The sequence below is a fragment of the Salvia hispanica genome, chromosome 6 (assembly GCF_029641045.1).
Source record: "Salvia hispanica isolate PSC_SH4W2 chromosome 6, Shi_PSC_v1, whole genome shotgun sequence".
In the NCBI taxonomy this organism is placed as follows: domain Eukaryota; kingdom Viridiplantae; phylum Streptophyta; class Magnoliopsida; order Lamiales; family Lamiaceae; genus Salvia; species Salvia hispanica.
This window is the reverse complement of record NC_142697.1, coordinates 41980197-42187637: the sequence shown is the minus strand read 5'-3', so window position 1 is coordinate 42187637 and position 207441 is coordinate 41980197. Positions and strand designations below refer to the sequence as shown.

Sequence of the window (207441 nt, the reverse complement as noted above, 5' to 3'; positions counted from 1 at the left end):
TTTTTATTTATTGCAAATTGTCGAACTCCTTTAAAATTATGTAGAAGATATAAATTTAAAGTCAATATTATGGTGGATTCGAACATGAAATCTTTAGTATTGGTATCGGTATTACTACTCTGTCATTAAATCAACTCACATTAATTTTGTTGATTAATTTGAACTTTGTAACTTTTGGTGCCAGTTCACTATTGCATCATAACCATACCATAATTTCTTTTCATAAAACTGTCAAATATTAGGCATTTTATTTAAAAGATGTCATCACCAAATTGCGACTCATAACAAATATCGCAATTTATGGTTTAAATTTTCCCTTTGAATAATAATCCATTTACCAAGAATTCGGGAAAAAGGACAATAAAATATCCATTTCAAATAGAAAAAACAAAGATACACAGACACACACACACACGTGTAATTATATGAGGTTTTAGTCCACACGAGTCTTCTCAATAATTAGATATTAGTGGTCCTTTTGTATTTATTTTGATTAATATATGTCAATAATATTCCCTGTTTAAACGTTAAGTGTATATTTGTGGTTTGGAAAGTAGGAAATTTTATAATGTTACGAAATATCAACACAACTGTCCTTGGAATTATGAATTGTAATATTCTCCAATTTATTTTATATTGGCTTAAATTATTTGAACATAAGTAATTGACTAAACAAACTAATTTGGTTTTCGCCGACACTATACTTTTATTTTTCTATGTACTTATGTAGTTATATCAAATTAAATACAGTAGCTATTTAAGGTTGGTTCTTGTTTTTTTTAAACATTTTCATTAATTAGACTTTTAAAGATAAATTTTGAAGAGAAAAAATCACATTCCAATTTGGCCTAAACTCGATGAAATTCCTATTCGATTTGATAAACATTATCAAAATAATTTGATTGATCAATTTTCACATTTGTCTTTAGTCGTATGATATGTAGCTTATGAATAGTCAAAATGAAATTAGAGTTGCTTTCACACCCACCCTTAGAATAGTCGAATTTCTTAAATACTAAAACTAGGTCATTGTTAAAAAGTCGGTTTGGATTTAAAGTGCAATAAATATGAATCAACCGTTTTTTTCTTGATTTTTTATTTATTTTCTACTTTTCTCTTTTACCTTTCTTGAATTAGTCGTATACTTTATTTATTATCATAAACAAAAATAGCAACTTCTCCAAACAATTCACATTAAGTGCACCAATTAACAACACTAAATACTAAGGTTTTGCCAAATTATGGATTGAATAGTTATAATGAAATACTAAGAAAATCATATATACTTACTTACCCATACACACAACTTTCTATGTTACTATTAATTACGATCGATATTTAGCGTATATAATTTTATTTTAAAAATTATAAGTGGTGAAGTTGTTGAAAAAATTTGGTTTCGAGCTTGTAGGGCTCTTAATTAATTGAGAATTGGCTTTGAGTTTGTATGACTCTCAACTAATTTAGTAGCTACGTACTTAATTCTACGTGAATTAAAGAGTTGAAGATTATTCTACGTTGTGAGTGGATAATCATGGAATTTCTTTCGAATATCGATTTTCGTTGAGTAAAAAAAAAATAGCATGTTAAAATTGTGTGTGGTAAGACTTGATAATTATTTGACCACGATAAAGTTACTTGAAATTAATAGTAATTATTTTAGATCAAGATAGAGTTTAACTTAGCCGAAACTTATAGCATTTCGCCCACTTAATGAAATCGACAACTTCACGACGAAGGGCTATAATGAGTAAGTCTGTTTAATTTTAAGCAATATAATAGTATCTTGAGCTTCTCTTTTTGGGTTGATGCTTAGCTAGCTTATATTGGATTTTGTCTTTGGATATGCATAGATAAACACTAAATTCCACTAGAAAAAATCATGATCACTTTAGCCTTTTGCTATTTTGAACAGAAAAGTGATAGCATAATTTATATTACTAGTATTTGGTGATTGGAGCATATTACTTTTATAATTAGAGATTTGACCTCATTATAGTAAACCTAATACCAATAATGTACTATATGACAACGTGTTTCATTGTAGTTCTTTCTACGTATTTAATTTGATGTTGCTAATTATATTGGGGATGTAGTCATCTCTCTATTATATGTGCAATAAAAACAAAGTAGAGAAATATATTCAAACTATATATAATGATAAATAATATGGTTACAATTTGTTGCGGTATTAAAAATTGGATAGATGAACAAATCAATTAAGTGATTAACTAAACTACGAGTACCTCCTATTTCCGTCCCAACTGAGATATTCTTTCATGAAACTAAAAAAATGATGTTTAATTAATTGTAAATAGAAAAAAACTATTTAAAAAGATAAAAAAAAAAGTTGTTAATTTTAAAAGAACAAGATAGTCTAGATTATTAAGAAACGGATGGAGTATTAGTAAACAATTTAATTAATTGTACTCATCTGATAACTGATGGAGACAGAATACTTATAAATTCCTTATTATCATATTCATATTTCTTTCTATGATGTTCCAATGTAAATGAATAAATTTTTTTGACATTTTTTTCTTATTTTTTCTCTTTCTCTACTTTATTTCTTTCCGGATAACTAAGACTGGAGTATGTTAAATATATTCGCATTTAATTTTTGTAAATGATAGCACTATAGTAAATAAAGATATTTAGAACGTCAGTCTATTTTTGACACCTATACTTCCAACTCATGATTAGACACGCAATGAAATGAAAAGTGGATGCTCATGGTACCAATATTATCAATTAATTGCCCATCAATTAAATTAGTTATATACGTCATGCCTATTAGATGTGTTCATCGACTTACGAAAATTCCAAATAGAAGTGCAGAGGGCCAAATTAAATGAGGTAAAACATACCAAAATTGTGCAAAAGACATGAACAACGCGCGTCATCTCCAAATATAAAATCAATTCTTATTTATAGAATTTTCTCATTAATTATTACCTCAATTAAAGTAGTATATTTTTTGTGCTTAGGCAGGATAAAATTCTATCAGTGGTAAGTATGAAACACCCATATAACTAAGTGCAATTAAGATATAGTCTCACAATTTATAAATTTTGTACTACTACTAATTATTAAAATAATTATTAATGCTGTGTAATATATTATGTGGATATTGTTTTAGTTAGCTGGTGTGATATACTTAAACCATTGGATCGTTTAAAGTTTTTAACTTGAGATCAACTTTCATAAGATTTATATAAATGAAAGTAGAATATTAGATTCATATTCACTCAGTTCCTAATTAAAGGTCTCAACGCAATATTTGAGCTTATAAATTTTATTAGAGTATCACTGCACCAATTAAATAGACCACGCATGAATTACTTGTTATATCAGAGGATATCGTGCAATTCATTTCTTAATTAATCTATCTTATTCTCACAAAAAGAGTTTAAAGATCACCAAAAAAGAAGATTCAGCATGATCCATGAGTTAAACAAATTATATCACCTTTTTACTATTAAAAAATCAAATAGAAGCAACTTTTTGCAGTTTTTATTTTTATTTATTTTGAAGCAGTGGATTTTTAATTGAAAAGCACAAGATTATTTTCCCTCGATAAACCTCCACCGGTTGAGTTTTCACATAAAAAATGATTTAAAACTTTTCTGGGCATTATTGTCGAGAGATCACGTGATAGCTCATCCGTCACGTGAGATCGTCTACTCGGGCTAATAATTACAGTTCGTGAAGTCATGCCCGAAAACGTGGCAGAAGAGAAATTAAAAATGAATCGTGCTTTCTCGGTGGAATTCAGTGTCAGCGCAGGAATCAGATACGAACAAGATTTTTGTCTCGACCGAAACGACGTAGTTCTCCGTAGATAATTCCGTACGTCACTGCCGATTTTTAACATTATTTTGACCTTTTTTTCAACTCTGTCAAGTTACTTACGTACAGTAGAAATTCGAAAAGACAAAAAAGCCCTTAAGAAAACACCTTCAAATTAGAATCCTAGTCCAAGTCGAACAATTAGTTTAGTTTACTATTCATTTTCATTTGTTAAATGAGTATTTTCATTTTAGTAATTAAGGCGCCCAACGTTTACTTAATTAGTAATTGTAATTTTAACCTATAAAATTCAAATACTTAATTACCCACGAACAATCACTTCTCCACTTATATCTATCAATGGTAGGGGTGCGTTAGGTTCCTTTGCACCCTAAGTGTCCTATTTCCTTCTTAATCTCAGTCCTTGGATCCTTGAATTGGATGGTTGTGATCAATGCATTATTAGAATAAAAAAATGTGCATTTTTAGTCTATAATGTTGCATTATTAGCCGCTGTGCATTATTAGAATGAAAATGTGCATTATTAAATGACACGTGACATTAATCTAACCGTCAGATGACAAAATCGTGGAGCTAGAATTAAGAAGGAAAAAAGACAAAAGATATGAAAAGGATTTAAATACATCCCATCAATTGTATTTATTAAAGAATAGTTGGCATGTAACTTTAGATAAATTTTAATTTTTACATAGTTTCAAAATACATGAATTTTATTTTGTATGTAATTAGCCCCAAAATACAATATTCCTTAATTAAGATTGACATGACAAACAAAACGACATTTTTTCTAAATAAATTTCATACTTTCTTTTTTATTTTTATCCCAATAGAATGTTCACTTTTTTTTTTTTCAAAAATTAGCCTATGATTTGGCTCATTAATTAGCACCACCATGGGATTATTTGAGGGAAACATGTTTTAGAGGAGTTTAATTACTATTGTATTTTTGGTGGGTGTGTGAGTGTGAGTGAGAAAGAGATATCTTTGCTTTACGTTATTTCTTAGACTACTATTTTTTCTTCTTTTTCATCATTGTGTTATTTTTTATATGTTATCGTCAATGGATGAAGCTTCGAGGAAACATCTTGCACATAGGAAAATCAAAATAGGAAGTGAACTATCTAAAAGAAAGACTATTACTTTCTCTTTATAAAACCAAAATGGGATGGATTTAATTTTCCTTTTTCCTCCTTCCTCTTTCCTTTATAGGATTCTCATCCAATCCAAATCTCTTTTTTTTGCCTTTACAAATCCTATCTTTTCAAGCAAAAGTAACGAATGTCATGTCATGTTATTTTACTAGTGAATGTTGACGCACTTATTGCATGTGATTCGTGTGATTTCTCGGAATAAATATGAAAAAAAGTTACAATGAGTCTAGAATATACAGTTGCAGGTATGTTACCAAGATGAAATAACAATTTAATTCACTAACATTACATGTGATGATATGACATAAATAACTTCACCGAATTTTTTTGCCAATTATCGACATCCATACCTCAAAAAAAATTATAGTACTATGATAAAAGTATGTCATCATTATATATTCACCTTGGAATTTGTACCTGATTCTTGAAAATTATGTCATAATAAGATCATATAGGTGGTTTAAAAGTTCATCCAACATATGATTTATATACTAGTATAACTTAGAGGTAAATGAACAAAGTTTGGTTGCTACCAATTAGTTGAGTTTGGAAGTATTCTGAAAATATAAATTCTTACTTAACATTTCATGTCGGATGCTATATATATATATGTACCTTGTGATATTAATTGCTATATAAGTAGCATCTAACAATCAATATAATAATTAAATGGTACTGCTATTTAAATTGCATAATGCCCACAAAAATGTTTGATATGAGTAACATCTCGTGGCCATAATATTTGGGGGTTTTGTCAAAAGATGACCAATTTCTTAACAAGAATTGTCAAACAATAATATTCAATGTTTTAAAATTGTGTGGCTCGTGATTTACTAATTCATTTGACTAGTTGGCATATCATAATTAACACGTAAGAAATTCTGGTACCTAAGAAACTGGGTCGCCTTGATCACATAAACAATAAATAAAAAATTAATTAGTCAAGACCACATGTGTACGTGGTAGCTTTTACCACAAAAAATAATTAAATAGTGGCCTAATTTGCCTAGATTATAATAAATTATTTGTGTTTTAAAATCAAGTTGCTATTGTTTGCTCGTTCTAGTTAGTTAGACTGAGAAACAGTGATGGAATTCGATACATTCACTAATATGGATATGTAAATAATTATATCTTGTACCTTTTCCTTTAGCTACATAGGAAATACTAGTATAACAAATTAAGGTAGGCAGGCAGAACACACGACTTGAAATACGTCTTATTTTATATTTCGTATGAATAAATTTGTGACTATCTCAACTACCATGGATTAAGATTCAAATTCAAACTAATATTTTGAATGATATACTATAATCCCTCCGTTCCACTTAAAATGAAATATTTGGGAATCAGCACGAGATTTTATGTAGTGTTGTTTTGTGAGTTGATAAGGAGAGAGTAAAGTATGAGAGATAAAAAAGTAGAGATAGTTGTTTCCATTTTAGGAAACATTTTATTTTTAATGGGACAAACAAAAAAGTAAAACGTTTCATTTTTAATGGGACAGACGAAGTATAATTTTGGTGATAATTGTTAACAATACTATGTCATTGTCATCATATAATGAGATAATCACACACAAGACCAGATTTTAAATAGAGAGTATGTTTTATAAACATTATTTACTCATTTTATATGAATTATTGTGAAAAATAAACTCTGATTACCGACTTGAAGTTGACTTGTTGTTTCCCATTATACTACTCCATAAGACCATAACAATATATTAGGCGCATGTGTAACACAATTAATTTTTTATTAATACTATAGTAGTAAAAGGTTATGTGAACTATAGATGAAAAGATGTTTGAGCTTAAAAATAAAGATTTGACCACCGAGTGAATTTGGAGAGAGTGATTAACCCACTCATCCAATAAATTACTTTGAAATGCTAGATTATTTTTTCTAGAGTTTGAATTCTATTGATTTTCTTAAGTAAAATCAACGCTTACTATGAGACTAATAACATCAAGAAATTTCGTTCACCACAAAAACAAGAATATCTATACACAACCCACTCCCACCATACCACGACTCCCTGCCACATCACCATTCCTTTCTTTTTTTGCTTTAGATTTTGGAGTAACTCCTACAATCCATGGCCTCTCCCAACGCCATATACATTAATTTACACTATTCATTCTAAATACATTATAATGAATTAATTTTATTTTCAGTCATTAATCTCGTTAAATAATTAACATAATTATTTTCATTAATCACGAGTCAATTCCAATAATCATCAATTTTTAATATGCATGAAAAATTTATTAATAAAAATAAGGGAAATATGGAATAACTTATTATGCCCGATTCTCATGCATGGAAAATTAATTCTGAAAAATTCATGCATGGAAATAATTAATTACGATGGATTTTAATTAATTAAGGACTAGTTATAGATTTAGAATTAAAAAAGGAAAATACATTCCGAGCTTGGCAAGCTCCGTGCGCCATAGCGGGTGCGCTGCACCGGGGAAACCCGCCTTAGAGTCCCACCCGTACACGTCTCCATCCATCCACAACACACGAAGCCCCGGATGCGCGGCTCCTCTCCCATTTGTGGGTTGAGGTACATATTTAGCACCGGCATGTCTTCTCACTTTCTACCCATTTTCACTTTTTTTTATAACATCTCAAGCGAAAATAGACAGGCATTATTAATGTGTGGTGCTAGTATAGAGAGAGAATTCTACCCTGTCAACTTATTTTTTTATCTCTTATTTTACAAAATTATGCTTTTATAATTGAAGTACTAGTAATTTTTATTAAGAACAATAGATACTTTTGCAATAATCACTTTCAATCATAGAAATGTCATTTGGAAAATATTGTGACTTAGATTTGTAAGGAAAATTGCTTTTATTTACAAACTCATGGTCACCAAATTTCTACTATATTAGTAGGCAATAAATAAAATTTATTTAGTCATTACCTAACGCAACTAAAGTTCATTGACGAATGAACCAATAAAGGTAAAGTTAAAAAAGAAGAGGTGAGAAAACTGGGGCGAGTAAGCAATTTCAACAGTAATGTGTCCTTGTAAATAATTAAAAAGAAAAAGCAGCAGAAATTTTGTACCCGCCAAGTACATGATCTTCTTACACTCACCTGCTTCATTCTGTACCGTACACTGCTCTTTCCCCCACTCTCCCCACGCGCCCTCCCCGCGCGTGGATAAATACATGAGAGATTTTCGCTATATATGTGGAAGCCTCACACTTGCTGCTTTTCCATTCCAACTCAATCACCATTCCACTTCTACACTGCTGCTACGTCCACTTCAGCTCATATTTGAGGTAATCTCTCTTTTTCTCTCTCTCTATTGTTTATACAACATATGCATGTATTTATCGGCGTAGTTTTGCTGTGTTTGACTGTGGATTTTGACGTTTTTTTGGGGTAGAAATGGCGGAGAAGGATGATGCTATGGAGGCTCTCAAGAGAGAAGCAGTTGATTTGGTATTTTTTTGGTCCTCTGTTTTTAATTTTTCGAGTTAGGCCTGTGGTGGTTGATTGAAATCCGTTTTTATTTGAAATTTTGGTAGGAAAATATACCGATAGAAGAGGTGTTTGAGAATCTGAGGTGCACGAAGGAGGGGCTTTCAACGGAGGATGTTAACCGGAGGCTTGAAATTTTTGGTCAAAACAAACTCGAGGAGAAGGAGGTTAGAATTTCTTCGAGCTCTGCTTTTTAATCAATTTTTGCCTCTTTTGGAATTTTCTGTATCTGATTTTACTTTTTTTCGTGAAAAATTGCAGGAGAGTAAGTTTCTGAAATTTTTAGGATTCATGTGGAATCCTCTTTCGTGGGTGATGGAAGCTGCGGCAATCATGGCCATCGCTCTCGCTAATGGAGGAGTTAGTTTCTGCAACTCTCTCTCTCTCTCTCTATATATATATATATTATATATATATATATATATATATATAATTTTGTAACGGAAAACTCAAGTTATGTAGTTCTAGACATGTTAAGTAATTAATTAATTAATTAGTACTTTAATCAGAGGAAGTCATGAATTGGATTATTTATTGATGATTGCTGCTTGTTTGTGTATCCAATGTGTTCAGGGGAAGCCGCCGGATTGGCAGGACTTCGTTGGGATCATTGTGCTTCTCGTGATCAACTCGACCATAAGTTTCGTAGAGGAGAATAATGCTGGTAATGCTGCGGCCGCCCTCATGGCAAGGCTTGCTCCCAAGGCAAAGGTTTGTGGTTTATGATGTGCGACCTATTTAGCATTTCCAGCTCAGTGATTCATGCTTAGTAATGATATGTTGATCAGGTTCTTAGAGACGGGCGCTGGAACGAGGAAGATGCTGCTATTCTTGTCCCTGGTGATGTAGTTAGTATAAAGCTGGGGGATATTATTCCAGCTGATGCTCGTCTCCTTGACGGTGATCCTCTCAAGATAGACCAGGTCCTTATTTACATTAGTTCTTGATTTGGAATATTTCATTGCATTTTGTATAGCTTTCCATTTGTTCTGTTGAATGATGAATTGTTATCATGTTTTCTGTTGTAGTCTGCTTTAACTGGGGAGTCCCTGCCCGTGACGAAAGGCCCTGGAGATGGTGTGTACTCAGGGTCTACTGTCAAACAAGGTGAGATTGAGGCTGTGGTGATTGCAACTGGTGTCCATACCTTCTTTGGCAAAGCTGCTCATCTCGTAGACTCTACTAATCAAGTCGGTCATTTTCAGAAGGTGAGTACCATGAAGATATTGATAGTATCATCACAACTAGAATCATTGGATCATAGCGATGTTACTACTCGTTTAATGGGAGCACCCTAGTGTTCACTGACATACTTCTTCCATTTGTGCTTTCTAGGTGTTGACCGCAATTGGAAACTTCTGCATATGTTCTATTGCGGTCGGAATGATCATTGAGATCATTGTAATGTATCCTATTCAACACCGACCTTATCGTCCTGGAATTGATAACCTACTTGTGCTTCTCATTGGAGGGATCCCCATTGCGATGCCTACAGTGTTATCTGTTACAATGGCGATTGGTTCACACCGTTTGTCCCAGCAGGTAGAATGACCGGCCTCTTTGTCGAAACGGTTCTAGTTTGAAGATTTTTTTACTATTAATGTATTCTTTGTGCTAATTTATCAGGGAGCTATCACTAAGAGAATGACAGCAATTGAAGAAATGGCTGGAATGGATGTCCTCTGCAGTGACAAAACTGGAACGTTGACACTGAACAAACTATCTGTTGACAAAAACATTATCGAGGTTAATGCAACTGTCTCTTGATTGGATATGAAGTTGAATTAGGCCATTCAGACATTATTTAACATTTGATATTTCTTGCTGTAGGTCTTCACTAAAGGCGTGGATCCAGATACTGTTGTTTTAATGGCTGCCAGAGCCTCTCGGTTGGAAAACCAAGATGCTATTGATGCTGCAATAGTGGGAATGTTGGCTGACCCTAAGGAGGTATGAATCATACGATGCTCTTCATGTAAATCTTGAGACATATGTAAACATATATTGTACGCCACTTTCTTCAGTTATTGGTTCTATTAGGTTTTAAAAATGTTATCTTATTTTACAGGCAAGGGCTGGTATTCAAGAGGTTCATTTCTTACCATTCAATCCGACTGACAAGCGTACAGCTTTGACTTACATCGATAACGAAGGAAAAATGCACAGAGTCAGTAAAGGTGCTCCTGAACAGGTCTGCCTATATGTCTCCTAATAACTGATTGTTGTAGCATTTTTAAAATGGTGGTCTTAATCTGTTAAGCACTTGGTTTTCAGATACTAAACCTGGCATACAATAGATCTGAGATTGAGCGAAGAGTGCATTCTGTCATTGACAAATTCGCAGAGCGTGGGCTACGATCACTTGCTGTGGCATACCAGGTGATGTGATGATTCCCTTGTTAATTTCATGTACATTGTTGATACAGAAGCTGGGTGTGTCTCGGTGCTCACTCTCGTGTGGCTTTTTTGTACTATAGGAAGTTCCCGAGGGGAGAAAGGAGAGTCCCGGAGGTCCATGGAAGTTTATAGGACTCCTGCCTCTGTTTGATCCTCCTAGGCATGACAGTGCAGAGACTATTAGAAGGGCTCTGAATTTAGGTGTAAATGTTAAAATGATTACTGGTGAGCATGTTTGTGCCTTCTTTCTCTTCTGTGCATATTTTTGATGAACTAAACTCCTCATGAGATGTGAACTAAATATGGAAAATAAGAGAAGTACTAACCCTGCCACTGTCGAGGGGTGCACATACTTTATGTTTAACTGCATCTTTATTACTGGTTATTAGATTTATATGTGCAATTGTGCAATCTTCTTCAGGTGATCAGCTAGCAATAGGAAAGGAAACAGGACGCCGTTTGGGAATGGGAACAAACATGTACCCTTCTTCTGCTTTATTAGGAAATGACAAAGATGAGTCTATCGTTGCTTTGCCGGTTGATGAGTTGATTGAAAAGGCTGACGGTTTCGCTGGTGTTTTCCCCGGTATGCCTCGTTGCTCTATATAACTAGCATGTTAGGGGCTTTGTATTTGTCATTTGTAGCTTCGTCTCTTGCTTTCAAAGTTGTTGTTTGCCATCAATCATCTTGTCTTCATAGCTCGTTATGGACATTTAAAAATGTACACTCATTTTCAGAGCACAAGTATGAAATTGTCAAGCGTCTACAAGCTCGGAAGCACATATGTGGGATGACTGGTGATGGTGTGAATGATGCCCCAGCACTTAAGAAGGCTGATATTGGGATCGCTGTAGCTGATGCAACTGACGCTGCTCGAAGCGCATCAGATATTGTACTTACAGAACCTGGTCTAAGTGTTATAATCAGTGCTGTGCTCACCAGTCGAGCTATCTTCCAGAGGATGAAAAATTACACTGTAAGCTTCATTAAGCAACTCGAAACTGCCATTACACTGTAGATTTCCATCATACTTTTAACTTTCCCCTTCTCATGCAACTCGAGTTTGCTGACCAGTTCCTCCGAATTGCAGATCTACGCAGTTTCCATCACAATCCGTATTGTGGTAAGTCTGCAATACAATTATTTGACTAATGCTATTAAAGAATATCTTTGTCAAATTCATTACTAAGATAATAGTACCACATTACGCTACTCGAATTGATTCTATCAGTTTGTTTTGCTGAGTGACTACATTTGTTGCATTTTTGCAGCTTGGCTTTATGTTACTTGCTCTCATATGGAAATTTGACTTCCCGCCATTTATGGTTCTGATCATAGCGATATTAAATGATGGTACGTTTTATGGCTTATATGCATGATTTTTCATGGCACCTGGCCTTCATAGTTCTGTTATTATTTGTCGTCTGTAGCAATAATGGGCAATATTCTGAAATTACAGGTACCATCATGACAATATCGAAGGATAGGGTGAAACCGTCTCCTTTACCGGACAGCTGGAAACTAGCCGAGATATTCACAACTGGAATTGTTCTAGGTGGCTACTTAGCAATGATGACAGTGATCTTCTTCTGGGCAGTTTATGATACAGACTTTTTTCCAGTAAGTGTCTCTTTTCCCTTGAACTGGTGAAATCATAATGCTAATAGTTTACATGTGAAAAATTGTATTGACGTGTCTCGAAATTCAGAGGACTTTTGGAGTCTCGTCGCTTGAGGTACCAGTCAATCGTGTCATGGGACCTGACTTGAAAAAGAAGCTTGCCTCAGCTATATACTTGCAAGTGAGTATAGTTAGCCAGGCCCTCATCTTTGTGACAAGATCCCGAAGCTGGTCTTTTATCGAGCGCCCGGGACTTCTACTCGTGGGGGCTTTCCTCATTGCTCAGCTTGTAAGCCAACTCTCCCCTTAGATTCTGCATAGTATGTACCTTTTTCTCTCGTCTCAATATTATTTTCTGGCAGATTGCGACTCTGATCGCGGTTTATGCAAACTGGAACTTCGCTGAGATCGAGGGTATAGGGTGGGGTTGGGCCGGCGTGATATGGCTCTACAATATCGTGTTCTACTTCCCACTGGATTTGATCAAGTTCTTCATCCGATATGCTCTAAGTGGAAGGGCTTGGGATCTTGTGATTGAGCAAAGGGTATTAATATAATGAAAAAGTGTCTTAGTGGTAACAAATTTGTTTAGTAGAATGTTAACACTAATCATCTATATCCTCGATGCAGATTGCATTCACTAGGAAGAAGGATTTTGGAAAGGAAGACCGCGAACTTAAGTGGGCGCAGGCGCAGAGGACCCTGCATGGGCTCCATCCGCCACAGACGGAATTCAGCGAACGCAGCAATCACACAGAACTCAACCGGATAGCTGAAGAGGCGAAGCGACGAGCTGAGATGGCAAGGCTGAGAGAGCTGCATACACTGAAAGGGCATGTTGAGTCAGTGATAAAGATGAAGAATCTGGACATTGACACGATTCAACAATCTTACACGGTTTGAGTTTGATGGAAACAATCAATCAACAATGGAGGTCACTATCAACTTTTGTCCCTCTCTTTAGAGGAGTTGGGAAAAGCAGCATTTTGGAGTCATAGTTATATACCTGATTTTGTTGTGTGTATATGTTATTCAGCTGCTGGTGAAAAGTTCGCTGTATTTACGATTTAGGTATTAGAACGCGAATTTCTAAATAATCGGCTACTTCTTTCTACATTCCACTTGGTTCGTAACAACTAATAACTAACTTATGATCACAATTTAAAACTCGACCAATATTCTACTCCTGAAATGGAGCTGGAATGCCTTGCTTCTTGTTGACGGTTGTCATGACTAAATAATGTGTTCCATTTTGATAAACCTTTACCTGTCCTGACCTACCCGGAATGGGGCTTCGCCTGCCATGACGATTTGGTTAGTTAGACATTATTGAGAAACATATTTCGACTATATGCATGCAAAATGTATATTTGGAGAAACGTACTAGTATCAGTAGTGCCTGTATCATCCAGTAGTATGTCAACGAACTCAAAAGTACATTCGCTAATAGATGTATATGAAGAATGATAATATAAATGACATAATAAAACACCAAATGGGGATGTAGCTCGGATGGTAGAGCAGTCGCTGAGCGTCTCCGGTGGCGTCCCTCCCACTAGGACTTCCACTAGAACTTCCCACACAAAATTCATGCCACGTCATCACTAGGACTTCCCGCAATAAAATAAATAAATTCACAATTAAAATTAAAATTTACGGAATTAAAATTTCGACACGAGCCGTATTTATAGAGTTTAAAAAAAAAAAAAATTTAATTTTCGATCGGACGTTCGACCTCGACATCCTACCCAAGCCACAGTGCGGACGTCAGGTAGGACATGGGGCGGACGGGCGAGCCCATCCGACGGGCATATGGGACGGGCGTGGGTGCTCTTCCCCTTCACTAAGGCGGACGTCGGCGAAGTCCTACCGCGACGTCAGGCATTGGAGACGCTCGCGAGAGGTACGGGGATAGATAACCCTAGATCTCCATATTTTTTATTTAAAAAACAAAAAGTACGTTTAGTTGGAGAATAAAAATCTTAAAACAAGCATAGTTCATCCTCTTCATCGACTCAACATTATTGGCTCATCTTTTTGCTGTCTTGCACCATTGGCCTTGAAATCTCCTAAGCGATCTCAAAAACTGAATACTCGATCAGCAATAATATCTCGTCCACCAACTGAAAATTCATTGGCTCCCTGATTGTTTTGTTTTCTACCTTCATTTCGTTCGAAATCCCAACCAAGTGTGACTTACCGTCAGACTCCATTACGAACGTGTTGAAACTCAAAAAATTTGTGATTAGTAGGTTCGATGACATTATTTTCGACGTTGTTATCCTCGTCGAGGTTGGTGAAGAAATCAGTGAAGTTTGATTCGGAGTAGTCGGGGATTTGTTGTGCGTCCCCTCATGGTTGGCGGGGGAGTCGGGGGTCTATAACTTTAATTTTATTATTTTAGATTAAATCGTATGGATTTTAATCATGTTATAACATGTTTTAATTGTGCAATATCATATTTTATCGTGTAATATCATGTTTTTGTGGCTACCATGTCATGTTAAGTTAAATTGTATAGTAACTTATTAACATTAACGTTTAGTTGAAATGATAATTTATGACAAGACACGATAACCTGCACGAAGTTAATGGGTTGGGACCTGATAAGAACCTGATGACTTCGAGTCTTTATTTGGCTAGGACTGACAATTTTTGACATGGTATGATAAGTTTGTTAATTTGGCTAGGGCTGACAATTTTTGACATGATACGAATCCGCACGAAATGAATGAGTTCAGGTCAATCACCAAATAGCCGACTAGTCTTCATCAAGTGTGACGACACGCGTACCTAGGCCAAGTCTGGCCGGGAAAGGCAGACTTCCTGGAGTTCTTCAACCCGTCACCGGAGAAATCTGGACCAACAAGATCAAGATCTTCTGAGACATTCTTCCGATGGATGGTCTCTGGATCGACAAGCACGAACTGTCGAACTTCATCAAGATCAACAACTCCGGCACTAATCGCTCCATCAATTGGAGGACGGTGTCGGCAACCTCTCTGCACGGAGTAAAGTTTGCATAATATGTATGGTTTTTTGGAGGCCAAAGCTGCTATTGCTACCTGGAAACGGTTGTTTGTTCTTAGCAGGACTAGTTTCGTCGGCAACATGGAACGTCTTCCATCCCAAGTGTGTTGAACTCGGGATTGTTTGGGATTCCGATGGTCGGAGCTGATATATGTGGAGTTTTTGCGAGGGACTGTGCCGGAGATGTGATTCAGGTATGTCTCCTATAATCCTTTTTTTTATAATTTTTGTTGTCGGTTGCTATTTTTTACTTATACAATATCAAAATAGTTTTAGTTCGTTTGATATTTAAATTGAAATGGTAAGATAATGACGTGGAGTTAAAAAATAACAAGTTTTTTCTCACTTCTATTAAAATATCCATCTTTCTTTATCTCTCTACTTTAATATTTACACACACCTTCTCTCTCTCCAATTAAACACTTTAACCAATAACTCCTAAAATCTCGTGCCGACTAAGCAATGTGTCATCTTAGCCGGGACGGAGGGAATAGTAATAATATTTATTCCTTAGTCTATTTGCACCAAAATAGCTATAATTTATATAGAGTAGAGTCTTAAATATTTTTGCGCTATTGAAAGGTAAAAAAGGGCCAAAGAAGGAGGATAAAAATAGAGCAACAACTCTACTTTTGATTATATGGATTTAACAATGAATTTATCTCCTTCTCCCCGCACCAAATCCATTTTTAATCAACATCCATATTGATTATTAAAAAAAATCTGGTAAGATATGTTCTACCCAAAAAAAATTTAGAGTTGTTTTTTTTGTCGATGGTCTACCCAAAAATCTGGTAAGATATGTTCTACTCCGGTAGCATGTTTTTTTCCCTTTGTTTAACATTGGAGTTCAATATTTTGTTCTTGTTGTTGCTGAGGAAGAAGTCAGATTATAATCTATTGATCTATGATTTTTGATTGGTATGTAGGAAGGTTGCGAAGTATAATGATTTCAATGAACTAGATGTTTCTGCCATTGATACTCTTTCAATTTGGTATAATTCACCGGGTAGCTCTTATGAAATTGAATTTAGTCTAGTCTACATATGCTAATTCTGGATGATTTTCATACAACCAAAATATTGGTATAATTCACCGGACACTTCTTATGAAATTGAATTTAGTCTAGTCTACATATGCTAATTTTGGATGATTTTCATACAGCCAAAATATTTTGCATTCATTATCTTGCCTTATAACCCATGATCTGATTATTGTTTTTGGACAGATCTTGCTGAAAAATGCTCCATTAACGTTGAGCAAACGGAGGGGTACGTTGACGTACTTATTTCCAAGAGGTCCTAAGATGGAAAAATGGGAGCAGCAAGAGTAGAAAAAAATTAGTAATTGAAGATAATCATATTCCATTAATAATTATTAATGAAATATAGGGGTACCTGGAGAGAGACCGGAGAGATCACGTTTGCGTGCACGACGTCTTGTATTGAGGAGAATGAGAGTACGTGGTCAAGAGAAAGTATGAACGCTTACACCCAAAACAGTTGGCTGTGAAGAAACAGAATGTGACCCTGTGGTTGAAATTAAAATATTGGTATAATTCACCGGGTAGCTCTTATGAAATTGAATTTAGTATAGTCTCTAATTCTTGATGATTTTCATACAACCAAAATACTGGTATAATTCACCGGGCAGCTCTTATGAAATTGAATTTAGTCTAGTCTACATATGCTAATTCTGGATGATTTTCATATAGCCAAAATATTGGCATAATTCACCGGGCAGTTCTTATGAAATTGAATTTAGTCTAGTCTACATATGCTAATTTTGGATGATTTTCATACAGCCAAAATATTTGGAACCTCCAAGGCTCAGTTCATCTAACACTTCCGCAAATCTCATGAGTATTCTCTTAATTATTTTCGTTTCTCTTGTTTCATTCATGATATTGATTGAATGTTAACTTACATTTTGAATTTATTTTTTTAGTTGGAGTTTTAATTATACTTCAGAAACAATACGAACTAGACATTGATAGGCTTCATTCACCTTAAACTTACCATTCACTTCTTCAATTAACAATCATAACACTTTTTTCTTATTTTTTTGGCTTATGGTGTGGCGTTGTTTGACCAGATCATATGTGTAGATTGGTAAGAAGATTAATTAAAATTTTTATACAAGCAATATGTTGTTACATATTTTTTAAATTGCTGCTTGTTTTTTCAGCTGGAACGTCTTGAAAAGCTGAAAAATAGTCCTCCACAACGAGATAGTCCTAACATTGATGAGCCTAATGGGGTACCTGGAGAGGGACCAGAGAGATCGCGTTTGGGTGCACGGCGTCTTGTATTGAGGAGAATGAGAGTACGTGGTCAAAAAAAGTATGGACGCCTACACTCAAAATAGTTGGCACTGAAGAAACAGAATGTGACCCTGTGGTTGAAAACACATTTATAATGCGTACATCGATGATGACACGGGAATATCATATGACCTCCATGAGTCCTCTTCATATTGTAAGATCAACTGTATTCTTGTTAAATTATATATATATTCTTGTATGCCTAATCCTTTTATTACTACAGAGATTGAATTTTGATCAACCGAACCAAGACCAGACACTCGTAGTGAGACCACATGATAAAAGGCAAGACAAGACGGAACAGCCACCCCCTCACAGTGCCTCTTCCTCCGATGATACATACCTTGCAAGTGACGGAGAACAGCCCTTCGATGAAGGGTTGTACAAGACGGACCAGCCACCCCCTCATACTGCCTCTTCCTCCGATGATACATACCATGCAAGTGACGGAGAAGCCCTTCGATGAAGGGCAAGACAAGACGGACCAGCCAATCCCTCACACAGCCTCTTCATTCGATGATACATATCATGCAAGTGACGGAGAGCAGTCCTTCGTCGAAGGGGTAGACCAGATGGACCAGCCACCCCCTCACGTGCTAGGATCAGCCCTTTAAAAAATGAGAGTACGTGGTCAAAAGAAAGTATGGAAGCCTACACGTAAAATAGTTGGCTCTGAAAAAACAGAATGTGACCGTGTGGTTGAAAACACATTTATAATGTGTGCGACGATGATGATACGGGAATATCATATGACCTCCATGAATCCTCTTCATATTGTAAGACTAGCTGTTTTCTTGTATGCCTAATCTTTTTATTACTGCAGAGATTAAATTTTGATCAACCGAACTACGACCAGACACTCTCAACCCCATCAACCCCAGAGTCTATCGTCAATTTGAGAAGTAGTGACCGCACTGATGCCTTCATGCGGTAATTTTCTCCTCGAATTTTCTATAACAAATCCATTCAGATTAGCTCCAACATGTCATATTTTCTTGGTGGATACAGGAGGATACCGACTCCAAACATGAGTCTAAAGGGTGCAGCCACTATTTTTTACCTGATTTGTGGTAATTGAGCGTTTATTTTGCATTCATTACCTTACCTTATAACCTATGATCTGATTATTGTTTTTGGACAGATCTTGCTGAAAAAGGCTCCATTACAGAGGGGTACGGTGACTGATGTGAATCAAATTGTAGTCCTTTATTGTATTATTTTAACACACATTTTTAGGTGAAAAATAGACTCATTTTGATATATTGTAGGACAAAAGACCAATCCATAAGAGAGAGGAGGAAGAAAACAAAGGTCCAAATCTGATCAGTAATCAGCCCTGCAAGATTAACTTAAAATGCTTCTACAAGTCCACCATTCCATTCACCTTCGAAAGAGCTTCGCGTGGATACCTCGCACGCCTCAATCAGAGTCCGGATGAAGAAGATACGGCTGTTTTACGAAGACTGCGCAATGCAGTGCAAAACGCGCGACCGGGCGTCAAAACGCGCGACCTGATCGAGAGTATGACAAAACGCCCGATCGGGCGTTTTTTCAAGATGCAAATCGCCCGACCGGGCAAATGCTACTGGGCCTGTTTTTCGGGCCCTAACTATTTAAATAGCTAGGGCACGACTTCCAATGCATCTTTTGGCGGCTGGAGGCGATTCTTAGAGAGAGAAAGAGGCTTGGAGTCCATTTTTGGGAGGAAGAAGAAGAAGAAGCTTGAGGCTAATTCTTCCCTAATCTTGCCCATATGGTAGCATTTATTTGTTTTCTTGTATTGTTGCCCACCATGAGTGGCTAGATTTTAGGGATTACTTCTAGTTTGTTAGGGGAGCTTGTAAATATGAATCCATGACTTTGTTTTGATAGATTTCCATGTTTTGGTTCTTGTCTATGTGTTTATTTCAATCCGTGTTGGGTTTTGCTAGCAAACTTAATCCGGTAAAGGCCTTAACTTCAATGTCTCTTTAACTTGGACTAGGGAGCTAACATAGATAAGGAACCCTAGGCTAAAACTGATCAGGGGATAGTCCGGGGTGGATCTTATGTGTTGAACGTTTGTAGAAGCCAATCTCGAGCTTACTATGCGACTGTAGGAGTGAGAGGTTGGTGAGTAGAGCCTAGGAGACGTGATCAGCTTATCCTAGGTGTAAAATTCCACGATCAGTGATCAGCTGCGTGAGAGCGTAAAATCAACACGATCCCGATAAATATTGGAAAGTAATTAGACTTTAGGATTCATGTGAACAAGCAACCCGAAACAAGCTAGGAGTAGTCTTCCCTCTTTATCGTGATTCCCTTGTTATTTTTCCTTCTCGTTTCGTCCTTCACTCGCCTCTAGATCAAAAAAACCCAAAATTAAATTATTTTACTGCTTTTTAGTTAGATTTACTAGTTTTAGCAATTAATCTCCTCCCGGTGGGTTCGACACCTTTTATACTGCATTGCACGTCTGTATACTTGCAGAGGTAGTATTTTTAGGGATTTATTACTTGTTTTGTGTACTTAAATTGCACCCTAAAAATCACAACAGTGACGTACTTATTTCCAAGAGGTCCTAAGATGGAAAAATGGGAGCAGCAAGAGTAGAAAAAGATTAGTAATTGAAGATAATCATTTTCCATTAATAATTATTAATGAAATATATTATGCAACAATATAAACTTAGTCAAATTTTCAATTAATATCACACACAAATATTATTTTTGTAATATTATTAAACCAGTGCAATAAACTACAGAATGCCTTGCTTCTTGTTGACTATTGTCATGGCTAAATAACGTGTTCCCATTCCGACAAACCTTTTCCTTTTCCGGACTCAACCGGAATGGGGCTTCGCCTACCTTGTCGATTTGGTTAGTTAGACTTCTATTGAGGAACATATTTGGACTACATACTTGCAAATGTATATTTGGAGTACCAAAAGAATCATTTTTCTTTACAATCATAACTGGAATTTCCTTACCAAGTCGCCTAATTGCTTTAAAATCAACCTGTGTAATGGTATCAGAATCAGTAGTGCCTGTGTCAGCCAGTATGTCAACGAACTCAAACGTGCATTTGCTAATCGATGAATATGACAACATTCAGGTTAGTAAAAGATACAAAGAGAGCATCAAATGGGGATGTAGCTCAGATGGTAGAGCGCTCGCTTAGCATGCGAGAGGTACGGGGTTCGATCCCCCGCATCTCCATTTAAAGATATGTTTTTCTTTTTAACTCACTGTAGTCTTTGTTTTTTAGCCTTAGACGGGAGTATGTGTGGTTGATGTGATGTGGTTTTTACATTTAATATTTATAATTATGCAGAAAAAAAAATGAATATTATGGAGTAGTTGCCAGGGGCATAGTCATTTGGTGGTTTTCAAAATAGTAATAGTAGTAGTATTGAACTTTATTTTAGAATTCGATGATTTCTCATCTTTTCATTACTATAATTGCAATAAGTTAGTCTGTCCAAATCTTGTCCTTTGCTAGTGAGGTGCCGTTTTAGTGGATTAAATAAGCAAAGGAATACCACAAAGATAACAATGTAGGTTATTTTTATACTACTAACCATCATGAGAAAATAATTTAATTTAGCTTAATTTTCACCACCGTGATTCTGTTTTACAAAAATAATTTGATTCATTGATTTTTGATATTTATTTAATTTTTATTTAAACAGGGAAATTAATAAGAATCTTTAATATAGGGAAAATATAAAAAAAGTTAAGATTTTTATTCTCCAACTAAAGATAATCCTTTTGTTTTTCGAATAAATAATATGGAGATGCGGGGGATCGCCCCGTACCTCTCGCATGCAAAGCGAGCGCTCTACCATTTGAGCTACATCCCCTTTTGTTTCTTTCTGTTTTGCATCCGTTAAGTCGAATGTACATTAACACGAGATGATGGTATCTGAATACTATAGAACTTATAAATTTGAATATTTACAGTAACAAAAATACCCCACTCACAACATATACACTCAAAATATATTGAAAAATAATATAGAAATACACAATACTTGACCTTTTGAGATACCTAACAAAGAATTTAGGATCACAAATTTACAATGCACTTTTATAACAATTACTTAATTTACTAAATAAAGAATTTGAAATTAACTTAAATATTATAACTTTAAAGTCAATTCCATAAAATTACAATTCTAACACAATTCCAATATCATGGTAGCAAATGGACTCTTTTTTTTTTTATTATTAACGTATACATCCAGAACAAGACTCCTCTTATAGTACTTCGTAACAACAATTTCTACGAAGCCAATGCTGTTGTGTAGTAAGAAATGCATGGCATACTTAGACCAATATTCTACTCCTGATATGGAGCTGGAATGCCTTGCTTTTTGTTGACGATTGCCATGGCTAAATAACGTGTTCCCATTCCGATAGGCGTTTGCTCGTCCGGACCCTCCCAGAATGGGGCTTCGCCTTCCCCGACTAAACGCCAATATCCCGTCCTAAGAGATTCAGCCTGTTCTTCATTGCAGTTCTGCAACAGGGCTTCGGCCCGAAAGTTTATTCCCAGAGAACCAAGAAACTCTGACTGAGTTATTGGACCATGGACAGACACATCTGCATCAACAAGATCAACAGTTAGTTAGACTTCTACGGATGTCATATACAGATCCCGATTAAAGTTATTGGTCCTCTTTCTCTTTCCCAGCATGTTTATAGACCTAAGCAATATGATGGACATAACATACCAGGAATTTCCTCAGCAGAACGCCTGATTGCTTCGAAATCAACGTACGCACTGAGATCAGCACTGCCTGGATCATCCAGTATGTCAACGAACTTATGCTTCCGAATTGCCTGCATGGTTCAATTGTGAGCTCATAACTACATTTGCTAATAGATGTGTATATGCATTGATTGAGAAATATCAAGACAGGATAAACAAGGTTGTAAAGGACAAATAACCATATCAGAGTATTTTTTAAAGTGCCTAACTAGAAGAAACAGATTCGATCAACTCAATCTTCACATAGAAATCAGGATACAAATAAATCAGATAATGCAACAGCTGTACCTGAGCACTTCAGACTCTACAAACAAAGTATATATAATGGCAAGGTTTCGTTTGAAGTTGGTTTCTCACTTTATATATTGGATACTAAGCATAATACTCATAACATATGAGTTTGTGGACTTTGATTGTGGTGTTAGAGGTGTGAGAATGGGCGGGCAGAATCAGACCTGTAGACTGTCTGCGATTGTTCCATTGAGGCCATAATCTATTATGAGAGCTCCGCCACCATCCACAGAAATTCTGTTGGCAATTTCTTGTGTTAAATCAATTGCTTTGGGGCAAACCTCGATTTGACTAAGCTTGGTAAATTCTTCAGCCTTAGCCCACTTGCAGCGCTGCGCAAGATAGAGAGCTGCAGGTGTCGGTTGTGGAGATAAAACAAAACGGAACCTGCTCAATGAATTTACGAATATATGAGATAGTACATCAGTTCATCAAGCAGAACTAGTAGCAAATATGATAGAGTTGAGCCCTTACGAAGAATTTTCAGTAACATCAACCATCTTCTCACACCAACCACGAGAAGCTTTCTGCAAGACAATTGTGAACAAGTGATATTATCAAGCTAACACTAATTCTCAGATCATATAGTAATACATAACAAGTTGAAATGCCCACTCAAATATGGTCAGCAAACTATCATCCACACAAAACTTTCTCATGCAAGATTTGACTATTAATACAACTCAGGAGCACAACGGTCAGTCCTTTAGTAAAGAAAAAGAGACCACAGCAGACAGTATAGAAACAGAAAAAAATTAAATGTTACGACCTTTACCTGAAATTGGTGTACTGGCAGAGCATCATAGAACTCATGGGCGATGACGATTGTAGGCACTAAGAAAATAAAACAAATAAATTTTCCATAATCCTTTTTAAAAAATCACTAGCACAAGTAAAAAAGCATAGTCCTTGATGCACTGCAATGGGCTAAAAGTTAAAACCAAAAAGTTATAAATATGACTTTCATGATCATTCTACCATCTTGGTTAAAAAAGAAGCAAAATTATGAGCCATCAACAAAAATTCCTTACATCCTGTAGGAACCTGCTCAAGCATTGCATGCCATGATACAGGGTTCCCCGCCAACGTGCTAATATGCCTCGTACCAGAATCTCCATCAACCGTTTCTTCTGTCGTGCACTTCAATTTCTGATACTGGAGTTTCTGCAGTGCTGGGCTACATTCAACCAAATGTAGTGCCAAAGAAGCCGTAAAATTCTTGAACTTTGATGCACCCTAATTGACAAGATACAACTCAAAACGGTCAAAACTTGTACAAAAAACAATTGCATTTCTATTAATTACATAAACCAGTACTAGATTTAAGCCATACACGCAGAAGATCAGCCATCAGAGTTCCTCTGCCGGGTCCAAGCTCGACTAAATTGATCCTATCAGGCTGCCCCATTTGCTCCCAAAGGCACACTGCCCAGACACCAATCATCTGAAGGAACACAACAGTAACTACTCAACAACTACTTCATCTAAAATGTTTATCTTGTTAGAAGTGTTGACAGTTCTATTGATTTTATTGGTTAAACCATTAAAAATTAAAATGCAGATGCTAACAATAACAGCTAAAAAGGCTTATTTTAACCATAAAATTAGAGAACTGAGAAATCACCTCTCCGAACATCTGGCTGACTTCCGGCGACGTAATGAAATCGCCTCCCTTGCCAAAAACATCGCGATTCATGTAATATCCTGATTTCGGATTCGTTAAAACTTCCTCCATGTACTCAGCAACTGTAATCGGGCCACCTCTGAACTAAATTCAACAGCGAGAAATCTTATAGCAGAAACTATGCAATAAAAAGCTACACGGAAAAAAAATTGAAATCGCGTGACACCTTGATTACGTTCTTGAGGTGCTTAACTAGCTCCGAGTCAGCCGAAGGTTCGTGTGAATGCTCTGCACGTAGATAAAACCTCTGATAAATCGATTAACACATAGAGATAAGTAGCAATGTAGCATGGCAATTGCCGAGTAATTGCACTAAATTAGGATTGGAAGAGGGAGTATCACCAGTCGGATTGTACAAATTGGAGCGATCGATGGAGATGGTGGCGGAGGGCGGCGGCGGAGGGGTATCCTCCAACTGTTCGACGGAATGACTGTGTGGAATTTGGGAGGATGAAGAAGAGGAGCATTGCCGGACGGATGCGAGCGAGAGCGGAGAGGGAGAATAGGAAGGAGACGGCGGCAAGAGGCGGCGGAGGGCTGAAGATCGGAGCAGTGCTCTTCTCAACATTTCTGCTGGCTGATTCAGCTTGAGCTGTTGTGCTTCTTCTATAAAGCACTAATTTGCTTGACTGTATTCTATGTACTAATAGTATTAATATCCATAAACATATGCAAGCAAGTGGGGATGTAGCTCAGATGGTAGAGCGCTCGCTTAGCATGCGAGAGGTACGGGGATCGATACCCCGCATCTCCAAAATTTTGCATTTTAATTATTTATTCTAAAATGACAAAATGTTAGTTTATCCTTTTTTTTTGGATTATATGTTGGCTAAGCAATAAACTAGTGTATGTGTTGGTTAAAGAGACAAAGTGGGTCGTGAATGTATTGGCTATATGGCATAATCGTGGTCGTGGTGCGGTCAATTTAATAACCGTAATTAAAAAGATATAGAAATGAGTATTATCGTTGGTAAATTCGTCAACTCAATTTAAATAGTCTGAAAAGTTTGTCATAATTTTCAAATATGGATAAAAAAACTTTATGATCAGTTTGATTGGATTCATTTATAGCACTATAAATAATTAGTTGATAAATAATGGACTCTATAGTAAAATTCGATAAATTGTTATCTTTTTATGAACATAATTGCAGCTCCTAATATATGTCTAGTCCGTGCAAAACGTTTTGTTAGTGAGATATCGGTTTGGTGGATCAATGTGAAAAGAAATAGCACAAGGAAAACACTACTACAATCTAAGGCCATGTAAATTAAAGGATTACTTTTATAAAATTCACCAGTTTCTTTAGTAAAATCGTACGCTATTTTAGATTTTATTGAACTTGATCCACCAAAAAATTTGCGTCTAAGTAGAAAAACGAATGAAATGTAATCAGTAATCCATATTGTAAATTTGAAATTAAACACCTTTCAATGTTTAAAAAATACTAATTAATATGGAGATGCGGGGGATCGAACCCCGTGCCTCTCGCATGCAAAGCGAGCGCTCTACCATTTGAGCTACATCCCCTTTGTTTATGTAGATGTTTATACTTTATACTGTTTGATTTTACTAATGATGATATTTTGATTAGTAACACAAATAATACTGTACTACTACTACATAGTATAATTACATATATGATCATTTACAACAGCAACAAAAATTGCAACCTTGTTGCCTTGGAAAGATCCCTCATATATCTTAATTTTGAAAAATGATTTATTCATCATTTTTCTTAATAGAATTAAAATATTTAACATATCAATCTGCAATTGAAAATATCACATTGAATTATTATTATTTCTTCAGATTTTGCAGTACAACACAAGGTTCTGTGCAACTTTACAAAACTGAAATAACCGTGTACTAAATAAATCTCAATTTCCCCATTTGATAAACACCTGTAGTTTGACAGCTTAGTAGAAACAAAAAAGATAAGCATGTCTTCTTCTTGACCATTATGAACCTTAAACTTGTGAACAAAAATAAAAATACTTGTGACCAAAGCCAATATAGATATGTACATCATTACTATTTCCTCTACTAAGAAAGAAATGTGTGATTTTGAAATACTAGAAAAAAGGTGAGACATAATGGAGAAGCAATAGAGAAAATTGCACTTCACTAAGCATATGTACAAAGGCAGTTACCAACAGTCAGCTCTACTTCCTACAGATATTACAAGGGAATAAAAATGGCAAACAATACTATCCTTCATAACACATCAAACTCAAACATATCCACCTCAATGTTTGGGTGTGCAGACCTCAGATGGCTGTAGCAGTCGTCAGAACTGTCAAACGAATCCAAGCATACCCAGCAAACGTGTCTCCCGCACCTGCACTCGACGTGGTTGCACCCGTCCACCTTCTCGACTGTGGACCCACACCCAGGGCAGGTCTTCACGTTTTCTTTCCCCATGCACCACTCCTTGAGCGATGAGTCGGGATCAGCTTTGAACTCGCGATACTTCTCACAGGACAGGAGCGGGTGGTATTCCATGTGGCACTTCATACACGTCTCCATGAAGCACACGCCGCATCTGAAGGCTGCATCGGACCCACTGGGATCCACTACCCTGTAGACTGAAGGGCAGTCGGTCGACGGGCAAAACATCAAAGCACCCCCACTAGCTGCCACATACGCACCCAAGGAAGCCTGGAAAAGTTCATGAAGTCGCTCGGGAAACAAAGACCTCAAATCAGCAACCAAGATTGGAGCCCTGCAACCCTCTTTAGCACAGAGCAACGGGAAACAATCACGATTTCTGATAGCAGATTCACACTGCTCAACCAAACATGACCGGCAGGCTTTGTGATGGCAGCCCTCAAGCATGTACGAATCCTCCACTTCACATAAGCAAATGGGACAAGCACTATGATAATCATTCTCCAGAATTTGCAACTCATTTGGCTGTGCAAGATCATGTATTATGTTTTCGACTTCTTGCTTCAATGCTTTGTTACCTACAATAGATATAGTGTGGCGTCTCACATTTAAAGACAGCTCCACCCCTGGCACTTTATCTCTAAGTCCACAAAGATCTGGCCCGAAATGCTGAACAACTCTCTTCATCATATCAGGAGGTAAGACTCCATCACGAAGTCGAATCTCCAGTTGCCTGCTGTCATGTAGGGCAAGGAGACCTCTGACAAAATTCTGTTGTGCATACCCGATCTTTTCTGGAGGACCATAGACTCTCAAAGTCATTTTCTGCTTATCGAAGAATATCTGTGTTCCAGTCCCTCGCTCAACAGATTTCATAAGCAGAACTCCATCACGCGAAAAAAGAATCTGAAGAACAGAAGGGGTTATATCCGGATGATGTATAATCGTCCCTCCAACAAGCTCCGACAGAGAATTTTTCAACTCAAAAACAAGTCTCGTAGCGCTAGCAGATATCTTTACTCGGATGCCACCATTATGGGTTTTCTCCAGATTCCATTCTACACCTGCACAAAAGAAAAGGTTAGAGAACATCAGAAACATAACAGCACATTTAAGGCATCTTAATATAGTGCATTTCCACATCAAAATTAAGTCTCGCCTCAGAAAACCAACATAAATTCACCCAGCATATTATGATAATAATGAGCAAATGACTGAGAGTCAAGTATAAAACTACTCTCAATATGAAGTACCTTGATAATGCGGATCATGCCGAAGCCTTCTGAGGAAATGATGAAACTCGTTCCCGATAACATGATATACAGAGGGAGGGCAATACACAGAGCCATCAAATACTCGATGGCATACAATTTTCTGCCACGAGTCACACCCAGGTAGTACTTTGCGGTCAATATGCTCCAGGGCCCTAGCTGCCTCCAAATGTAAACTTCCATCAAAATCAATTTGGGCTCTCATTAGACTATCCTTTGCTTCTGGTGGAAATACCTTAACATTAACAGGGACACCCTTATTTCTTCTAGGCATGAAGGGAGAAATTTCACGTAAAATGGCATCCTCACAAGCCGGTGGTAGTGGTAAAAGATCGTCATTTGCATTCTCTAGCAGCAGAAAGAAGTCCGTGATATGCCTACTTGTCGCAGCTCTTATGACCGGACGTATATCTTCTTGAGAAAGGTCCCTGTCAAGCCCAGTAATTTTAATGCTGTCTGGAAACTTATCACTTGGTCTACACCAAACAAACCTGTCACCTATAACTAGATTGGAGAGATCATTGACCATTGCATCAACATCATCTGGATTGCATTTCACAAATGCTATCCCTTTGCTGCGCCGACGAGGCCATGAGATTTTGGCTTTGATACGATTGGAAGACATCATTCTGAGATCACTGTCATGATTTTTCATAGAAGGAATGATCTTTAACAAGCCACCACTGAATTCGATCTCATTTAACACAGCAGCCTTCTCTGCAGCATCAGGTGTCAAAAATGTTACCCTTCCCCACTTGTCCTTCTCTTCATTTTCCGGACCAGAGACCAACAACCTGCTAACAGAGCAAACAAAACCTGAAGTGAAACTCTCAAGAAAGAGTAGAAGCTCTTTCTGATCAAGTGTGCTAGCATTAGAATGATATATGTCCACAGACAGACATCTCTTCTCAAGTTCCAGATGTTTTATCTCGGCACCAGCTCCAAAGAGAGCAATAGAGTTCAAGACCTTAGGGCCATACATAAATTCTTCAACACACTCATTCTGCAACAGCTTCTTTTCGTACTCCAATGCTTCTATAACTAAACCCATCACTTTCTCAATATCCTGTGAAGAAGCATACACGAGCACCTCATTCTGGTCAACATCAACTACAACACCAATCCTTTCATCAGCATAGGACTCTCTTATTTTTGATTCGAGAAAGCGCACATTGCTATTAGATTTCCCACAAAACCTTTTTAACTGAACACTTCCAAACCCTGATAAAACCCTCTTATGCAACCGTTGGCTGTTCATTACCAAGAAATCAAATGGTAGAGAAGGAGAAAGGGTGGAGAAATAATCAAAATCACATGCTGTAACACATGTTAAATACTCATTCGACACAGATATTATTTCCGAGAAAACCACCCAGGCTGGCCTCTGGCCGAAATTGAACAAAGAACATGCGGGATGCAACTGCACATGTTTCCTTGTTAGTGCCACTTCATAACCAAGTTGATCGTGGCCAGAGTACATAGCCACATTTCCAGGCAAGGAAGAGAGTATTACATTTTTCAAAATTTTGTCATGCTCTCCATGTATTTGGGGATTCCAATACCAATAGTTCGGCACAATGATATTCATTTCATTTTTAAGGCAAGCTTCCAGCTCTATAACAGTGTCCTGGCATCTCCTCAACGTCTTTGCATTTATGCTATTTTCCCAACACCAAGTGTTTCTCTTTTCACGCGGCACAGATTCCCACTCTCTGTAAACACCAAGTAATGTGAAGAGATCACCAGTGGGATGACAAAACCTCACCTTCAGGGAATCAGATTTCAACTTGGCATCCACCGTACCAACTCTGCAAAATATGCTACTAGAATTTGCCATTACTGCAGCAAGAACAAGACCCTCTTTACCCAACTGCTGGCGAAAGGATTGCAAAATTATTTTACCAAGCCGGGGCTCGATACCCAACTTGACTATGTGTTTCCCGTCAGTTGTTAACTCATATGCACCATTTTTCAGCACAATTGCTCCTAGCTGGACGAGATTTCTGACAGCCAGATCTATGGAACTGGCACTAGGTGCATCAACAAAGTCAAACTCCTGCAGATCCTTCACACCCAATGCCATAATTTTTAAAATTGCTACGCCAAGATGAACCTTGCGAATTTCTGGTTCCTGGTGAGGCAGCATTGATTCAAAATCATCTTCTGAGTACAATCTATAGCATGTCCCAGGTTCTGTTCTCCCAGCACGGCCCGCTCGCTGTTTAGCAGAGCTCTGACTGATTCTGCCAACCTTGAGAATATTCATGCCTGTAGCAGGTTCATACATGCTCTCTTTTACCATTCCAGGGTCCACCACATACTTGACACCAGGAATTGTCAACGAAGTCTCAGCAACATTGGTGGCAAATATAACTTTTCTTTTACCTGGATAGGCTAGAAATACTCTATGTTGGTCTTCATATGAAAGTTTTCCATGTAAGGGCAATGCTACAGCATACGGAGCTTGAAAATTCTCGCAAGCCCATTCTACTTCACTCTGCGACGTCAAGAATGCAAGAATGGTGCCTTCCCTCTCAGTTCTATTGATCTTCAGTACTGTATTTAGAACATCATGTACATATGACGGCATTAATTTAGAAGCTGGAGACACTTCAGAATGGCAGGGTTCATATTTAACAGCAACAGGGAAGTGTCTTCCAGTCACATGCAAGGTCCTACAACCAAAAAAGTAATCAGAAAATTGGTCTGCATCCACAGTAGCAGACATTATAATAAGCCTGAGACAGGGCCTCTGACAGAGGAGTGTCTTGATCAAAGCCAGAAGGAGATCTGTGTTCAAGCTCCTTTCATGAGCCTCGTCAACAACTATGCAAGAAATCATGGATAGTTGATTGTCGCTTATGTAGTGCTGCAACAGGCAGTGATCGGTTGCAAACACCACATTGGACTCAAACTCCTGAAGTGATGAATATGACGGGTAACAGACAACTGAAGTATCATCATAGCAGCCAAAGCTTTCCTCTTTGACCCTCTCCGCCAAAGTTATTGCAGCAAGTTTTCGTGGCTGAGTGCAAATAATGGCACCGTCGCCACATATTCCAGAATCAACAAGAAACTGAACCAACTGTGTGCTCTTTCCTGAACCGGTCTCACCTACCAGCACTGTGACCTGTGAAAGTTCCCATCCAAACAATTAAAATAAATTCCGAATGCTTTAACTACAGTTGCAAGTTACATGAAATATCTGTATCAAAATCGTGGCTGCAAAGAGGTATGAATTGATTACGATAAACTTTTGAGCATACATTATAAATAAATCATTCCTATCAGAATAAGAACCTCCAGAATGGCCTTCAAATGTAATACTACTAGACATCAATTTTGTTTTTTTATACATTGATTTTAAATGATGTGATTCCCTTTTCTCAAGCATACCACGATTGAGTTGGAAATAGTCACTCTTTCTTTCCTATAACTGGCCATGGTTAAAATATGACAATTAATAGAATAACATGAGCAACCAATTCCAACTGTTAAAAATTCAAACTAAAAGGTTAGAGTAACCTGTTGGCAGTGTATCTGCTTCATGATCGCCTGCCGATGGGAATAAATAGGCAGTCCATCGTCAAGCCTCCTGCATTCTCTCATCATCAAACAATAAATCCTTCCCCATTCAATCTTTCCACGTACAAATCGAAGAACTTCAAAATCGTGTTCCTCCTTGTTCCCATCCTCCAAATACTCTTCAATACACCTAATGCCAGTTCTGAATTCCTCAATCCTGTTGGAGATAAAGGTACTCTCACCCACCAAAACCTCCTTTTTCTCCAACAGCTCATTGAAAACCCGTAAGCTTGCCTTATCACTCAAAATCCTAGAAATCCTTTTAACTTCATCCATCACAGTACCCAATTTCTTCTCCCACTTCTCCACCAGCTCACCCTCCTTCAATCTCTTCAACTTCTCGATAAACAACACCTTCAACCGATCGTTCAATTCCAACCTATCCGACGGAAGCTCGACGTTCGAAACAAGGCGGGGCACGAAGCTAAACCCCTTATCGCCCAGTTTCATCTCCCACAACTGAACAATCGTCGCTAGAGTCTCACTCCACTGCTCGTAAGATAGTGAGGCGGAGTTAAAATTGGACATAACAAAATTCGCTCTCTGCGGCTGGAATTTCAGCTTCCGAATCACGGCCTCGGCATCAGCACGTCTGACGGAATTCGATTTCTGAGAGTCGGGGCGTAGCTGGACGATGAAATTGGGGCGGGCTGGGATGTCTCCAGGGGGGCGATCATAGTTGTTGGGGGGGAACTGTGATCTGTACTGGTGTTGCTGGTACGAAGAGCGGCGGAAGGGGGGCTCCTGGGGGTTGTGGCGGGGACGAGCGGCGAACGGCGGCTGACGACGGCCGTAGCCGCTGAATTGGGACATGATGTGGTGTGTGATTTTGGGGGCAAAAACAGAAAATTGTGAAAAACCCTAGGGCGGAATAGTGGTGAAAATTGTGTGTGGTCGTAGAAGGAAACTCAACACGGATTGTGTGAGGAAGAAAGAGAGAGAGAGATGAAGTTTTGGGAAGAGAGTGGGAGTGAGAGAGAGTATCGCCGCCACTACTAAACTAATACTGTACGAGAAAATTTATAAAACTGCTTTATGAATATTGAATACAGAGGAAGACGACTCACTGTTTTTAGGCCTTGGAAATATTAATACTATAGTATTTGTATTATTAAATAAGATTTCAACTACATATATAATCCAAATCTAAATCCTAAGCCAAATCTAATTGAAGATGCCGGTTGCAGATGCACGAGCTAATATTGAATCGTTTGCATAGTTGAATTGAAGATGCCGGTTGCAGATACACGCGCTGAAATTGAACTCGAGATATTGACCGATTTATTGTACAAACATATTTATTATTCTTATGTGTGAAATGCGCTGGAAATATAAATACTTCCGCGGTACTACTAATTAGTTTTGTCTTTATACTTTTATGGTTGATTTGATTTGATTATTTAATTTATATAAAAATATTTGATTTATTTTGGAATATATACTAAAATAAAGAAAATAAATTTAATTATAACAACATGAAGATCCACCACAATTTTATGTACTGGTATTACAAAATAGACAAGTACACACGGGTAAAAAGATTGAACTTGTGACTATGGTTAAATAGCAATTGTAACAGTGTTTTATGAGTATAAACTAGGACAATAATGTAGGAATGTGTGTATATAAAAGTTACATATGACATGCGTGTTGCGTGCATTTTATTCAAATAGTATTAGATTTGTCTACTATTTTTATTCAACGTAAATAAAACTTATACATGAATTTGCATGCATCGCATGTATTCGGGTTTCTCTTAAAATATCGTACGTAATAAATCAGTTTGACCAATTAAACTAGACTTGATCAGCACGTTTCAATTAATCTATATACTAAAATTGTAAACAAGGTATGTGTCAGTGTGTAATAACAATATGCAAAAGGGTAAATCTATGTAAAAAGGTATAGTATTCGTTTAATTAATAAATCCAATGTGTCACTGTATATTTGGCATGCCGTTTTTTTTTATTCAAATAGTAGTAGGAGTATATTATAGCCGTACATTCTAGCTGGACGATTTCAATGTATTAGATTTTCTTATGGGTAAAAATATTTTCATACAGCTACTATAAGCATATGACTATTTTTAGAATTTTACTAAAGATTATGTTTGATAGTTTTAGATCTTTCATGGAGTATTATGAATTGTTGAATTTTTTGTTAAAGAGTGACAATACCGTTGAATAGGACAGACAAGGCCAAATTATCAAATTAGTAACTTAAAAGTTAAAACTAGTAATTAAAACTTTGATGAAATACTTTATTAAATGACAAAGCGCACCACAAATTCCTAATTCTCTGATACGATTTCTCATCAAAGATATAGATTGTGAATTATCATACGATGATTATGAAGAATCAGTTTATATTAATAGGAAATAAATTTGTTGGTTTAGAAAACCATGCTAAAAAAAAAATTAAATGTAGTTAATTTACTACCAATTTTTTGTAGTATTACATAATATATTAATACCATTAATTAAATGATTATATCAAGGCCAAAAAATAAACATATTCCCTTAATACAGTATAATTGATAATTCTGTAATTCTGTTCCACAAAAATTAGTCCCTCTTATTTTTTTAAAAAATTTATCTCTCTATATATAGACTCATTATGCATTAATAATACTGCAATTATTATTTTCCCTAAAATTTTTTTGAACTTAATCAATTCTGCAGTATATATTTTTTTTTAAATAGTACTACTATAAAAATAGAGTAATTGATTAGTTCTATAAAATATTGACATTTGAGTTTCAAAATAAAATGAAAGAAATATTAGAGTAACGAAAATATAAAAATCTTATCCCCAATTCACTGAAAATTCTATCCAGAGCTAACTTCTTCTCTCACTCCCTTCTTCTACCTCTGGTACTGCTCCTCTCTATCTGTTCATGTATTTGTTGTTTGTGCTTTCATTTGTTTGTGGTAGTTTGAAACTGAAACTGCTCCTTCAATGATGTTCTGAATTGCTTCAAATTAATTGCACATGACATGAGTTCGTTAGTTAATTTTCTACTGGAGTTTGAATTGCTTCACAATGCCTGCTGTTTGAAATTGAATTTTTTTATTATAGAACAGTAAGCGCCACGGCGAAGTTTTGGAAGAACCTATTTTATAGGGTAGTTTTTGAGTGCGGCAGATTTAAATGTAAAGATTTTTTACAATTAGGTTTACAAGTGTGAGAGATTGAAGACAATTAGGTTTTCTCCAACAACTCTTACATTTTTTGTTCTTTGTTTTTTTTGGCTGCAGGGGAATTTCAAATTGTATAGGTTACTGAAATTAGCTCTAGGAGAGCAATGTCGGCTTCTATCAGTGCTCCTGTGCAGTCGAGGTGAGTGCTAATTATCTTTACACAATCAATGTGTGTGCATACATATGTAGGTTTCATTTTTAGAGTGACTTGATTTCTGATTATGAGGATTTTGACATGTGTTTTGGCTTCGAAATTAGCTACCTGAGGTGCTCGTTTCTCGGGGATGCAAATAAAATCCGTGTTTCTGGGGCATCTGCACCTCGGGTTGCTGTTGTGAGGAGGACTGTGGAGTGTAAGGAGTCGAGAATTGGAAAGCAACCAATTACGGTCCCCTCCAATGTGACTCTAACGATGGATGGACAATACTTCAAAGCTAAAGGCCCACTAGGGGAGCTTGATCTCACTTATCCACGAGAAATTATGGTTGACAAGGAGGAGTCTGGAGCTCTCAGGGTGAGAAAGACTGTGGAGACAAGAAGAGCCAACCAGATGCACGGATTATTCAGGCATTTCTCTCTACCTTTCTTCATTCTTCCTGCAATTCGATACATGGTTACTTGTGTTAGATGTACTGTATTTTTGGTGCTAAGTTGATAGTCTAGATCTCCGTGAAGAAAATAGGAGTAAACTGTAATATATTTACTCTATTTTTTGGTGCTAAGTTGGTAGTCTAATCTCCTTGAACAAAATAGAACTGAGAAGATTTCTGTATTGCTATCTATTTTTATTTTTCGATATGGCTAGAACAGCAAAAGATGGAATTTTAAAATGTATACAACCATACATTCAAAAGATTGAGGATTGATGACCTTTTCTGGTTAGCTGATGCTCTTCTTTTATTTTCCTGACAGTCATTGTGGATTTTGCTTAATAAATGGAATTTACAGTTTCGCAGCTTAGGTTAACTAAAACCAGTGAAAATTTAACTTCTACATAATCCCTTTGATCTTGCACTTGATTTGCTTTATCAACATAAATTCTGATATCAATAGTAGTATATGATAACTACATGATATAGTATCTATTTCCTATTTTTCCCAGTGCATGTCAAAGTTCAAACTATGCCTACTCTAAATTCTCTAATATTATTACACAAAGATCAAGCTGTGTGTGCCTTCTTCTCTCTCTGGGTTATTTCCATTCCTTTTCTTTTCTTGGGTGGAGTGGCTTTGTCATGACTATGGATTGGTCAGATAACCTTTTTTAAGTAGAAAAACATGCCATATACATGATGATTCGTATGTGACATTGTGTACCAGCATATCAGAATTTAAATTACCAAAACAAAGACATTGCAACTTATATTAGTTCCTTCAGTTTCTTGCATCATGTGTAGCGTTTCCTCACCACTTTAATCAGCCTTCAAAAACCGTATGGTACAAAAAGGTCGCATAACAGCCTGTTAAAATTCTCCTTTTTTTCTTTTTCTATGGTATTGAATAGCTTAGGGGTTATAGACTACATAACTTGCTGCATTTGTGAAAACATACATAACCTGAACTGCAGCCTAAACTTGTTAAGAAAATCCATTCTAAAATGTGAGTTATGATACATAATACCTGTATTGCAAATTTTCATGCTGTAGCCCTTCCCTTATACTAGAATTTTATATTTCTTATGCAATACTATATCTGAATGTGGGATTTTTGAATAATGCTGATTTCTCACATGAGATTATACTTCCTCCTAAATCTCTCTATGGAGGTTGGATTATAATTCTATATCTCATTTGTTATCTTGATTATCTTCTCAGGACCCTAACTGACAACATCGTGGTGGGTGTTTCCAAAGGATTCGAGAAGAAACTCCAACTGATAGGCACGGGGTATCGTGCTACAGTCGAAGGGAAAGACATAGTTCTCAATCTCGGTTTCTCTCATCCAGTGAGGATGGCAATCCCCCCTGGCCTGCAGGTTAAGGTGGAAGAGAACACTAGAATTACTGTGAGTGGGTATGACAAATCTGAAATTGGCCAGTTTGCTGCATCGATTAGGAAGTGGAGACCTCCGGAGCCATACAAGGGTAAAGGAGTGAAATATGCTGATGAAGTAGTAAGAAGAAAAGAGGGCAAAGCAGGCAAGAAGAAATAAATGGCTTGTTTTTCATGTGATTTTGTCTTGTCTTTCATTTCTTGTCTATATGATTTTGGAGGATGTTCGTGAACGTTGTTGTTGATTCAACAATGCTGTGAGAACTAATTTATCAAATGTAGCAATTCATTTTGATTCCCTGCTTCTAATCATTATAGAACTTCGAGTTATTGTTGTATCGTTGATTCTCTTTTACATTCACAAGCAAGAAATAAAGCTTGGATTTCAAAATGCATCCCAATGTAAAGAGCGAGGTCCCCCGTGTCCAACAACAGCTCGTCGTTCTTCCAGAACCCCAACGACAACTGGATGTCACGAAATGGGCCAACAGTCAAGCTCAGCATCCAGTAACCTCCTTCGTAACCCATACTATCGAATCAGCATACACAGTGAGGTCAACTTGTTTCTGTTTGATAGTCAAAATTGATAGTTTAAGATAAATAAAATCGTAAAATTAGTTTAAATTATGATATATTTGCGAGTTAATAGACTGTCTTAAACTGCGTCCTCAAATATAACATTCTAAGCACAATAACATAACTGTGAAAACTAGAACAAATTCAAAACTGGAAGGAACAAAATTATCAAAATTTTGATTTAAATTATAGCAATGCTACAAGACACAGTAATTGATTGTGTGATTCTGATACAAGGAATAACTTCAGGCAACCTTGGCAAAGAAAAATGGTGACGTCTCAGGACGCCTTCCTCGATAGATTCTTGAGACCGCATCCAACACACTTGAGAATGACCGTATTCGTTGCAGGATCAGGCTTAATATTAAACTTCACTTTAAGAAAATCAGAGATATGCCTGAGAACTTCTATCCCATAAGGTGAGAGCTTCCCAACACGAACCTTTGACACATCGGGAGGGCACAATGCACAAAGGAGAAACAATAAACCCTGAAAAAGCAGATGAGTGCACATTGTGACAATAGTAATGTGCACAAAGAAAGCATCTCGATAACACTTTAATGTATTCATATAGCATAGTTCACATGAAATTAAAGGAAATGGGATAAGCCCAATCCTCTATCAATAAGCTTATTTGATTTTAATTAAACCGATAGATAAGGGCAAACCCGATGGGATACAAACCTGGTGAGTCGAATCCACAACTCCCCCTTGCTCAATCTCAGCCAGCAGGGCCGCTGCAATCTTCTCACCGACGTCTCCTGGAGGACTCAATTCTTTCTTCTCCTCAAATTCATCCTCCTCCTCTCCCCCACGGTAGACTGCCGTGTCAGCAGAAATGCAGCAGCCTGATGTAGTCTCAGCAACGAGAGTAATTCCATATCCAGGCGACCTATAAATAAAGAAAAGTTAACCAAGGATAGATATTAAACAGAAATATCACTAAAGCACCATAACACAGCACTAGCTAGTGATATTTTGAAGGATGCAAAGAATAAACATACTGTCCAGCTTGCGCTCCCGCTTTGTGGTCAGTGTATATGTGAACATCTGGAAGCAAACGATTGAAAATGCCACGAGCTTTATGCAGCATTTCATTCTCAAACTGAGACGATACTCTAGCTGAAAAGGAGTATCCTCTGATCCTCCTCACCAAGCCCTCATCAAACCAAATAGCTGCCTATTTGATTCAAATGAGCAATACATTAACAATTGGATTTCATAGTGCAGTGCGGGCATGTGTTTATACGATAACAAAAAGAGTATGAGAGTATTTACTTGCAGTTCTTTCACAATCGGAACAGAAAGAATAACTTCTCCGCCACCTTTAGGAGGAACTCCCCGGTTCACGATTTTCAATTCAAGCCCTTCCGGAGGTACACCAAAATGCTTCAGTATAGGTAGTGTAGTTTTTTGGAAAGTGTCAACAGATGGATCCTTGGAATCATTTGTAATACCTAAAATTTCAGGTAAATCTTAATCCAATGGAATAGAAGCTCTTGATTTATTGTCAATTTGAACCAAGCAAGAAGAGCACCATTTATTCCCAATCAGCTAGAAAATAAAATTACCTTTAAGCTTAATAGTGAGGGGCTTCTTCCCAAACAAACCTAACACAATCAGTGGCTCCAAGAAATACCCAATCGACCTCAACGTGCCGCAATCGTGAACCAAATGCCTCCCGCCCATCACAATCCCTGGCTTGTACTTGAACTTCGTACCTTGACTCCCAAAATCAAACAACCACCAATCACAATTGTTTCCAGCTACAACATATCTAGCTAACTTATGATAAAACAACAGCAGCTACTAGTTATTATTATCAATCAATAAGTGAGCAGTTGGAAATTTGATTTTTCCAATTACCGGTTTCGTTGATTTCGACGGAGCAGTCGTCGGAAACTTCCTCCAGGAGGCGGAGGAACGACAACTCGTAGGGGCGGAGGCCGGGAAGCGTTTCCTCGGCTCGTATGTCTTCGATTATAATCGGTGTGGATGATAGCGTCGAGAGGAGGAGGCGCAGCCTCATGTTCTGGCTGCCTTTCAGCCGCTTGTACTGAATTTTCCCCATTTTCACACAAGCTGAATGAACTCCGAAACGCGGCTGCGGATTCTAGAGTTCTTCAATTTGCAGAAGCGCGGCTCGGTGCTAAGCGCCGCCGTAGGTGGTATAGAGAGAGAGCGGTTGGTTGAGGGAGATAGCCAGGGTTTTACTAGGTTTTATCACATTTGTATGAATAAAATAACTATATAATATAGGAGTAGTATATATTTACATAATAAATACGAATAGGCACATAAAAATTATAAACAAAGCTATTTTAATATTATAGTATGTGTCAATTTAATTTGGTTATGCACATTATTTTCATTTGTTAATTTTACATAACTATTTCCAGATGTACTTTCCATTTTCATAATCACTAAAAATCTCCTAATCTAGTAATAGGAGTATATAGTAGTAATAATAGTAATAAGAAATCTTTTATAAAATATAGAAAAATCCTTATGAAGATAGTGAGCAAGAACTAGAACAAAAAATGCAGGATGAAAACTCCCCTGATTAGAATTCTTTCTTCTTATTTGATCTGTAGTATTTGTACATATGATGACATGGGCACCCCTAGTTTCTATCGTTTTTTTAAAATGATTTAAGTACTTTGTTTTTTTAAGTTTCCACAATTTTTGTCTATTTTGAGCATAAGTTTTTCAATGAATTTTATATTGTTTTTTCTAATTTCCCCAACAGTTTTGTCGATTTTGAGCCTAAAAATCATTGAGACCAAATACCGTTTCTAGCTCAAAAATATTGAAACTAAAACCGAAATCGACAAATCTAGTTAGATCTGTCTAGGCCAAACAAACTGTTCTTGTTTACCAACCATTTTCTTATTGTTCTTATTAGTAGTATTATCAACCATTTCCTATTCCTTTCCTCCATTTCTTTCTTCATTATCAAAAGAGAAACGAAATACTGCAGGTTGCTAGCATATTGATTTGCTTACTAGTTTCACATAGAAATTCAATAAGGGGCAAGACAAGAAGATAGAGATATTGACTGCAGAAAACTTGAGGGAAATGCGATGAGAAAGGATAAATGTTCCAACACATGTTAAGTGATAGAAATAGAAACTTGGGAAAAGTAAGCTGAAGCCTAGATTATTGCTAGAAGTCTATCAAAACAAGCCGCCAAAATAAGCAGGTTTTCAGCCATCACATCGCACCTAAAACTCCTCAGTTCAAATCCAATCTTCAACAAGGACTGAATCTCCCACTTAAGGCTTCAGGGCCAAAGCCAACCCAAACTTGGCACTCTTGTCGATGGACTTGGTGTCCACCTCGGCTGATAGAGTGATGAGCGACTTGGGACGCCATTCGTGCTGGATCAGACCACTCGCCTTGCCAGAGTTGTTCAGACGCGCCTTTGCAAGGGTCAATGGGTCCAGCGCGTGTTGTGTCCCAACAGTGATTGTGTTCTCGTTGCTTGAGAAGCTGTGAGTCACCTCAGCACCAACAGCAGTGTTGGTCAATGGGCTCACTATGTGGTAGTATGATGCGCTCAAGGTGTCAAACTTGTCATTCCTAAAGCAAGAAAATGCAATTTGTTTAAACACGCAAGAAAAGGACATTGGTGAGCACACAACAAAAGAAAAAAGAAATTAAAAACATACAGTGTCAGAGCAGCAATCAGATCAGAATTCGTGAAACTAGCTCCGATGTTGTACTTAGTTAAAGCTCCTTCCTTAGTGTCAAAAGCCACATCACTGCCCAAGGCAAGTTTATCATTGCCGACAGCAGCGGAAAAGTTCACAGTGGGGTTAGCTGTCAACCCGACACTTGAGGTTATCCCCGCATAATCATGCAAGTATTGAAGTTCCAACTGCAATAGTCAATGGAGAATATGTTACAACACAGAAAACCAAATGCAGTAAACGAAGAAATATGCATTGCTTACCTTTCCAGACCTTTGATCAGGAACTTTAAAGCTAAAGATAGTCTTCACTCCAGGGCAAGGCTGATCAACTGTGATGGTGGTTGAGAGCTGGCATTGTATATGACACAAAAAATTAGTCCAAGGTTTCAAAGAAGTTTCATGAAGAAAAGTAGATCAAAAGATTTACAAAAAAGGTTTGTTAATCAAAACATTAATAGCATGTTTTTTGAACAAAAGATAAATTATGGCAATGGGCCTACATTTGAACTTGTGTCAACTTTGACATCAGTGGTGATATTTTTGTGCTTCAGCTGAGTGTTAATGTCAGCCAAGAAAACTTCGCCTTTCTTGCAACCGGATGAAGTGAGAGTCTGCAACCATTAAATACAAAAAAAGAAGACATGAGAGGTTGTACAAGATGAAATAATCCAAGAACCATAAAGATGAAAACCCACAAAACAAATACATGAAAATAATTGACATTCTTAAGTTTTAAAGTTTCTTCATAAGCTTACTCAATATGAACAGCACTACTCACCAACTCAGACCTGCTTAATGCAGTGAAAATGGGAAGAGAACACACCAAAAGTAGAATTTATATTCCAAACACAATTGGAACAATATGATATGAATTTCTATGTTTATCTACGCAATGAGATTTCTTATAGGTTAATTTACAAGCAAGTCTGTCATTCTCATTCTTAAACAAAACAAGCCAATTGGCACACTGGCCAAAACCAAAATCTAAGTTCCAACATGCAGCTAAGTAGCCAGCAAACATACTAGTATAGTGCAACACATTCTTTCACGTGAGGGTTTCGATTCAAAATTGGTTCAAGAGCATCACAGGTTACTGTACTAGGACCAGTATATTAAAATTAAAAGATATAGTTTCATCCATAGAAATTGCAAGTCCTGGTTAGTCTCAAAAGCCCCGATAAACCAAATCAAATGTATTGTAGAGCATTCGATATGCGAATGTAACAATAAACAAATACGATGCTCTCTCTAAATATTCAACAGAATCACAAAACTCAAAGCCTCAGCAAAATATTCACCTAGCGAAAGAGATACAGTAACAATTTACAAGAGAAATCTAACCAGATAACAAATTAAAAGCAAAAACAGATAACAAATAAAATATACAAATTCCAATTACAATCGACGAAATCACAGCTACAGCCAGAACGAAAACACAAACACAATAAATGAGATCCGTATGAAACATCAACGAGATTACTTACAACTCCAGTAGGCGAGTAAGTGGTGATTGTGAACTTTTGGTCACTCTGGTAATCCTTGTACAAAAGATCTAAGAAAACATACCAAAAAGAAACGAAATGGTATCATTCAGTGTAAAAACACAAAATATTCGAAAACAGTACATAAATGATAAACTCAAATTTGAATTCAAGCTGAAACGAAACACAAACCTCGAGCTCTTTTCCCAATCTCGGAGTAGAGACCTGGACCCTTGCCCATGATTTCAGAGTTTAAATTCGAAGATCCAAGCTCGAAGCAGTAAACTCAGGATGAGTGAGAGGCAGAGAGAATAAATTCGTGTTGTTTTTGAAGCAGTAGCAACGTGATATAAATGGGGGCAAAGCTCAAAGCCCTAATTCATTTTGAAGGGCATGTTTCTCTGAGAATCTGCACCGTTGATGGGGGCAGTACTTCATCGAGGGTCGTTGATTATTTCTTGGAGAGGGGAATAAGTTGTTTTCCTCGAGGGGTATTTTTGGATTAACAAATTGGTGAAGGTGGAATGCTTAGTTGTATTGTCCATCAAGAAAGAGCATGTATGCTACTAATTCGTCCCACAATAGTTATCACTCGTATTTCATTTTCAACCATATCATAATAGTTGGATTGTATATTTTATTTTTAAGTAAAACTTTATTCTCTCTTATACTTTATTTATTTTTACTTTATTATTATTGTAACTATATCTCCTCTTCATTTACCTTTTAAACAATACTTCTAATTTATTAATCTTTACCGTTGTAACAAAAGTCTTATTTGTAAATTTGCAATGTTGAATTAACAAATAAATTTACCATTAACCATCGGTCCCACTTAAAACAAGTCGTTCCCGTTTTAGCACAAGATGATTTTATGTAATACTTCCTCCGTTCCGCTTTAGCAGTCTTATTGACTTTTCTGTCCTCTTTTTGTAAAAATGATAAAAAATAGTTAAAGACTTAAAGTGGAGAAATGGTAAAGTAAGAGAGACAATAATGTAGATAAGACTCTTCTCTATATTATTCTCTCTCTTAATCCACCATTTCTCCTCCTTAACTATATTTTATCATTTTTACAAAAAGATAGCAGAAAAGTCAATAGGACTGCTAAAGCGGAATGGAGGGAGTATTGTGACGTAAGTTAGGTTAAAAGATCCCAATTAAACATTCTCCTTGTCATCACATGAAGATTTTGTGGACCATTGGCCATTAGTAGTATGATGTAGCATAGATAATACAAGAAATAAATACATTTGATGTTCTCATTCTAAAATCGTATTGCGTTTTATGGAACCTCAGAAAAAGAAAAATAACACTTTAGTGTAACAGAGAAAACATCGTATATAATTTAATGGGTTAGTCGAATAAAAATCACAAAAATTGGTTAAATTATGAACCGTCTTATATTTCAAAATTTGAATGATAAATCAAAGACATTCCTGGACTAGGGGTTTATCTCGCCCATAGTCCCTGGACTAAAGGTTTATCTCGAAATTGATCCTTTTGGCTTTTTTTGGTACGAAAATACCCTTTGATATTAATTTGAGGGGTTTGGGCAATTTGGTCTTTTTACACTTTTAACATTTTAAATCTGATATTATTTTAGTTATGTACTAACTTTGATATTATTTTAAATTTATCATCCTTTTTCCCTTTTGTTATCCTTCACTTTTAATTAGTGATATCAATTAACAGTGATATAATTATATTATATTAATATAATAATGTGGACGACTAAGCGATGTCGTTTTACTTTAAAGAAACTAAAATACAGTACATAAAAAGTAAAGTAAACCAAATTCAGTTGATGTGATAATCTAAAACATCGTGATTTATTATGTTAAAAATTGTACTATAAGTCAAACCAATTGATCAAATTTCATACTTTTATAGTAGGAAATTAACTCCAATAGTATGTGATAAAATTTTGAAAAGGCTAAAATTACTCCACACAAACACAAAGCCTAAATTACTGATTTATTTTGACATTGAGCGATCAAATTAAAAAGCATCGCAACTTAAACTGCAAGATTAAAAAGAGTTGATGCTCTCAATTCAGTCCACGCCTCTGCTTCTCTCTCCCGCGCGCGCGGAATTTGCAGTAAGATTCATGTGGATATTTCAATCGTGTTGGATGATTCATGTGAATATTGCCTTTCATTTTGACGTGTTGGTGTAGGTTCTATTGTTCTCACACACACTTGTTGCTCTCGTTATAATGACTGTTTAATTGTGCTTGGTTTACTCAATTTCTGTTTCCATTAGGCTATATGTAGAAAGCATTTGCAGAAGGAATGCCGATTTGAACTTGTGCAATTCATGAATTCAATTTGAGGTGGACGATCTATGTATCCAAGCATTGTTTTTAAAAAGCGAGGTTGTGGCTGGCGACTATTTCACTGGAAGTACTTAGTTGTTTGAGTCGTGATGAGATATGCTTATTGCTTAAGTCTGACACCATGACTATGTTCTGTGATGCACTATCATTCCGAAAAAATTTGGGCACTAGGTCTCCAGTTTTCTTTCCCCCTCTGAACCTTGAAATGAGTGATTTAAGCACTTGCATAGAGTTGTTTGTTTGAGAATTTGGAGAATTGGGGAGTAGTAATGTTTGTCTAGAATGTTGACTTTAGTAAAAATCATATTTGAAAATTGAAATAGTTGTGGGGATTTTAATATGGGAGACATTTTTTGCTGAGATTTTAATATCATGTCTGGAAAGTGAGATTTAGAACCGGCATTTTTTGTAAGCTCTCTAAACAAACATATAGTGGAACTTGGAGTTCTAACAAAATCTCAGTAAGTTGAATTGTTTGCACCAAATATGTGCTCCATTCATACAATCAGAAACAGTTTTAAGTTTCTCTTATCCCTTTTTCTCTATTTTCAAATTCCTGGCGCTATTCTACATGTTAAATGACATTTTGATGAATGAATAAAATGATGTTCATGAACATATTTCTTTTCCTCGAGTCTCTGACTTTGTTCTACAATCAGTTCTTTATTTAGTGTTTTTTGCATATATGTTTGCTGCTAATCAACCTAAAACCTATACTGCATTGATCAACCAAATATAGCTACAAATAAATGACACTCAACTATAGATTTGTTCCAAATGCATTTGAAATAATTCTCCCTAGTTGCCAGCAGTACCTTTCTTTATAAATCCAGCAGGAAGTAGTATGCTAATCCAATTGGAACAGCGATGAGCAAACCAAATATAACCCTACAGGTAAAATAAACAGTTTCTGAAATTTTTCTTGTTTTTGAGTTGGTAACAATTACTGAAAAGTGAAAACATTGAATACCCGGTGCTTAGAATAGCTGGATGTAGATTATACTCCTTTGCAAACACAAACGGAACTATCCCCTGAGGGAGAGCGGCCTGCACCATGTTTATAAATTCTTCTGCTAAGTTTTAACATTGAATAAAGAATAATTCTCAGGTACTGATATGACTAGAGACAATGATACTTACGAACCTGCACAATTGCAACTTTAAGTAATGTTCCTCTTAGTCCAAGTGCTAATGAGGGCACGGACATGAGCAATGGGCCTACTAGAAACTTCATCGCCATGGCTAATACTGCTTTTCTGGTACCACAGGCAATCACTCTGGGTTGTGAAGCCATGAATAGGCCTGACCAGAAAAAGATTAAGGAGGTAGAAGGAATTCCCTTGTGCGTATGAGTGTGTTTTTGTGTGCATGAACGGCATCTGATAGAAGTAAAACTTTAAACATGCATACCTAAGCTGAACATAGCCATTCCAAGTCCTCCATCTGACAATAGTGTAACTGAATTTTCAATTATTTTAGGCAATTTTACTGACCACCTGCACATAATGACAGTCGTAATGTGAGACTTACAGTTGATCTATGGTGTTCTGGGATAGTCAAACTCTTTACCACCAATTGGTTACAACAGCCAATAGTCTGCATGAGTTTTGTTTGTATTACCTGAAATGTATGCATGCCCATAAAATGCCAACAAAGGTGGCATATGTGTTGGGATTTCTGATAAGCTTCTTTCCTACTGTTGAGATAATAATTTTTATGTTTCTTTTCCTCAGATCTTTGATTCCTTCATCTTTCTCGTCTACATTCATTGCTTCTGCTCTTTGTGGACTCTCCACTGCTCCTTCAAAGAAATGTTCACACTTATTAAATCAAAGTAATTGGCAGAAAAAAGTAGCTCAATTAGAATATTTTCACTGTAGTAACATTCATGCAGCATTATTTTGTTATGGCCTTGAAATTTTGAAATCTTAGTAAGCAAAGAAAACATGACAAATTCAGGTGGCTTTTAGTTCTCTGTTCTTGGGGAAGGGATTAAATGGGTGAAACCAATCTTGCAGATAAAATGAATGGATTTAGTGAAGTATCTGTCATTGACTGGGCTGTTACATAGGCTGCTTGGCCAAGTATTTCAATTGGAGACTTGATTTTCTGCTTTCATTCAAATCTATGCCTATTTCTAATTGTTCTACCTTGTCTTTGTTTGCTCCTTATAATGTTTGTTGATTTACTTTCTTCTAGACTATAAAGAATTGACCAAATTCTTCCAGACTTGTTTGAGTATTCATATGTGTGCAAGTGTAAATAACATTGGCGGAGGCAAAACTTAAAGTAGTAGGGCCCAAAAATTTAGCAATCTTTAAGACTGAAGAAATTTGGAAGATCACTATTGATGGAGGGAGCATATAATAGAAGCTAGATGAGTCTAAAAGTAAAAATTTAATTATTAACATAAACTCTCCATGCATACCTGTTACTTCTGAAGATGATGTTGCATTGATGGATTCCTCTGTAGCATTAATCTCAAAAAGAACTAACAGAAGGTTGTACCAAATAAGGCTTTGTAATACAACTATTTGGGCCAGGAGGGTTGATGCTTCTTTCCCATACATAGCCTCTATCAGTGGGAGTCCTAATATCAATGTATTAGGCAATGTCGACAAGGAGAGACCCGTTATCACCCAACTCAGGCTCCCTCTGGATCTTATTTTGGCTATTGCAGCCAGTATGATGAGAGCAAGAAACTTTTGAAGGAAATCAGCAGATACCAGTTTCAGGTTCATCTTATAAGGATTGTTTGATGAGATTACCTTGAAAGATAAAAGGGGGATTGAAAAATTTGCAACAAATTTGTTGATGCCGGAACACTGATCTGGTGTAAATAGTTTCCACCATTTTATCGACAGCAACGCTGCAGTCATGGCGACATAGAGGGGGATTATCGATGCAATAACATGGTAGACATCAGTTAGGGTGATCATTGCTTTTTTTTATTTGATGGAAGTGGTGAAATGCTTCCTTTTTTTCATGCTCTGGATATATATATGTGCTGAGATTTTATATGCTTATGTTGATGCGATGCCTGATTATTGAAGGAAAAGGTGGCAGATTAGATTACCTCTTTTCAGAGAATCTTCCTCAAGTGATATTTCATATGCACAATATGCACAAGTTTCTCTGCAGATGTAACTTTCTAATTCTATCATTAATCATTTTAATAGGGCTAATCTCGAATAGATTTTGATTAACAGTCAGTCCATTGCAATCATCCTGATTCATAAAGTTTGATTCCAGTTCTTCTTGTGGTTAGATCCTTTCTACCTTCTTCATTTAAAGCCTAGCAATCCTAGATTATAGGCATAGTGTGGAATATATAAAGGAAAGTAAAAATTCCTTGATTGGTGATGGTTCTCCTCCTTAGTTTAACTTTCCATTCCAATTTTAAGCCAATCAGCTCTTGAAAATATAGTATGTTGCATCAAGTTCAATTTGTTTGATATAGACTGTTTTTCTCTTTGCTCTTTTTTCTTGCCGAACCATGTTATATACTTTCCTCATATAAAACTATCATCTGTCAAATCGAACCTTAATCTTGAGCATTTGTGTCAGATCTTCGATGGAGGAATAAAGAAGTGCATTGCAAGAGAAGTAAGTTAAATCTTGAGTAACAACTACAGTGAAGAAAGAATTTTGCTATTTATGTTAAAAGTGTGAGAATAAGTGTTCTAGAGTGCTGCTATAAAGCTTGAAATTTTGCCAGAAAAATAAAAGGTCATAGCGTTTCTTCTTCAAGCTCCCTTTTTCTTTTTCAGTTAAATTTTTGTGTTCACTATCTAGATTTGAGGTTGATTACTCATAACCACTTGGGCTTGGACCAGGGTTTGGAATCTTGCAAAGTTAGTGAATCTATCCGATCACTCGGCCTAGGTTGCTGTTGAGCGTCGACAGGTGGGCCATTGGTGAGAAATTTTCAGCTCAAATTTGTTCGAATTCTTTAATATGCTTTCAGTGATATCAGACAGCTGGGGCCATTACTATAATTATTTTTATTTATTCTTGTTTTTATTCCCCAGGAACAAAGAATGTCGACTTTTTTTCCCCTTATAACTATTGAAATAAGCTGTGAATTTTGTAGGGATGGTGTATTTATCATTCTCTAAATTTGATAACACATGGAATTATTCCGAGGTCATCTGTCGCAAAATGGCATATACTGTGAGGTAAGGAAACATAAAATCAAACACTATTTGCAAATTAGGACTATTTGTAATGTTTTATCTTGATATTTGTTTCAAATGTATCTTTATATGTTGGTGTGTTGACAATAACCAATTTCGAAGATTAAATATTATAGGAGATCTAGGAAAAGTTTAGGTGGTTGAGTGTGGTTTCAATACGTGTGCTTTTCTCCCTTTTCTTTTTATAGTGAGTATTTCATTTTCTATCAATTTGCTCCGCATGAAATGTCTTTTGTTAAAAGCAAAAAGTGAGGCCAAATTTATACTCGATTTTTTCTTTTCCAACAATAAAGAGTATATATATTTATCACTTCGAAACCCTAGCTCTATCTCATGTTTTGGTGTTTCACCCGTCTTCCATTTTCAAACGTTTTCGTTATTTTTAATTTTTTTTTTTCAATTTCGAAAATTTATGTATCACTTTAAGGGTATGCAATTATTTTAGCACTTAATTTCAATTTTTAAGCTAACTAAATACTATTATCATGAATTTATCTACGTGCACAATATCTTCATTAGTTTTAATTTTAAAGTGTTCATGTGAATTTAAGTAGTTATTTTTATTAATTGTAGAATGCATGTGTATACATTTCCATACTTGATTATACTAAGAAGTAAGGAATATTTTAATTTTGTCGTCTGACTACCTTTTGTTGAGCTCTCTTTTATTTCATGTTATTACTAGTATATATAGGTACCTAGTTATCCTAGAATATAGCTTAAGATTAGCAGCTTGGCACATTTGATTTCTTTTCGTAAAGGTATCTCTATTAGCTAGAGTGACGACTCACCCTCACCTGCCGACCCATATATTTATATGTTTTTATATACTATGCGTTAGCGTTACATCAATACTAGTACTACATAAAGTTTGGTTTCATTTTAATTAACCAATAGTAGTACTATATAGTTTCCACTATCTCTGGATATTGTATATCAAGCTGATAATATTGAATAAATCTGGTTTGTTTTTCGAAATTTCAATTTTTCTGAATTTTCTCACAGCAAAGTTTTCTGCTTTAACGAATACCTCTCGCACAACATTCTCGTCTAGTCGCGTTCTCTGTTTCATCTACCCCACGACTAACGGCTCCTCTGGTTACCAATGTGCACCCGTACTGGCAACATCGTCCAACATTCTGACTTTTATTCTACAGTATACGTACTATTTAAAAATATAGATCCCTAAATAATTTTTAATATGAAAATCACTTGAGTATTGTTTTTCTAAATTTTCTTTAATTAAAACCACAGATAGAGCCGAAGAAGATTTAATAAAAGTAGAAGAAGAAGAATAAAAGAATTTACTGGTCTCTGGTCTATCACCTTTGTATTGATGTATTCTGTAGGCTCTTGTATTTGAAATGATGAAATAAAAATGAGAGGTCAAAGAAAAAAAATTGGAAAATCGAATGTGTTATCAAGTGAACATCGAACTTCATAGTAATTTGATATCAATAAGGTAACTAAACGAATTTATTGAAACCCCGTAAGCTGACTGAATGGCATATGTGCTACTGTATTAATTTAAATTTTATATACTAGTATGTTGCTGGATTGAATTCGGAATAAAGTCATTAATCATAACCGTATGTGAGCTACTGAGCTACATGACCACCCTTCATTATTTTATTAAACAATAGGTTATTATACAGAAGCAGATAAATAAATGAAATTGAAATAAAAAGAAATCACTACGATGAAGAAAATAATGTAATATGTCAGCCACACCATTTCAGAGTGACGCAAAAATATACCGAATACTTGAGAGTTTATTTTGGGGACCAAACATCTTAACGTATGAATCGGATTGACCAAACATTGATTCGCGGTAGAATTAATCGAATTAACCAATTAGGTCTGTTTTTTTGAAACATTGAAGGCCACCACATGTTATATTACCTAAATTAACTTGAACGAAAAAGTCCTCTATTAATTTCAAAAATAGGCATTACCACTGAATCTGATAATGGTTCCCCGCAGTTTTTGCACCTGAGATAATGTTGTATATAAACGCAATCTTACAACATGAAAAATCAATAAAACATCCCAGAATTACTCTGTCTTGGCATGATTTCAACAACACGGTCGGGAACCCCTAAAATAAATCTTTAAGGGTTCCATTTGACCTGACCGTGAATAAAAAAACAAAGGATACAAAATGGGGCGAGGGGGGTTATATTCGCTCTCGCTCATCTTTGTTTTGGTTCTTCCATTCGCCTCGGCTAATATCAGTCATTATGATGATTATTGGTCTAAGAAAGCTGCAGAAGCCTGGAATCGCACCTTGGCAACTTATGAGCCAATGCCGGCTAAAGTTGTCAGTCATTTCAATGAACACACCCATAGGTACAATTATACAGCGAACAAACAGTCAAGGGGCTTAAGTCCATACCATGCTTACTTTTTGTTTATTCTTTTATAAGTCTTCAAATTTATGCAATTTGTTATAAAAAGGTATCATCAATAATCAAAAACATATTTTAAATTTTTTTTTGAACCCCGACTATCTTTATTTATGCATCTTTAACATTAATATCACATGCTATGTCAATGTCATGTCTTAAATGAAAACAAATCAACACTCAGTCTAATTGGTAAAACGTTATTATAGGACTCTTAATGAGCTCGAGGGCTCGAACAACACAAGGAGGGAGTTGTCACACAGGGTTTACACCGGGCCATGCATGGCGACAAACCCCATCGACCGATGCTGGCGTTGTGACCCGAACTGGGCCAACAACCGGTTCCGCCTGGCCGACTGCGCCCTAGGTTTCGGGCGCAAGGCCAAGGGTGGAAAAGGCGGGAAGATCTACGTGGTCACCGACTCCTCCGACAACGACATGGTCAACCCCAAGCCGGGCACCCTCCGCCACGCGGTGATCCAGAAGGAGCCCCTCTGGATCATCTTCGAGCGGAGCATGGTGATCCGGCTCAACCAGGAGCTGATCATGACGAGCCACAAGACCATCGATGGCCGTGGCGCGTCCGTCTACATCGCCAACGGCGCCGGCATCACCATCCAGTTCGTCCACAACGTCATCATCCACGGCCTCAAGATGCACCGGATCGTCCCCGGGACCGGAGGCGAGATCCGCGACTCCGTCGACCACTACGGGTTCCGCACCCGCAGCGACGGGGACGGGATCTCCGTCTTCGGCTCCACCGACATCTGGATCGACCACATGTCAATGACACGTGCCAGCGACGGATTGATCGACGTCATCTGGGGATCCACAGGTATCACTATTTCCAACGGCCACTTCACCGATCACGACGAGGCGATGCTCTTCGGCGCCAACGACGCACACTACATCGACAAGAAGATGCAAATCACGGTGGCGTTCAACCACTTCGGGAAGAGGATGGTGCAGAGGATGCCGAGGTGCCGGTTCGGGTACTTCCACGTGGTGAACAACGACTACACGCATTGGAACATGTACGCGATCGGAGGGAGCATGAACCCGACCATCATAAGCCAGGGGAACAGGTACATTGCGCCGCCGTTGAACGGGTACGCGAAGGAGGTGACGAAGAGGGAGTACACGCCTGAGTCGACGTGGAAGTCATGGACGTGGAGGTCGCAGGGAGATATTTTCTTGAGGGGGGCTTTCTTCATTGAGTCCGGGGATAAGAATTTTGTGGGGAAGCATCCGGAGCTTTACGACCATGTGGAGGCGGCGTCAGGGGAGAAGGTGGCGGAGATGACTAGGTTTGCGGGGGCACTTGGGTGTAGAGTGGGGAAAGCTTGCTAGAGAGGTGTAACCTTTGTTTTTTAGTTGCTTCATGATTTGTTTATTCATTGAATGTTTGTTTACATTGTTGAATGTACATTTATGGGACTGAAGAATGGTGATGATGAGTTAAAACGAGTGAGTTTTTTTCCATCATTTTTGTGTCTTCATTTCTGCACTATTCCAAACCTGAGAATTTCGTTCCTACCATATATGAAACAGCTTTGTTTTGATTTTATACCTTTCTGGGGAATAATAAAATAAAAACTACACATTCTACACAAGTTAAATGAACAAAATAAGCTATTAAAATAAAAACTAGAGATGATGATGTTTGCATAAGCTCCAATGCAGCGTTACACTTTACTTAACGAGAAGTTGATGAATTAACTAATTATGCTGAATAAAATCCAACTTGCATTTGGCTCTCAGAATAATATGAATTTAATTACTTTCATAATTCAAAAGGCTACATCTATTCCCAAACACTCCTTTGATGTGAAACATAACCTTCATCACTCTAAATTTGGTTAGATTATATAAGCACATGCATCAACATGGTTGCATTATAGCCATATCACAGATCTTTGTGTAACAAGAAAGACACACATGTATCGGCTGTAAAACCTCAAGGCTAGTAGACTGACTCCATGAAACCTCGGACAGTCGTCAGCAATGGAACTCTAAGAGGTGTCAGATCCATCTGGCGAGTCGATTGCCATCGGCTGTGGATTCTTATAGCCACTGATCTCATCACCGTAGCGTTTCTTGTCAGCCCGGGCTTTTGCTTCATATGGAGCCTTCTCCTCGGCTGCATAAACAAGAGCATCAGCCTTGGGCTAGTAAAAAGCAATGCTATGTAGAAAGTGGAATATGGTAAATACCTGTCATCTTATTCCATCTTTCTCCGAGTACTTTTCCTACTTCTGTAAACGCAATTCCTGGATTAGTCTTCTTCACATCCTGCAACAGTAAAGCGCACAAATTGAGTTTAAGGTACAATGATAGACACATTCAAACACACTTGAGTATATTTAGGCTGGTACAAACCTCTCTTTCGGCTTGAGAAAAGAACATGAAGGAACTCATTGCTTTTTTGGGAGCATTTGGATCCTTTTTCTTCTTTTGTTTCTTCTTCTTTCCATCATCATCGTCATCTTTGGTCTTTTTCCTACTAGATGACGCCTTCGCAGCAGAAGGTTCCTTGTTGGGCTTCTTTTTTGGTGTTGCCTATAACACACCATATATTCAAGTCGGGCTCCATAAACTATTCAAATCCAAAAATAAAAACGGATAAGACAGAGAGATGTTACCTCTTTCTCCCCTCCGCTGTCACTAGCATCAGAGTCGTCTCCCCCAGAGTCATCAGTGGGGGAGCCTCCGTCGTCTTTATCAATAACAAAATCTTCATCCTGTGATTAAATTTGTACATTAAATGATGAATATATTCAATCAGCATTTAACTGTAGTTGGTAGTAGCATTTTGCAAATATCTGCATGTGATGTACTTCACAAAGACGGGGAAAAGGAAATAGAAGCTGCACCTCCTCATCACTCTCATCTCCAATTGCTTCGTTCCTGATTCTCTCGAGATGTGGATCAACAGCATCATCAATATCACTCTGCAAAACAGCTGCTACTCCTTCGGCATTCGGGACACTCCCCGCATTGAAATTCATCATCTTCAAATCCTTATCCCTGAAACATCATAATATCAGACACCAAGTTATGACCAACTTCACTATGAAGTTCAATCAGATAATAAGGTAACAAGCAAGAGGCACTCACTTGACAAATTCAAAGAGATTGTGATACTCATTTCTCTGAATATTTCTGAAAAGGTGCTCCTGCTCAGTCTTGAGTCTGATGAGAAAATCAAAATAATGCATGTTTGAACCTCCAGCAGTATGCCTCTCAAACTCCACGTAGTCAATCTATAATATGTTGGACAGAAGAGTGCTCAGATGCCATTTCATCTAAACATAGTAAAGATTAAAGAAGCCCAAAAGGTAACTTCATACTGTACCTCCTCATGAAGAATTAGAGTGGGTGGCTTGGGTAAAAAGAAAAAGCTCTTTTCAAGAGGATATAGAACTCCATCTTCAGCTTTGAGTGATGATTTGACAGCATAACCATCCTGACTACTGCGGAATTTCCCTGGTTTGGTGACTTTGGCACCAGACAAACCACGCAGTATAGTAATGAACACCTCATGGATGAGTCCCTGAAATATTAAGAAAAAGATGATGTAATATAATATTTTCTCTCAGCTTCCCAAGCAGACAAAATGGAAGCACTCCATGGAGACAGGGGATCCAGTAAATATGAAATAAAGTTAATTAGAGTAATATAAGGAAAATGTGGTATGGTCTACCTACTTTACAATACAACTGTCAAGAAAGCAGTTTGAGATCCAGTGAGTTAACTGGTGAATCAGCATTTTATAAATTAATAGGTTATTACCTTGTGATCTGGGTCAAGCTTTTCTTTGTATTTGGAATTGTAAAGGTCTTCACTCATTGATAAAGTGGTGTCCATAATAGCATCAGTCTCAAACTGTAATGAGATTAAAAAAAGGAGAATCTCATTAAAACTTCAAATCAATCCTATAATTTTCATGTTCAACTAAAGAATTAAACTATTAAATATTAACCTGCATCACAATATGTGGATACAAGGTTTGGCCCTTCCTAATTGGAGGATCGAGTGTCACGACAACAAAGGTGTGTGGTTGGTTGAACTGCAGGAAAAAAAAATAACATAGCCATTATAGGTGATTTATGAAATAGGTAATATCCTGTTATTTGAGAAAAAATTATACAATAAATACAGTAGATTTCCCAATATTGATAAGTGCAGATACCATTCATATAGGATGTTATAGAAGGGAAAGAAAGTACCTTAGGCAACCAAAAAACACGAACTACACTGCTGTACTGAATTTTGAAGTCATTAGCTTGTCCTTGGAGACGTAAAAAGGAAAGATGAAGTTCGACACTGTATCGTCCCCTGAACAAAAAATAATGTCAGAACTGCACCAGAGAGATTACTGATGTCGGGCTGCAACTTATTCAAAATTATTCTAGAAACTGAGGTAACACACCTAGGAGTAAGTATGGCAATCCCATCAAATGTAACAACAGCTTCTTCACCTCCTGCTCCAACATCTGCCATTGAGACAATCTTGTCTCTGAATACCTGCAAAATGGGCATATTACTAATGCCGAAATGACTGAAAGATAACCAACATACAGGATTCATGTAAAAGAAATACCTGAGCAGAAGGTCGATTTTCATCACCAACAAATTGAGTGTTTGAATTAGGAATGTGGAAACTTATTTCCATTAATGAATCTTTCTGCAAGAAATAATATATTTATCAAATTAGCAAGAAATTACCAAATAACAGGAAATCAATCTAGATTGACGATAAATCTTACACAATATTTTTCTATGTATCACGGTAGATGCAATGAACACCAGATAGCCATGAATAATAAATTACATGGAATAATAAGTACCTCGTTGGCACCAGTTGTATCATCAACATGGAATTCCAACATGACATCAGTTTTCCCTTGTAGCTGGGTTTGTGCTACGTCCGCTAGAGATATCTCAAATGCTTGCTTATTGCCCACAAGAAAAGTAAGCGTATTCCCTGGGAATCAAAAGAGTGTATAAGCTATCCATACATCAAACAATCACATTCACTTGATCCTAAAGATTCGATGCCAACAAGGATACCATACTAGCAAAAAAAGACAAAAATGTTGACATTGTTTCAAATGAATCAATTGAGCATCTACAGACATATCTATATGATGACAAACTACCTTATGGCGACAAAAAGAATACATCAAATGTAATGGGAGGTATACAATACCATTTAAATCAACTTCTCCCCAATTTTTTCCACTGACAGAAAGCTGCTTCTCCTCTGGAGTTGCTGAAAAGTTGGACTGGAAGAATGTATTAAGGCTCGCAACATCCTGCACAAAAAGCATCCACAAGGGCAAGTTATCATACCAAGTGGTTCTTAGAGTATGTAACTCCTCCATTGGAGGCATGACAAGGTGGTGATGAGAATACATGCAGAGTATGAATAGATCACTTTTAACTGCATCACAAATTGATAAACACAAATAGCTTTTCCCCATACTGCAACTTTTTAAATTACAGGAAGTTTGATCCAGTTATGACTCAAGTAAAGAATCTCGTTCTTGGAAACTCACAGTTCTTAAAAAACATGAAATGAGATAACACACCCACCTGATCCCGGAAACCAGTGAACTTGTAGTTGAGGCCATCTTTGGTCCGAACTCCAAGTTGGTTAGATCGAGGTACTTTCATCCATGTAAGGCCCAGCAAATCGGATTTATCAACATCCACAGCCTTGCCACCTCCTAGTTTCTTCCATAGTATCCCACCTGAGTGGACTTTAAGTTGTCCTGGATTCTGCAAGCGAGGGCAGGACTCAATTTCATTTTTTCAATGACAACAAAAAGTAGTACTCAAGAATAACATCACCAGATTCTCGCAAACTAAAAATTCACATCACAGAACCACTAATTTCAACTTTTCATCTTCTCTGTTTCGCTATTTTCTTCTTTCCCTTCAAGAGTTCAACTAACTCTCAAAGAAAATCTAGTCCATTCAGCTTGAGATCCCCAATTCAACTTATCCATGTCCACCCAGAAAGATTTTGACACAAAAATATCACATTTCGACAGGCTAACCAAAGAAGGCAGCTCAGTTAACAGATCCTACCACAATACAATTGTCAGAAACACTCTAAACATCCAACAAATTCTGATCACCTCGTCCACAAAAAACCCTAATTTTGGCACGACAACATGGATTAACACAGGAAAAATCGATGTAACAGCTTTTCTGATGCAACAACACACACACACTAAAACTAGGGTTAGGGTATACAGCCACCAAAATTAGGACACGAAATAGTAAAAAATGATGAATTAATTCGACAATGAACAAAACGGAGCAAAATGAATCACTCACAGTTCCTCCGCGACCACCGAGAGAGATATTGTTGAAGGAATGACCGTCCGCCATGGTTGGGAAGCGAGAGTTAGGCAGGGGCGCGGGAGAGGGTATTTATACTGAGTGGGGTGCGCACAATATAACTGTGGCGCCAACATATACAGCAGCAGAAATGAGGGAGCTCACGTGGTCGGCACGTGGCTCTCCGTTTGGGCTCAACTGATAATGGGCCACATTATTCAATAGCCCAATTAGTATTTAAAATGAGGCCCAATTATTAATCTTTATTCCCGACTTCGAATTCGCACTCTCATTATAATCAACTCAACTGTAATTTATATTCTTTCATAAATTGATTTTGAGTTTATTCAATTAACAAATGCTTTAAAAAACTTCTTTTTTTTTGCATACAAATATTACATTCGGCCACAACCAATAGTCATGTAGGAGTTTTTTTTATTTTTTATTTTGAACCGTCTACAAAAATTAGTTACCTATAATTAATTATTTTTTCTTCTTATTTATAAATTATGCATTAAAATTAGTATCAACTACTATATTACTCCCTCCGTCCCGCTTTAGGAGTCCTGGTTGATCAATTTTGGGCGTCCCGCTTTAGAAGTCACAGTTGAAATAAATTAATAAAAAATGTCTACAAAGTGTTAAAAGTGGGTCCCAACATCCATTGCAACTAATAAAAAAATGTTAAAAGTGGATCCCAACATCCACTATAACATTTATTTATTGGACACTCAATTAAAAGTGAGTCCCAACATCCACTACAATATTTATTTATTACACACCCAAACACTTTATTCTTAAAACATGTGTCCGACTCAACCGGGATTCCTAAAGCGAGACGGAGGGAGTATATGTTAGTGATAAATAACATAGTCTGCACCTAACCACCCAAACAAATAATTAATTTTTATAACCTCAAAGTTGTATAAATGATTCATTCACTCTCCAATTTACAATACAAATCCAAAAAATACCTAAACAACAAGTATTATTGATTTTGTTTGTCCTCTTATTTAAGATTGTAAGGGATAATTATATATATTTTTATTTCAATAATCATCCTTCAATTTTTTTTTTTGATATCATAATCGATTAATCGAAACATAAAATTAAATAACTCAAACACTCAAATCTTGCTCTATCCCACCAAGCTTATCTATCACATCCACTACTAAATAAAATGATCCCTTGATGTCTTAATAATGCAAAATGTGGCTGTTTCTTCAATTCACGTAAAAATTTATGACGTTTTGCGCCAACAAACCTTCTATTTGTTTTGTTGGATATTTTTATCCTTAAAAATGAAATATAGAGAATATTACAACGGTTGATTCCATAGTTTGAATCGCCCAGCATAATTTAGACACACTCCCCCTTTAGAGGCACATAAATTGATGCTTAGTATAGGACAAAAATTAGAGTATTAGACTATTGGTATTAAATTTAATTAAATAATGTAGACGATGAATCCAATAAAATGCTCAAGTCTAAACTTATTATGCTACCTGTCAATGTCATTTGAAAATTCCACACTGATATCATTTTATATTTTTGCTTATGTTACCTGTCAATGTCCTTTGAAAAAATACACTCCTTACTAACTAATTTTACTTTGACAACATGTTGGGCACAAAATGAATTATTGTCCAAAATCAATATAGCTTAGCAACATTAAAAAAAAAAAAAAAAAAAATTTTACAACATTCCTCACATATATAATGGCATAAATTAGTTTGTGATATATCAATTATGTGTAGAAGTATAGTTTATTAATAGTTAACGAGGGATTTAAGTCCCCAACCGAGTTAGCTTCTATATTTAGAATATATAGTCTCTACCAAAATAAATTTCTATTTCCGCTCGGATCCTTCCACCAAAGAATAGGATATAAAAAGCAAGTTGTCCGAAGTCGGCCTCGTTTCCATCGAGGTTGCTAGAGCTAAAGACACAACATAATAACTCCAAAAACAGCATTGTTGCAATGCTGTCTATATATATATATATACATAGATGAATCCAGATTCCAGTTTATGTAAGGAAAAAGAGCAGAAGCTGCAAGCAAAAGATGGCGATGGCGATGAGGATGATAAAGAGCGAGGCAAGGCTCCATGCAGCCATGCACGAAGACACCACACGCGTCAAGCGCAGGCGAAGAGATCCCTCTGTCTCTGAAGATAAGGCATCAGTGGCGGAGCCCAAGCAGGCGGCTGCAGCCACCACCGTGAAGAGAAGCTCCAAATACCGCGGCGTGAGCAGGCATAGATGGACTGGCAGATATGAAGCACACTTGTGGGATAAACTGTCATGGAATACTTCTCAGAAGAAAAAAGGCAAACAAGGTTGGTTAAGTTTCTTCTTCTTTTCACTTTCTTCATTTCCCTAAAATAACTCTTTTTCTTTCATAAAGTAGCATCTGACTTTAAACTCTTGTGTTTTTCCTTTTCATGGTTTTGTGCTTGGAATGGAAACTGTAAATGTGCAGTTTATCTTGGTGAGTGAATTCACATCTTCCTCAGGTGTTGTTGTTTTTACAAAGATTTTAATTGGGACTGATATTTATGAATATTTATCAGGGGCTTATGATGATGAGGAAGCTGCAGCAAGAGCTTATGATTTAGCTGCACTTAAATATTGGGGAACATCAACTTTCACTAATTTCCCAGTATGAATATCAACATAAGTATATTTTTTCTTGTTTTTTCTTCAACCAATTAACTGTAACACATCATGTGCAGATTTCTGATTATGAGGTAGAAATTGGAGTGATGCAAAGTACAACAAAAGAAGAGTATCTAGCATCATTGAGAAGGTACTGATGTGGTTTTATTAACTCCTACCATTTTATTTTTCTTTATCAGAATCATGCTAAATTTATTGATGCTAATGTAGGAAAAGTAGTGGATTTTCAAGAGGTGTTTCTAAGTACAGAGGAGTTGCAAGGTAGTGCCAACTTGTTCAATATAAATATAATCATGTGACAAAGCAAAAACATCTGATATCTAATCATAAGAGGTGATTACAAAATGCAGACATCATCACAATGGAAGATGGGAAGCAAGGATAGGAAGGGTGTTTGGGAACAAGTACCTCTATCTTGGCACTTACAGTAAGTTTCGTCTTAGTCCCATTTGTTCAGTTCATGCTCGGATTCGTGTTGCTGAAACTGTGGTTTCCATCCATTGCAGGTACTCAGGAAGAGGCAGCACGCGCGTATGATATTGCAGCGATAGAGTACAGAGGGATCAACGCTGTCACCAATTTTGACTTGAGCAACTACATCAGGTGGCTGAAGCCGGGAGCAAATGCCCCCGTCACGGCCGCTCAAGACACGAAGATGGGGATAGATCTGCCGCCTTTGGCACCAGCTTACTTAGCAAGGGAGGAATCTCAACCTCTGTCTCCCTGTTTGAAAAGAAAAGCTTATAGTGCAGCGGACCTTCAAGAATCGTTTTCTTGCAAGAACCCCATGAGTCCTTGCAGCAAGCCTTCTCCAACGGCCTTGAGCCTGCTCTTTCGGTCGTCCCTGTTCAGAGAGCTCCTTGAGAAGAACTCGTATGTCTCGGAAGAAGAGATTCAAGATGAGAATACTCAAATTGAGACGAGGGTGGGGAGTGATGATGGATATGGAGGGATGTTCTCTAGTGAGAGCGGAGATCTCCCGTTTGTGCTGTCTGCAAACAGGCATACAATTGAGCTGCAAGGACAGCTTGATCTCGAATATGGCTGCCCCGACAGTATCTTCTGATCAGGACACTGCATCAGCTCAACCCGAGGCTTTTGTGTGTCTGTACATACAAAGTTGAGCATTTATGTACACCTGAATATGTTGATAGTCTTCTTATGTTAGAGACATGTATACATACCATAAACAAAATGGAAACTGAAAATTATGTGTAAATCACACCAACTTGTATGAGAAATCATATTCAAATAGAGACATTTAAGCTCAAACACTCTGTGCCATTTGAGGTTTCTCTAGTTTGATTTTTTAACCTTTTTGCTGCACTAAAAAATATACTCCCTAAAATCATGAAACTCATCATAGATAACGTATTTTTACATCTGAGAGAATTGGTATAACACGAACCACGACAGTTAAAACAATGTAGATTTAAGAGAGAGAATAGCAGAATTATTCTATCGGTACACATACTATCATGCACAATACAAGAACTGCATCAATATACATACTATCTTGCAAAACAGTAGTGATATATTTTTTTACCTTCACCACTTTTTCTGTGTAAGTTTCTCCTCCGAGCCACTTTAGTGACGAAATCGATAGAGATTGCCACGAGGCTTCTGATTACAGATGGGACTAAAAAAATCATTTTACCCAGGTTTAATCTGTTGTTTCTCGCAAATTTTCACTGGTTTTGATTTCTCAGTCAATTGTAAGAATTTCGTGTAAAAATTAGTATAATCTGGTACAAAGTGACATCAGTTGAAGCACTGTAAGAAAAAGAGCAGTGAAAAGAAAATTTAACAGTTTACTTATTCTGAGGCAGGAATATTTCCAACAATGTGTAACTATGAATTTTGTCCTACATATTTCCACAGTTTTAACTTATTGCAACAAATATATACAAAAGTATTAGTTGCTAGCATTGGTAAGTCCGATGTTAGAAGCAGACAAGACAAACTGGAATGAAGATGGCCCTTGGGAATGAAGAACAACATATTCTATATCAAGAGTTAAACAAATGTAACTCTTGAGTTAACTGATCCAAATGGGAGGCTGCTTTTCTAGATACCCTACAAAGACTGTATTAGCGTTGTCTCAAACTCAAAAACGAGTGTCATTGGAAACATCCCCCTTTCTGTCCTCATACGATAAAGGACATGGCAACATTGGACAAGACATAATGAGACCAGAAGAAGCATAGGCCTTATATAAGCATGTGGTTTCGCATTCCTGTATATCAGGCAATCGTCTTTCATAGAACATTTGCAAGAGACGAAACACAGTAAAAATGGAAATGGCTTTGGGAGAAAGTGAAGTGTACGTGAAGAGGCAGTACTCATGCATGACAGACTGCGCAGCTCCTGAGATGAAGTGTGTGAAGCGTAGAAGAAGAGGCGCAACTGCTTCTGTGCTTGGCAGCACACAGCCGGTGCAGCAGCAAGAGAGTGACTCGATTTCTGCTCCAAAAACTGTCAAGAGGAGTTCAAGATTCAGAGGCGTCAGCAGGCATAAGTGGACAGGAAGATACGAGGCACATTTATGGGACAAACTTACATGGAATGTTACTCAGAAGAAAAAGGGAAAGCAAGGTGAATAGCCATAACCATTCTCCTCTTTTTCTACTCTTATTACTTACAGTTCTTGACATGAAACCTGTGTATTGTTTCATGTTGGATTCTGCTATGGATATCAAAAACGGCAACAGTCTATCTTGGTGAGTACAAACTCGTTGTTTTTCACCATGAATCTCAATGACACTGTTCAAGACGAACATAAACATTAGCTTTCAAATATTCTTTCAGGTGCATATGATGATGAGGAAGCTGCAGCAAGAGCTTATGATCTAGCTGCGTTGAAGTATTGGGGGACGTCGACTTTCACTAATTTCCCGGTAAGTAATCTAGACATGAAAAACGTGTAATGGTAAACAAACCACATACCTATAAAATACTCATCTATTCACTGCTGCAGATACCAGATTATGAGAAAGAACTTCATATAATGCAGACTGCAACAAAGGAAGAGTACCTAGCCTCTTTGAGAAGGTAAATTTCAACTGTTTAAGCCGATGAAACAAGTTTTTTTCTGTTCCGGATATGAATCAATTAAACCAAAAAAAATCTTCATATTTGCAGAAAGAGCAGTGGTTTTTCAAGAGGGGCATCAATATACAGAGGAGTGGCTAGGTATATAATCCAGAAAAAAACGATTTTTTTTTTCTCTTTTCGTGTAGCTATTGTCAGTGATTTCTGAACTCATCTATGTAAATTAATGCAGACATCATCAGAATGGAAGATGGGAAGCCAGGATTGGAAGAGTTTTTGGAAATAAGTACCTCTACCTCGGCACCTACAGTAAGTGAAATTCAGCGAAAAACACGAATAAAAAGAAAAAAATTGAACATTAGAAAAGCACTGGTTCTAAACATCATGAGAATTTATGTGTGTAGGTACCGAAGAAGAGGCTGCACGAGCATACGATATAGCAGCAATAGAATACAGAGGAACGAATGCAGTCACCAACTTTGAGTTGAGCTCCTACATTAGATGGTTAAATCCGAGAGCAAACAATTCAGTCCCTCTTCAGGAATTGAAAGCAAGCACAAATCAACCAGATGCGCTATCACCTCTTTGCTTGAGTAAAAAACCACACTTTTCGTGCTTACCAGCAAAGCCTTGCAAGATAAACCCCATGGCCACGAGCATGCAGGAGGAGTTCAGAAGAAACACTGGATTAGGCTCGTGCAACAAGTCCTCGTCTCCAACAGCTTTAGGTCTACTGCTGAGATCTTCGATCTTCAAGGAACTGGTTGAGAAGAACTCAAATCTGTCAGGAGAAGAGAGTGGTGATGAAAAAATGAACAACCTGCAACAAAGCAATGAAGGCAGGGATATGTTCTACAGTGTCCCATTTTCACTGACTTCAAATAGCCATTGGATTGAGCTGCAAGGATAACTCCATCATGGTCACAAACCTCTATTTACAGTTTTCACCTGCAAATATATGTATATATGAAGATTTTTCTTCTGCCTTTTCACCATTGTGACAGTGTCCCTCGAAACATGGTTTTTGGAAATGTATCTTCATCAGTTCTTTTCTCAGTCGTGACTGCTTATTTTCTGATTGTTCAAACATTCATTTCAACATTAAGATTAAGAAAGAAAGATCGAGGTAGATTCAGCATGGTTTTAATTCAAGATTATGACAACAAAATTCATCATGTCCTCAAGTCTGCAGTATCAACAATTCAAAACTTCATACTCCGAAAAATGAACATAACAAATCTTGATTCAAACTTTGCAATTCCGACCTCACAAAGCATCAATGTAACATATCATGAATCAATGTAAGAGAAGTAAAACTATATTTGCTGGGCAAATCAAGTATAAAGCTGAACAAAAATCCATTCCTCGAACCAGTGAATTATACATTGCAATCACCTCTCCACTTGAAATACAGATTTGTTGATCCAGACATGCTAAGAAGCCTAACATTTGCAAAACCTCAAAACTGTTTCCTCTTGTTTTGAAAAAACTTGTCCCTTTTCGCACATGCGTAGACCAAAGCAATACAAATCCCAACAGACATGAGAAAGGACGCCCATGGAAACGGTGGATCCTTGAAGCAGACAAGCGACGCCTCCAGCTCCTGGGACGCTTGGTACACGAGCGAGTGCATCCCATACAGGTCGTGATCAGATGACCTCAGGTAGTACAATGCCATCTCGTAGTCAAAATGTGAAAGAGCAGAGATTGACTTCTCCAGCTTGTACCTAAACAAGTTCCACCTCTGGTAGAACTCAGTCCGCCTGTTATGCCCCAGAAGCTTCCTCTCCCCGCCATGTGCAGCAATCGACTCAAGAACATCAATCCCACTCGTGACGCTGTAGTTCAACGAAGTAAGGAACACATTCCTACGGGCAGCATCCTTCTGGACAAAAGACAATGTGGGCATCTCCGAGAACGGCCCAAACGGGGTCTGTCCAACGCTCCACGTATAGTCCATGAGCGAGCTGTTGTGCCTCGGGCTCCATACCGTATGAGTTGGAGAAACGCCCCACATACTCTGCAAGATCGAGCCTACCAACGGCCTCTCAAGCTCACGAGTCTGTATGAACACGTGGTGCCCATTGCAGCTGTAGTCACTCACAGCCTGCGTGCTCTTCGTCCTGATCGCTATCACCATGTCCTTAAACGCCACGGACTGGTGATACCGGTCGAGCAACAGTATCGCATTGATATCAAGATCAAAGACATACACTGGAAGAATTCTCCCGAATTCCTCCTCAGGAATCCTACCCACCCTCCTAAACTCATTATTAGATTCCAAAATCGTCTGATGCAAACGCTTCGAATCCAAATACTCACTCACAATCAAAGTATAGTTATCAAACAAGTATCTAGACGTGTATGAAGTGGTAGCCCTAGCAATCGCAAACGAACATATAGAGCACTCTGAATACTTCAATTCATATCTCTTGAAACTCAAGCTCTGGTCCCCAACCAACAATCCACGGTCATTAACATCATCTCTGAAATTCCTCTCAATTGAATTCCAATCCAATCCCACACTACCACTACCAAAACCTTCACCGCCACTGATATGAATGAATTGAACAACCAATTTACTTTCAAAAGGCACAGGAATCCTCAGAGATGGAACCAGCAGTACCTGATAAGCACTCGACACAAGCGACGCCAAGTCAGAGAGCAGCGCCTTCTGAGATTTAGGCCGGCCATGGAGCGCTGCCATCGGATGAAACTCACCTTTGGGGATAACTCCATCGCCGGATAAAGCAGGACCGTAATCGACCGGTCCAGCTCCCAAATCGATCCATAAATAGCGGTCTTTTCCGGTCCAGATTGTGCCGAGGCATTTGGTCGAACCGGGGGAGCTCTCGCCGGGGGTATAACTGTAAGCGTAGGGTTTGGTCTGCTGCGAACCGAGGTGGATGATGTAGATGTGGAAGGAATTGGCGTGTTTCTCCTTGTCGAAATCGTCGCGGATGATCTGATCGACGAGGGAGTAGGGCACGGGGGTGAGGGAGGAGCGGATGGGGTGGGGGTGGGAGGAGAGATGGGAGGAGAGGGCGGAGGAGATGGAGGTGGAGAGAGAGGGAGGGGAGAGGGCGGGGTTGAGGTGGAGGGAGTGGGAGAGGGAGAGGTGGTGGGGGGAGGGGGAGTCGAAGGGGGTGATGACGTGGAAGAGATCGGAGGTGAGGGCGGAGGAGAGGAAGGAGGCGAGGAGGGAGGGGGCGGAGGTGGTGAAGGTGGGGCCGACGAGGTGGACGGAGACGGGGACGGGGAGGGAGAGGGAGAGGAGGGAGGAAGGGGTAGGGGGGTGGGTGGGGAGGGGGTGGGAGAGGGAGGTTTTGATGGAGGAGGGGAGGGAGAGGAAGGAGTCGTTGGAGGCGGGGGGATCTTTGCGGGCTTGGAGGGAGAGGAAGGAGTCGAGGCCGGAGATCGGGGCGGCGGAGGTAAGGAGGAGGTGGTGGAGAAGAAGGAGGAGGAGGGCGGCCGGCGGCATTTTTGCGGCGGCGATGGATTGGTGTTTGGATCTCAACTGCGGAATTGACTTAGTTAGAGTGAACGAAACGAAGCTGCTCAGTAGTGCTATATTTCTTTTTTTATTTTATTTTATTTTCTGACATAAATAAAGTTCAATTACTGCTTTTTATAAATTAGTCGAAATGTATAAAAGAATAAAATTTGAAAATTTCTGGTTTATTTGACTATTTCTTTTAAATGAATAATGAAGTTTCTAAAATATTCAATTCTATTATTTATTACACTATTCAAAATATATCAATTGCTAAACTATAGATGGATTATAATGTAACTAAAATGGTTTTTTATTACTCTATGTATTTTTCCTCTCAACTCTACAACAAATACCCTTTTCAAATTTAATTATTGAGAGGAAACATGTGAATGTTGAAAACTTATAGTAATAAAGATGTATTTTAAAATTCAGTGGACATGACACCCACAATTCATTATCAAAATTGAAAAAAACTAAATATTGTTTTTTTTATGAAATTTTGAATAATTCGCAATATTTAATTTATTTATTCTAAAATTAAATTAGGCTACGTGGCGATAAATAAATATGTTTATTTTAGAGATATTAGATCAAATATAAGTACATGCAGTAATCCATCCACCTCGACAAATCTCGATCTCAAGGTTCTTACTTCTTACCGATTGCGATCGCGCTTCAGATCTGTGGCATCCAACCATGTACGGATTCGAAGCTATGACCTTCAACATCCATGGCGGTTACCTCGAGGCCATCGTCCGGGGCTATCGCTCTGGCCTCCTCACCGCCGCTGATTACAACAACTTATGCCAGTGCGAAACCCTAGACGACATCAAAATGCACCTCTCCGCCACCGAGTACGGACCCTACCTCCAAAACGGTTAGTCAATTCACTAATTTCATATTCCGATTCTTAGTTAGCTACCGGATTTGATATTTCGAAATTGATGATCGGATTTCCATTCTGTTCGCTGTGAGGTTGATCCGCTTCGATTTAATCTCTGATTGTGTGATTTCGTGTGAAATTAGACCCGGAAGGTGTAATTTTTTCGTTTTGGGGGAATATTTTTGAGATCAGGGGACGATTATGTAATTAGTGCATTCCGGTAAAGTCGTTGATCAAGTTTCTGTTCACAATTTGCTTTAATGAAGTGACTCTTGCTAATTTTGCTTGTTGGGTCATGTTCTTATGTGAGCATTGTCAGGTTTTGTCTTATAGAATCAAGTTAATTTGTTACTGTTATCAGTTATCACATACCTTTTCTTTTACAAGCCTATGAGAAATTCCCCTTGATCTTAAAAGAGCTTGCTCGTTGTTGGGGTCAGTAGGACAATTCGCCTGTTTTTTCTTGTTGAACTTATTTTCCAAATTTGCCTGCTGTATACAATTAGTTGGTCTCTGTAGTCGATAGTTGCTCATTTCATTAGTAGTGACAGACATGATTGTCAGTTTGTTAGTAGTAGTTTTTTTTGCTTTCTTGTGATTATCCTTGCCTCTCAACCTTCAACTCTTTTTGGTTGTGTTTTTAATGCAGAGCCATCTCCATTGCACACGACAACAATAGTGGAGAAATGCACCCTTAAACTGGTCGATGAGTATAAACACATGCTGACCCAAGCTACTGAGCCCCTGTCAACCTTTCTAGAGTACATCACGTATGTATATATCTCTTCCACAGTTTCTCTTTGACTTATTTTTCAACTCAATTGATCAATTGACGGGATACCGTTATGGGAGAAGAAAGTAGCAAACCTTCAAAAATGCAAGTAGCTCCTTTTCACTTTTGGGATTCTTTCCGATCAAGTGAAAGGAAAGCCTTTTCCAGATTCATAGTTTGTAACATGTGCTTGTGTACTGTACATATCTTTAGGGGCTGTTTGCTAAGATAGATAACTTAAAGATAATAAAGTTATTTGATCTAAAATGTTTGTGTTTTTCTCATATTTTGTCTTATCTCATCTCATCTTTCTTGTCAAACGAATCTTTAGTGTGGGTATATTTGAATGTAGTATAATATTAAAAGACATCTTAACCAGTTACTTTTTGGTGTTCACGACAAGCCCGAGACATGCTTATATTGTTTCCTTGGTTATTTTTAAAGGTTAATCAGATATGTTACTTACCTATTTTTTTAAACAATGAGGCCGGTCATACTAAAATGAGTTTTAGAGAATTTCTAGATGCTATTGAATATGTTATATGTGTGGAGACATGACAATCTGAAGTTTGTTAGTTTAATATCATGCATTTTTTTGTTGGGGATACCCTTTGCTCTTCTTCCCAAGCTTTATGATACTAGTGATACATGCTTTACACTACCTAAAGAAAGGACATAAATAATCATTTTTAACCTTGATTGTTTGGTTATTATGCAGATATGGTCACATGATTGACAATGTCGTGCTAATTGTCACTGGAACTTTGCATGAGAGAGATGTTCAAGAACTGTTGGAGAAATGTCATCCGTTGGGAATGTTTGACAGGTAGTATATCTCAATCAAACATTTGGATACTATCTGTTTTTTTTTTCCGCAAAATAACTCAGCCATTCATTTCTACAGCATTGCCACTCTGGCGGTAGCCCAGAACATGAGAGAACTATACAGACTCGTGCTTGTCGACACACCCTTGGCTCCATACTTCTCTGAGTGCATAACTTCTGAGGTCTTCATTAACTGCTGCCTTCTCCCCCTTGTTGTTCTTCTTTATCTCTTTTAAATTTTCAAAATTTGGATTATTGTGTCCACACAATTACTGATTTTGGTCTGACTTTATTCTGCACTTATATACTACTCCTCCATCCCTCACTAAGTGAGACATTTCTTTTCGACACGGAATATAAGAAAATGGGGTTTTGTTAGTTAAGTGGAAAGAATAAAGTAAGATAGATGAAAAGTAGAGAGGAAAAAGTAAGAAAGAGAATGCCAAAAAAGGAAATGACTCACTTAGCTTGGCACGTCCGAAAAAGGAATATGAATCACTTAACAAGGGACAGAGGGAGTACTCACCATTATCGTTTTGCCTACATTGAATTAATTTCTTTTGCCAAAATATATGAACACAGACTTGTATTTCAAGTGTTTGAAGTTTGAACTTGTCTATTATTTGGAATTTTTATAGGACTTGGATGATATGAACATAGAAATCATGAGGAATACACTTTACAAGGCATACCTTGAGGATTTTTACAGGTTTTGCCAGGTAAGTGGTCATTTTTGAGTGTCTAAAAGATCCTTTGCTTTTCTATATTTTTAATCTGTTTTTTTATTTTTATAACTTAAAAACCTGCATACAGAAACTTGGTGGGGCCACCGCTGAGATTATGTCTGACCTCCTGGCATTTGAGGCTGATAGAAGAGCAGTCAATATCACTATAAACAGGTTCCAATCCATGATAAATTTTCTTAGTATTAGTTCCAGTACAGTATTTTGACCCCTCATGCTCCTTTCTCCAGCATTGGCACTGAGCTTACTCGGGAGGATCGTAGGAAGCTTTATTCTAATTTTGGCTTGCTGTGAGGATTCTACATTCTTTATCTGGTTTTCTGGTGCCTCTTTTCCTGCCACTAACTCATTCTTATTTGATAGATATCCTTATGGTCATGAGGAGCTTGCTATTTGTGAGGATATAGACCAGGTACTTAATAACTTTGCTTCATATACTCTCTTCCAGGAAGAGTTTTTAGTTTGTTTTCAGGTTTGATTGTTAAGTGGTAATTTTGCCAATTTTATTTGTGTGTGTTTTGCATGTTTTGCAACCCCCCCCCCCCCCCAACAACAAAAGAAAAAGATGTGATGGGCCAGTGTTGCATACCTCAGAGAAGTTACACCAACTTTATTTTTTTTCTTCAGGGTCTAGGCATTTAGAGTTTTAGACTATGATATTCTTTATTTTAAGTGTTAAAACCTATTTACAGTATGATGCTTGAAGATCTTTGTAACTGATGCACTTTTCAATCTTCTATCCAAACAAAAGCACACATATTAAGACCTGAATAAGATAAATTATTTCGAAACAAACTTGCTGCATGCTTGCTTTCCATCCTTACTAATTTTCTTTATCATATACTATATGGTCGTTGGTTATTGCATGATGTTGCTCATCTAGCTGTCATGTTTAAGTGGTTCTTTTTCAATTTTGTCAAGTTAATAATGGCACCCCCAATTTTGGAGGGCTCTCTTTTGCATCCTATATCATACTGTGAAATAAGTTAGTTTGTGGTGACAGTGCAGTAGTTAAGGTCTAGAATCATTTCGACGTATACTCAGCTGTTTTAAATTTATTCCTATAATTGTGGCCTTCTCATTCAGTATTTTGTCATCTTCATCAAATTCTCTAGTTTTTCAAGCAACTCATTCATTTTTGCCGAACTTTCTAGGTTCGTGGTGCCATGGAGAAGTATCCTCCATATCAGTCCATCTTTTCCAAATTATCCTATGGCGAAAGCCAGATGCTTGACAAGGCATTTTATGAAGAGGAAGTGAAACGACTTTGCTTATCATTTGAACAGCAGGTTTATTTTCGGAACTTGATGTTAAAATATTTTTAAGATGATAGTACTATCATTTATTACCAGTTACTTTAAACTATATTTCTGTAATTGTATGCATGATAACAAACATTCTATGTATTACTCGTATGAACTTTTTAGCGATTCATGAATACACAAAGCTGATATCCTCACTTTGGTTTATGCAGTTCCATTACGCTGTATTCTTTGCTTACATGAGGTTGAGAGAGCAGGAGATCAGGAATTTGATGTGGATATCTGAATGTGTTGCCCAGAACCAGAAGTCGAGAGTGCATGATAGCGTTGTTTTCATATTTTAGTAAGTCTCATCATCATTGCATATTTATGTAAGTTGTTGTTTGCATCCAGCCCTTGGTTGATGGGAAGATGCTGAGAGTATTTGTTCATACTTTCAACAATAAGTTGTGTGGTTAAGTGGGAGATTTTCTATTGACATGAAATAGTCTGTGCCGACGAATTATTCTACTGCACAATAAGATAGCACAGATATGCTTCGTCTTTTTCTTTTGTATTTGGACATATATTTTGCTCGATCAACAGCAGTAAGAATGTGTAAATCACCCTAAAAGCATTGCTTTGCTATCTTCATGTATTATTTGTTTGGAGAGATATGATGCTATGAAACAATTTACTTGCATTTTGGCCCACTTATTTTAGCTTTTTGTTGACCAATAAACAAAATTTTGTTCAGTTTGGTGATTGCAAGTTTGCAACTGCTAACTAGATTTTCAAATTTGTTCATTGCAAGTTTGCAATTTTATTTAGTTGAGAAGATTATGGTCATTCAATAACTGGGATGCAAGTAGATCATCTTATGTGATTTACTTTGTTTTTTGACAGCATGCCTATCTTTTAGTATATTTATTCAAATTTTGATTTATTGGAAATGATTTCAGACATATTAAACCTCCAAGTTGGCCATTTACATATTTAAACATGATATATGTGGATGTAGTGCAATTAACAAAGAGTTAAATGGTTATGAAAGAAAAGCAACACACATTGGGTGCAGTAGATTGATGAGAATCAAGCTTGAGGTTCTCGAGAGATTCATCGATAGCTTAGTATGAGAGTTGAGAGCTCTGGCTCTCTCTATATTTGGACTATATATCTAACTTTATTAATTTTCTAGGAAAGCTGATGGATTTGTAGAAAAAAAAAATATTAGTTCTAAGACCGTATGTAATCATACATCAAACTCATTTTTGGTGTAGAAAACTTCGTCAATGATACACAAAAATCAAATTCGTTTTTGGATTTATCTACGGAACAATCCATTATTATTTAATTAATATGAACTAAAACATGAATAATAAATTAAAACAAAAAGAAAAACATAATTTAATTATTCGGTAAATCATAACTAGCTAGTTTTAGTTGAAGTAAGAAGAATATGTTTTAGATGCATGAAGGTTTACTTAAAAAATAACTCAAATTAGAATCACAACATTCTTCCAACCGTATGCTGCCACGTGACATATATAAGCAACAAACTTAGTGAATGACTTAGATAAACGAATTACATAAAAGATTGTTTATGTTGCATTAAATGCAATTTATTTTGCATTGTAGACTAAAATGCAAAATAAATTGCATTAATGCAACATAAACTGTCTTTTATGCAATCCGAGATAATTCTTATATGTCATCCTTTGGTGTTTAATATCGTTATTATGTTGCTTATACCTGTCACGTGGCAGCATGTGGTTGGAAGGATTTTGTATTCTAAAGGTAAAAGGACACTAGTGCTCTAATATCAAATATGGAATAACCATATCCTAGAACTGGTTTGAAATATACTCCAATATATATGTATACTATCTTCATAATATACTAATATTTTACCCAAAAAAAAAGTAATCATAGTTTTTTATTACTTTCACGTTATAATCGTTTGATAATATACTATTTTAAGATTTGATGGGTAAGAATTTTTGTGATAGCTTTAGTATTTATATTTTTTTTGTTTATGAAAGTTAGAAACGTATTATGTACTAGCTACCGAGTAAGTTTTATAAGATTATAATTTCGGTGATCTTCATGCTATTCTATTTAAAATCATATAAGAATATTTTATTTTTAGTTTTTTTATTTTCTTGTTTATAAAATTTTCTTAATTTTTTACATGCTAATAGTTGAAAACTAGTAGTATAATCTATTACTACTAAGAAAATATAAGTTGTAGACATAAATTTTATTTCCATTATTTTTTTGTATATATATATAAATATAAAATGAAGACAAAAATTCTTACACATCGAATCCTAAATAGTACTCCACTATCAAACGATTATAACATGAAAATAATGTAATACTATGATTACATTTTTGTGGGTAAAATAGTGCTATTATGTTGTGAAGTTAATATGCATATATATTGTAGTAGTATATTTCAAACCAATTCTAGGATATGGTTACTAGAGTGTCCAGAGTGGGAGGGCCGCGGCCCCCCACTACTGAGCCGAGAGGTGGACGGGGCCATGGGGGGTGGACGAGAGAGGGCCGAGCTCTCGGCTCGCCACTGCAAGGGCCGAGAGCCGCGACCCTTGGCCACCGATTTTAATTTTTTTTCTTTTCAGTTTTTATGTTAATTTTAGGGTTTTGGGGAAGATGGAGTGAAGAAGATGAAGTGGAGAGAGAAAGAGATTGTATGTGACGAAAATTAAATGGTAGTTTTCAAAAAAATTTGCATTAATTTAGGAAAAAATCAATCTCAATCATTAAATCCCTATTAAATTGGTCAACTTTTTAATTAAGGATTGTGATTTAAATTCACATCCTAATTACGGAAATAATTAAAATTCAAATTTTCAATAAATATATTTACTTGTAATTGTCAAATTTTTTAAAACTAATTTAGATTTTTTTTAATATTATAGTCCAATAATTTTTATTCTAGCTAAATTAAAATATAATAAAAAATGTAAGAAAATAATTTTAATTGGTGGCCCGGAGGGCCACCATTGTGGTGGCCAAGTTTTCATGGGCAAGACCAAGTTTGTTGGGCATGCCCAAGAAATGATGGCTTGGGCATGTCCAAAAGGGCCACCATTGTGGATTCCCTTACTTGTTCCATATTTAATAGTAGTAGTATTATGCTACTTTCCTTAAATTGATAATGGAGTAGATTTGTGAATTGAAAATAGATTTATGTGGCTTAATCTCTATTTGTTAATGAATTATTGGTGAGGTATACCACATCATCATACCACTTGGTATGGAATGATCATGGAATTTTTACTCCTCAGATTTAAGCGTGGTCGATAAACCAAGGATCTCCGGGTGGTGCAACTAGCAACGTCAATCCAATGATGGATTATGAGGTAACAATCGAATCTATATCGAATATGCATGATTATGTGTTTATTTGATGTTATATCTATAGATCTATGTTAATTGCATGAAATTGGAGTCGAATGCATAATCAACTAAATAGATCCGGTCTAGGACCTGTTTGGTTTCTGTGTCTTCCGCTGCGGTAGTCCCAACATGGATGACCTTAGGATCATGTATAAATGGTTTGTCCTAATGATTGTCTCCGCCTGAAGATGGTCTCCTTGGGCTTTTGCTGCAATGAGGCATGAGGAGCGACGACTTTGAAGTCGTGCGCATTTCTTGCATAAATAGGAACAAGATGAGGGTTGGGATCATAATCATATTTGTTGAAAGTTGTTGACAATGCATGGATAAACTTTAAGATTAACCATTTTAATGATCAAGTCACTATAAATCAAAACGTATTTTCGCATGCTATTTCTATTCCACTGAGGCAAAATCGTGCGAACCGTATCTTGACTGGATTTAATGCTCCTTATGGAATTTACGTTTGAGCCATTTCTGAATGATGAGTTACTTGAAAATGATGGTTGTGACGCTTATGAACTAGAATGGTCTCTTGTCGAGCCTGTTGGTATTAGGAAAAGTGGCTATGAGTTTCAAATCAAACCCTAACATTCGGCTCATTCAAATTTAAAAAACACGAAAACTGCACGCACCACCTTAAAATTTAAAAAACACGAAAACCGCACGCACCACCTTATAATTTAAGAAAACAGGAAAACCTAGTGGTACATCAAAAGTCTCGGTCTTGTTCCAACTATCACCAACAAGACACCATACCTCGATCGGTCGAAACTCACGGCCATCATTCCTGATAGCAACCAGTACACTAAGTGACCCTTTCCAGTTCATAAGGATCACCCACTCACGTTCACGTAACTTGTCATCCGGAAATGGCTCATATGTGAATTCCATGTTTTGAGCATTGAATCTGACCAAGATACGCCCCTTTCTTCTGCATTACCTCGTGGGAAACAACATACCATTATACATTCTCGTTCATAGTGACTTGATCATCGAAATGGGTAAATCTCAAACTTCATCCCTGCGTTGACAACTTTCCACAAATCTGACTTGGAGGAATAAACCTCAATCCCTACCATCGGCGTGTTCTTTTGTAAGCATGAAATGCGCACGACTTTAAAGTCATCACCCCTAGGCATTGCAGCAGAAGCCCAAGGCGACAAGCTTCATGCGAGGAGTATCATCCGGAACATACCACCCATACATGATATTAGGGCTCTTCATCCAATCGGCTATAAAATTGGGTAGGATTTAGGAAGAACCTTGAAGTTTTGTCAAAGGGTTCCAGATACTGGTTTGGCCATGCATTTTAAGCCATTGGATTCACTCATGAAGAGTAGGGATTTATCGGTTACGTTGGGATGACGGTCTATACTTGGACGTGTAAGGGAATGAGATTGAATGGTGGAGTACTAGTCTTGGAGAGAAGAACGTATTTTGTTTAAATCTTTGTCGGACATTAGGTTAGACCACTCCTTGCTCATTCCTTTGCAGAGCATGAGTTGTTTCACCCTTAGTCGGGACAAGATATCAATCTCAACATTGCAAGGAAGCTCAGTTGGCTGAGTTTCAGATGTTTGAAGATAACGTTCTGTCGTTATTTAGACTGCAAATGCTGATATTATGAAGTTTTTTAGTACTAAAAGGCTTGTGATGGAAAGAAAAGGATAACTGAGGTTAAATATCAATGATCTTAGAAAGAAAAATAGAGAGGAGGATTTGAGAGACAAAAGCTTTTGTCAGTAATTTTAATTACAAGTATTTATACTACTATGTCAGTGCAAATCTAGAAAACAATTAATAATAACCAAATGGAGTATGATTCTGTGGTTTGTAATTAAAATCTCCAAGATTTATCAATTCAGTATGTTGTATTAGCGAAAATGGTGTGATTTTATATTGTACATATTCACCCTACACTTATATATTGATTGTTGAAATAATTAGCAAGAAAATGTAACAATTAATTAAGTAATAATTTTAGAAAGTGTAATTTAATTTCATAGTAAGAAATTATAAAGTAATACATTAAACCAAATAATTAAATATGTTTATATTTCAATTTTCAAGGTAATATCGCTTTAAATCACTATATGTGCTCTATCAGTATATCATAAACAATTACAAATATTTAATTATTAATTGTTCATTTTGTATCAGAAATATTATGCATCCATTTTGAGAAGTATTATAGCATAAATCAAAACGACGTTATTATTGTGTCATGTAATTTCAAAATAAAGTGTAAATAGCTTTGAGTGAAGAATGCAAATTCATTCTATAAAAGCTAACAAAGCCACGATATTATCAATTTCTTCTAGAAATTCTTTGAAATACTTTCCTTTACACTCACTTTATCCTCTAGAAGTATCCCTATATATATATATACACTAAGTAGAGGGATGTATTCAAATCCTTTTCATATCTTTTTTTCCTTTTTCCTTCTTAATCCTAGTCTTACGATTTTGTCATCCGACGGTTAGATTAATGCCACGTGTCATTTAATAATGCACATTTTCATTCTAATAATGCACAACGGCTAATAATGCAACATTATAGACTAATAATGCACATTTTCATTCTAATAATGCACAACGGCTAATAATGCAACATTATAGACTAATAATGCATTGATCACAACCATCCAATTTAAGGATCCAAGGCCTGAGATTAAGAAGGAAATAGGACACTTAGGGTGCAAAGGAGCCTAACACACCCCAGTAAATAGTAACAACGCCATAAATTTTTTTATATTTTTTTCACATAAATACGGAGACATATTTAATGGCATTTTGCCTCAATTAAATATCACCAAATTACGGATATAATAATAATAATAATAATAATAATAATAATAATAATAATAATAATAATAATAAATAGTAATAATAATAATAACATAATAATAATAATAAATAGTAGTAATAATAATAATAATAATAATAATAATAATAATAATAATAATAATAATATATCATCTCTGCAATAAGAATTTAAAATAATTTGTATTCTTGCTACTGCAGAAATCAAGCTCACGAGATTCATGTTTGCTTTAGCAACAAACTGTGTCTGGTAAAGAATGCACGTTATTTGATAAATTCAATTATGTTTTATATGATAAATACAAAATAAACCTACCGAACTTACGTTACAAATTGTAAAGTTGTTTTTGGTTGGTGAGAAAATGAAAAAAGGTCGTACAAAAATTTAAAGATAGGATCGTATACGTTTCACACGAGTATAATTTTCCGTTACAACTATGAACTGTATAATTAAAATAAATGTCATTTTTTAAATAGAGTTCGAATTTAAATTAATCTAGTCTCTCACCACTTGCTTCTCTAATTAGTGGCTTATTAATTTTTCATTTTAGTCCTTATTCTCGTGTTATTTATACTCTTTTTAAAATCTATTGACAATGAACTGAAATTGTAAAATAAACTTAAAATATAGAGTACTATCTTTTTTAATACTTGGAGATCATAATATGCCAATGAAAACTACAACACGACATTTTTTCCAAAACATCAATGACTCGTCTCTAATATAGTGTGTTGGTGAACAAATAAAATATTACTCCTATTAATTAATACTATTAATGTGCTGTCGTGTAGAGTGAGTTATACAAATAATAGAATTGTCTATGTATAATTTTATATCTTGCAAAATAAGAATTCAATTTGAAGAAAGACTCCGGGTTCAATCGTGATCTTTTTGTCATTTTTTTTCTTCGACATTTCTTGAGTTTATTTAGTCTTTAATAGTAGTAATTAATTTTTGGGTTAAGCAAATCTCCCAATTCAGTAGTTATATATAATAACAAAAATGTTTCATCCAAAGTCATGTAAATGAACGGTGGCGATATAAAAAATAAATAGCTAAAATAAAATATTAAAACATATAGTACTATAAAATGTATGTATGGAAGTTACTACTAGTAAAAACTAATATTATAAGTAATGTGTAATAGTACTCCATATTCTAGCGTTTAGTATAAATAATTTAAAAATACTCCATATTATAGTTAATACTGATGCACTAATAATTATACTAATAGGGCTACAAAATGAGAATTTCAATTATTGGTAAGACCATTATTGATAAATATATATAAATATACTAAAACGGTTACATAAATGATCGATATTTTTTGTACAAAAGTTTTTATGTATTGTCCGACAAGATTCAAATACTTAACTCACTCAAAATTCTTTTAAAACGAATAACATCCGTACAACGAATCCGAAGACAGTTAACAATAATGCACCCGTGATTCGATACGAGATTTATCTCCGTACATTAAGACTTTATATTAATTTTAGTCAACGACACGCAATATATATCGAAAAACTTTTTATCAACCCACCTATTTCACTTGACCTTAAAATTTCAAAACACCAAAACCTAAACTTGCAAATCTTACATTTAGAGGTAAAAAATACAAGGGTAAAAATGCAATTATCATAAAATTAGAAAATTAGCACCAAATATTGCAAATCTCGAAATAAATCCCAAATCCATTACTATTATATCATTTAAATCAATCTATTACTTTGTTAAAAATTAGAAAGTAGAAAATGTCCATTGTTTCAAAATTTAATTTATCAAAAATATCTTTACTCATCTTATTAAATGAGGATAATTCATAATTGAACATATATGTAGATCAGGTGTGAATCGTGTGATATGATTCATTAGATAAATCTCCAAATAAATCCCAAATCCATTACAATTATTTTATTTAAATCAATTTATTACTTTGATAAAAATTAGAAAGTAGAAAGTGTCCATTGTTTCAAAATTTAATTTATCAAAAATATTTTTACTCATCTTATTTAACTAGGATAATTCAGAATTGAATGTATATACAGATCATGTGTGAATCGTATGATATGATTCATTATATACCTAAAATATTCAAATTAACTTATCCAACTTAAATAAATATAAATTTAATTTAATTCCTATATTGGAGAATTCTAATTTTCTTTGCTACTATAAAAATAAAACGATAAATAAATGTAAAAAAAAAACAAACACAATCAATGAGTTTAGTTAAGAAATAGGAGTAGTATGGTTTAATAAGGCAAAGTCAAATTCTTGAAAAGTCCAATTGTAAAAAAAAAAAAAGAAAAGATAAAAGAAAGAAAACAGAGAAAATCCGCTTTTCTGTACAGCCCATTGGAATTGTATGGCCAGCCCCCGGTTTTCACTTCACTTCTTCCTCAAACTATCGATATATATATACCCCCATCACCCCACCCCACCTCCTCCAAACAATTTGATCTCCACCTATACACACAAGTATACATATATGCGTTACATTCCTGTCAATCTTTTCGTACAGGGACTGCTGGATGCATAGTTTTTCGTATCAGACCAGGAAATATCATATCACAACTCCAATTGTACCCAACGACTTCCTAAAAAAGCACGACCCTTTTCCATTTCCTTGATTTTGTTTCATCTTTTTTGGCACCCACCTCTTGGATTTCAGTGCTCTGTTTTCAAGATCGAGTCTTTAACCTGCATGAAAATGAGGATTGAGCCGAACGGGAGCGGCGGGAGGGGGAAGATGAGCAGTGAATCGAGGAAGGGGAAGCGGCGGCAGAAGAGGATTCCTGCTGTTCAGAAGCTTTATGACACTTGCAAGGAGATTTTTGCTGATTGTGGGCCTGGCATTGTTCCCTCGCCTGAGAATGTGGAGAAACTTGCTGCTGTTTTGGGTATTCAAAATTCAAATCAATCTTTTTTCATTTTTTTTATTGGGTTTCAAATTATTAATCTTGATTTTCTGCAGTTTCTGCTTAGGCATGGGATTTTGTCAATGTGAGACAATTTTCAGTGGTTTTGCAAGAATGGAAAATTTGCAAGAACACTTTTTTATTATTATTATTTAATTTGGTTGGTGAAGGCTATGAATGTAGTATGAAAACAAGGTGTACTTTTGTGATGGAATTGAATCATATGTTGTTGGAGGGTGGTGGTGTCTGAATTCTGTGATAATGACTCTCTGATTGGTTTTTCAATTTTTTTTGCATTTTTCTTGTGAAAATGGTGGATTCCGTAATTGTGGGATCAATTTACTTTTTTGCCATCTGCTTGGCGCTTGAAATTTATGCTACATAAGTGGTGCCATGTGCCTTGAAATTTGTGTGTTCAAATCTTTCTCGAACCATTAATGCAAATCCGAGGTTTAGTGACCCAAACACCATCAAGTATGTATCACCGCATGTGAAGCTTCATGTTCCCTGTTTTAGAAACAGGCTCTTGCATCACTATATTATTTTATTACCCTTTTGTGGTATTGAACTATTTTCTTGCATAAAATAAAATGTCAGGTTTTTCCAAAACCCCCCTTTGCTGATGCTTTGTGACTTGTCCACATCATGTTGTTGAGCTGCTGGGCTTTTGCTATTGCAATTCAGTTATGTAAAAAATGTGAACTTTATAAATCCACAACACATTTCAAAATTTATTCTTTCCTTGATGCAGTCGAATGGTTTTGTTTTTGCTATGTTTCTTTGTCAATACAGTTTGATAGTGTGATAGATGAGTTGTGGCTATAAAGAATTGTTGAGAATGTAGTTCCTATTTTGCCAAACTGCTAAGTTTATATCATATCCTCTGGTTTTGAATCTTTCTACCAAGTCTTAACGATTGTGTTTGATCCCTGCAGATGGAATGACTCAAGAAGATGTAGGCTTGCGGCCAAATATGCCGTGTTTCAGCAAGGATCGCGCGCCTATCATAACTTACATGCGCCTCCATGAATGCGACAAATTCTCAGTAAGTTTCTTGTTTTTTTGATGAAGAATCACTTTGTTGATTCTTGATTTCACCAGTGCACGTGATTTGAGTGAACCGTATTGCTTTGTTATTGCAGATTGGTATCTTCTGCTTGCCCCCGAAGACTGTCATTCCGCTTCACAACCATCCCGGAATGACAGTTTTCAGCAAGCTCCTGTTTGGCACGATGCATATTCGGTCCCTTGACTGGGCGGACAAGGCGGATGATTGCAAAACGATGAGTGCTGTGGATCCCAAAAGTATGTCCTTGTTGAAACTAAAGGCTTCTTTGTTGGTCCTACCTGTGAATTACATTTGTTCTTATGGAAGAAATAGGGGATTATGTTATCATAGCTATCCCTATTTGTGCTCATTTTTTTTTACTCTCTTAGTCCGTTTGTTTGCTCGTTCTAGTTGCTCTTTTAGCCCTTCCGATATCCCTATGTTATGTAGAAGTAGAACCACACCCTTGATCACAATCTTCCAATGTAGTTACAATTCAACTGCTGAGATTGTTAGACTTGTTTCGAACAGACCATAGTAAATAAAATAATTATGTGCAGTGTTTGATAGGTGAGATGACTAGGAGACCTTTCGTTGTAGACGAATCTTTGCATCCACAGCATAATAAGTGCAGTACTTATCTATCTCTTCCATTGCCTTCCATCCTCTGTGTTCACATTCTATCTTCTTGCAGACGACAACGGTCTATGTCTGGCTAAGGTGAAGGTGAATTCGGAGTTGACCCAACCTTGCAATACCTCCATTCTCTATCCAGCCGATGGGGGCAACATGCACCGGTTCACTGCCAAGACAGCGTGCGCTGTTCTCGACGTCCTTGGCCCTCCATACTGCGACCCCGAAGGCCGTCACTGTCAGTACTACCAAGAGCTGCCATTTCCCCAAATTTCAGGTACAAAAAAACCTTGTTTTCTTCAGTCACATGAAAGCTTCCAAAAATGATCCCTTTTGACATTAGATAGAATCTAGGAAACTTCCTCTTTGTTTCCATTCCTCCTAATCATATCCTAGTTGTGATTAACAAACCATAATTTGGGATTAAAATAACTCTAATTGAAGTGAATGCACTCTACATTTGTTTATACACACAATTTTGTGTCATGTATTGTACTAATAATTGGTCATTGTTTGATATACAGTCGGCGGTGACGTGTCGGTGGAGGCGGAGGAGGAGGAGGGGTTTGCATGGTTGAAGGAGATGGAAAAACCAGATGATCACGTGATTGTAGGAGTGGCCTATAATGGTCCTAAGATAGTGAGGAAGTGATGGTGGTTTAAATAAGGAAGTAAAAATCTAGTAGTATCTCCTTAAGGATATTTCCAAATGTAGTACACCTTTCTTGTCCATTTTTTGTCCCCTCTCTCCCTTCTCTCTCTCTCTTGAAAGGGGGTGTGTGTGAGATTTTATGTCGCCCCCTTTTTTTGGAAAGTTTTATGTAAATATTGGCAGAGAACTACAGAAGATGGAAACAGAGGTTTCTATATGCACATGAGAGAGTAATTTCTATGTGCATCAACAAAGAATTTGCCTTAATCTTTCACTTCATACTCCATGTTAGTGGTATATTATAGTTTTTGTGCAATTTTATCAAGTATTGATAAAATGTACGTATGAAATTCATCTAAACAAAAAATATTAATCAAGATTTATTGAATATCCAAATTTGTGTTGTAGGAAAGGAGGGTTTTATGTTGTGAGAAATAGAGAAATTGAATGGAGTAGTACTTATATCATTTCCTAATTTTCGACGAAATCGTATTAGCATAAAGTAAAACTTAACTTTCGAAGCTCTTTATTTTTCGATTTCGAATATTAATATGGATTAAAGACAATCTTATTTTTATATATTCACTTACATGCTTCCAAATTCTAGAATTTGTAGAAAAATTGGGTTTTCCTTGTGAAACAATTTTATAATACAAATATTCTCCAATCTAAGAACTGAAGTATAATGTATGATATGTAATACTTGTAATTTAAGAAAAATGATGGTTCCAATTTATCTCATAATAATCCCAACCTCGATCTATTAATTAGAAGGAAAATATATTACCAATTCAGTTGTGTTTCGTTATCATGAAATAATTGTAATTAGTTCAATGTTGTGATACAAATATAAGAAGGGACATAGGAGAGGCTAGAGAAGGGACGGTGGCACGATATAATTTTAGTTTTTTCTTACTTTTATTTAGAAAATAAGTTTTATCTACAAATTTAGAAAAAACTTAAATTCATATATTTCTAAAAAAATTTCATGTAATTCTGACTATGATTAAAAGTAGTGTGTTCACAGACAATTATTCAATGATATTATGATAATTTTGTTTTTTGCTATGATTGAATTTGACTTAATAAGATTTTTGGAAACGACAATTCAACATCAAACATATTTTATAATCATTTAAAACACTCAAACAATAGTACTAATAATAATATAAACAAAAGGGTAATTGACACGTCAAAATATCTAATCATGACTTTAGAAATCCTTTATTGGAATCCTTTATTGGAGTGTACATAAATAGTCCTATATGAACTCCTCTTGATGCAGAATTGAAAATTGTGGAAGTCATGTCATAAATGGTCTCTACTGTCAATTAAATTTGAGTTCCCACTGATAGACAAAACTAGGGGTGGCAAATCGTGCGTGTCGGGTCGTTATCGTGTCGACACGATAACAACAAACACGAACACGACCCGTTAATAAAACCTCAAACACGAACACGAACACGACCCGCTACCCTCAGACACGAACACGACACGGACACGACACGAACCCATTAACGACACGAACCGTTTCGGGTCAACACGACACGAACACGACACGAACCCATTAATGACACGAAAATAAGTATTGAAAAATGAAATAATAAGAATAATAATATTAAAATATTATGTGTTAATAAGAATAATAATATTAAAATATTATGTGTTAACGGATAACACGAACACGACACGAACACGCATTATTAGCGGATAACACGAACCCGACACGAACACGACACGAACACGGCACGAAATTTTCGTGTCCTTAATGGGTCGACCCGATAAGGACACGAACACGATAAGCTCTGACCCAAACTCATTAATTTCGTGCCGGTTCGTGTCGTGTCAAAAATTGCCAGCACTAGACAAAACGTGTCACAATACACATCGGTGATTAAATGTTTCACTATCTACATGATGTTGTAATAAATTCTGAAATTTAAATCCCTTTATTATAACTTAATTTACATTGGCTAGGCTTCAATAATGACTAGTTCTGACATTTATATATGACTACTAGCTCAAGTTTATATATATGAAAGTTATTTTTTTATTACATGTGAAAGTTATTTAAAAATATGATAGGCAGGTTGTGTCTCCATCATGGTGGCTTGATATAATAAAAGATAGTCATAAATAAGCTTAGTACTGTAAAATTTATTAAATTAATTAAATTAGTACACGATTTAAGATTGCTGCCACCGCTTATATATCACATTTCAAAGTCAATGCTCGTAATCAGTCTGTATTAAATAAATTAACACCCTTTATTTTTACCAAACACATTTCATGCTTCCAATTAGTATTAGATTAAATATATTAAGTACTAACATAATATTGCTTGATCAAGTACGACCCAAATCTCAACTTTCAAAAATTGAGCAGTTGCAATTACAACTAATATTTTAAACCCAACATGGCCTCATAGTCTCCATGTAGTTTATCATCATTAGTCAAATACAACTTATTTTATTAAATGAACTCGATCTTTTTCTTAATTTTCAAACAACCAAAATTTTCTTCTTGATGCAATAATATGCAATTATTACTTTAGTGGTAAGAACTCGAAAATGGACCATTCTATCTATTTTATCAATGAACTATATATGGATAATCACTCCATAATCTTACTTGATGTTGACATTATAGAAATTCTTAGTCTTTGTAGTTGTTAGCCAAACAGTGAAAAAAGAAGAATTAATTTTTGAATATTCTCCGTAAAGCTGCCAATATTTTTATTTCACAGTTTTTATCACTTTTATTGTGTCTAGCTGTTAAGTACGAAGTCTGAAAGAAAGTGAATCAGTCCATGATCATGTACAATTGGTGTCACATGTTTATATACATTTGTAAACTTCCGAACATATATTTTAGGACCAACATGGTTCCTATTGTTACTAGGATGAATAGGGCTCATCGCGTAGATACATATTTATTAACTGAACGTATATGTGACGATCAATCTTCAATAAATCCCCCCCACACCACACACACTTAAATACTGTACGTGTTATACAATATGGGGTCGTCCAAGTGCACGTTTACTTACGACCAAATGTTATGTTTAATCTTATATTTTTTCAATTGTCTTTTTCTCAAAAATTTGGTCATGACAATGTATTTTGACCTGTCTCTACAGTACTAAAATTATAACCCTATTTTGACTTATCCAATATTGCAGCGAATCAAACGCCATCTATATACTATAAACTTAGCCACATTTTCAGCCCAACTCCCAAGAAAAGTGCTGACTAAAAACGAAAGAAACGTTTACCTCTGTAGCCGACGATCATGTGAATCCTTCAAAGACATATTGCACTAAACTAGAATTTCAAAACCACAAATAATACACAAAATTAATGATTAAAATATAAAACGACTAAGACCACCGTATTATCCGTTGTCTTCAAAGTCCACAAACCCCATCTGTCTCTACCCTTAATTTATTTTCCAAGTCCAATATTCCTCCATAATTTAACCTTAACTTGCAACAAAATGATCCTTAAATTTCAACTCTCATTAAAAAAACCATTTAAAAACATGCATGAGCTACGCGGGCAGTTGACATTTCGAAGTCTCTGGCTGCAGATGTGGACTCAGATTTAATCATCAAATTAAATAGTATTTTGTGATAAAGACTTGTTATATAAGTCATTGTTACATTACAATTTCTTATTAGGTTGTTTAGAAACTGAGATTTGCTCTCACTAATGGAGGATTTGAGGTGTAAAGTTGTTGGGATGAGAGAAGAAAATATGAGGTTGAAAACCCTACTGCAGAAGATCGAGGTGGATTACAAGGATCTGCAAAGGAAAGTGAGTGATTTTCAGCAAAATTTTAAGAAAAATGGGACTGATTTGGATCCAAAAATTGGAGATGAAGGAGATCAAGAGCTGGTGTCTCTTCGACTTGGGACAAGTGATCATTCCACGGAGCGAAACGATGTCGTTAAGATGGGATCGGAGGGGGAGGCGGTGGCGGTGGCGGCGAGAAATGGGGATGGTGAGATTTCTCATACGAGTGGGAAGAGAACAAGGGTTTGTGTAAGAGCAAGATGCGATACGCCAACGGTATGTATTTCAGTCACATAATCTTTTTTTTTTATTTATATATTATTGATTTTAGTGTTTTTATTTTTTGATATGAGTATGCTGGGATTGTTGTAGATGAATGATGGGTGTCAATGGAGAAAATATGGGCAGAAAATAGCCAAGGGGAATCCGTGTCCGCGGGCTTATTATCGTTGCACCATCTCTCCAACGTGTCCCGTTAGAAAACAGGTACTCGCGAAAACTTGTTTGGCATATTTTTCGATAAAGTAAAAGGCTCAAACCGACGATCGGTAACAAATAACAACAGATTCAAGCCAAAATGAAAATAACATCGATAGTTTGGTATGTTAAGATCCAACAAATTGTAATTGAATTTTGAATCACCAATTCTTTCTCCTTTTGATTTTGTAGGACCTAGCTAGAGAAATCAAACAATCACATTATTTGTTGAATTCTAATGATTACTTTGATTGGATTAGCAATTTTATTTAATGAAATTTCCATTTTAATGATTAATTATATTGAATGTAACAAATTTTAGTAGCTGAGATGAAATTGATGATCTTTAATCTCCCTCCATTATTTATAATTTTCAGGTGCAAAGATTTATAGAAGACACATCAATCTTGATCACAACCTACGAAGGCACCCACAACCACCCCCTCCCCCTCTCCGCCACCGCGATGGCATCCACCACCTCTGCGGCCGCCTCCATGCTCCTCTCAGGCTCCTCCGCCTCTCAGCCGTCAGCATCTTTCAATCTGTACGGACAGCCTCAGCCCTACCTCATCTCCAACTCCTCATCAAACACCTCTCCCACCATAACCCTAGACCTCATCACCAATCCATCAACCTCAAACACTCCTTTCAACCTATATCCCTCCGCCTCTCCGGCCAACCCTAGATTCCCCACCACAAACCTAAGCTTCTCGACCGTCGATTCCAACACCCTTCCCGCCTCTTGGGGCGGTGGCTACCATCCTTTGCTGCAACAAAAAATGTTTGAGCCGCCCTACTTTGGAAACCCTAACCAGGTCCCCTCTCAGCAGGCTCTAACGGAGACGCTGACGAAGGTGATCTCGTCTGATCCAAGTTTCCGGTCTACCATCGCAGGCGTGATCTCGACCATGGTGGCCAACGGCGGTGTTGGGAAGATGGGCGGCGAGATAAAGGGCGAGAATTTGGCGGCTGCTGATTCGAGTACTCTTTCTTGAAAAGGGTTGGTGTTTGATGTGGAAAATGAATGAATAAATCGAAGTGCTAGGGTTAATGTCAATATTTGGGATGATTTTAGCTTTGTTCAAGATCAGTGAGCATGATGCATGGGGGTTTTTGATCATTTTTTGTTATATGATGTACAAAACAATTCTCCACTTTTGTTCCGATGAAATAAAGTAAATCTGCTGATAATTTACACCAAATATTATTATTTCGGACTGGAAAATATTTGGAGTGGATTATCAGCATAGTTGTCACTTAATAAGGTTTACTGACATCAAAAAAATCTTGAATTATTAGAATCTTATGTCACTACAAATTGACATTATGTATATTAGACCAACCAAACATGGTCTAATTACTAGATTATAGAAATGAAGTACAGATTTATTTAATCCCAAAAATTTCCAACAAAAAGACCTCCTCTTAAGGAATATGAGTATTGTACTACCATTTGCTTCACAGCAGTAAAGACTCTATTTTTTCCGTCTTGATCATGCATTATCTGCCTATAAACATCTTCTCATAAAGTAAAAAATAGGTCAGTTGTAATTATAGCATTTCATGAACCCTTTAATAGCTCATGAAAAGCCTCCTGGGGTATATCAACAGAGCCGACACGTTTCATTCGCTTCTTTCCTTCCTTTTGCTTTTCCAAAAGTTTCTTCTTCCGGGTGGCATCGCCTCCGTAGCATTTAGCAAGAACATTCTTCCTCATGGCCGAGACCCTGAAAGTTGTAACCATAATGTGGAATTGGACGTCAGGATATCCCAAAGATGCGCTTGCACCATAGTTTAATGTAACAATGCTGTAACAAACGCCAGATAATGTAAGAGATTTGTGATCATGTCGGGTTGCAGAAGATACTTACGTCTCCCGTGCAATAATCTTTTGTCCGATAGCAGCTTGTATGGTTATCTCAAACATTTGCCTGCTCAATGTAGTTATAGTATCAATATAGTCTGCAGACGAGAATGAAACATAAATTGTGGAACTTGAAACTAAATCAATGTACCTGTCGATGAACTTCTTCAGCTTCTCCACAAGTTCACGACCTACACGCTGTGCCTTCGATCTATGGACTATAGTTGCCATAGCATCAACTGGTTGTCCATTTAATAGTATATCAAGTTTCACTAAATCTGCAGCCTGATAACTATTAAGAACACATTTACAATACACCACATCAGTTGCTGATATTCAACACCATGAAAATATATGTGCGTGGAGAACGGGATGATGACAATCTTACTCTGCTTCCTCATAATCAAAAGACGCATATCCAGAAGTTAAACTCTTCAATTCATTGTAAAAGTCAACGACAATTTCCCTTAACGGTAACCGATACTTCATCAGTGCTCTTTGACTGCACGTGGTGGAGGCAACCATAAATAACCAGAAGAGCAATAGATAACATTGAGATTAACAAATTGGGGTGGGAGTACAACTGATATTATTATTGGATTTACTACATGACCAGCTGATGGATTATTATCATTGGATATTATTATAGCTGATGGAACATGCTATATTAATCAAACAATGCTGATCCACCTCAGAGTTGAACTGTCATGATGCATATAATTCATATAAAAATGCAACATTTTTAGCAAGAATCTATCCCAACATTAGGAAATGCCCCACTGAGTCAGGACATTAAGTCCCAAAGAACTCAGCCTCATTCAGATTGGCATAATAAATATTTACCAAAATACTTTCTGATGCCTCTATACTATTTTCTGAAAGACAGCCTATAGAGGGTAATTCCATTCTACCATAGGAATCACCAAGAATAATGGAGGTAACTCCAAGCAACTCTTAAGAACATCAGAATTCGCCAAACAGTAACAAAATATCATTAATGAATTTGTCTGGTTAGGACTCAAAGAAGAACTACATTGTTAAACTAGTAGGCATTTGTTGGTAGTAGTCACCTGTCAATGAAGGAGTACTCCAACTGCTCACCTCGCCTTTCAGAACAAAGGGTGATAATGGCTCCCACATACCTTAAAGTAAAACATTGAGAGTAGCACATGTTAAATGTTTTCCATTTCATAAACTGGTCAAGCTTGAGGTCAATATGGAATCTTAGACATAGAAAGATAGATCCATAGGAACTTATAGAGCTTGAGAGCTTACTCACTAGGAATTATAATAGTTGCTATTACAGTGGGTTCCCAACACGTTGTTACCCGCATTTTAGGATTTGAGGGCAACATAGCAGGATTCTGGACTTGTAATTTGCTATTAGAAACAGGTAGAACCATCAGTCGTTATTCAAGATTAAAGAAATTATAAACTATGTTAGTGAAAATGAGTCGCACACCTTCCATCAGAATACTCAAATATATATGGCACAGTGGGAACAGTTGAAATCACATGAGCTCCATGTTCCTATTCAATAGAACTTAGTTAAATATAAATAAACAGATGATCATGATCTAGAAACCATTTACTATACTTAGTTACTGCACGATAACTATTGTATCCTTTGTGCATAACAATTAAGCAGGCACTTTTATAAATCAGGAAATGAAGACATTGCTTTGGTTGTAGCAGAATAAAGTATCATAAGTGAAAGCACATGCAATGTGTTAGATAGTAAAGGTTTTATTTCTTAGCTTGAATTGAACATCAATCAGAAGGCATAAAACATAAAAATTGAAATCTCATTAGTTTACTTCTGAAGCATGCAGATGCAATTGCAGAGGGAAACAGAATATACCTGCTCAAGCCGTTGATGAAAGACATCCATGTGAAGTAAGCCCAAGAAACCACATCTGTTGGAGACTAGAATCATCAAATGGAAAAATATTGTCTTTTAGCAATAACTGCAGCTTATCCTCACCTGAAGCCCAAGCCAAGTGCTGAACTACTCTCTTTTGTAACAGATACACTGGCATCGTTGCAAGTCAGTCTTTCAATGGCATGACTAAGTGCTTCAAAATCTGATCCATCTGCTGGATATAGACCCGAAAATACCATATGTTTTACCGGCTTGAAACCTTTCAATGTCAGGAAGCAAAGAAAACATAAGACAAATACACTTGATGATGGTAGATAATATTATAATCATAGAAGCAAGGCATCCGATGTAGCTAAATCAAAACTAATTCACCAGCAGCATATAATCATAATTTATTTAACATTGGCGTGGAAAAGCTACCTGGAAGTGGCTCTACAGTGCATTTAGTCTGATAAAGAGTATCTCCAACTCGTGCCTCTTGAGTTGACCGCATACCACTAACAACATATCCCACTTGCCCTGTTAAAAGGATTCCTGTCTGAGTGAGTTCAGGGTGCATGATCCCAACGTCAGAAACTTCATAAGATTGGCCTGTTGCAGCAGAGGAAATCTTATCACCCTTCCTCAAAGTCCCATCAACAACAGCAACATGGCAAATAACTCCTCTATATTCATCATAGTAAGAGTCCAGTAAAAGCATGCGTAGAGGTGAAGTGCTCTTTCCAGGAGGAGGAGGTATTCGCTCTATCACAGCAGGAAGGACTTGCGCGAGACCTTGACCTGTCTTTGCTGATGTTAATAGAGCTTGACTCGGATCAAGATCAAAAATAGACTTCAGCTGCTCTTTAATTCGATCTGGGTCAGCTGTTGGCTGATCGATTTTATTAATAACAGGAATTACAGTGAGGTTTGCTTCAAATGCAAGATAAAAATTTGCAACTGTTTGTGCCTGGACACCTTGAGCTGCATCAACAACAAGGAGGACGCCCTGGCATGCTGCCAAAGATCTTGACACTTCATAGCTAAAATCCACGTGTCCAGGTGTATCGATCAGGTTTAGCAAAAAATTTGCATCTGTTCCAAGGTAATTGTGCCTATGAAACATAGTCGCTGTCTGGGCCTTAACGGTTATTCCACGTTCTCTCTCTACCTAGGACGAACAAATTGTATAATGAAATAAGTTGTGGAAAAACAAAACATAATCTTTTCCCAAAATCATCAACATGGAAATCCATTGCATGCTCCTCAACTAACTAGAAGGTTAAAACATTTTATCACATCTGTAGTGAGTTTAAGGTAAACCTATAAACATAGTAAAGTGCCTCGAAAACAGTCCTCAAAATTCAACCCATTGAATATAAAAGGAAAACCATTCCCATCTAAATTCCTAATCTTTACAAAGAACAATAATCATCTACAGTATGAAAACCAACATTCCCAAATCATTTCCATCATTGCTTCAGCAAAACCGCCTCTCCAATCACACACATAATACGCTTTATTCCAACTGATGGACCGAAAATCCACAACGTAGGGCAATGCAATTCAGGAGATCAAAATAAGGCACTTAATCTATTCAATCAAATAAAAACCTGTAATTTATCTAAATACTGAGGCTGCCCATGACCCTTCCTAATAGTTGCCGTGAGCTCCAGAAGCCTGTCGGCGAGCGTCGATTTTCCATGGTCAACATGGGCAATTATCGAGAAGTTGCGAATTCTGTCGGATGGGAACTGATTTAAGTCTATGCTCGGATCTTCCCTAAATTGCGACGCGAAAAATTGACATTGCGTCCAGCCGAATATTGGATTCAAATATGCAGCTGTGTCGAATCTAAGGGGCTTCGTGTTAATATGGAGTAGATTGAACGGAACCCTATGCGATTTTAGAGATTTTGAAGCTCTGTACAGAGAAGCCATTTTTTGGGGGAAATTAGGCCAGGGGGTGAGGGTTTAAAATTAGGGTTTATATTTCTTACTCAATTTGGGTGATAAGTCGTTGTTGTTAAGCCAAAATCGCTTTATAATTGGCGGAAATCGTGGTTTGCATTTGGAGCTTCACCAGCATAGATATTGATTAAAGTTTTTAGAAATTCTATTTTAGTTTGAGGATTTTATAAGCTCATCTTTCAGTAACATGAAATTGGTGGTGGAAATGTGTAGTTGTATCCGATTTAATGTAATGTTCATATGATTAACATTATATTTTAACAAAGAAAACAATAATGTAGTTCAATTGCTTAAAATATGAATCGGATGATTGATCACCCGAATTATAGTCAACCTTTTTTAGTTTAACTACAGGTATTCCTAACTCGAACTCGCTTTTAGCAAAATCTAACTAATTCTTTATTGACCAAGTATCTGGATCAATGCCAAAAGTCTCCCGGCGAACGGAGAGGTATGAACCCGTGACCTCAATGTAGTCGGCCTTTAATGAATCATAAATCAGGATTTTCAAATGCAGTGAGGTATATGGACCTATATGGAAATGAGAATTTGGTATTAATAAAGTGCTAGCTTATTTGTAGCTTTAGATGTAGTTATTTTTATCTAGTAACAATAATAGTACCTTTTTCACTTATCGAAATAACTAATCCTATATATCTCAAATTCTCCATTATTAGACGTTGTTGTGTAAAAAAAGTTTCTCTCGATTAATTGGCCATTAAATTTGAGTAAACTTTTTTTTTTCTTTTGTGGGTTGGGTAGTTGAGACTTTAGGATAACACTCCACTTGTTTAAATTTATAGATACTTGTTTCGTGTAAGAATTATTAGTTGGTACTATAACCCATCTTCAGTTTAGTGATGTCCATATTAACTAATGGGTCTTTTTTTATCATTAAGAATTAAAGATACAATGAATCACAAATATAGAACAAACATCAAGAGAGAGAGAGGACCGTTGCACTTGCATATATAAATTCAACCAAATATCCTTGTAGAAGCTTAGACAAACTAAACCACATACTTGGGTGGACAAAAGCTTGAAAAGGTTGTTCCTCTAATCATTAGCTTAAGATTTTTAATATCAATAATTATTGAGTTAGCTCCAACAACTCCTTCTTATCTTCACCTCTGCTTTGTTTCAAATCAGTAATCAATAGAGTTTATTAGTGCTAGCCTGTCCATTTCATGCACAAATAGAATCTTAACCATCAAAATTTATCACTACTTCCCTTTATTTAATCCAATAAATTTATTACCCTTTTTTTGGCTTATGACAGAAAGAGTGTGCATTAAACTTTATTTCAATTTCATTTATATATAACCTAAAATGCCTAATTCCTTACTGTATATTGATTAGGTTCGCACATGCGGTTTAATGTGAAATAATATGCATTAATATAGCACCAATGAACATTAAAGTCGATTCCATAGAATGCTCATTGCGCCGCTGTCTTTAATCATTGGATTTTGGATCTCATATTTTGATTTGGGATCTAAGTTTAAGAATAAGGCATTTGAATCTTAACAATATAAGGTACTCCTATAAGAAAATATAAGGCAATTAACTATTGTATATTATTAAGATTGCGTAAAGTAGTCTGATTATAACTGATAAGTCGACTTAACTAAATAATCAAACAGGTATGAGCCAGGATTCAGAATCGGAAGAAAAATATGTCGGGAACCGGCCGGTTTATTGCTTGAAATGCAATTGTCTTGTTGTAGTTAGTAGGCGGGCCACGGTAATGACCCATTACTAATGGGAAGTGGTTACAACTAGAGAAAAGGGGCCTATATGTTTTAAATTACTTGTAGTAACTAAAAAAATCGGTTAATTTTGTTACGTCGGTATCGATCCGTTGCTGGTGATTATCGGTAATCGATCTCGCACCCAATCCAAAACTAATAATTAACTCTAGATATTGATAATTGATAATCGAACTACCGATTAACCAGCTCTATATGAGATGGTGATCTAAGGAATTTGTGACAAGAAAACACTGATCAATTATTAGTTAGTATCGATAACCAATCTCAGATGCAACCCAAAGTCGATACCAATTTCAATAACTAGTAATTTCGGATACTAGTTGACTGATAATCGAAAATATCAGTTAACTAGTTCTACATGGGATATTTATCCAAAAAAATTATGGGGAAAATGAATAATTTATGTAAAAGTGTGTTGTCGTGACTCATGAGATGCTTGTGTCGGTGGGGTTGAAAGTTTGATGCACACACTTCCAACGCTAAGCTTGGGCCTCCTTTATAAATAACTAGACATATAGTATAGTTTTTTCATGATGTTGAGTTGTTTTTTTTGTTACATGATGTTGAGTTGTTCTTGACTTCTTATTCACTAAATCCTATATTCACCTTTTTGATTTTTTTTGCCCCATGTATTTATATATAAAAATTTGCATATTCGTTGATTCTCTATTATTTGTATATGTTTCTACATGATACCTTAATTCCTTCAATATGAAATCCCAATACATACTTTATACTATTATACACTATTTATACACACACATATATACAATGTGTGTATATACATGTTTAATCATATAGTATCCAAACCTTAGGTAGTAGTAGTATGCAGTAATATCTAAGTTCATGCATCCATCTCATGATAGATCTTATGGTCTAGTTAATTGTTCCTTTAATTTGATTTAGAGTTTGGACAACTTGGTTACTGGGTTCGTTGACGTGATTATGGCAGAAAAATTTAGGAGACGTAAAACTTCGAATACACTTAGTATTTTCATACAAAAACTGTAAATTTAGTGGATAGATCTAACAATTTTCACAACCAGAAAGTTTTGAACACACGTTATTAGTGTATGTTAATTGATGTGATTAACAATTAATCAAAGATAGCGTATGAAGCGGACGAAGGAGCTGCTCAAAATTAGTTAGTACAGTGATGAGCATGCACTCCAAAAGAAGTAGGCCATCATCAAAATATTCTATCCCCAAATATTAATCAAATATCATTAACAAAATAGTAAAACATATCCTGTTTTACCTTGGTTATTATAAAATTCTGTCCAATTTGGTCTAAAGTTAATGCTACAAATTTTGAGTTCAATTTTTTGCTTCAGTTTTAAAATTGTGTGGAAAACCGAAAAAACCAAAGCGTGCCACTATTTTTTCGTATCAGGCATTATCGCATTAACTGAACCGAGCCAAAAATTTCAATTATTTTGGTTTTCTAGTGTTTATGACTATTTTTTATCCTACTACGAAAATCTAAAAGTTATTGGAATGAATAATTTTTTAGAAAAAACAATAATCTCAAGCAAATTGACCAATTTACGATTTGTGATAAGGTGGGGGTCTGAAATAATTATTACTTGGTAGTTTGGTTCAACCAACAATTGATGAAACATATTTGTGCAAAGAGCCATCCATCCCATAATTAAAAATCATGATCGAGTCAAAGGTGGTAACATTTGTTTTTGCATATTGATTAAAAAGAGATGCGCATGAATCATAATCATTAGTTTAATAGATATCCACTTAATCTCACATGAAAAACAATACGAAAATAAATAAAGAACCATTAGTAAAAAAATTCATTAAAAAAGAAAAAATCTCAATAGGGAAAACGGGTAAAAAATTGTTGGGACCAAATTTAGTGATTTCTTACAACACAAGTAATTGTATATGAGACGATGTATATTAATACCGATAAAAACGATTTAAATCCGATGAAAAAGTACAATTTGTATTTATGGAATAATTAAATAAATGGGGCAAACTCAACAAATTTAGTTAGCTTAGTTATGACTTAAGAAGTTGAGGACATGATATGGCCTACAATGTTATTAGCATTAGTTAATAAAACCTCCGACACTAATTAAACATATGGTTAACCATTTTCCTCTGCTAATCGTCTTGTCTAATTACCCTTTGCTTCCCGACTAGGGGTGTGGGTCGATACGATATATCGTATCGAAAACGTTGTATCGTGTTTCGTATCGAAAATATCGATATGAAAGAATTTCATATCGTTATCGTATCGAAAGTTTCGATATATCGAACTTTCGATATGAATAATATCAATATCGTTATCGTATCGATATTTCGATATATCGTAAGATCGATACGATATATCGAAATATCGTTATCGTATCGAATACCTGTATATCGAAAAATATAATTTCAAAAACTGAAAAATAACACAAAAATTAATAAAACTTCAATACAATAAAATAAATATTGTTCTTATTAGGGTTTCATATATATATTTTCTAAAAATATATGAATGAATTAAATGGATTTATATATATTTATAATTTTAAACTTCAATATACATTGAATTTCAATATGTTTCAATATATATTGATATAAAACGATATATCGCGATATAAGGAAATTCATATCGTTATCGTATCGAAAACTTACGATACGATACCGTATCGTATCGAAAAATACGATATATCGAAAATTCGATAGTTTTTCGATATTTTTCAATACGATACGAGCGATATATCATTTTTTCGGTATTTTTTCCCAGCCCTATTCCCGACACACACACAAACTATACGACGCTATTTTATTCCCATTACTTTATAGTTTTAACTAAATCAATTGAAAGTGCTATTTTTTTGAGGAGATTGAGTTAGTTAAAATAGGAGCTTTCCGAGTTAAAAATAAGAAAATTAATAGTGTTGGTATACAATTATATAAAATCGTATGATGATTGTACATATAGTAACTAGTAAGTACTATTAATAAAAATATAGTAATTCTTGAGTCTAACATAAATATTAACAATTTCATCCCTATTTCAAAATGAAAAAAATAAAATATAAATACTCCATATAACTGCACCAACATTATATGCCTAATTACTAAAATTTTTATTACTACCACACTACTTGCAATAATATATACGACAGAGAGAGACAGATACGAGAGAGAGAGAGAGACAGTAAGAGAGAAGGTGGAGTTAGTAGAGTGAGGGGGTGAAGGAGGGGTCCATTTTCACTGCCATTGAACCAACTCAATAGGTATGGGGCTGCTGCATTTATCTCCATGTTTTTTACTTCCATCTCAATCAAACTCCTCGCTACTATTTTTCCAACTTTTTTTTTATACTTTCTTCTTTATATTCTTGAATTAGGTCTCTGTTTCTTTAATATTTGTGCTTTTTTTCACGAAATGCGTAGGTCAGGAATCCCTAGTTGAAGAGAATTCTCTCGAGTTCAGATACGAGGAACCCTAGATCTGAGCCACATTGCGCGGAACCCCATTTTAGTTCATGTAATTTTCGTGCTCCCTTTTTCAATTTCTTGTCGGCGCAGCTATTCTGTGTGTGTTTTTAGTGTAGATCTTGCCGAATTTCTGAGATTTACTTTGCTTACTAGCTCCTTGCTTCAGAGGGTTTGTGGCTTCTCTCTCTGTATTTGGGGCTTTTGCATTTTGAAGATTTGTTATTTATTTTCTTCTTGCTTTCAATGTGTTAGACATTTAATAGGAGAGCCAGTGCCAGTTCTGTTTGAATTTTGAATATGCATTTTGTTCGGTGGTTGGGACCAGTAAATTTAATTTTTTTTCCCTCTTGCCTGCGAATTTTGCAGCTATTAATGTGTTTTTGGGGCTTTTCATCTCTGCATGTGTTGGCTTGTGTTGTTTTGAAATTGGAGTATTGATTTGCGTTTCTTACTCATTTGCGTTTCGTTTGCAAAATCGATGTTCTCAGATTGTGTGTCTGTGTTCATCTCTATATGATCAGGTACATTTCTTTTTGGGAGAAGTAGAGGAGTTTAAGTTGAGTTCACACTGTATCTAGCAGTGAGCTGCAATGGGGAAGTCTGCCGGAAAGTGGATCAAGACGGTGCTCTTTGGGAAGAAGCATTCGAAATCCAACTATTCCAAAGTAAGAAATTTGTTGGTTCAGCGGTTAAGATCTCTGGTTTATCTTTCTGTTTTTCGTTAGTGTGATGTGAGGATCAATTTATAATAATTATGGTTTCTATTTTGCGTGAAGAATGGGACACCCGATAAAAAGGGTGCGCTGAAGTCACCAGTCGAGGATCCGGCTAGAGATTCCTCTTTTATACCGGATCAATTGACTGAGAGAGGTGTTGAGAAATTGGAACTCGAGAAAGGAACATCTGCATCTCAATGTGATGCTGTTGGTGTGGCTTATGTGGATCAAGGTATTGATTCACCAAAGAACGATGAGTTGGCTCCAGTCAGTGACGAGGAGGTGAAGAGGCAAGAACAAGCTGCTACAAAAACTCAAGCAGTCTTTAGGGGATACTTGGTAAAATTCTCTATCATCAACTGTATAAATTGCTTCCTGGTTAACAGGTGTAACTTGTTCTTATTGTAAGCTTATTTCTGTTGACTTCCTCATCTCGTAGATTAGAATTTGATCTTCCATCACTGCTGAGAATATGTTGGTTTTTAATGTTGCAGAAAAGTAATGTAGTTTAGTAGCTTTCATCTTATTTTATCGTAAGCTAATCTTGTCAAGCATGCTACTTTGTTTTGCTATTCACAACTTGCTGTATCGTGGTTGTTAATACCATCTTCAACTTTTGGCTAATGTTTGATGATGCAGTTTCAATAGATGAATTCTGACCGAATCTCTCTAGCATTAGAATTCTATGTTGATTTTATATCTACACACCTTAATTTTGTTGAGAAGCTGTTCAAATTTCTCAGCTAGTTATTACATAAGATACTTAACATGATGTGATTATGTTTCAATGGCAGGCTCGGCGCGCTTTTCGGGCTCTCAAGGGTATCATAAGGCTACAAGCTCTTATTCGCGGACATCTGGTTAGGAGGCAGGCTGTTGCTACTTTGCGTTCCATGCGGGCAATCGTTAAATTCCAGGCACTGGCTCGTGGAAGAAGCATTAGGCTCTCAGATGATATACCTGAAGTGGGGAAAGTAGAGCTTCAGGTATCCCCGATTTGTGCAAACTAATTGATCTACTAGTCTCACTTCTTCTTTCTTTACCTGCTAAGTTCGCCTGCAGTTGAAAACATCAACATTATATACTTGCTGCTGTTCCTTTCTTTAACGATCTGTTTAAGTTCATTGATTGTTAAGGTTGACTTAGTTATCATGATTTAGCTTTAGGTACATTTACCGGGTCTTAGTTACTCTGCTATCTTTGCTCGAATGGTATTGCTGTGGTCTATGATTCTTGTCATTATAATTGGTACTCGAGCACATTGTTGTAAAACAGATATCATCTTTAATGCTTTCAAACAGTTGCATCTGATCATTTTAATGTTGATCGATAGGTGGCTGCTGGGGCACATTCGGGTTCATTCCTTGGTTCGGAAATGCTAGCAAGTCATCCATTTATCCAGAAGGTTTTGCCAATATCTTCTACTACTTTTTACATGATACCTGGTTAAACCAGAAACTGTTAACTTCTTATTCCTTGGAAATCATTTAAATGCTTATAGATGTACTTTATTGCTTGTTCAGCTTCTTGCGACATTACCGAATGCTATGCCTCTGAGTCTTCAATATGATCCTGCTGAACCCAATTCAGCTCAGAACTGGCTTGAGCGCTGGTCATTATCCCGCTTTTGGGAACCACCAGTGCGCACCAAGAAGACTATGAAATCAAAGCCTCAGAGGAAGCCAGAGTCTGAACATGTGAAATCAAAAAGGACTATCCGAAAGGTGTCAGCTACGGCACACGGGGAAAATGGTGGTGTAGCCTCTTCTGAAATGGATAAGCCCAAACGCATCTCGAGGAAAGTCACAAGTCAAACAGAGGTTGCACAGGAGCAAAGCCCAAGTGAACTCGAGAGGGTTAAGCGCAACTTGAGAAAGGTTTCAGCATCTGCATTGGCAGCTTCTGAGAAACCTGATCCAGAAACTGAGAAACCACAGCCCCTTCAGAGCGTGGAAATAGTAGCGAGCCCTGCACTTCCCGCTGTTGTTGAGCAGGAGATGGTGATTTCTCCTGAAACCCCAGGGGATTCAGATGTTGTTGCAGTTCAAACAGGTTCAACAGATTTGGTTGAGGCCCCTGAAAAAATAACAAAGGATGAGCCTGTTGATGTGCAACACGATAACTATCCAGTTGCTGGGATTCCTTCCTTGGAGAATGGTGTGAAGATAGAGAATGCACCATCTTTGGATGATGAAATAAACTGCAAGGATGAACAGAATCACAAGGAGAATCACAAGATTAGGAAGAGGAAGTCCCTTCCAGCTAATAAGCCAGATTATCCGGAAAATATCTCACAGAACTCCCCTAACTTGCCAAGTTATATGGCTGCCACTGAATCTGCTAAGGCCAAGCTTAGAGCTCAAGGAGCCGCTGCTGCTAAATTGGCTGAGGAAGCTATTGATTATGGCAGTGCCCGTCGCCATTCTCTACCAGCCCCTACTAATGGAAAACTGACCTCATTGTCACCCAGGATACAGAAGCCTGTGCATGCTAATGGCAAGGGAAGCAAAGTTAACAAATCATTGTCAGCCTCTAGAGACGGTAAGACACTCCTTCGTTGCTTCATTGCTTCAAACTATACTATATACCTCTTTAATGCAACAAAATTATTTATGCTAATTTTTTGTGATGTGGAACTGTCACATTTCAGACAAGGTGGTTCAGCCTGGTTGGAGGAGATGAGAGAGTGTGTAGCAGTTTCCTCAGATGGGATGTCTCAGAAGCATTGCACGACAGTGTAGCTGCGCTGCAGAGTTCAATTTGGTTCTTGTGCAGTCCTTATGTAATGGATGAATGTGAACACGACAAGTTCTAGTTCGTTTGCTTTGATGTTGTCTTTGCTCGTCTTTGTTTTGTATTTGAGGGTTTTACTGAAGGATGTATAGCTGTAGATGAAGAGTCTGTTATGACTATTCGAAAATTACTGGCGTGCTTCATAGTTTAATTTGTTACTTCCCTAAATACTGTAAGCTAACTGTTTTATGGTGTGTGCTTTGTTAAAAGCTGCTATCTCTACTTCAGAATTCTTGCATATATTAGTTTTTATAGCATCTCTTTTTTTAGTTAACTACAAATAGGGCTACCATTCTTTGTGGTCCTAGCTCCTGTTTTTTTGAGGCATTTTTGAGCTTATACTATCTGTTGAGGATCTTTTTAGGATGAAATTGACAACAAATATGCGTACATTTGAACTGTTATGCATTTGAACTTTTGAGAGATAAATAATCCCCAACAAATATTCACACAGAGAAACAAGAATTACATTCTAAGGCGAAGATGTGGATTATTTTGGGATATGAGTGTCCAGGCCGAGGCGTTGATGTCGCCATAGCGCTCTATCAGCAGCCCTGAACCAGAAATATCCAACAACTCCAACGACGACGCCTTACCAATCAGGCAATGTGGTAGTGCAGTCAGCTCGGAGCAGAAACGGATAGCCAACTCAGTAAGACAAGGCATTATCGAGCATTCTTCATGTGCAGTGGTAATGTCCTCCCACTCCCTCCAGTTTTCGCACCCCTTGAAAATCAGTTTCTTCAACTTCGGAAAGATAACATTGTTAGGAGATGAAGCAGCATCTCCCAGTCCCCATAGCTGTGGCCCCAGAACTACCAATCGGTACATGTCACGGACGTCGATCTCCTCCAGGCAGGGCAATTTTCCGAGAGGGGGCAAGCACGGCGTGTTTCTGAAACTAGTGAGTGAAACAGACCTCAGTTGGTTTAGAGGAGAGGAGATCCAATCCGGAAACTTGGTGCCATCGTAGAAAAATATTGAGAGGTGTCTGAGGTTTTGATGTGGCTCTAGAGCATCCATTACACCCTCAGCCATGTGGATCATAGATGATGGAATCCCAGACTCAGTCAAGAACTCCACACGGAGTGATTCAATGTGCCTCTTTAGCTTCAACTCTGCCTCCCGGGCATCCTCCACCACTCCATCTTTTCCCAAAGTTATTTTGAGCTGTAGGGATCCACTGAGAAGGTTTAACTTTTTCAGCAACCCCATCCTGCTCCCACCACTTCCCCCGTTGAATTCACTCAACCTGCGAAGACCAGTTAACTTAGCTAGACTCTCAGGTAACTGCATCACAGAATACATATTGTGGAGATGCTTGAGGTTTTTGAGCCTATCAACTCCTTGAGGAAGGTTGGAGAGTTCAACACATCCCTCGACATTCAAGGTTCTCAGTTGTGGCAACTCGCATAGGCTCTCTGGCAACTTCAGCAGCTCTTTATTATTGCTCAAGTCCAAGTGTCTCAACTTAATCAGATTCCTAATTTCTCTTGGAATCATTACCAGGTTGCAAGACCTTAGGAAAAGGGTTTGCAAATAATAAAGCTTGCAAATGTTATCCATATTTTCAATGTGTACAACACACTGATCTATAGACAACCACTTCAAGTGAATCAAATTCTCAATTCCCATAGGAAAATAATTCCAGAGTCCTAACACTCTGAGGCTGGTGAGGCAGTTGCAAAGAGTCGGAATGGTAGACCTTTTGTCAAACATTAAGCTCCGATAAGCTTTGACCTGAGCTATAAATGGGCAACAAACTTGGCAAGGTGTCTTTATCTCGGAGTCCTCCATCCTGTTGCTAGCGTTCCTAAGAAACTGAGCAAATTCATGCACTATGTCATGTAATTTAAAGGAGTCTGTCTGCCTATCTTCAAACAGGGATCGGCTAGATAAAGTTTTGAAGCATTCTTGCCCTATCAGTTCTAGCTTATCTCCATCATTCTCTGCACTAGAGCCCAAATAACCTAGTGCCATCCATAATCTTATTACTTCTTCCACACGAATCTTCTCATCTTTAGGGAAGAAAGCACAATAAGAAAAGCAACGCTTGTGCATTGGGGATAGTTCATTGTAACTCAAAAGCAGATGTGGGAAAAGCTTCGCTTTCACTTCCTTGAATTCCCACACTCGACTCATATACACATTCTCCCACTCCTCCAACGTGTCCTTGAAACGTAGAAGGCTTCCGAGAGTCTTTGCAGCAAGGGGCAAACCGCTGCATCTACGAGCTATCTTCTTGCACACATCCTCAAACCCCTTCATGCTCCTTCCAGAGAGGGCTATGTGCTCCAATAACAACCTACAATCGGCTTCCGGAAGGAGCCCTAGACTATAGATGTTCTGCTCCATCGTGCCCATAATTATGGCAACATTCTCATTTCTTGTTGTCACCAAAACAGTGGTGCTTGCTCCACCACTTTTGAGGGCATTCTTCAAAGGCTCCCACTTCTCATAGTCTTCTGTCCAGACATCATCCAACACCAACAGAAATCTTTTCCCTGCAATCAGCTCTACCAGCCTTTCAAGCGTGGCATCCAGTTGATTGGAAATGCTAGTCATTCTGCCCTTACCCATGCTCTCAAAAATATCCTGTGCAATCCTAGCCGCGTCGAATGAATTCGAGACACACACCCAACTTTTCAAATCAAAGCAATCTATTAGCCGAGCATCACGATACGCTAATTGAGCAAGTGTCGTCTTCCCAATCCCCCCTGCGCCCACAATCGAGATAATTCTAAGCCCTAATTCCCCACGGAAGCCCAAAACAACTTTCACAACAGAATCGGTATCACACGTCCGACCTTGGAGTTCAGATGAGTCGATTCGAGAAGTAGATTGAACCCTCGAAATGTGAAATTCAGAAACTGCAGTAAAATGAAATTTGCTTTTCTCGTTGAGAATGTCATCGAGTTTAGCTTTCAGATTCTCGACTTTGACGGCAATGTCATGACGAAACACAACATTTCTGAAGCACAAACACGAAGGTAGAAGAAGCGATGGTGATACCTTTTGCTTCTGCTTTTTGTTAAGGTTTGCAGCTCCAATTTCGACCATATGCTGAACAAGAGCGTAAGACCACTCCTCCAAAACGTCCTCCATTTCGTAGGACGTTTGTTCGAGGCTCAGCACCCAATCGCTGATGGCTTTGTCATCGTATCTTCTTCTCTCCGCATCATCTAACTCATTTCTGACCTCCTTGAGATTGTTGGAGAGATTCAGAAGCTCCTTCTCCACGCCTCTCACCAGTTGGATTTCGCTCTTGATATGCTCTTTCGCAATGAGCATCAGCTGCTCTGCTACCGATGAAATTATAGCATCAGCCATGATTTTCTACTCAACAACAGAGACACCGATTTCAGATCTGAGTATAAAAAAATGGAGTAAAAATGTAAAATAGGGAGTAAATGATTGCATGCAGTCTTCTCAAGTCAACTGATATTTATAACCACCCGCTTTCAATCTCATGCAGTCTTCCCAATCATATATAGTACTCCCTCCGTCCCATTCAAGATGACCACATTCTTAAGTGGCACGAAATTTTAAGAAGTGTTGTTAGATGGAATAAAGTAGTAAGGGAAAAGGTAATTAAATATTTTAATGAGAAAGATGAGAGAGAGTGACAAACAAAAAAAAAGATTTCAGCCACAGTTCATATCCAAATTAAATGATTTAAAATTGCTAGACATTGATCGATATTTTAATTAAATATAGATGAATTCCATGTCATTCGATCTTAGGTTCATACGTAGTAACAACACTTTCATAACATAAATATTGCCATTGCTAGAGACAATGATGGAACCATGGCGGGGTCGGCCGACCCCACCATGGATCCATGAGTGCTGCTGGGAAGGGAAGCCCCGTAATCGGCCGCCGACTAAGCAGTTCCGCCTTCCAACCCACGTATGACAACTTGTGTTGATGTGCAACACAATAACTATCCAGTTGCTGAGACTCCTCCCTTGAAGAATGGTGAGAAGATAGAGAGTGCAGCGTCTTTGGATGATGAAATAAACTGCAAGGATGAACAGAATCACAAGGAGAATCACAAGATTAGGAAGAGGAAGTCCCTTCCAGCTAATAAGCCAGATTATCCAGAAAATATCTCACAGAACTCCCCTAACTTGCCGAGTTATATGGCTGCCACTGAATCTGCTAAGGCCAAGCTTAGAGCTCAAGGAGCCGCTGCTGCTAAATTGGCTGAGGAAGCTATTGATTATGGCAGTGCCCGTCGCCATTCTCTACCAGCCCCTACCTCATTGTCACCCAGGATACAGAAGCCTGTGCATGCTAATGGCAAGGGAAGCAAAGTTAACAAATCATTGTCAGCCTCTAGAGACGGTAAGATACTCCTTTGTTACTTCATTGCTTCAAACTATATACCTCTTTAATGCAAAAAATTTATTCATGCTAATTTTTTTTTGATGTGGAACTGTCACATTTCAGACAAGGTGGTTCAGCCTGGTTGGAGGAGATGAGAGAGTGTGTAGCAGTTTCCTCAGATGGGATGTCTCAGAAGCATTGCACGACAGTGTAGCTGCGCTGCAGAGTTCAATTTGGTTCTTGTGCAGTCCTTATGTAATGGATGAATGTGAACACGACAAGTTCTAGTTCGTTTGCTTTGATGTTGTCTTTGCTCGTCTTTGTTTTGTATTTGAGGGTTTTACTGAAGGATGGATGTATAGATGTAGATGAAGAGTCTGTCATGACTATTCGAAAATTACTGGTGTGCTTCATAGTTTAATTTGTCACTTCCCTAAATACTGTAAGCTAACTGTTTAAGGTTGTGTGCTTTGCAAAAAGCTGTTATCTCTACTTTCGAAATTCTTGCATATATTGTGTCTTCTTTTAGTGAACTACAAAGAAGGCTACCATTCTTTGTGGTCCTAGCTCCTGTTTATTTAGGTATTTTTGAGCTTATACAATCTTTTTGAGGTTCTTTTTAGGATGAATTTACAATTGTCTCCTCTCTCTATCCTCTTTCACAAACTCTCTTTATGTTTTCTCACAACATTCTTCACTCATTTTCTCTTTTTTGCTTACTCTTCATGAAATTGTACTAACACTACTCTATGCACCATATCAACTTTTGAGGGATAAATAAGCCCCAAAAAATGTAAGTACGAAGAGAAAACAAGAATTATATTCTCAGGCGAAGGCCTGGATTATTTTGGGATATGAATGTTCAGGCTGAAAGTTTTATTATACTATTTGGTTGCATTATTAGTAACATGGGAGCTCAGTTTATGCAGAAGGCGAACAGATACGATCCTGCGGTGAAGGACGGAATCCTACGATAACCGTGGCCTACAAAAGCACATCCCTGGCTCACCGCGAAGCCCCCATACACGGAGGCTCCCGTAACGTACGACCACAATATTTCACCGGATGCAGCATCTACAGCGTAAACCGGCCCCGTCCCATAAGTGGAGCCGGCAAACATCACACCGTTCGCGATAGTGACCGGACCACTAGCGGAGGCCTTATCTGGAAGTGCAGTTGACCACAACACCTTCCCCCTCCCGGCCTCCATCGCAACCCACCCGCCCCCTGTCGTCACATTCTTTGACGGTACAAGCGTAAAATTCTGCTGATTGCTGCTGGCGATATTGGTGTAAACCCTCCTCGTGTCCGTAGCCGATCCCCATATCCCTCCTCCACCAATTCCTCCCGGTCCAGCTTCCTGCAACAATATAAAATTTTGAAATTAAACTGTTGGAGTGCAAACTCATCCCACATCAGAAAATAAGTGATTTCTTACAGTAGACCAGAGTATGTTTCCGTTTCCCCGGTCGAGTGCCCATGCATATCCGCTTTTCTGGACTGCAACAACCACGTCCTTCCTAGTGCCGTTGGTGTTTACAGTGAGCATCATTGGCGCTTCCCCAAAATCTGCGTCCGGGTTGGGGCCCTGGGGGCAGTTCGGGATGGAAGGATCGTTGCATGCTAAGAACCACACGTCATATCCTCCAAGCTGTCTGAACCATCTGATCCGGCCCGAACCTAAGTCGAGGGCTAGAATCGAGTCGTAGTGGATGTCGGGGGCAATGCATTGGTCTGGTTGGGTCGGAACCGTCTGATTATCTTGCTTTACTTGGCAGTCTTCGACACTCTGAGGGACAGAGTAGAGATTCCCGGTGGCGATGTAGACATGGTTTCGTCGTTCATCAATGGCGGGGCTGCTGCCCCATATTGCAGCTCCAGCGTAGTCTCCTCGTCTTCCGTTGTTGTCCGGAAGCATATAAGTTTGCCATAGAACCGATCCGGTCCTGACGTCTAGCTTCGCGAAGCTTCCTCGAAACGTACAGCAGTTTTCGATGCTGGAAGCTTCTTCTAGTGATGAAACGCCCACGTAGAATGCTCTACGAGACGAAGATATATGAATTGGATTAGGATGATATTGAGCTTTAATAACTATGTGAGTTAATGAAGAGATGATAAAGTATATACTATGTCGTTTCCATTTTAGTAAATGTGTTACTTTTAATTGGATAACCCAAAAGAAAAACGGTTTCAATTTTAATATATTTACAGTAAAGAAATATGTCAAGAATTCATAACATAATAGCAAATTTACAGTAATTAGATGATGACAAGAATTCCGAACAGATGTACCTGTTGTAGTAAGTGCCAGACATGGTTATAAGAGCGGCAGGGTGGTTGTCGAGCTGTCGTTTCCACACGAGTTCTCCTGTAGCCCTCCGGACAGCGATAACATAAGCCGGGCCATAAATGGCGACGATGAGTTTGTCGCCAGCTACGGTGGGGGTGGCTCGAGCTAGCAAGATGGTGGAGTTAAAGGTGGTGGCATTAAGTCCGGTTAGCTTCTGCAGATTCTTCTTCCAAACAAGGGAGCCGTCAAGTTGTCTCACAGCGAAAATGTGACCGTCCCAGGTGGGGAAATATACGACACCATCATAGACCGCAGGCGTGGCTGTTATGTCGTGTCCCGCGTTGAACTTCCACTTGAGACGGAGGCGGGTGGCGGTCGAAGGGCTGATCTTCTTCTCCCCCTCTGCGTATCTGTTGTTGTAGATGTCGCCGCCGTGGTTTGCCCAGTTTGCTGCAGGGAGAGAATTCTGCAACTGCATTCATGCAAATTAAATGATTTAATTACCTAGAATATTTGTATGTATCACTTTGTAAGAGATAAGACTTACTGATATAGCACATTGTAACAATGAGATTACTGATATGAGGAGAGTTCTATGATTAATGTGTGCCATGGAGTTTATAGTACTTCTTAATTAATGAGTATCATATTCATAATTATGCTCCAATATATACAAAATTATCGATCTGCAGTGGTTGACTTTTCCTAACTAAATTGTATTATTTGCGCAGGCATTAAGCTGACAAATGACAATAATATTATACTTCCAAATGAAGACTCATTTAGGTAATAGGTGGCTGCTAATTCCATCCCCAACTTAACAATATGAGATTTAATAAAACCAAAATATAATAAAGTACATGAACTACTAGTAAATTTATGTTTGTCTTGGGACAAATGTTATATTTGGGCTTTATTCCGGTTAAAATATTTAGAGTTAGGATTGGAATTTCTAACACAATAAAATTTCAATCAGATTAACATGGAGTACCAATTAGCCTAAAATTCGATATGCTGGACATATCCACCTTCATACTATGGTATTTTATAATGCCATAGTGATCTAGAAGCTTGGCTGCTAGATTTTGATTAGACTAATAAGTTGCAATAAAAGCTAAGCACGTATTTCTTCTTCTCTTTTAAAAAAACTCAAACTGCAATTAAAAATTAATTGAATACTAGCATATTATTAGACCAATGCTTTAGTTTAGCTTGCACGCATACCTCCATAAACTAAGCAAAAGGGATTAACCTAGGGAGTTATAACTAGGGTAGATGTATATATTTCGTAGCTATTAAAACTCTCTTATCAAAGTCAGAGATCTTAATTATCCTGTCAACTTACACTATTTTATTTCGTTAAATTACTGGGAAGATATATTGGAATAGTAGGTGGACAAATTTTATTTCGGCATTTTGTTTATTACTATCGAACAATTAACTAGGTGGGTATATACAGGTCCATTTAATTAGGCCAGATATATACAAGCCCAACAGTGTCTAGATTAATTCAAACATTCATAGATTAATCCAGACATTAATTGAGTTAGTACTCTAATCATGTTAGTAAACCGAACTTATTTGCTTATGTAATCCATTATCCATGGCCCTACATTTGGAATCTCGTAGTACTACTCCCTCCGTCCGCTATTGGGAGTCCCGGTCCCTTTTACGCACTTGTTTTATAAAAATGATAATAAATAGTTAAAGTTGAGAAATAATAAAGTAAGAGAGAGAATCGCAAAAGTGACCGAGACTCCTAATGGCGGACGGAGGAAGTATTTTTTAAAAATAATTCTTATTCATCGTTTTTAAAAAAATGGAATTTGTATAATGTAGTTTATACGACGTGGAAAGTTTTGTTATATGCATAAAAACGACATGAAATATTAACGTTGATTAGCCTTTTGTGTGCAAAAAATAATTCTTTTTTAGACTAATCAACTTATAATGAAACAACCCAATAAGATATACAGATCATTTATGAATTCATCAACTCATAAAAAAGTGATAATATCATCACAAAGATTTAGGAATGCTTCAAGAATTTGAATGTAGCACATTTCAATACAAGACTTAGCCAAAGCTTTAAAAAGTACTCCATTAGCAGAGAAGACTTCCGAACAAGGTTGCAGGCCTTAGTGGAAACTGAAAAGCATAAAGTCGTTACTACATTAGTATATACAATTCTCTTTCCATTGTTTTTCATATTTTTGAAGAAACCAAGGAATCATATATATTCTACTCACCCTAAATATTGATATCCGTATATACAGAGTCCACTCTCCGATAACCCACGTGCACTATCATAATACATCCAAAATCAATCATTTTTCTATTTACTTAATTAGCTCCAACTATTTCATCTCCATTTTCGATGTAATTCCATATGCAAAAATATTGTTTATATTTCAAAAAATTATTTATTTTTAATCAATTATAGTACTTTTAAGGCATCCACAATGGGGCTGAGGATGGACGCCCTAAGCCCCCGCCCTATGCGCTGCACATCAGCATTTTATCCTCCGCCCCTTCCACCTGCAATGGGGCGGACTATAGCTCGCCCTAAGCCCCGCTCTAAGTATTTTATTTATTATTTGAATATTTAAACACTACAATATTTATTTTTTTATGTTTGCAAACATATCAATTAGCAAGAATAAATATAAAAACACTATAAATTAAAGGCAAATCCTATTGTCAATATTTATTTTTTATTTTTTGTGCTTGCAAAAATGAAAAATTGACAGAATTCATTATTGAATTTAGAGAGAAATTGAGATGAGAAAGAGAGTGAAGTGAAAGGTGTGAAATGAAATAAAAAAAATTGGTGATATATATTAGAAGAAAATACAAAAAAAATTAAAAATAAAAATAAAAATGTGTGCATCCTCCGCCCTATAGTCTGCACCCCCTGCAATGGTGGACTAAGGGACAGAGGATAGGCCGGAGGATGCATCCTCCGTGTCATAGTCCGCGGACGATGCTTAGGGCGCGGAGGATAAAATGTGTATAGTCTGTGGTGCTGCAGTGGCGAACTAAGGGACGGAGGATGCATCGTCCGTCGCATCCTCGGCCCATTGTGGATGCTCTTAAAATTAAATTCGTTAAGCATTGAACTATCGATGTTTCAATAAGCATTTCGCTCATTGGAGTATTTTAAAATTCATAATTTTTACTATCGGTTTTGAAAGTTGTGGGACACATTAGAATTTGATTAAGATTTATTGTTGAAACTAAAAATAAAAAATATACTCCCTCCGTCCTAAGATAAGTGACTTGTATTCCTTTTTGGGGTGTCCCACTATAAGTGACCTATTTCCATTTTTAGCAAAAAGTCATCTCTCTTACTTTATTCTCCACCTACTTTATTCTCTCTTCTCTTCTCTATTTTTCCCTCTCTCATACTTTACTCTCTCCACTTTAACTTATTTAAATACCATTCCTTAAATCTCGTGCCCAAAAGAAGTAGGTCACTTATCTTGGGACGGAGGGAGTAATTAGTTGATATAGTTTTCCTTTATTAGTTAGTATTAAGCATTTTATTTGTCTGTATTTGTGCCTATATATAAGGCCTTCTTTGTATTTTGCAATCAACACTTAGCAAAAATATAGCCCATTAAGACCATCTACAACCATTTACACCAAACACCAAAAAGTAGTTTTACTCTAACCATTTACACTAAATTCAAAATTTACACCATTTTTGGATTTTTGTCTCACAAAATTTTTGCAGTAACACCATATTTGGTGTTGTTTCACAAAAAACACTAAAAATGGGTTTGAATTTGGTGTATGGTTGGTGAAGATTTCTACACCAAAACTCATTTATAGAGTACAGTTGGAGATGGTCTAATAAAACTTCTCCTTTTTCTCTCCATCTCCACAGTCGACGGTTTCACTCATCTTTTGTAGTTTTCTCTTTTGGAGGTTTCTCAATCCAAATCAATTCTACATTTTCAACATTTATGATTCTTTTTTGATAATTTATCCAAAATGAAATGAATAACAACTTTTTTTTCCGAAGATAAAATGAAATAATCTCTTATTTTAGGTGGTCTCATGTACGTTTCAGACTAGGTGTTGCAGGAGATGAGAGAGTGAGTAGTAGTTTCCTCAGATGGGATGTCTTAGAAGCATTGCACGACAATGTAGCTGCGCTGCAGAGTTCAATTTGGTTCTTGTGCAGTCCTTTTGTAATGGATGAATGTGAACACGCAAGTTCTAGTTCGTTTGCTTTGATGTTGTCTTTGCTCGTCTTTGTTTTGTATTTGAGGGTTTTACTGAAGGGTGGATGTATAGCTGTAGATGAAGAGTCTGTCATGACTATTCGAAAATTACTGGTGTGCTTCATAGTTTAATTTGTTACTTCCCTAAATACTGTAAGCTAACTGTTTTACGTTGTGTGCTTTGTTAAAAAGTTGCTATCTCTGATTAGTATGTCTGTTTTTTTAGTGAACTAGTAAAAAAAGGCAACCATTCTTTGTGGTCCAAGCTCCTGCTTTATTAGGCATTTTTTAGCTTATCTATCCTTTGAGCTTAAACATGTTGTCCATTTGAACTTTTGAGAGAAAACACGGCACAACAAATACAAGTACATGATTGCTTCTCCAAGTCTTCAAGTACACACTCGTGCATACATATCTTTAAATTGGATGAAAATTTTATTTTATTAGGTTGCATTTTTAGTAACATGGGAGCTCATTTTATGCAGAAGGCGAAGAGAAAGGATCCTGCAGTCATATTCAGAAACCTACGATAGCCGTGTCCTACAAATGCACATCCCTGGCTCACCGCGAAGCCCCCGTACACAGAGGCTCCCGTAACGTACGACCACAATATTTCACCGGATGCAGCATCTACAGCGTAAACCGGCCCCGTCCCATAAGTGGAGCCGGCAAACATCACACCGTTGGCGATAGTGACAGGACCACTAGCAGGGGCCTTATCCGGAAGTGCGGTTGACCACAACACCTTCCCCCTCCCGGCCTCCATCGCAACCCACCCGCCCCCTGTCGTCACATTATTTGATGGCGCAAGCGTGAAATTCTGCTGATTGCTGTTGGCGATATTGGTGTAAACCCTCCTCGTGTCCGTAGCCGCTCCCCATGTCCCTCCTCCGGCAATTCCTCCCGGTCCAGCTTCCTGTATCAGTATAAAATATAGAAACTAAACTGTCGGGTTGCAAACTTATACCACATCAGAAAGCAAAATTTAAATTTTTGAAATTAAACTGTTGGGTGGAAACTCATCCCACACTAGGGAACAAAAACATAAAATTTTGAAATTAAACTGTTGGAGTGCAAACTCATCCCACATCAGAAAATAAGTGATTTCTTACAGTAGACCAGAGTATGTTTCCGTTTCCCCGGTCGAGTGCCCACGCATATCCGCTTTTCTGGACCGCAACGACCACGTCCTTCCTAGTGCCGTTGGTGTTTACGGTGAGCATCATTGGCGCTTCCCCAAAATCTGCGTCCGGGTTGGGGCCCTGGGGGCAGTTCGGGATGGAAGGATCGTTGCATGCGAAGAACCACACGTCGTATCCTCCGAGCTGTCTGAACCACCTGATCCGGCCCGAGTCTAAGTCGAGGGCTAGGATCGAGTCATAGTGGATGTCGGGGGCGATGCATTGCTCTGGTTGGGCCGGAACCGTCTGATTATCTTGCTTTACTTGGCAGTCCTCGACACTCTGAGGGACAGAGTAGAGATTCCCGGTGGCGATGTAGACATGGTTTCGTCGTTCATCGATGGAGGGGCTGCTGCCCCATATTGCAGCTCCAGCGTAGTCTCCTTGTCTTCCGTTGTTGTCCGGAAGCATATAAGTCTGCCATAGAATTGTTCCGGTCTTTATGTCTAGCTTCGCGAAGCTTCCTCGAAACGTGCAGCAGTTTTCGATGCTGGAGCCTTCTTCCAGTGAGGAAACGCCCACGTAGAAAGCTCTGAGACGTTGGGGATGATATGAGTTTTAATGCAAATTTGATAAAAATAAGAAAAAGATAGAAAGAAAAAGAAAAAGTAGTTGGAATATTAATATTGGAATATGGGGTCCACCTTGCAAAAAATAGAAATAAACTAATTTTGTGGGACGGATTAAAAGTTAGAGCACATTTACAAAATAATATATATGTTCAATGCATCAGATTGATATGCACGTGGATTCACAAGAATTCGATCAAACGCTAGAAACAAAAATTGTGTTTAATTGGTCAACACGCAATATAGAGTCTAGATATGTCCTAGTCTGCAATTTCTTCTGGTTAATCATTAGATGATGACATGAATTCCGAACAGATGTACCTATTGTGGTAAGTTCCGGACATGGTTATAACAGAAGCAGGGTGTTTGTCGAGCTGTTGTTTCCATATGAGTTCTCCTGTAGCCCTGCAAACCGCAACAACATAAGCCGGGCCGTAAATGGCAAAGATGAGTTTGTCGTCAGCTACAGTAGGTGTGGCTCGAGCTAGCAAGGCGGTGGAGGAGTTAAGGGCGGTGAGCTTCTGCAGATTTTTCTTCCAAACAAGGGAGCCGTCAAGTTGTCTCACAGCGAAAATATGACCGTCCCAGCTGGGGAAATATACGACGCCTTCACAGATCGCGGGCGTGGCTGTTATGTCGTGTCCCGCGTTAAACTTCCACTTGAGACGGAGGTGGGCCGCGGTCGAAGGGCTGATCTTCTTCTCCCCCTCCGCGTATCTGTTGTTGAAGATATCGCCGCCGTGGTTTGCCCAGTTTCCTGCAGGGAGAGAATTCTGCAACTGCATTCATGCAAATTACATGAAATACTACTATTTAACTAGATTTTTTTTGTATGTTTCATTGATTTGTAGTAAGAGATAAGACTTACTGATATATCACACTGTAGCAAACAGATTACTGAAATGAGGAGAATTCCATGATTAATGTGTGCCATGTGGAGTTGAGAGTTCTTAATGAGTACTATCATATTCATAATTCAGCTACAATTTATACAAAATAATCAATCTTCAACGGTTGACTTTTCATAACTAAATTGTTGCGCAGGAATTAAGCTGACAATAATATTAGATCAGATTGGAATTAATTAAGTATGTCTACCAAATGAAGAATCATTAGGAAACATGTGGATGTGTGTGTAAGTTGATCAAGCGGTAGAGAGGCTAATGTCTAAGGCTAATGTCTAAGACTAAAGGTTTCATGCTTGACTCCTATATGAGGGGCCTATAAATTTAAATTTATTTACTCATAATAAAATAGAAAACATGTGGCTGCTAATTCCATCCACGGCCGAATCATAATAAAATAGAAAACATGTGGCTGCTAATTCCATCCACGGCCGAAACTATGAGATTTGAGAAACTAATGTTTAATAAATGTTTATTAAGATAAGTAGAGAAATAAAACTTATAATTACTCATGTTAAAAGAGGAATTAAATGGGTTGTTTAATTTGGGACTATCCTATTCCTAACAATAATACGAATCAATTAACTTGTGATTGATGTTATATTTAACCTAAAAGGTCTTACTAGCCGGTTAGGCTAGTCCGAAATTCGATCTACTAGCCTAATTGACATCCGCACTTATATCATTAAAAGACTATAGAGTAAAAGTGAGAGGGATTTAAGATGGAATTATCAAACCTTAATTTGAAATTCTCTCTTAGCGTTTCATAAAACGTGTAGGACTTTTCTCTGCGATGATAAGCACATATTTCTTCATTTGTTTATTAAAAAATAACTCAACTGCGCCTTAAAAGTTAATTGAATAGTAACATACAATTGACAATTGCTTTAGCTAAGATTGCACGCATTCCTCTATTAACTAAGCAAAAGAGATTAACCTGGGTAGTTATAACTTATATTAGGGTAGTAGGTATATGTATTATGTATATATTTCCTTGCTATTAAAGTCAGAGATCTAATCCTGTCAGCTTATACTATTTTAATTCGGCAGTTTGATTATTATTCTAGAACACTTAACTGGGCCGGATTTTTTCAAGCCCAAGTAATTGGGCCGGACATATGCAAGCCTTATAAGTCTAGATTACTCCAAACATTCACAGATTAAATTAAGTTAGTACTCTAATCATGGAAATTGAACTTATTTGTTTATGTAAACCATGGCCCCACTGGCCAAGTTTTAATATCGGCCATCGGTCATATAATAAAATGAAAGAATACATTTGGAATCTTGTACTAATATTTTTAAAAAATTGTATTCATTGCTTTAAAAAAAAATGAACGTTTGATTCATAAGTTGTACTCCTCCATTTGTAGTTTATACGAAGTGGAAAGTTGTGTTTTATGTATAAAAACGACATGATATATTAAAGTTGAGTAGCTTTTTAATTATGCGAAAAAGCTTCTTTTTATACTAATAATAATAACTTATAATGAAAAAACCCAAATACAGATCATTTATGAATTCATCAACTCATAAAGAATTGATAATATCAATACAAAGATTTATGAATGCTTCAAGAATTTGAATGTAGCTCATCATTCAATACAAGACTTGGCCAAAGCTTAAAAAAGTAATAAGCAGAGAAGACTTCCAAACAAGGTTGCAGGCCTTAGTGGAAACTGAAAAGCATAAAGACTAAAGTCGTTAGTTCCATTGTTTTTCATATTTTTGAAGAAACAAAAGAATCATAAATATTCTACTTACCCTAAACATCGATATTCGTATATATAGAGTCCACTCTCCAATAGCCCATGTGAACTATCATAATACATCCAAAATGCAATCATTTTTCTATTTATTAATTTAGCTTCATCTCCATTTTCGATGTAATTCCATATGCAACAATATTGTTTAGTATATATTTCAAAAATATAATCATTTTAAATCAATTATAAGTACTGTTAAAATATTTCAATAAGCACTGAACTATATAGATGTTTCAATAAGCATTTCGCTCATGGGAAAATTGAGATTTATTTTTTTAACTTCATAATTTTTACTATCGGTTTTGAAATTTGTGGGACACATTAGAATTTGACTAAGATTTATGAGTTACGGGAGATAAAAGCTTAAATGCTTAATCACATTAATGCATCTCTTAAATTCTAAACCCATTCAAATATTTCATATAAGTCAAATTTAGCGGCCATTTCTTGATTGCATGAAATAAAAAAATAGTAAAAAAAAAAGATTTATATATATGAAGGATTAGCTGACTTTTCTTGATCTCCCAACTCATCACTGTCGTTTTATCAATAAAAACACTTCACTTTTGTCTGGATATAATAATCCGAGGTTTAATATATTAGCAACATGCTAATCACTCCATGTATGACTAGTAAACATTAATTAAGTGAGCTCATTCCTACAAAAGGCCAGAGCTAGAAGCTCAACAATCTAACACTAACAAAATGTCTATTCTTCTCTGTTTCTTGTTTTTGGCATTTGGGAATCTCTCAAATGCCTCAAGAAATGGTGGTCTCGCAATGTATGAGATCAAGAAAGGCGATTTCTCTCTCAAGGTCACCAACTACGGTGCAAGAATCGCCTCTCTTGTTCTTCCCGACAAACATGGTCAGTTTTTTTTTTTTTTCTTGGGTTATTTGCCTCAAAGATTCAAACTTTTTTCTTGTTTTCATAGGAAAGTTGGGTGACATTGTTCTGGGCTATGATACTGCTGAAGAATTTAAGGTATGATGAATCTACCTCTCTCATGTTTTTAGATATTATTTACTTTCTGAGCTTTCTAGGCGCATGGTTTCTGTGAAATCTTGAATCTTGATTTATCATCATTATTAGTCTATTATTTGTTATTTGTTTTTTTGTGTGGTCATATTTGATCTTGAAAGCCTTAAGTCATCAAAGTCTTCGGCTTTCTGTCTTACTACTTGATAGTAGGAAAAGGACATTTGAACCAATGATTTGAGAAGTAAATGGATGGATAAGATCTACAAATTAACTAATCCTTTGTTAATTTATGTCTAATTTTGGGTAAAAATGACTTATTTATCTCCATTTGATGTGATTGATGATGTGTAGCAAAACCAACTGATATGGCTAAGATACTTGGCATCTAGAGACTGAAACCTTACAAATCTTGTTTTTTGTCTATGTTTTACTTTTATATATGTTGTGTTTCTGAACAATTGGCTGCAGAATGATACCGGTCACTTTGGAGCCGTTGTGGGAAGAGTAGCTAACCGCATTGCTGGTGCTAAATTTACTCTAAATGGGACCGTATACAAGCTTGAAGCGAATGAGGGGAAGAACATGCTCCATGGTGATCTGCATTTCATCTTCTCCTCATGATTTATTCAAGAAAAAAGGACTTAAATATGAGCATTGACTTAAATGTCACCTTTGATCAATGTGTTGTCCCTAACCTTTATGTCATTGTCTGTATTTAGGTGGGTCGAAAGGGTTCAGCCAAGTCGTGTGGAAGGTGAAGAAGCACGTTAAGTATGGCCGATCTCCTTACATTACACTAACATATCACAGCGTTGATGGAGAAGAAGGTAATGAAATTAGCAATGATCAAGAATGTTGTCCTTATTTGCAGAAGTTTGTGGCTTGTTCTGAAAACTCAAATTTGTTTTAACAGGTTTCCCCGGTTCTGTTCTGGCCTCGGTAACCTATGCTCTAGTGGCCCCTTACACGCTGGTTGTGAAAATGAAGGCGAAAGCTCTAAACAAGGCTACCCCGATAAACCTAGCCCAGCACGCCTACTGGAACCTCGGTAACCACAACAGTGGGAGCATCCTCTCTGACTCGCTGCAGATATTTGCGTCCCACATCACACCAGTCGACCAGGGGCTCATCCCAACGGGAGAAATCACCTCAGTGAAGAAGACTCCTTACGATTTCCTCAAGCCCCGTGTGATAAAAGGCCCCATCAAGGACCTCCCCAAAGGGTCAAGGGGGTACGACATCAACTATGTGGTGGACGACTACAAGGGGCTGAAGATGAAGCCGGTGGCAGTGGTCTACAACAAGAAGTCGGGGAGAGTGATGAAGGTGTCAGCCAATGCCCCGGGCGTGCAGCTGTACACAGGCAACTTCATCGACAACGTGAAGGGGAAGGGTGGGTTCATATACCAGTCTCATGCGGCCTTGTGTTTGGAGACTCAAGGGTTCCCAGACTCTGTGAATCATCCTAATTTTCCTTCACAGATTGTGAATCCTGGGCAGATTTATGATCATCGTATGGTGTTTGTGTTTACCACAAAGAAATGATGAGGCTATGTTTGTTTGTTGTAATAAAAGTGGAGGGATGCAGCATTAGTCTCTTTCTCCATTTCCTGCATTATAACATTAATGAATGTTCTTAAGATATTTGAATATTCAATTTGCATCTAAACAATCCAGCCAAGTGAAATAAATACTCAATTTTGATGATGGTTCAAAATAGAAAATGAGTTTGGCCAAAATGCCATTCTTCTTCATGTTCAAACACAGTAACTGCACAAACATCTCTCTATGTTTTTAACTTACTCATCTAAACATCTCAACAGTTATGAGCAAGGTGAAAAAAGAGCCTCCATATCAACGAATGTCTCATCTCTACATGGTAATAAAATAAAAAGCAATCTCTCAACCAGGAGGAGATGATGATCTTGGAGAAGAATGAACAGCAACGCAACGAGAAAACTCCGATCAGGGCTTGTTAGCTAACGGAGATCGCAGAGGCGTGATTTCTTGATATGGCGAGCCGTAATACCTGTTAGGCATGGAGGGGCTCCTTGTTGGCTGCTGCCCGTTTCTCGTCTGCAATCTACCTCCGGTTCTTGCATTCATGGTCGCAGAACCACGGGCATTGTTCATCGCCTGAAAATAGGACGAGGAGCACGCCATGTCCTTGAGAGCTGGCAGCGGCTCCAGAGCTAAAACTATCTCGCTCATCGCGGGTCTAATCTTGGCATCCCGGCTGAGGCAGCGAGCAGCCAGCTGCACAGTTTTCTGAGCGCCTTTGACAGAGAAGCGCCCCTCCAGACGAGGATCAATCAGCCTGTAGAACCGCCTCCTCTCGTCGAGGTAAGGCCTCGACCATTCCACCAAGTTGTGCTCCCCGGGAGGTCTGCTCTTGTCCATGGATCTCCGCCCCGTCAACAGCTCCAGCAAGACCACTCCGAAGCTATACACATCGCTCTTTGCAGTGAGATGCCCTGAACAACGAGACGGTGTCTGAGAAGCCATTATCACACATGAACAATTCACGCAGCAAGAGGAGGATGTTACCTGTCATGACATACTCCGGTGCAGCATAGCCATATGTTCCCATCACACGGGTTGACACGTGCGTCTTGTCTCCCTCAGGCCCGTCTTTGGCAAGTCCAAAATCGGAAAGCTTTGCATTGTACTCCTAGATTAACAATAATAGAGGTAAGTTTAGAGGATCAAGAAAGCTAAGGATAGGACTCCATAATCTTGAAAGATTCAGACATCATACCACATCTAGCAGAATGTTTGAAGTTTTGAAATCTCTATATATAACAGGTTTCTCTGCTTCTTCATGAAGAAAAGCAAGGCCCTTTGCTGCATTTAGTGCTATTTTCATTCTTATAGCCCAAGGAAGAGGCAAGGATCCTATACATCAGAAGAAGTGCATCACAAACATACAATTGAAAATAATGAAAGAATTCTTAAATTAGATTCTTGAAAGTCACAGGCATAGTAACACATGCTTGCACACACTCATTAACAAAAGCAAGCAAATTCCTGAATTAGATTTCACACTTAAAACTACAATCTTAGCAGAAACTACTTGAGCATGACTACAGGTTGTGCCATCTTAACTATAAACTACAAATATTGAAACCACGTTCGTTGTGGGTGGAAAAAAGAAACATACTCTTGAATAAGTGATTTTCCAAGCTGCCCCTTGCCATGAATTCATAGACGAGGAGCCTTTGGTCATCCTCTATGCAATAGCCGATCAATGTAACCAAATTCGGATGGATGAGCTCACCAAGATAATTTATTTCAGCCTGCATTATTATAGAACCACGTGAGTGAAATGTGAATAAGAAGAATCTTTGAAATTGAAGAATAGAATAAGATAAAGAAAGGGAAGTAGTTTCGTACTAGCCACTCTTTATGGCCTTGAAGTCCATCATGATTAAGAGTTTTGACAGCCACAGTAAGCCCTGTACCGGGCTTAACGGGAGTGTTTCCATTCTCATTGACCCAACCTTTGAAAACGCAGCCAAAGCCACCCTCCCCAAGGAGACTGTCGGGCCTGAAACTCCTTGTGGCCAGCTTAAGCTCATTGTAAGTGAACTTTCGTAGCTGAGAAGATATTTTCAGTTCCTCTTCAATTTTGGGAGTTGATGGAACACTTTCAGCATTGCTTGTTGCTGAAGATGATACTACCGGAACAACTGGTTGGTCTCTACTTGTCTCATTTGTAGATTTACTTTCCGCTGGTGCACAAAAGTAACAAGAATAGATGAGTTCAAATCCAAGTAAAAAATGCAAAGATGTTAGTACTCATCAACACCCCATAGTTCACAAGCTCATTTCAAACAAGTTGATTAACATTCTTGCTCAAAAAAAATTGATTCATTTCCATTTTCCGAGAGATTCTATAGTTATAGTTTCCCATACTTGGGTTCTAACATAAATAAAAAATACCAATAAACAGCCATGAACCATGCACATAAAGGAGATGCAACCGTTACATGTAAAAGCCACGTGGAGCTCAGCAAAAGTTTAACCTAGTAGTACAACTACAAGTTTCATCATTTCCCTTTAGGCGTAGTATAACTAGTATAGCAGACACGCGTCACACGCCTTAAATTAGTTTCCCCAACAATACAACTAGTATAGTTGACTCGCGTCACGCGCATTAAATTAGCCACCACTAATTCTGATCTAGAATCAGAAACAGAAACAAATCAAAACAATCAACCACGTGTAACTCGTACTTAATCTATGTTCCCTAAGTAGTATTGTAAACCAAAGAATCAATCAGCCGTTACACCAAAAAGCCACATGGAGGTCAGCGAAAGTTTCACCTAGTAGGAATGCTGCCAAGATGTTATTTCAAAGGATCATCTACAACGTAACACAACTAGTACAGCTGACACGCGTCACACGCCTTAAATTAGTTTTCTAACACTCTCATTCCGTTATTGAAACAGTAACAAATCAAAACAAAATCATCAACCACGTGTAACTTGTATGTAATATATTTCTATGTACCCTAAGTACTGTGTGTAAAACCAAAGAACCAATTCCAACAACATACATCATAAAGCAACGAGAAACACTGCATACACGCTAAAACTTATGAGGCAACTTCATCAAGACAGTGGCATATCCACCAAAGATACAAGCAATAAATCAGCAAGCATAAACAGCCATTCTTCTAGCAAGCGCGACTTAAGCAAGCAGCTAGATCTAACACAAAACTACATATCAAATGCAGCAACAAGGATAAACACAAACTTAACATCCAACCATATAAGCAGATACACTAAAATTCATATTTGTACCTCCAATCAAGTTGTCCAAACCACAAAATAAACAACTCAACAGCATACATTCACATCAAACAACTTCTAATAAGAAAGAACAGCAGCACAAACAGAATCAATTCCCAAAAATTTCTTAAACAGAAAAGGATGATTTAGCAAACGTACCATACTGTAAGCTAGAGCCAGAGCCAGAACCACTAACAGAGCTATCAACTTTGGTCCTTGCAGACAAACAGCGCCCAAAAAATCGAAATTTAAACCAACAGCTACCTACCGAAGCATCATCGTCGCCATCACCATTAACAATTTTTCCCATCCTGGCCTTCGAGTTTCCCACATCCATATCAACCTTATTCATAGCTTTAGGAACTAGCCCCATTTTTTTTTCCTCCCTCCAAACCCTAGAATTTAAATGCCAAAACTGCAGAATGAGCCTCCAGACTACCAAAATCCCACTTTTATCACTTTGCCCTCATCCGAAAGATTCTCTTTTCCTTGAAATTTTTCCACTCTGTATTTGTGGGCTTAAAACCGGGGCGCCCTCCCTCCCTAATCCAAAGATACCAAACTAACAGTATACGACAAAGGATTAGAAAAAGAAACCGTTCAAACTTGCTTTAACAAAATTCCATTAATTAAATTACAAAGATTGCATTTCTATTGAAAAAATTTCAAGAATCAAAAGAGAGAAATCTCAAGCCCAGGTGACGAAAACTCCCCGCGGCGCCTCAAAATGCAATCTTGGGATCATTTATGCAGAGATTTGAACATGCAAAACGACGAATTGCAAATACGAAAGATCAATGCGCAAATTCGAAGCACCCCTTTTCGAAGTGCTGCATTCAATCTCTCCCAGTTCAGATACAGCCCCTCCCTTTCATCGCATTTCACACTCTCAAAGCAAGAAAATAACAGCAATGCGAAAACACTGAAAAAAACATGATTTTCTTTAACCAAATAAAAATAGGAGACGCTGGGACACGAGGTGTTCTCGAGGCCAAACAAAAGAACAAAGTTAACTATTGTGTTAGTAGGAGTGTGTGTGTTTGGAAGAGAGAGAGGGAAGGATGGAGGAGAGAGAAACGTGCGATTTTGCGTGAAAAGATGTGAGAGAATGGACGTGGATTGAGGGAGGTTGAAAGTCACCGAGCGGTGACGGAAGATGCGTGAAGCTCGAATGTGATTGGTGGAAAAGTTGAGCACGTGGGCCCGTTTCTAATCTATTGGGCTGTGATGGGTTTGAAATTTGATTAGAATGGCAAAAACTAAAGAATTTATCTTTTCCTTTTTTTCTTTTTTCTTCTGGGATTTTTCTCCTATTGGACAAGAATTTACTCCTTTCTAAATATATTTGCTTTTGTTTGTTGTAATCTTTTTGTGAGATTTTTATTAAATAATTGAGTATTTCTTTCTTTTGATTTGCTTTAGTTTATAATTTTCCCTTTATTAGCTGGATCTCTAGAATTTGGAGCGTGAATTGTGTGATTTGTGAGTCTGCAAATGCTTACGCACAAAAAAGGAAAAGAGAATTAATGTTTGAATTCAATGTATTGAATCTGGAAATTTGGTATAAATGATGAGGACCTTTGTAGTTTTAAGCTTTAAATGCAGCATTTGGTGATTTACAATTTTACATTGATTCAATACATATAAACTTAGGAGTGATATCAATCATGTAGTGCATAGTTTCAAATTTGGATAAGAAGTAGGGTGAGAAAAAAAAAACGAAGACTGAATATCGAACCGATCCAAACCGATATTTTGAAATTTGGTTGGGTTTTTCGGTTCAATTCAGTTTTGAAAATACAAAAATTTCAGTTTTTTGGTACGGTTCGGTTCGGTTCGGTTCGGGCGAAAAAAAAAACCAAATAACCGAATTATATTTTAAATATAATATTATATATATATTCTATTAATCTAATATATTACATTAATTTAATATATTATATAATATAATATATATATATATTCTTTTAATATATTCTATATAATATGTATTATATATATTCTATTAATTTTATATTTTATAGATATATATTCTATTATATAAAATAAAATATTATATACTATGTTTTTTTCGGTTTTTCGGTTTAGTTCGGTTATTCAATTTTTCGGGTTCGGTTCGGTTTGAGTTTTGAACTAAATTCGGTTTTTCGGTCAAACCGAACTGAAACCCGAATGCTCACCCATAATCAGAAGTTTACTTGGTTTTTTTTCTTGCATTATTTAATTTTGTATGTATGTATATCAACTTACGTCGGGGCTACAAACACAAGTGAATAATGTTGCACACAGTAATGCATAATATTAAACAAAAAAGAAAACGACATATATATACATTCGAAAGTTGCATCTTCTTACTTGAAGGATTTCACAATGAAATTAGAGTAGATCAATATTTTTTCAATAGATTGATAAAAGAATGGATCGAGAAAGAAAACAAATGATCGATGCAAAAATGACGTGTTTTGTCACATGCATGTGTTTCGTCTGCAAGTGCTATAACTTATCTCTTCATGCTTGAAGTGATTTCATCGTGAAGTTATAGTATGTCGATATAGTTTTGAAGTTGATTGATCGAAGAAGTTGAGAAAGAAAGCAAGGGATCAATACATAAGATTGATTTTGCCGGTTTATATAGTACGAATGGAGAAGGGATATGAGAAAATGAAATATGTTAATGAGAGTATTATTTAATTACTACTCCTACTACATATTTCTATTTTCGTAATATGCATATTTTTGTTTGCAAATGTATAGGTTTTCCTTTTGTACTGCATGTTTTTGTTTATAGTATTCATGTTTCTATTCTGTAATATGTGTTGGTTTCCATATTTTTTGTATGTAGTATGTTTTTATTTACAAAATGCTTATTCTTATTTTCCCGCATAGGCTCCATTATTGACAAAAATATATTCATGTATCATTTTTAGATTTTTTGTCACATGCATCTGTAATGTGTTTAAAGATTGAAGATTTTAGTAGAGGTTACTAATTCAGTAATGGGTCCATATATGATATATATGCAGAGATTTTGAACTTATCAAATTTCTAAAATGGGCTTTTTATATTTGAAGTAACATATTGGGCTTTAAACGAACCTTAAATGGGGTAGTCCACATTTATTGGGCAACAATAATTCGACATTTAAATTTTCGTACACTGCTTTTTTCTTATTTCAGGTTGGAAGGCATTTAAATGCAATCCAGTCTATCAAACTTTGTTTCTTACTTTCATTTTGTAAATTTGTATGATAGTTGAATTTTGTCATTATTAATTATGGTAGATTTCATCTAATTAAGTATATAATTACTTTTATTCTTTGTTTTTTTATTAGTTACATAATACCGACTTACCGAGTACTACTTAGTTGTTTTAGGATTGATATTTAACTTTAATTTATTGGAATAAAAGTAAAGTATGATCACTCAGCAATAAATATCCGAAAACAATGTATTAGTAGCTCAAACGAAATTTAGTCTTTCTCCAAAATTCTATAATAATATTTTTTCATGAGGTGCCACAATTATTACTATTATATACTACAACATTCGGAAAACCTATTTTGCAGTTCACTAAAAATCTAAAGCCAAAAAATCCAAATAGCATCACAACACACACAAGCAATAGCAGACCAGAAACATCTAGCTAGTTCCATGAGATTAATTATTTGGTTTCGATAGATGCTTTTCTTGTCACACACAAACACAATCAACATCTCAAATGATTTATAGTGGAAAATATAAGAGATATTCATCACCAATGTTATTTATATAATAAAAAAATGAAAATGGTACAGTACAAACGTGGGGATTCACATGAGTGTTGAATTTGTTGAGAGATGCAATCTCAATGGAAATCATAAAACGACACATCTTTGATCATAATTGGACACTACCATTTCCCAAGCAACTCTCCTCTTTCTGTTTTCTTCCCTTTCCCATCTCTTTGGCTTCTTCCCTCTTGGAATTTGTGCTTCATTTCGATTCCCTTTCTTTTCTTTCCCTTCTACAAACATTAATTAATAACAATTTCATTTCTTTTTTTTTTAGTTTATCCTTAATTAATATTCTTGATCATCACCATCGAATATCTGCATCTTCTAGGAACCTTCTCAGAGAAACCCTTTTTTAATTCCTTTTTTTACAATGAAAATTGGCATCACACAATTGTTTATACTGTTAAAGAAAGTGATGACTCCATGGAATTGGACATTTAGAAAGTTGAAATGCTGGGAATCTTGTTTTTTTATGCATAAACCATGGCCCATTGCCAGACTACTAGTCCCACTCTGCCTCATTTTCATATTTGCATGTAACATGGATCTCTCTTGTTTTATATATCTAATGTCACATTATTTATCTATTAATCAAAATTACGACTTGAAAGAAAGATGGAAATGAACTATTCATTCAAGAATTAGTAAAAAAAAACAGTGTGGGGTGGGAATAATATATCTATGGCAAGTTTAATTAATAATTTCAAGAAAAGGGAAAACAAAAAAAAAATGTAATCTTGAAGAAAACACATTATAGGCAAATTGAACAAGAAGAAGAAGAAGACACCATTTCTCTTTCCTTTTTTATTCATAATTAATGGAAATTCTGTTGTTCCGACCATGGCCAGAATTCCTGCGTTTCTTCGATGCCGGCAAACATAGTGCCGAAGCACTCGTTGGCCGCCGGCATACTATGTTGCTGCTCCGGCCTCCCCGAGCCGTGCAGGAGCTGCGTCAGCGTCTGCGGCGGTGGAAACATGGAGCCGTGCTTGTTTCTTTGATTGTACATTGCGCTTTCCGTGGCCGTCGACGTCTTAATGTTGACCTCGCAGCTCGTGTCGCTCCCGTTGCTCCACGACCCCTCGTTGTCCTTGTTCAGATTGATCGCCCCCGCGCCCGACTCCCCGCCTTTTAGCCCCAATAACTGTTCAAATCATAAATTTTGATCAAATCCTGGTCCGTCTCAATTTTTTTTTTTAATTTTTTTTTCAATCTCTATAACGGTTTAAATCATACTAGTAAAATTTGATCAAATTCTGGTCAGGGTCAGTCTCATAACTTTTTTTTGTAAAATTTTTAAATTTCATGATTTAAATAGGTATCGGATAAACAAAAACCCTATTATATATGATCCTTTAATTTACCTGGGTTTGGAGCTTTTTGTTTTGCGATTTGAGGACGTCGTTGTCGGCTTTGAGGGCTTCAAATTGTCTCTTGAGGACGTCGTAGTCCTTCTCCAACTGCTTTGTCTTCCACCGGGCCCGGCGGTTTTGGAACCAGATGGCGATCTGACGTGGCTGGAGGCCGAGGGCCCGAGCCAGCTGCATTTTGCGTTCGGGCTCGAGCTTGTTCCCGAGCTCGAAGCTCTTCTCCAGGGCCTTCACTTGCTCCAAGTTCAGCCTCCGCTTCTTCTCCCCCAGCAGCTGGGAGCCGTCGTCCGAGCCCTCGTCGTCCGCGTGGAACTCCTCGGCCCGATCCATGCCCGAGAACGACATGGATCTCCTCATCAGGAAATCCGGAACGCCTGCAATCAATTCACTAATTATTAGATACGAATCGAAAACCCTAATTTTGGAAAGAGGGGGGAAAAAAATGGTGATCGGATTTTTTTTATTTTTTTTTTACCGTGGAAATCTTGTGGGACGTCGTCGTGGCTTCGGAACATGGAATCTGCAGGCACATAGGCCATGGGTTGTGGTGGAGGAAGGGAGGAATGATGAAAAAAAACACACACACACAAACACACGCAGTGGGTGTGTGTTTGAGTGTGGAATTGTGGAGGTGGTGGTGGTGGTGGATATTAGGGGGAGATTTTGGAGTGAGAGAAGAACATGGGTGGCAAGACTGGAAGCCAGCGATTATCTCTGTTGAGACAGTGAGAGAGAGAAACAAAGAGAGAGAACATCAAGTGTTATTTATTGCTCACTACATCTTTTTTTTATCATAGTAAAAAATTAGGGATTCTGACATCTAACTTATGATCATATGATTAATGCAATAATAGGGTGGGATTAAAATATGGGAGGTGAAAAAAGTGTTATGGATAAACAGTAGGTTTGGAAGAGCATAATTGTGTTTAGATTTTGATATAATGAAAGTGAATCACATGCATAGCATTTGGCATTTGCATTAGTTACATACAATTTGAGATTATTCAATTTATTACACCGATTTAAATTGTTCATATCCAGCTGATATTGTTAGGTAATTATATTAATGGATTCTTATTTTATCATTAAATTTGAAATATGGAATGTGACTATGGAGGACTGTTAATTTGGACATTTCCTTTGCATATATATGTAGTGCCTATATATATGTCTTTTTTTTCTCAAAAAAGATTATACTAATATACGAAATTTTGATTTTTTTTTAATGGAGAGTATGAAATTCGTGATTACTCCACTTTGTTGGAATGGAAACGGACAGAAAGAAGTTGTATAGTCATCGAATAAGGAATTACAAAATAAAATAAAAATCACTTATATCAATTTTGAAGCACCTTTCAACATCATCGTGGACTCAAAATAGTTTTTGTTATTTTTATCGGAATTATTGCAGCTTGAGCATTTTTTATTAGCATGGAACGTGAAATGATTGGAGAAATACAAAGGAATGTCCACAAATGATACCTATAAAGCTCACTATTACTTAATTTTAATACTATGTTGATATCGTGGTTTGTTTTTATAACAATTATGTGTTATATCGATAACATGCACTAAGAGATACGAGCTAAGTCAAATAAATTGCAAAATAATCATCTCTGTATATATGTAAAATTACAATTTATCACCCAAAAAAAAAGTTACACGACAAGAATAATTAACTACTTATTTAATTATATAGTACTAAATACCAATACGTAAAAGTGTAAAACACATCAATACCCTATTGCTAAATTCAATGGAATATTAGCAAATATGGTGTGGTTTTATATTGCACAACATATCAATTAATGCAAGGAAATTTAGTTACAAAGAAGAATGACACAGTCTCTCTATTTCCCTAAACTCACACATTCTATTTCAACACATCAATCAATTTTTCTAACAAAAATGATGAAGATGGAAATGGTGTTAGGCAAAGGATTTTGAATGATGATAGAGAAATGCAAGAATTTTGAATGGCAACAAAAAAGAGGCTCCCCAAATCAAACAAGCCTATGAAAGTTGGGTGAAACCTAGAGCTCCCAAACGTGGAAATGAATCTGCACTCACTCAATAGTAACCACAAATGTCACTCTCATATGTTTGTTAATATCTTAAGCACTATAGTTTATGAAGTTTGGTGTAATTAAATGAAATGTTTAGGTTCAACGAATGCATGAAATGATGAAAGTATGTAGTAGTCTCGTTTTCTAACATGGAGACGACAATCAACCTAATGCCTGTTTCCTTATAGCTTGCTTTAGACGAATAAATATTCAGTGATCCAGACATATTGACACGTGGTGTGTCAGTCAATCACAATATTCAGAGTCTCTTCCTTTTTGTTGTATTTCTAAAATTGTGATTGGACGGACGCATAGCGTGATAGTATACTGAAGTTTTTCCTGCTTTATACCGATCTTTTTTCTATTCTTGTTAATTATATTTGGAAAGCATTACCATATATTTCATGCCAATATGTTTTAAAATATTAAAGAAAATGTAAAACACTAACTCAAATACAAAACACTTAAATTTTATTAAAAAAATAGAAAAGTAAAATTTAACACCAAAAAATGGGTAAAGAATCTCGAATGTGATGGATGCAGTTACAAGTAATTCCTCATCTTCTTCATCTTTTTTCTATAAGATATGTTTATTTCTTTATTTATTTTGTTTGATTTTCTTCTTCTCACTCATTTTTCTTATTTTTTTTCGATCAGCATACATTCATTGAGTAGGGATCACATTTTGTTTCCACGTATATCATTTCTTATAACTCTGTAAAAAATGAATATGCATAATTGATAGTTGGATTATTTAGAATTGTCATAAGAAAGTATTGTTGTGTACATCCACCAATCACAACATCGCATTTTGCCCACTCGCTATGCATGCGAATAGGCAGATTTTTATTTGATTTTTAATTAATTAATACTGTATAAAAGAAATGTAAAAAGTAAATTTAGTGAAACAAAGTCTTATCTCATAGCCATTACCAATTGGTACTCTTTCCTTTTTTTACTACTTTTTATTTTCTTAATTATCTCATCCTCTCTTATGAATGCACTTCTTCTCCCACTTTATTTTCATATCATTCGTACGGAATAGTATTACTTATTTTAACTTATTTCCTGTAAATCCTTCAATTTTTTTTTTACCAAATTCCAAATTCCACTAATGGTACGTCAATACTCTATCATTTATTATAAACGGTATATCATTTGGAATCTTCGCTCCATGTTTTGTCCGGTCGTCGACGCTCCACTTATTAACTCCCCAAGGTTCATAAATTCCCTACATCTCCATAAGCGTTGTACGACATCCATTATTTCGAGTTTAGTCCACCCCCATTAAATTAGATGAAATTTCAAAGCGTATATTAATACATCTGAATATCTAATCGTCGGAAACCACAAAAGCAAAAAAGCATTTTTGGGCTGAGATTTTTTTCAAACATAATGAAAAATTAAGCATGATTATCCATGTATTCATGATTTTGATATATGTAATTTAACTATATGTGGGGTGAGAGAGGTATGGGTGAGTTCCACCTGGTTGTGACCTAAAAATAAGCTAAATTCACATGGGCACCTTAGTTGGAATGTTTTGTGTTGTGGGAATCCATGCTCTCCTATCTTCATTTTTCTTTTTCTTTTTTATTATTTCCTCTCCCACATTCCCATGTGCTCTTCCCTATTAAAATCTTCCATCGTTTTTCTTTCAACCAATCACGTTCCTTCTCTATATTAACGGCAAATTTTAGTTCATCACTAATCTAAAAATTTAAAATATCATTTCTTGGATTATTCCATCTTAACCTCAACTAGCTACTACTCACCCATCAATAATAAATACTATATCAATACTTAATTTCCTTAAAAAACTTGATTAATTAGTTCCAAGTTCATTTCACATATTCATTTTATATATGTACCTAGGAGACTAGGATAGGATAGCCGCCTTTAAATAGAGGATTAATGTACTAATGATACACTGTAAAAATGAAGGGTGAACCGGCATCACCGACATTTAAACGTATTTATTGCCATTTCCCAATATTTGCTTAATACTACTCCACATAATTGGTTTGTATTGAAATATAATAGACAATAAAATTGACATTTACTAAAAAACGTTAATTATGAAGAATTTTCTATGCACACCAACAATACCAGTTTCCTATAACAGAAAAAAATAAAAATTATTGAAGAAAATTTCAAGTAATAATTTATTTATCAACTCCTCTTTTACATTATTTACTTAGGGGAATAGTTAAACGAAAATAGCCATATATTAAATGTTTTGTATTAATTCTCAATAATAAATGGAATAGTAAAAATGATCGATACCTAAAAAACAACAAACGTATTTTTGTCGATCTTGATTCACTTACAATTACACTACTAATATTTTAATGATATTTAAATCGATCCTTTCGGAGATATCCAAACAATGAAAACATCTTCTATAAGCAAAAAAATATTTCGAGATTTAAAGGTCGAGTTGTCTATAGATTAAAACAAATTAGAAAAAGTCATAAACCCTGAAATTTTCCTCTAGAGGGACACGTATTAATTACTTTTACAAGATGCAGATAATATTTTTTGTAAGCCTAACATTACGCTAATGGGGCCTAAACCAAATAGAATCAACAAAAGTAGCTTATACAAGTTGAAGCTCTTTTGTCTTATTAATTTAACAGCTAATATGTATTAAGCCTAACATTAGGCAATTAATTAGGACCTAAACCAAATGCCAACTCATAATAAAATAAAAATAAAAAGGCCTACTTGAAATGGAATCAATAGCTAATCCAAAACCATTGCCATGAAAAATGACATGGACAAAATTTCACAATAAGGCCCATTTATTTTGTTGGGCTAAGGCCTAATAATACATGATTGGATCAAATCCTAAAGATTGAGCCTACAATCTACAATCTTCATTATTCAATGTAATTATCTATCAAAATGAGATTAGTTCTATACAATTTTGGGCTTCAAATGAGCCTCATTGGTTGTCCGGTTTTATAGTTGGTGGAGTGACAATCTCATATAAGCAATTTGAAATCGTTGGTTCGAAACTTGAGCATCTTGAACTTGAAACTTTTTGATAAAATCTTGTTAGGAATTGATTTATTCAGAAGATAAAGTGAGTTGTTGAAGCACTTATGGAGAGCGTTGAGTTTTGTTTGACTAATAAAAGAAATAAATTGGTGTAGTTTTTCAAAATTTGGAGACTTACTTCTCATTCCCAAATTTGGTTATTTGTTATGTGAAAATAATTGATAACCAACCTACTTCCACGTCAGCCAAAAAACATAAATAAGTTTGAGAAATATGCAACGTGTTTGGTTTTGTTTAATTGGGACAATAAATGGATTGAGCTGATTTTTGATGATTCGTAACAACTAATCAATTGGCCATAATATTGACACACATAAATATCCAGCTGCGATGTTAACCCTATGAATGATGATTAGTTCGCATTTCAATAAATTTAATCTTTTTTTAAACATTGAACTAAAAGGGTATTACAACAAACTGGTTATATATTTATCTTTGTATAAGAACACAAAATTAAAGATGCAATTTTCAAAATTATATTAGCTGAAACTGAGGGTGCAATGAAAAATGTTAGTCTTAAGTTGAGAACACTATATATTGTCTATTATACTTTAATCTTGTATTCTTTTTTATAATACTTTTATTTGTAGCCCTTAATTTTAATTGGACATTAACAATGAAGATGTTTTTTAATGAGATAATAAGACTGGAAATGGAAAGTTAAATGGAAGTGAAAAAGGGAAAGGGAGGTACACAATCATTGTGCTAGGGTAAAAGTAGAATAAAATAAAAAATCCAATGAAAATGGTGTTAAGAATAAAATACTACTCCTTTTTTTTTAACTTTTGATTAAAATTTTTCTTATGGGCCATTGCCATCACCCCCCCTATATAGGGCAATGAACAATATGCAAGATTACTAGCCATAATTAATTGGACCATACCTTTGGATCCAGTTATCCAATATGCAAAATTACGCGACAGATACTAAGGACAACGACAAGACATAAATACTTTTACAATAAAGAGTGAACTGCCTAATTGAGGCCTAGACTTGTATGCTCTCACTTTTGCAGTACCTAAACAAAATTAATATTACCAGTAGTACCCGGACTTGTAATTATGCACGTTTGAAGGTTTTTTACACTTTTCGTCACTTTTTCTGGACATTATAACCCCCGAATGGGTGAAGGGCTAATTCGTCCACACAGAATCTTTCTCTGTCTACTGCTGCCAGCCTGCGCAGACATCATTCATCTTCTTACTTTTCTTCTTCCCAAGATTGGGAACTAGACTTGTACGCTACATCATTCGTCCACATTTGAATTTTTTTTGTGCATCTCTTCTTCATCTCTTCCTTCCTCTTTTGTTCTTTTATTTGCATCTTGGGTTTGTATATTTTGTAGTTGTACGACCGCCACCATAGAAATGTCGACATTGTCTACTAATGGTTCGGAACAAGGAAATGGGTGTAGGTGGCTAAGATTCCAGTATGAGAAGTGTTGGTGTTGGGAAAGAGCTTGTTTGAAAATAGTTGCCGATTCGAGGCGAGCATCGTACGAGATGTTGTACTTTGTGTGTGAGAAGAAAGGAAAAATTGGTGGGTGCAATTTCTTCTGGTGGAGTGTTTGAGAGACTGCCCAACCGAAGGTCCGGCAGAGTGTTTGAGAGACTGTCCAACCGAAGGAAAAGTTCAAAGCAATGGAAATTTCAGTGAAGAAGGTAGAGGTAGAAGCAACAACAGATTGATTGTTTTACTTGCTTTTGGTGGTTTTCTTTTTGCACTTTTTGCCTTTCTGATTACTTTATCAAAGTAATCAGTATGTTGTGTTTTAATGTAATCATATAAATTTTAGTATCTTGCATTGTTGACTATTGTGTGAATGTTATGGATAAGTTTAGTTTGTCACCTCTAATCTCAACAACACACAGAATGAGCACTGAAACCTAACAAAAGAGAACATCATTTTGCATACCCAAGAAATTAAAATCACAAAGATAGGTGCCCAAATTTTGTGGAAATGGAGTCCGACGGTGGATTAGGTTCTTCCATCTCTTCCGGCGAATTAGGTTCTTCTTCCATCTGCTTACTCTTTGTACATGAACTAATATTAAATCATTTCAAACTTTGTCCAAAAATCCACTCAAATCAAAATGTAGATGAAAAGGCTGGCAGCTGTGGCAGCCGTAGACAGAGAAAGATATTGTGTGGACGAATTAGCCCTTCACCCATTGGGGGGTTATAATGTCCAGAAAAAGTGACGAAAAATATAAAAAACCTTCAAACGTGCATGACTACAAGTCTGGGTACCGCTGGTAATATTAATTTTATTTAGACACCGCAAAAGTGAGAGCATACAAGTCTAGGACCCAATTAAATAGTTCACTCTACAATAAATTAACAAAAGACAAGAAATAGACAATACTACAGTAAGACAACATCGACCTAAATCCGAGTTGACTATATAGCAACAATAGCCAAGAAGCAGAAATTAGTACACAAGAGAAAGTGAAGTTAATACTTATCCTCTCCCAAAGTTTAAAATCATACTACGTATGTTTTTGTGAAACAAAATAAAATATATATTTTTTTAAATACTCCTATGATTACGAGATTTCATTACTTGAGTCAGTCTTAGGATTTAGTTTTTTTAGTTTGGTTGACTGAAAGTAGAGTCGCACCAACGGTAGTGAGAGCGTTGTTTTCATATATGTGCGATTATTAGGAGTATATATTTAATGAACTATATATTGATTTATAGGTGAGCAAAATCAAATATGTTTACCAACATAAGTTTTCATAGCCAAGAAAAGGACGACATTGATGTGGTGTGCCAGCGGCAAAGCTTCAATTTTTCGAATTCTTTATGTTACCCATATGCTTCCTTCAAGATTGTTCCTCTCAAAGCTCAATTAAATATCTATAATCAAAAGAATAATATTAATAAGATTCTAAATATTTTGTTATTTCTAGTAATCCGGATTTAAAGAGAAATAATATTCTCTGTTATTGTTCTTTTCCGATAAATACCATTCACAATGTACTCAATATTATAAGGAAGCTATAAAATTAAATCACTTTATCCAAATTTTAATACTCTACCTATACTCTAAAAATAGAAACATTTGAAACTACACAGATTTTAATGTAAAATTAGTTAAATAGAAGGTATAGAAAAAAAAGTGTGTTGATGAAAAATAGGTCTTACTTTTTAGAAAGAAAGAATTTTTATAAACTATAAACTTTTTATTTTCATGGAATGGACCAAAAGAAAAAAAAAATTCTATTTTTTTGGACAAATGGAGATGGAGTGGTATTTTATTGCGACAATGTAAGTAACAATGCCCGACCTTAATATAAAATTCATCCATACAGTATATCCAAAATTCATCCATACAGTATATCCAAATGATTTCATGCTAGGAGTCGAATTATAGCTATTTTTCATTTCATACAAAAACCAAAATAATCTCTAGCATTCGGGGAAAATATGCATAAATAAGGTCGTGACGTTTCCATTTGAGTGGTGCTGTTCTACACATGTGCAGATCATTTAAATAAAGGAGCTCTTAACTTAATTTAATATAATAATTATAAATAATTTATGATTAATCGAAATAAAAAAGTGCAAGTAACATGGGATAGAGGGAGTATTTCGTAACCCTATAATATTAATCCAAAGCCCAAATACGATAAAATCTAGATTCAACGTATCACAAATTAGGTTGGGAACAATTATTTAATCAAACAACGACCAAAAGTTAAATACCTTATGCCAACCTAATAAGGAAAAATTCAAACTCTTGCAACACCGATTAATTTTAAAATAGAATTTTATTTTTGTTTTAATTTTTTGAGCTCAGCAAGTTCAATCTCAATATTTACTCCATAAAATGCTAATGGAAGCTGGTCATCGATTTTAGCTTCGACTTAGAGCAACGTGACAATCACGTGAATGAAAATAATCGTGTAGGGGAAAAGGATAGAATCGAGGGAGAAAGCACCAATCCCGATGCGCTATTTGTCCACGCGTATGTCCACGCTGTCAATATTTATCCGTACCATACCTATGATTGAAATTGATCTATAAAATTCTCTAATTTTGTGGATGCTACCTCAATATTATTGCTGATTTTAACTCTACAAAACAAAAATTGGGATTGAGGTTATTATAAAAAAGATAAAAATATAGGAACCATGAAATTTCTCCAGACATGACCTAGCAAAAAAAAAGGTTCTTCGTAGAATATATAGGAATATAATTCACACAAAGTTTCCAGCAAAAAAGGAATGTAAAAAAGGCATCCACAATCATTAAACATACATATATAGGGCATATATATATTGAGAATAGTAAGGTTGCATTTTCTATAATATGAATATAACGAATTTATATAACAAAGAGATGATTTGATTTTTACCATATAATTTTGGACCTAATGACAAAATTGAAAAGATTTATTAGTTTTTATTATAAAAAGTTCATTACAGAGGTGGATCAATCTTCATGACTTATTATTTATTTACTACCTTTAGTTTATAAATCTACGATTATGCTTGAAGCAAAAATAATACAACAAACATTAAGTTGTTGAGTGTTTATGAAGATAAATTTAAGTGTTTTATATTTGTTTAAAGCAAATTACTCGATTAGATCATCACCTTGCGATTTTAAAAATACTACTCCATTATTGTTGGATTTGGAAATCAGTACTAATGATAATAATAATAGTTTTATATGTGCCACGTAATGCTAAATAATAAACTGATATGATCATAAGATAGCTACAAACGCTTGCCTCTCATTACAAATTATGACATACATTTTGAAATTAGAGGCCATCAAGTAATACTTATGTATTAATATTGCCGAAGCCTTTTTCTTAATTGAAAATATAAAGTATAATGCGACTTTATGGTTTAGCTAAAAAAATCGACTATACTATATAATATTACTCATAATTTGATCTTTAATAGTATAATTTTATATCTTGTAAAATCCAACAGCGGTCAAATCAAATAATTAGTAGTACTATCAAAATTAGTAGTATAAGATATGGATATGTCACATTTTCCGATTCTTTTGTTTTATGAAAGAATCAAACCTTGATTCACAAATCTAATTAACAATATATCTTGATTCACAGATCTAATATACAATTATATGGAGTACTAATTATATTCAAAACAAGAAAGTTGAATTTTGTAATACTCCATAAAACGGCATACTCCACAAGAATTAGTAAGTTTGTACATATAAAACATTTCATTTTTTTAACTAGATTATTATATAGTGGCATAATACATACTAGTGCACCAACTAAACACTCAACGTCAATAATAAAAAAGAAGCGTAAATATCATTTTGTGGGCCTAAATAGCACTACAAATTATGTTTCGACCCACTTACCGTTTGTCTCAAATCAAGTGGCATACAATGATACTTCCAATTCTTTATTCGTCTCTTTTAATTGTTTTTCAAGTTGATTTGTCATTGTTTGTTTTTGCTATTTGATGCTTTCCTAAGTTCATTTTCTAATTTGGACTTAGTATCATGGACATTGTTGTCACGTCACGCTGGACGAAAATAATCTGACTTTTGTAACACGGAATTGCATTAGGAAAATCTCTTTTGATGAGTCAAAAAGGAAATATATACTATATTCCAATAGAAGAAATTTGTACTAACTGTTTTGCTTTCACATTTCAAGCAACGTGTAGTAATTAGTAATTTAGCCGTGTGTAAGATTAAAAAAAATTTAGTTGGAATTTTATTAACAATAAAATCACGCAACCACATTATGATGGACAATCACATAAATAAACTAAAAAAATAAAAACTCTTAATTGATACTCCTACCATTCAAATACTTTTACATATTACCCCATCAATTTTGGATTAAAATGACTATTAATAAATTATAGTTAAATGATTTACTACATCGACAAATACATGGACTTTTGCTTGTTTATTAATATTCGTGGCTCACTACATTATTCTGGTTTAATTAACATCACTCTTTTATTAGTTACAAAGTTCAAATTCAACTTGAACATATCTGAAAATGAGGGGGCCAGATTAACTTAATCAGTTCAATTAATTTATGGGAAATATTTTGTTACAATGGAAACATATGGAACTCTTTTATTAATTAAAAAGGTTTAAATTAAGTGTAACGTATCTGAAAACGAGGGCCTCAAATTAACTGAATTAGTTAAATTAATTTATGTGCAATTAAGTATTTTGTTTCTTTAGAAAGAAATCGAACTTTAAATTTAAAATTTGAAATTTGACTTTTCAATTTTGCCAATCTATTCCTAAATCTCGGCTAAGGGTACATCTTAATTACTAGATCCATTAAATTTTTAAATTACAAATATATCCTACATGTATGGACACATTAGGTATGAGTATGACTAGCTCTGCCCTATCAACAACCATGATAATAAAATACACCAAAAAGGAAATGCTATAACAAATTAGTGAATGTTGCATTTCTTAATCCTAACAATCGATTCCCGAAATATATTCCACCACCACCCCAATTTCAGTTCAAAATTCCCCTGTATCTTAGTGGAGATGATAATTTAATTCAAAATATAATTAATTTAAAGAATATACTAATTCAGCCGTCTAATAATAATACTAATTCAATTTTTGTGGGCTTCCACTATTATTAATCGATGGAGCCATTCAAGCAATAACTCCCGCATTTCCCGTCATCCACTCTCTTTTTGCCACAATTTTTTTACAATTAATATTAACAAAATATAAATATTTAAAAAGGAGACACTCCCTTCTCATTTTTAAAATTGATTTTCTTCCAATTGTTGTGCACCACTCGGTAAAAGACTAAAATCCCAATCCATCTCAGACTGAATTTCTCTTCAGTCTTTCTAGAGAGAGTGGTAAGCAAGAAAAGAAGCAGTCTTCCCTTCCTTGTGTAGTGGTTTTGACTGGGAAAAGGGTTTTCTTGTATTTCTTCTGAATTTCTTCTAAATCTGAATTCCATTACAAATTCCCAATTCTTGCATTCTATTGTCTTTTGTTTCAGAACTCTTGTCGCCTTGTTAATCATGGCCTCAAATTGATGTTTTCTTGAAAATAATTTCCACATTCCTTTATTCTAATCCAATTCCTTTAGTTTCCTCGATTTTTCCCAATTGTTTAAGTATTTCTAACAAATCCATCATTTACATACAGCTCATCCAATCCTTTCACATGAACGCCTTTTCATAAAGTTAAATATTTCTCGAGAATTTCATTGCCTATAAATATAAATACGAATATTCTGTGTGTGCTTCCGCCTTTGATTGAGCAATGGGCTGCGCCACGTCGAAGCCGAAAGTCTGCCGGAGCTGCCAGCGCCCCTACTCTCCGGTGCGGCGGAGCTACTCGATGCACGTGCACCACCCGCCGCAGAAGACAGGGGACAGCTACCATCTCGTCGCCCTCACTTCCTCCACATTGGGATCCCTCAAGCTCGATCCCCTCATCCAAACCCTCGCCGCCGACAAATCCACCGACGATCGGAATCAGAAACCGTCAATTGAAGATGCAGAGATTGAGAAAGAGAAGGAGAAAGAGGTAATTCCATCGGTGAAGGAGGAATTCGCGATGGGGATGATTGAGGCGAAGACATGGTCCCACATGATCGACTCCAAAATCCCCAAATTGCCCCCCATGACTCCGGTCATTACTCCGCCGGGTGAACCGGAGACGATCGACGCTTGGGAGATGATGGAGGGCCTCGAGGACTCCAGCCCCCTCCGCCCCGCCCACTTCCGCAGCTTCTCCTTCCACGTCGGCTCCGGCGCCGACGATCAGCCGACGCCGCGCGTCAAGGAAATCAGCGGCGGGAGCAGCAGCAGCGACGGTGACACCGAAATCAGCTCCAACGACACCTCAATCGCCTCCGAATTCGACACCGGCGTGATCGCCACGCTGCGGAGGGCGCTGGAGGATCTCCCGCCGGCGAATCCGTTCCACCTCCGGCCAATCGGAGAAGACGAAAAACAGAGCGAAAAGGAGAAGAAGGAAAAGGACAAATTGATCGTGTATTTCACGAGCTTGCGCGGCGTGAGGAAGACGTACGAGGATTGCTGCCACGTGAGAGTGATGCTGAAGGGACTGGGGGCGAAGGTCGACGAGAGGGACGTGTCGATGCACTCCGGCTTCAAGGAGGAGCTCAAGACGGCGCTGCTGGCGGCCGAGGCCGGCGGCATTGGCCTCCCCAGCGTCTTCCTCAACGGAAAGCTCGTCGGCGGGGCCGACGAGATTCGCCGCCTCAACGAGGAGGGGATGCTGGGGAAGCTGGTGGAGAATTGCGAGCCGGCCGATGAAGGAGGGCTCGCGGCCGGGTGTGAGGCGTGCGGTGACGTCAGGTTCGTCCCGTGCGAGACGTGTTCGGGGAGTTGTAAAATATACTATGATGCGGATTCCGAAAACAAAGACGAAGACGAAGATGGAAATGATGGCAACGACAACGATGACGGCGACGACGATGACAATGAGGAATGCGGGTTCAAGAGATGCCCCGATTGCAACGAAAACGGGCTTATACGATGCCCGATTTGTTGCGATTGAAGAAAAATCAAACCATCTTGATTTTTGGTTCATATACAATTTTTGGGAGTTTAATTTACATTAAAGTGAAGAAAATATTGCATTTCTTCAGTTGATGCTGTTTGTTGTGTTCAAGCATGAGTGTGATACATTTTCTACTTAATTTACATCAACATAGATGTTTGATTGCTGTAAATACTGTAGATTAGTGTATTGATTCTTAATACATTACTAATACTCTACTAGTAGTATTTGTTTGTTTTCTTCAAATTAATGTTAATCTGAGCAATGTCTTCTCGTTCTGTGTTCTGCTTTTCAATCTCCTATATTATGGTCAAATAAGACCTTATTAGTCCAAGTCCTAATTTAATATACCTTTTAACTAAAATGAAATGTAAAAGCAAACTTTTTGTTTATTTATTGTTTGCTATGATAAATTAGACCAGGAAAGGTTTCAAGAAAGTTGTATGCAGGCTGCCAAAGTGGAAGAAAGGCTAAGTTGGAAAGCATGAAAACCTGGTTGTTTGATTTATTTATTTTTGTTTTATTTAAATTGGAAAGCAAGAAAAACTGGTTGTTTGATTTATTTTATTTTATTTTGAGTTAATATGGTTGTTGAAATAGAAGAATGTGTTGATATCTGAGTTCTGCAGTTGTTGGACGGCAACAATCATTCTCGTGAGGTTTTAGTGGTGGCCGACTTCTTTAATTTATTTAATTAATACTCGTAGATTAATTAATACTATTGTTATAATATCTGCGACTGAGTTTTCAAGAAATTAAACAGGGTGGTGGGAGTGAGACTAGTCGTACATATTAGGTGAAAGATTGTGGTCAGCGCAGTCAATCCGGTTTATCTGGAACTTAACCTATTCCACTTTCCCTTTTTATGAGTAAAAATTACTACTACTAGTATTGGTTCCCAGTTCGCCTTAAACCACGAAGTTGGAACCCTTTTTTAGTCCGCGAACTTTGTATAGTAAGATGATTGTCTTTCTGTCTAATAGATCAAAGTCATAAAAAAGTACTACGTATTACTATAATCTGAAAAATTTTAGCATAAGTCCCGATATTCTATCTGATGATACATGTTCGATCATAGCTGGCTCGACCGATATTGAGATAACCTCACCAAGCCCATCACCGCAGACCCATCAGACATCCGCGACCTTAACCAAATGCTCGAAAAGAAACACTAAACCCATCCACGACCTCAGATATCAAGGCCTTCTCAAGGGATTATCATTCAAGATATATATTTTACTTTATTTGCAAGATATATTTTTATGATGTCATCTTCTCAGAGTTTTCTCTGTTTTTAGTATTAATTTGAAACGCAACAAATTGAAATTGGAGTACGATTTATACACTAAAAGTTGAGATCTGTATTTTCCTATATTTTTTTGTTGGTGCAAGATTATACATCCAAAGTTGGCACGATAACGGTAGTGCTGATGTACATGTACTAGCTGCAATGTGTATGGTTTTTACATCTAGAAATTATAATATTAGAATGAAAAGGTGAATAACAGTTGAAAACTTGCATTGTAATTTATTTAGGTGTTGCAATTAAATTGACCGCCAAACAATATATATAAACACATATATTATCATTAATTCAACATGTGCAGAGGGTATAAGAAAGTGACAATCAGTTTAACTCAAATTGTTTGCATTTAAATGAAATTATTGCCTTTTAATATGTGGAGTGACTTTTTTATTTATAAACAATTAAGGGTGCATCGAAGCTGAATGTTACAGCAGATGGCGCTCCTCAAAAGTGAATTAAGTTTCAACAATAAGGTAAAGGCAATCATATACATTGAAATTTAGGGATATATCTTGTCAAAAAAGATTTTAAAAAAACAAATAGATAGATAAATCATACTAATAAGATGACAAATGTGTTTTGACAAGTGAGATTAGAGCTACCGAATTGATTGATGGTGATGCAACACATGGTTGAAAATTTGAAATAATAGGAGATTATTATTTACCATAATGTTCCATTTTTTTTGTAATAGTAGCTAGCATTTTCCTGTGCCTCAAGGAGAATGTAGATCAAGTTTTATGTGAAAAGAGAAATAGATTGAGATATGGTTTTTAATAAAATAATTTCTGATCACATATTTGCAATATTTTGTAGCTTTACTCTAGCATGATTGCTTTTTAAGAAAAGACAATATTTTTTTGATATCAAAAAGAGAAATCTTTGGAGACCCCTAAAATAATAGAGGTCTTAAAACAGAGGAATTCAAATAGTATTTTTTATTTGATTTACTTGTAAACCAATAAAATAGATATATGTATTTTTGAAAGTTGCTTTCAAAGGGAGCTGCATATATATAGCATCTTTCAGTAATATTAGTACAAATGAATCAGAATGGGGTCATCGATGTTAACCATTCTTAAATAATCTGGACCAGTCTAAATAATAGTAGCACTTTGAGCATTTTGCTCCATATATATCTTGAATTTTTCCTGTTTTAAGTACTTTCATATCTAGATATTTATGTGCTACTATAATGCTACATCCACGAGAACCCTTCTTTATCATAGGAATCATTTTCAGTCATTGGATGATGAAGATTATACGATTGATACATCTATCTTATTGAATGAATACATATTTGGGCTCTAAAAACATGCTAGTTAGACCGTTGTGATTAACGCCACTTAACAACCAATTATAACATCTTAGGACTCGAAAATATGTCATGATTCCTTCAATTTGTGTCATGCCGAAGTAAATTCAATTCTATGTTGAAATAGATTTTGAATTTCCAATGATGCCTTTGGTTTTGAATAGCAACTATCATTCACTTTTTCTCTCCTCCGATATCTCAGAACCTAAAAATTTTGTATTCGCCATTTGTCCTAATAATAAATATGAAACATTTAATTTTTTGGCACGAGATTTTGTACATTGTGTTTTATGTGTTAATGAAGAGAAAATAAATTAAGAAAGATGAAAAGGTAGAGATGTTGTTGTTTCCATTTTAGCAAACATTTCATTTTTAATGGAACATTCTAAAGAGGAAAATGTTTCATTTTCAATGGGACACAATGATGATTGATGAGTGTAACTCTGTCGATTTAATTTTTTTTCACAAACTATATACAAAATTAAAGATAATTCTAAAGAAATCCTAATTACATACTTATATTCATATGAAGAAATTTGCATGAAAAACATACCTGAGTTTTGCTGAAGTAGTTTCAATGTAACGCTGACGTGTATTTTATCAAATTTGCTGATGACGTAAGTGACAACCGAAACCTGGGTTAATATAATTGGGCACAAAATTCAGTGTTATACTTATAAATATATTTTCAAATTAGTTGAAGGTGTCATTGACATCTCGCAATTACCCTTAATTATCCCAAAGAAAATATAGTAATTTTGGACAGTTTATAATCAACAAACAAAGATGAACTTCTCAAACAAAAATACCTCTCCCCAAAAAAATGAATGGCTGATCAGTTACAACTGTTAAAAGAAATACTGATGTATACGAATCTTATCATATTCATGTGGCCTTTATTTCTGAATCCAGCCCTACTACATAAATAAAAAATAAAAAATATCCATCAATTATTATACATTAGCAACACTGTACTCAAAATGTCACATTCAATGTTCCACCACAGATCACCAAATTGTTCCAAACCATCTAGTTATTGCAAATTAAGGTGTAGCAAATCAGCAAATATAATGTTATCAGTGCCTACTTTTGGACATGGTTGTTTTTGTTTCCTAAGTCGGCCGCAGCCTTAGACGCGCGGTCTAAGACGTCCGAAACCCAGAGAGCCCCTTTAGCAAAGTAAGTGCTGTTAACAACAGCACTTGCAGCCGCCACAGCCGTCTTCCCCGAGTACACTGCTGCAGTTTTAGTCATGTCGTAGACATGATACTTCTCTTCGATGCCCTTGCCAGCTTGCACTCCCGTCTGAATTTTGTCGGTCAGTCCAATTCTTTTGCTGAACTCTGCAATCTTGGCAGCTGCACTTGATGAAACCTGGTGGGATTCATCCAATGCTTTGGCTTTGGACAGTGCATCTTTCCCCAACACATACCCCTTTGCAATCATGTTTTGGACCACTTGTTGCACCACCGTCACCGCCTCCCCAGGGCTTGACACAAACTGATCAGACCGCTGTCCCTGCCAAGTACGAAGTTACAAGCTAATGCATCCAAAATTGAATTCTTCATGAGTTATGAATCAATTTCCATATGTACCAACCTCAACAAATAATGATGGAGATGGATCAACGTTATACGCTCCACAGCTAGATATCGCTACTGGCTGATTCGCAATCTCAGATCCCTGAAATTCGTTCCACATTCACAAACAAGTTTAGCTAAAGCACGAACATAAAACGAGAATACTGAGCAACTTATCAAGCAAAAAAGAGACTTACGCTGAGAAGGAGAGCAACTTTCACAGAATAAGCATCTTCGAATTCAACGTGTGCCATAGAGACATCACTACTCACCCTGCAATCAAAATTCCCATCCACATTTAGTACTAAATTTTTGTTTCTTGATTACAGAGTATATTAGCTTTCTTTACATGTAGAATTGACATCAAACACATTGTTAAATAGCATTCAACATATCAAAGATGAGTATATTGTTATATATGTTGGACTAAACATTTTATGAAAAGTTAGCAAGCCAACCTGGTGATTTGTAAGTGCCTGATATTGCCACAGTTGATGAAGAACTGGTAGACGTCTTCCCTACTCGCTTCTGGTGGAAGTCCGATTACTTCTACCATATACTGACCCCTCGAGTACTCCATTCAACCAAGAACCTTCTTTTCTTCAGAGACTCAATCCCTACAACAGAAAATTATTCATATGAAAGGCTACTACAATGTATATTGAGCAAAGTAGAGCTACAAGAAGGAAAGAATACTACAATTAGATGCTATTGTGATGCAGATGAACACTTAAATCATTATAGGATTTGTTTGAAACTCTAGTAAAGGGAGTTTGTATATAAATTAAAGAGAACTACTCACTTTAGTAGGAAAAACCACTGCTAATTGGTTTCATAACCAATTAGCATATCGAGACATAATATTTTAACTAAACATGTAGACTTTCAAGGCAAATCAAGCTGAGTGATGCACGCAAATAAGTCTCTTTTCTTTTGGCATCCCAATTCAAAGCACTAATTTTCTCATTCAATCCCTTTACTTACATTTTACATTTACTTTCATGTTCTATTTTTATTTGCATAATACTCTCTCCTGCCTACTTGCCCTACTTGTGCACAATCTTGAAACAAAATGAGACAATCCAAAAATGATTTAGAGATAATATAATTAGGATCGAGGCAATATTTTTGAAATGTGTACCACAAGTCAAAATTAATATAATTCTATTTCTATAGGCAGTTAGGCACAGATAATAATCTCTAAACTAGTTGAAGATTAATTCAAAAGGAATACAGAAAAGATGAAACCAGCACTTATCAATTTATCATGAATTCATGAATGAAATAAAAAAAGAACAAATTCCACAAAAAATCAAAATCAAGACATCAAACCAGGCAAATTAACAGTTCAAAAGCAGGCCTTTTGCAAACAGTGAAAATAAATTGCTAAAAAAAGGGACAATCTAAAGTGACTTTCCTCAGATGACTCAACAAGAACATTTCCGTCACACAAGCATAGAAATGAGCGCTATGAATATTCAAACATTTAATATACAGAAACAGCAGAAAATCTACCAATTTCCACCCAGAAACTAGTAAATTTCCTAATCTAGCTAGCATTAAAATTGAAAATAAGCTATCTGAAAATTCGGAAAATAAAAAGGAGAAATATAGCGAACCTTTAGAATAGGAAGAAGCGGAACAGATTGGAATTAGATATTGGGACCGATTTGAGACAAATAATCAGTTACTGTATAAGCAATCTAACGAATTGTTTGTAGTGTTTATATTAACGAGATCACGTGATCTGCACGTGGAAATGATCTCGGACCAATCAGATCTCGCCATGTCACCCAGAGCAGGATTAATGATCGTATCTGAAATCAGGTCGGGTCGAGTCGATAATCATTAATTAGGTTTGAATTTTATAATCAAATCGACGTCGGTAGTTGATTTACCCGATATCCCCAATATAATTATTTTATTACTTTCATTTTGCATTTAATTTTCTTAATTTTGTAGTACTAATCAAATTGCCTTCGATAGTTAATTTTCTTACTATTATCCTAATAGGATTATTTTATTACTTTTATTTTACCTCATTGTTTTGTTAATTGTATATTAAAACTCATAACGATTTAAGAGTGTCTATTTTTATACGAGGATGAAGTATGATTTTTTTAGAGCTAATTTTGAGCTCAGCTCATCTAATCTTCATGTAAATATTGTTCGACCTCATTAAAATTTCATGAATAAATCAAAATGTACGCTTGATATTTGATAAGCATGTTATAGAGCTTTAGTAAAAACTGGATTAAATGTACGACTGGAGATTCGTGTACTGACTTAATTGAAGACTCGTGAGCAGGTTCGATTAGCAAGATTAGGCTCGACTGACCACAAACTTAATGACATAAAAAATTTAGTTACATATTTTGTTTAAATAGAATAATCTGTTATGCACAAAATATTGTTTAGTCCAGTTATGTTTGGAATAAGCCCATTGGGCTGTGATTTACTTATTCAATTGTTCTGGTTCATAATCAGCCCAAATCTATAAATATACACATAATTAATTGGGCTCAGTCAGCCCATTTATATGTTTCAAGTCCATTAAGTTTATAAAAGCCCTTGCATCTTTCTTTGAAAAAAGAGTGGAGTGAAGATTTATTGCCGTATTTTTAGTATAATATTATATGCCATTAAAAGTTACGCTTTTCCAAATCAATAATTAATTGTGCATTAAGAAAATTTAAGTATATGTAGATTATTATACTCAAATTGAAACTAAGAATAATTGACAAACAATTGTAACAATCTTAATCAAGTCTAGGTGAAGGGTATTTAAAATCTTAATCATATATTCATATAACAAGTCCAAAAATCTGAATCATGTACGCTATAAGGGCAGTCACATTAGAGGAAAAATTTGAAATAAGAAAATAGACAGATTATAGAAGATTTGGATGTTAGCTAATAAGGTGACCAACACTATACGGTACAGGAAAATGTTTGTAGCGTCGTAATCAACGTGTTAATTAGCAATTAGTGACTACCTATCTCTAATTAATACGCAGCAATTATGAATGCCTTTTTTGATTAAGACACGAGTTATTTCCAAAAAGCAATGTCTCTATCTATCCCCTGTTGGGGGGCAGATTTGTCCCAGCAGAGATTAATGCCATTTTCCCAACACCTTCGTCATTAAGGGTTTAATCATGTTTTTGTATGCCTTAATCCTATCTGCACGACAATGTACAACTTACTTAATCTCGCTTTCACATCATGCTTTGTTTCTTAATCCCAATTGATTTTGAATCTCAATTTGCCTTCTTGGAAAAATGTGGCTGTGACTAAACATGATTTGATGTTGAAATTTTTTTTGGTTTTTAACATAACAGGCGATGAATGTGTGTTGATTGCAAGACAGTGTATTGATTTTAGGTGGGAGAAGTGAAATTGATTTAATTTGATGTGTTTGAAGATGGAGGAAAGCTATTTCGGAAAATAAAATAGAATAAGTAGTGGTTAAAGAATATCGATTGAGAAAGAGATATATTTTGTTCCATATACTTCCTTGTCTTGAATGCAACAGTGCATTATGGGGAAGATATTGTTCCTCAAATTATTATACTATTATTTTAATTAACACTCCACTTTTTATTTTAATTCGCTACATTATGGTTGAAATAATGAAGATAATTTAATGCATCAAAAAGGAAAAACATGACAACGTTGGCGATAATTTTAATTTATTTAATACGATCTCAAATATATAACAGAGCAAATCGACTCATATTAATTAATGTCGATCCGGATCGAATACTAGTGATGATCAACCTTAACATATAATACATAATTAAAACTGAAAAGACAGAAATAATCCTATATATAATAATAATAATTAATTAATACATAATCACTCAGATTAAGCTCCTAATTATGGCTGCTTCTGGACTATCTGCATCAATCGACGACAGTAGCTGCGACAGCCTCTCACTCAAATCATCCACCTCTTTGTGCAAATTTCTGATGTAGTTGCAAGTCTCTTGAAGCACCTTATTTGCAGAAGCCTGCAATTAATCAATTAATTATTAAATTATACTATAATAAAGGTTGAAACACTAACACATGCATGCAATGCAATGTTATGTAGTTATCAATTTTAGTACTTCTACTTTTTACTGTGCACAAACACATATCATGCATATTGGCTTTTCAGGCAGACACATGGCGCTTGTACGCGCAGGCGCACTGTACTACTGTCTGATGCGCCTGCGCGTACAATGAGTTAAAGAGCCGAATTTTGTTCATCAAAATATGTAATGAATCGCAACAACAATTAATAATAAGTTAAACACAGGTAAATTCAAAAAAAGAGACATAATTATTAAAATTGATTACATTGCCAATGGCAACAACAGCAGCAACAGCAACAACGATGATCGTAAAAGTACAAGTGGAGAGTAGTAGTAGTACCTTGTTGGAGCGGCGGGTGTTGCGGATTTCAGGGAGGAATTGGTGGAGTTTGGAGACGAGATCGATGATCTGATCGTCTGTGATTCTTGAGGTGGTGGACGATTGTCGTGATCTTCTCCCAGACATAGTTGAAGATGGATTGATTGTGTGTGTGAATAGGGGAAGTTGTGGATGTAAGAAGGAGGGGAGGAAGAGGAAGAGAGGGGTGTGTGTATATATATGAAGAGAGAGTGTGTAGATATAGAGTAGCTAGAATGGTAGGAGGGGGAAGATAAGAAAATGATATGTAATGAGAGGGTTATAAAGTGGGATGGACCAACGATAGATACATATTACTGCGAGGGGAGAGAGAAGAGCAATAACGAAGAAAGTGATGTTGGATGGGAAGAAGACAAGTGCATAGGGGGAAAAGCAGTGGTGTAGGGCTTTTTAGTTTTTCAATTTTAAACTCAAAGTTTCAATATTGTAAATTTGTAAAGGTAATAATCAAATATTTTTGTGATGGTCATTGTACGAGTTTTATGCAATTTAAGGGCAAACAATTGCTGAATGGAGAGTGTTTTCGACTAGAGTTGTTCATGTGATATATGATCGTATGATTGTTTTTGGAAATGGTGAAGTTATTGTAATTTTTTGGAAGGGTAAATTGTCATATAAATGTGAAATATATATGGTCATATTTTGGTCCTTTACATACTTCAAAATGTGAAAAATAAATCACGAAAGATTAAATTTTTAATTGTTGTTTGGAAAATTGAAATTTTCAATTGTCATTTTACAACACCGTTTTATTCATTTATTTAAAACAGACTACCATATCAGCACGTATCGCCGGAAAAGGGAAGGATGAGATGATTGAGAAAATTTCATATTTAATGATTTATTTTTCATATTTTGGGAAGTTTTGGACTAACAAGAATTTAACCATCTTTCATGATTTATTTGGCAATTTTTTCCTTTGTAAAAATGGATCACTCATCCCTTTAAATGAAATCTAGTAATATTTAGATGAAATATGATCACTATCAAGTCGATAGGGGACAACAAGGAATGGAGATTTCATTAGATTTTACATTTATTAATAGCAAATTTTTGAATATTCATTAATTTGGAAATGGGAAAATATTCTAAATGGTAGTAGTAATATTATTGTTTATTTAGTTTAGCTATATACTATTGTATTATTTTTTTAATGGTTTTTACTAGTATTCAAATATTGAGAATTTATGTCATATTTTGCTTTACTATATTGAAAGGAGTAGGCAACATGTGCATATTTTCATGGTCGTTGTGCATTAAATTTTTGTGCCGGATCATGAGTGAAGTTAATAGAGTAAAGATAGAAAGAATATAATGAATTATTCACATTCACATAATGCGAATTGGTGACATAACATGTTGAGTATTTTTTTTCATAAAAAATGTTGGGGTTGGGAACAAGAATTATAGACGTTACGAAAATCGAAGTATTGCAACTAAAACAATAATTCGTTTGAAATATGTTATGTTATGGTTGTATTTTGGGTCCAAATATTCTCGTACTAATATAAACACTTGTCCGTGTCACACATGCCTACAAAATCTAACTATTATGGTATGAGCCTTGGCACTGCACTAATAATCATGTTGAAATTAAATAAGATTTTTTCCAAAAATAATCACATAATAATGCTCTTTTGCGACTGGGATTTTGTTTGAATTCCTAACATTAGAGATATTCATTATTAATGATAATAATTATGTGTAACACAGTCAAGTCAATATGCATATTACATGTAGAAGTAGAAACATTGTGCCAACGTACAAACTTATAGGATAAAAATGTTGCATGTTTCTTTTTTTTCTTTTTTTTTTGGGAGGGGGGGTGGTTGTGTTAGAACATACAAACATGAACAACAACTAGCCCATATGTACTAACTCGGCTCACAAATTGATAGTTGTGCCCACATATCAGTACAAGTGATTTTTGCGTATTTTGTCTTCACTCACATGCTCACTGTGAAGTTCCTATGGTCACTAACTTAGAATTGCCAAAGGCTAAGCACGCTTAACATTGGAATTATTTTGAAATGGATGTTACAAAATAAAAAGATGCACCTTGTTAAAATGATTAGCATCTATCAAATTCGTTAAGCTCAAATCGAATTTGCAGTACTCGAGTTATATTTGCATATTCTCGGAAATTTCGTTCTTTTGTGTGTGTTTCGGTTCATTTATATCCTATTCGCTTTAGAAGTAAGAGTTCTTCTTATTTGTGTCAAAGCGCTGACGTTCGCTCCCTAATTTTGTCTAGGGCGTTACACCATATTCCTAAACCGCCACGAACCTCCACATGCAACACCTCAAAACCGCCTGAACCAGCATGTACTAGTGATTCTGATTCCATTTTCATTTAAATCTTATCCGCCTAATCGACCCCAATACACTGGGATGGCGATTATGGTTTAGCCGACTCACTCTGATTCCAAACCGGCGGTTAATTGTAGGTTCGGTTAAAATCAAACTTCTCTAGGTGGCAGTAGAATAGGCGTAGGCTATTTATTTTGAACTTTAGTACCCACGATCTAATTAATGTACTCAAATATTAGATAACTTATACCCCATAAGCATAGTTAGTTAAAGTAGTTATTTTCATTTATTTAACTTTAATTCAATTAAAAAAAAATACTAACTCAAAACAACATATTTATAAAATCTATAAATTGTTCAACATCAGGGCTCGGTTTAAGTAGGAAATCCGAAATTCCATCAACGCCTCTCCATCATAAATCATTGGTTGCAAAAAATCATTAATTAATTGCTACTTTAATCAATTTTGAATAATTTGACAATCAATTGGAATGTAAGTTGATGATGGAAGCCTTAAGTATTATGTATATCGTACTCAAAAGACCTTTTATTATTAAATTTCTAATTTGCATAAAAAAATTATGTTGTTCAAATGTGGGGCTATAATATCCAAGTTGGCTTAAGAAATTAATGTATTGTATTAGTTATGGTACTAACAATGTGGGCCTTCATGTGCATGTCTCAATATACAAGACCATGTGATCATTGGACACTTATCACCTATTATTAACTATCTATCAATGCAATCTTGTGACATATTTATTTTTTAGATTATTACACATCCCAATCGAGAAGTGTCGCTTCTTTTCTTTATATATTAATTAATTTTATGTTTCATTTTTGAGTAATGATAGTTGTATAAAGATTTTGTTGTTTTTTCGGTATAATTTTGTAATTACATGTACATGCATCTCTCTCTTGCCCACTTATATGATAATGGAGACTAGTCATCTTAACTCCCATCTTTTATCATCATAGTATTTATTAATTGGTGCTATTTTCCTAAATGTTTTCTTGCATTTATATATTGGGAGTACCTAAGTTTTGTTTTAATTTTAATGTATAGCAAAGTATTTTACAAATTAAAAAGCCAATCATTTCTTAAGATAACATTTGAAAAATCAAAAACTTTTGTCGTTTGAAATAGGATTAATTAATTTAAATTAAACCATCATATTCATGCATGTGTCGCATATAACATAATGTTTTGACAAACATGATCTGGTTACAAATATATGTTTTTCCAAGTTGTTGATGATCTATTTTGGAGGAATTTAATAGTTGTATATCATTTGGTAAGCTGGTGCTATTCCTTGATTTTGAAATCTTAATTTTCGATTTTGACAGCTTCGGAATCTTAGTTCTCATAATTATTAATTTTCTTTTGAATGCATTAAAATTGAGAGTCCACAAGAAATTGATTTGTGAATAGTGGAAAATATTGGGGCAGACCCCCACCCAAAAATAAATAAAAATATCTAGAACGATGGAAGCTATAAGTGTTTACATCTGTTCACGCATTTTAGTGCCCAACTCAAAATTGTAGGAGCATTTGTTTTAGATTTTATACATAAGAATTAATGATTGAGAAAAACATATTTTATGAATTTTTTTTTTTTAAAAATCTCTTATGAAAAATATATAAATAAAATTAATTGCACTTAAAAAAAGAAGAATTTGTATCCCTTATGAAATTCAGAGTAAAATAATTGAGAATTCTTATGTGAATGCATTTCTTGATTGGATGATCGATACAGCACTCGAGTTCAAAATCCATGAAGAGCAACATATAATTTTTGGTATAGTTAATTTCAACATGAATATAATTACTTTATTACCAGAGACTATAATGGCTAGTCCAATCTCCAACCTTAAATGATAGTCACTGGTTGGTGTTAATTAAGTTGTGCATACAGAAAACTTATGTTCTTGTTTTTTAAATTGTATTCTTATATTTATACAATATGACTACCTATGATTGGAAAAATGAAGTGTCAACTGTTTATCACACTTTACCAACTCTTTAACTTGATAAAAAGGAATTTGTCTTCCTAATTCCTAGCAAGGAAATTCAAATATATTGGTTTCCAATTTTAGAAAATTTCAGTAACTCAATATTGTAGGTGTTCACTATGGGTTAAGTCCGCGCGAATTTATTTTCGGGTCACTCCCAAAAAGTCTCAAATTAATTGAGGTTGGACAGGAATTATATATACCTTACAACTTCCTTCCCTCATCCAATGTGGGATGGTTTGTACCCAACAAATATTTGGAAATTTAAAATATTAAGCACATCACGATTTTTTTTCTTAATATTTGTATATGAGAGGATTTCTTATTTATTTTTCGAAGACATGCCTATATTTATACTATTTCACGGTTACCCGACAAATTAAAAAGTAAACAAAATAAAGTAATTAATTCACATCAACTTAGGGCTTGGACTTTCTTGTTCTTATATCAAAAGTGCTAGTTTAATTTATTGAAACAAATTAATTAGGAACCACCTCCAAATCATGAATTGATTTGAAATTAATTAAGTGGCAACTTAGTCTTGGTGGGTCTTCGGTAATTAATGCAAAAATATTAAGTGTGAGCTTTTACATGAAATAATGCATTGATTAGTAGTAATGACGTTCTCGTGTAGGTATTTAAAATGGCTCGCCGACGTTTGAATTTCTCTAAAGTTTAAATATACTAATTATCTAAAAGAAATCGGTAGCTTTAAATTTGAATACTATACTACATTTAGGCACTTTAATATGACAATTTTATATGCTAGAAAACTAATACTCCATTCGTACGTCATGTTCAATTTTCCATTTTAGCCCGTCCCTTATTAATTATTTAATTTTATTCACAATATATTTAATAGAGAATCTCACAATTCACTAATTCATTTTATGCATATTTTATTAAAATACTACTAATATATATGATTCATATACCATTAATTTTTTCAATATGTTTTTTTATATTTTTCAGATTCATATAGAAAGTACTAATGCTTTCTAAGAAAGTTTCATTCTAACTACCCGCTCAACTTATGGTAGTTTTGAGCTTGATCCTATTAAAAAACTAATACTATCAATCATATAAACACTTCAAATAGTCATCTTTTAAAGAATTGCAATGGATATAATCTTAGACTAATAATACCAGAATGAGTGTGCTCCCGGGCACACTACAGTCACCATCACAACTTCTCTATATCCAAATAAATGAGAATTTCAAGTTTGTGCAACATAGCACCATAGAAAAAAAAATCTTTCATATAGTTATGACAATTTTGTAAGTAGTCACATGATACCTCACATGAGGGGCAACCGTTTCCTAAGTAGGGTCCGGGCCAAACTCTTAGCAAGTTCTAGCGATCTTCTAGACAGATTATCTTTTACTTTCTTATCAATGTTTTAGATTCATAAATTTAATTTCACATGTTTGAACTTTATTCAAATATAAAAATATACATATCTTAACTTAGAGTAGTAGTTCAAATTTGAACTTCGTCAACTTTTTAACTCAAATTTAGAATTATTACAAATTTAATAAATTCAGTTATTTTACTTAATAATCCAAGTTAAATTTATGACTTATTAAAGTTGAAGTGTCTTGAAGACATATCTTAAAACCAATATATGCATACGAATTATCTAAAATTTTATTTAAATTCTGAAATTAACAGAACTTTTACGAAAATTACTAATGAACAAAGAAAATAAATATGATTATTAATTATTTAATTATGAATTTGATCAAATTATGAAGTTTTTTTTATAATTAAATAAAATAATGTAATTTTGTGTGGTAACCAAAGAAATTAAATATGCGTAACTAACAAATATAGATGAGGGCTACACCAATGGCTAGCCCCTCAATTAATTGTTTTCCTCCTTGTTAGCGACAAAACCACGAGAGAAAGGCAAATTTCTTTATCAAAAATCATGTCACATGGCTTTCCGACCCTCTCAGTACCCGACACGTGGCACTGCAGACATATTATTAAGGATGTAGATTTTCTAAAACAGGCAACAGATTTTAATAACCATGCCCCTGTCGACCCTTACTCACATGTCAGATTGCAATTCTTGTGGACCCCACCAGCCACCTGGGCCCACCAATTTATTTCTCCCTTCTTCCTTTTTGCTCTTTATTTGTTACTTACCTAATTTTCCCAACACTTATTTATTTTTATTTATTGGTTGCATAATAATAATAGTAGTACTACTATATGTTATCTACAACTTATATAAGCTAACATTATAGATGCTCATCAATGAACTTTAAAACTTATCATGACGGATGTCATAAATGTGAGGATAAAATTAATAAGAAATTTTTACTACTAGTTCATGTGAAGAATTGCTTCTCTCCGACGCAAAAAAACAATATAAGTATCGAATTATATATATGCAATGAAAAAAGAAAATCTTACACCACTTATCCGCAATAATTCCATGAAAAATAAAAAAGAAAGGAATTTTTATGAAGGGATCAACGATTAAATAGGAAGGTCACCTACATTTAGTCATTTACCATGAAATATTAAATGTGATATTTATTTCAGAAAGAGATTTATATCTATAAAGCAGTTATTCGATGATTAGGGACTATATCTGTCATAGTCCCGGGCTCCGACCGCGGACATTGAATCTAGGTGTGCATGTGCGACTAAGGCTCGGTACTCCAAGGGCTCCTTCAAGAAATGGCCCAATACTCGAACGACTAATCATCTAATCAACTAATAACAATTGACCAAATAGGAATATTGTTTGGTGAAATTTTAAGAATTGTTGTGGGTTTTACTTATGATTTATATTTAGTTACTCTCTCCGTTCCGGATAATTCGTCTCACTTTGACCGGACACTGGTTTTAAGAAATGTAATGAAAAGTGAGTTGAAAAAGTTAGTGGACTGTGGATCCTACTTTTATCTATTAGTTTTATAATAAAATGTGAGTAGGAATGGGTTAGTGGAATATGGAATTCACTACTAAAAATGGTAAAAGTGAAATGAGACAAATTATGTGGGATGAACCGAAATGGAAAAATGGAATGAATTATCCGGGACGGAGGGATTATCTCTTATTGTATTGTAATGTACTCCACTTTATAAGAAAAACATATCATTTATTGTACTCCAAGATGTGTTAGATCAATCAACATACGCATGTTATAACCAATATTTAACTCTATGATGATAATTTAATAGTCAAATTTGTCATGCCTGAATTCTATGAATCCAAATTATAGATTGAATAACCTAACAAGTGTCGATGTAAGTAACGTAACAAGTGTCGATGTAAAAGTCACTACATTTTTTTATATGGGATTGTATAACTTAAAGTCCTATTTCATCCAAAATAATCTACAAAGTACTCATAACTTACTGACATGAGATCTAGTTTCTGGTCTTATGGTGTAAAAGGTCGAGCCTTCTCTGAACAACCCCAAATATACATAATTCAGAAAGAGTGATGACATTTGCTTTAGTAGATAATCGGTGTAGGTTTTATGTTGCGGTCTTAATAGATTTTGGTGAATTAGAATGACTGATCATGCTTTTAACCATATTCTCCAATGACTTTGTGGTAGGATTATCAGACACAGTGTAATTAGGCACGATTCTAGATTAACGATGTATTATGCAAGTAATGACGACCAAAAGAAATAAGTAACATACTATTATTGATAATCAAAGATGTTGGACCTCATTTAGAGCTCAATTTTCTTTGATTCGTTGTAAGTGATCGATTTTCTCTGCTAATATCAATAGAACTCATTATATTGAGGGACATAATAATTGATGGATATATAATTGTGTGTTTTGGTATGCTCGTTGCGTATGACTATCACGTGATACTCTATTTTTCTTATGCACTTTTTGACTACTCAATTTTAAATTTAATTTATTTTATGAGTGTAACTCGAAAAAAATAAATGAAGAAAATAAAATCCAAAAGAATGAAAAAGCATAAATATCCTTCATAAGTATTTACGGACTCTACAAATATTCGTATTCATATTGAGTAGATAACAAAATAATGTGTTTGGGTCTGGGCATATGATAATGTATAAATTTCACTCATACATACTGAATAATGCATATAATGTCCTCGACAAATTTGATTCGTCAATGTAAGACAGCCTATAACTTAATCATATCATGTTTTTCCAGATATGAAAACAATAGTAAATGTACAAATAAAACTTGCAGACATAAAAATAAAAGTGTGGGCATCTGAATTTATGCAAGTCCCAAGTGGGCCCTAAATGGTCTGGCTTTAACTATATGGGCTGGGCTATTATTGAGTTTTTGCTTTTATTAAGCCCATTTCATTGCTACTGCCTTTCTTATTTTTGGTTAGATGGGCTACGGTTTAATAATTGACCGAGCCCACTCCATTTTACATAATTTCACTATGTCTGAAACTCCAATAATCTTTTTTCGAGTAGTGATTAACTGATAAGATTTTTTTTTAATAATTGAAATAGAGGAAATGGTATGGATTGAAATGCTCCCACACAAAACTGATCCATAATCCATTGTTTACGAACAATTTCTTTTATATATTTGTATAGCATAAATTCAAATATGCCAAATAGATATCAGATTTAAATATTTTTGTAGTCACTTACTTGAACCCAACAAAACTTTACATCAGCGAATTGACGAAAGTATATAAGTATCTTGAATAAACGAATATAATTTAATTTAATTTAATTTCGATTTTATATGCTGGCAGGCCACGGCCCACGTGATTCAACAGGGTCGAGTTTCCAGAAATGATGAAATAAAGCAGTTAGCACGTGCTCTGCACGTGAAAATAGTTTCAACAAAACAATCATCATTTTGGACACTCATTGCTCTATTTTATAATGTCCAAATATTATGTGGTGCATACAAACCCAAATAAGTGTGATTCGTTTTTGATGTTCAATTCCACCCTTAAAACATTACTATAAATAAATGTAAAAAAAGGTATTAGTATTTTATGTCTTTGTGGCATAACACAATGATACCTAACTCCAGCTTTTTCTTAAAAAAAATTATGATACTGACAGAAAATTTTAATTTTGTTATAATTGTAATGTCTAACTGAATTTTCAATTTCATAGATAATTTAATATTACTATTACTATTACAATTACAATTTAGCTAGTTTAGAAAAATAGAAATTGAGAAGGATCATCTTCTTCGGTCTATGCCTACCCTTTATTTAGATAAACGATTTACGACGAAATAGCAAAATCACATAGATTTTTAAGTCAAGATGTGAAAAATAGGAGTTTTTTACAAAACTGAAATTGGACGAAAGTTTAGTTATTTATTGATTGTTTCCTTTAAACAATGTCATTTTAATTGTCGATTTATTTGCCACTTCGGAATTTAAGAAGGTCACATTTGTAAATTGATAATAAAAATACATTGATAATAAAAATACATTGAAAATTTTGTTCCTGACATCTCATTAATTTAATCCACGAAATTATATGGTTGCATAGTGAAGAACAAGATAAGGGAAAAACATGCAATTAATTATGATCCTTTTTGTTGCATCTTTCTGTTATTTTTATTTAGTCTTTTGAGTATTTATTGTATACTACTCCCTTCATCTCTCATTAAAAGTCACACTTTTCCATTTTAGTCTGTCTCCAATTAAGAGTTACACTTCATTTTTACTAATAAATAGTAAGTAGGTCACACATTCCACTAACTCAATTCACTCATATTTTATTATAAAACTAATATAAAAAAATAGGTCTCACATTCCACTAACTTTTTCAATCATTATTTTTTTTACATTTCTTAAAACCTCGTGTCCGATCAAAGAGTGACTCCTAACAGGGGACGGAGGAAGTACTACCAGAGACCAACGCCAATAGAATTGGCCCAATCAATTTTCCCAACATTCTCATATTTATTTTAACCCATGTGAATTGTCCCTAATTACAGAGTAGATGAAAATTGTTGCACTCAATGTATAAGACTAAGAGAAAGAAAATGATTGAAGTATCATTAGAAAATAAAATTCACTTTATTGAAAAGAGAAACTTACTAATTTTGATGGACAGTATTAAATAGAAGAATATGACTATTTTTTATGGATAGAAATAATAACGAATAAGTCAATTTAAAACAAAAGTCTACCAATTTTTATGACTAAAGTATATAGTATATCATATTAGATTCATTTTGAATTGACACATGCAAAGTGTTAGCAACCTATATGCGTAGTATATTGCTATCTAGTATTGTTAAAAGCCTGAGTTAAGAAAAAGCAAATTACTTTCATGTGGAAAAAGCTGGTAGGGCACAACTTTACTAGAGGTGGACCTGGCCATACATCCATTATTTTGCTATAACAAGTAGTCTCTAGAAAAATAACTAAAATACTAGTGGTATGTTTTAAGACTTTATAATGTTTTGATTTCATGTCATCATCTAACAAAATTCAACAAAATAATCTATGTGAATATGATCTAAATTCAAAATCAAATAAATATAACAGTGAAAAAACTAATTTGTTGCATTATTTCGTTCCAACTTTTGATCCGATTGAATCCTATCGGTTAATACGCTATTTTTAACATCCATGTGTATGTCAATTTGATGCGTAAACAATATAAATTACACAATTCAATCAGAGAAAGCTAATAAATCTCTTAATGAACATACATATTATTTTATCAAACAAAAGAATGATTCTAATTTTTTTTCTCATGGTTTGAACGTTCTGAACTCTTTCGGTTTGCAAAATTGTATCCGGGATTAAATTTATAGTGTATTTAGTTCATAAGATTCAATCCCACAGCTCAATCCTAAATGGATAATCATGGGATAATTAGTAATAGCTAATCCCTTATAACTAAAATAATCTCACAACTCAATCTTAGATTGTATCTTGGTATTATTTTATTTTGGAAACCGAACACCACCTTAACATATTAAATGAACATAAACTATTATCTGCACACATTAATTAAAGTCTAATTGTAATGAATTAAAACCCTATATCGTAGTTTAATCCATATAGGAGTATGATTCAATAATAATGTCCTTTCCTTTTGTTTTCCTTTTTAGAGTTAGTTCATTTGCGCATTCACATGCATCATTCTCACCTTTCTTTTATGAATCCTTAGTAACATGCTAGGATCTGTCAACATTGTCTCTTGCCTTTTTCTCATAAAATTTAGACAACTCCTTTTTCTTACTAGTTTTGATCATTCGTTCCATCAAACGTCGAGCACGTGATCGTGCTTGTGTGCCCTTCCCGTAGTTTACGTCGCCATCTCCCAACTTTTTTTCGCTCACACAATCGATACGAGACAAGTTTCCTTACACTGAAGTTCGTTCGAACGTGGTTATATTGATTTTAGCACACTTGAGAATGGAGTGGTCATTCTTGAAAATACAGTCCTCACATCATCACAATATCTACATCTAATCACCATAACAAAATAAATTTTGAAAAAAAAGGAAAGTGAAAAAAAAAACAAGGGTTAATTAATAAAGCCGTTGCTAGGTTGAATTCATCTTCATATGCGATGATGTTGCAGTTGGAGTAGCCTCGAGTAAGCCCCCTCCGGCCGGCTCACGAGCTCGCCGTGGCTGCCCTGCTCGACAATTCGTCCATCTTGCACCACGCCGATGTTGTCCACCCCTCGTATGGTGGAGAGCCGGTGCGCGACTAGCACGGTGGTCCGCCCTCTCATCAGCCTCTCGAGCGCCTCCTGCAGGACGCACTCCGACTCGGCGTCGAGGGCGCTCGTAGCCTCGTCGAGAAGTAGGATCGAGGGGTCCTTGAGCACGGCCCGCGCTATTGCGATCCGCTGCTTCTGCCCGCCTGAGAGCTGGACGCCTCGCTCCCCGACCGGGGTCTTGTAGCCCTCGGGCAGCCCGCTGACGAACGTGTGCACGTTTGCGGCGCGCGCCGCCTCGATCACCTCGGCCTCGGTCGCTCCGTCTTTCCCGTAGGCGATGTTGTCGAGAATGCTGGCGGCGAAGAGGGCCGGCTCTTGCTGCACGAGGCCGATCTTGAGCCGGAGAGACTTCAGGTTCAATCTCCGAATATCTCTCCCATCGATCATGACTTTACCGGAGAGGGGATCGTAAAACCTCTCGATCAATGCTATCACCGAGCTCTTCCCCGACCCGCTCGCTCCCACGAGCGCCTGGCTCTGCCCTGCCCGAATCCTAAGGCTCAAGTCCTTGAACACCATCACGTCGGGACGAGAAGGGTAAGCAAAGTCGACATGACGGAGCTCAATGTCACCGCGAACTGAATCAACAGTCTCCGCCTCTGGATCATCTGGATCAATCCTCGTGGACCGGTCTAAAATCGAGAAGACCGAACCGACGGCTTCTCCACCCCTGATGATTTCGGGTGCGAGGCTGACCGTCTCCGCAACCGAATTAGCTGTGATGACCAAGACCACAAACACCTTGATGACCTTCGAAAAGGTTGATACGCCCTTGCTAACTAGGTGTGCACCGTACCAAAGAATCAAAGCTTCGGATCCGTAAAGAGCCAGCTGAGAGAGACCGAACAGGAAACCCGAAGACATGCTACGCGCGAGGCTCCGACGCTGAGGGAGACGAAGCTCGTGGCAGAACAGAGAGAGGATCTTTTCTTGCGCATTGAACGCCGCCACGGTTCTAATGTTGCTCACTCCTTCCCCTGCGATCATGCTCGTTTTCGCATGTGCCTTCGCAGTGTCCCCGGCAAACCCTTTGAGAGAGAGTTGCTGCCACATTCAAGACCAACAAATCATCAGATACACCATCACATATCGAAATTCACATCCATTATCTCACAACACATGAAAACATCAAACAACAACAGGCATTGAAAAAAAAAAGGAAAAAGAAAGTAAATTGAAACATAAAATAGATATAGTATTTAATTGGAAAGTGAAAAAGATGTGCTATCACGAGATAAGAATCTCTGGTCTGGCAAGAAATAGTTAATGGGAGTGGAAGAAGAGGCCATATTCAAATCAAAGACTGGCATTACAGCAACAAGATTGGGGCCCAGAGACATAAAAACTGACGCTCACTGCTCTCTATAATGGCAGAAACAAGGTTAAAAAGCTTCAGTTTTGCTACAGTAAAAGGTTAATAGTTAAAAGAATTGACTGAGAAACCAATATTCAACAATGTCTGCTACCACCACAGTCCACATATGACTCGGATAAGAAACCTGCACACTTCTCAGTCTCTTTGGGGCTGATGCAATAATGCAATCCTCTCTCTGTTATATGTGTGTTTTTTGTTTGTTATGTGTATAGTTCAAAGTTCAAACTGTGCGAGTTTCAAGGAGTCATGGAGCAGGTTTGAAGGAAGGAAGGAAGCACGTGTGAAGCACCATTCCCACGTTTGTATTCACTTCCTTGTCTTCTTGTGTTGGAATTAGGATTCCAAGATTCAATTTTTATGACAATTTGTAATTACCATTCTGTCCTCTCTCTAGGGTCTTATTAACTTTCAAATACCATCAAAGAAGCAATTTTTATGGGAAAAGAAGCAAATTTTATGGGAAAGTTAATACCTGAGCAAAGTTAATTGTTATGGGCCTTATTAACTTTCAAATACCAACAAAGAAGCAGTTTTTATGAAAGTTAATACCTGAGCAAAGTTTGCTAGGACTAGGAGAGGGAAGGTGCCCAAGATCAGTAGTGAGACTCTCCATTCGACAATGAAGGCGACGATGAATGAAGTCAGAAGCGACGTCATGTTCTGAAGCACCACCGATATCCTCTCTGCGATGGCAGATTTCACGTCCGCTGCATCGGTGGCTAATCGGGCTGCGAGGAGGCTCGAGTTGTTCTCCTCCTCGTCGAACCATGCCACTTCGTTCCTCAAAATCGCTGAGAATGATTTAAAAAACTAATGTCAAGAGGCTAATTTTCTAATATGTACAAAATGAACAAATGTAACATAATATACCTGCAAGCATCATCCTTCTTACTCTTGTGGTGAGGTTCTCTCCCATGATGCTGAAGAAGTAGTGCTGAATGAGATACGCGACGACAGCGTAGAGACCGGCTCCGATGTATATGAAGACGTACTCCTTCGTCTTCCGTTCCATGGCAGTGGGGTTGCGATAGTAGAAAACCTCGATCATGTTACTCATCACGATAGCAAAAGTTGGGCCGATGAATCCGGAAAGGACCGATCCTACGGCTCCCATGATCGAATATGGCCATTCGGGAGCATTGAGCGTGAGCAGCCTGCAGAAGTAACCGGCCGGTGCGGGGTTCTTCCTTTCGGTTTCGGCATTTGACACCATCTCGATACGACCATCAGCGCCCGTGCTGTAGGAATAGCTCAAGTTTCTTAGGCTACCTGACCGGAGGCTAAGAGACTTTGTCGACAACGAGTGACTCAGGCGCGTTGAGCGTGTGCGACGGGTTGAAGGGTTCGATAAATCTCTGTTACCCACCATTTCTTGGAATCTGATCAATGATGCATAGGCACCAGCTTTGGAGATCAGCTCTTCATGTGTTCCGGTTTCAACAACCTGCCCTTGCTGAATAACTGCGATGGAATCGACGTTTCTTATTGTTGATAGACGGTGCGCCACAACAACGGTAGTCCTCCCGATCATCAGACGATCCAGAGCCTCCTGAACGATGCTCTCGGAGCTTGCATCCAGTGCGCTAGTGGCTTCATCAAGAAGAAGTATCTTTGGGTCCTTCAGCATTGCCCTTGCAATCGCTATTCTCTGCTTCTGTCCCCCGGAGAGCTGCACGCCACGCTCCCCAACCTGAAATCAGATTGAGCATGTAAACTTAAACCAAACTCAGCTTATCTGTTGCATGACTACATCAAAAACGAAACAAACCTGAGTGTTGTATCCGTTGGGAAGCAAGGTGATGAAGCTGTGGGCATTAGCAGCGGATGCAGCAGCCTCAACTTCTGCCATGGTCGCGTCGGGCTTCCCATAGATAATGTTTTCGAGTATCGTGGTTGCAAAGAGAGCCGGTTCTTGGTTCACCAAACCAATTTGATTGCGCAGCCATCTAAGCTGCAGTGTCTTGATGTCAACATTGTCCAGCAAAATCTCACCTGTCCATTTGCACAATGTTATAGGAAAATCAATCGACTGGTATTTTGATACTCGCCCTAAAACTGTAAAAGAGCTTATCAACTTACCCTGATTAGGATCGTAAAATCTCTCTATCAACGAGACCACGGTGCTTTTCCCCGAACCACTACCACCAACTACAGCCACTGTCTTTCCAGCAGGAAAGAAAATGGAGAAGTCTCTGAAGATGATCACATCAGGTCTAGATGGATAACTAAATGTCACATTCTTGAACTCAATGTTTCCTCTGATGTCACTCAAGCAGTTGCCATTAAACGTGTCGTCAACTATGGTCGGTTTTTGCTTGATTATCTCCATCAACTTGTATCCAGCAGCTTTCCCTTTGCTGAACGCTCCAAGATTTGAAAACGACTGGCCCAAGCTCCTGCACACAAACTATCAGAACCCTTGCCTAAGAAAAAATTGAGCAAGTTTTAGCAATTTATCTTACATGCCACCAACAATGGCAGAAAAGATCGCCGTGAACGCCTTGCCACCATCCGTCTGTCCGTTTCTGATGAAAACACCGGCATACCAGAAAACAAGAGCCCACGACATGCATGCTATGCCATAGGTGCATCCTAATCCAAGCCCTTTAGCCATCCCAGCTTTGTACCCCAGTTTTAACGTGTTGTGGATCAAGTCTGAATATGCACCAAGGGCTTTCGTCTCACCAACATAGGAGTAAACCGTCCTAACTTGTGCAATGGACTACATTTACACAAAGAGTAAAGTAAATTGTCAAATGTCTGCAATGATGCAATCAAGCCACCACCATTGGCATCTTAAAACTAACAAAGTAACAAATGATTTAACATCATTCCAACTGTAGTAGTGCATGAAAATAGGCTCAATAAGGCTCTAGGTGAAGCTTCTTTAATTAACATTTCCACAGAAGAAACATGGTTGTGCAGTGCAAAAGCATTACAAAAAGTAGCAAAATGAAAGTAATGTGATCATTTTGCCCCAAACTCACCTGCTCAGCAATTATATTAGCATTTGCATATGATTCCCGACTCTTGGAGGTGAGCCCCGTGAGAGTGTACGCGTACAAACCACCGGCAAAGGCAATGCCGGGAATCACAGCCACACTGAGTAGAGCCAGCTTCCACGCCGATACAAAACCAACCACCAGCCCGGCCAAGAACGTCGAAAGATAATGAATGAAGTTGCCAACCTATAACCCCCAAGCACACAAAGAACACATTCAACTAAACTTTCACCAAAACTACTACAGTAGATATATAAAATAAAGTTACTTCTTTTAACATAAGCTCAACCTCACAGCATTAAATGCTAGTTCGATCTAGATAGATGATTCTTACCGTTAGAAACACAGTAAATGCACAACAAGAAAGGAATAATGCATATATCAAGATTTCTACCTTCTCACTAATGGCATCTTGAACAAGTAGAGTATCAGTTGAAACACTGAAAACGATATCACCGGTTCTAGCATCGGTGTCGAAGAATCCGACATCCTGCCTCAGCACAGCCTCCAAATACTTCTTCCTCAAAGTGCCAGCTTGCCTCTCACCGGTGTACATCCAACATGCGATTTCTGTACATTTGAGACAAGTAAGAATGAGCAAGAATGATACCAAAATTGATGAGTATGATCCAAGTGCAGAAAGGTTACAAATGGGAACTCATTAAATTCTCGAGTATCAGCATGGATGGAGATATGTGGTGAGATGAAATAAAAGGGGGGAAATTTTCAAGATTTGGACAGGTGATGAGGATCAAGACAAAGAGACGGTCCACGGACCACGTGCCACTGATCCGAATTGAACTGGCTAACACAGTACCAAATAATTAAAAAATTGAATTAAAAACACCACCCCACATTAATTTGCACACGAAAAACAACATATTTTAAAAAACAATTGCCAAAATCAAGAAACAGAAATTGCTAAAGAAATCTGAGGGATCACAAATTCAAACCTGCGTAGGAGGAGAAGCAGACCACGAGTCCAAGATACACGAAATACAGAGCATACTGCACCAAACAAAGCAAAACAAAACATGGCCTTCAGATCTGATCAATGAGTAGTAAAATCAAATCAAGAAGTTAATATACTATAAAGTTTGAACCTTTGAAACTTCATGGGTCATCTTGTGCAAATCCATCTGATTCTTCCCGAAGCCATTGACCATCTCGCCGAAGAGGAGGAAGAAAACGGGCATGGAGGAGCCGTGCACGACGGCGCCGAGGCTGCCGGCGATCATCAGCACGACGTCGTACTTGTCCGCGAACGAGAACAGCTGGTAGAACGGCAGGCTCTGCTCCTTCTTCTTCTCCGACTCCGGCATTGCCTTCCCGTCGCCCCCCTCCGCCATTTTTTTCAAAACTTGAAGAAGTTAAAAATCGAGTCTTTAGCAATTGGGGCGAGTAAAGATGCTAGCTTTCCGCCGCCGGCGACGAACCCAGCTCGATTAAGGGCGGTGCATGGCTATGCTTCTGCTGGGTCTTTCCCTTTTCAGCATATCAAGAAAGGAATATACGAATCTTGAAAGAAAATGGAATAATGGGATTGGATTGGATTGTTGTAGTAAATTCGCCCAAGCTGTGGAGGGAGAGAGGGAAATGGAGTTGGGTTTTACCGGAAAGAGAGAGAGAGAAGCAGCTAGTGTGAGGAAGGAGAGAGTGAGTGTGGGAAGAGAGAGAGTGGGTGTACTTATAGAGGTGAAGGGGGTGATCAGATTTAACTAAGGTTAAAGGGAATCTGGGAAACACATTGATATATGTGAGACTCCATCTCTCTTTACTATTTTTATCTTGCTGTCAATTTTTGCAGTGGCTCAAGGTGTTTTTAATTTTTTGGAATTATTTTTATGGGGAAAATCTTGAAAATTTTTTATTAGTGGATTTTAGCATGAGTAATTATTTTCTTTCATATTGCTAATGATTCTTGAAAACCGAAAGCATTAAGTGGGGATGATGATTTGGATTTTGGTTAGGTCTAGTTGGAAATAGAGACATCGAATGATCTTTTAATAGGGGTGGACTGCAAATTTAGTATTTGGTGAATATAGAAGGTATAATACGATCATTTGTAAAATTAAATTGCATTAGAGATTTAAGTATTAAATAAGATTCCAATTTTGTTGAGGTCTTTTTTTCACTTTTAAGATCATTTCCTTTTCATTTTGTTATTTTCAGCTCATTTGGTCATTTTCATCATCTCTTTTCTTATAATCCCATTCCCCTTTCTTAATCAGTAACTTCGTTTTACGCTAAAAAGTCAACTTATATTAACTGGAGAATATAAAAATTTAGGATCCATCTTATTAAATTATTTATAAAAATTAAAACGTGACTAATTTTGGAGTATGATCTATTATGAAAAAAGAAGATTACTACTATTAACAGAAGTAGTATAAATTGAATTTTTAATAGAATTGAATTTTTAAGTGTCATTTACTGAACTAGCAAAGTATGACCAACAAAATTTATACTCCTCTGCTAGTACTGCATTTAATTACTAATAATTAATCTTAGTGTATGTACCTAATATGGGAATGAAATTTCGTTAAAAAGAGTTGATATGAAAATGTCGACATCCATAGGGCAAATATAGTTTGTTATACTGTCTCCATATTTACATACATACGTAAAATAATTAAAGCACTAACTATGGTCTCGTTAAAATCCCGTGGGTAAAATTGAAGCACTATTAAGTTAATTTGTCTTATTTTGTTAATATGTTTCAATGTAAATAATGTGTAATTTTAGCAAAAATGGGCATAGTAGGATTGTTTGTAGTAGTACTAAAGGTTTTCATACAATAATAGTAAAGCTCGAAACAATAACAATTAACGAGTTCCAAAATTTAAAATATTTTACTTTCAACACATCTAGTAAATTTAATACTAATATCTAATAAACACATGGAATATAAATTCATACTAGAGAATACTTTTATTAAATTTAGAATATAGTGTTACTAACAAGCATATAATATGAAAATAAAGAGCGGTGCTATAATTTGTGCATTTAATATATTCTGAGCTCAAATCAGACCATTCTCCCTGCGTTATAGTTAAAGATATTGGTGGAACCCCGTTTGGAATGGACACACACACACACTTCAATTTGATTGTGCATTTATTGCGTCTAAAAGGAGATATTTTTGTTTTCCCATATAAAAATCGAGCAAAATAATCAAAGTGGAGTGATGATAGGAACAAGATGTTGATAATTTATTTGGATTTGAGTTCAATAAAAGCTCATTTAAGCTTGTATAGTAAAATTTGTTATGGCTAAAGAATCAAGTTTGTTGGGTTATGAACTATAATTAGACCAAATTAAAGTTATTTCCTACACAAAAATGGTTACAGTAGGAGCTTATGACACTTAAACTCTTTGTTAAATACTCTTTCGTCCCATAATAAGAGTATATTTGATCATTTATGTTCGTCCCACAATAAGAGCTTTATTTCACTTTTACCGTAGAGGGTTCATAGGTCTCACATTCCACTAACTCACTTCACTTACATTTTATTATGAAACTAATATAAAAAATGGGCACATATTCTACTAATTTTTCCAACCCAATATTATTTACATGTTTTAAAATCTGTATCCACATCTAATGTGAAGATGTGATTCCCATTGTGAAACGAAAATAGTAGTAATAAACAAATACTCTAACCGTCTCTTTCTATTTGTCCCATTATTTTTATTTTAGAACTCATTTATTAAATGTTACTCTTTTATTGTTGCTGGTAAATGTGATAAATGATGGAAGACTGATTTGAGTAAAATGTGAATTTAAGATATCCAACCGATGAATGTCTTCTCTATAAATACATAGATCTAGAGATAGGTATAGGTAGATAGGTAGAGATGAATAGATAACAATATATTTGGCTCGATTAGATTTGACTATACAAAGTTCAGGACATTTAGCCCTAAACAAACATGAGTGTTTAATTGAGCCACATCCCACATACTATTAACAACAATTAGGATTCAAAAATAAGATTGTCGGTTTTAATTTTCTAGTTATGTGGCATGCGTTCTAATTGATAATCCTGTCTGAATATAATTATGATTTTGGCGAAATGTATGAAGAAAAAAACAAACACTAACAATTATATTATTTCACATGAGCAGTTTGCTTGTCTATTATGTCTACCTTTTGTAATAAAACCAAGTGTAGCATACAAGCAGCTACGATTAATCATTTAGCCCATATTTAGTTGTCAGGATTATGTCTGGGAAAGTAATCTGATTCTTTAAATTTTAAATTATTGTGTTTGTAAAACAGTTTTTAATCAAACTGGTAAAGTAATCAGAATCCGAGAACAAGGAAAATTAGTACAATTTTCTAGGATTCTGAATCATAACTTTTCTTAGGTATTATTTTTCCAAGTTTTAGGATTTGTACATATTTAAGCAATACAGTATAGTTATTATTATTATTATTATTTACAATGTTTTAAAAATAATTTAAAATTATAAATCATACTTAATTTCACTATAATAAATAACTATAACTAAAATTATCATAATTATAACTATAATTTATAATATTTCATAATAGTAATTAATAATTTATTAATAATTAGTAATTAAAATATAATTATATTATATAAATTAAATAATTAATAATTATTATTTTATTTTATAAATTAATAATTAATCAACAAAGTCATAGTGCAATTCTAATTTATAAAATTTATTCAGTTATAATATCCGTAAATATTATATTTATTATTATAATATATGAGTATAGTACTCCATGTAACTATAATTATAATTATATTACTATATATTACGATGGATAATCCATATTTAAACTATCCATCGTAATAATAAATATAATAATATAAATATTAGGAGTATTATTTATAATTAAAAATTTATTAAAATTTTTATAATATTATTCTTTTGTAACAAATATAAATAATAATAAGTATATTTTTAGTATGGTGTTTAAATTAAATATAAATTTAAAATCTTGATATTGTCCAAACACAGTAAAGTAAAGTTACTAGGAATCATATTCTCGGGATTCATTTTCCCAGGAATCATTTTCCTGCCAACCAAACATGGCCTTATTTATATATATATATATATATATATATATAATTAATAATTTTCCCATCCATGTACAAGTTTGCAATACATTTTCGGGTATGACAAAGTTTTTATGATAAATAGACTCTTGATTTACCATGCTTGACCTCCTCCCTGCTCTATTAGATCAGGGTAAGTGAGAGTATGATCAAAAGTTTTTTTTTTATCAAAAATTGATTCATTGAAAAAATATTTTATTTCGTATTTTTGTTACTTGTACTTTTAGTTTCATTTTTTTTGCCTTTGTACTGAGAAATTTAAATTTTGTCTTATGTACCTTTGATTTACTTTACCCATGAACACTAAGGGCAAAAACCCAAAACAACTATAGTATAGTGGGTGAAAAATAATTTACTAAAAGTACATCGAAGGAGTTCCAAAATAAATAGCAAAAAGTGGGATTTTTTTTCTCAAATAATACTAACAAAAGAATGTACTACACAGACGACAAATGTATATATATAGGAGCAAAACGTGCCTTTTTAGTTTTTACCTCCCATTAATTTACTTTGCACCTATTAAAATACAATATATTGGAGTAAACCATCCAATAAAAATACAGGAAAAAAAACATAAACAGTTCAATTAGTATTACTGTATTAGGACATAATTAATTTGTGTAAATCATGCTTTGTTCTTTTAAGCAAAAGCGTATAAAGACAAATATGCCCTTAAGATGGCCAAACTTTGTGCTTGAAGCATCCAGTCAAATGACAAATATGCCCTTAAGAGAAATTTTTCAATGAATAAAAGGACAAATCTTCCAATAGTGCATTTTGGTCGAAAAAAGACTATATATGATAGCCATACCCTAGTTCATATGTGTATCATGTCAAAAATCGTTACATTAATATTTAGGAATGTTTTTTTTTCTTCACGAGTATTCCTCAGGCGACACAACCATTTTATCATCACATCGGATATGTATAAAATATTACTACTTTCTTTTGTCCAATAATAGGGTACAATAATGAAGATGGTATTAATTTTATTAAAATATTATGTGGATATTTGTTTAGTGAAGAAGATAGTCTATCAAGGACAAATTATAAATTAAGATAGTGAGCCGTATGCATTTTTTAGGGGTATCATGAGGAATTGAGGATATATTTAAGGTGGGGTATTCAAACAAAAGTTAGCACACACTTTGTGGGAGCTTAATAAACTGTAAAATATTGAAATTTTACTATTGTTTTTATGTTACATAATAACTACATAATCTGATTATAATTATAAATTACTTCCATTTTAATTACAATTAACCCAATGTTTAATTTACTCCCAAGTCCCAATTGGTAAGTTCGGGTGTCTACTTTATGGATTTTTTGGTGTTAACTTATTTTACCGATTGGATTTTGCTAGACATTAATTCCAATAACACAATGATCATATCATTGATTTAGATTGATCGATGTCGTCCCTCATCCTTTCATAGTCTACAATGACATATTCATTTACTTTTTATATTCCTCTAAGGGTATCTCCACCGGCGCCCCTCCCGGTCGCCCGTTGGCGACGTCCGACCGGACGTCCGCCGTAGGGAGCGGGAAGGGCGTCCACGCCCGTCCCGAGTGCCCGTCGGATGGCCTCGCCCCTCAGCCCGACGTCCTACCTGACGTCCGCCACTGTGGCGTGGGTAGGACGTCCCACTCGGACGTCCCACCAAAAATTAATTAATTAATTTATTTTTTTTAAAAAAAAACTCTATAAATACGGCTCGTGTCGAAATTTTAATTCCGTAAATTTTAATTTTAATTGTGAATTTATTAATTTTATTGCGGGAAGTTCTAGTGGGAAGTCCTAGTGAAATGGGAAGGGCTAGTGCTGACGTGACAGACAGTTTTTGTGGGAAGGGCTAGTGGAGGTCCTAGTGGGAGGGGCGCCACCGGAGACACCCTGACAATAGTCGGTTTCAAAAATATGATAAGATCACATTTTACAATTTTCATATTCTTCCAAATTGAATATACTAATATTGCAAATATAAATTGCATGTATATGCACTATAATAGTACAATTAAGCACTAGTTGTGGAACAATGACATTAATAAAACTCCAAAATTGTCCTGCAGTACCATCACACATGGGAATAGACTCAACAATTTTGAAGTTAGACATATATCGCTTTCCTTGGTTGTGATATTTCGTTTGAGGCCCCCCATTTTCCTAATAATTATATTCTAACACATGCTCTATACACCACAACTTTTACGGTCGAATATGATAAAACGCTAAAGTCTTATTTGAAGCATCAACATAAACACCGTGAATCCCCATATAAAAGTTTTAATTAACTCCCCTTGTTTCTTAGGAGAACGCCAAAATCAATCCAAACACTGTCCCACTCACGTACTCTAATTCTTGTATTCTACCATACCGTTTTTCTTTTTTACATGTTTCCTCCATCTACAATCAATAATTTTGGTAGATATTAAAAGTTTTATTGACATAGAGACTACTGATTATAAATGATAGAAATATCAGTATCAACTAAGCTTCATTTGGTACACATATATTGAGTTGAGTGAACACTGATTTGGAACAAAGCTTAATCTGGGAAATACGAAACGAAATAACTAAGTGGAGTTTCTACCCTTTAATTTGTACCATAGTAATTGATCATTTAGTATGAGTCCATTTTAAATAATTTTCGTAGACTAATATATGTCGTTGGTTAATTCCATATTAGGGTATAGGTAGTACTATAGTAGGATTTTATTTGACATAGATTAGTAGTTTGTTAGTCTATTTAGTTACAGTTTCTAAATGTATTTAAGCATATATTATAATTGGTTATATAGAGAGGGGGCAATGCATGTGCTCAAAGGTCACATCGATCATAGGTTTGCGATATTGCAAAATATGATATTCCTCCAATTATGAGAGGGTGTCAAGGATTCTCAATCCTGATTTTATGCAACCACACTAATTTTGGATAATTGATTTGTGGCATAGTATGTTTTAAGTTTTATTTCATTATTCCACATTTCCACTTAATTACTATACTATTATTATTTTTTGTGTGTGGTGATTTATAATTTTACGTAAGCCTCATAAATCACGGAGTATATAATATAGTCAAAACCTAAATAAATAATATTGTATATCTAATTAAATCCTAATTTGTGAGATTCTTTCCCCCCCCCCCCCCACCCCTAAGGTCGATACATTAAGGCGGCAAGCACGGGCTCATGCTAATAAAGAGGTTCATGACAAAAAATTGTTGTCATTTTATGTATGTTCATTGCAACATTTTATACTGTACATTATTTTACATAAAATCTCAACTTTTTTTCTATTTCGTTAAATATCAAAACTATTCTTTATTGGGTTCATTAGGGTCCATTATTGGAAAATAGCCTTTATCGAAAAAAAAAATAAGAAAATGAATTAAATTTTCCCAATTAAACCAACCCCGTTCTAGCTAGAAGGGAAAGATCTTGGTTTTTCTTCATAAAATATTATGGTACTATTATTAAATCACTCACTCATACTAAATACTCACATACACTTCCGAAATTGTTTTAGTCACGAATCACAAGTCAACATACAAAAATAAACGGAGTATACTAGTAGTAGTATATATAAATATAATTGTGAATGTATATAAAATTTATAATATAATTATAACATATGCGATATACTAGATATGTTGAAATTCATAACTTAGCTTAATAATTTAAGATAAAACTTATATTAAGCTTAATTAGTTATATTTAAATTCTAAAAGTGGACAATAGAAAAACTCATTAAATGATGAAATTTGGACAGATTTTGTCTATACTTTTTTTTGGAAAAAAATAAAATTGCCTGACCACATTATAAAAGCTATCAATAATTGGATTCTTGAGACGAAAAGTATAATGTATAGATCTCATGCATGGGTGTAAAAATGCCATAGAAACGTGGGAGGAGAAAAGGAAAAAACATATTATGAAGATCATATATGTAGAATGGTCCATATAGCTATTTTATTCGTAGCTAGACGCTATGTATAGAGTAGCATCTTTCTTTAGAATTATGATATCGTACGTAGTAGGAGTAGTATTTATTAATTTAACTTAAATATTCCTAAGCCACTCCATGATTAATGCATATGATAGCGTTTAATTTCGTTCGCCTACTCAATTAAAAATTCCATAAATTATAGCGAGTATTGAAGGTTTTTGAATCCCAAGTTCTGTATTTCCCTTTTAATAGAGAGAAATATACGAACAATCGTATATTTAGAGATGCCAATCAAGCCAATTTGTTGGATTTCGAGTCATGGACAGTCAAGCCAAGGTCCAAGTCATAATTCTGAACCCCGGATAGAAAATTACTCCATTTCCTTAATAACCATGTTATTGCAACAAACAATAGGCCATGTTTTAATCAAGACACTTGATCTCCCATTAGATGCAAACTCGAACGTCATTACACATGTCACAACATTTGAAATAAAATCTTACAATTATATTTGGATTACATGTCTTGAACTAGAGTATCATAGTTGGTAAGACGATTCTCCTTCATCTAATAAATCAGAGAGTTTGAGTCATCATGTGGTTAACAGGAAACATTATTGATCGTGTTTTAGAAGAAAGAAAAAAAAAACTAAACTAACATCTTTCATCTATCACACAAAATCCTCGACATAGGTATGTGCGATTGTCTAGCATCTATTAAAGATGTGATTTGAAATATATTAAGGATTAATCAGTGTGAAAAGACTCAGAAAATGAGGGCGGCCGCTCCTCCACTAATCATAATTTAACATTACAAAGTACATGTTTAAGTTAGATTAAGTCACAAAACAGACCCTAATGGTCTGCTAATTCTTTGACAAAAGTTTGAATCTTTTGTTACTGGGTGCCCGTGGTCTCTCATTAAAGTTTTATTGCATTAAAATGTATTAATTTGAGTTTAAGAATTAGGGTTTTGGAGTGAAAGTAAGTTGGCTTTATTGGTTGTGGTGTAGCAGCTTTTGGGGACAACAGATAAGCCATGGTTAAATAAATTAATCATATTTTATATTTTCCCATTAGCAGCTTGTGTAGGGTTACTATCTTCTAGCCATGTGCTTAGTGCTATGAAGCTTCATTCAAGATTCTATAACTATGTTACTTCCAAAAATCTTCCTGTCACTTAAGATTAAACATTTTCATGATAATACATCTTGAATTGTTGATTAGTTTGATTATTAAAAAGGGTTTTAATTTTTAAAATCCATAACCTTACTCCAAATGCACAACATTTTCAGTAAACACAAATCATGTATGCTTATATTCAAAATTGAAATCAATGAGTCTAGAAAAGGCAAGAGATAGCTAGTAAAGGTGGTAAAGAAGCCCATAAACAAGTACAAATAATCGCTGAGATTGAAAAGGTAAAGCTGAAATCCAGAGATGCAAAGTGTGAAAATAATTCAAAGACTGATATATATATATGAAATAGAAATGGTCCACCATATGAAGTGTAAGTGTGTAACTAAATAAATTATTTGAGTCACATTTTTATAACTAACCTGGCCATGTGTTATGGGCCCAATTCGAATGGGAAAAACTAGATTAATTATTAATTAATGACAGACAATTATCTTATGTATCACATCAAATAATATGTATGCTAAAGAAGATCAATTTTATTAGAGTTTCGAAATTTCACCATCATGAGCTAGCCTAGAGAATTGGTAGAACTCTCGACACAGAAATTCACAAACCCTAGAATTCTCAAAGTTAGCATGAAATGATTGCTTGGCGTGACAGTCTTCTTTTGACAATTGCTCATGATCCATCATTGGCATATTTCTAGCTTCCATTTGCTATGCACATCTTCTCCTTGGAAGTTTCATACTTTTGAAATTAAATGGAGTATTATAAATAAATGGAGTAATACTTGAAGGCAAATGACACCTAGTTTATGTACGAAATTAACAAAAACGATGAGCTACATGTTTTTTTTTAATAAAAAAACTCCCGGGATTCAATTTTGTCTACGTGCTAGAATTTTTTCACTTCATGTGGTGATAATGGTCTCGTCCACATGCGGTTGATGTAGTATTCTCTTCTTATATAGCACTTTCACTCCAATTAACAAACTTATAAGGACATAAAATTAGAGACGCTTTTAAAATGGCCAAAATTGATGACATAAATAAAATCGAATTTAACTTGTAAGTTGATGACACAATTGTCCATTACACCTTAATTTTATGGAACACTTTCATTTAGGACCCTTAATTTTAATTGTGACGTTAATAATGGAGACGTTTTTTTTAAAAGCTTAACCAACATATTTAGAAATACAGTTTAACGTACTTTCTTTAGTGTGTATAGTGATTCTATTTACATTTGATGTACTTATTCCTTAACGAACATTTAATGAACTTTATCAATAGTGTTTTCCAATGCAGACTACGAATTGGTGTCTCATAAGTTGAGCAATGGAATGCCTGTCTTTTTTATCTATATGTAGTTAAAATGTTGAAATTTTCATTACATTATTATGTAGTTTAAAGATTAAAAGATAACTAACGAGTGGTTGAATTTTCAAACTTTCCATATAGAGATCAAGATAGCGATTTGACAGTCTTCAAATATAAGTCTCACAACTTTCTTTGTCAATAGCATTCACTTTAATTTATTTTTATGTATATTGAGTTAGACATTACATTCTTCATTTAATTTATTTCTCAAAAAACTTATCACATTCGTTGTACATGTAACACTATTACATATAGCCTCACATAACAATACATTGAATTGGAAACAAATTAAATGTCTCATGGATGAAAAAGATAGCAAGCAATCTTACCCCAAAATGAAAGAGAAACCCAAAGGTGACCCTTATTTATGACCTCAATTCCACCTAACAATACCTTATCATTTCTACTTGTGTTAATCTCCATACTTCTTCAAAACAAGATTGCCTCAATTCAATTGGCATCTCAAAGTGATGATAGAGATGGCATTTTTTGATGTATATCATTAGTAGACATGTGTGGGGACACTCAATTTGCAAAGTTTGATGAGTGGGCATGAGTTGTTGTAATTGGGGAGTGAACCTTGTTAGTGAACACCATTCATATAGTGAATAGACTTCCCTTTGACACTTCACCAAACACTCTTGCTCTTGTATCAACATCCCTTTTGCCTTTTCATTTCACCACCACAACAATTTCTTGTAAAGTGTTTGCCCTAATATATTAATTATGCTTTTCAAAAAGTAGCATATGGGAAATCTCTCAAGATATTTACTTGTCCCATAATTGCTAATCAATTATGCTTGCATAAACTTTTATTTGGGCCACAGCCGACTTAGTGGTATCAAAAAGGCACTTGATTTGGGCCTACAAAACAACCATTCTCTGGCCTGATACAGTAATAATGGGCCAACTATACTTATGAACCTAATCCAAAACAGTTCCTAAACAGTTTACAATTATGAAAACAAGTTACAAGCGCTATAAGCTATCAAAAAGTATGTTTTTAAAACCTGAACTATTTTATCATAATCTTATAAGCAACAATCAATCTACAAAAATAATCTTACTATGAATCGTTATTCTGCAATAATATATACACTTAAAATTTTATAGTATCTCATAAATATTCTCTCTCTAACTTCTATCCTATAACCTCTACTCTACTCTAGTAGTACATCTTATTAGAATAATTTTATTGTAAAATTGGGAAGCCCAACATCTAACTCGAAGCACTGATTTAGAACACAGCCCAATAAATTAGTATTGGGCTTTAAATCCACGTATTAATATCCATATATAGAAAATCCATAAACCGCCTTGGAACGGGTCGGATCCCAAAAAACGGTATCCCTCCACGAAGCAATTTCAAATTTCAAATTCAAACTGAGCGACGGTTACCATCCAGCTGTAAAATACTAAAAGAATAAAAAAATCGAAACCCTAGAATCAAGTAGTGCCCATATTTTTTGTATAAATTCCCCCCATTTTCACCACAGATCGAAAACTACCTTCACCTCCAGCGACGTCTTTGTATACGTTCTGGTGCTTCTCTCCCTTTAATCTCCTATCAACTTGCTCTACACATTCCAAACCAGATCCATCATGAGGGAGTGCATCTCGATCCACATTGGTCAGGCCGGTATCCAGGTCGGAAATGCTTGCTGGGAGCTCTATTGCCTCGAACACGGAATTCAGGTAAGATCCGATCTCATTTATCTCCTTCGTTTTACGTTTTTTATATTCCGATTCGTTTTTCTTTGGAATCCGTTGATTTACATCAAATCTAGCTGACGGAAATGTTTCTGATGTGAACTGGTGTTGTTCTGTTCCTATTTAGTGATGGATTTGATCTATTTTTATCAGATTTAAAGTGTGTTCTCTGTTTTCTGCATTTTTATTTTGCGACATGCTTCATTTTTGTTGGAATTTTTATTTCTGATAAACTTTTCTTGCCGATCTGGTTATATAGAATCGTGTTACATCAAATCGTGTTGGTTTTAATGATTGATCGTTTTTTAATATTTAGATCTGAATCTCGTCGGAATGATTATAATATGCGAGTAGATTTTTATGAGCCAGCTGAATGTTATAATTGTTTGTTACCATTTGATGGAAATAATTATTTAATTTTCACATAATAATTATTGAATCTTGTATAAGAAGGTGACGACGACTTCAACACTTATTATTTAATCTATTACTATAATTTTTTGATCTGAATCTCGTTGAAATGATATATGCTTGTAGTGTTTCAGTGATCTAGCTAAATTTCATGATTCCATTTCACTTATTATTGAATTTTGTTACAGCCTGATGGACAGATGCCTGGTGACCACACTGTAGGCGGAGGTGACGATGCTTTCAACACCTTCTTCAGCGAGACCGGTGCTGGAAAGCACGTTCCTCGTGCTGTGTTTGTCGATCTTGAGCCTACTGTGATTGATGAGGTGCGCACTGGCACATACCGCCAGTTGTTCCACCCCGAGCAGCTTATCAGTGGCAAGGAAGATGCCGCTAACAACTTTGCCAGAGGACATTACACCATTGGCAAAGAAATTGTGGATCTCTGCCTTGACAGGATCCGTAAGCTGGCTGACAACTGCACTGGATTGCAAGGATTCCTTGTCTTCCACGCTGTTGGTGGTGGAACCGGTTCTGGGCTTGGTTCTCTGTTGCTTGAGAGGCTCTCTGTTGACTACGGGAAAAAGTCGAAGCTGGGCTTCACCATCTACCCTTCCCCACAGGTGTCCACTGCTGTTGTTGAGCCTTACAACTCCGTGCTCTCCACTCATTCCCTTTTGGAGCACACTGATGTCGCCATCCTTCTTGACAATGAAGCTATCTATGACATTTGCCGCAAATCACTCGACATTGAGAGGCCCACTTACACCAATCTGAACAGACTCATTTCTCAGGTACAATTATGTTGCATTCTGCAAATTTTAAATGTTGTTTTTTGATCAATTGAATTGTGACTGATTGTATCATTTGATGAAATTTACAGGTTATCTCTTCATTGACTGCTTCCCTGAGGTTTGATGGTGCTCTTAACGTGGATGTGAACGAGTTCCAGACCAACTTGGTGCCATACCCAAGAATCCACTTCATGCTTTCATCGTATGCCCCAGTCATCTCAGCTGAGAAAGCATACCACGAGCAGCTCTCTGTCGCTGAGATCACCAACACTGCATTCGAGCCATCGTCTATGATGGTTAAGTGTGACCCGCGCCATGGAAAATACATGGCCTGCTGTCTGATGTACAGAGGTGATGTCGTCCCCAAGGATGTCAACGCAGCTGTGGCAACCATCAAGACCAAGAGGACCATCCAGTTCGTCGACTGGTGCCCCACCGGATTCAAGTGCGGTATCAACTACCAGCCACCCACTGTCGTCCCTGGTGGCGACCTTGCCAAGGTGCAGAGGGCTGTTTGCATGATCTCGAACTCCACCAGCGTTGCTGAGGTGTTCTCGAGGATTGACCACAAGTTCGATCTGATGTACGCCAAGCGTGCTTTCGTCCATTGGTACGTGGGTGAGGGTATGGAGGAAGGAGAGTTCTCCGAAGCTAGGGAAGACTTGGCTGCCCTGGAGAAGGATTATGAGGAGGTTGGTGCTGAGTCTGCTGAAGGCGAAGATGATGATGAAGGAGAGTATTAGAAAATGGTTGAAGGAAAAGTCTTGAGCAATCAAATCAATGGTCTCATTGGTTAGGCTCTCAAGCGTTATCATGTGTTTCGTTTATGTTTCTGTTGAACTCCTCTTTTGCTAATTCGGATCTTTTTGTTAATGACTGAACTTTTGGATGGTTAAACATGGTTTTTTTTTTGGTTATTCGCATTTTCTGTTTACGATACGCTATTTCGATATTTTGCTAAACATGTTATATTTTGAAGTTGAATCATCGCATGATTAATATCAATAGAGAAGTCGATAAAGTTACGTGGTAGATTATCAATAGAGATTTGAAACATGGCATATAATATGTGCCGGTTATATATACGCACACTATTATGATTGGTTGGACTGATACACAAATGGCACGTGCTCGTCAAACATTCATTTTATAGGTTATATAATTATATAAATACAAAATTTTTTAATAGTTATTTTATTATTTTCTTTAACTTTTAATTTTTGAAGTTAAAATATATTGTGAATTTTAAAGTTTTCTGTTTTTTTCTTCATGATAACAATTTTGATTTAATTAAAACTGAGATAGATTAACACTAACATAACATATAACCATATTATTAGCTTATAAAAGCACGAACTTTCAATCAGTTCTAATTTTTTTGCTTGAAGTTCCATTCTTTGTTTACCAAAATGGAATAGTATTTTATTTAAGTCTAAATGGAATAGTTTATAAATTTTAAAGATGAATATATTCTTTTATAAATCAGATTTGGTTGAGATGATAATTATATTTATTTTTATTTATAAGTGTTAAATTTTTTAAATCAGAAAAACTCAAATTTCATACTCATACATTTAAATTTATAAATTAAATTTTTTAGAGAAAATCAGAAAATATTGAAAGTTTGTATTTATGGGCTATAACCCTTTAGTTTTATTCTGATAAATCTACAAACTAAAATAAAAAGACTTGATACAGCAGTAATTTTATTTTGTATTCTAAACTAAGCCCGTGTATTTACTTGTTCAGTAGTCTATACTGTACATGGATGGATACACAACTTTGATGCCGATTCCAACAAAACTGCAGACTGCAAAGCTTCCCACACCTCAAGTCCTTAACCAATTGATTTCATGCGCCTTTTATCACACAAAAAGAGAAAATTAATGAATGAAACAGTACTTTTTTTAAGTGAAATGGAGATTGGAGGCACCTGAAGTGAGAGGAAGGGAGCCGAGAGGCGAGGCAGGTAACATATGCCTTGGAAAGAGGCGTGCGCCACAAAATCCATCTTCACCGAGACGAGAATCCTCTGCTCTGAGCCTCAAAATCTGAGTATGCGCCCTCACTTTCTTCCCAGCCACCACCTTCGCCACCGTCCTCGGCCGCCGACGCCGCCCCACGTCGACCGCTTCCTTGTGCCTCTCTTCATCCATCCCCACCACGAAGTCCTTCTCCGCCCGCACAGGAAGCAATCTACCTTTTTCAACTTCATTCATATTCATTCAAGTCAACACAAAGCTAAAATAAACACACACACAACAGATACAGAATTGAATTAAGAGTGAATGATGAATGCATGGAATTGGGATTTATCATTTATATATGATGAGGGATCAGGAGTGCGGTACACTTAGCGAGGCGGATAGAGGTTCCATATGAGATACGCTTTTTGGATGTGAGAGATGGGAAGTGGGCACGTGTGCTAATGTGAGAGAGAGGATTGGTGGATGGGTGACACCTTGGGATGGGTGACGGCTGGGATTGAAGTTGGGGCTGGTCGTTTCGGTGGGTGTAGGGTTATTTGGTGCTACGCCACGTCGACCTACTCTCAATACACACGCTCACGCCAACTCCAATTCATTGCTTTTAATTATTTCTTTTTTACCAGAAAAATACAATAATAATCATATTTACCCGATACGTGTGCAAGATTTGATTAGGACTTGTCCAAATAGTATTACACCCCTTCTAATTTAAAATCTGACGCGAAAATTGTGGATTGTAAGGCTTATTTATTTAAAATAGAAAAAAAAAATAGACTTTAAATTATAGATGCACTCAAATGACAAATGAGATATATTCATGGATGAAATGAATATAGCTTTTGATTTGTAAATACCGTTTATAAGATATAAGAAAATTAAATTAAAAAATTATTAAAAACTAGTAGTAGTATAAAATTTTAAAATGAGATGCCGAGGTGCCTTTTGGTGGTCGCTAATAAGCCCACAATGCGTCCTCACTAAATTACTGGTCAGCCCAACTATCTACCAAAAATCTAGTCCATCTCCCTTAAGCGCCCATCACAATAGTCTTTTTCCTTTCAAAAACTTTATTATTATTTTTATTTATCTTCAGATAACTCATACTCCCTCCGTCCCCGATTAAAAGTCACACTTTTTCATTTCGGTTCGTCCCTAATTAAGAGTCACACTTCATTTTTACCACAAATAGTAAGGAGGTCCCACCTTCCACTAACTCAATTCACTCACATTTAATTATAAAACCAATATAAAAAAATGAGTCTCACATTCCACTAATTTTTTCAACCAACTTTTCTCTAAATTTCTTAAAACTCGTGTCCGGTCAAAGTGTGACTCTTAATCGGGGACGGAGGGAGTACTTTCTAATTATTATATGAATTAGAGTCGTTTTACTGCTTATAGTAAAATAAGTTTCATCGTCTCATATCTCGCCTTTCTTATTACTTTTCTGATATCCTTCTAAAATTAAATGTTTATAATCATCTACTCCCTCTGTCCCAAGATAAGTGACCACAAACTTTTTGGCACGAGATTTAAGGAAATGAGGTTTTGTTAATAAAGTGGAAAGTGAATAAAGTAAGAGAGTTAATAAAGTAGAGAGAAAAAGTAAGAGAGAAAGTACCAAAAAAGGAAATGAGTCACTTATATTGGGACGTTACAAAAAGAAAATGAGGTTTTGTTAATAAAGTGACCCTCTCAAAATCTCTCACATCCTTCTACATCATCATCCTTTGTCAATACTACAAGCACAAACTCATATTGAATCTACGTAAACCTCCTATTTTTAGGGAATATGATTTCTCTAACAATGAGAAAGATCTTTATTACTCTGGCAGTATGTCGATATTCACACTCACGATACTAGCTTAGTTTGTTCAAATCCAATTATAGGAATATGACCCAACTCATTTAGTCTCTCATATCTTTCTACGTTTCTTTTCCTTTTTTATAAAACCTCTACGATTCTGTTCATCATCATGTGTCCTCTATCCGACAAGTTATGAGATTGACTAGATTTTAACGAAAAGTCATAGGAGTAATCTAATTTTAACAAATGTAAAAGAATGCGGTTAAAATAGTTAGTTATATGTGGGGAAAGTAAGTTAGTGCCAGGATGAGATTTGTTTAGCAAATATAATGAAATACTATTATTTATTAATCGAGGGAGTTTTATGTTAACGTTTCAACTTTTTCTTCCTTACCCGAATTTATTTAGAATTTGTGATAATAAAATGCAGTTTAGTTTGATAAAATGTTTAATTCCATCAAATAATTTAAGTTAAAAAATTATACGTACTATTTATCTATCCTTTTAATAGAGACCGTCGTGTGTGAAGAACGTGGTAGCCGTCCACACTCCATTTGCCACCGTCGATGTCGCTAGTACCTCAGAAGGGTATATTAGTAAATCTGTTGATACCGTGACGCGCTCACGCGTCGGTTGTTCCGAGGCGCGCGCCATCCACACGCCCAGGCGTGGCGTCCTCACCCAATTCTGTTTTATTTCATCTCAATTAATTCCTCACCATTTCGCCGCCTCATCCAATGGCTTCTCAATCTGCGGATTCAGCTGATCATCGCCTCAAAACTCCCTCAAGGTGTCTATGGTTTCCATTCCTTCATTTAATTGCGTTTTTTACTACCTTGCAAATGGAAATTCGACGGTATTTCGTTAGGTTAATTATAGCTTCAATTTAAATTTTTTATCATTTTATTCACATGATGCAGAAATGCTTTCTTTATTATTAATCTTTGAATTTGTGATTAAGATGAATCCTTGTCTCATTTATCGAACTACTGTAGTGTAACTTGTGCTTTAAATGCCATTGCCGTTTCTCAGTAAAAATAATGTTGGAAAAGTTCCACGGAAAATTCACAAAGCTGCGAGGGAGAAGCTGAAACGCGCCAGCATGAATGAGTTATTCTCAGATTTGGGGAAGACACTTGGTATATCTGGTAATCTAAGTTTTTATGAACCTCAAATTCAGTTTGAATAGGATGTTAGTTTGAGGATTGTTATTGTTATGAATGCAATTCAGATGTGGATCATCAGAACAACGGCAAGGCATCTATGCTGAGAGAGACGATCCGGCTCCTCGGTGAATTGGCTACTCAGATGGACAGCCTGAAAAAGGAGAATGCAACTCTCTTATCTGAATATAATTATGTAAGATCTTGACTGATGCATTTTTTAGATGAATCCTTCTTTGTTTGTTACTTAAATAATCATGACTGATTAACATTCTTATAATTGTGTTTCCTGCTTTGTTAACCAAACCGATTCACAAAATTTGGTGTCTTTCAATTCTTGGAATATCGTCTGAGCAATCTTGGTGTGTGAACTGTGATGTCAGATCACAGCTGAGAAGAACGAGCTCGTCGAGGAAGCTTCTGGTTTAGATGCTCAAGTGAAGGGGCTGAAGAGAGAAATAGACGAGAGGGCTATCTGTTCAAACGCACATGTTTCTCAACCATCGACAACACAGTTACCCGAGGGCCATGTTGCAATGCCACTCGTCGGGCATGCCTCAGAGGCGGCAGCCCCTGTCGTTGGTCCTGTGCTGGTCGTGCCATTGCATCACGAGCCACAACTCCAAGGCTTCCCTAACCCCTTCCCAGGTATGGATGGGGCGAAGGTTCCCTCTGGTGTGAGCAAACCGCGCCCCCGTTACCCTTCGTCGTCTGATTCATGGCCTTCTCATATTCTCACCAAGTAGTGTAGAGTTGAATGGGATGGTTGAAGATGTTTCATAGTTAGTCAGGCAGCTTTAGTGCTGAAATGAGGATCAAATGGAGCATTTTGATTTTTGAGTTAGAATTCGATTTTCTTTGTATATTGGTTAGTATAGTATATTAGTTGAGGGATGCAAATCTTGTAGGGAACCGTCATTTATTCTGTAAATTGTTTCTACTTTGATAAAAAGTCGTGATTAAAACCGTAGTATAACGGTATAAAAAATGAGATAAAAAAGCAAAATTAAAATATAAACATCTAACATAATCTAAATCAAAACATACACATCGAGGATAGAAAGAGGGAGGAAGAGATAGAGGAGACGACGGCACAGAGAAGAAGATGAAGAGAGACGAAGTTGTGTTTCGCATAGACATGATAGGAAAATATATGAACTTATAGTAACAATATAAAATTGACACTATTGAAGGCGTCTGATATTATTTATTTACAAATTACAAATAGGCAGTACTACTCCATAAGCTTTGTGATAGAAATGATGTCATTTTATATGTCGAATTATATTTAAATTTAGTTCCAACACTTTCATAACAAATTCTCTCTAGCACTTGCTAATTCCATGTGTTTAATTTGTTGTTGTTGATGATTCGATACTTTTGTTTTTGTTTTGTAACATTTGCACATTGCTAAATAGAGAGTAATATTTTTTAAAACACATCCAAAGCACGAGATAAAAGGAAAATTTACATATGTAATTGCTAATAAAGATTTGGGTCTAATTTTTGGTCCCTTATCGTTTCATTTTTACTTTGAAATTGTGTATTAACTCTTCACTTTGTCATTTTTTTCAAACCTTAATTTAAATTTGTGCACATACCTTAGTTATTGTAAATATCGTCAGTTACGCATCTCGCACGAATCCAGTGTATAAACCTTAATTATTGTAAATGTCGTCAGTTACGCATCTCGCACGAATTCAGTGTATAAACCTTAATTATTGTAAATATCGTCAGTTAGGCATCTCGCACGAAAGAAAACAGAATCCCAGGGGCGTAATTGCCAATATCAATATTTAACCAAATAACAATTAGTTGGTCTTTATTTTATTGAAGAGCAAAACCCTAATAAAACAAGTCAGAATCTTTTCATTGCGGACAATAAAACTCCAAACTTCCGCCGCCGGCCACTTTCCCCACCGCCTCACGCCGGCAGTCTCGAAGTTCAAGCCATCTCGCCTCAAATCATGTCAGCGAAATGGCGTGCCATACAGCACCGCCACAAATACACTTACAGCGCGGTGCTGTTCCCGCCACACTTCACTGAGGCATTGAATCAAACACCTGATCGGTCCGCCTTCTTCTCCGAACTCAACCACCTAATTTCACTCAACTCCACCTATGCCCAGCTCGAACACGTCAAGAAAGTCGCTGCAGCGTTTTCCACTCTGCTCTCCGTCCCAAACGCCGACGAAAACGCAGTTTCCTCTGCGGTGAAGTTGTACTTGGAGATTCTCTTCCTGGAGAACTCGTTGCCGTTGCATAGGACATTAGCTTCTGCTCTTGCCAAGTGCAAGTACCACCGGAATTTGATCGAGGATTGCTTCCGGCTGCTCTGCGAAGAGTATGGCGGTGGGAGAAATGCTAGCAACGGTTCGAGATTCTGTGTTTCAAGAGCAGCGCTGTCGATGATGGGCACGCCCAAATTGGGGTATGTGGTTGAAGTGGTGGAGCAATGCGCCATTTTGGTGGCTTTGGATGTGATTTCTGGATTGCAGAGCATTGTTAAAGAAACGGATGAGCTATCTCGGCCTTCTCCGATTGTAATGGAGCAATGCCAGGAGGCACTCTCGTGTATGTACTACCTGCTTCAGCGCTTTCCCGAAAAGTTCTATGACAGTTTGAGTGATCAGAGTGTGATGGAGATGGCTTTTTCGAGTGTTTTGAGCATATTGAAGTCGGCAGCGTTTTCTAGGGACTGCTTTGTGGCAGCTGGAGTGTGTTTCTGTGCAGCCTTGCAGGTGTGCGTGAGTCCAGATGATCTTGGTGTTTTTGTTATGCATGGTATATTTAGTCAGCCTGGTGTTCGAAATCTTGATATCAGCCTTGATGCTGTGGTAGAGAAAATACCATTTAAGGGTAATTTGGTTAATGAGATACTTGGTTTTTCAACTCTTAGTAGACTTTGCTTGATAAGAGGAGTACTGACCGCAGTTTCAAGAACAGTTCTTGACACACGTTACATTATGGCAAGTGAGGGCTGTGTAGAATCTGGTGCCGGGGCTTCCACGGTCAAGACAATACTTTATGATGCTATTTTGCCTGAATTATGTTTCTGTGCTGAAAATCCTAGAGATGGTCATTCTAATTTTCATACATTAACTGTGATGCAAATATGTCTGCAGCAGATAAAAACATTACTATTAGGTGATAGTATTGGAAATGCGGATAATTATGATCCAATACCTGAGGAGATGGGTGCAAGGATATTAAAGATAGTGTGGAATAATTTGGAAGACCCTCTAAGTCAAACTGTAAAACAAGTTCATCTTATTTTTGATCTCTACTTAGACATCCAATCATGCCTTCATTGGGCGGATGGTAGTGAGAATATTAAGATGTTCTTGAGGAAGATTGCATCTGATCTTCTCTGTCTAGGGCCACGTTGCAAGGGAAGATATGTTCCTTTAGCCTCCTTGACCAGGAGGTTGGGTGGTAAAGCTATTCTAGAAATGAATCCGGATTTGCTGTTCGAAACTGCAAATGCTTACATTGATGATGATGTTTGTTGTGCTTCCACAACATTTCTCAAGTGTTTGCTTGAGTGTTTAAGAGATGAATATTGGAGCAGTGATGGTATTGAAAATGGGTATACAAAATATAGACGTCTCTGCTTGTTGCCATTTTTACAAGGGCTTGCTTTTGGAGTCGCCAAGCTGCGCTCCAACTTGAATACTTATGCGTTGCCAGCTCTACTTGACCTTGATTTGGACAGCATATTCTCTATGCTCACATTAATAGGGATTGAAGGGGATGCTAGCTCCTTAGGGCTTAGCGGAGATGACGGCTTCTTATCTGCCTCCGCAGATGTCAGTTCCACAGATATAACTTTAGGACTTGAACAGCGAATTGCAGTTTTGGTATCATTACTCAAGGTATCTCGTGGACTTGCACTTATGGAAGGAGACATTGATTGGTATGACTATTCAGTACTATCCCATGAAGGTGCACTACTTGATATGGAGAATAGTAATTTACACTGTGTTGTTTTAGTGAAGGGCATAGATGTTAAAATCCCAGTCAAATGGCTCGTATTAGCTTTGACTCATATAGATGAGTCACTTCGCATGGATGCAGCAGAAACTCTATTCTTAAACCCAAAGACGGCCAGTCTGCCTTCACCTTTGGAACTTAGCCTGATGAGAAGAGCTATACCTCTGAACATGAGATGTTGCTCTACTGCTTTTCAAATGAAGTGGAACAGCTTGTTCAGAAAGTTCTTTTCTCGTGTCCGAACAGCATTGGAGAGACAGATTAAGCTTGGTGCATGGACACCTCTTCCTTCTTGGAGTCCAAAAGGAGAGGGTTTATTTATAGGAGCTGAGGAAACCCGAATACACAGGGCGGATTATCTTTTTTATTTTATAAAGTGGTTTAGTCGTTTTTTATTCTTTTCCTGCTATCCTTCTGCTCCATATGAGAGAAAGACAATGGCTATGGAGCTCATACTGATAATGTCGAATGTTTGGCCTGTTGTTCCAACTTTGCATGGAAATGGGGATGGATTTTGTTTAACAAACAATCTGTATCCGTACAGTAAAGGTTATACATCACCTGATTCAACCTTGCTGCTTGTTGGGTCGATTGTTGATAGTTGGGATAGATTGAGAGAGTGTTCACTTCAAATTTTACTTTATTTTCCTACTCCACTTCCTGGCATTTGTAGTCCCGAATCTGTCCGCCAGGCAGTTATATGGGCCAAAAAGCTGATCTGCAGTCCACGTGTACGTGAAAGTGATGCTGGAGCTCTGACTCTACGGCTTCTTTTCAGGAAGTACGTGTTAGATCTAAGCTGGATTGTCCAGCCATCGTCTAATGTTGTCTCATTATGTTCTGAGGCTGAACAGTCACATGGGGCATATCAAATTTGCACACCCAGCTCTCCTGTTGTAAGTTATATGACATCACTTATTGATTGGTTGCTTGCTGCTGTGGAGGATGCTGAGAAAAATCTTTCAGAAGCATGCAAGAATAGTTTTGTTCATGGTATATTACTCGCCCTTCGCTACACATTTGAGGAACTGGATTGGAATTCCAATGTATTTCAGAATAGGAATGCTGAAATGAAGCATTTATTCGAAAGACTCTTGGAGTTGGTCATGAGAATAACTACCTTGGCCCTTTGGGTAGTCTCTGCTGATGCTTGGCACTTACCTGAGGACATGGAAGAAATGATGGATGACGAGGCATTGACTCTGGAGATTCCTAATGAGATTGATTCATCTGCCTCAGATTCTCAGATTGAGGTAAACGTTGAAAAAATGGCAGAGGAGGAGGAGATTAAGCCCTCTGAACAGATTGTTATGGTTGGTTGCTGGCTTGCAATGAAAGAGGTAATCTTAACATTACTGATTTCAATTATATTTCGCATAACTGTGAAAATGGTGACTATCAATAGAATTAACAGAGCTTTGTTGCTAGCACTGATAACTTTTCTACTAATTATTTTCAACTTATTTCTAGGTGAGCCTTCTCCTCGGCACGGTAATTAGAAAAATTCCCTTACCCACTTCAGATGAAATGAGGAAATCAATCTCTGCTGCTGATGAGTCCACTCTGCCATCTGATGCACTGCTTGATATACAACAACTAGAGACAATTGGCAACCATTTCTTGGAAGTCCTCCTCAAAATGAAACATAATGGTGCCATTGATAAGACAAGGGCTGGGTTCACAGCTCTTTGTAACCGCTTGCTTTGCTCTAATGACCCTAGGTAATGTGATGAAGTTCTTTTATCAACTGATGAAAAGGAGTGTGTTCATATCATAATTTGTTATTTCCATGCGTTTGAATGCTCATTTTTGTTCTTGCAATGCTTCCTATTTGGATTCTCCTGGTCTTTCTCTCGTTATTTCTAAAGAGTACCGATAATTATATATTACTCCTTGCTTGTGTGCACATAGCTAACCAATTCAATAGGGCCCTGATAAGTGATACCTCAAGTATATGTTCAAAGGCGGCGTTTGGGTGCCAAATTTTAGATCCACTTATACAAATTACTTGGAGACTCTGAATGGAAGTAACATGTTTGATTTTACTGCTGCTTCATGTGCAGGCTATGTCAATTGACAGAGTCTTGGATGGAGCGATTGATGGAAAGAACTGCGGCTAAGGGACAAACAGTGGACGACCTCTTAAGAAGAAGTGCGGGTATACCTGCAGCATTCATTGCCTTTTTTCTCTCGGAGCCTGAGGGAGCACCAAAAAAACTACTACCAAGGGCACTACGGTGGCTATTAGATGTAGTTACGAACTCTTTAGCCGATCAACTAAAAGCAAGCAGCATTGATGGTGTCTCTTGCAATGGGTCCTTGTCCAAGTCTAGCCAGGCAAATGGCAGCCCTCCAGCTTCTGTTACAAATGGCTATGTAGAAATGTCAAAGTTTCGGGATGAGGGTGTTGTTCCCACTGTGCATGCTTTCAATGTTCTTAGGGCAACTTTCAATGACACGAACCTGGCCACTGATACATCAGGTTTTTCTGCGGAGGCGTTGATAATCTCAATACGTTCCTTTTCTTCTCCATATTGGGAGGTTCGCAACAGTGCTTGTCTTTCATATACTGCTTTGGTACGTCGGATGATTGGATTTCTAAATGTACAAAAAAGAGATTCTGCGAGGCGAGCTATAACTGGGCTTGAGTTTTTTCACAGGTAAGATTCTTTAATCACAATTATTATTTTGTAGTAATTCTTTTTTACTCCATTTGTTAGGGGTGGGTGAAGTGTAGTAACTGCTACACCTGGTAATATTGTTCTCTGATTGGGTCTTACATAACTCCAATTATTGATGCTCCAATGTGTGTGTTATCAAAAATCAAATGCATAATGATTGTTAATTAGTCCTTCCTCTATGTTTGTTCCTTCCAAAAATTTGATCATACTTTTTTCTATTTTCATCTTTAGAATGTGGTTATGTTATTTGACTTATTCTTTGCCTTTCACTGTAGGTACCCTACATTGCATTCGTTCTTTCTCAATGAACTGAATGTAGCTACCGAATCACTTTCAGAAGGCTCTTCAGATGAGTTGGGATCCAACTTGAAAAATAATGTACACCCAAGCTTATGTCCAATGCTGATATTTTTGTCTCGGCTCAAACCTTCTCCGATTTCGAGTGAAACAGGAGATAGTTTGGAACCTTTTCTTTTCATGCCATTCATCAGGAGGTGTTCTTTCCAAAGCAACCTCCGAATTCGTGTACTTGCAGCTAGAGCTTTAACAGGTCTAGTATCCAACGAGAAACTGCAAATTGTGTTGCTTAATATTGCTTCGGAGCTGCCTCATGAGAGAAGCAACTGTTCATCCAGTAATGAGACATCCTGTTCTTTCAATTCGATTCACGGAATGTTACTGCAGCTGAATGCTCTGATTGATACCAATTGTAGAAACTTATCTGATCCCTCTAAAAGGGATACTGTTCTGCATGAATTGATTCAAATCTTAGCAACACGATCATGGATTGCAAGACCAAGACAGTGTCCCTCCCCTGTTCTTAACGGCTGCATGGTAAAGCTACTCGACAATATGCTCAGTATTGCAGGAACCTGTGAAGCGAGCAAAAGTGCTGATACTATTTGGAACCTCGTCTGGGAGTTATCTTCAGAATGTTTAGATTTAGAACCTGCTGGTTGCCCGTTGTACTTTGATCCAACTATTCAAGAACTCCGCAAGCAAGCTGCAACGTCCTACTTCAATTGTATTTTTGCTACATCTAAAGATATTGCTGAAGATGAAATTGTGGTCGGAAGGGCTTCCTCCACACCTGTTACTAGTTTGATGAGAGCAGTTGGAAACGAGGCTGTCTATAGCAGATTTCAAGAAAGGCTCATTCGCTCCATGTCGGATGCATCATATGAAGTGCGAATTTCCTCGTTGAAGTGGCTTTACTTGTTCCTGAAGAGAGGGAAATATACAGGTAATACTTGTGGGGATCAGTTCTACTGCGAGACTCTGAAAATGTGCCTGACTAATATCAATCTTCAAGATACGCTTGTGAAGCTTCTTATTTCAGAGAGACATCATAGATGCGTGCATTATCTTCTTAAAAATCTTTACACCTGGAACTCACTTAAATTTGAAGACAACCACCCCAGCCCGGAACCAAGATCCATTTGTGATATGGACCGCTCTTCAGTATTCAAGTTGTGGAACAATTTAGTTTCCCTGTTCAAGATTACAAGGCATGCGAAGACTCGACAAGCACTCATCTGCTGCTTGGGAGTGTGTGCAAAGAGAATTTCCACCTTATGTATGAACTTCATCTCCTCTGAAGTAGAGATGGAGACTGATCCAAGCAGAGTATTTTCTGATTTCTATGATGCATTGCGTTATTTTGTGGATCTGATTGAGCAAAACAGTGATGCTTCAGAGCCCGTTACCATGAGAAAGGCGGCTGCAGAGTCAATGATAGCTTCTGAAATACTGAGTCATGCTGCGCCCCTCGGATCTTTGATCTACAACCATCCAATCTCTAACGGGGACATCTCTTCTCGTTTCAAACAGGAAGAGGCCATCAAAATGTACAGTCGCAGAGTCCTCAATCTATGGCTGGCGTGCATAAGGCTTCTGGAGGATGAAGACGTCGGCCTCAGAAAAAAACTTGCTTTGGATGTGCAGAAGTCTTTCCTCTCTGGAGAGCCAACTGAAGACTTCGAACCTGCTGCAGGCACGAGCCAAGTAGAGAAAGTGATCGAATCGTGCTTCGAGCATCTCTCAACAGTCTTTGGCCACTGGATCGATTATATGGACTATCTATGCTGCTGGGTTATGAACATCGCAAACCACACTAACTATGTCTCATCGGGTGGAGACCTTGTGAGGCAGGTCTTTGACAAGGAGATCGACAACCATCACGAAGAGAAGCTCCTAATCTGCCAGCTATGCTGCTCGCATCTGGAAAGGATTCCAGTCGCAAAGATGAGCGAGGCGAGGGATCTTCTGCAGAAATGGAGGAGCAGATTCTTCGAACAGATGATGGCGTTCATACATGATCACGTCGAGAGAAGGCAGCGTGATGATTGGATCGGAGGAGTTGGCAATCACAAAGACACATTTCTACCACTTTATGCTAATCTGTCAGCATTTTATGCTCTGTCACACTGCCTCTTGGAAGAAGAAGATGAAAGCAGTCGCCAACGTATGCTCGGGGACGTTTCTGCACTCGGAGAGGCGATGACGCCTTTCCTGTGCAACCCTTTGATATCGAACCTTTATCTGGCAGTTGTCAAGTCCCATGAGAAGGATTTGGGGGAAAAAACAGAAAACTTGAACCAGAAATGGAGAGAGAATAATATCCTCTGGGGTGAATTCAATCCTTATTTTTTATTATGATAGGGGAAAACATTATATTTTTGTAACATCTTCTAATGACTGTTTTTCTTTTTGCCTTAATCAATACAAGGTTTGATAATTAATCCCTCCATAAAAATAAAAATTACAGAAAACAAACAAGAAAAAAAAGGTCGCTTTATAAGTAAAAGTCGCTGCTTGAAAGAGCGACTCTATCTCTATACTGAAATTGTGTTCATCTTCTTCAACTGCGACGGCAACCACTCAAGCAGACACCATTTCCGATTCGATTCTCTTTGTTTCTTCAACTTCCACGAAATTAATCAAAAGCAAAAATGCAAGCAATAATCATATGCAGCACTTCAGCAATTCCGCCTCTCAAATCCCTCACATTTACCTCCACTATCATCTCCGGCAAACTCCTCCCCTTTCTCGGCCGCCGCAAGCTCTGCTGCGACGTCGTATCACGTCTTCCCGTTCCTCCTGCTCCACGGTGAAGTTACAGATTCACATAATTGATTAATTAATTTTTTAATTTCTACCATTCTTAAAAGCAGTGATTTCTTGCAGAGGCGACGGAAAAAACCACCTTGAAGTCGTCGACCAAAATTTAACGCCGGAGAATTTTCCCCAAACGACGCGCCGCACCTTATTTACACGTTTATTAATGTGCTTTAGCTATGGATATCTTATTTCTTCGAGGTATTGTCCAGGTTTGCACCTATCCATTTTCCTTTTAGATATCCATATAAACTTTTTTCAAGACTCGGTTTTTATTATTATGGTGGATGGTGGATTTGGACAAGGCTTCGATTGCACATTGATATACCCTAATCAAGCATTATGTTTTAGATGCTAAATGGAGTAATAATTTAGGGATATGTATATTGCAGAAGCATATGCATTGGGAGATCCATCAGTGACAGTTGAACAAGTGACACCTTCTGTTTTCCCTGCTGGGGCACTTTTCCCATCCGAGGTTGATTTTTCTTTGATGGTTCAGTTCTATTTGATAAGTTTTTTCACTAAGTTTATTTGAAACTTTCCATGGCAGGTGAATTGATGTGTGTATCCTTGACAGGAAAGAATTGTCAAACTATTTGAGAGGAATACCTATTCTGTTGTCAACATATTTGATGTAACTTTGCGGCCGCAGCTTAACATTACTGGCATGGTTGAGGTGAGACTTTTTTCGTCTGTGATATAACTCAACACTTATTCACAAGTGCACCGGTGCTGTGTTATATTCTTTGTAACAGAGGAAATGGTTGTGAATGTCTAGATTCCCGAGGGAAATGGTTCAGGAGTTGTCTGGGATGATCAGGGTCATATCGTGACAAATTATCATGGTAAGCATGTTTGTTGCTCAAACAAGTTATTTGATAGTTATAATGTTTACATTTTGGTTGAGCTATAATGAAGCTCATCTGATGGGAGTATGATTGAAATTTTGTTGTTGTTTCGTAAATGTCACTAACCAAGAGTAAAATGGAAACACATCACTGCACTTTTGATCAAATATCTCATCCATTTGCTCCTTGTGTATGAAGTGAATTGATTGTCTCTTTTTTCATTGACCAGTTATAGGAAATTCTCTTTCAAGAAATCCTAGCACAGGCCAAGTTGTTGCTCGTGTTAATATACTTGCTTCTGAAGGGTAAACCTAAAATAGCCTCCCTCCTTGGACTACTATTTACAGCTGTTCCACTTTGCATGTCATACTCCGAGCTCATACCTTTTCCCTTTCAAATTGTCTTTCTTGCTGATTTGCCCTTCTGTTTTCTTTTCTTCACTTTCTTCTCATGAAGGATACAGAAGAACTTTGAGGGTAAGTTAGTCGGTGCTGATCGTGCAAAGGATCTTGCTATATTGAAGGTTAATCCACTACCTATGTATTCTACTTTTTTGGACTTCTCTTTCACTAATTTGCTACTTCAAGTAACTTAGAATCTTGACTCCAGTTAATGTGATTCGTCATTAAAAACCTGCAATTATATTACAATTATATGTTTCTTATGAGCACATTCCAGCAAAAGTAACCTTCTGCAGTAGTTATGATTATGAACTGATGTGAAGCAAAATTAACTGGTTTATATAGGTGATGATGATACTCCTTTTTCGTACCAGGTTGAAGCCCCACAGGAGCTGTTGAGGCCTATCAATGTTGGTTCGTCTCTGTCTCTTAAAGTGGGCCAGCAGTGCCTAGCAATCGGAAATCCGTTTGGCTTTGACCACACGCTCACAGCTGGCGTCATTAGTGGTTTGAATAGAGACATAAACAGTCAAACTGGTGTTACGATAGGTGGAGGTATTCAAACTGATGCTGCTATCAATCCTGGAAACAGGTTCTAGTTTTGGTCATGGGATCTGTCTAGATGTTTGGTCTCAGCATAAAACTGTTTCCTTTAGGATTCGATCTTGTATTTTCTGTGATGTGCAGTGGTGGTCCTTTATTGGACTCTAAAGGAAATTTGATTGGGATCAACACTGCGATATTTACTCAGACAGGTTTGTTCTATCCACTCTCTCTCTCTCTCTCATGAATAAAAGAAGTTAGGCCGACATATATACACATTACTCTTGGAACATGGATAAATGGTGTCTTGTTAATTCATTTTTTAACGTGACACAATAGGTACATCTGCTGGTGTTGGCTTCGCGATCCCTTCATCAACTGTGGTAAAGATAGTTCCTCAGCTGATCCAGTTTGGCAAAGTATGTGTTTGCTTTTTAGGTCCCGGAATTCTATCTTATTTTTTACTAAGAGTATGGCACTCCAATTTATGGACGAAATTCAGTGTACTTATAATGTAATCAACGCATGCTAGGTTGTTCGAGCTGGTTTGAATGTTGAAATTGCACCTGATCTTATTGCGAGCCAACTCAATGTTCGAAAGGGAGCTTTAATTTTGCAGGTACTTCCTATTTTTCCCAATTAGTCATAATATTTTGATCTCAACGAAGAGGGAATCAATGATATTACCGCACCGTTTCTGCAACGCTGTAGGTTCCCAAAGATAGTTTAGCAGCTAAGGCCGGGCTTCTACCAACCACAAGGGGTTTTGCTGGTAATATAGTACTCGGTGACATAATTGTGGCTGTGAATGACAAACCCGTAAGCCCCTTTTCACTCCACTCACTTATCTATCCCTCTCATTTAGCAACGAACGATATCAGCATACCATATCAAGGTCTACTGCTTAGGACATTACCTCCATGCTATACACTATGCCACTTCTAGCATTCATTTTCTAACAAAAGCAACTTATACTATCAGTATTCGAAACTCGTGTTTCCTAAATTCTCAGTGTTGTATGATTTGGGTGCAGATAAAGAACAGGGGAGAGTTATACAAGACATTGGATGAGTATAATATAGGAGAGAAAGTAGTGTTCAAAATCCAGAGGGGCAATGACAATTTGGAGGTGCCATTTGTTTTAGAGGAAACTAAGGCATGATTTGGCCCTTCCTCTTCTTCACTGCAGCAAGCCATTGTTGGTGGAGTTGATCATTCTTTTTTCTTTTTATATGTTTTTTCCCTAATTTTCTAGAGTATAGTATGATTTGATAGAGACATATTTCTTGGTATATATTTGCACTTCCTTAAGCAGTTAAACAATCTCTGTCTTCAATCAAGAAAATGACTCTACAAATTGGATTGCTAGGATGTCATGTTTAAAGACAAATTTGGGGTAAATGTGAAATGGAATAAAGATTTTTGATGCTGTTCACATTAGATATGAGTATTCATCTTTCCATTTTTTAATAATGATTAAAAATGAGTCTAAACAAAGATTTATTACATGACACTGACTAATTAGGGACAGGTGATACCGACTAATAAGGGACTAATTAAGTGTATGTGAATATTAGGAGTACTATTTATTTTCCTCTATATATGTTTAAATAAGATTTTTTTTTGTAATATCATAATGGTCATTTAACCTTAAATCTTAATCACTCGAATTGTGTGAAAGAGAGAATTGTATGATAGCACGTATACATATTGACAAACAGAATTATTTAATTTTCTACATTTTGTTTTTTTAGGGCAATCAATTGTATCATTGTCAATGCGTAATCGAAATCGAATTTAGAAATCAAAGGGCATTTGTTTCCAAGATCCCATCAGCTGTTAATTATATGATTAACTCCTTAGTATTGTTAATTAGATCCTAAATTGCCTCAAATCCAATCAACTAATCAGGGCTGCCCAAGCCACTTTTATTTTTATTTTTTAGAATTTTTCTAATGTCATTATTTAACATTGAATTTGGCTTATTCTTAATTGTCAACTTCCATCTCAATTTTTTAAATATTTTTCCCTTTGTTTTATTCAAACACTATGTATCAGTACTTTCACATTAGAGTGCTCATCATGGTAATCTATGACTTGCAGATTTAAACATAATTTGCTAGAGTTTAAAACTCAAACTCGAATTCTTGTTTAGAAGAAACCAGTTTCAAATCTTGAATTTCTAACTTAAGTGGAGTAGTATATATTTGAAGATACAAATTGTTAAATTAATCTTGATTGAACTCAATTGGTTAGACAATTCCTCTCTAATTGTTCCAACTGTGTATTCAAACAAATTTGAATGAATAATAAAAACAGAAAGGGGTGAAAATCAAAATACACATAAATGGAGGAGATGGATGTAACTTAGGTTGTAAGAATTTGACCGATTCTTAATTAGTTTGTACGCATGAATTGCGAAGGCCAAGGCAACAGCCCCCACAAATTGTAAGAACAGACAAAGATGTAGTTTTAAATATTCTCAAACGAGGACAATACTTTTAATTTGGATCTATTATTATACAAACGAGCTAATGCTGCCAAACTACGAAGTTTGTAATCAAAGTGTCAACTTTTTACTGTTTTAGCATTTGACAAAATAAATAAGGATGAGCTCCAATTAGTTACATTTGAATTTTTTTTTTAAATGACTAAAATTAAAATGGTCCTTTATTTTTAGAAATACAAATTTAGCACCAAAAATAATGTCTTTAACCATTCGTTTTATTGTATAGCTAAGCTTAGATACTATACATTCAACTCGTTAATTTCAATAAATATCACTTTTAAAATCCAATCAAACAACAACGCCCCACAAAGTAGATTCTGCCTAAAATATTTTTGCAATAACATTTGTATTGTGTTAGAATTACATAAGATTCCACTTTTAGTCAAGCAGTCAACGCTAGTAGCTCAACTGCTTATTTCTTGAAGTTCGGTAAGCAGTATTAAGAGGGTTATTTATTTCCCATTAAAGGCAAAAGATGATACCACTTAGGCAGTAGTTAATGCTGTTTGTTTAACCATAATCGGCAAGTATATAAATTATTTGTTGTTATAATATACTTAAGCGTGAAAATATCAAACTTCGCAACTTAATTACCCTTCAAAGCCATGTGATAATAATAAAAAATAAGTAAAAATATATGCACATGCAATATAAAAACCTAAAATTAAATGACTACACAAATTTTCTAATCAAATTAAAACTAGTGTCACAAGTACATAGAAGTCTGTCCTTTTACATGAGTTTTTAGAAAATATGTGAATAAAAAAGTTAGTAGAATATAAGATTTATTTACTATTAATATTTATAGTAAAAGTGAAACGAGATTCAGGTGAATGAACTCATCGAAATGACAAAAATTACTCATATTGCCTGATGGAAGGAGTAAATGTAATTACTACAATTAAAACAAGGCAAAATATGAATATGACAAGAAATGTAAATACTCATATCTTTGCCCAAAGAAACCCTCGAAAACGTAATGCGATTGCCCATGCAAATCTCTATTGCCCTAAATGATGAAGTAAAATTAAAGGAATCTCCACATCGAGTTCGAGAAATCCAGAAGATACAAGTCACGTGCTCACGTCTTGGATAAAAGAATGATGCAAGGAATAGAAGAATGGAATAGAATAGAAGCTCAATTTTGTATAGATCCAATGATATCATCAAACCATTATTTTATCTACACATTAAATTCTTGCAATATCTATAACCATATGTATGCATGTCTACCAAGATATTTTTCAAACACAACACATTCATACCAACATTAAACAACTAGTATATAGAAGGGTGCTTTGTCTCTAGTCTTTGATTTTAGTATGTGAGAGAAAATACAAACACCATATCCCCACACACAAATCAATCTTGTATTCTCATGGAGATCACAAATTTGGATCTCTATGAGTTCAAATACAAGTCCATGCCCTTGACTTAGGTTCTTCTATAGTTGTTTTTAAGAACACAACACCTCTTTCTTCAAACTAATTAATCATTTCTCTCTCAATCGATCTCTCTTGCCATGGATGAAAAGAATGAGTCTTCCGACAAGTGTGTGGATGATTTCATGCTACCGGGGTTTCGATTTCACCCGACCGATGAAGAACTCGTCGAGTTCTACCTCAAACGGAAACTTCAACATCGAACTCTTCCGATTGAGCTGATTAAGCAAGTGGATATATACAAGTATGATCCATGGGATCTTCCAAGTAAGAAAATAAGTTTTGTATTATGTTCTTATCCATGCATCATTAAATTATTATTATTACTAATGAAGAACAAGTCAATCTTTTATGTCTATAGAGACTATTCTCTTATATCTCTCTCTTTGTAACAAATTATTGTTGATTTAATTTGGGACAGAATTGGCCTCGACCGGGGAGAAAGAGTGGTACTTCTACTGCCCAAGGGACCGGAAATACAGAAACAGCACGAGGCCGAATCGCGTGACCGGGTCGGGTTTCTGGAAAGCTACAGGAACTGACCGGCCGATCTACTCCTCCGGTGGCCCAAGCTCCAAGTGCATCGGCCTAAAGAAGTCCCTCGTCTTCTATCGAGGCAGAGCCGCTAAAGGCATCAAAACCGATTGGATGATGCACGAGTTCCGCCTCCCCTCCGCCTCCACCACCCTCCCGCCAACTGTAAGTCATTTTCTTTCTCAAAATCACAAAGTTTGGTCAAATTCTGGTATGTTGAAAAATAATTAAGTTTGGATTTATTCAAACGTCCACGTGTGATATATTGTTGATGCTCATTTTAAATACGAGTTGAGGGCCTCATTTAACTCACTAGTGGTGAAGTCCAACATGTGATTTTTTTTATTGTCATATCAAATAATTGCGAAAAAAATCTAAACTTCATATATTTTTTGATTAATTTTAGAAAGTACGATGCGAACGAGAATTTGACCAAATTACATGTTCAGGGACAGGATTCATGGGCTATTTGCCGGATTTTCAAGAAAGCAAATTCCACAGCAAACAGGGCTGCTCTATCCCACACATGGGCAGCCGAAACGACGTCGCCCGACGCGTTCACCTTCACTCACTTCCCCTCCGACAACGACCCCAGCTTCTCCGCCAAGACATCCACCTTAACATCTGCAAATGGAGACTACTTCAGCTCTGGAAACCTCGTATTCTCCGAAGCGACAACCAACAAGAACACAGCCGACATGACCTCCGTGTACCTCAACCAGCCTCCGGCATTGCACCACCACTTCAACGGCGGATACTCCGCGATTGAAGCTAGCATCGAGGGCGAGGAGGATCAGAGAAAGAATCCGAGTGTGTGGGAGAATATTAGGGCGATGGGATTCCCATTCAGCCTGCCTCCGGCGGCGGCGGAGGAGGCGGTGGTTAATCTGCCGTGGGAATCGCCGCCGTGTCCAAGCGAGATGTCGTCGACGACGTACTCCACCAACAAGTGTTATATATAGTTATCTCTCTCTATATATGTGTGTGTGTGTGTTTGAATGAAGGTTGTAATAGTTTCCTTTCCAGCTCTGTTTTTGGCAAGGCAGAGCTTGTATAGAAACTATTTTTGCATTTCATGTGGATGTACAGTTCTCTCTCAACCAATGTGTTATTGTTCAATCAAATATGATGATTATTCATTTTTCATTTTTCATAACAAACCTTGCCACTTTGTTAACCAATTTTCAAATAACCTAATCCAAACATTATATATTAAATAATAATTAGAAGGTTAAACAACCAGTCAAGATGGCCGAGCGGTCTAAGGCGCCAGTTTCAGGTACTGGTCCGAAAGGGCGTGGGTTCAAATCCCACTCTTGACAATTTCTTTTCCTTTCTTTTTCTTATTCATTTATTACATCACTCTATTTTTTCCCTTTCTTTTTCTTAAATCATTTTTTAATATTTAATAATATACTACACAAGGGCCACACTAGGGTGCCACCTATATTAAAGTGACAATATAACATCATTTTCAACCGTCAGATCTTCTATATAGATGGCTTAGATTGAATTTTAGAAATAGAGCACAGATTGTTTGGTCGTGAATAATAGGTCGCTTTGCAGGGTAATTTTGTCTTTCTGCTTGGAATTAAATTCGAATAGGGAATGGAAAATCGCGGTTTTATTGGGCGCTGATTCATTCTCTCTCTACCACCAAGCTATAACGTATGCCCACTACGTGAGAAACTGAATCGTTTCTCTCTCCAAATCTCTCAATCTGATCAGCTACCGATTTATGCAAATCCGATCAGCCACCGTGTTTCTTCATCTATTTAAGCAAACCCTAGACTGATTGCTCTCACTGAAATCCTCCCCAGCGTTTTTTGTTTCTCTTCTTTTCCGTGTGCAATTGCCCAATCAGAAGCTTGAAATCGGCGATTGAAGTTTGAAATCCTCCTTCAGCGGTTTTTTCTTCTCCCGTAAACGACCACTCAGGCTTGAAATCGGCGATTGAAGCTTGAAATTGGCGCTCTCCAGTGATTCGTGGATCATTATCGGTAAGCTTGTTTGATGCTTTGTTCTATGTTCTTGTTTGTTTTTTTTTCTAGAGTGAACTACAAAAATGGTACCTGGATTATGGGTTTATCTCGCCCATAGTCCCTGGACTTTAAAAATATCGCCAGTAGTCCCTGGACTAAGGGTTTATCTCGAAATTGGTCCTTTTGGCTTTTTTTGGTACGAAAATACCCTTTGATATTATTTTGGGAGGTTTGGGCAATTTGGTCTTTTTACACTTTTAACATTTTAAATCTGATATTATTTTAGTTATGTAGTACTAACTTTGATATTATTTCAAAATTATCATTCTTCTTCCATTTTGTTATCCTTCACTGAATTTGTTTTTTTTATTTATTTCAATATTAGATTTAATTTTATAAAATTAAATTTAATATTTAGATTTTTAAATATCAATAAATTTTTTTAATGAAAACTATTAATTCATGGACACTATAAATATTGATTAAAACTATTAAATTTTGTTATTTAATATAATATTCAATTGAATTGAAGAAGTACAGAAAAATAATATTAATCATGATGGAAAAATAAGAGTTATTCTATTTATCCTCCGTTCGGTTGTTATAATTGCTTGTGATTAAATATTATGAAGTTGACTAAAAATTTGATCCTACTTAAAATTTTATATAGGAGTATTTTTGTTGAAATTTTCTAGTAAATTTTGATTGTTTTCAAATTAATAAATGAAAATTATATTAGTCTTACATTAGATGCATATTTATTTCAGAATAAATTGTGTTATATAATCTATTTATGATTAAAGCTACTATTAAATATTGATTAAAACTAAGGCGTTGTCATACCTTATTGATTACATAGTACTATACACTGTCAAATATTGATTATAATTATTAATTTTTGCTATTTAATAATTTTTATAATTAAAAAAATTTATTGATATTTAAAAATTAAAATTTAAAATTTTGTAAAATTAAATCTAATATTGAAATAAAGAAACAAAGTGAAGGATGACAAAAGGGAAAAAGGATGATAAATTTGAAATAATATCAAAGTTAGTACATAACTAAAATAATATCAGATTTAAAATGTTAAAAGTGTAAAAAGACCAAATTGCCCAAACCCCCCAAAATAATATCAAAGGGTATTTTCGTACCAAAAAAAGCCAAAAGGACCAATTTCGAGATAAACCCTTAGTCCAGGGACTACTGGCGATATTTTTAAAGTCCAGGGACTATGAGCGAGATAAACCCATAGTCCAGGGACCATTTTTGTAGTTCACTCTTTTTTCTATATTGTTGATTGATGCAGTAGCATAGAGATGGATTTATTTGCTTATTCTGGAGTTAGATTGAAAAAAAAAATCCAAAGATGGATTTTTTACTTAATCGGCTGCGTAAAATTGAACAAAACAAATAATCAAAAGATGGATTTTTTGCTTAATCTGGAGTTGTATAATGTTGTGCCTGGTGTTTTGTTTATAGAGTTGGATTTTTTGCTTATTCTGGAGCATGGTAATCTGATTTTGTTGGTTGTTTTGTTACAAAAATGTAAGCACACGTTTGATTTTAGTACACATTTAGAAGTGCTTGTTTTAAGTGTTTTTGTTGCTTTGTACTATGTTGTAGATTGCTTGGTTAATCATTTAAATCAATTTGTTTGCTTATTCAAGATTGATATTTTGCTTATTCTAATGTTAGGAAGTGATGGGTGTCATTAAAAAGTATTTGTTTGCTTATTGAATATTCATTCTTTACTTATTCTAAAGTTAGAAAATGCTTGGTAACATTTTTGTTAAGTTTTTTTGTTCATTTAGAATAGCTTGTTTTAAGTGTTTTTGTTGCTTTATTCTATGATGTTGTTTGTTTGGGTGTCATTAAAATGTATGTATCAATGCTTGCTTATTTTGTTTGCTGGGTTGAAGATTCGTTTTTTTTCTGGGTTATTTAATTAAATTAATCGTACTAAGTTGCTGGATTGCATTTGTATGAATCGGTTTTTGCTTGGTTACTCTTCTGAAATACTGTATTGGATGCTTTGGTCTAGTTTATGGTTTGCTTTGTTCTATGTTGTTGTTTGCTTGGGTGTCATTAAAATGTACTATTTGTTTGCTTATTGAAGATTGATATTTTGCTTATTCTAATGTTAGGAAATGTTGGGTGTCATTAAAATGTATTGGTTTGCTTATTGAAGATTGATTCTTTGCTTATTCTAGAGTTAGAAAATGTTTGGTCTCATGACAAACCAAACGTTTTTGTTACGTTTTTTTTGGGCATTAAGAATTGCTTGTTTTTATTGTTTTGGTTGCTTTGTTCTATGTTGTTTTTTGCTTGGGTATCATTAAAATGTATGTGTTTGCTTATTGAAGATTGATATTTTGCTTATTCTAAAGTTAGGAAATGCTAGGTGTTATTAAATGTATTTGATTGCTTATTGAAGATTGATTCTTTGCTTATTCTAGAGTTTTAAAATGTTTGGTGTCATGATAGACCATGTTTCATTCATTTTGCTTCTTCCAGAGTCAAGAAATGCTGGCTGTTATTAAAATGTATTTGTTTGCTTATTGAAGATTGATTCGTTGCTTACGATTTTTTGGGCATTAAGAATTGCTTATTTATATTTTGTTGGTTGCTTGGTTCTTTGTTGTTGTTTACTTGGGTGTCAGTGCATTTTACATTTTTTCTTATTTATGGATGCATATTTGCTTGCTTTAAAGATAGTAAATGTTTTAGATCTCGTTTTCTTCTATTTTTTTACGCTTTCCTGTGAGGGGAACATTTTATTTAAGTCTATGTTGTTGTTTGATTGGGTGTTATCTCAGTTTATGTGTTTGTTTTTGCTTGTTTATGTATGACTATTTGCTTGTTTAAAAATAAGCATATGGTTGATCTTAAATTAGATCTTTGTTTGATTATTAGTTATTTTGGTTTTGCAACAGTGGAGTAAACTTATACGATGGTTAGAAATACCAAGACAATGGAAGAGGGAAGCCAAAGACAAGCTACTGATCATTTTATGACAGAACAAGAGGGTGGAGCAAGGAAAAAATCTGATGAAGACAAAGGTATTAGAGTCAGAGTGCTTAATTATGAATTATTGCTTGTTTACGTGTTAATTCGTGTTCATTT

The 207441-nt window shown here is 36.2% G+C and overlaps 32 protein-coding genes, 2 long non-coding RNA genes and 4 other non-coding genes across 56 annotated transcripts in view; 21 read left to right on the top strand and 17 right to left on the bottom strand.

The window, feature by feature from the left end:
• Positions 1 to 8168: 8168 nt before the first annotated feature.
• LOC125198559 (plasma membrane ATPase 1-like) lies at positions 8169 to 13596 on the top strand. The gene is made up of 21 exons (XM_048096942.2): positions 8169 to 8260; positions 8368 to 8423; positions 8510 to 8629; positions 8724 to 8822; positions 9036 to 9173; positions 9251 to 9385; positions 9491 to 9670; positions 9798 to 10004; positions 10089 to 10208; positions 10293 to 10412; positions 10531 to 10653; positions 10737 to 10841; positions 10940 to 11084; positions 11281 to 11445; positions 11598 to 11836; positions 11951 to 11983; positions 12132 to 12213; positions 12320 to 12480; positions 12569 to 12769; positions 12843 to 13025; positions 13111 to 13596. The coding sequence occupies exons 2-21, from the start codon at positions 8370 to 8372 to the stop codon at positions 13381 to 13383; spliced, it is 2883 nt and encodes a 960-aa protein (XP_047952899.1). The 5' UTR covers positions 8169 to 8260; positions 8368 to 8369; the 3' UTR covers positions 13384 to 13596.
• Positions 13597 to 20957: 7361 nt separating this feature from the next.
• Positions 20958 to 21030, top strand: TRNAA-AGC (transfer RNA alanine (anticodon AGC)). Its single transcript has one exon. It is a non-coding gene; the product is annotated as a tRNA-Ala (tRNA).
• A 902-nt stretch (positions 21031 to 21932) lies between these two features.
• Positions 21933 to 25154, bottom strand: LOC125198597 (NADH dehydrogenase ubiquinone complex I, assembly factor-like protein (DUF185)). Its single transcript, XM_048096920.2, has 10 exons — positions 24903 to 25154; positions 24727 to 24788; positions 24501 to 24644; positions 24210 to 24320; positions 23908 to 24112; positions 23652 to 23710; positions 23351 to 23403; positions 23041 to 23263; positions 22548 to 22656; positions 21933 to 22416 (listed from the first exon to the last, which is right to left on the bottom strand). The coding sequence occupies exons 1-10, from the start codon at positions 25126 to 25128 to the stop codon at positions 22154 to 22156; spliced, it is 1455 nt and encodes a 484-aa protein (XP_047952877.1). The 5' UTR covers positions 25129 to 25154; the 3' UTR covers positions 21933 to 22153.
• An 87-nt stretch (positions 25155 to 25241) lies between these two features.
• Positions 25242 to 25314, top strand: TRNAA-AGC (transfer RNA alanine (anticodon AGC)). Its single transcript has one exon. It is a non-coding gene; the product is annotated as a tRNA-Ala (tRNA).
• A 703-nt stretch (positions 25315 to 26017) lies between these two features.
• TRNAA-UGC (transfer RNA alanine (anticodon UGC)) lies at positions 26018 to 26090 on the bottom strand. Its single transcript has one exon. It is a non-coding gene; the product is annotated as a tRNA-Ala (tRNA).
• A 567-nt stretch (positions 26091 to 26657) lies between these two features.
• LOC125198612 (ATP-dependent RNA helicase DEAH12, chloroplastic-like) lies at positions 26658 to 32853 on the bottom strand. The gene is made up of 3 exons (XM_048096934.2): positions 31748 to 32853; positions 28205 to 31352; positions 26658 to 28015 (listed from the first exon to the last, which is right to left on the bottom strand). Exons 1-3 carry the CDS (start codon positions 32618 to 32620, stop codon positions 26778 to 26780), a joined length of 5259 nt encoding a protein of 1752 aa, XP_047952891.1. The 5' UTR covers positions 32621 to 32853; the 3' UTR covers positions 26658 to 26777.
• A 1706-nt stretch (positions 32854 to 34559) lies between these two features.
• On the top strand, positions 34560 to 37296 carry EMB2394 (Ribosomal protein L6 family). Its single transcript, XM_048096945.2, has 4 exons — positions 34560 to 34680; positions 35065 to 35146; positions 35266 to 35574; positions 36822 to 37296. Exons 2-4 carry the CDS (start codon positions 35112 to 35114, stop codon positions 37156 to 37158), a joined length of 681 nt encoding a protein of 226 aa, XP_047952902.1. The 5' UTR covers positions 34560 to 34680; positions 35065 to 35111; the 3' UTR covers positions 37159 to 37296.
• Positions 37297 to 37725: 429 nt separating this feature from the next.
• LOC125198623 (RNA cyclase family protein) lies at positions 37726 to 39809 on the bottom strand. The gene is made up of 6 exons (XM_048096944.2): positions 39441 to 39809; positions 39146 to 39295; positions 38853 to 39031; positions 38579 to 38754; positions 38259 to 38466; positions 37726 to 38063 (listed from the first exon to the last, which is right to left on the bottom strand). The coding sequence occupies exons 1-6, from the start codon at positions 39643 to 39645 to the stop codon at positions 37854 to 37856; spliced, it is 1128 nt and encodes a 375-aa protein (XP_047952901.1). The 5' UTR covers positions 39646 to 39809; the 3' UTR covers positions 37726 to 37853.
• An 819-nt stretch (positions 39810 to 40628) lies between these two features.
• Positions 40629 to 43100, bottom strand: LOC125198620 (mitochondrial outer membrane protein porin of 34 kDa-like). Its single transcript, XM_048096941.2, has 6 exons — positions 42942 to 43100; positions 42753 to 42820; positions 41769 to 41879; positions 41530 to 41616; positions 41246 to 41454; positions 40629 to 41156 (listed from the first exon to the last, which is right to left on the bottom strand). The coding sequence occupies exons 1-6, from the start codon at positions 42988 to 42990 to the stop codon at positions 40850 to 40852; spliced, it is 831 nt and encodes a 276-aa protein (XP_047952898.1). The 5' UTR covers positions 42991 to 43100; the 3' UTR covers positions 40629 to 40849.
• Positions 43101 to 44729: 1629 nt separating this feature from the next.
• LOC125198621 (putative pectate lyase P59) lies at positions 44730 to 53170 on the top strand. Of its 12 annotated transcripts, none has more exons than XM_089060982.1 (5): positions 44730 to 44850; positions 48655 to 48816; positions 48924 to 49004; positions 49181 to 49265; positions 51898 to 53170. In XM_089060982.1, exons 4-5 carry the CDS (start codon positions 49183 to 49185, stop codon positions 53036 to 53038), a joined length of 1224 nt encoding a protein of 407 aa, XP_088917108.1. In that variant the 5' UTR covers positions 44730 to 44850; positions 48655 to 48816; positions 48924 to 49004; positions 49181 to 49182; the 3' UTR covers positions 53039 to 53170. The 12 variants fall into 12 exon arrangements, with proteins under 12 accessions (XP_088917108.1, XP_088917110.1, XP_088917104.1 ...); XM_089060984.1 differs by having other exon boundaries at positions 44740 to 44850; positions 48655 to 48693; positions 48924 to 48993; XM_089060978.1 differs by having other exon boundaries at positions 44740 to 44850; positions 48655 to 48693.
• On the bottom strand, positions 45787 to 48419 carry PIN8 (Auxin efflux carrier family protein). Of its 5 annotated transcripts, XM_089060987.1 has the most exons (7): positions 48164 to 48419; positions 47516 to 47956; positions 46708 to 46888; positions 46498 to 46583; positions 46232 to 46389; positions 46058 to 46134; positions 45787 to 45975 (listed from the first exon to the last, which is right to left on the bottom strand). In XM_089060987.1, the coding sequence occupies exons 1-7, from the start codon at positions 48249 to 48251 to the stop codon at positions 45909 to 45911; spliced, it is 1098 nt and encodes a 365-aa protein (XP_088917113.1). In that variant the 5' UTR covers positions 48252 to 48419; the 3' UTR covers positions 45787 to 45908. The 5 variants fall into 5 exon arrangements, with proteins under 5 accessions (XP_088917113.1, XP_047952896.1, XP_047952895.2 ...); XM_048096939.2 differs by lacking the exon at positions 48164 to 48419 and having other exon boundaries at positions 47516 to 48117; XM_048096938.2 differs by lacking the exon at positions 48164 to 48419 and having other exon boundaries at positions 46708 to 46882; positions 47516 to 48114.
• A 247-nt stretch (positions 53171 to 53417) lies between the features above and the next one.
• On the bottom strand, positions 53418 to 58148 carry HMG (high mobility group). Its single transcript, XM_048096889.1, has 16 exons — positions 58037 to 58148; positions 57287 to 57472; positions 56901 to 57006; positions 56539 to 56675; positions 56292 to 56375; positions 56121 to 56215; positions 55918 to 56026; positions 55671 to 55757; positions 55481 to 55573; positions 55044 to 55241; positions 54806 to 54951; positions 54562 to 54715; positions 54331 to 54429; positions 54068 to 54247; positions 53902 to 53980; positions 53418 to 53828 (listed from the first exon to the last, which is right to left on the bottom strand). The coding sequence occupies exons 1-16, from the start codon at positions 58088 to 58090 to the stop codon at positions 53701 to 53703; spliced, it is 1935 nt and encodes a 644-aa protein (XP_047952846.1). The 5' UTR covers positions 58091 to 58148; the 3' UTR covers positions 53418 to 53700.
• A 1956-nt stretch (positions 58149 to 60104) lies between these two features.
• Positions 60105 to 61937, top strand: LOC125198572 (AP2-like ethylene-responsive transcription factor AIL5). Its single transcript, XM_048096891.2, has 7 exons — positions 60105 to 60378; positions 60522 to 60530; positions 60613 to 60701; positions 60775 to 60848; positions 60929 to 60979; positions 61069 to 61145; positions 61225 to 61937. The coding sequence occupies exons 1-7, from the start codon at positions 60105 to 60107 to the stop codon at positions 61782 to 61784; spliced, it is 1134 nt and encodes a 377-aa protein (XP_047952848.1). The 3' UTR covers positions 61785 to 61937.
• A 1075-nt stretch (positions 61938 to 63012) lies between these two features.
• LOC125198561 (AP2-like ethylene-responsive transcription factor ANT) lies at positions 63013 to 64679 on the top strand. The gene is made up of 7 exons (XM_048096879.2): positions 63013 to 63313; positions 63430 to 63438; positions 63527 to 63615; positions 63696 to 63769; positions 63860 to 63910; positions 64002 to 64078; positions 64174 to 64679. Exons 1-7 carry the CDS (start codon positions 63013 to 63015, stop codon positions 64677 to 64679), a joined length of 1107 nt encoding a protein of 368 aa, XP_047952836.2.
• A 431-nt stretch (positions 64680 to 65110) lies between these two features.
• On the bottom strand, positions 65111 to 67330 carry LOC125198610 (uncharacterized). Its single transcript, XM_089060972.1, has one exon. The coding sequence runs from the start codon at positions 67248 to 67250 to the stop codon at positions 65229 to 65231; it is 2022 nt and encodes a 673-aa protein (XP_088917098.1). The 5' UTR covers positions 67251 to 67330; the 3' UTR covers positions 65111 to 65228.
• Positions 67331 to 67878: 548 nt separating this feature from the next.
• LOC125198573 (V-type proton ATPase subunit d2) lies at positions 67879 to 72432 on the top strand. Its single transcript, XM_048096892.2, has 10 exons — positions 67879 to 68142; positions 68798 to 68918; positions 69639 to 69746; positions 69825 to 69927; positions 70384 to 70464; positions 70559 to 70644; positions 70719 to 70778; positions 70852 to 70900; positions 71643 to 71777; positions 71963 to 72432. The coding sequence occupies exons 1-10, from the start codon at positions 67962 to 67964 to the stop codon at positions 72092 to 72094; spliced, it is 1056 nt and encodes a 351-aa protein (XP_047952849.1). The 5' UTR covers positions 67879 to 67961; the 3' UTR covers positions 72095 to 72432.
• Positions 72433 to 80423: 7991 nt separating this feature from the next.
• LOC125198552 (plant cysteine oxidase 1-like) lies at positions 80424 to 83514 on the top strand. The gene is made up of 5 exons (XM_048096868.2): positions 80424 to 80884; positions 81838 to 81947; positions 82045 to 82207; positions 82645 to 82860; positions 83108 to 83514. Exons 1-5 carry the CDS (start codon positions 80689 to 80691, stop codon positions 83233 to 83235), a joined length of 813 nt encoding a protein of 270 aa, XP_047952825.1. The 5' UTR covers positions 80424 to 80688; the 3' UTR covers positions 83236 to 83514.
• Positions 83515 to 86929: 3415 nt separating this feature from the next.
• Positions 86930 to 88770, top strand: WRKY72 (WRKY DNA-binding protein 72). The gene is made up of 3 exons (XM_048096950.2): positions 86930 to 87305; positions 87402 to 87515; positions 87884 to 88770. Exons 1-3 carry the CDS (start codon positions 86946 to 86948, stop codon positions 88499 to 88501), a joined length of 1092 nt encoding a protein of 363 aa, XP_047952907.1. The 5' UTR covers positions 86930 to 86945; the 3' UTR covers positions 88502 to 88770.
• A 101-nt stretch (positions 88771 to 88871) lies between these two features.
• On the bottom strand, positions 88872 to 93206 carry LOC125198574 (Small GTP-binding protein). Its single transcript, XM_048096893.2, has 11 exons — positions 92845 to 93206; positions 91673 to 92402; positions 91355 to 91511; positions 91232 to 91286; positions 90833 to 90900; positions 90646 to 90750; positions 90441 to 90512; positions 89759 to 89872; positions 89522 to 89662; positions 89378 to 89437; positions 88872 to 89233 (listed from the first exon to the last, which is right to left on the bottom strand). Exons 1-11 carry the CDS (start codon positions 93169 to 93171, stop codon positions 89068 to 89070), a joined length of 1995 nt encoding a protein of 664 aa, XP_047952850.1. The 5' UTR covers positions 93172 to 93206; the 3' UTR covers positions 88872 to 89067.
• Positions 93207 to 98082: 4876 nt separating this feature from the next.
• LOC125198556 (protein IQ-DOMAIN 31-like) lies at positions 98083 to 102143 on the top strand. Of its 3 annotated transcripts, none has more exons than XM_048096872.2 (8): positions 98083 to 98221; positions 98381 to 98474; positions 98947 to 99090; positions 99202 to 99480; positions 99936 to 100127; positions 100475 to 100546; positions 100665 to 101682; positions 101792 to 102143. In XM_048096872.2, exons 3-8 carry the CDS (start codon positions 99016 to 99018, stop codon positions 101821 to 101823), a joined length of 1668 nt encoding a protein of 555 aa, XP_047952829.1. In that variant the 5' UTR covers positions 98083 to 98221; positions 98381 to 98474; positions 98947 to 99015; the 3' UTR covers positions 101824 to 102143. The 3 variants fall into 3 exon arrangements, with proteins under 3 accessions (XP_047952829.1, XP_047952830.1, XP_088916910.1); XM_048096873.2 differs by having other exon boundaries at positions 98914 to 99090; XM_089060784.1 differs by lacking the exon at positions 98083 to 98221 and having other exon boundaries at positions 98260 to 98474; positions 98914 to 99090.
• Positions 102144 to 102318: 175 nt separating this feature from the next.
• Positions 102319 to 105359, bottom strand: LOC125198614 (putative disease resistance protein RGA1). Its single transcript, XM_048096936.2, has one exon. The coding sequence runs from the start codon at positions 105262 to 105264 to the stop codon at positions 102400 to 102402; it is 2865 nt and encodes a 954-aa protein (XP_047952893.1). The 5' UTR covers positions 105265 to 105359; the 3' UTR covers positions 102319 to 102399.
• A 486-nt stretch (positions 105360 to 105845) lies between these two features.
• On the top strand, positions 105846 to 106637 carry LOC148923841 (protein IQ-DOMAIN 28-like). Its single transcript, XM_089061621.1, has 2 exons — positions 105846 to 106281; positions 106387 to 106637. Exons 1-2 carry the CDS (start codon positions 105846 to 105848, stop codon positions 106416 to 106418), a joined length of 468 nt encoding a protein of 155 aa, XP_088917747.1. The 3' UTR covers positions 106419 to 106637.
• A 6567-nt stretch (positions 106638 to 113204) lies between these two features.
• LOC125198578 (uncharacterized) lies at positions 113205 to 115473 on the bottom strand. Its single transcript, XM_048096899.1, has 4 exons — positions 115401 to 115473; positions 114854 to 115311; positions 113895 to 114495; positions 113205 to 113698 (listed from the first exon to the last, which is right to left on the bottom strand). Exons 1-4 carry the CDS (start codon positions 115464 to 115466, stop codon positions 113255 to 113257), a joined length of 1569 nt encoding a protein of 522 aa, XP_047952856.1. The 5' UTR covers positions 115467 to 115473; the 3' UTR covers positions 113205 to 113254.
• A 2305-nt stretch (positions 115474 to 117778) lies between these two features.
• Positions 117779 to 119837, top strand: LOC125198555 (uncharacterized). The gene is made up of 5 exons (XM_048096870.2): positions 117779 to 118071; positions 118139 to 118188; positions 118654 to 118777; positions 118905 to 119012; positions 119099 to 119837. Exons 1-5 carry the CDS (start codon positions 117909 to 117911, stop codon positions 119728 to 119730), a joined length of 1077 nt encoding a protein of 358 aa, XP_047952827.1. The 5' UTR covers positions 117779 to 117908; the 3' UTR covers positions 119731 to 119837.
• A 30-nt stretch (positions 119838 to 119867) lies between these two features.
• Positions 119868 to 124062, bottom strand: LOC125198553 (serine/threonine-protein kinase PBL34-like). Its single transcript, XM_048096869.2, has 6 exons — positions 123138 to 124062; positions 121579 to 121916; positions 121346 to 121481; positions 120944 to 121080; positions 120733 to 120856; positions 119868 to 120659 (listed from the first exon to the last, which is right to left on the bottom strand). The coding sequence occupies exons 1-6, from the start codon at positions 123349 to 123351 to the stop codon at positions 120151 to 120153; spliced, it is 1458 nt and encodes a 485-aa protein (XP_047952826.1). The 5' UTR covers positions 123352 to 124062; the 3' UTR covers positions 119868 to 120150.
• Positions 124063 to 127363: 3301 nt separating this feature from the next.
• Positions 127364 to 128864, bottom strand: LOC125198551 (homeobox-leucine zipper protein ATHB-13-like). Its single transcript, XM_048096867.2, has 3 exons — positions 128596 to 128864; positions 128115 to 128494; positions 127364 to 127894 (listed from the first exon to the last, which is right to left on the bottom strand). Exons 1-3 carry the CDS (start codon positions 128657 to 128659, stop codon positions 127565 to 127567), a joined length of 774 nt encoding a protein of 257 aa, XP_047952824.1. The 5' UTR covers positions 128660 to 128864; the 3' UTR covers positions 127364 to 127564.
• An 11136-nt stretch (positions 128865 to 140000) lies between these two features.
• On the top strand, positions 140001 to 142057 carry LOC125198591 (Glutaredoxin family protein). The gene has a single exon (XM_048096910.2). The coding sequence runs from the start codon at positions 140511 to 140513 to the stop codon at positions 141774 to 141776; it is 1266 nt and encodes a 421-aa protein (XP_047952867.1). The 5' UTR covers positions 140001 to 140510; the 3' UTR covers positions 141777 to 142057.
• A 3276-nt stretch (positions 142058 to 145333) lies between these two features.
• Positions 145334 to 147732, bottom strand: LOC125198594 (binding partner of ACD11 1-like). The gene is made up of 5 exons (XM_048096914.2): positions 147600 to 147732; positions 146439 to 146597; positions 146178 to 146253; positions 146000 to 146083; positions 145334 to 145918 (listed from the first exon to the last, which is right to left on the bottom strand). Exons 2-5 carry the CDS (start codon positions 146558 to 146560, stop codon positions 145484 to 145486), a joined length of 717 nt encoding a protein of 238 aa, XP_047952871.1. The 5' UTR covers positions 146561 to 146597; positions 147600 to 147732; the 3' UTR covers positions 145334 to 145483.
• Positions 147733 to 149655: 1923 nt separating this feature from the next.
• PRE1 (basic helix-loop-helix (bHLH) DNA-binding family protein) lies at positions 149656 to 150653 on the bottom strand. Its single transcript, XM_048096897.2, has 2 exons — positions 150400 to 150653; positions 149656 to 149993 (listed from the first exon to the last, which is right to left on the bottom strand). The coding sequence occupies exons 1-2, from the start codon at positions 150523 to 150525 to the stop codon at positions 149844 to 149846; spliced, it is 276 nt and encodes a 91-aa protein (XP_047952854.1). The 5' UTR covers positions 150526 to 150653; the 3' UTR covers positions 149656 to 149843.
• An 11445-nt stretch (positions 150654 to 162098) lies between these two features.
• On the bottom strand, positions 162099 to 168489 carry ABCB19 (ATP binding cassette subfamily B19). Its single transcript, XM_048096875.2, has 10 exons — positions 167933 to 168489; positions 167783 to 167837; positions 167224 to 167399; positions 166815 to 167015; positions 166290 to 166549; positions 165907 to 166223; positions 165596 to 165819; positions 164698 to 165517; positions 164377 to 164618; positions 162099 to 163496 (listed from the first exon to the last, which is right to left on the bottom strand). The coding sequence occupies exons 1-10, from the start codon at positions 168176 to 168178 to the stop codon at positions 162288 to 162290; spliced, it is 3750 nt and encodes a 1249-aa protein (XP_047952832.1). The 5' UTR covers positions 168179 to 168489; the 3' UTR covers positions 162099 to 162287.
• An 11370-nt stretch (positions 168490 to 179859) lies between these two features.
• LOC125198569 (tubulin alpha chain) lies at positions 179860 to 182221 on the top strand. The gene is made up of 3 exons (XM_048096887.2): positions 179860 to 180084; positions 180699 to 181304; positions 181394 to 182221. The coding sequence occupies exons 1-3, from the start codon at positions 179992 to 179994 to the stop codon at positions 182045 to 182047; spliced, it is 1353 nt and encodes a 450-aa protein (XP_047952844.1). The 5' UTR covers positions 179860 to 179991; the 3' UTR covers positions 182048 to 182221.
• A 689-nt stretch (positions 182222 to 182910) lies between these two features.
• Positions 182911 to 183791, bottom strand: LOC148923840 (uncharacterized). Its single transcript, XR_016132694.1, has 2 exons — positions 183238 to 183791; positions 182911 to 183163 (listed from the first exon to the last, which is right to left on the bottom strand). It is a non-coding gene; the product is annotated as an uncharacterized LOC148923840 (long non-coding RNA).
• Positions 183792 to 185672: 1881 nt separating this feature from the next.
• On the top strand, positions 185673 to 187214 carry LOC125198548 (transcription factor bHLH47-like). Of its 2 annotated transcripts, none has more exons than XM_048096864.2 (4): positions 185673 to 185889; positions 186132 to 186238; positions 186331 to 186458; positions 186646 to 187214. In XM_048096864.2, exons 1-4 carry the CDS (start codon positions 185837 to 185839, stop codon positions 187006 to 187008), a joined length of 651 nt encoding a protein of 216 aa, XP_047952821.1. In that variant the 5' UTR covers positions 185673 to 185836; the 3' UTR covers positions 187009 to 187214. The 2 variants fall into 2 exon arrangements, with proteins under 2 accessions (XP_047952821.1, XP_047952820.1); XM_048096863.2 differs by having other exon boundaries at positions 185681 to 185889; positions 186132 to 186247.
• An 881-nt stretch (positions 187215 to 188095) lies between these two features.
• Positions 188096 to 195673, top strand: LOC125198537 (thyroid adenoma-associated-like protein). Its single transcript, XM_048096845.2, has 4 exons — positions 188096 to 191595; positions 191726 to 191976; positions 192319 to 192915; positions 193212 to 195673. Exons 1-4 carry the CDS (start codon positions 188230 to 188232, stop codon positions 195592 to 195594), a joined length of 6597 nt encoding a protein of 2198 aa, XP_047952802.1. The 5' UTR covers positions 188096 to 188229; the 3' UTR covers positions 195595 to 195673.
• A 98-nt stretch (positions 195674 to 195771) lies between these two features.
• Positions 195772 to 199193, top strand: DEG8 (Trypsin family protein with PDZ domain-containing protein). The gene is made up of 13 exons (XM_048096903.2): positions 195772 to 196045; positions 196123 to 196265; positions 196446 to 196531; positions 196634 to 196732; positions 196835 to 196901; positions 197134 to 197209; positions 197361 to 197427; positions 197680 to 197897; positions 197993 to 198060; positions 198188 to 198267; positions 198381 to 198467; positions 198560 to 198667; positions 198882 to 199193. Exons 1-13 carry the CDS (start codon positions 195888 to 195890, stop codon positions 199008 to 199010), a joined length of 1386 nt encoding a protein of 461 aa, XP_047952860.1. The 5' UTR covers positions 195772 to 195887; the 3' UTR covers positions 199011 to 199193.
• Positions 199194 to 201647: 2454 nt separating this feature from the next.
• LOC125198576 (protein FEZ-like) lies at positions 201648 to 203472 on the top strand. The gene is made up of 3 exons (XM_048096896.2): positions 201648 to 202066; positions 202221 to 202498; positions 202783 to 203472. The coding sequence occupies exons 1-3, from the start codon at positions 201880 to 201882 to the stop codon at positions 203293 to 203295; spliced, it is 978 nt and encodes a 325-aa protein (XP_047952853.1). The 5' UTR covers positions 201648 to 201879; the 3' UTR covers positions 203296 to 203472.
• A 103-nt stretch (positions 203473 to 203575) lies between these two features.
• TRNAL-CAG (transfer RNA leucine (anticodon CAG)) lies at positions 203576 to 203655 on the top strand. The gene has a single exon. It is a non-coding gene; the product is annotated as a tRNA-Leu (tRNA).
• A 3147-nt stretch (positions 203656 to 206802) lies between these two features.
• The window catches only part of LOC148923839 (uncharacterized), a 1151-nt gene continuing 512 nt past the window's right edge, over positions 206803 to 207441 (top strand). The window contains exon 1 of the long non-coding RNA XR_016132338.1: positions 206803 to 207377. This is a non-coding gene — a long non-coding RNA (uncharacterized LOC148923839). The remainder of the gene's footprint in view (positions 207378 to 207441) is intronic.

Bases quoted from the DNA above. Each gene is read 5' to 3' on its own strand.
- LOC125198621 (XM_048096890.2), top strand. From the start codon at position 51,445: ATGGGGCGAGGGGGGTTATATTCGCTCTCGCTCATCTTTGTTTTGGTT. The intron at 51,633-51,897 runs GTACAATTATAC...ACGTTATTATAG, and splicing joins TTCAATGAACACACCCATAG to GACTCTTAATGAGCTCGAGG.
- LOC125198559 (XM_048096942.2), top strand. From the start codon at position 8,370: ATGGCGGAGAAGGATGATGCTATGGAGGCTCTCAAGAGAGAAGCAGTT. The intron at 9,174-9,250 runs GTTTGTGGTTTA...TATGTTGATCAG, and splicing joins GGCTTGCTCCCAAGGCAAAG to GTTCTTAGAGACGGGCGCTG. The intron at 11,085-11,280 runs GTGAGCATGTTT...AATCTTCTTCAG, and splicing joins AAATGTTAAAATGATTACTG to GTGATCAGCTAGCAATAGGA.
- LOC125198561 (XM_048096879.2), top strand. From the start codon at position 63,013: ATGGAAATGGCTTTGGGAGAAAGTGAAGTGTACGTGAAGAGGCAGTAC. The intron at 63,770-63,859 runs GTAAATTTCAAC...TCATATTTGCAG, and splicing joins TACCTAGCCTCTTTGAGAAG to AAAGAGCAGTGGTTTTTCAA. The intron at 63,911-64,001 runs GTATATAATCCA...AAATTAATGCAG, and splicing joins ATATACAGAGGAGTGGCTAG to ACATCATCAGAATGGAAGAT.
- PIN8 (XM_089060986.1), bottom strand. From the start codon at position 48,251: ATGATAGAATTAGAAAGTTACATCTGCAGAGAAACTTGTGCATATTGT. The intron at 46,889-47,515 runs GTATGCATGGAG...ATTTCTTTGAAG, and splicing joins ATCATCTTCAGAAGTAACAG to GAGCAGTGGAGAGTCCACAA. The intron at 46,135-46,231 runs GTTCGTAAGTAT...AACATGGTGCAG, and splicing joins TTAAAGTTGCAATTGTGCAG to GCCGCTCTCCCTCAGGGGAT.
- LOC125198551 (XM_048096867.2), bottom strand. From the start codon at position 128,659: ATGGCCTATGTGCCTGCAGATTCCATGTTCCGAAGCCACGACGACGTC. The intron at 128,495-128,595 runs GTAAAAAAAAAA...AATTGATTGCAG, and splicing joins CGTCCCACAAGATTTCCACG to GCGTTCCGGATTTCCTGATG. The intron at 127,895-128,114 runs GTAAATTAAAGG...TGATTTGAACAG, and splicing joins ACAAAAAGCTCCAAACCCAG to TTATTGGGGCTAAAAGGCGG.
- LOC125198572 (XM_048096891.2), top strand. From the start codon at position 60,105: ATGGCGATGGCGATGAGGATGATAAAGAGCGAGGCAAGGCTCCATGCA. The intron at 60,849-60,928 runs GTACTGATGTGG...ATGCTAATGTAG, and splicing joins TATCTAGCATCATTGAGAAG to GAAAAGTAGTGGATTTTCAA. The intron at 60,980-61,068 runs GTAGTGCCAACT...TACAAAATGCAG, and splicing joins AAGTACAGAGGAGTTGCAAG to ACATCATCACAATGGAAGAT.
- LOC125198537 (XM_048096845.2), top strand. From the start codon at position 188,230: ATGTCAGCGAAATGGCGTGCCATACAGCACCGCCACAAATACACTTAC. The intron at 191,596-191,725 runs GTAATCTTAACA...ACTTATTTCTAG, and splicing joins GCTGGCTTGCAATGAAAGAG to GTGAGCCTTCTCCTCGGCAC. The intron at 192,916-193,211 runs GTAAGATTCTTT...CTTTCACTGTAG, and splicing joins GGGCTTGAGTTTTTTCACAG to GTACCCTACATTGCATTCGT.
- EMB2394 (XM_048096945.2), top strand. From the start codon at position 35,112: ATGTCGGCTTCTATCAGTGCTCCTGTGCAGTCGAG. The intron at 35,147-35,265 runs GTGAGTGCTAAT...CTTCGAAATTAG, and splicing joins AGTGCTCCTGTGCAGTCGAG to CTACCTGAGGTGCTCGTTTC. The intron at 35,575-36,821 runs GCATTTCTCTCT...TTATCTTCTCAG, and splicing joins CAGATGCACGGATTATTCAG to GACCCTAACTGACAACATCG.
- LOC125198620 (XM_048096941.2), bottom strand. From the start codon at position 42,990: ATGGGCAAGGGTCCAGGTCTCTACTCCGAGATTGGGAAAAGAGCTCGA. The intron at 41,617-41,768 runs GTAGGCCCATTG...ATACAATGCCAG, and splicing joins AAGTTGACACAAGTTCAAAT to CTCTCAACCACCATCACAGT. The intron at 41,157-41,245 runs GTATGTTTTTAA...TTCTTGCTTTAG, and splicing joins CTGATTGCTGCTCTGACACT to GAATGACAAGTTTGACACCT.
- DEG8 (XM_048096903.2), top strand. From the start codon at position 195,888: ATGCAAGCAATAATCATATGCAGCACTTCAGCAATTCCGCCTCTCAAA. The intron at 197,210-197,360 runs GTAAACCTAAAA...CTTCTCATGAAG, and splicing joins AATATACTTGCTTCTGAAGG to GATACAGAAGAACTTTGAGG. The intron at 198,268-198,380 runs GTATGTGTTTGC...AACGCATGCTAG, and splicing joins AGCTGATCCAGTTTGGCAAA to GTTGTTCGAGCTGGTTTGAA.
- LOC125198555 (XM_048096870.2), top strand. From the start codon at position 117,909: ATGTCTATTCTTCTCTGTTTCTTGTTTTTGGCATTTGGGAATCTCTCA. The intron at 118,778-118,904 runs GTGATCTGCATT...GTCTGTATTTAG, and splicing joins GGGGAAGAACATGCTCCATG to GTGGGTCGAAAGGGTTCAGC. The intron at 119,013-119,098 runs GTAATGAAATTA...TTGTTTTAACAG, and splicing joins CAGCGTTGATGGAGAAGAAG to GTTTCCCCGGTTCTGTTCTG.
- LOC125198623 (XM_048096944.2), bottom strand. From the start codon at position 39,645: ATGGGGAAAATTCAGTACAAGCGGCTGAAAGGCAGCCAGAACATGAGG. The intron at 39,296-39,440 runs GTAATTGGAAAA...TTGGGAGTCAAG, and splicing joins CGTCGAAATCAACGAAACCG to GTACGAAGTTCAAGTACAAG. The intron at 38,467-38,578 runs GTATGTTTATTC...CTTTATTTATAG, and splicing joins GCGGGAGCGCAAGCTGGACA to GTCGCCTGGATATGGAATTA.
- LOC125198610 (XM_089060972.1), bottom strand. From the start codon at position 67,250: ATGCCGCCGGCCGCCCTCCTCCTCCTTCTTCTCCACCACCTCCTCCTT.
- LOC125198553 (XM_048096869.2), bottom strand. From the start codon at position 123,351: ATGGGGCTAGTTCCTAAAGCTATGAATAAGGTTGATATGGATGTGGGA. The intron at 121,482-121,578 runs GTACGAAACTAC...ATAATAATGCAG, and splicing joins AAGGCCATAAAGAGTGGCTA to GCTGAAATAAATTATCTTGG. The intron at 121,081-121,345 runs GTATGTTTCTTT...TCTGATGTATAG, and splicing joins GGAAAATCACTTATTCAAGA to GATCCTTGCCTCTTCCTTGG.
- PRE1 (XM_048096897.2), bottom strand. From the start codon at position 150,525: ATGTCTGGGAGAAGATCACGACAATCGTCCACCACCTCAAGAATCACA. The intron at 149,994-150,399 runs GTACTACTACTA...GATTAATTGCAG, and splicing joins ACACCCGCCGCTCCAACAAG to GCTTCTGCAAATAAGGTGCT.
- LOC125198556 (XM_048096872.2), top strand. From the start codon at position 99,016: ATGGGGAAGTCTGCCGGAAAGTGGATCAAGACGGTGCTCTTTGGGAAG. The intron at 99,091-99,201 runs GTAAGAAATTTG...TTTTGCGTGAAG, and splicing joins CGAAATCCAACTATTCCAAA to AATGGGACACCCGATAAAAA. The intron at 99,481-99,935 runs GTAAAATTCTCT...TTTCAATGGCAG, and splicing joins CAGTCTTTAGGGGATACTTG to GCTCGGCGCGCTTTTCGGGC.
- LOC125198614 (XM_048096936.2), bottom strand. From the start codon at position 105,264: ATGGCTGATGCTATAATTTCATCGGTAGCAGAGCAGCTGATGCTCATT.
- LOC125198552 (XM_048096868.2), top strand. From the start codon at position 80,689: ATGAAAATGAGGATTGAGCCGAACGGGAGCGGCGGGAGGGGGAAGATG. The intron at 80,885-81,837 runs GTATTCAAAATT...TGATCCCTGCAG, and splicing joins GAAACTTGCTGCTGTTTTGG to ATGGAATGACTCAAGAAGAT. The intron at 82,861-83,107 runs GTACAAAAAAAC...TTTGATATACAG, and splicing joins GCCATTTCCCCAAATTTCAG to TCGGCGGTGACGTGTCGGTG.
- LOC125198573 (XM_048096892.2), top strand. From the start codon at position 67,962: ATGTACGGATTCGAAGCTATGACCTTCAACATCCATGGCGGTTACCTC. The intron at 68,143-68,797 runs GTTAGTCAATTC...TTTTTAATGCAG, and splicing joins CGGACCCTACCTCCAAAACG to AGCCATCTCCATTGCACACG. The intron at 70,645-70,718 runs GTTCCAATCCAT...TCCTTTCTCCAG, and splicing joins GTCAATATCACTATAAACAG to CATTGGCACTGAGCTTACTC.
- ABCB19 (XM_048096875.2), bottom strand. From the start codon at position 168,178: ATGGCGGAGGGGGGCGACGGGAAGGCAATGCCGGAGTCGGAGAAGAAG. The intron at 166,224-166,289 runs GTAAGATAAATT...GTTTGTGTGCAG, and splicing joins TCTGCCATTGTTGGTGGCAT to GAGCTTGGGCCAGTCGTTTT. The intron at 165,518-165,595 runs GTTTGTTTCGTT...ATCTGATTTCAG, and splicing joins CCAACGGATACAACACTCAG to GTTGGGGAGCGTGGCGTGCA.
- LOC125198578 (XM_048096899.1), bottom strand. From the start codon at position 115,466: ATGGCACACATTAATCATGGAATTCTCCTCATTTCAGTAATCTGTTTG. The intron at 114,496-114,853 runs GTACATCTGTTC...CCAACGTCTCAG, and splicing joins TCCGGAACTTACCACAATAG to AGCTTTCTACGTGGGCGTTT. The intron at 113,699-113,894 runs GTAAGAAATCAC...ATACTGATACAG, and splicing joins GAAACATACTCTGGTCTACT to GAAGCTGGACCGGGAGGAAT.
- LOC125198594 (XM_048096914.2), bottom strand. From the start codon at position 146,560: ATGGAGTACTCGAGGGGTCAGTATATGGTAGAAGTAATCGGACTTCCA. The intron at 146,254-146,438 runs GTTGGCTTGCTA...TTTTGATTGCAG, and splicing joins AGGCACTTACAAATCACCAG to GGTGAGTAGTGATGTCTCTA. The intron at 145,919-145,999 runs GTTGGTACATAT...CGTACTTGGCAG, and splicing joins CTCCATCATTATTTGTTGAG to GGACAGCGGTCTGATCAGTT.
- LOC125198548 (XM_048096863.2), top strand. From the start codon at position 185,837: ATGGCTTCTCAATCTGCGGATTCAGCTGATCATCGCCTCAAAACTCCC. The intron at 185,890-186,131 runs GTGTCTATGGTT...GCCGTTTCTCAG, and splicing joins CGCCTCAAAACTCCCTCAAG to TAAAAATAATGTTGGAAAAG. The intron at 186,248-186,330 runs GTAATCTAAGTT...AATGCAATTCAG, and splicing joins GAAGACACTTGGTATATCTG to ATGTGGATCATCAGAACAAC.
- HMG (XM_048096889.1), bottom strand. From the start codon at position 58,090: ATGGCGGACGGTCATTCCTTCAACAATATCTCTCTCGGTGGTCGCGGA. The intron at 56,376-56,538 runs GTACTTATTATT...TATTTCTTGCAG, and splicing joins ATACAACTGGTGCCAACGAG to AAAGATTCATTAATGGAAAT. The intron at 54,430-54,561 runs GTGCAGCTTCTA...ATTTAATCACAG, and splicing joins GAGATGAGAGTGATGAGGAG to GATGAAGATTTTGTTATTGA.
- LOC125198569 (XM_048096887.2), top strand. From the start codon at position 179,992: ATGAGGGAGTGCATCTCGATCCACATTGGTCAGGCCGGTATCCAGGTC. The intron at 180,085-180,698 runs GTAAGATCCGAT...ATTTTGTTACAG, and splicing joins GCCTCGAACACGGAATTCAG to CCTGATGGACAGATGCCTGG. The intron at 181,305-181,393 runs GTACAATTATGT...TGAAATTTACAG, and splicing joins TGAACAGACTCATTTCTCAG to GTTATCTCTTCATTGACTGC.
- LOC125198612 (XM_048096934.2), bottom strand. From the start codon at position 32,620: ATGTCCCAATTCAGCGGCTACGGCCGTCGTCAGCCGCCGTTCGCCGCT. The intron at 31,353-31,747 runs GTTACTCTAACC...GAACTTTCACAG, and splicing joins AGCAGATACACTGCCAACAG to GTCACAGTGCTGGTAGGTGA. The intron at 28,016-28,204 runs GTACTTCATATT...TCTTTTGTGCAG, and splicing joins GCATGATCCGCATTATCAAG to GTGTAGAATGGAATCTGGAG.
- LOC125198591 (XM_048096910.2), top strand. From the start codon at position 140,511: ATGGGCTGCGCCACGTCGAAGCCGAAAGTCTGCCGGAGCTGCCAGCGC.
- LOC148923841 (XM_089061621.1), top strand. From the start codon at position 105,846: ATGACAACTTGTGTTGATGTGCAACACAATAACTATCCAGTTGCTGAG. The intron at 106,282-106,386 runs GTAAGATACTCC...GTCACATTTCAG, and splicing joins ATTGTCAGCCTCTAGAGACG to ACAAGGTGGTTCAGCCTGGT.
- WRKY72 (XM_048096950.2), top strand. From the start codon at position 86,946: ATGGAGGATTTGAGGTGTAAAGTTGTTGGGATGAGAGAAGAAAATATG. The intron at 87,306-87,401 runs GTATGTATTTCA...GGATTGTTGTAG, and splicing joins CAAGATGCGATACGCCAACG to ATGAATGATGGGTGTCAATG. The intron at 87,516-87,883 runs GTACTCGCGAAA...TATAATTTTCAG, and splicing joins CGTGTCCCGTTAGAAAACAG to GTGCAAAGATTTATAGAAGA.
- LOC125198597 (XM_048096920.2), bottom strand. From the start codon at position 25,128: ATGTTGAGAAGAGCACTGCTCCGATCTTCAGCCCTCCGCCGCCTCTTG. The intron at 24,113-24,209 runs GTATGGCTTAAA...CTTGTCAATTAG, and splicing joins TGATGGCTGATCTTCTGCGT to GGTGCATCAAAGTTCAAGAA. The intron at 23,404-23,651 runs GTAAAGGTCGTA...ATTGTCTTGCAG, and splicing joins TGCCAGTACACCAATTTCAG to AAAGCTTCTCGTGGTTGGTG.
- LOC125198574 (XM_048096893.2), bottom strand. From the start codon at position 93,171: ATGGCTTCTCTGTACAGAGCTTCAAAATCTCTAAAATCGCATAGGGTT. The intron at 89,873-90,440 runs GTGACTACTACC...CACCACGTGCAG, and splicing joins GAGTACTCCTTCATTGACAG to TCAAAGAGCACTGATGAAGT. The intron at 89,663-89,758 runs GTAAGATTGTCA...TGTTCTTAATAG, and splicing joins TTTGATTATGAGGAAGCAGA to TTATCAGGCTGCAGATTTAG.
- LOC125198576 (XM_048096896.2), top strand. From the start codon at position 201,880: ATGGATGAAAAGAATGAGTCTTCCGACAAGTGTGTGGATGATTTCATG. The intron at 202,067-202,220 runs GTAAGAAAATAA...AATTTGGGACAG, and splicing joins TGATCCATGGGATCTTCCAA to AATTGGCCTCGACCGGGGAG. The intron at 202,499-202,782 runs GTAAGTCATTTT...TTACATGTTCAG, and splicing joins CCACCACCCTCCCGCCAACT to GGACAGGATTCATGGGCTAT.